This window comes from Dermacentor variabilis, chromosome 4 (assembly GCF_050947875.1).
Source record: "Dermacentor variabilis isolate Ectoservices chromosome 4, ASM5094787v1, whole genome shotgun sequence".
Taxonomy (NCBI): Eukaryota; Metazoa; Arthropoda; class Arachnida; order Ixodida; family Ixodidae; genus Dermacentor; species Dermacentor variabilis.
The window spans coordinates 136,605,387-136,893,744 of NC_134571.1; the positions used below are offsets into that span (position 1 = coordinate 136,605,387).

The window sequence follows — 288,358 nt, forward strand, 5'->3', positions numbered from 1 at the left end:
GAGAAGTCACTCTGCCTATTCGGAACATCATGGCGTCGGTTTGCCAAACAATTTGGGCAGCATCATCGTTCACCCGTTTCATCAAGCACGCATTTCACTTACTCGATGGTGAAAAGAGCACCTTAAGTACTTAAATACTTAAGAACGCCAATTCTAGGAGGCATAACTAAGTAGAATATCCGAGAATCGGTCACTGTATGTAGCAAATAGCCGGAGTTCGGTGACCAAGCAAAGTTTAAGCGAAAACCGGTTTGTTCTCCGCAACCTTGGATGCTTATTTTGCTGGTACTCTGAATTTCGCAGAGCGCCTGATCATCTACGAGCGGGAAAATGGCATTACAGCGACTCTTCGGCCATGCTGGTCGGAAAATGGCATGACAAGTCGGAAACGCACAAAATAACCGTGCTAATAATGAGGTGGCGTTTACGGGCTTCGATACGAGTGGACAGGCTGGTGTGCGCACACTAAACCTCAGTGCTCCCGCATTCGCTGTCTTATCCCCGGAAACGCTGCTGTGCAGGTCGTGCGCTTCTAGAAATTGCCGCGCTCCTGGTCAGTGACTAAGGACGTACCTGACAGGCAGGTATCCACACCTCGGACCTCGACCCTAACCGGCGTGATGGGGGCGCATGCGCACAGCCACTCCTGGCACGTGAGGCCCCTCGTCGCTATGCAGTCGCCGTCGCGGGCGCACGGAAGGCCCAGACCCCGAGGTGCCGCACTGGAGTCTGTGGCGTTTGCGTAATATTTATTGACGATATGTAGACGGAGGGACCGAATGAACTGAATCGCTGATTAACTAACTGACTACGGTTGACTGACTCCCTTCTTGAAAATCTTTGAAAGTTAGAATCCTTGAGCTTTTTTTCTTCGTTTTTTTTTATTCAAGAGTGAAGCTATTCTCCTTAAGAAATCTCTCGTGTGTTTTTTTTATACATGTAATTTTGCGGAGGAATGAAGTTGAGTGGAGGAAGCTCCCCACCTTGTCCGTCGGCGGTCGTCGTGGCCGTCACGTTCTCCCTCGTGACAGGTTCAGCCGAGATGTCGACGCCGGGAGCTTCGTATCTAAATGGAGAACTGCGGCACGAGAAGACGAGTGGATGGATGCTGCGCATCATAAGTAACTAGTAATTCGAAACCTACAATAAGCGTTGTAACTTATCAGATGGACGTAGTACTTTAGCGTAGTGCTGTCGTTATACCGCTACAACGTCCACCCAACTGCGCATGCTCGATCAGCGGCAGGTGGCTGACTCTGATCAAAAATGGTTATTCAACTTCAAGAACGCGGCAGTGGAGGTGTTAGACAGCTCAGTTTGCAACGATCAGGTCTGCGTGCGTTTAAGCGTGAGGTCCTCCCTCGTTGGAAGGCGCGCTACAGGGAGAAATGTTCGCGCTACTAGGTGTCCCACATATAGTAAGAAGCCAACAAACAATGACACCAAAGACAACATAGGGCATATCACTTGTACTTACTGATTGAATTAAAGAAATGATAAATTAATGGAAATGAAAGTGGATGAGAAAACAACTTGCCGCAGGTGGGGAACGATCCCACGTCTTCACATTACGCTTGCGATGCTCTGCCAGATGAGGTACCATGGCTCCGTTTTCCCATCCACTTTCTTAGGAATTTATGTTTTGCTGCTAGAAATAACCCTGGGCGTGTAACCCTGGCTAACACTCCCAGGGTTAGTTTTAGCAGTAAAACATAAATGCCCAGGAAAGTGGTAGGCAAAACGGCGCCGTGGTAGCACAACTGGTAGAGCATCGCACGCGTAATGCGAAGGCATGGGATCCTTCTCCACCAGTGGCAAGTTTTTTTCATCCACATTCATTTCCATTAATTTATCATTCCTTTAATTGAATCAGTAAGTAAAAGTGATTTCCCCTATCTTTTGCTTGGTGTCTTTGTTTGTTGACTTCTTATGATTTGATTAATAAAAATCGGGCCCCACGGTTAACCCCGTTTCTTCTAAATGTACGACAGGTAGGCGCACGTGTGAACACCACTAGTCTGTTAAATTTTAAGCAAGCAATGTCATAAGATAGCGTAAGCTACGTCTTATTCATGGGGATGTTTCACGTTCTTGGGACTAAGGGACGTCTTAAAGTTATGGCCGAGCGCTAAATTTATCGGTATTGGCGTGACTTGCTTTAATATACAAGTCTGAACTATTCAAGAAATGACACTTTCGCTAATAAATTGTCGTTCGGACAGACCTAAAAAAGTTACGTGCTAGTAAAAGTAAGCATAGTTAGCAGCATTAAGAGAAGCTAACGATCGGGAATCAGTTTAAAAGTAGCGTTCTGTTATGTTTCAGTAATTCCAAAGCAGTAACCTATTGCACATTTATCATAAAATATCACGCAAGCAAGGCCTAACAGAATCTTAATTAATAAAAGTTTATCGACGAAATAAGAGACGCTTATCTCGACAGTAAGGTACAATAAGGCTAACTAGTACAGCGCTTTCGAAACGATAGCACTAAAAAAAAAAACAATTATGGGGTTCCACGTGGCAGAACCACGATCTGATTATCAGGCTGAAGCGTTCACATGTAGCGGTTACAAAAGCATCTACGCGTGGCCAGGTATGTGCTTAGGGAATGGCATTGCCTGCTTGAAAATACCTCTAACGTTTCCTCTTAAACGAATACATGCGCTTCGTTTTTCTGTCCCGTCACCGGAAAATGATGACAATTTGTATGTTGGGTTTGGGGTACCCAGCTCCACGGATAAGGAATGAAGTAGCGAATCTGTTACCCCGATCATGACGTGGTTACCCTGATCACGTAAAATCCCAGAATACCCTTTCGCACTTACATTTCACTTGAGGAACAACTTACATCACATCGTCGAAGCCTCCTTTCGTGAGGGCAGGCTGCAGGAGGGGCACAGCTGTGGCCAAGAGCGCGCTCAGGAGAACCTGTATCGTGGGATACAATAGAAAGCTATGAAAATGGACAACTACACTAGCATCTTTGGAACGTAACATTTCGTTGGCGATTCGCGCGTTCCATCGGAGTTTACTTACGAACAGCCTAGAGCAGCAACGCATGTCCGTCATTTCGTCCTCGTTCACCAAGGAGTGGCACGTTCTTTCGGGCGCAATGACGATGATGATCATGACTAAACATTGCACGTACCCGCAATGTCGGAGAGCACTTTGTTGCGGCCTGAAACATGGCTCATATCCACGACGGGCACTGGCCCCAGTGAAGGTGATGAAATGTACACGCAAGGGCAGTATAACGAAGGAAATATTTTCTTTCATAACAAGAACGGAGAACAGAAATGTAACTAAGCGTTCTTCAAAAGAAAGAAAGAAAGAAAGAAAGAAAGACAGAAAGAAAGAAAGAAAGAAAGAAAGAAAGAAAGAAAGAAAGAAAGAAAGAAAGAAAGAAAGAAAGAAAGAAAGAAAGAACATACATCACGGTCGGCACGACTAGCAGTGTTATACATCCGAACGCTTTAACGAACATCTGCAGAGCTGCTATAATGGACGTGTGGATGCTACCCGAACGAGTCAGCTGGATCGATATCCTCTTTTGTGAGACCACACGACGTGAATTTGAAGGGATGACGATGATCTCAAAACTGCTGAAAGATATTGATTTGCTACAGCAAGAAGGAAAAAAAAAATCGGTGATTGTGAGGTTGTACACGTTTGTATAAGAATGTAACAAATAATAAAAGTACGCCACCCTGGTAAAATTGTTACTGCTCCGGTCGGTTTTAAAAACAAGGCTGTCAGCAACAGCCATACTTGCATAATGTTCACATCCCTCCCCATCCCCCTTCTTCGGTATTCTGAATCTCGCAGGTGCTAAACATTTACTCTAATCTGAAGCCCAGCAATATATAGGAAAAAGTGTGAACGTGCTTATAAGTTAGCTCATGTCGAGGATGCGACGTCGGGCTCAGTCTCAATTACTTTGTTACATAAACAGTGCCCCTATCTGCTTTTAAAGAAAAAGAAATGATAACGCGGGACAGATGCTGGTGACGCTTGCGAGTTGTAAACGTAGGGACCACGTTGACGTTTATCGTCGGCACTAAAGATATCTAACTTTGCGCCGCCTTTCACTGCGTTGTGGCGATCTTTTTCATCTGGGTTGTGTATAATGTCAAACAACGCCACTCATGAGGAACTAGCGCTGAAACTTTGCGATCCAACGGCAAAGCCGTAACACACAGAATAGCAATCGGGGAGAAAAGTTCGCATTAGCAAATTCTCAGTTCATCTTGAGGCACCTGTGCCTACTTTCTGACATGACGGCGTCCGGCGTGCTAGAACATATATAGTACTGCATATGCTCCTCCCGCATGGCATGACGCGCCATTTATAGGGCTCGGCTGGACGCATCTGGCGAAAGCAAAAGTTGATACAGATTCGCTAGCTGTTATCGCCCAAATGTCGTGCCATTTTCGTGTCTTCCCTACCAGGCGAGGTCACACTATTTCTGTTCCACTGTCAAACGGGGGCGGCCGAAGCGCTTCCTGTACAGTGGTGACTCCCCATACAAGGACGCTCAGCACTCAAGCGTGCGCCACAGGGAAATCAGGGACATTGTAAGCGAGTGTTCATAAGCATTACAGAAATACCAACCTTTCGTAGTGAACAAGAACAAGAATGTGTCCAGTAATACTATCACGACATTTCTACTGCTTGTGCAGAAAAATGCCTTATCGGGCAGCATATAGTGGACCATGCCCGCTTACATATCGCCGGTTCTCAATCGCGCATCTTGACTGCTCGTCGCAAGAGTTTTTGCTGACGGCTGTCGCACACTTTCGCCGCACTGTTGCTACATTGTCGTGATCTGTACGGATTCATGCTTGAAGTGAGGGCATTGCTTTAAATAGAAAACACTAAGGTAAACCTAGGATAAAAAAACGATCATGTGAGCATTTAATTCACCTTACCGCGCTTAAGTCAGTTTTGGAGCCGTCAAATTGACATTATCAGAACATGTTGATCAATGCGGGATTAAAGTGAAGCCTTTCTTGCACCACGTGTAGTACAAGTACGTATCTGGGCGACTGGGTAGCATATATAGCCAATAATTTTGAACTGCTATAGGTAATGCATTGAGCGCGCACTTCTCTTTTGTGTAATAAAACAATATATCCCGACAAAAGAAAAGCAGCGCACACAATGTCAGCTCATAATTTTGCATAAAGCACGCAGCCATCCTAATTGGATCAGCGCACTGCATTCAAAGTATTCTTTACTTTCTTCGGTCTGCGTTACCTATGTGTTGGTCCACTTCTTGTGTAAGTACATAAAGAAGCGTATTCGTGTGAGACTCGACATGCGCGGTCCTGAGGGAAGGTCGTGGCAGATGGCTGCCGGCAGAGAAGCGAAACCACGGGGCGGACGAGTGGGATGGGGAGAAGGAAATGAGCCAGAAACGTGCGCGCTGGTCTCTCCTATAGCTTGTTTGCGGTTCGTGCTCCATGTGTACCAGGTTGAATTTGCAGTGCGACGGCTTCCTGGGGATGTACTGGCATTCGTTTCTTAGCGCGCCACTCCGCGGAGGCAATGGCCCGTGGCTTGTTTCACCTGCTGAAATCTCTCGTCACGCCCGTTAATTTTTTACTTTATCACCAGCGTGACGGCTCTAAGACTGCTATGACGGCGGCCGACACGACGACATACCCTGCGAAGTGACTCAGTAGATACAGAGTTCTGTGTTGCTAACAGAAACTCGCGGTTTCAAATTCCGGAATTATAGTGAACGATTGTGTGTGCGGCAGAATAGGTGCACCTCAAGGAAGCGCGGGTGATGAAGATTAATTCGGGACCGTACTGTCCGGCGTCGCTAACATGCTTTGTATACTTCATTGTGTGACGTTAAGCAATGAATTCAGTTGACGATACCGAAAATACACCACTGTAAAGCACCCGTAGTAAAAGCTAATTCAGGATGTCTCAACGACCGAGTGGATAGACCGAAGCATTTGTAGTCAAAGAGTGTGCACATCCTAATGTCTGCACTAAAACGTCCTAATAAGTATTCTGACCACTGAATAACCACCTTCGATACGCCAGGTAGATATTTTTGCGTATGCGCAGGAGACTTGACAATCTGAGAACTTGACAATTGAGAACATACACTTTCACTTCAAAAGTTTGACCGCTGATTCGCATACTCCAGTCACCCGTAGCTCGCAATCATCAGTTGCGTACCATTGTCTTAGCGAAAAATTCGACAGAAGCAGTGAGAGGTGAATTCGCCTTCATGGAGCGGAGTCCTAAATCGCAATCATACCACTGTAGATGCACAATTCGAACTGGCTGAGACCGAATCAGCCCTTTTGTACATGAGGAAAAAAAAGAAAAAAGAAGAAGAAGCTCACCTGGTTTAGATAGAGCCACGTGGGACGTACCTTGTAGTCTTGGAACCATCGGAGGGGAAGTACTGAATACAATCGAAGCTGAGAGTGCGGGCCGGTCCCACGCTCCCAGAGACTTGGTAAAACTGCCAGAGTAGTACCGATACACAAGCCAGGTAAACCAGCAAAGTTGTCGTCATATGAACCACTTAATCTGATGACCTGATTGGAGGGGTAATATAGCAATGGTGTAGGAGACGCTGCCATGATGGATTGAAGCCAGCGGGGGATTCTCAGAATAAATATCATAAGGACCTGCACCCTATACGAGTATGTTTTTTCAGTTGTTAGCGTCTGAAATTTCCGCCTCGTATTATGTGTGGATCCAAAACACAATTTCAGCCCAAATTTTAATCATGAAAGCGTGAAGCAAGACCGACCGGACGGTTGGAGCGGGAATGGGCAGCCACACTGTGCGAGGGGATTGTGGGCGTTTGGGCGAGCACACCGGAGGATAGGGAGTACACATAGATACTTAGTATAAGGCAATAAGAAAGAGCAAATCGAGCGGACGTCCTGCAGCGGACATCCCAGAGTATCTTGTGTATCCTGTTTTTAAGAAGCGCGGCATATTGAACGCGTCGGACAGCACAGAATTCAGCTGTCTCTGAGAAGAGTTCTGGGACAAGGAACTCTCCGAAGACATACATTTTGGTGGAGTAAGCAAACAATAAAAATAAATTACCAAAAAAAAGGGTAAATCCCCCTTCTTGTGTCACTAAATATAACGGCCTTAGCCAATGAAATGGGGTTAGGCGGAAAAATAATTTTGGAAATAAAGAAAAGCCGCTGTTTCGTCGGAAGGGCGAAGGATTGATTGCGATAGAAAATTAGTAGACAGCTACTCAAGGTAAGGATAGTAGCTTTATTGGCGGTTTAAACTCGTAAACAATTGCTTACTAACTAAATTAACAAGCATGGCCTCACGCGCCCACATCATCATCATCATCCTGGTTACGCCCACTGCAGGGCAAAGGCCTCTCCCATACTTCTCCAACTACTCCGGTCATGTACTAATTGTGGCCATGTTGTCCCTGCAAACATCTTAATCTCATCCGCCCACCTAACTTTCTGCTGCCCCCTGCTACGCTTCCCTTCCCTTGGAATCCAGTCCTTAACCCTTAATGACCATCGGTTATCTTCCCTCCTCATTACATGTCGTGCCCATGCCCATTTCTTTTTCTTGATTTAAACTAAGGTGTCATTAACTCGCGTTTGTTCCCTCACCCAATCTGCTCTTTTATTATCCCTTAATGTTACACCCATCATTCTTCTTTCCATAGCTCGTTGCGTCGTCCTCAATTTAAGTAGAATCCTTTTCGTAAGCCTCCAGGTTTCTGCCCCGTACGTGAGTACTGGTAAGACACAGCTGTGATACACTTTTCTCATGAGGCGTAATGGCAACCTGCTGTTCATGATCTGGGAATGCCTGCAAAACGCACCCCAGCCCATTCTTATTCTCCTGATTATTTCAGTCTCATGATCCGGATCCGCAGTCACTACCTGTCCTAAGTAGATATATTCCCTTACCACTTCCAGTGCCTCGCTACCTATCGTAAACTGCTGTTCTCTTCCGAGACTGTTAAACATTACTTTAGTTTTCTGTAGATTAATTTTCAGACCCACCTTTCTGCTTTGCCTCTCCAGGTCAGTGAGCATGCATTGCAGTTGGTCCCCTGAGTTACTAAGCAAGGAAATATCATCATTGAATCGCAAGTTACTAAGGTATTCTCCATTAACTCTTAACCCAATGCTTCCCAATCCAGGTCTTTGAATACCTCCTGTAAACACGCTGTGAATAGCATTGGAGAGATCATATCTCCCTGCCTGACGCCTTTCTTTATTGGGATTTTGTTGCTTTCTTTATGGTGGACGCGCGCGCACAGGCAAACTTAAGGACATGTCACCCGCTTAGCGCGGACACTAGCTGTCAAAACATTGGTGTGAGGAAGAAGGGCAGCAGTAGCGAGCGAACTTCCCTACGCGCTGTCTCTCCCTTCAACGCGAGCTAAGCGGCGAGAACACAGTACACACGAAGCTATGAGCCCCCGGCGCACCTAGACTCTGTACTCATCGCGTATGGCTTTCAAGATGGGCACCACGTGGCCGTGCACGGCCGCGCGGTGCCTATCTTCAAAGCGAGGAAGCGACTGCTGCATTTGGCGCGGCCGTGGCGCCGCCGTGCGCGGCCGCGCCAAACGCAGCAGTCGCAGGAGTAATCGCCCCCCCCCTCCTTCCCCTCCCCATGGTGAACTGCACACAGCGCCCGTCGGCGATGTCATCGCCCTTGTAATTTATACGGAACATAACGGCGACGGCAGAAATGCGCTTGCAATGTCAATATACTACTATCGCAATAAAAAAAAGGAGGAAGACTATCACCATCAGTGGAACCGCAGTCAGGCAGCAGGCCAGCGGGGTAGAAGCGTTAGGCCAACGGGGTAAAAACTCTCCGAAACTTCTTTTATTGTCGAACTTCTCACGATATCGTGTTATTCACTAAGAAAAATCAGATAAACAAGTACAAACAATCTCCCGTTTTGTAGTTTCCAAGTCTTTAACTGATGTCCTTAACTGATGGCAAGCGGTGATCTTCTCTTAGAGCTACCCGCCGTGGTTGCTTAGTGGCTATGGTGTTGGACTGCTGAGCACGAGGGCGCGGGATCGAATCCCGGCCACGAACCGCATTTCGATGGGGGCGAAATGCGAAAACATCCGTGTACTTAGATTTAGGTGCACGTTAAAGAACCCCAGGTGGTCGAAATTTCCGGAGCCCTCCACTAAGGCGTTCCTCATAATCAGAAAGTGGTTTTGGTACGTAAAACCCCATAATTAATTAATTAATTCTCTTAGAGCTGCATGATCAGAAAGAATACGAAAAGTTGCCCAGTCTAGTGTCATTTGGGGATGTTCAAGTGACAGTAACTCCACACTCTGAACACCACCCGCGGCGTTGTCTCTGATGATGATTTGCTCCAGCTGACAGAGGCTGACCTCTTAGAGCGCTTCAGTGAGCAGAATGTCGTCAATGTCAAGAGAATTAAGACGAGGCGGCATGACAAAAAATTGAAACCAAGCACCTGATACTCACCTTTGGTTCAAGTGGTCCTGTCCGAGTCCATTGAGACCGCGTACATTAAGCTCCGTGTTAGGCCATACGTGCCAAATCCCCTCAGATGTTTCAAATGCCAGCATTTCGACCACAGTTCGCAGAGCGGATAGGGCCGCCAAACTTGTGCGAAATGTAGTGCCCGTGACTACACCTCTGAAGCTTGCGAGAACTCTCTCCACTATGTAAACTGTGATGGGGAGCACGCCGCATACACGCGGCCGTGCCCATCCTGGAAAAAAGAAAACGAAACAGTAACAAATAAAGTAAAGGAAACTATAAGTTTCAAGGAGGCACGCAGGCGGGCAGGAACACTCTTGCCGATGTGACACGTCAGGGGGCAGCGACACAACGGCTTCCGGCGGCTGTCCGGCCCACAAGCAGTGAGTCGGCTGTTACGCATTCTGCCCACGCGGCAGTTGCAGCTAGCACTGCTCCGCCACCCTAGTAGAAGGGGCCATCCACCTCCGGGCAAGTGGCCTCAAAGGCCTCGTCCAACGTTCTGGAACGATCACGTCCAACAATGTGCTCGGAAGAGCGCGTGTCCAGCGCCTCGCAAGAGGTGATGGACACAACCACCAGCAAGACGGCGCCACCAGCGCCTAAGGAGCGGCGAGGCTCTCTCGATCGCTCCAAAAAAGACAACTCGCGTCAAGGCGCCTCCAAAGGGCCCGTGAACTAATCTCAATCTCCTAAACACACAGCACCCAACACATTTGCCATAATGGAGACACAAATACTACAATGGAATGTTGTAGGTCTTCGTCATAACCTTGACGACATTAGAGAATTCCTACAGAAACATAATCCAACGTTGCTGTTTGTTCAAGAGATACATCTGAAACCCACATGCACAAACTTTCTTCGTCGGTACATAATCTATCGTAAAGACTGCAACGAGCGTATTGAAGGATATATCCGCGATGCATTTGTACATAAACAGTTTTTCTTATCAATATTCCTCGATATGGAGAAGACGTATGAAACAACTTGGCGTTACAGCGTCTTGCGAGACTTGTCCGGAATCGGAATCTGTGGAAATATGCTGAAAATAATCAGAAGCTATTTGTTGAAACATATCTTCCTAGTGAAAATCGGCAGCGTGTGATCGCGACGTTTTATACAAGAAACTGGTGTACCCTAGGCAGGCGTACTCAGTTGCACTCTCTCTATCGTTAAGATGAACACACTTTGTGCTTCACTGCCACTAGGCATTCTTTATTTCGTCTACGTAGACGATATACAAATAGGTTTCAAATCCTGCAACCTTACAGTGTGTGAAAGACAGGTACAACAGGGCTTAAACAAGGTGTCCAAGGGGGAGGACCAAAATGGATTTAAAATGAACCCCACAAACGTTCTTGTGTTCTGTTCACAAGGTAGGCCTGGTCCCAGATCCTTGTGTTCAACTGTGTGGGCATCAAATACCTATCAACAAAGAACATAAATTTCTAGGTATTATACTTGACTACAAGCGTACTTTCATTCCACACATTAAATAGCTTAAATAAAAAAAATGCTTACGGACAATGAACTTAAAATTCTATTCCACACAACATGGGGTAGCGACAGAAAGTCTGATGAATGTTTTATAAGAGCCTAATTAGATCTCGATTGGACTATGGTGCCGTCGTATATAACTCCGCCGCTCCGAGTGCACTAAAGATGTTAGACCCCGTTCATCATCTGGGTATCCGTCTGGTCACTGGCGCGTTTAGAACAAGCCCTGTCGAAAGTCTATATGTAGTGAGATGAGCGGTCACTCCATTTTCAGAGAACATACATCAGCTTGTCCTATTTTCTCAAAGTGCGCTCTAACAAGAAACATCCATGTTTCACAACCGTTAACGACTTGACGTGTGAAACACTTTTTCGTAATAGACCCTCTATTAGACTTACTTTGTCAATGCGTGCAAGAGAACTTAGTGAGGCAATGGATGTCCCAGTTCTCGAACATCGCCTAATGCCTCCAGCTAAGCTATTACCGCCATGGGAGTGGCAGGTGATAGACTGTGACGTGTCGTTTGTAGAGGTCACAAAGCACGCACCTGACCTCGAAATCCCTATGCAATTCCGTGAACACAAATCGCCGTACTCCTGCTCCGAATTCTATACAGACGCGTCAAAATCACATGCTGGTGTATCTTATGCTGCTGTTGGCCTCTCTTTTTCTAAAGCTGACGTACTGACCCCGCAAACAAGTCTCTTCACTGCAAAAGCGTATGCAGTGCTGTCTGCAGTAAAACATATAAAGAATATAAAACTCGACAGAGCCATAGTATTCAGACTCGTTCGTTGCCTTGTAAAAGCGTTAATTTCTTAACAAAAGCATACAAATCCTGTTTTCATTGAACTTTACCCACTCTTATGCTATATCTATCACGTAAACATGTAATAACATGCTGGGTACCTGGCCATAGAGGCATTGAGGGGTGTGCACTAGCTGATAAAATGGCCACATCACTCGCATCACTATGTATTATTCCTACGGCTGATGTCCCTGTGGCAGATGTGAAGCCTTTCTTACGAAAGAAACAGCGAAAACACTAACAACGCATGTGGAACGCGGAAATAATAAACTGCACGCTATAAAGCCACAGTTAGGTTTTTGGCCCTCCCCAACAAAATCACGGCGAACAGATGTCCTATTCTGTAGTCTCAGAATAGGGCACACATTTTGTACCCACAATTTTCTGCTTACTGTAAATGGACCTCCAACTTGTGCTCGGTGTGGTGAGAGGCCGACCATCCCCAGCTTCGCCTACGGGGTGCTTCTTAGACAATACAGTTTTTTTTTATGAAATATGCTATAAGCATGGCAAACGTGGCGTTTTCCAGACAAGTTCCTAGGTCAGGCGGACATAATTTACCGATGAGGTCGCGGGATCGAATCCCGGCCACGGCGGCCGCATTTAGATGGGGGCGAAATGCGAAAACACCCGTGTGCTTAGATTTAGGTGCACGTTAAAGAACCCCAGGTGGTCAAAATTTCCGGAGTCCTCCACTACGGCGTGCCTCATAATCAGAAAGTGGTTTTGGCACGTAAAACCCCAAATATTATTATTCTATTAATTTACCGTTAAGAGCGTGAGCCTCAGGTGAATGAACGAACATTTCTAGTTTTTTTTGCATTAGCGGCAGCGTTAAATGCCGAATTTGAAGGCAGTAACATTTTAATGCATCCTCACTGTTTAAAGATCTAGAGAATCGCACCTAATTACACATATTCATCGCGGAATTTCAATGGTAAATTTGGGCAACGTCGAAACCAAGCGCCGCGGGAGCGTAGAAAAGCCGGCCTCGCTATCGCATCAGATCGAAACACGCCGTGCCGACAAGAGCGAGGAAGCTTGAAAACGCCTGCGTCAGTCGCGGAAGCTGCTGATACGTTACGCTTTGCCCGGCGAGCATGCGCTGCAGTGCGTCGTGGGAGGATTTTCTGCAGCATGCCATCATTCAAACTTCGCTCCGCACTTCTTTACGGGGCGTTGTCTAACGCGCAGCGGGACGCGTTCAGTCTCAATATTGCCTGGAGTTGGACTTCAATTTCGCTGATGAACATCTGAAATTATGTGCTGCTTTCAGGACTTCTAAAAATGAGTTTGCCATAAATTGCGACCCCCTGCAAGTTTTTTCATATACGCGAGGCTTTAAGTTAGTAGGAAAGTTTAACAAATTTTGGTTAACTAATTTTACCAGTGTAAATTAAGCAGCGGCAACGTATTTACGCCTTGCCGTAGAGCTCGTATGCGAAGACGACAGGTGTCTTAAGGTCATAGCCTTTTCATAAAAAAATATATATTGTCTAAAAGAATACTGTGTAGATCTTCGCCTTCATGTTGCACTGCAGGAAATTGTACGATGGGAAAGAAAGGCTCCGCAAGAAGGTGAGCAGAAAGTAACATTGTTCTTAATAGTATAAGTCAGCGGCATTTAGCTCATTAATTTGTACTAAACCTCGTACATGGCGAAATCCCGTGCTAACATTTAAAAAAAATTATTGATAGGAAATAAAAATGTCGCAGACGTGGGAAGCCTACTTTACGACACTTTTCGTCTTAGAAGATGCTAAGAGTGCAGCGTCATCGTGAGTTGGCCCTTTGATATACGTTCGCTACATTTGGCTGCTTGTCCGCGCTGTCTTGCTTTCTTCTCAGCTAAAGCATGTCATCTTTTTTTTCGTTGGCGAGGCCACAAATGAACGTTTTCAGAATGAGCGACTGCAACAGCAACTGAAGTGCTGAGCATTGCGGGAGCAAGCCCGCAAGCGCAACAGAAACAAGAATTTCACAAGTGGAACAATCTACAAATGTTTTCAGTATAGAGCGAAGCGCTGGAGTATCATTTCTTGCGACGTATGCATTAACAAGACGTGCGCTATCCAGAACATGAATATCAGACGCCCGCTGCTTCTCCACTCTGGAGCGGAGGCGGGGCCGGAATAATCAGCAATTTTCACCTAGGAGGCTTACACTTATGAAAGAAACCTTAGACGTTTTGGTGTTTAGCGATGATTATGATGATACGACTTTGAAACGGGATGGTGAAATGTGTCACCAAGTGCCAGTATACCACATTCAAGTTCTTTAACGCAATTCAAGTTTTTATGTTCCGATTATTACGGATTGTCCGTACGGCTTTTTTTTATCGCAAGCAGAATTTGTTCAATTGGCCCATGGCGTGTGTCGCATTTCTACTTCTCATTCTGTATTGCCCACCCAGGCTGAACTTTGTAGCGGCAGCACGGTAGATCAAATTGGGTATTTATTTAATCTACAAATTTCGCTAATCACCTTTAAACTAATTACTATATGGCGAATATCGCAATTTGTGAATGTTAGCCGGTCATTTCCAAAGTCATATCCACTTCGAACAAATAATAAGGATATTATAAATTTTGAGACATGGAATCACGAAATTTGTGTCTAAATTTATTCGTGCCGCAGTAATCTTTAAGCTTCCATAAACATCAGTGCATTTTACTGCAACCTTGACAGTGCGCATGAAAACTTCTGCTAGTATAAAAGTCCGTTCTCAAAGTTAGTGTCGTGTGAAATCACTAGCTTCAGCTCGTATGTTGCAATATATACGCTACACTAAGCACTTAAGAAGCTGATATGCGAAATTTTATAATTTGAGAATTAGATATTTTGTTTTCCAATGTAAATAATGTATGCCTTTTGAGTAATCCAGCTGAATGAGTGGGTTAGGCTACATGCCTCAGGTGATATGAAAAAAAAAGTTAAAAAAGAAAAACACATGAGCACGCTTAAACACCTTAAGCCCATGCGCACGCTATCCAGGAGCAGTCTACCTGTTTTTATTTGACGTCACTCCGTTCTTCTCCAATTAGGCGCCACTAATCTTTCAACCGTACCTTCCTTGCTTTCACCACGATGATGTTCACGACGCTCATTACGTGAAGTCTGGGGTTTCGCGCCCACACCGCACGTAGACTTGCGGACGTGCTCAAGCTCGCGTCTACGCGCCTAGCGCCTGCCGGGACTCGCGAGGAATGGTGGTTTGCATCCACAAAGACGCGCGACAGCGCGCGCTCACTAGGCTCACTCATAGACGCCTTCGCAGACGGCGCTTCTTACTTTGTTATAAAAGGTGTTTCAAAATGCTTCGATATCTATAAACGTAATTGTTATGTTTTTATAGCTGTTAGATCAGCACAAAACGGAAAGAAGCACTTCCTTGCATGATAGGAATCTGCTTCGCCGAGAGTTGAATGTACCGCGCCGTAGCTGCGTAGCCAGGCGCACCGACGCGAAGCAGCCGAAGCCCGATAACACAGAGGAGCTGTTCCCCGAGATCACTCTGCGTTTCGACGCGTCCGAGTCCGGCCACACCGTCTGCGCTTGTGTGGGCGCGGGGAAACGAGCTTGCGCGCCTCCGCAAGCGTAAGCGTGGTCTCGGCTTTACATGCCAGAACATGATCCGATTATGAGGCGCGCCGTAACCGGGGACTACACATCAGTTTTGCCGGCCTGCCTGGGGTTATATAAAGCACAGCCTAAATTTAAGCCCACGAGCGCTTTTTTCTTTTTGCCTACACTCTAAAAGCAGTTTTTATTTATCTCAAGTACCTGCGGTGCCCGAAGGCGTTATTGCAGGAGGAAACACACAGTGTACATAAGCTCGACAAAATACAGAACTGGTCAACCAAAAAATAACACAATAGAAAAGTTCACGCCACTATAAGTTCAACAGAAATGCTCTGAACGATGCTTCAGTGCGACAATCAGAAATTTCCTGTGGTAGCTGATTCCACTGGGATATTGTGTGTAGAAAAAATGAATGCTTGAAGACGTTTGTTCTACAAATAAGTTCCCTTATTTTTAAAGAGTGGTCACTTCTGTGAGATAAGAAATGAGGAGGTAAAAGGTAAGTTTCTCTATCTACTGTAAGCATACCGAAATAAATTTAAAAAAAGCATTTCTAATCTCATGTTTTGTTTGCGTGTGCTTAATAATTCCCAACCGAAGTTATCCTTAAGTGCTGTAATACTAGAAGTAAAGTCAGTTATTACATACAAAACGGGCTGCGCGGTTTTGTACATGCTCGAGCATATTAGACAGTTTCGGTTTGCGGGTTCTAGGCCATACAGGCATACTCTAATATGGGTCTTACGTTCGAAAAATAAAGAAGTTCTTTAATTTTGGGAGGAGCTAACCGGAAGTTGCGTTTAACAAAATTTAGCATTTTACAGGCTTTCGCTGTAACATATTCAACGTGCTTAGTCCAAGTTAAATTGGATGAGAAATAAACACCGAGATACTTATACTGAGTTAGTCGCGATAGCTGGACATTGTCTAATGTATAATGAAATATATATGAATTTTGTGTACGTGTAAGGGGCACGTACTGACACCTACTGGGGTTCAAAGACATTTGCCACCTAACACACCAGCGTGTTATACAGTCCAAATTGCTTTGCAAGCACTCGTGGTCAGTGGCAGACCTAATGCAGCGATAAATCACACAATCATCCGCATACAGACGCATTGTGGATAACACAACCTGAGCAATGTCATTGATGTAGACCAAAAACAACAATGGCCCCAAAACAGATTCCTGGGGAACTCCCAATGTAACAGCAACATAATCAGATTGTGAGCCATTAATTACAACACGTTGCATGCGTTCTTGCAGATAACACTTAATCCAATCAAGCAATGAAGGCGAGATACCGAGGGATGATAGCTTATACAACAGTAAAACACGGGGAACAGAATCAAATGCCTTTCTATAATCCAGAAATATGCAGTCAGTCTGTACACCGAGATCAATAGGAATGAAAAAGATCGTGGCTGAATTCTAGGAGCTGTGTCGAACAAGAACGACCAAACCTAAAACCAGGCTGATATTCGCTAAGAAATTATTGTTTTCTAGATGTTTTATTATCGCACTGTATACAATGTGCTCCAATGTTTTACTACACACACTCGTTAGAGAAATTGGCCTGTAGTTGGAGAAAATATTTTTTGGGCCACTTTTATGGATTGGTACCACGTTTGCAACTTGCCACTCCTTAGGTAAACAAGAAGTACTTAATGATTTCTCAAAGATAACCAGATAGTGGGCGATTGTGCCAGAACAAGCCTTTAACAGATAAGAAGGTATGCCATCAGGACCACTTGCAGATGAAACATTTATATTGCCAAGTAACTTAAGTACACCACCATGTGTCACGACCAGCTCCGGCATAGGTTCCAACACATTGTCGGGTATACGCGGTAATTTATTATGAGAGGGAGTTGTGAAAGAAGATTGCAAATAAAGATTGAAGCAAGAAGCTTTATCCAAATTATCAGTAAGAAGTACACTACCGTCTTTTATGCTCGGGATGCCAACTGATTCTTTGCTAATTGTTTTTAAACGCTTCCACATTTCTTTCGGGTTATTTCGTAACTTTAGGCCCAATGCTAAGTATTTTTCCTTAGCAACCTTGTTTTTTACTTTAATATCTTTTCCAAGGGTTTTTAGCATTATAAATACAGAAGGGTTACGCTACTTTCTATAAGCATTCAGAAGACGATGTCTCTTATTAATCAATTGCTTGACTTCCCGAGTTATCCAAGGCTTATCACTACGTTTTTTTGCAGACAAATGTTTGCATGGAACATGTGTGTCAACCAGGTGCTTTAGTGTGGAGGAAAATGTATCCCATAGGGTATTGCAATCTGCGGACTGAGCTAAATGTCTGAATTCCTGCAGGAATATGGCAAGATCATTAGATAATGAAACATAATTGCCTTCCTAAATAAATATACCTTCCTTGGGTGATCATGTGCACATGAGAAGGGGACAATCTGCACATGCGCCACAATGCAGTCATGGTCACTAATACCGGGAATTACGGCGTTATCAGACACAAGTGATGACTGGTTTGAAAAAAGCACATCTAAGACAAGAGCTATTTAGACCACACCTAGTAGGTTCAGTAACAAACTGATAAATATCATTGGTAACGATTGCCTCGTGGAATGCTATAGAGAGAGCGAAAGAATTAGCAAGGGACAGGCTTATAGTGAACCCACCTCACGTCAGGCATATTGAAATCACCGCCAATAATATAGTCATTATTTACTGTAGAAAGAAACTCGGATACGGTTGTGAAGGTCTGAGGCGATGTGGAAGCGGGGGAACGGGAAAATGAGCCACCTGTCAACAACTGCCCAGTTTTAAATCGGATATTACACCAAACTGACTCGGGACAATCAGTTGGGATTAACACGGGAGATGATTGCAAGCACGAGTCAACAAGTATAAAGACACCACCGCCATGCGTATTACGATCGGAACGGTAGACGTGAAAACCAGGCGGGAAAACTTCAGAACTACCAGCAGATTCGTCGAGCGAAGACTCCGTACCTATAATCACGTGGGGTTTTACTGAAGAGGTCAGAGTAGCGAATTCATCAGTTTTGTTTTTTACACTTCTGCAGTTCACGACTGAAATGGTAAGCTCTGAAATCGGCTGACCGGAACGTCCCGTGCGCACACATTGCTTTGAGGACTGATTGTTCGGGCACCGCCCCTTCCGCTACATTTTTCAATTCAACAAGAATATCCTGAGTACCATCATAAATGTAGCACTTCTCATCAATGAGTAGCTTATCGTATCGAAGTTTGAAATAGCGATTCAATGTTCTTGCATAACTTACAAGTTTGGATCGCGCAAGCCTGACGTCAGGGCTGAGACCCTCACGGATCGCAAAGTTAGTACCCTTAAGCCTGATACCACGAGATAGGATACGTTCCTTATCCTTGAAGTTAACAAACCTAATGATGATAGGCCTGTTTTTGCTTCCGTGAGATTTATCAAGCCGGTGAGCACGCTCTATACTTTCTGGAGTAATCTGTGCATCCAGTTGCATTTCGAAGAAATACTTTTTCCTCCGATGCAGACAATGTCTCATCGGCTGAATCATCCAGGCCAAAAATAATGAGGTTGTTTCTTCTGGTTCTGTTGCTCCCGCTATGAAGTGACCCCTAAGCTTCATCCTATCATGACTAAGGGCGTCAGAAGCTCACGGAGCTGAGGCTGCATTGAGCGTGTCAGTCTGTTTGAGATAACGCATATCAGCTTCCAGAAGATTCACCCTGCTAACAAGGGCTTGCAGTGACGTGTTCAGTACATTTTGCTGTTCTTTAGCAACTTGTACTTCCCGAAGAAACATCGCCCGATTCATTTCCAAGCCTTTAACAACTTCAAATATCTCAGTGATTTTGGCACTGTCAGAACCTGTAGGTGCAACATTGGTTCTGGGGCCAGGGTTACTCTCGATATCTCCCGAGAGCATTAACAGAACACTCGATACAGCAACAACAGCAGAAACCAACCCTACAAGGCACTTTCACAAAACATAGCAAGATGGTGGGGCACGACACCGCTACTGTACAACGATTAGAACTACGATAACGTTTGGCAGGTTGTAAGTAACTAACCTGTGCGTAGAACGGGTGTGAAAACATAGCCAGAGTGATGTCGTGCTATCGTGATGTCGTGGAAACGCTGCGCACGTTACTTTCCTGTTGAGAATGCTTTGTCACACTGATAGCGCGCATGCCGTTCGTAACTTCGAAGAACCGGGCTCGCAGCGTTAAAGAAAGGAAATGCGGGCAAGAGAGATGACGATCATTTTTGTGCGGCAAATATACACCCCAAAGGGTGCAACTGATTTTAGAGTGTGCATCGAAATGCGGCCGCCGCGGCCTGTATTGAACCCGCGACATGAAGCTTGGTAGCGCATTGCCATAGTATCTGGCCTACAGCCGAGGGTACGCTCTATTTACTGTTATTATTTAATTATTATTTATTATTTCTATTATTTTAATCTCTAAGGCCATAAGGAGACTGACTCCCTTTTTGTCTACTTTCGAACGACTTTCGAACGAATGCGACTTTCGAACGAAGCATGTGCAACTGCCTCTACAGTATCGAGGCCATGCCAACACCACAAAACAAGACCTACAGTGGGCGTGGCGGCGCAGTGTCATCGACACCAACGATTTATGCTGGTTTGCGGGCTACTGCGCGCCGCCAGATCTCGGACACCATGCGTCCACTGCCTTAAAAAACTATGCGCCCTGTCGTGCACGCACCGACTGTTGCGTTCGAAATCGATGAGTACGCCATCTTGACACGGCGCGTAACTCAAGAGTGGAAAACGATTATAATGAGCGAAAAATAAGGCAAAATAAAGCACCCTTCTTCCTGAAATATTCCCGTTCGCGGGCACCATTCGCACGTTTATATTGTTCCGTAATTTATATTTTGCTGTATAATGAAATAAATAACGTGTATTGAAGTACCTCACTGTCTTCAAGTGCGTTTGTGTTCCATTCACACCATCGGCAAAGAGGTACGCGTCAACCATTCTTTCACATTTATAAGCTAATGGCTAAACCCGTTGCCCTGGGTGAAGATAAATGGATGCTCCTCGGAGAAAGCTACGGCGCCGGCATACATCAAACCGGGTCGCGATTGTTCTGTACGTACCGTCGCAGGTGCATCTCAGGTGCTCTTCGCAATAGAAAACCCCGATTCTGTGCACGGATTTCACCTGAAGCACTTGTGAGCCAACCAGGCCCTGGCCAGTACGACAGATAGTGAATTCGCAAAGTCACATTTGTAACGGTTCTCACGATGGCGTTTCACCTGACACCGCTTGAAGATTTCACGGTCAATCAACTTCGAGCTATCGCTGAACAAAGGAACAGGAACGGTTTTCACGCTTACTACACTGTATGTATGGACAATCCTAGTGCCTCGGAACAACAACTTTTCGAATTCGTTAACTGATTCCGTTCAGTTCGAACTTGGTTTTTATATATATCTACAAAAAATCATCCTTATTGAATTTTTAATATTAAATTATTATTGCTGTAACAGTAAACAGAACACATTAACTTCAAGTGCCTCCTGAATGCTTCAATGAAGTCAATCTGCTAAGTCTGTTACACTCGCCTGATTCTTTCTATGTTTCCATAGTGGAATGTGTATGTATATGTATAGTAGAATGTATATGTTATATATGTATAGTAGTATATGTTTCCATATATAGATTAGGAAAAGAAAGAGAACGCGACAAATAACACACGAAGCGTGTAGAAAGAACGGAACGTTCCTGGTGTTTCGTCAGCCGCCGGTGCGGCCTTTGTCGCAGTACTGCCCTTCAGAAGGCCGTTCCCACGATCGAAACATTGGTTAAGTCCTGTTTTTTTGTACATGCTTCTCGTCATTTTGCCCTCGTTTACTGCCTGATTGTGTGATATGACCCTTTACCGACTACCCGAGCACACGAGGGTTGGAGCCTGCCGCGGGTAACCGTGCGCGGCTTAGCCATGCCCGCGCAAAGGGGGTTCCTGGGGGTTGAGCCGATGCCGGGTGTTCGGACCTTTAAGGCCCCCTGGCGGAGGCAACGCGCCTCTTTGGCCTCTGCTTCACATAGACGGCACCCCCTGGCCCACCCGGGGGAAATCAGCAGTCACCTTTTTCCTGTCTCTCTCTACCCTCATCTTCGTCTTTCTCTTCCACTTTTAACCTTTCCTTTCCTTTCATCTTTCCAGTTCGCTTGGACTTTTCCTTGCGGCAAGGGTTAACCTGGTGTGGCTGTCCTACCTTGGGTATACCATATTGGGTTATAGTAACGGCATACTGTTGGCGCTGTGCAGACTTGTTTACATGTTCTTCCACGCCCCCTTGTTGCGGTCCGTGGTGGGTGGCAGACGCCGTTGCCGAACAAATAACTGTTTTACATGGGATCCTCGAACCCTTTTTCAACCGATCGTGCCTGGAAAAGCGTACACACCGACGCAACCTCGCTATTCTGGCCCAAGAACAAAGAAACTTTCCCGAAATTCCACGTCCCTGACTGTGAGCCATCATCTACAAAACTAGAGCAATTTCACCATTTCTTGTGGCCAAGTGGCTAAAGGAGATCATTGGAACTCGTTATGAGGTAACAGAGATGGTAAGTAGGGATTTGCTCCTCGAACTAAAATACAAGGACCAATACAACAGACTCGCACACCTCGTAGCCTTTGGTAACATCCCTGTTTCTGTGAGCGCACATCGAACTATAAGCAGAGTCAAAAGCGTGATATCACGTGAAGACTTGATGACATTGAATGAACAAGAACTTCTGGATGGATGGAAGGACCAAGGTGTAATCCATGTGCAGCGCATCAAAATCAGACGGAATGACAACGAAATCCCAACAAAGCATTTAATACTCACTTTCAGCTCAACTACTTTACCCGAGACTTCAAATCGGTTGTGTAAAACTTCATGTTCGACCTTACATTCCGAATCCGCGACGTTGCTTCAAATGTCGGAGATTTGGTCACGCATGCCAGAGGTGCCGAGGGCAGCTTATGTGCGCAAAGTGCGGCACAACCGGTCACTCTGCTGACGACTGCAGTAATTATGAGGTACATTTTGCGAACTGCGATGACAGTCACTCAGCTTACTCCAGAGGTTGTCCAGCCTGGAAGAAAGAAAAGGAAATAGTTACCGTAAAAGTTAAGGAGAATATAACATTCCGTGAAACACGACAACGAATCTCCTCGTTATTCTTACTGAAAACATCTTTCGTTGAAGGGGAAGAACGGGGAGCAGCACCGCAACGACCTCTGGCGGCAGCCCGGACCACGCCTAGCGTGCCGAGGCTAACGCCACCCGCCCCTAAGGTTGGAGCAGCCAACGCTACCCTGCCATCTCTCAGAGTGTCCACACCAGTGGCCTCTTCAACCTCCGGCAGCAGCCAGGGTACCGCAGAGGCCACAGCGATCCTGTCAACTTCCGGCCCGGGGGGGGGGGGGGGCGAAGACTTCGTCGCTTGAGATGAAGTCTGCGCGACGCACACATCGCTGTATGGAGCGGGTGTCCAGTGCCTTGCAAGAGGCTATGAACCAGTCCAAGCCTAACAGTGCAGGTAGCGTAGAAAGAGCGGCGACGACGTTCTCTTGACCGCTCCAAAAAAGACAAAACACCAATTATGAGGACCTAACATGGCTCTGTAAAGTAGGTCACTCTCCTCTCTTTTGAGACACACACCACAATTTTTTTCTTTTCAGCATGGACGACATCATGCAGTGGAATGTTAGAGGACTATTAAGAAACCTAGATGACGTCCAAGAAGTTCTCTAAGTTTAATCCTAAAGTGCAGTGTGCGCAAGAAACACATCTAACTTCCAAGCACACCAACTTCTTCCGACAATACATGACTTTCCGGAAAGAGCATGAGGATGTTGTCGCATGGTCTGGTGGTGTAGCTATCATTGCTGATAGTAGTGTAGCGTGTCAGCATTTGAAGCTCCAAACGGCCCTTTAGGCCATGGCTGTTCGAGCCGTACTTATATATAAACTCATCACCATCTGCTCTTTGTATATACGACCACATTATCAGCTTCACAGACGCGACTTAGAATCATTAATAGATGAGCTCCCAGAGCCCTATCTGATTCTTGGTGATTTTAATACACACAGTAGTTTGTGGGGCGATTCACGCTGTGATGCGCGAGGTCGCATTATTGAACAGCTGCTTTTTTCCTCTGGAGCATATCTCTTGAATACGAAGGAGCCCACGTATTTTAACCTGGCTAACAATTAAGTCCTACTCTGCCACAGATCTTAGCATTTTATCGCTGACGCTTTTACCCTATTTTAACTAGAATGTGCTTATTAAACAGTATGGGAGTAAGCACTTCCGAATAATCCTAATTACTCTGAAACAAGGTCAACTTCCCCCGCAGGTGCCTCGGTGGAAGGTTGACTAAGCCGATTGGGAACGGTACCGAAGTCTTACTCACATGGCGTGGACTGAGATGCCCGGTATAATCATAGATGGTGCTGTTACATATTTTACAGCTTTTATACTTGATGCCGCCTGTAAATGAATTACTCAAGCGAGCGGCATGGATTCCAAGCGGCGTGTTCCCTGGTGGAACTATGCATATAGGCAAGCACGGAGGAACCAGAACAAAGCGTGGGCGCTGCTTCGCGATTCTCCAACAGCAGAAAACCTGGAAAACCTTAAGAATGTCAAATTCCAGGGAAGGAGAACGCGCCGACAAGCAAGACGAGATAATTGGGCAAAGTTTATATCAAGCATCAAATCGTACACAAATGAGAGAAAAGTCTGGAATAGAATGAAGAAAGTTAACGGGCCACAAACATATTCCCTGCCTTTAGTAAATAGCCAAGGAGAAAGCCTGGAAGATCAAGCAAACTTTCTTGGCGCGCATTTAGAACACCATATCGAGCTCCTCACACTACTCCGAAATCTTCCTAAAGTACAAAACGCGAATAGAAGAGCAAAAGTTAGAAAGAAAGTGTGCTAAAAGTGCGGCGTACAACGAACCATTCTGCATAGCAGAACTGCAGGCAGCACTGAACTGTTGTAATACATCCGCCCCAGGTTCAGACCGCGTAATATATGAGGTGTTGAAACAACTACCTTCCGAAACACAAAAAGCCCTCCTTTCCATTTACAACGTTATATCGTGTTACGGCGAGATCCCCTCTGTGTGGAAACAGGCTATTCTAATTCCAATTCTGAAGCATGGAAAAGATCCTCCCTCTGAATCAAGGTACCGACCTATTGCATTAACAAGTTGCCTCTGCAACGTATTCGAAAAAATGATTAACTTTCACTTGCATTTCCTCGAATCAAATTGCTCGACCCATAACAGTGCAAGTTTCGGGAGGGTCGATCCACCAGTGACCATCTCATACGCATCGATGCACGTATCCGTGGAGCTTTTGTTCATAAACAGTTTTTCTTATGCGTATTCCTTGGTGAGCCACTTACCGTGCTTTACGTCCAGATGCAATGTACTGCATTAGACGCTAATAGGAAAAAGCATTTTGCGTTACTACACCGGTAGCAAATTCCATTCCATCGTCTAATGATCAAAGGTATAGAACCTCTCTTTAAATATCAATCCTTGTTTGAATTTTTAAAAGATGTACATAGTTTTAATGTTATAGCCCCAGGAAACCCGTAGCACGGCTGATACGGTAGCTGTATTCAAGTAAAGCACCTGCCTCCCAGCCTTTGGGCTCAAAAGCCTTAAGGAAGCATACGTGTTATTTCCATATTCTTGAATTTTAGCGCCATAATCACTTCCTCGTACTATACCCATAGACCACTCCAGGTATCACTGTCATAATTTTATACTATACATCGTTTTACGCTTCTACGGTAGCGATTGATTTTAGGCCACTTTACAGCCATGTTACATCTGATAATCGAAACTCACCAATCAGCGCGTAACACAACATTATCAGTCATGGCACTCTTTGGCCACACCTAGCCCTCGCGCCACAAAACACACATATCATCATCATGACTTGCGCCAGGTTTAGTGACAATGAACATTTCACTGAAACGGGCTTGAACACGCCCCACTGTCAACTGTGATGACGAGCATGTCGCATACTTGCGGTCCGGCCCGTCCCGGCAACAAAAAAAAAAGATATCGTCACAATCAAAGTAAAGGAGAATATAACGTTCAGTGAGGCTCGCAGGCGGGTGTCACACATGCCAACGAACAACTTTGGCGAAGCGGTGCGTCAGGGGGTGGCGTAACACGGCTTCCGGCTGCTGTCTGAACTGCATAAAGTGAGCGGCGGTGATGACCTGCCCCCTCGACAGCTGCAGCTAGCACTGCTCCGTCATCTATGCAGAAGGGTCCATAGACCTCCGGCCTGGTGTCCTCCAAGGAGGTTAAAGAAGAACTGGAGGAGTAGAAGCTCCCGTAGCTTCTTACCAGGAAAGATGAAGCCAATGCTTGCTCCTCTTTCACCTGAAATAGAGCCTTGCCGGGTGACGTCCGCTTACAGATTATGTGACTTGGCTCTGTTGTTGTTATGCTATGGTTATTAAAAATTAAAAGCTGGTTGTTCCCAACGAAAATAGGAACTTCCGAGTGTTGATGACGTTCTCCCTAATACAGTATGCGAGGATATTTAAATTCTCACTAAAACCAGTAATACAGAGATACTCGTAGACAAGTATTTGTCTGACAAAATGCGCAGCTATGGTGGCATTGTACATATATCTGTCGTTCCGAGCGCGCTAAAGATGCTAGATCCTATCCATCAAGGTATCAGCGCAGCCACTGGCGCTTTTAGGAGAAGCCCTATTGAAAGCTTATAGGCGGAATCAAATGAATGTTCACTCCATCTGCAGAGAACTTACATCAGCCTCACATATTTCCTGAAAATACATTCCAATCATGAACATACATGTTTTAGTACCGTTAGCGATATGACGTGTGCTACAATTTTCCGTAATCGTCCCTCTGTAAGACAGCATTTCTCGCTGCGTGTGAGGTAGCTTAGTGATTAAATGCATGTCCCACTACTCGAGCATCGCTTAATGCATCCAACCAAACTGTTTCTTCCTTGGGAGTGGCAGGTGGTAGAATGTGACATATCCTTTCTAGAACTTACAAAGCACGCTCCAGAGGTCGAAATCCGAATGCATTTCCTAGAACATCAGTACAAGCACTAGTACACAGAGTTCTTCACAGACGCTTCCAAGTCACATGCGGAAATGTCCTATGCAGCCGTCGGTCCATTCTTCTCGGAATCCGATGTACTGCATCCGGAAACAAGCATCTTTACGGCCAAGCCCTACGCACTATTGTCGGCTGTGATGCATATAAGGAAATCAAAACTCCAAAAAGCACATATATATGCAGACTCCCTAAGCATCGTGAAGGCCTTGATGTCACTTGGACAAGTGGCTGTGACCGTGATGTCACGTACCGCGCAAGAGTGACGGACTGTAACTGATGATGCGTGTGCTGTGTTATGTGCTCTCTCTCTCTCCTCCCCATCTTTCATCCCCCAACCTGCTCCCATGTCGTCGTCGTCATCATCATCATCATCATCACACCATCATCATCATCACCACCATCATCACCACCACCATCATCATCATCATCAGCCTGGTTACGCCCACTGCAGGGCAAAGGCCTCTCCCATACTTCTCCAACAACCCCGGTCATGTACTAATTGTGGCCATGCCGTGCCTGCAAACTTAATCTCATCCGCCCACCTAACTATCTGCCGCCCCCTGCTACTCTTCCCTTCCCTTGGGATCCAGTCCGTAACCCTTAATGACCATCGGTTATCGTCCCTCCTCATTGCATGTCCTGCCCATGCCCCCCCCCCCCATTTCTTTTTCTTGATTTCAACTAAGATGTCATTAACTCGCGTTTGTTCCCTCACCTAATCTGCTCTTTTCTTATCCCTTAACGTTACACCTATCATTCTTCTTTCCATAGCTCGTTGCGTCGTCCTCAATTTGAGTAGAACCCTTTTTGTAAGCCTCCAGGTTTCTGCCCCGGATGTGAGTACTGGTAAGACACAGCTATTATGTACTTTTCTCTTGAGGGATAATGGCAACCTTCTGTTCATGATCTGAGAATGCCTGCCAAACGCACCCCAGCCCATTCTTATTCTTCTGATTATTTCCGTCTCATGATCCGGATCCGCCGTCACTACCTACCCTAAGTAGATGTATTCCCTTACCACTTCCAGTGCCTCGCTGCTTATTGTAAATTGCTGTTCTTATCCGAGGCTGTTAAGCATTACTTTAGTTTTCTGCAGATTAATTTTTAGACCCACTCTTCTGCTTTACCTCTCCAGGTCAGTCAGCATGCATTGCAATTGGTCCCCTAAGTTACTAAGCAAGGCAATATCATCAGCGAATCGCAAGTTACTAAGGTATTCTCCATTAACTTTTATCCCCAATTCTTCCCAATCCAGGTCTCTGAATACCTCCTGTAAACACGCTGTGAATAACATTGGAGATATCGTATCTCCCTGCCTGACGCCTTTCTTTATTGGGATTTTGTTGCTTGCTTTATGGAGGACTACGGTGGCTGTGGAGCCGCTATAGATATCTTTCAGTATTTTTACATACGGCTCGTGTACACCCTGATGCCATAATGCCTCCATGACTGCTGAGGTTGTGTAGGTTAGCAAACCGGTTAAGCTAAACTGGTTAACCTCCCTGCCTTTCCTTTTCCACTTTTTCTTTCCTTCCTTCCTTCCTTGATGTCACTCTGTAAGCACAAAAATCCAGTACTAACTGACCTCTATTCCTACCTGTGTAAGGCGTATGCATCGAATTGGCATATCATTATATGCTGAGTACCTGGCCATAGGGGAATCGAGGGTAGTTAACGCTCTGGGTGACCAGATGGCCACGTCCCTTGCATCACATGCTGTTAATCCTGCCGCTGCGGCCCCTGCCACAGATCTGAAGCCTTTCTTACGAAATAAACTGTTAAACCACTGGCAACGTATGTGGGACGCAGAAATGAATAATAAACTGCACGTGATAAAGCCACAGTTAGTTTTCTGGCCCTCCGCAACAAAATCACGGGGAACAGATGCCCTATTCTGTCGTCTCAGAATAGGACACACATCTTGAACCCCTAATTTTCTACTTACTGGAAATGAACCTCGAACTTCTGGTAGATATGGTCAGATGCTGACCGTAATCTACGTCTTCCTGAAATGTTGGGGAGCCGAAGCTGAGAGAAAGAAATATTTTTCCTCTTGCATACCGTTATTACATCTCTCTTCACCCGGCTATGTTTCTTCGTGACGAACCGCTTTTTAATACCAAAGCAGTCCTCGGTTTATTGAATGATATCCTGCGTGTTATAAGCACATAAAATTTATAGCGCATCCTATTTCCAGAGGATGCTGCTGTGATAATGTTTTGTATAGCACATGCCTCCAGGCCCGTATGTCACAAGGGCCCTAATGACGCAGTAGTGCTCTAGCGAATTTTCGCATCCGACATATTTGTCCATCGTATCATTATTTCGCAATGCATCTTAATGCTCATAGTTCCCACCACTTTTTAACGCCATAATCTTAGTACACATATATTTTACGCACTTTAGAGAGAGAGAGAGAGAGAGAACAACTTTATTGAAAATGCCTGCAGAGTCGGTTAGGCTCCCTCCACGCAGAGAGGACAAGCTTTTACCGCGACGCGGCCACTACATCAGTCTCGTGCATTGTGCTCCTCGAGGTGCACAACGCACGAGACTGACGTAGTGGCCGCGTCGCGGTAAAAGCGCGACGCACTTTAGAGCGACTATTTTAAAGGCCTCTTTACAGCCACTTACCATCAACTTCTTAGAAATCATACCTCAAAGGCAAACCCATTAACACTGGCATGGCACTCTTTGGCCACACCTGGCCCTTGAGCCAGTAAACATCACACATTGATTCGCTGATTTTATGTCGAACAGACTATTCCAAATCCGTCTAGGCACTGTGCTATCGCGCATATTTATCCAGGAAAACGGCATGCCACAAGCTTGCATAATTAGCACAGCACTCTTTATAATAAAAATGAACTCTATTAACAAAGTCATTCACCCCTATGTTATGCAGTCCATATACGTCGACTATCTGCAAATAGCTTACCGCGCCTCAAACTTAACAACATGTGAAAGGCAGCTCCCGATAACAATAAATAAACTAATAGAGTACTGAGAAAAATAGCTTCTGTTTCTCTACTCAACAAACTGGTACAGTGCTATTCTCGCGAGAACGAGGATTGTATTTAGACCCTGTTTTAAAATTGTATCATATCGCGCTGCCGGTAAAACAAGAATATGAATGCTTGGGAGTAACCTTTGACAAAAAACTAAACTTCCTAGCCCACATTAAAACGCTAAACATTAAAGCGCTAAAGATTAAGCCAAATAGAGCATTGAATATCCTTAAAGTTGTATCTCAGAAGCACTGGGGTTCCGAATGAACGTGTTTTACGTATTTACCGGTCTCTAGTGGGTATAATTCTAGACTACGGCTCCGTGGTTTATGGCTCAGCCAGACAGTCCTACATCCGACGATTTGATCCAGTGCATAACCTGGGACTTCGACTGGCAGGTGGTGCCTACAGAACATCACCCATTCCAAGTTTATACGTTGAGCATAATGAACCCTTGCTACAGCAGCGCAGAGCGTTGCTCACATTTTCCTACGTACTAAGTATTCAGTCATCATCGGAATATATATGCTACAACATCCTCACACAATGCAACTCACGCTTACACTATACAAATAAACCGAACATGATTAGGCCGCTTGTCCTGCGATATGAGGAATATTGCCGGGATTATGACATTTCTCATGAAGTCCTCCAGATTGCCAAAAACCACAACGGTTGCCCCCATGGTACGATTTCACAGTGAGGGGACTGGACGTCAACACATCTAAAAAAAGAGAACGAACACATTGTACAAGAATTTCATGCCCTTCAGGACAAACATCAAAATACCATAAAATTTTCCACTGATGGCTCTAAAACTAGGGAACATGTGGGCGTAGGGGCGTAATGGAAAATTGGGAAACACGTGTTCGATTGGCCAAAACATGACTCTGTTTTCACGGCTGAGGTTTACGCTACATGGGTTGTAGTTAAGAAGATCATCACTGACAAACACATAAATGTAGTCATATACACTGAATCTTTAATACACTAAAGGCTCTACATCTGAAATATGAATGTGAACTCCTGATAGGGGACATGTTAAACATGGTGGCGCTTAACAAATACGGGAGGTCAATTCATTTCTGCTGGGTCCCAAGCCATATTGGGATACCGGGTAACGAAGCAGCTGGTAGGTGTACATCGATGGCAGTGTGCAAAGACATAGCAAACACAACACTTGCATATAAATATAGTATCCATGCGATTAGGGAAGCCTTAGCGTCAAAATGGCAACACGAACGTGGCCGTAATGTTGACAACAAGCTACATCTCATTAAACCCATACTTGGTGAATGCAATTCATGTTATCATATGGAGCGGTTCTTCGAAGTAGTTTTATGCATACTACACATTGGGCCCACGCACCTCGCAAACAATTATTTACTTATGCAAAAAGAAACACCAACATGTGAGAAATGCCAAGAACCACTAACAGTTATGCATATATTGCTGACATGTACACATAATAAAATACACAGACGAAACCTTTTGCACAACTTATATAAACTACACATACCTTTACACCCTGCTTTATTTTAGATGATCCGCCAGTCCCATTATCTGAAGTGCGTCAATTGCTAGACGATACTGTATTGTTACATAAAATATAGATTATTAACTCAGGATTTTTTTCCTAAATTGGATTTTAAAACACCTCGTTCTTGGCTGCGCACAACGCTAGCCGCTTTTGCGGCTTTAAACCACACTTAACTAACTAACCGTTTCTAACGCCCATGCAGTCCTAGGTTTACTGAAAGATGTTTTATTATATGTTATTAGTCCAATAATTCATAGCGCATCCTCTCTCGAAAGGATACCGATGTGAATGTAGTTCTGTATAGCACATGCTAAAAAGCATAGCACATGTTTTGTATAGCACGAGGGCTCTGTTAAGGCAGTAGTGCTTCTTGCAAACTGTGACATATCTTAGTTTATCATCGTTGTTTTACAATTTATATTATGTGTGCACAATACACATCATTAGGCATTGCCCTAATTTTATTACATGTAGGTTTTACGCACTTCACACCGACCGTTCTTAGGCCCCGTTGCAGCCACGTCACATTTAACTCTCGTAATTCATCGCTCTAGTGCAGCCTCATTAACACTGTCGTGGCGCTCTTTGATCATACTTGGCCCTTGCGCCCAAAAAACACGACATTGATCACCATCAGGCAAGTAAGGCAAGAAAAATCACTTCGCTAACCACGAGGCATTGCGATAAATGCACGCGTGAAGTAGTTGAGTGTTCTCACACGTAAAACGATTGGGGGTGCGCATCAGCCACCACTGTGCAGGTGTAAAAGTAAGGCGAAAAAAAAGCAGGGAACAGATATTTACGACCGGATCTCTTCAGTGATTGCTTGCAGTGCAAGGTATATTTTGAAGGGAAATAATAAGATTAAGGAGATGTATACAAAACTGCTCGGTAAAAGAGATATACAGCGTACCTGATTAAATCAAGCAGGCTAGATGACCATTTGTCACCGCCACATTTCAAAGGAGATGCCATTAAATGATAACCATAATAATTGATAATAGTGTCTGTGTAGCTGTAATATTTGGTTTGAAAGCATATACACACTTAACAGACAGAAGAAGAGAGCGGGATGCAGACTGGCAAGTACCACAGAAAAAGGCACAAGTACACCTGCACATTCAGCAGTAAGAGGGGTACGGAAATTTGGAAATGAAAAATAGAAAAGAAGGAAAGAGGGCTTTTATTGATCATTCATTACTCTTGCTCGTTTAACATTAGAGGCTTTTCTTTCCTATTGTATATATTAGGACATTTTTCTGAATAAACATTCCGTTGACATAATTCGCCTTGTGGTTTCTTCCTTGTCGTCTTCGTCTGTTTTCTAGCTGCTTGCAATGGAGCTTAACAAAAATTGGCGGAACTCACCTCACCATGACTTTCGACGGCAATGTGTTAGTATTGAACCAATATAGTGGCACAGCGTATTGCCATTGTCGAAACGATTATAAATGGATGATGTATACTGCAGCGGGGCTCCTCTTTCGCGCTCCTCTTAAGAACACTCAGCGTCATCTAGCGCCGCGTCCGCGAAGCCTGGGGTGGCATCCCAAATGCATAGCGCACTGGTGCGTGCGAACACTGAGAAAGCCGTCATGCAGCAACAGGGCTCCCCTTTCGCATTTCGTTCTGAACTCGCGGCGCCGTATATTGACATTGCCGAGAAGTGCGCGTGCTGCCTCCGAGACGAGGAGCGCGGTGCGCCGGGGCCTGCGAACGCTGACAATGGTTCCCTTGCTTGCCACTCACTCAGTGGCAGGTACTCGGGGACCCAAGTTGGCTAAAGCTTCATTGAAGAGTGGCACATACCCTATGTATTATGTGTTGCTTTTGCCCAATTTGTGGCGCAGCACGCTAAAGCGATGGCATGAAGGGCGTTCATTGAAAGCGTCCCCTGTCCAGGGCATTTGGGGCGCAGCCTGATAATCCATCGGGTTGTTGTCCTTGAGGAACCCTTGTGACGTAGACTCGATTCCGCTCAGCGTGGGATAACTTTAAGATATCTTTGTCGTCAATGTAGAGCGGTACATTCTCAGTGGCACACACCCAGTTACTCAAGTTGGCTTCAATGATGTTAACTGAAGAGCGGCACATACCTACTGGCAGATAGTCAGCCATATAATTTGGCATGAAAGAAGTTTATTAGGCTATTACATACCGATTGGCACATACCCCATGCTCCAACTCGGTGTCAAGGAGTTTCTTCGATCTATGGTGCCGACGCAGTTCCGCATATAGAGTGACCCACGTCCAGTGGCGTAGCAACAAGGGGGGGCCGGGGGGCCGTGGGCCCCGGGTGCAAGGGGCCAGTGAAGGGGGGGTGTCATATACGTCTGAAGACACCTCTCTTTCCGCCGGCTACACCCGGGGAGTGGGGTGACAGAAGACCTATGGGCCCCGGGTGCCAGACGACCTAGCTACGCCACTGCCCACGTCCCTATGGCGAACAACTGATGCGCTACCCAGTAGACCCCGGAGTACCCAGTGACAGAGGCAGTCGGGAAAACGGTTAGACACAAACATACATAGATACATACTTGCAAGCAAAGCCCCAGCAAAGTGTATGAAGTATCCCAAGAATGATAACGTATTTACCTTGTACGCGAGCGACATAGCGCACTCAAATGACCCAGCGCACTCAAGTGACTAGCACACGCAAGTGACAGCGTACGCAAAAGGCCGAATTCCCCATGTGTTCTTTAGTAATCTCTCTGCATTTGTTTGTGCGAATGGCCCATGGCATCTTCTAGCTCTGGGTCCTCTGTTTCTCCAAATACATGTTGTAAGTTAGACTATTGCGGAACAGTGTGTTCCCAAAGTGCACTAGGTTGCATAAACTTTCTCTACAATAAATCTTCACGACTGCCTTTGTAGACCATTGAAATATCTTTATCAGGCTCCTCATACACTGGTGTAGGCCTGCTTTAAACAGCTAACGTTGCCATCTGAGCACTCACCTGCTACCATAGATGTAAATGAGGCGACGACAGAGTGCGCATGAGACATGAGTCAAAACTCGTAGCAGCTCATGTGAAAGGAAGCATGCCGCGGACGTTGTTGACCAGTTTCTGAATGCCCACTGACACCACCAATGACAGGCAGTGCTCGAAATGTTCCCAGGGTGGCTTCGACGCCAGCAAGAAGTTCTTCCAGGTCACCTGCCCCAGCTACATGAGGAGCGGGTGCGTCTTCACGACAGTCTTCGGGTATCCAGCTCCGAGTGGCCGGCAGGGTGGACCCGAGTGAGTGACGGTTTCCATAATTTCTGCTCCTACTACGACGCACGAGAGCGCCCCGCTCATGTCCCTGCGTCGAAAAATTATCAGTGTAATTTTGTGGTCCCAGCGACAGTGGGTGATCGCAGAGGCTCAGTTAAACAAAGCGCAATAGGAAACGATGGAAATTTCGCTAACGACGGCCTTCACTATAAGCCATCTAAGGAAGATTGCGCACCCAATCACGTTCCTATTAAAAAAACTTCGAAAAATGTCACTCACTGCAAGTTATCAGTAAGCTAAATGAGATTTACATAACCTTGAAATCCCCTGTTTGACATCCGAGCCCTAATTCACAAATATTTTCTTTTGTGAGTGCCCATTGTCATTGGTTGGCAGCCTTCATTACTAATACTATGTCCAGTATCAGGATTGCCTGGAATTTGATCTTACGAGCAATTGTAGCGTAACCGTTTTTGTGAATGCATGCTCTGCACTTAATATTTTCGCGTCGTTTTGTGTCATCACAGCAGAGAATCCAGCCCTATATCTCAATGCACCACTGTTTCCACAAACCACAGATCCCCGCGCAAGAGCACTTACGTCGCTACACTTTTGTAAACACAGCTCTTTCCAACAATATTTATCGGGTGGAGCCAATCTCCACGTGTAAACCTAAGGTCCACGATGTGAACACGACTGGTAGTGTCAGAATTCTTCGACTCCTGCGTCTTCGCCGGACGGACATCGTATGCTTTCAACGTGCCTTGGGACAAAGACTACCGGTGAAAAAGCACTCAGTCCTGTCATGTTACGAGGTCGCCTATCCGACAACTCTATGCCATGGCTCATCGACGACAAAACGAAAGTCTGTCGTACAGTAGCTACATAAAACGGCAGTAAAGGTGCCAACTTTTGCTCGAGGAGGCGGACATGTCCGATTTGTTATATCGTCACCGTGCCTCTAAAAGACTCGAGGGGAGGTTCTTTGAAGTGTATAAATAGGATCTGCAGACGTTTAAGCCAGAACATGAGTTTAGAAGTATGAAATACAATTAATATGAAGCAACAGTACCTAATTCATTGACGAATGTTATTTTTCGTAAAGAACAGTACATAACTAACCCTGCCCCGCAGAGGCGTCTGCGTCAACAGGAGTTTGGTGTGTTGCGACACCGCGAATCCGAGCACACTAGGGCTGGACCCCCCGTTCGTAGCCATGCGCGGCTTAGCCATGTCTGGGGGAAAGGGGAATCTTGTGGGGTTAATCCGATGCTGGGTTTTCGGACCTTTAAGGCCCCCCGGCGGAGGCAACACACCTCTTTGGCCTCTGCTTCATGTAGACGGCACCCCCGGACTGACCCACCCGGGGGAAATCGGTAGTCGCCTCTTCCTGTCTCTTTCTCCCCGAATTTTCGTCTTTCTTTCTCACTTTCTGGGCTTTCCTATCTTTTCTCTTCTGTTTACTTCCTTTATCCATGGCGGCAAGGGTTAACCTTGTGTGGCTATCCTACCTTGGGTACACCATATTTGGTTATAGTGACGGCGTACGACTGGCGTCATGCAGATTTGTGCACAAGCTCTGCGGCGTCCCCTCATTGGGCTCCGTGGTGGGCGTCGGCGCTGTTGCCGAACATGCACATTTTTCTCATGGCAGCACAAGGTTCTATTCTCTATGTTCGGCGTCTGAAAAGATGGCGCACCGAAGCAACGTTCCAGTTCTCTTTTCGGAGCAACGCTCCATCATTTCCCAAGTTCTATGTACTGCACGGCGAAAATAATCTACCAGTGAGAAAGCTTTCTCCATTCCTAGTGGTCAAGTGTCTAAAAGAAAAAATCGGACCTACATACAAAGCCTCGAAAATGTCTAGCGGGGACCTCCTCCTAGAACTAAATGACAAAGATCAAGCGCGAAAGCTCACAGAACTTACCAGTATTGGTAACGCAACAGTGACAATTTCACCACACAGAACACTAAATACAAGCAGGGGTGTGATATGAGAGGAAGATTTTATTGGCTTAAGAGACGGAGAACTGCTGAAAGGTTTCCAGGAACAAAATGTTACCGAAGTCCAAAGAATTGTCATCCGCAGAAACAACCAAGAAATCCCCACAAAACATGTTATGCTCTCCTTCGGAAAAAGTGTAATGCCTATCTCGCTGGATGCAGGTTATGTAAAGGTAAATGTTAGACCATATATCCCGAGCCCTAGACGATGTTTCAAATGCCAAAGGTTTGGACATGCTTCGCATGCATGTCGAGGACGAACTACTTGTGCTAAATGCAGCTCCAACGATCATCAAACTGACAATGGCACCTCTTCCCCACTTTGTGTTAACTGCAAGGGAGATCATCCAGCTTACTCGCGGTCCTGCCCTTGTTGGTAAAAAGAAAAAGAAGTCATTACACTAGCTGTTAAAGAAAAAATCTCGTTCTTCGAAGCCAGCAAGCGACTGTCGTACCTTTTGCGACGCAGTTATGCCGATGTGACGAAGGTGGGGGCATCGTCACACAGGCCTGAAGAGTCCTGCGAGCCCACGCACAGTGGTCCCGTATTGACGCCTCCCGCCCCCGAGGTGGAAGCAGTCAGTGCTGCTCCATCATCTTGGCAGGTCCTGCAGACCCCAGTACCACAGGGCCCTCAGATCAAACGAACCGCAAGGCCCGAGACACGTGTCTCGGCGCCAAACTCTCGGTCCTCCAGCGCCTCAGAGAGAGTGATGGAGGTCGAAACAAAAACCCCGGTGTCATCGACACCGAAGGAGAAGCGCTCTCTCGAGCGCGGCAAGAGGGACAAAATCCCAATAGCCACCCAAAATAAGAAGGCTATAACCTAAGGGTTATAGCTCCGTTGTATCTGCCTTCTTCAGATCCATGTCACCTAACATATTTCTTATCTCCCATTCACTCGTTAATATAATTTCTTAACCTTCAATTTTATAGTGGCTTTTATGATCCATTGGAATCGTAGAGGTCTCTTACATAACTTAGGTGACATAAAAGACATGTTATTTAACTTCTCTCCCGTAGCATTATGCTTACAGGAAACAAACCTAGGTGAAAAGCACAAAAAAACATTTTAAAAGGCTGCACTATTGTACGGCGTGACCGTACTCAGGCCAACCGGCTTTCGGGTGGTGTAGGTATTGTTTTACAGAGAGGCATTGCAGCTATAGAAGTTGTTATTAATACTCACTTAGAAGCCGTTGCTGTAACGGTTCTATCATACAAAACCATTACCATTTGTTCAATGTACATTCCACGACATGCACATTTTACTGTAAGGGATCTGGAGTTAATTTTAAACCAGCTACCTAAACCTTTTTTAATAGCGGGTGATTTTAACGCTCAGAACGTATTATGGGGTAGTAAAACAAGCGACACCAGGGGACAAACACTTGAAGATTTTATCCTGACAAACGAAATATGCCTTTTAAACACTGGTGCGGCAACTTACTGCTCCCCAAGCACAGGAGCTGTGAGCTGTCCAGATCTGGCGCTGTGCACTCCAACTCTCTTGATCGATCTTAAATGGAGTTTTATTAACAATCCTTATGGCAGTCATCACATGCCCGGAATTATTAAAAGAACATTTCCTTTCCCTACAGTACCATTAAGATTACCCCGTCGGAAACTCCATCTGGCAGACTGGCCTCGCTTCAGCGAGAAGGCCAGTATGGATGATATATCAGATGATCAAACGATAGACGAAACGGATGGGAAGATTATTGCCTCCATACTTGCTGCGGCAGAACAGACAATCCCGCAATCCTCCGGCTTCCTAAGGAAAAAACTAAAACCCTGGTGGTCGAGGGAATGTACACAAACTAAAAAAGCACAAAAGAAAGCGCGGGGTATCTTTCGGCGATACCCCTCCCCCCCCCCCCCCCCGAACACAAGATAACCTCCTATATTTCAAAAAAGCAAAGGCGAAAGCCAGGTACACGCGTAGGCAAGCCGAAAGACAGTCTTGGCAAACGTATGTATCCTCCATCAATAGCTCAATAACATCCAAAAGAATGTGGGATCAGCTTCGTAAGTTTAGAAACGAGTACGCTCCTTATACGATCCCCATACTCTCCCCTCCAGGTACACAGACGAACTTAAAAGAACAAACAGACATATTAGGGCAGCATTTACCATAACATATCAAACTCACTAAACTACTCCATTGAATTTCAAAAGTATAAACAATCAGCATAAAAACAAAAAGCTTCGGACATCACGAAGTTCCGAGAGACCATATAATGCCCACTTAACACTTCCGGAAATCAACAGAGTACTCATTACTGGCAAAAAAACAGCGCCAGGTCCGGACAGAGTACATTACACAATGCTCGCGCACCTATCTCCAAAAGCAGTTTAGACATTGCTCCGCTTTTTCAACGTAATCGGGGAAACAGGAAAAATGCCGATAGAGGGGAAAAAATCCATTATAATCCCCTTCTTGAAAGCTGGAAAGTATCCTACAACAGCTGCCAGCTACCGACCTATAGCACTCACAAGCTGTCTTGCCAAGTCCTATGAATCCATTATAAACATCAGATTGGCATACGTCCTTAAAACTGAGAACCTGCTCGATAATCATCAGTGTGAGTACAAGAAAGGCTGCTCTACAACAGATCATCTAGTTCGGCTAGAACACGACATACGAGCGGCCTTTCTACACAAACAATATTGTCTCACTGTTTTCTTTGATTTAGAAAAGGCGCACGACACAACATGGAGGTATGGCATTTTAAGGGATTTAGCGGATTTAGGGATCTGCGGCAGAATGCTTAAATGTCTTGCTGATTTCATGTCCGATCGAACATTCCAGGTGCGTTTAGGAACGGTGCTGTCCCGCGTATTTATTCAAGAAAATGGTGTACCTCAGGGATGCGTATTAAGCACAACATTGTTTGTCGTGAAAATGAACTCGCTCAATAATGTAATTCCATCTTCTATAATGCATTCACTATATGTGGATGATCTTCAAATTGCGTGTCGTGCATCGAAGATGGCAACCTGCGAACGACAAATTCAAATTACATTAAACAAACCAATGCAGTGGGCATCTGAAAACGGCTTTCGCTTCTCAAGTGAAAAAACTATTAGTGTTGTCTTTACACAAAAAAGAGGCCTACAACCAGATCCCATCCTTAAACTACAGGAAGCCACACTACCGGTAAAACAAGAACACAAGTTTCTGGGCGTTCTGTTTGATAAAAAGTTGAACTTTCTCGCACACATCAGCAGTATTAAAATCAAAGCGAACAATGCACTTAACATTGTAAAAATACTCTCCCGGAAACGGTGGGGCTCTGACCGTAAATGCCTGCTACACATCTACCGCACTTTGGTGCGTAGCGTATTAGACTACGGTACCATCATATATAGTTCAGCCAGAACATCTTACGTCCGACGACTTGATCCAGTTCATAACCTAGGACTACGACTGGCATGCGGTGCTTACAGAACATCGTCCTTCCAGTGCTTACATGTTGAATGTAATGAGCCTCCTTTACAGCATCACAGAGAGCTACTAACTTTTTGCTACATACTCGGAATCCGATCCTCACCACAACACATATGCTACAACACCGTCACACAGTGCAGCTCACGCTTACATTACACAAATAAACCAAACATGATTAGGCCGCTTATCCTGCGATACGAGGAATACTGTCGGGATTATGACATCCCTCGTGAAGTCCTCCAGGTTGCGAGAAAGCCAGAACGTTTGCACCCGTGGTGTGATTTCACGCCGTTAGCTGACTAGACACTAACACACTTAAAGAAAAGAGACACACCACACGAACACATCATACAAGAATTCCGCGCTCTTCAAAACAAGTATAAAGATTACATGGAATTTTATAATGATGGCTCTAAAACGAAAAAGAAACACATGGGCGTGGGGGCCGTAACAGAAAATTGGGAAACAAGTATTCGATTACCTCAGCATGCTTCTGTCTACACAGCCGAAGTGTACGCAATATGGATGGTAGTTCAAAAGATCATTGCTGACAAACTTGAAAACACTATCATATACAGAGATTCATTAGCGTACTGAAGGCTCTACACATGAAATCCCAATGTGAACCCTTGTTAGGCGATATTTTGAACGCATTATCGTCAAACAAATAAGGCAGATCAGTTAGGTTTTGCTGGGTACCTGGCCATGTTGGGATACTGGGTAACGAAGCAGCTGGTCAATGCGCATCAATGGCAGCTTACAAAAACATTCAAAATACAACACTTCCATATAATGCGATTCGGAAGGCCTTGACGTCAAAATGGCAACGCGATTGGGACAATTGTTTAAGTAACAAGCTACATCTTATTAATCCTGTAATTGGCGAGTGGAAACCATGCAGTCACCAGCAACGGTTCTACGAGGTGATCTTGTGTCGTCTTCGAATTTGACACACACATCTGACGCACAATTTCCTTCTCTGAAAAGAAAACCCACCAACTTGTGAAAAATGCAGTGAAGTTCTTACAGTCATGCACATCCTAATAACATGTCCACACATCGACACACTGAGATGGAGGTTTTACACAGCCTGTATAATTTGCACACTCCATTACACCCTGCCCAGAACTGGCAGATGACCCCATAGTCCCATTTGCTAACCTGTTCGACTTTTTAGAAAACACTGGTTATTTGCAGCAACTATAATGTAATGCAGGTTTACCTGATCTAACGTTGCGTTTCATTTTGTCTTGTGTCTGACGCAGCATGGCCTTAGTTGCCGTTGTGCCATTAAACCCAAACTAACCAACCAACCAACCAGCAACACACCTCTTTGGCCCCTGCTTCACACAGACGGCGCCCCCGGACTGACTCACCCGGAGGAAATCGGCAGTCGCTTTTTCCTGTCCCCCTCTTCAATATTTATCTTTCGCTATTTGACCTTTGCTGTCTCCTATTTACTTCATTTCATTCCAAGTTTCCGGGCGGCTAGGATTAAGCATATGGGCGTCGCGTTACCTGGTTATGGTCATATGATTATAGCAGTTATGCATGGCTAGCGGTATTTAAAACACTCTCGCATTGGGCTCCATGGTGGGCGGCCAGCTTAGCTGCCGAACGTATATGTATTTTCATGGATAGAACCCCCTCTGCAGTAAAATCTGATTGGAGGTCGAAAAGGCGCCGGACCGAGGTAATAAACTTGAATAAACCTAGAGGTAGCTTGACAAAGTTTTTGTCATCACGTCTAAAACTGAACAAATAATTCAGGACATATCCCCCTTGCTCATCGCCGAAGCACTTAACGAGTGTATTGGTCAGACCTACAAATCGAAGAAAATAAATTCTGGAGACTTCTCGCTCGATGTTGTGACGGCTGAGCATAGCAGGCAGATTAAGAAACTTGAGAAGATCGGCAACAACAGTGTGTCTGTGTCGCCACATCCTTAGCTGAACTACCCTAAGGGTGTGATATCAGATACACAACTGCTAAAATGCAGACGAGGAAATCGAAGAAGCCTTGAGAGATCGGGGTGTTCTAGCTGCAAGACGAACATTTATAAATAATGACAGTGGAATTCCGACCAAACACATTGTACTGACATTCAACTCTATAACGCTTCCACCCTGCAGGGGCGTATGCGTCAGCAGGAGTTTGGTGTGTTGCGACACCACGTACCCGAGCACACGAGGGTTGGACCCTCCCGCGTGTAGCTGTGTGCGGCTTAGCCGTGTCTGGGGAAAGGGGGTTACTGGAGGTTGAGCCGATGATGGGTGTTTGGTCCATTAAGGCCTCCCGGCGGAGGCAACACACCTCTTTGGCCTCTGCTTCACGTAGACGGCACCTCCGGACTGACCCACCCGGGGAAATCGCTAGTTGCCTTTTCCTGTCTCTCTCTCCCTACAACCTTCGTCTTTGCCTTATTTCCACCTTTCCTGTCTTCTTCTGGCTTCCTTTTATTCCAATTTTTCCAGGCTGCAAGGGTTAACTTTGTGTGAATAGCCAACCTAGGTTATTTCATATTTGGTTATAGTGGTAATGTACAGCTGGCGTTTGCAGGCCGTGTTTCACAGGTCCTGCAGCGTCCCCTTGTAGGACTACATGGTGGGTGACTGGCGTTACTGCCGAAATATCGCATATCTTTATGGATAGCTTCCTTCCTCAACTCCCTGATCGCCCTCAGAAAAGAGGGCGCACCGATGAAGTTTTTCAGTTTTTCGGACGCCAAGTCCACAACTTCCCACGTTTCCATGTAGTTCACTCAGAAAAACCACGCAAAGCAGTGCGCACCAATTCACCTTTCCTTGTATCGAAGACTTTGACTACTGTTTTTGGAGCCTGTTATAAGGCGACCAGGATGGCAAGCGGTGATCTCCTGGAGCTCCGCGATAAGAAGCAATACGAGAAACTGCCTAAGCTAGTGTCATTTGGCGATAACCAACTAACAGTAACTCCGCACCGTACTATGAACACCACCCGCGGCGCTGTGTCGGAAGATTACTTGCTGGAGCTCACTGAGCCCCACAGGGGCGTCTGCGTCAGCAGGCGTTTGGTGTGTTGCCACGCCACGTACCCGAGCACATGGGGGCTGGACCCTCCCGCGTGTAGCCGTGCGTGGCTTAGCCGTGTCCGGGGAAAAGGGGATCCTAGGGGTTGAGCCGACGCCGGGTGTTAGGACCTTTACGGACCCTCGGCGGAGGCAACACACCTCTTTGACCTCGGCTTCACGTAGACGGCACCCCCGGACTGACCCACCCGGGGGACATCGGCAGTCGCCTTTTCCTGTTTCTCTCTTCGCACACCTTCCTCTTTCCCTCTCACTTTGAGTCTTTGCTGTCTTCTTTTTTCTTCTGATAACTTCCAACATTCCTGGCGGCGAAGGTTAACCTGGTATGCTATGACCTACCTCGGCTATACCATATGTGGTTATTACGACGGTGTACAGTTGGCATGGCAGGGCTTGCTTCACCGCATACCCTGCCGTGTCCCCTTGTTGGGCTCGGTGGTGGGTGACTGGCATCGTCACTGAATACTCAACGCATTTCATGGGAATTTCCAACCGCTTCTGTACCGATCGTCCCTCTAAAGGGGGCGCACCGATGCTAGGTTTCAGTGTTTTCTAAAAGGCACTCAGACTTTCCCGAAATTTCACGTTGTCCACAGTGATAAACCTGACAAGAAAGCAAGAACAATTTCACCTTTCGTTGTGGCGAAGCACCTCGCAGTTACCATTGGAGGTGGTTATAAAATCACCAAGCGGGTCAGTGGGGGCCTATTTCCAGAACTAAAAGACAAAACACAACACGACAAGCAACAAACCTTGTACAACTTGGAGACATCCCTGTCAGTGGGACAGCACACCGAACCATGAATACGGCGAAAGGCGTAATCTCTGACACTGACTTGATAGACTTGACCGAAGAACTCCTGGAAGGATGGAAGGATGAAAAGGTAGTAAGTGTACAAAGAATAAAGATCGGACGCGACAAGGAACTGCCAACTAAACACCTGATTATTACCTTTGGCTCTAGCACGTTACCAGAGACGCTAGAGACTGGATATACAAAAATCAGAGTACGGCCGTAATCCCAAACCCTCGACGTTGTTTTAAATGCCAGAGGTGTGGTCATGCTTCCCAGAGCTGCCAAGGGCGGCTAACATGTGCGAAATGTGGCGTCAATGATCACTCTGCAGATGACTGTAAGGCTTAGCCTCGTTGTAGCAATTGTAATGGTGGTGATCCACCGTATTCTCGATCATGCACACTCTGGAAAATATAAACAGAAATAATTGCGATAAAGGTAAAAGAAAACATAACTTTCAGAGAAGCAAGACAACGAATCTCACCAACATTTGCACAGAACGCATCTTTCGCCGAAGTGGTACGTCGGGGGACGGTACCACAACGGCACTTGGCGGACGCCAGCACCACGCGTAGCGAGCGTGCGGCAACGCCACCCACCCCCATGGTGGCAGCAGCGAAGGCTGCCCTACCTCTCCCGAATTTGTCCACAGTGGAGGCCTCTGCTAGTGCTGGCACCAGTCAGCCCAGCTCCGAGGTTAAGGCCTTGTCTTCAGAGACCTTCGCGGGAAACACACCGCTCGCAAGAGCGCGTGTCCAGTGCCTCTCAAGTGGCCATGGACACAACAGCCAGTCAGAAGGCGCAGTTGACGCCTAAGGAGCGGCGCGATTTTGTCGACCGCTCCAGAAAAGACAAAACTCCTATTACAGGGCCCCAAGAGGGCACTGTAAGCTAAATCAAGTTCGTTTTCTTTGCCACATAGCACAACATTTATTTTAATATGGATACACTGATTATTCAGTGGCATATCCGAGGACTGCATTGCAATCTCGATGATGTACAGGAAATCCTTAATGAACTAACTCCAATAGTGATTTTGTCCAAGAGACTCATTTGAAATCTAAACATAAACACTCCCTTCGTCACTATGTTATTTTTCGGAAGGATGGCGATGATGCCCTCGCATCATCAGGCGGTGTAGCCATCATAGCTGACAAATCTATAGCCTGTCAACACTTACAGCTGCAAACACCCCTTGAGGCAGTGACCATTCGAGCTGTACTTTTAAATAAACTGATAACCATCTGCTCCCTATATATACTGCCACATTTTCAGCTTCACAAACAAGCATTCCAAACATTAATAGATCAGTTACCTGAACCATATCTTGTGCTTGCAGATTTAAATGCGCCCAGGAACCTATGGAGCGACTCGCGCTGCGACGCGAGAGGTCGCTTGATTGAACAGTTCCTTTTTTCTTCAGGTGCAATTCTTTTGAATGAGAAGGAGCCCACGTATTATAACGTAGCAAACAAAACATACTCCTCAATAGATCTTAGCATTGCATCTCCTACTCTTCTACCTTACTTTAAATGAAAAATTTATTAAAAACCCTTACGGGAGCGACCATTTCGCTGTAGTTCTAGCACACCAATGGCTAATGAATGCCTTCCACAATTACCTCGCTGGAGAACTGACTCAGCTGACTGAGAAAAGTTCAAAAATCTTGCTTCTTTATCCTGGGACGACACGTGTGCTTTAAGCATAGACGCTGCGGTTAAGTATTTTACGGTTTTAGTCCTTGACACCTCCTCCAAATGTATCCCTGTAACAAGTGGATTGTCCACAAAACGCCGTCTTCCGTGGTGGAACGATGACTGTCGAATAGCGCGCAAGAAGCAGAACAAGGCATGAGGTTTACTTCGGGATTCTCCGACGGCAGAAAATCTAGTCGATTTCAAACAGGTCCGATCCCAGGGTCGGAGAACGCGGCGACAAGCTAGAAGAGAGAGTTGGAGAAAGTATATATCGGGCATCAACTCTTACACTGATGAAACAAAGGTTTGGAATAGAGTGAAGAGAATAAACGCTCGACAGGCTTACTCGCTGCCTTTGGTAAATACTCAAGGCGACAGCATGGAAGATCAGGCGAACTTTCTTGGCGCACATTTCGAACAGATATCCAGCTCGTCGCACTACTCTGAAACATTCGAAAGGTACAAAATGCAAATAGAAAGACAACCATTAGAACGGAAAAGCACAAAATGCGAGGCATACAATAGACCATTCTCCATGGCGGAGCTTCAGGCAGCACTAAATAGCTGCAACAAATCTGCTTCAGGTTCTGACCGCATCCTATATGAGGCAAAACACCTGTCGTCTGAATCACAAAAAAAAAAAACCTTCTTTGTCTCTACAATTTTACATGGTCTTCCGGCCACATTCCCTCTGCTTGGAAAGAGGCAATCGTAATTCCCATTTTGAAACAGGGTAAGGACCCTTCTTTGGCAAATAGTTGTAGGCCTATAGCATTGACGAGCCGCTTATGCAAAGTTTTTGAAAAGATGGTAAACAGTCGCTTGGTTCACTATCTAGAAATAAACAAGAAATTAGACCCATATCAATGTGGTTTAAGCGAGGGCAGATCGACGACAGATCAGCTTGTGCACATGGAAATGTACATCAGGGATGCCTTTGTCCACAAACAGTTTGTATTATCAGTATTTCTTGACATGGAGAAGGCGTATGATACTACGTGGCGCTTCGGGATCTTTCTGCAATGGGCATTCGCGCCAACTTGCTGAGAATAATTGAAAGCTATCTCTCTGACAGGACATTTCGTGTTAGAGTTGGCAACGTGCAATCTCGTACGTACAGTCGTACAATCGTACAGGAGGCAGGTGTACCGCAGGGTGGAGTACTGAGCTGTACGCTATTTATTGTTAAAGTGAACTCCCTACACACCATATTACCTCGCACGCTCTTCTACTCCGTCTATGTGGACGATGTACAGATAGGGTTCAGGTCGTGTAACCCTAGCATTTGTGAGAGGCAGCTACAGCTTGGGTGGAATAGATTCTCAAAGTTGGCGGATGAGAATGGTTTTAGATTGAACCCCCAAAAAAGCACATGCGTCCTGTTCTCAAACAAGAGAGGTGTACTACCAGAACCAGATATTAACCTTAAGGGAGAAAGACTGACAACCTTGAACACAAATTCTTAGGTGGTATCCTGGACACAAAACTCAACTTCATTCCCCACTTAAAATATCTTAAAGAAAAGTGCCTGAAGACCATGAGCCTCCTCAAGCTGCTTTCTCGAACAACCTGGGGCAGTGACAGGAAGTGTCTGCTTAGCTTATATAATAGTCTCATACAATCACGCCTCGACTACGGAGACGTGGTGTACCACTCCGCAACTGAGAGTGCGCTAAAGATTCGAGACCCAGTTCACAACCTCGGTATACGACTGGCAACAGGCGCCTTTAGAACGAGCCCTGTTGAAAGTCTGTACGTCGAGTCCAATGAATGGTCTTTACATCTACGCAATATATTCTTAAGTTTTTCATACTGCACTAAGGCAAAATGAGACACCGAACATCCATGCCATTCCATCGTTAGCGACCTGTCCGCTGCCACACTTTACCGTACCCGCCCACTAATTAGAACTCCTTTGAGCCTGCGCTTGGAAGCAATGGCAGAAGAAACAGATATTCATATCCCAGAAAATATTCTAATGCCTCCCACTCGCCTTCCACCGCCTTGGGAATGGCAGACCATGGAGTGCGACATCTCTTTTGTCCAAATAACAAAACATGCACCTGAGGGACACAAACGATCACACTTCTTCGAACTCCAAGCGAAGTACTGCTGTGCCGAGTTTTATAAAGATGCTTCCAAACCATCTGCTGGTGTTGCGTATGCAGCTCTTGGACCATTTTTTACACCTCCGGTACTCTAAATCCCAACAAAAGTATTTTCATGGCTGAAGCGTACGCGATACTCTCAGCTGTAAAACACATCAGACAAAGAAATCTCAATAAGACCATCATCTTCACAGATTCATTAAGCGTAATAAGGGCCCTAACGAGTTTTCAGAAACATACGAACCCTGCATACACACAACTATGCTTAGCCTTAATATACAACCAAAATATCGTCCTATGTTGGGTACCTGGCCATAGGGGCATAAAAGGTAACGTAGCTGCTGACGAGAGTGCAACGTTAGTCGCCTTTAATGAAACGGATGTGAATAAACCCCTACCAGCAACAGAACTTAAGCCCTTCTTACGCCATAAACGGAGAAAGTACTGGCAGGATCAATGGGATAAGGCATTGATTTTCAACGTCTGGCTAATATCTGTGGACAGGAAGGCAACAATTTAGGTTTGAAACTTTGTTAGAAAATCGGGTGTTACGGTATTCAATGAAAACAGTGAAGAGACAGTGGCGATACAGGGCCAAAATACCTCGGAAAACAGAATATAAATACCTTCGTATATGGATAAACGAAGGCAATAGTGTAGCGAAGAAGACTGGCGCGCCCTATAGACGCACTATCATCATCGGCCCGCCGACAAAGTGGGGCTCTCGCTCTCGGTGTCTGACGCTCAACTGAAACGGTCGCGTATCTGAGTGCTCAATAAACCGCGTTACCTAGTTGGTGGAGCTGTGCTGGGCAGTACTTCCCCAACCACCCTGGCACTACGTAATCGGACACTGCCCGCCATCATGCTTGACGACGCCAGCCAACCAACACCTCCGGTATCGCCAACATTGATTTGTCCTGGATCAGTGCGTCAGCGCGATCCTCTCATTCTCAGCGGTTCCGACGAATACGACGTAGAAGATTGGCTCTCTATATATGAGCGGGTGAGTGCCCACAATAAATGGGGCGATGCTGCGAAGCTCCGTTACGTGAACTTCTATCTCCAGGGTGTGGCTAGCGTGTGGTAGCACAAGCACGAATTGGACCTCAGTACCTGGCCAGATTTCAAGGCGCGCATTATGCAAGTCTTCGGTCGCCCTGAGGTGCGCAAGCTCCGTGCCGAAGAGCGCTTGCGCAGCCGTTCTCAGCAATCCGGGTGAAAACTTCCAAGTACATAGAAGACGTTGTGGACCTTTGCAAGTGCATCGATCCATCGATGACTGAGTCTGACAAGATCCGTCACGTAATGAGGGGCATCGAAGGTGACCCATTCCAAATGCTCCTCTCAAAAATCCCGGGGACCGTGGTCGAAGTCGCTGAACTTTGCCAAACCTACGACGAACTCAGGAGGCAACGTCTACTCACTTGTCGTTCTTCGTAGATGACGCTGTCGCATATTTTACCGCTTTTATTATTGATGCTGCTGAAAAGTTTATCCCACAAACGAATGGCGGTTACCATAAAAGGCGTGTTCCCTGGTGGAATGAAGACTGTAGTCATGCACGAAGGCAGAATAAGGCAAGGGGCATATCGCGTAGATCGCCGAATACAAAAAATTTCATTGAATTTAAACACATAAAATCGCACGGAAGGTGGATACGACGTTAGGCGGAGAGGCAAAGCTGGGCAAGGCTCGTTTCAGGTCGAAATTCATACACACAGGAGACGAAAGTTTGGAATGGGCTAAGAAGGCTAAAAGGGCTGCAAATGAATACGTTGTCGCTGGTGGACGACCGAGGGAACACCATAGAAGTGCAAGCAGACTCACTAGGGGAGCACTTTGAGCGTATGTCAAGCTCAATCCACTACTCACAGTCCCTCGTGAAGTACAGACCAACAGGAGAGTGTAAGGCATTTGAGCGTAAATTCCCACAAAACACACCATACAACTGTGCCTTCAGTATTGCCGAGCTGAGAGCTGCCTTGATCGCATGCAAGAGCCCTGCACCGGTACCTGATAGGATAAGTACGACATGAGTAAGAACGTACACACTGATACACAACTGACACAACTTGAACTTTTCGGTACTTTTTGGGCTGCCGGATATCTTCCACCGGCATGGAAAGAAGCGATTGTGGTCCCCGTTTTGAAGCAAGGTAAGGATCCTTCGTCGGCGGCAAGCTACCGCTCGATAGCTCGCACGAGTTGCCTTTGTAAGCTATTTGAGAAAATGATTAATCGGCGACTTATACAGTTCCTTGAAATGAACAACATACTTGATCCATATCAGTGTGGCTTCAGAGAGCGTCGGTTCACAAATGATCATTTTGTACGCATTGAGGAAAATATCGGAAATGCGTTTGTTGATAAACAGTTTTTCTTATCAGTATTCTTCGATATTGAGGAGTACGACCCAACGAGGCGTTACGGGATCTGGCGAAATTTTTCGGCAATGGGCATCCGTGGAATAATGCTAAACATAATAGAAAGGTAATTGTCCAATCGTACATCCAGAGTAAAAATTGGCAACGTATTGTCGCGTCAATCTATATAAAGAAACTGGTGTTCCTCAGGAACGTGTGCTCAGCTGCATACCCTTTATCGTTAAGATCAACACACTCCGCGCCTCATTACCACGAGCTATATTTTATTCCGTCTATGTAGACGACGTACCGATAGGGTTCTAATACTGTAACCTTTTAGTGTGCAAGAGACAAGTACAGCAGAGCTTAAACAAGATATCTAAGTGGGCAATCGAAAATGGGTTTAAAGTTAACCACAGCAAAAGTTCATACGTTCTTTTCACAAGCAAGAGAGACATGGTTCCAGATTTAAGTTTAGAACTGTATCGAGAAGAATTATTTGTGCACCAAGAACACAAGTTTTTAGGCGCAATACTCAATGCGAAACTGACTTTCATACCACACGTAAAATATCTCAAGGGAAAATGCTTGCAAACAATGGACCTACTAAATATTTTATCACATAGAACATGGGGCAATCACCGAAAGTGTTTAATGAGCCTCTACAGGAGCCTCATGCGATCACGACTGGATTACGGTGCCGTGGCATGTCACTCTGCCAAGCCAAGTGCGTTAATTATGCTAAATCCAGTGCACCTTCTAGGTACCCGCCTCGCCGCAGGCGTCTTGAAAACAAGTCCTATCGAAAGCCTATACGTAGAATCAAATGAGTGGTCACTTAATCTGCAAATACTAGCTTCACATATTTTCTAAATGTTTACAGGAACCACGAACACCCTTGTTTTACTTCAGTTAATGATAGCTCGTATGCTACACTTTTTCGCAATAGACCCTCTGTGAGACAGCCTTTCTCACTGGATGTGAGGGATCTGAGCAAAAAAATAGCCGTCCCACTTTTCGAACATCGTCTAACGCCTCCAGCCAAGCAGCTACAACATTGGGAGTGGCATATCACCGAATGTGACATATCTTTTGTAAGAGTTACAAAATATGCACAAGAGCTCGAAATTCCAATGCATTCCATGAACTCCAATCGAAGCACTCTTCTTCTGAATTATACACCGATGCATCAAGGTCGTATGCTGGCGTCTTCCGCGGCTGTTGATCCCTTTTTCTCTGCATCAGTTCTATTGAACCCCCATTCAAGTATATTTACTGCAGAAGCCTATGTAGTACTGTCGGCTGTTAAACACTTCAAGAATGTAAAACTCGAGGACGCAATAATATTCACAGACTCGTAAGTGTTGTAAAATCATTATTGTTCTTGAGGAAACACAAAAATCCTGTTTTCATTGAGCTCTACTCTCATTTGTGCAATGTTTATTCATCTCGTAGACATGTAACAATATGATGGGTCCCTAGCCATAGATACATCGAGGGTAATGTGATGACAGACTAAATTGCTACATCAATTACATCGCAAACAATTATCCTATGGCTGCTATTCCTACGACAGATCTCAAGCATTTTTTGCTAACGAAAGTGCGAGGCCACTGGCAAGGCTTGTGGTACAATGAAACAAATAATCTATACTTGATTGAGCCAAAGTTACGTTTCTGGCCCTCCGTTACAAAATCACGAATTGATGTCCTATTGTGTTGACTCAGACTAGAACACCCATATGGTACTCACAATTTTCTATTGACTGGCAATGAGCCCACAACCTGTGGTAGATGTGGTGAGAGACTCGCCATCCTCCACGTCTCTCTGGTCATACGTGGCCCTTGTGCCACAACACACACACACACACACACACACACACACACACACACACACACACACACACACACACACACACACACACACACACACACACACACACACACACACACACACACACACACACACACACACACACACACACACACACATCATTATCATCATCATCATCATCATCATCGTCGTGGAGTGTCGGGAAGCTGAAAGTGAAAGAAGGAAACATTTTCCTCAAGCATACCGCTATTGTCTCCCTGCCTATCCCGCTATGTTTTTTGGTAAAGAACCACTTTTTTCCACCGAGGCTGTCTGTCCTAGGCTTCTTCAACGATGTGATCTTGAATGTTAATAGACCAATAGTTTCGTAGCGCATCGTTCCCCAGAGGATGCGGCTGTGATAGTTGTCGTTGCAAAGTACACGCCTTCAGCTCATTGCGCTTAAAGGGCTCTGTTGCGGCTGCAGTGCATTTTTTGGAGTTCTTAGCCTGTGACCAATTAAAGTACATTTTAGTTCATTCACACTGTATGTTTCATGTCCTTATCACGCTTCATGTTATTGCCATAGCTTTATTTCATGTAGCTCTTACGCACTTGGCAGTGACCGTATTTTAGGCCCCCTTTAGAGCCCTGTCATATCCATTGCTCGTAATTTGTCGGTTCACCTTGAAATCCCCCGCAGGGGCGTCTGCGTCAGCAGGCGTTTGGTGTGTTGCGACACCACGTACCCGAGTACACGAGGGTTGGCCCTTCCCGCTTGTAGCCGTGCGCGGCTTAGCCGTGTCTGGGGAAAGGGGGATCCTGGGGGTTGAGCCGATGCTGGGTGTTCGAACCGTTAAGGCCCCCCCCCCCCCCGGCGGAGGCAACACACCTCTTTGGCCTCTGCTTCACGTAGACGGGACCCCCGGACTGACCCACCCGGGGGCAATCGGCTGTTGCCTTCTCCTGTCCACCTCTTAAACCGTTTTCTTTCTTATGTTCTTTCTTTTACTGTCCTTTCATGTCTTCTCTTCCGTCACTTCCTAATTTTCCTAGGCGGCTAGGGTTAACCTTGCGTATGTGCCCTCCCTTTGGTATAATATATTAGGTTATAGTGGCAATGCAAGGTTGGCACCTGCAGCCTTACGCGTTAAGTCCTGCAGCGTCCCCAGGTTGGGCTCCGTGGTGGGTGGCCGCCACTGCTGCCGAAAAGAAACTGAAATACTATGGGAACACGCGCATTTCCCCGCCTACTTGATCGTCACCCTCAGAAGGGGGGGCGCACCGAAGACCTGAGCACATGTTTCACCCGCACTAAAGAGACCTAACCAAAATACCACGTAGTACACAGTGAGAACCCTGAAAAACAAGCCAGATTCATTTCACCATTCACAGTAGCAAAATCATTGACCGAAGCCTTAGGGTCAGGTTATAAAGTGACTAAAATGGCTATTGGAGACCTTCTTCTTGAGATCCCTCAGAAAAATCAGTATGAGAAACTGGGCAGGTTTGTGACATTTGGCAATATAGCAGACTCTGTTACACCACACAGATCAATGAATAGCTCAGGCGGAGTCGTATCAGAAGCAGACCTCCAAGATTTGACAGAAGCTGGACTCCTGGAAGGTTGGAAAGAACAAAATGTCACCAAAGTAAAACGAATAATACTTTGACGAGACAACAAGGAAATACCCACCAAGCATCTTGTCCTAACATTTGCATCCAGCGTTCTGCCAGAAACCATCGAAACAGGATATATCAGATTAACTGTCCGACCATATATCCCAAACCCTAGACGGCGTTTTCAATGTCAGAGGTTCGGCCATGGCTCGCAGAGCTGCCGTGGTCAAACAACTTGAGCAAAGTGTGGAGCCCAGGGCAACCCACCCGACAACTGCAGTGGCACACCTCACGGTGTGAACTGCAGTGGTGACTATCCAGCCTACTGACGCTCCTGTCCGAACCGAAAGAAAGAAAAAGAAATAATCACCCTCAAAGTCAAAGAAAACATTTTGTTTAAGGAAGCCCGTAAGAGGTGCTCACCTCTCAAAAACTTCTCGCTCGCAAGAGCGCGTGTCCGGCGCCTCAGGCAATGGACACTGCACCTATCCTCACGGCGCGCCAAGCGCCTAAGGAGCAACGAGGCTCCCTTGAACGCTTCAAAAAGGGCAAAACTCCGGTCACAGGGCCTGGAAAGAGCTCTGTAATCTAAGGAAAACACTTCCGTTTCCGTACACACAGCACCTATTCACTTTTAACCTGGATACACAAATTATTAGATGCAATGTCAGAGGAATCTTAGGAACCGTGATGATGTGCAAGAGATTATCCACAAACACAATCCAAAAGTGCTGTGTCTACAGGAAACACACCTAAAATCACAGCACACAAACTTTCTCCGATAGCATGTTACTTTTCGCAAAGATCGCGATGATGGAACCGAACCATCGGGTGGTGTTGCAATTGTAATTGAAGAAAGCATAGCGTGTCAACGTTTACAGCTACGAACGGCCCTGGAAGCAGTGGCAGTTCGTGTTGTTTTGCTAAACAAACTGATCACTATTTGCTCGCTTTTACCCCCACACTAGAAACTAAGCAAACATGAATTTCAGTCCTTCATAGATGAATTGCCAGAACCTTACGTTGTCCTGGGGTGATTTCAATGCGCACAACTACCTGTGGGGCGAATCTCGTATAGACGCGCGAGGTCGTCTTGTTCAAGAGTTCCTTTTTTCTTCAGGTGCGTGCTTGCTGAATAAGAAGGAACCCACATATTACTCTCTTGCAAACAGAACCTTTTCTTCAATTGATCTCAGCATAGTTTCTCCTTCTAGTCTGCCTGAACTCGAATGAGAAATTACAAAAAACCCTTACGGAATTGACCACTCCCCCATACTGCTACGAACACCGAAAGAAAACGAATATCCACCGCAGGAACCTAGGCGGAAGATTCATACAGCTAATTGGGACAAATTCAGAACTCTCACTAGTATCTCATGGCATGACATCTCCTCGTTAGAAATTGATGCTGCCGTGGAGTATTTTACAGCCTTCATAATAGATGCCGCATCTAAATGCATATCACAAGTAAATGGCTTGGCATGTAAACGGCGTGTCCCGTGGTGGAACGACGATTGTAGGATCGCTCGTAAGAAACAAAACAAAGCGTGGGGGTTGCTACGCGCCTCCCCCACTGCGGAGAAACTTATCAACGTTAAAAACGTAAAATCCCAAGGCAGGCGAACCCGCCCACAGGCCAGAAGAGAGAGTTGGCAAAAGTTTTTATCGGCTATCAACTCGTATACCGATGAGGCCAAAGTCTGGAACAGGGTTAATGGGATAAGAGGGGGACAAACATACTCCCTCCCTTTGGTAAACACACAAAGCGATACCCTGCAAGACCAGGCAGATTCACTTGGGGAGCACTTTGAGCGTGTGTCGAGCTCAATCAATTATTCCCAATCCTTTCTCAAATATAAGCAAATAGGAGAATGTAAGCCAATCATACGAAAATACATAAAGAATGAACTCAATAATCGGCCTTTCAGTATTGCCGAGTGGAGCGCTGCCTTGAACACATGCAAAAGCACTACACCGGGACCTGACAGTCATGAATGACATGATCAGAGACTTACATACTGACACACCAGTTATACTCAAACTTTTCAACACTATTTGGACTGCGGGATACCTCCTATCTACATGGAAAGAAGCGACTGTGGTACCTGTTCTGAAGCAGGGAAAAGACCCTTCCTTAGCAGCAAGTTATCGTCCGTTAGCTCTTACAAGTTGTCTGTGTAAGGTTATTGAAAAAAAAATGATTAACCACAGACTCGTACATTTCCTTGAACTCAACAATATGCTCGATCCTTATCAGTGTGGCTTCAGACAAGGGCGGTCGACAACCGATCATCTTGTGCGCATTGAAGGATATATCCGCGATGCCTTTGTACACAAACAGTATTTCCCCTCGATATTCCTCGATGTGGAGAAGGCATATGATACAACATGGCGTTACGGGAGCTTCCGTGTACTTCCGTGTACTTCCGGCAGCTTCAATGTAAAGGTCGGCAATGTACTGTCACGTCGTTTTACGCAGGCAACTGGTGTACCCCAGGGAGGCGCGCTCAGCTACACTCTCTTTACGTTAAGATGAACACGCTACGTGCTTCACTACCACCGGCCATATTTTATTCCGTATATGTAGACGACATACAAATAGGCTTCCAATCCTGCAACCAGGTACAGCAGGGTACAGGTACAGGTACAGGTACAGCAGGGCGTAAACAAGGTGTCCAAATGGGCAGACCATAATGGATTTAAAATCAACCCCCAGAAAAGTTCTTGTGCTCTCTTCACAAGAGAGGCCTGGTACCTGATCCCTGTGTAGAACTGGGTGGACAACAAATTCCTGTTAACAAAGAGCACAAATTTCTTGGTGTTATACTTGACTCCAGGCTTACTTTCAATCCTCACATAAAATATCTTAAAGAAGAATGTCTTAGAACAATGAAGTTACTTAAAATCCTATCCCACACAACGTGGGGTAGCGAGAGACAGTGTTTATTGAATATTTACTGGGGCCTTGTTCGATCACGGTTAGATTATGACTCTGCCGCACCGAGCACGCTTAAAATGTTAGACCCCGTTAACCATCTCGGTATCCGCCTGGCCAATGGCGCATTTAGAACAAGCCCTGTCGAAAGCCTATACGTCGAGTCAGATGAGTGGTCGCTCCATTTTCAGAGAAGATGCATCAGTTTAACGTATTTTCTCAACGTTTGCTCTAATAAGGAACATCCGTGTTTCACAACCGTTAACGACTTGACGTGTGAAACGTTTTTTCGGAATAGACCCTCTAGGAGACTTCCTTTCTCACTGCGTGTAAGAGAACTTAAAAAGGAAATGGATGTCCCAATTCTCGAATATCGCCTAATGCTTCCAGCTAAGCTATTACTACCCTGGGAGTGGCAGGTGATAGACTGTGACATATCCTTTGTAGAGTCCACAAAGCACGCAGCTGACCTCGAAACCGCTATGCATTTCCAGGAATTTCAATAGAAGTACTCCTGCAGGGAACTCTACACAGAATACATTGTTGCGCCAAAAAAGGAAAATAAAGACTTGGGAAGCAAGAGTACGAAAAGACAGATTGAGCGCGTCTTTTCGTACTCTTCCTTCCCAAGTCTTTATTTTCCTTTTTTGGCGCAACAATGTATTCTTTAGATCCCAGCCAACTCGCCCAGCAACAGGTTCTACTCGAACTCTAAACAGACGCGTCAAAATCACATTCTGGCGTATCTTTTGCTGCAGTTGGTCCCTCATTCTCTGAATCTGACGTATTGAATCCTTTAACAAGTATCTTCACTGCAGAAGCTTATGCAGTACGGTCTGCAGCAAAACACATAAATAAATTAAAACTCTACAGAGCAATAGTATTTACAGACTTAAATTCCTGTATAACCGTTCATTTCCTTACGAAAGCATACAAATCCTGTTTTCATTGAGCTTTACTCACTCTTATGCAACATTTATGTATCACATAGACGCGTAGTAATATGCTGGGTGCCTGGCCATAGAGGCATCGAGGGTAATGTGCTAGCTGACAAAATTGCCACATCAGTCACATCACTAACCACTTTTCCTACGGCTGCTGTCCCTGTCACAGATCTGAGGACTTTGTTAAGAAGGAAACTGCGTCAATACTGGCAGCGCACATGGAACGCAGAAACAAATAATAAACTGCACGTTATAAAGCCGCAGTTAGGTTTCTGGCCCTCCCCAACAAAATCTCGGCGAACGGATGTCCTATTCTGTCGTCTCAGAATAGGGCACACATTTGGTACCCACAATTTTCTGCTTACTGGAAATTAACCGCCAACCTGTGTGAGTCGTTGATCGTCCTCCACGTCCTCATGGAGTGCCGGAAAGCGGAATCTGAAAGAAACATTTTACACTTGCATACCGTTATTACATCCCTCTACACCCGGCTATGTTTCTTGGTAAGGAACCGCTTTTTAACACCAAGGCAGTCCTCAACTTCTTAATTGATGTCGTTCTGCACGTTATAAGCCCATTAAATTCGTAAAGCATCCTCGCTCCAGAGGATGCCGCTGCGATAATTGTTTTGCATAGCACATGCCTCCGGGCCCTTGTGTTTCAAACGCTCTAAGGAGGCAGTAGTGCTCTAGCATATATTATAACAAGATATATTCTTACCTGTCGTATCATTGGTTTTAAATGCATCTTAATGTTCATAGTACACGTCATACCTCATCGCCATAATCTTATTATACAGATGTTACGCACTTCAGAGCGACCATTTACAGCCCCTTTACAGCCACGTCACACCATCTTCATAGAACTCATCATTACACTGCTAACTCATTACCACGGACATGGCGCTCTTTGGCCGTACTTGGCCCTTGCGCCATAAAACATCAAACATCAATCAATCTATGGTGGGTGGCTGGCGTTACTGTCGAAATTACAATATCCTATGGTTACTTCCTTTCCCCCGCTACCTGATCGCTCCCTGAAGAGGGGGCGCAGCGAGGATGTCTTAGAATTTTTTGCCCGTCAAAAAGAAACTTTCCCTCGCTTCCATGTAGTCCACTCCGAAACACCAAACAAACCCGTGCGAACAATGTCACCATTCCTCGTGTCCAAGCCTCTCACCCAAGTTTTTGGTACAGGTTACAAAACATCCAGAATGGCAAGCGGTGATCTCCTCTTGGAGCTCCGCAACCAGAAGCAATATGAAAAGCTACCCAATCTAGTATCATTTGGCGACGCCAAAGTAACAGTAACTCCGCATCGTACTATGAATGCCCCCCGTGGCGTAGTCTCCGATGATGATCTCTTGGAGCTGACTGAGGCTGAGCTTCTGCCTGTGAGCAGAACGTCATCAACGTTAAGCGAATTAAGATGAGGCGTGATAATAAGGAAATACAGACCAAACAGGTGATGCTTAATTTGGCACAAGTGTTCTGCCCGAGTCCATCGAGGCCGGGTATATCAAGCTCCGTGTTCGCCCATATGTTCCTAATCCCCTGCGTTGTTTCAAATGCCAGCGTTTCGGTCACAGTTCACAGAGCTGCCGAGGCCGTCAAACGTGCGCGAAATGCAGTGCTCATGAGCACACCTCTGAATCTTGTGAAAACTCTCTCCATTGTGTAAACTGTGAAGGGGAGCACGCTGCATACTCGCGGTCGTGCCCAACCTGGAAAAAAGAAAAAGAAATTGTGACGATGAAAGTAAAGGAAAATATAAGTTTCAAGGAGGCACGCTAGGCGGGTATCCTACCTGCCCAAGAACACATTTGCCGAAGTGGCGCGGCAGGGGGCAGCGCAACAACGGTCTCTGGCGGCTGTCCGACCCACAACCACTTAGCCGGCAGTGACGCCATCCGCGCACCCCCCCACCCCCCCCACCGGATGCACCTAGTGCTGCTACGCCAACCCAGCAGACGGGGCCATCTACCTCCGGGCAGGTGACCTCAAAGGCCTCGTCCAACGTGCCGAGGTCTTCACGCCAAACAAAGCGCTCGCAAGAGCGTGTGTCCAGCGCCTCGCAAGAGGCGATGGACACAATCACCAGCAAGATGGCGCCAGCAGCGCCTAAGGAGCGGCGAGGCACTTTCGATGGCTCCAAAAGAGAGAAAACTCCCGTCACTGCGCCAGAAAAAGGCGCGTGAGCTAACCTCAGTCTCCCTATCACACAGCACCCAACACATATAGCATAATGGATGCACAAATACTACAGTGGAATGTTAGAGGACTTCTCCACAACCTTGACGACATTAAAGAACTAGTACACAAACACAGTCCCAAGTTGCTGTGTGTTCAAGAGACACATCTAAAACGCACACAAAGAAACTTTCTTCGCCAATACACCATCTTCCGCAAGGACCGTGATGAGGCTAACACCTCGTCCGGCGGAGTAGCAATCCTTGCAGACAAGTCCGTAGCTTGTCGCCAGGTAGCATTACAGACACCCCTCGAGGCAGTGTCAATTAGAGGGATTATTTTCAAGAAGTTGGTAACTGTCTGGTCCATTTATATACCACCAAGCTATCATCTCCAAAAAAAACAAAAACGATTTCTATAACCTGATAAATCAGCTGCCGGAACCCTACATACTTGTAGGTGATTTTAACGCCCACAACACGTTGTGGGGAGACGCGCGATGCGACGCAATATGCCAACTTATTGAAAATTTTATTCTGACCTTTAATGCCTGCCTATTTAATAAGAAGGAACCAACATATTACAGCCTTCAACACAATTCATATTCATCCATAGACCTAGCAATAAGCTCTGCTTCCCTTCTGCCTCATCTTGAATGGAATGTGATCAAGAATCCTTTTGGAAGTGACCACTTCCATAAATCTTTCAAATCAATAACGCAACATGACAACCCTCCCCGGTTTCCCATTTGGAAATCAGCATCGGCCGGCTGGGAGCATTTTAAACAATCTACTCATTTACCCCTCGATTTTATAAACAATTTTAGTATAGATGAAGCTGTCGCATATTTTACTGCTTTGATTATTGATGCTGCTGAAAAGTTTATCCCACAAACAAATGGTGGTTCACTTAAAAGACGTGTTCCCTGGTGGAATGATGACTGTAGAAATGCGCGAAAGAGGCAGAATAAGGCATGGGGAGTATTGCGTAGGTCGCCGAATGCAGATAATCTTATTCAATTTAAACATAAAGTCACTGGGAAGGCGCATACGGCGTCAGGCGAAGAGAGAAAGCTGGGTGAGGTTCATTTCAGGCATCAGTTCTTGTACACAGGAGGCGAAAGTTTAAAATGGCGTAAGAAAGCTGAATGGGCAGCAAATAAATCCGTTGCCTTTGGTGAACGATCAACTAAATACTTTAGAAGAGCAGGCTGACACCCTAGGGGAGCACTTTGAGCGTGTGTGGAGCTCAATCCACTATTCCCAATCCTTCCTTAAACATAGAGAAATAGAGGAACGAAAGCCAATCACACGGAAATGCAGACAGAATAAACCGTATAACCGGCCTTTTAGTATTGCCGAGCTCAGAGCCGCCTTGAACACATGCATAAGCTATGCACCGGCACCTGACAGGGTCATGTAAGACATGATCAGAAACTTACATACTGACACACAAGTCACACTACTCGCCCTTTTTAACAGAATTTGGGCTGAGGGATACCTCCAATCCACATGGAGGGAAGCGATTGTAGTTCCTGTTCTGAAGCTGGGAAAAGACCCTTCCTTGGCGGCAAGTTATCGTCCGATAGCTCTGAGAAATTGTCTGTGTAAGCTTTCTGAAAAAATGATAAATCGCAGACATACATTTCCTTGAGCTCAACAATATGCTCGATCCTTATCAGTGTGGCTTCAGAGAAGGGCGGTCGACAACCGATCATCTTGTGCGCATTGAAGGAATTATCCGCGATGCATTTATACATAGTTTTTCCTATCGATATTCCTCGACATGGAGAAAGCGTATGACACGGCATGGCGTTACGGGATCTTGCGAGACCTGTCGGAAATGGGCATACGTGGAAATATACTGAACATAATTGAAAGCTATTTCTCAAATCGCATCTTCCGCGTGAAAATCGGCAACGTATTATCGTGACCTTTTATGCAAGAAACAGGAGTACCCCAGCGAGGAGTACTCAGTTGCACTCTCTTTATCGTTAAGATGAACACACTTCGTTCTTCACTGCCACCAGTCTTTTTTTATTCCGTCTACGTAGACGATATACAGATAGGTTTCAAATCCTGCAATCTTACAGTGTGTGAAAGACAGGTACAGCAGGGCTTAAACAAGGTGTCCAAGTGGGCAGACCAAACTGGATTTAAAATCAACCCCCAGAAAAGTTCTTGTGTTCTCTTTACAAGAAAGAGAGGTCTCGTCCCAGATCCTTGCGTAGAACTCGGCGGAGAACAAATACCTGTGAGCAATGAACACAGATTCCTAGGTGTAATACTTGACTCGAGGCTTACTTTCACCTCACATATAAAATGTCTTAAAGCAAGATGTCTAAAAACTATGAATTTAATTAAAATCCTTTCCCACACAACATGGGGTAGCGAAAGGAAGTGTTTACTGAATCTTTACAGGAGCCTAGTTCGATCACGATTAGATTATGGTGCCGTTGTATATCGCTCTGCCTCCCCGAGCGCACTAAAGATGTTAGACCCCGTTCACCAACTCGGTATCCGCCTGGCCACTGGCGCATTTAGAACTAGCCCTGTCGAAAGTCTATACGTCGAGTCAGATGAGTGGTCCCTCCATTTTCAGAGAACATACATCAGCTTAACGTATTTTCTCAAGGTTTGCTCGAATGCGGAACATCCGTGTTTCACAACCGTTAACGACTTGACGTGTGAAACATTTTTTCGGAATAGACCCTCTATCAGACATCCTTTCTCATTGCGTGCAAGAGAACTTAGCACGGAATTAGATGGTCCCAGGTCTCGAACATCGCCTAATGCCTCCAGCTAAGCTATTACCAGCCTGGGAGTGGCAGGTGATAGAGTGTGACACATCCTTTGTAGAGGTCACAAAGCGTGCTCCTGATCTCGAAATCACTATGCACTTCCGTGAACTCCAATTAAAGTACTCCCGCAGCGAATTCTACACAGACGTGTCAAAATCAAATGGTGGCGTATCTTACGCTGCTCTTGGTCCCTCTTTTTCTTAATGTGACGTGTTAAACCCCCAAACAAGTATCTTCACTGCAGAAGCCTATGCGGTACTGTCTGCAGTAAAACATATAAAGACACTGAAACTTGACAGAGCAATAATATTCACAGACTCGTTAAGTCTTGTAAAAGCACTCATTTCGTTACAAAAGCATACAAATCGTGTCTTCAATGAACTCTACACGCACTTATGTAACATCTACTTATCACATAGACATGTAGTATTATGCTTGGTTCCTGGCCATAGAGGAATCGAGGGAAAAGCGCTTGCTGACGCGATGGCCAAATCAATGGCATGGCAGGGCATTCGTTCTGCTGCCGGCCCTGCCACAGACATGAAGCCTAGTCTCACTGGCAAGTCTCACCTAGTCTAGTCTAGTCTAGTGGAAGCCTAGTCTCACTGGCATAAAGCCACTGGCAACGCTTGTGGGACGCAGAAACGAGTTGGAAGCTTCACGTAATTAAGCCTAAGTTAGGTTTCTGGCACCCAACAACGAAAATACGGAGAACAGACGTCCTGTTCACTAGACTAAAAATAGGACACGGATTCGGCACTTCTAACTTTCTCCTGACCAGTAATGAGCCACGAACTTGTGGTAGATGCAGCGACAGGCTTTCCGTCCTCCACGTCTTCCTGGAGTGCTGGGAAGGCGAAAATGAATGAGAAAACATTTACCTTTTGCATACAGCCATCACGTCCCTATGCATCCGGTGTAGAACCGCTTTTCAAGACCAAAGCAGTCCTCGCTTTCTTAAAAGATGTGCTACACGTTACAAGCCCATTCATTTTGTAGCGCATCCTCTTTCCAGAGGATATCGCTAGGACAGATTCTCTGTATAGCACATGCCTCTCGGCCCTTGGGTTTCACGGGCCCCGGTGAGGCAGTAGTGCTCTAGACAATCACATATTTTATATATTGCATCAATCTTTTCAATGCGTTTTAATGTTCATAGTACACGCCAATAGTCATTCCCATAATTTTATTACTCGTACATATTCTGGAATTTGCGTCAACTCTTTTAGGCCCCTTTACAGCCACGGCACATTAAGATCACAGAACCCATCAGTCCACTGCGAACTCATTAACATTAGCACGGCGCTCTTTGGCCACACCTTGCCCTTGCGCCATTAAACATCAAATATTCATTCATTCATTTCCACCTTTCCTGTTTTCTTCTCTCTTCCATTTACTTCCTTCTCCTTGGTGGCAAGGGTTAACCCTGTCTGGCTATCCAACCTTGGGTACACCATATTTGGTTATAGTGACGGCGTACGACTGGCGTCGTGAAGACTTCTATGCAAGGTCTGCCGCGTCCCCTTGTTGGGCTCCGTGGTGGGCGGTCGGCGCTGTTGCTGAATGCTTATTATTTTCATGGAAACTTCTTTCCCTGCCCTTCGTGATCGCCCTCAGAAACGAGGGTGGACCGAAGATTTATTCCAGTTTTTCCGACGCCAAATCCAGAACTTCCCCGGCTTTCACGTTATTCACGCTGAAAAGTCAAACCAGTACGGACCATTTCACCGTTCCTTGTTTCAAAGTCCTTGACTGCTGTTTTTGGTCCAGGTTACAAGGCGTCAAGGTTGGCAAGCGGTGCCCTATTCTTGGAGCTCCGCGATCAGAAGCAATATGACAAACTAAAGAAACTAGTTTCATTTAGGGAGACCCACATAACAGTAACCCCGAACCGTACAATGAACACCACCCGCGGTGTTGTGTCGCATGATGATGTGCTTGAGCTGACAGAAGCAGAACTCCTGGAGGGATTCAGTAAGCAAAACGTGCTCAATGTCAGAAGAATAAAGATGAGGCGAGATGGTAAAGAGATTCAGACGAAGCACCTAATAATCAGCTTTGGTTCACGTGTCCTGCCCTAGTCAATAGAGGCCGGGTACATCAAGCTTCGTGTTAGGCCGTACGTGCCAAATCCCATTCCGATGTTTGAGATGCCAGCGTTTCGGTCACAGTTCGCAGAGCTGCCGGGGCCGCCAAACATGTGCGAACTGCACTGCCCATGAACACACCACTAAAGCTTGTGAGAACGCTCTCCACTGTGTAAACTCTGATGGGGAGCATGCCGGTACTCGCGGTCGTGCCCATCCTGGAAAAAAAGGAAATTGTAAAGATCAAAGTAAAAGGGAATATATCATTCAAGGAGACATGCAGGCGGGTTTGATACCTGCCCAAGAAAACCTTTGCCGATGTGACGCATCAGGGGGCAGCGACACAAAGGCTTCCGGCGGCTGGCCGACCCACTAGCAGTGAGTCGGCAGTTACGCATCTGCCGCCGCGGCGGTTGCAGCTAGCGTTGCTCCGTCAACCCAGAAGAAGGGACCATCGACCTCGAAGGTGGGCGCAGCCAAGGCTGCCTCAACCTCCGAGGCCCCTTCCAGCGCTGGTAACAGCCTGCGTAGCCCAATCCCACAGGCAGCCCCATCGACATCAGGGCTGGTGGGCGCAGGGGCCTTGCCCTCCGAGGCGAGGCTCTCTCAGGAAGCTTCTCGCTCGCAAGTGCGCGTGTCCGGCGCATCACGAGAGGCAATGGACACTACACCTATCCTCACGGCGCACCAAGCGCCTAAGGGGCGGCGAGGCTCCCTCGAATGCTCTAAAAAGGGCAAAATCCACGTTACAGGGCCTGGAATGCTCTGTAATATAAGGCATCACTTCTGTTTCCGTATACACAGCACCAATTTACTTTAAATACCGATACACAAATCTTTCAATGGAACGTCAGAGGTCTTCTTAGAAACCTTGATGTGCAAGAACTCATCCACAAACACAGTCCAATTTGTGCTGTGTTTGCAGGAAACACACTTAAAATCTAAACAAACAAGCTTTCTCCGAAAGTATGTTACGTTTCGCAAAGATCGCGATGATGCCGCGCAACATCGGGTGGTGTTACCATTGTCCCTCATAAAAGTATAGAGTGTCAACCTTTACAGTTACACACGCCCCTTGAAGCAGAGGCGGTTCGAGTTGTCCTCCTAAACAAACCCATCACCATTTGCTCCCTTTACATACCCCCACATTACCAATTAACGAAACACAAATATCAGTCCTTTATCGATGAATTGCCAGAACCTTATGTTGTCCTTGGCGATTTCAATGCGTACAGCTGCCTGTGGGGCGACTCTCACATAAATGCGCGAGGTTGTCTCGTTGAACAGTTCCTTTTTTCTTCTCGTGCGTGCCTGTTGAATAAGACGGAAACCACATATTACGGTCTCGGAAACAGAACCTTTTCTTCAATTGATATTAGCATAGTTCCCCATCTATACTGCCTGAACTTGATTGGGAAGTTGCCAACAAACCTTACAGGAGCGACCACTTCCCCATACTGCTGATATCGCCTAAAGAAAACGAATATCCACCACAGGCTCATAAGTTGAAGTTTGAGACAGCTAATTGGGAGAAATTCCGGATGCTTTCCACTATCTCATGGGCTGACATGTCTTCGTTAGGAATTGATGCTGCGGTGGAGTATTTTACAGAGTTCACGATAGATGCTGCATCTAAATGCATATTTGAAGTAAGTGGCTTGTCATGCAAACGACGTATCCCGTGGTGGTACGAGAAATGTAGAATCGCTCGTAAGAAACAGAACAAAGCGTACGGGTTGCTACGCGCTTCTCCCACTGCAGAGAATCTTGTCAACGTTAAGAAAGTAAAGTCCCAAGGCAGGAGAACCCGCCGACAGGCCAGAAGAAAGAGTTGGCAGAAGTTTCTATCGAGTATCAACTCGTACACTGATGAGACCAAAGTCTGGAACAGGGTTATTAGGATAAGAGGGCGACAAACATATTCACTCCCTTTGGTAAACACACAAGGCGATACCCTGCAAGATCAGGCAGGCTCACTTTGGGAGCAGCACTTTGAGAGCGTGTCGAGCTCAACCCATTATTCTCAATCCTTTGTCAAATATATACAAATAGAAGAATGTAAGCCACTTACAAGAAAGTGTCGACAGAAGGAACCGTACAACCGTCCTTTTAGTATGGCGGAGTTGAGAGCTACCTTGAGCGCATGCAAGAGCTCTGCACCGTGATCTTACAGAACCATGTATGAAATGATAAAAAACTTACACAATGACACCCAAGTTACACTACTCGCACTTTTAAACACTATTTGGGCTGTAGGATACCTTCCAACCGCATGGAAAGAAGCCATTGTCGTCCCTGTATTGAAACAAGGCAAAGACCTTTCTTTAGTGGCAAGTTGCCGCCCAACAGCGCTCACAAATCGCCTTTGTAAGGTATTTGAAGAAATGATTAATCGGCGACTGATCCATTTCCTTGAACTGAGCAAAATTCTTGATCCCTTCAGAGAAGGGCGGTCCACATCCGATCACCTTGTACGTATAGAAGGATATATCCGTGGTGCATTTGTACACAAACAGTTTTTCTTATCCATATTCCTCGACATGGAGAAGGCGTACGACACAACGTGACGCTATGGCATCTTGAGAGACTTATCAGTAATGGGCATTCAGGGCAATATGCTAAACCTAATAGACAGCGATTTGTCGAATCGTACCTTTCGGGTAAAAGTCGGTAATGTACTGTCACGTCTTTTGATACAGGAAATTGGTGTACCCCAGCTAGGCGTGCTCAGCTGCACACTCTTTATTCTTAAGATGGCAACACTTCGTGCTTCACTGCCACCAGCTATTTTTATTCCGTCTACGTAGACGATATACAGATAGGTTTGAAATCCTGCAACCTCACAGTCTGTGAGAGACAGGTACAGCAGGCCCTAAACAAGGTGTCCATGTGGGCAGACAAAAATGCCTTTAAAATCAACCCCCACAAAAGTTCTTGTGTTCTCTTCACAAGAAAGAGAGGCGTCGTCCCAGATCTTTGTGTAGAACTGGGCAGACAACAAATTCCTGTCAACAAAGAGCAGAAATTTCTAGGTGTTATACTTGACTATAGGCTCACTTTCATTCCAAACATTAAATAATTCTTAAAGGAAAATGTTTAAAAATGTCCTATCCCACACTACTTGGGGTAGCGACAGGAAGTGCCTGTTGAATATTTACAGGAGCCTAGTTCGATCACGACTTGCCTATGGTGCCGTGGTTTATCACTCTGCCGCCCCGAGTGCCCTAAAGATGTTAGACTCCGTTCACCATCTCGCTATCTGCCTGGCCACTGGTGCATTTAGAACAAGCCCTGTTGAAAGTCTATACGTCGAGTCAGATGAGTGGTCACACCATTTTCAGAGAACGTACATCAGCTGTAACTATTGTCTTAAAGTTAGCTCAAATAAGGAACATCCGTGTTTCACAACCGCTAATGACTTTACGCGTGAAACAATTTTACGTAATAGGCCCTCTGTCAGAGTACCTTTGTCACTGGGTGTAAGAGAGCTAAGCGAAGAAATGGATGTCCCAATTCTCGAACATCGCCAAATGCCTCCAGCTAAGCTACTACCGCCCTGGGAGTGGCAGGTGATAGACTGTGATGTATCCTTTGTAGAGGTCCCAAAGCATGCTCATGACCGCGAAATCACTATGCATGTTCATGAACTTCAATCGAAGTACAGCTGCCCCGAATTCTACACACACGCGTCAAAATCACATGTTGGTGTATCTTATGCTGCTGTTGGTCCCTCTTTTTCTAAATCTGACGTATTGAACCCCTTAAGAAGTATCTTCACTGCAGAAGCCTATGCTGTATTGTCTGCAGTTAGACATATAAAGAAAATAAAACTTGACAAAACAATAATATTCACAGACTTGTTAAGTCTTGTAAAAGCGCTGATTTCGTTACAGAAGTTTACAACTCCTCTTTTAATTGAACTTTACTCACTCTTATGCGGTATTTATTTATCATATAGACAGGTTGTAATTTGCTGGGTACCTGGCCATAGAGGCATCGATGGTAATGTACTAGCTGACAAAATGGCCACGTCACTCACACCACTAGCTATTACTCCTACGGCTACTGTCCCTGTCATAGATGTGAAGCCTTTCTTACGTAAGAAACTGCGAAACTACTGGAAACGCATGTGGGACGCAGAAACTAATAATAAACTGCGCTGTATAAAGCCACAGCTAGGTTTTTGGCCCACCATAAAAAATTATGGCGAACAGATGTCCTATTTTGTCGTTTGAGAATAGGACACACATTTGGCACCCATAATTTTCTGCTTACTGCAAATTAACGTCCAACCTGTGGTAGGCGTGGTCAGAGGCTGACTGTGCTTCATGTCCTCGTGGAGTGTTGGGAGGCCGAAGCCAAGAGAAAGAAATATTTTCCTCTGGCATACCGTTATTACATCCCTTTTCTCCCGGCAATGTTTCTTGGCCAAGAACCGCTATTGAACACCAAAGCCGTCTTCGGTTCCTTAAATGATGTTATTTTACATATTACAAGTCCATTGAAATCGTAGAGCATCCTCGTTCCAGACGATGCCACTGCGATAACTGTTTTGTGCATAGCACATGCGTCACGGCCCTTGTGTTTGAAGGGCTCTAAGGAGGCAGTAGTGCTCGAGTAAATTTTTAAGATCAGATATATTTTATACATCGTATCATTCTTTTCAAATGCATCCTAATATTCAGAGTACACGTCACCTGTCACGGCCATAATCTTATACAGATTTTACGCAATTTAGAGTGACTGTTTTTAAGGCCCCTTTCCAGCCACGTCACACGAACTTCACAGAACTCATAACTACACATCGAACTCATTACCAACGGCATGGTGCTCTTTGGCCACACATGACCCTTGCGCCATTAAGCACGAAACGTTCATTCATTCATTCACTTTGAAACCATTGCCTTTGGCCTGGCGCTCTTTGGTCATACTTGGCCCTTGCGCCACAAAACAGTTTATTCATCTTCATCATCATTATCGTCGTCGTCATCTTATTCATCATCACATCAAATTCATAGAACCCATAACTCCACTTCGAAGTTACTAATAATGACATGGTGCTCTTTGGCCATACCTGGCCCTTGCTCCACTAAAAACCACACCTTCATTCATTAATTCCTAGAAGCGAGCGTGACATTGAGATGTAGTTCTGACCTTGGATGACGTAACACTGCCGGTCAAAGAAGACTACAAATTCTTAGGCATAAATTCTGACCCAAAACTGAACTTTCTGGCCTACATTAGTGCAACTAAGTTTAAAGCACCAAATATCCTCAAGGTATTACGCACAAGCAGTGGTGATCTGACCGAACATGTCTACTACGTATATACCTGTTCCTTGTACGTAGCATCCTCGACAACGTTATTGTAGTTTACTGTGCAGCTAGGCAGCCCTACATTAAGCGACTTGATTCACTTCATAATCTTGGCCTTAGGTAGGCGAGTGGTGCCTATAGAACATCGCCTGTCCAATGTTTATATGTCGACTGCAATCAGCCTTGCTTACAGCACTACTTACACTTTCCTATGTAAAGAGAATTCGATCATCACCACAACATATATGCTACAACATCGTAACACAGTGCAAATCACGGGTACACTACACAAAGAAACTTAACGTGATTCGGCCACTTATCTTACGACACGAGGAATACTGTCACACCGATTGTATTCCTCATGAGCTCGTGGAGGTTGCTGAAAGGCCACCATGGTTGCCCCTGTGGTGTAATATCACACAGCTGTGGGAATGGACACTAATACACCTAAAGAAAGAAGCATTCCACAAGAACACATAATACCAGAGTTCCGAGCGATTCAACAAAAATATAAAAATTACGCACAATTTTACACTGGCGACTCTAAAACGCAAGAATACGTAGGTGTTGGAATCATAAGGACAAATTGGAAAAATAGCATTCAGATAAATAATTTTTCTTCTGACTTTACCGCCGAAGCTTATGCGATATGGACATCCGTGAAAAAATTACCACCGACAAGGAGAAGAATGTTATCATTTATACTTTCTCGTTAAGTGCACTCAGAGCTCTAAACTTAAATTCCGCGTGTGAACCTCGGCTCGGCGATACCCTAAATATGACGGGCTATAATATATACTGAAGAACCATACGATTCTGTTGGGTCCGAAGCAATGTTCAGATACCAGGGAATGAAGCAGCAGATAGATGCTCGTTTAGATGCTCGTACACTACTCGCACTTTTTAGCACTATTTGGGCTATGGGATACCTTCCAACCGCATGGAAACAAGCCATTGTGGTCCCTGTTTTGAAACAAGGCAAAGACCCTTCCTCAGTGGAAAGGTACCACCCGATCGCCCTCACAAGTTGCCTTTGTAAGGTATTTGAAAAAATGATTATTCGGCGACTCATCCATTTCCTTGAAATGAGCAAAATGCTTCATCCTTATCAGTGCGGCTTCCAAGAAGGGCGCTCCACAACCGATCATCTCGTACCTGTTTAAGGAAATATCCGGGACACATTTATACATAAACAGTTATTGTTATCGATATTTCTCGATATGGAAAAGGCGTATGACACCACGTGGCGTTACGGAATTTTAATAGATTTGTTAGAAATGGGCATTCATGGTAATATACTAAACCTAATAGAAACCTATCTGTCCAATCGTACCTCTTCCGTGTAAAAGCCGGCCATGTACTTTCACGTCCTTTTACACAAGAAACGGGTGTTCCCCAAGGAGGCATGCTCAGCTCCACGCTCTTTATCGTGACGATGAACACGCTTCGTGCTTCATTACCACCGGACATCGTTTACTCTGTCTACGTGGACGACATTCAAATAACTGTCAAATCTGGTAACCTCGCAGTGTGCGAGAAGCAGGTACAGCATGGCCTGAACAAAGTGTCAATGTGGGCAGACAAAAATGGATTTAAGATCAATCCTAACAAAAGCTCTTGTGTTCTTTTTATAAGAAAGACAGGCCTGATCCCAGATCCTTGCTTAGAACTGTGTGGACAACAGATACCTGTAAACAAAGAACACAAATTTCTAGGTGTTATACTTGACTATAGACTCACTTTTGTCCCCCACATTAAACATATTAAAGAACGATGTCTAAAAATAATGAACATAATGAAACTTCTATCCCAGACTTCATGGGGTAGTGACAGAAAGTGTTTAATGAATCTCTACAAGAGCCTCATTCAATCGCGATTGGACTGTGGTGCCGTGGTTTATCACTCTGCCGCCCCGAGCGCGCTAAAGATGCTAGACTGAGTCCACCATCTTGGAATCGGACTGGCCACTGGCGCTTTCAGAACAAGTCCCATACAAAGTTTATCTGTAGAATCAAATGAGTGGTCACTTCATCTGCAGAGATCATACATCAGCCAAACTTTTTTTCTGAAAGTCCACTCTAATCCTCAACATCCGTGTTTTAATACCGTTAACGATATGACATATGGTACATTCTTTCGTGATCGTCTCTCCGTAAGACAACCTTTCTCGCTGCGTGTGAGGGAGCTTAGCACTGAAATGGATGTCCCAATCCTCAAACATCGCCTAATGCCTCCAGCTAAGCTGCTACCTCCTTGGGAGTGTCAGATAATACAATGCGATTTAACTTTCATGCAAGTTACAAAACACGCTTCAGAGATTGAAATCCAAATGCATTTCCGGGAACTGCAGTACAAACACTCTAGCACTGAGTTCTACACAGACGCATCGAAGTCACACGACGGGGTGTCCTATGCATCCGTCGGTCCATCGTTCTCGGAAACCGATGTACTGCATCCGGAAACTAGTATCTTTACGGCTGAGGCCTACGCACTGTTGTCGGCTGTAAAGCATATAAAGAAATCAAAACTCCAGAAATCAGTTTATACGGACCCCCATAGTGTTGTGAAGGCCTTGATGTCTTTCGTAAACCACAAAAATCCGGTAATTAATGAACTCTATTCCGTCCTGTGTAAAGCATATGTATCTAATCAACATGTGATTATATGCTGGGTGCCTGTACATAGGCGCATCGAGGGTAACGTTCTAGCGGACCACATGGCCACATCAATTTCATTGCATGCAGTTAATCCTACTGCTTCGGTCCCTGTCACAGACCTGAAGCCTTTCTTAAGAAGGAAACTGCGAAACTACTGGCAACGCTTGTGGGACCTGGAAACAAATAGTAAGTTGCATGTAATAAAGCCACAATTAGGTTTCTGGCCTCCTGTAACAAAATCACGCCGGACAGATGCCCTATTCTGTCGTCTAAGAATAGGACACACATTTGGCACACATAACTTTTTACTCACCGGAAACGAGCCTCCAACCTGTGGTAGATGCGGGGAGAGGCTGAGCGTCCTCCACGTTCTTCCCGAGTGTCGGGAAGCCGAATCTGAAAGGAAAAAACATTTTCCCTTAGCATACCGGCAGCACATTCGCCTTCATCCTGTTATGTTACTCGGTGCAGAACCGCTCTTTGATACCGACGCTGTCCTAAGTTTCTAGAAAGAAGTTGTGCTACATGTTATTAGCACCATTAGTTCGTAGCGCCTCCTCCCTTTAGAGGATGCCGCTGTGATAATTATTTTGAATAGCACACACCTCTAGGCTCTTGTGTTTCAAGGGCTCTGGCGAGGCAGCAGTGCTCTAAGCAATTTAGCATCTCGCATATTTTATATAATACATAATTCTTTCGTTATACATTTTAGTGATCATAGTACACGTCATCAATCATTGCCATAATTTTATTACGTGTACATTTTCTGCAATTTACATCAACTGTTTTAGGCCTCTTTACAGCCACGCCACATTAAATTCACAGAACCCATCAGACCACTACATATTCATTACCACTAGTATGGCGCTCTTTGGCCATACCTGGCCCTTGCGCCATTAAACCTCACACATCATCATGGCCGCGGACAAAGGCATTGCGCGCACAACACTTCCATACAAAGGCAGTATCCGAGTGATTCGAAAGGCCCTGGTATCAAAGTGGCAACTAGAATGGGACTCTCGCATATATAACAAGTTACACGCAACACAGCCCCTGCTTGGCGAGTGGAAGTCGTGCAGTCACCAGCAACGCTTCTATGAGGTGATCTTATGTCGACTTCGAATTGGGCATACACACCGAACACTCAATTTTCTACTTCGAAAGGAAGACCCGCCAACTTGCTAGAAGTGCCATGAACCACTTACATTAACGCACATTATTCTGACAAGTCCACATACTGAACGACAGAGATGGAAGCTTTTACAGAATCTCTATAACTTACACATACCTTTACACTCCGCGTCAATACTGGGAGAGGATCCGCTAGTTCCTTTCACTGACTTGTTGACCTTTTTAGGATAAACCGATTTTTTTCCAGACTATAAACTAATGCAGCGTTCGCTGCTTTAACATTTGATTTTTTGATATCTAGTGGCTGGAGCAGCATGGCCTTAGCCGGCTTTGCGCCATTAAACCAGAATTAACTAACTTTACACCCGATTAATTTATAGAAATATGCTTGCCGATTTTTTGCCTTTTCTTCTACCCTGACAAATTGGAATGGTCTTTCTTGTCGTCATCTTGTCTTGTCGTCGTCTGGTATTTTCTTATGTTCGGATTTTTTTTCCCTACTGAACTTCTTAGTTCAATAAAATTGCTGCTTGAATGTTTTTCTGTTCCTGTCTCTCTATATTACTCACCGATGGAATTGTGATTCATTGTACTTTTATTGCAATACTATTGTTCTTGTATTTCAAATACTATTTTATTGCAATTTGTGTTATTTCTAATTACATTTTTCCACATTATATGCCCACCTGCTATGATCCCCTTGCGACTGGCATTATATTCAAAGAAAAATAAATAAATAATGTGTAACGTACGTAGTACTGAACCTCATCGATGGATAAATAATCATGGTTGCAGCCCAAATTGCGGAAGAATGCATGAGCTTGCGTCTTAAAGGCAAACATTGAGAATGAAAGTTGGAACTAGCAGCTGGTGCTCCGTGCCACAACTTACTTAAGGACTAATTCTTATTTTAGGCAAAAAGCAGTGGGCTTGTCCTTTTGGAATTCGTAATAATCATTGAAATCGCACGACACATTCCGCTTTTTCTACTGTTGTTCTTTCTTCCTTGTAACCTTTCGACTGCCGCCTCACCATGCGTTATGATCCCACGTTCTCTGTTCATGGAAGGTTCTAGGTAATACGCGTTGGATTTTAATGGATGGAATTTATTGGATTGTAAGTAAACAACGCTGAAACAGGACAAAAGAAGATTACGCTACACAGCTTGCTGCTACTGCCAAATGAAACGTTTATTTCGTAAAAGGTGCCTTATATACCTCCCAAAAGTAGTCAAATTGTTACGAATGGGATGAGAGTATTTACACGATGATAGATGGCTAGCATAGAGCAAGGGGCAAGACGGTCATGCAAGGCCAATAAGCAGCAGCCAGCCCCTCGCGCGCACTTCTACTTTTTTCATCCCTTGGCTGTGCCGTGCAGCGTGACAGCTTCTCCGGGGGCAGACGAAGCTCTCTGAGAGAGTTATGTAGCCCCATGGTGGTACAGTTTGAGTCGGTAGACAAGCACGACTTGCGTTTTTCGTAACCGCCGGTTGTGCGAAGTCATCTTGCGGTGAGGTATGTCACGTCACTCAATCGTTAGAGTATGACGTATGAGCCTGCGCATAATGGCAAAAATTGTGTGCACAGCCCCTTTTTCCATACAAGTGTCCAAAGCCAAACAAAGTCCCCTGGAGCAAATATGACGAGCATATGTCAAGCGTCATAACAAGCCTAGGCACGATATTGATAGGAGGCTGTATGTCCGGAGGTGGGCCAGTCGACGGGCTTCTTCGGCGCGACATAAAGTCTAGCCTATGGAAGAGCCATCATGTTGAGACCCGGAAAGGATAGTGTCGATAAAGCTTTGGGGGTTACGAGCATACAGAAGGAAGGCGCATAACCTGCGATTTCATGCTTGGCAGTATTGTAAGCGCACGTAACAAATGGTAAAATAGAATGCCAGTTTTTGTGCTTTGTGGAGACATACATGGCAAGCATATTCGTGAGGTTACGATTCGTGCGGTGAGTGAGGCACTTAGTTTGCGGGTGATAAGGGGTCGAGTGCCGGTAATCACATCTCGAAAGACGTAGTAGTTCTTCAACAACGTCCGCAGTAAACTGCCGTCCACGATCGCTAATCACAACACGTGTTACACCATGACGGCGAATCACGGAGAACAGCAGGAAAGATGAAACGTCAGCTGCTGTAGCCGAAGCAAGTGCCGCCGTCTCAGTGTGCCAGGTCAAATAGTCCGCATACACAATTATCCTGTGGCGTCCCGTAGCAGACTTGGGGAAGTGACCCAGCAAGTCGACACCAGCTTTTTCAAATAGCAAGGTTGGCGGCTTAACTCGCTGCAGGGTACCCGCAGTAGGCATCGTTGACTGCTTATGGCATGGTCAAATTGCACAGCTGGAAAGTTATTGCTTCGCCGTCTTCCAGAGCTTGGACCATTAGAAACGCTCAAGCAGTCGGTGGAGCGTCCGAGCAAAGACGTGGCCTGACGTGATGTCATCATGCATGACCTGAAGGATCATAAGTCTCACTGTTTAGGGAACCACGAGGAGAAGTGGAGCGCCGTCAGTAGAATTTGTCTTATACAATAAATCATCCACGATAATGAAAGGTGAGCTCCGTGCTGGTGAGCGAGCGGCGTCAAGAATAGGTCTAATGGAAGGGTCATGCTGTTGTTCACGCTTGAAGGCGGTCGCATCAGGAAACTTTAGATATGATAAGGAGATATTCATCTAAATCATCGTCCGTATGTCGCATGCTTGCTGACTGAAGGCTGGATAAGCAGTCAGCATCGGTGTGCAGCGACCACTGTTGTATGGGACAGAACAGTCATATTCTTGAAGCCGTAATGACCACCGAGCTAATCGGCTAGATGGATTGCGTAGTCCAACAAACCAGCAGAGAATGGTCGTCTGTCACTATCGTGCAGTGGCGGCCGTGCCAGTATGGTCGAAACTTGTGGGTGGCGAAAACTACCGCGAGGCATTCCAATTCAGTTACGATATAATTTCGTGCAGCCTTGGTAAGAGTACGGCTTGCGTAGGCGATGACTTGTTGGCGTCCGGCATGTATCTGTACTAGTAGTGCTCCTACGCCCAGACCACTAGCATCAGTGTGAAGCTCAGCTAGTGCCTCAGGATCAAAGTGGCGCAAAATTGGAGCTGAAGTGAGCAGAAATATTAGTTCACAGAATGTAGACTCACACTCAGTAGTCCGTGTATGTAAGCGGTGTGTCTTCCCGAAGGAGTGCCGTGAGCGGCTGAGCTAGGCGTGCAAAGTCCTTAATGAAACGGCGAAAGTGCGAACATAGTCCTGGAATCTGTGGAGGTCTTCGGCTGGTGAGTCACGAACGGTGGCAACCTTCGGCGGGTCTGGGCACATGCCTTGTTCGTCGTCAAGGATGGCCAAAACGAGTGTTTGACGCTGGCCAAAGTGGCACTTTTGGAGTTTAATATCAGTCCAGCTTGCTGTATGCAGTTAAGGACAACTTCCAGTCGTTGGTTGGGCTCATGAAGTGTCTTACCGTAATGACAACGTCGTCCAGGCCACACATGCGTATTTCCCATCGAATTCCGCGTAGCCTCGGGTCCAGAAATCGTTCGAATGTTGCTGGAGCACTACACTAACCGAAATGCATTACGTTAAACTTCAAGATTTCATCCGGCGTTATGAGGGCAGTCCTCTCCTTGCCGGGGGTACATAGGTATTTGGCAGTAGCCTGAGCGCAGATCAACAGAATAGAAGTAAGATACAGAATTTAAACAGTCAATGACGTCATCTATACGTGGGTTCTTCTTTGTCACTGCGTTGAGGCGCCTGTAGTCGACGCAGAATCGCCATGAGTCTTCTTTCTTCTTGACCAATATCACTGGAGTCTCCCACGGTCTATTGGATTCCTGCATGACGCCGTTCTGTAGCATGCCTGTAACTGGTTCGGCGATCACTTTGCGTTCGGCTGATGAAACGCGGTGCGGCTTCTGTCGTATTCGTGACGCTGTTCCAGTATTGATGCGGTGGTATACGCGGGACTGCGGCGATAAATGTACACGCCCTTGTGCAAAGTTAAACACTAAAGCATATCGGGCAAGGAGCTTTTGGATCGTTTGTTGGTGAGAAGAGGGAAGCGATTTAATAATCATGCTTTCTAATTTCGAAGAGTGGTCGCTGAGCGATGAGCTTGCTCCCATGGAAGTAGGAAGCGCATGAATGCTTACAACACCATCTTTCTCGAAGCGTACTACTTTCAGTCCGGCAGGCAATATAACAGACTCAGAGGACACAGTCACCATCCACACGTCAGCACAACCTTCTACAAATTCGGTAAGTGAGCGGGGGACAAATACAGTTTTCGTTAGAGGGTTGACGTATTCGTGTTCAATTATTCCACAGCAAAAACCAACGCGGGAGCGCGACGAGGTCACTGGGATGAACATTGCAGTCTGCGCAGGCGCGCGTACATCAGGGGACACGGAAAACACTACTTGACAATCGGATGGCACGTCGTGGAGCGTTGGTGGTCTGACATCGCTGCTGAGCGAAATTTCACCAGCCCTGAAGTTTAATGTTGCTCCACACTCCCGTAAAAAGTCAATACGAAGAATTATGTTATGCTTGTAAGGTGCGAGTACAGTAAATTTCCTTCGAAATGACTTTCCACCAACGGTTATGACAACTGAACATACTTTCACAGGACGTAAAAGTTCACCGCCAACTCAGCGAAAAGTGTGGTATTTCCGTCCTAAGCCAGCATCACTTTCGGTACAAGGATGTTCTTGAAAGAAAGGCACATCACAGACACGGAAGCACCATTATCTACGAAGGCCACAGTATTTACACCATCGACACAAACAGACACTGTGTTCTTTAACATTACGATAGGCGGAGGCATTTGAAAAACTGGCCGTCGTGCGACCTCAACTCCATCGGTCCCACAGGCTAGTTTCCCAGCTGGGGCGGCGTAGGCGTGTGGCGAAGCGAAGATGGCGATTGACGTGTCCGGGTCGGCGGTGCAGTCAGGCAGCGGTCAGGTACTGGGGAGCCATTCCTTGACGTGTATTCTCGAGGAAGCTGAAGAAAAGGGACAAATGGTTGCCAGGTGGCAGTTTTTTGCATGCGGGATAAATATGCGCGATCTCGCGGAGCACGCTGTGGGCGACGGCTGCAATACCTCGCGATGTGTCCCTGAGCCCCGCAGCTGAAGCAAACAGGCGGCCTGCGATTTTCAATGAAGTTGGGCACAGATCTCCAAGGCGTCTTGTGGATGGGAGACGTACGTCGCGGCTGTCTGTCATGTTGACGTTAAAAACTCTTGGGCGGAGGATGGATCATGGGGCTCCGGGCATGGGTGTTGTCGCAAACGGGACGGTCGCTGTAGCCAGGTTGTGGCCAAGCTGCCGGTGCCTCGCAGTAGCGCTCTTCAACGGAGCATTCGTGGCATGCGCGGTTGGCATCTGGGCCTTGAAAATGAGCCAGCTCAACTCTTATAACTCGTTGTACTAAGGCCGCGAGGTCGTTAGCGGCAGACACGTCCCCAGTTGCTCCTTTGGTCACATTGTCTAGGCGACCAAACTTGGGAAGAATGGGGCACGTTTTAAGAGCCTCGAACGTACGACAGTGACGCCTAAAGTCGGAAGGGGTAATGAGGTCGCGCTTAGAGATGAAAAAATTGTATACATATTCGGCAACGCCCGTGAGTAGGTGTGCAACCTTTTCATCGTTCAACATACTTGCTTGCAGAATTCCGCAAACTTACAGATTTCCTCAATGTAGGTAGTACACATCTCTCCCAGTAATTGAGCCCGTCGTGAAAGTGTTTGCTAAGCCCCTTTCTTTTTTGAAAGCGAATAACCAAAGCATTTTGTTATCTCCATGACGAAGTTGTCCCAAGTTGTAAGCGAGCCTTCGTTATTGTTGAACCACATAAGGGAAGTTCCGGCAAGGAAAGAGACAACATTAGAAAGCTGCGCGTACGCGTTCCATTAATTCTGGTGGCTCACCCTCCAGTAGTGCTTCAACCAGTCTTCGACGCACTCATTCGCTTTGCCTGAGAATGTGCGTGGTTCTCGGTGAGGTGTCCAGTAGCCAGCTTGCCTTGGGCGAATGCTTACTTCCGCGGTTTCCTCGCGAACGTCGCCTCCGTCCGAATCACTCATGTCAGCGTCTCTCGGTGGTAGCCCGGCCATCCGCTTGCTGCGTCGAAGGGGTAGTGTACGTCAGTCGTCTAATTTTTGCGGATGGAACGGGTTTAGTTACAAGATGATAGATGGTTAGCGTAGAGCAAGGGACAAGACGGCTATGCAAGGACAACAGGCAGCGGCCAGCCCCTAGTGCCGACCTCTACTTTCTTTTCATTCGGCTGTGTCGTGCGGCATCACAATATTCTTGTCTTCTCCCATCTGTTTGCTGTTTGCGTCGGAAATATAGAGCAGCTTGGTCACCTAATCGTGTTATAGTAGCCTAATGGATGCCTCGCGCAACTTTGAGTCAGTGTGCCGCTCTAGTAGTTTATGGGCGCCGCTTCTGGAAGTCAACGCTGTGCGAAGTGTAGCGCAATACCACGCTGACTCCGGCAATCTCGGCGATGTCTTGCAATTTCCGCATTTTCACCGAGATATTAGGTGGTGCCATCGGGTGTATGATGCCCACGTTGTGCGACTCTGGGGCGCCTGCTGAAAACCAACTGAACAGCGGTTGAGACATAACGTGGGTGTAAAGAGAGCCGAGCCTAGGTGCGAAAGAGCCGGCCTGGAGAGCGATTAACATTTACGAGATTTGGTGCTTTTCGCGGCAAAAGCAAAGCGTGATTTGGAGCTCTGTGAGCAAGAGCGACCTAAGGCGTTCATGCAACTATTGAAATTTTTTTCATCGTACCGCGTTGCAGCATATGCGAAATAATGATGACGATACAACTGTTACTACTAGTATAATTAAAACCGACCTTCGGAGGGACATATGGGGACTGGAACTACCCTTTCACAAACATCCTTCTTTGTTCCAGTTCAGCTCACTCGCGAGAACAGTGTTAAATTTACAGCTATTTCGAAATTACCCATCCCTGGCCATGGAGGCATTAAGATGTTTCGAATTAATGAATGAAGATGCGCTTGGTTTGAAATAATTCCGAGGTGCATAAACCTACATTGATATGGACAGTAACCCAGCAGATTGAAAAGGGTTATCGAATGTGGTCGGATGTTACGCGTTGTTGGCGGTCGTCCAACGCCACCTGGCAGAAACAGTTGCACGCGGTGGTTTGGTGTTTGGTGCTCGCGTGGTGCCTACCTTCTTGCACTATAGAATGAAATAAAGCACGACTCATTTCGCGCGTTGTTGTTTTCTTTCCAGCGAGGAATACCCGATTTCCCTTGGCAAGTTTAACGAGCACGAACGTACCTTTGTGAAACTGTTCTGTCGCGGAACACAGCAACTGAAAGTGGAGCAACGACACAATGGAAATACAATGAATCTTTCGAGTTGGACCGACAGGACTATAGAAGGCTTGCATGTTCTCCAGTTCAAGAAAGAAGAAGTCAATATGCAGGTATGTGGTGCAATGCTTCCGTTATCTGGTTTCTTAGAAACGAATGGGATGTAGGTCTACACTAAGGCAACTAGTTGTGTGTGTGTGTGCGTGTGTGTGTATGCGGGTGGGGAGGAGGAGTTCGGGCTAGCAGGCGCACGGTGGTCCTGAACCAAGCTCAAACAAGTCACCTTCTTTGTCCAGAAACAGTTGAAATTGAAAATACTCAAAATCAATAATTGCATGGCTTGCAGTCTTGTCGATACAAGGTTCTGCTTCCCGCAGGGGCGCCTACGTGAGCAGGTGTTTGGTGCGTTGCCAAGTGTTTGTCAAGGTGTGTTGCCAAGTGCCAAGTGATGTGTTGTTTGTTGTGTTGCTTAGCCGTGCGCGGCTTAGCCTTGTCTGGGGAGAGGGGGTTCCTTGGGGTTAAGCCGATGCCGGGTGGAGGCAACACACCTATCGAGCCTCTGCTCCACGTAGATGGAACTTCCAGACTGACCGACCTAGAAGAAATTGGCAGTAGTCTTTTCGTGTCTTCCTCTCCGGTCCTCGTCTTTCTCTCTCGCCTTTTCAACTTCTCGCCTTCTCTTCTTTTCACTTCTCAATTCTGAATTTCTGGGTGGCAAGGATTACCCATCTGTAGTTGTCCAACTTACACATTTTTATTAGGCTATAGCGGCGATGCTTGGCTGGCATGTGCAGGTATTCTTCGAACCTTGTAGCGTCCCCTTGTTGGGCTCGGTAGTGGACGGCTACCATCACCGAATGTTTCGACGTTAAATGGCAAACGTTGTTGCACCATTACCTGATAGCTCCCTGAAGACGGGGCGCACTGCTGAAACATTCAGGTTTTTATGCAACCAAAACAGTCGTCTTCCAAGTTTTGCGTTGTACACTGTCAGCACGATACCCAAACAGTAAGATTGATCTCATCATGCGTTCTTGCGAAATGTTTCACGGAAGTAACTGGTCAAGCCTATAAATTAACGAAGATGGAAAGCGGTTATCTTCTTCCAGAACTTTGCGACAAACTACAATATAACAAACTGTCGAAACTTGTGGCATTTGGGAAAAATCCCGTCTCAGTGGGCACACAAAGCTCGACGAACACCGGGCGCGGAGTCGTCTCGGAAGATGAACATCTCGAACTCAGAGTGAAAGCGAACTACTTGATGGCCCCGCAGGGGCGTCTGCGTAAGCAGGCGTTGGGTGAATTGCGCCATCACGTGCCCGAGCACATGCGGGTCGGACCCTACCGCTTCAAACTGTGCGTGGCTTAGCCTTGCCCGGGGAGAAGGTCATCCTGGGGTTTGAGCCGGTGTCGAGTGTTTGGTCCTTTAAGGCCCTTCGGCTGGGGCACACACTTCTTTGGCCTTGGCTTCACGTAGACGGCCTGGCCCGGACCAACCCACCTGGGCGAAATGGCCAATTGCCTTTTCCTCTCCCCCTGCCGAATCTTCGTCTTTCTCTCACACTTTCACACTTGCGTGTGCTCTACTCAATTCATTTCACTTCTAGTTTTACAGGCACTAAGCATTAACCATGTGTACCTCCCCAGCCTTGGGTACATATTGTTATGGAAGGATGAAAGGAGTGAGAGGAAGAAAAGGTCGGAGACGCTGACTGCTGCGTGTTGTTGGTGGTGAGCCATTTTAACTACTCTGACTCATCCTGCATATATATTTTAAATATAGTTTTTCTATACTCCCAACATCCCCGTAACATATTGGTGGAGGTGCGCGCTATCCTGGCTTGAAACTGAGCTCGGCAGTGGACGTCGCATCACCGTCCGCACCATGAATGACGGTGAGCACGCGGGATCAATGTCGTTGCCGCCTCCAACGTCACCGTCGCCAGCTACATCGCTGTCACCTTCGGTTGTGGTTGCGCAACCTAAGGATTCTGGAACTTTCTGCGGCCCCGATGGCGCCGACGTCGAAGAGTGGGTGGCTATGAGTGGAATCAACAGATGGGACTCAACGCTAATACTAGCTAGCCTGTTCTACCTATGAAGCACGGCAAAGGTGTGGTACGAAAAACACGAAGTGGAGCTAACCAGTTGGGACCAATGCAAAAAGAAGTTGACAGAGTTGTTTGGGAAACCAGCCTGGCGTAACACGGCCGCAAAGGAGAAACGGGCCTCCCGTGCCCAATCCCCCACGGAGTCCTATGTGTCGTACATCCAGGACGTGCTGGCACTTTGTCGTAAAGCGTATCACGACATGACAGAAGCTGAGAAGGTCGGGCACGTGCTTAAGTGCATTGCTGACGGCGCCATTAATCTGCTCATGTGCAAAAGCTGCTCTAAAGTTGATGCTATCATTAAATAGTGCCGACAATTAGAGCAGGCCAAAAGCCGACACCTCTTGCATCCATTCACCAGACTTGCCAGTACCAATACTGCCGCAACGTCGACGTGTGAAGATCAACCCGCACAACAGCATGCACCGCCCTCAGATGACATGGAGCGAATCGTTCCACGTGAATTGGATGCGATGGCGCCCGCAGCTTTCTGTTTGCATAGCCCTGATGCTACCACTGCTTCCGTTCCGCTCGCACAAGCCATTGTTCGGCAATAACTTGAAAAGATTTGTTTACATTTTGTATGTGCTGTCGCCAATCCCAGAGCTAACGAACGCCCTTCGAGTATTTTTGCTCCACCCCGACGCTTCTCTCCGCATTATTGCAACCCGACTGAGTGGAGAACTATGGACGACCAGCCAATCTGTTTCACCTGTCGCCGCATTGGTCATGTCGCCCGATACGCTCCTGACTTGTGGGCCTCAACGCCTCGCACACCTACCAACCTGAGCCGTTTTGATGCAAATGCCCACAATGTTTCATCCACCGCCGAGTGTAACAGCGCCGACAACTCTACTAGGAACACATGGTACAGTCGATCCCCATCACCTCACGGATACCAGTCTCGTGCACCACAAACACGTCCAACTTCCCGTTCGCCGTAGCCACGTCGCCTTTCGTCCCCTGTGGCGCTTGGCCGCACCCTTTCGGAAAACTAAGAAATGCAGCCCTCTAAAGTGGTGCTGTATTGCCTACTACCGCAGCAAATCCTCTGTCTGTGTCCGCAAGGAGAAGCGTAATAGCCGTTAAAATAGACGGCGTACATATGCAAGCACTCGTCGGCACTGGAGCCCACATATCTGATCAGTGCTAGCCTACGCAGACTTTCAAAGAAGGTCCTCACCCCAGCCACTGCTCGAGTGCTTCATGTCGCCGACGATGGCGTGCTGGAAACAGCATCGCTGCATAAAGTAACAACATACAGTAGCAGTAGCGACTACATCACCAGCATCATATTAGACGCTGTGATGTGTGGCGTGCGACATGGTGCGGTGATCGGGACGGTCAGGAGCAGACGACAAGGAGTGCGCGCCGAGGCAAATTCTGTGCTGGAAGGTGAAAAACGACAACGCCGAAGAGCGTGCGGCACGTGAACGCGCGGCGCAAGAAAAAAACTAAAAGAAGAAAAGCAAACCAATTAGGAAAGACCATGGGGCGTCAGGCAGCCAATCGGAGAATGCCTAATCGGTCAGAGAGAGAGAGAGAGAGAGAGAGAGAGAGAGAGAAGGAGATTCTTGAATATGGGAAGGAAAGGTTGGGGTAAAGTGCAGCGCAGTAACTGTCTCTCAGCACAGGACACCTCAACCGCGCTGCACAGGGGGTAGGGAATGAAAGTAGGGGGAGAGAAAGAGCACCAGAAACAGCAGCACGCCGCGGAAATGTGATGGAGCTAAAGGCTCCATCACATTTCCGCGCCGTGCTGCTGTTTCTGGTGCTCTTTCTCTCCCAGAGAGAAGAAAAAGCTTGGTGCGCTGGCAGAAGAGGGGAGACGCTGGGGAGACGCTGGGAGAGTTCCAGGAAGCGACGCCAGGAGGAGGTCAACCACCTGCAGTTGAAGACGGGCCGTCGGGTTCCGGACCCGAGCCACCAGGATTTCACCCGACAGGGGCCTCCTGCCAGCCCGTTCCTGTGCGTCGCCCGGCTACCCGAGCGTGCCGTCACCTCCTCAAGGCCGGTGGGCTTCTGCGCCCGTGGACAGGACGAGAACAGTCGGGCTACGGGCCTGAGTTCTACGCCAGCTGCCCGGCCAGAACCCCGCCCCCGTCTGTCGTGCCGCCTGCTGCCCGAGGCCGGCGTTCGAGCTTCTGTGCCCGTGGGCAGGACAAGAGCAGTCGGGCTACGGGCCCGAGCTCTACACCCAGCTGCCCGGCCAGAACGCCGCCACCGTCTGCTCGTGCCACCAAGCCGCCTGCTTTACCTCTCCAAGCCAGAGCTGGCGCGCTTCGGTCGCCCGGTCAGTCAACTTACACCACGACCTTTGGTGAGACCGGCGCAACTCCTTTCGCCAACTTGTCGCCGCGTCTCCGCATCGAGACTGTTATGCGTCCCTGCCGTTGTGGCAAGCCCAGGCTCGCGCACTAGTTAGCTTCACACTAGCCCCAAATGTGTCTTACCGCCGTGATGTCTATTTGAGTGTTTATTTTATTCTTTCGATTTCTTTCTATCATTTATTTAAGCCTTTTTTAGTTCAGTTAAAAGTATTTCTGTGTGTGTTCGAAACCAATGGCTTTGTCCTCAATTGGGTTCTCGGAGGCTCCGTCTAAGAGAACCGTTAAAACCTTTGAGTACACGAACCTTTTTGCCCCCATATTAGGGTCATCACATATGTCATGTATGGTGCGCGACATGGTGCGGTGATCGGGACGGTCAGGAGCAGACAAGGAGTGCGCGCGCCGAGGCAAATTCTGTGGTGGAAGGTGAAAAACGACAACGCCGAAGAGCGTCCGGCACGTGAACGCGCGGCGCGAGAAAAGCAACTAAAGAAGAAAAGCAAACCAATTAGGACAGACCACGGGGCGTCAGGCAACCAATGGGAGAAGAAAAAGCGTGGTGCGCTGGCAGAAAGAGGGACGCAAGGTAGGCGCCGGGGAGACGCCGGGAGAGTTCCAGGAAGCGACGCCAGGAGGAGGTCAACCACCTGGAGTTGACGGGCCGTCGGGTTCCGGGTCGTGCCCATAATAAAATATAGAAAAAGAAATTGTGACAATAAAAGTAAAAGAAGACATCTAATTCAAGGAAGCACGCAGGCGGGTGTTTTAACTCCATGAAGTGAGTTTTGCCCAAGTTACGCGGCAAGGGGCAGCGTCACTGCGGCCTCCGGAGGCTGTTCGGCTCGCACAGAGTGAACCGGCGGTGACGCCATCCGTCCCCTTCGCGGCTGTAGCTAGCGCTGCTCCGCCGCCCCACCAGAAGGGGCGATCCACCTCTCGGCCGGTGGCTAAAGGTCTCGTCTACTGAGACGTGACCCTCACATCAAACCAGCGCTCGCAACAGCGCGCGTCCAGCGACTCGCAAAGGCGATAGGCACAACAACCGGCCAGATTGAGCCGCTAGCGTCTAAGGAGCGGTGGGACTGCCGCAATCGCTATAAAAGAGACAAAACTTGCGTCACGGTGCCTGGAAAGGAGCCCTGAGCTTATCTTTGTCTCCTAAACATACAGCACAAAACTCATTTATCATAATAGAGACACATATAGAACAATGAAATGTTAGAGGACTTCTTTATAAACGTGACGAGGCTAACGCCTTCGTCGGTGTAGGAATAGTAGCCGGCGAGTCTGTAGCTTGCTGATACGTCGCCCTTCCAATTCCCTTTGAGGCATTGTAAGTTGGGGCCATTCTGTTTAATAAGTTGGTAACTGAATATTCCATTAAATACCCTCGAACCATCATCTTAAAAAAAAGACTTTTATGTAACCGAGCACACGAGGGTTCGACCCTCCCGCATCTACCTTGCATGGCTTACCCGTGAATGAATGAATGAATGACTTTGTTGTTTTATGACGCAAGGGCTAATTATGACCAAAGAGCGCCAGGTCAATGTGGATGGGTTTGCAGTGGGTAGAAGAATTCCATGAGTTCTTGTGACGTAGCTGTAAAGGGGCTTAAAAGTGATCTCTGTAAAGTGCATAAAAGCTATATGTAATAAAATTATGGCAATGACTAATGAATATTACTAAGAACACAAAAGATACGTTGTGATAGAATGATTATATTTTAAGATCATGAAGGCAAACGTTTGCAAGACAAACTACTGCCTAAGAGAGCCCTTGAAACGGAAGGGCCTGAAGGCATGTGCTGTACAAAAATATCGCAGCGGCATCCTCTGGAGAGAGGATGTGCTACAAATTCGTAGGGCTAACAACATGTAAGAGAACATCGTTTAAGAAACTTACGACTGCTCTGGTGTCAAACAACGGCTCTGTACAAGAAATATTACAGGATGAAGGGGGATATGCTGCCGGTACGCTAGCAGAAAGTGTTTCTTTCTCTCTGTTTCGGCTTCCCGACACTCCAGGAGGGCGTGGAGGACGGTGAGCCTTTCCCCGCATCTACCGCAGGATGGTGGTTCAGTTCCAGTTAGCAGAAAACTGTGTGTGGCATATGTGTGTCCTATTCAGAGACGAAAGAATAGGACATCTGTTCGCCGTGGTTTTGTTGCGGAGGACCAATTACCCAGTTTTGGCTTAATCAAGTGGAGCTTATTATTTGTTTCAGCATCCCATAAGCGCTGCCAGTGGATTCTGAGTTTCTTTCGGAGGAAAGGCTTTAGATCTAAGGCATGTAGTGCAGTGGTAAGATGGATGTCTTGCGATGCAATTGATTTGGCAATTTGGTCAGCCAGCACATTAACTTCAATGCCCCTATGGCCAGGTACCCAGAATATTATTACTTGCTGCTGAGACACGTACGATGTGCAAATAACGGAACAAAGCTTGGTAAGTACAGGGTTTCGATGATTGCGGAGGAACATTAGGGCTTTTTCGACGCTTAGAGTGTCCGTGTGCAGTGCAACTTTACTTTCTTGATTTCTTTAACAGCAGATAGAATCGCATCAGCTTCCGCGATGAATATGCTTGTTTCTGGATGCAGTCCTTCGGACTCGGAGAAGGATGGTCCGATTGCAGCATAAAACACGCCGGCATGTGACTTAGAAGCCTCATTGTAAAACTCTATGCACAAGTACTTCGATTGAAGTTCCAAGAAATTCATTCGGATATGTGCATCTGGGGCGTGTTTCGTTACCTCTACGAATGATGTATCGCATTCGATGGACTTCCACTGCCATGGCGGCAATGGTTTAGCTGGGACAATCGGGTTTGCTGAAGAATTGGAACTTGCATTTCGTCAGCGAGTTTTCTAATGCACAGAGAGAATGGCTCTCTAGCTGCAGGTCGATAATTATAGAGCATTGTAGATGCCACGTCGTTTATGCTTACATAAGAGGGATGGTCGCGGTTTGCGTTCACTTTCATAAAGTACATGAAACTGGAGTATGACCTCTGAAGATGAAGCGACCATTCTTCAGCTTCAACGTAGAGACTCTCTCCAGGACTTGTCCTGAAGGTACCGGTCGCCCAGCGGATACCTACGTGGTGAACAGGGTCAAGCATCTTCAAGGCGCTTGTACTGGCAGATTGATATACCATGGCCCCATAGTCTAAGCGGCGTATAAGACTTTTGTACACGTTCATCAGACACTTCCTTTCGCTGCCCCATTTTGTATGTGATAAAAGTTTAAGAAGGTTCATTGTTTTTAGACATTTTTCTTTTAGGTGCTTTAAGTGTGGAATGAAGGTCAGTCTTGAATGTAATATGATTCTTTCAAATTTGTGTTGTGTGACTAGTGTGTGCTGTCCATGTAGTTCTAAACTGGGCTCTGCAAATAAGCCTCTTTTTCGCGTGAAAAGGGCACATGAGCTTTTGACAGGGTTCAGTTTAAAGCCATTTTCCTCTGCCCATTTACACACTTTGTTCAAGCCAAGCTGGACATGTCGCTCACAAATAGCAAGGGTACACGACTTGAAACCTAATTGTACGTCAGCTATGTATACCGAATAAAACTTGCGCTGCGGCATAGATAAGCGCAAGGAATTCATTTTGATTATAAAAAGGGTACAGCTTAATACCCCTCCTTGCGGCACTCCAGTTTCTTGTGTAAATGGCCTGGATAGAGCATTGCCACCCTAACGCGATATGTACGGTTTGATAGGTAACTTTAAATTACATTAGGCATATTCTCTCGAATACCCATTTTTGAGAGGTCTCGCAAAATCCCATATCTCCAAGTCATGTCATATGCCCTTTCCATGTCTAAGAAAACAGAAAGAAAGAACTGCTTATGGATGAAGGCGTCGCGAATGTGTGCCTCAATGCGCACGAGCTGGTCAGTAGTCGACCTACGCTCTCTAAAGCCGCACTGATTAGGGTCGATCATTTTATTCGATTCAAGGAAATGTGAATGACGACGATTTATCATTTTCTTGAAGAGTTTGCATAAGCAACTTGTGAGTGCTATTGAACGGTAACTTGAAATGTCGGATGGGTCCTTGCCTTGTTTCAAGACCGGTACTACGATAGCTTCTTTCCATGGCGATGGGAGGTATCCAGCAGCCCAAAGAGTTGAAAAGTGCCGGAAGTGTCATCTCTGTATCAGTGTGTAGGCTTTTAATCATGTCATGCATAATTTTGTCAACTCCAGGTGCAGAGCTCATACACGAGCTCAACACAGCTCTAAGCTCGGCAATACTAAAAGGGCAGTTGTACGGTAGATTTGGTCTGCATTTACGGTTTATTGACTTAAGTTCTGCTATTTGTTTATATTTAAGGAATGTTTCTGAATAGATCTTTCATCAGGTGCGTGCTTTCTGATTAAGAAGGAACCCACATATTACTCTCTAGCAAACAGAACCTCTTCTTCAATAGATATTAGTATAGTTTCCCCGTCAATACTGCCCAAACTCGAATGGGAAGTTTCGAACAATCCTTACGGGAGCGACCACTTCCCCATACTGATAAATACACCTAAGAAAACGAATATCCCCAAGAAGCTCCTAGGTGAAAGATAGACACAGCCGACTAGGAGAAATTTCGAACTCTCACTAGCATCTCATGGGCTGACATATCTTCTTTAGAAATTGATGCTGCTGTGGAGTATCTTACAGCATTCATAACAGATGCCGCATCAAAATGCATACCCGAAGTAGGTGGTTTGGCATGCAAACGACATGTACCGTGGTGGACTAGCGAATGTAGGATCGCCCCTAAGAATCAGAACAAGGCGTGGGGGTTGCTACGCGCTTCTCCCACTGCAGAGAATCTTATCAACTTTTAAAAAGTAAAGGCCCAAGGCAGGCGAACCCGCCGACAGGCCAGAAGAGAAAGTTGGCACAACTTTTTATCGAGTATTAACTCCTTCAGAGATGAGGCTAAAGCCTGGAACAGGGTTAATAGGATAAGAGGGCGGCAAACATATTCACTCCCGCTGGTAGACACACAGGGTGGTACACTGCAAGACCAGGCAGACTCACTTGGGGAGTATCTTGAGAGCGTGTCAAGTTCCACAAATTATTCACCATCCTTTCTCAAATACAAACAAATAGAAGAATGTAAGCCTTTCATCAGAAAATGTCCTCAGAATGAACCATACAACCGTTCTTTTATATTGCAGAGTTTACAGCTGCCTTGAGCGTATGCAAGAGCTCTGCACCTGGATGTGACAAAATAATGTATGAAATGATCAAAAAACTACACAATGACACGCAAGTTACACTACTTGCACTTTTCAACACTATTTGTGCTGTGGGATACCTTCCAACCGCATCGAAACGAGCCATTGTGTTCCCTGTTTTGAAACAAGGCAAAGACCCTTCCTCAGTGGCAAGTTACCGCCCGATAGCCCTCACAAGTTGCCTTTGTATGGTATTTGAAAAAAATAATTAATCGCAGACTCATACATTTCCTTGAACTGAACAACATGCTTGATCCCTATCAGTGTAGTTTCAGAGAAGGGCGCTCCACAACTGACCATCTTGCACGCATCGAAGGAAACATCCGTGACGCATTTGTACACAAACAGTTTTTCCTATCCATATTCCTCGATATGGAGAAGGCATACGACACAACGTGGCGCTACGGAATCTTGAGAGACTTGTAAGCAATGAGCATTCATGGTAATATGCTAAACCTAATAGAAAGCCATATGTCCAATCGTACATTCCGTGTAAAAGTCGGCAATTCACTGTCACGTCCTTTTACACAAGAAACTGGTGTACCCCAGGAAGGCGTGCTTAGCTGCACGCTCTTTATAGTGAAGATGAACAGGCTTCGTGCTTCATTACCACCGGCCATTTTTTACTCTATCCATGTGGACGACATTCAAATAGCTTTTAAATCCTGTAACCTCGCAGTGTGCGAGAGACAGGTACAGCATGGCTTGAACGAAGTATCAAAATGGGCAGAGAAAAACGGATTTAAAATCAATCCTAACAAAAGCTATTGTGTTCTTTTTTGCACGAAAGAGAGGCCTGGTCCCAGATCCTTGCTTAGAACTGTGTGGACAACAAATTCCTATCAACAAAGAGCACAAATTCCTAGGTATTATACTTGACGATAGACTCAGTTTCATTCCACACATCAAATATCTGAAAGAAATGTCTAAAAACAATGAACGTAATGAAACTTCTAAGACTACGTGGGGTAGTGACGGAAAGTGTCTAATGAATCTCTACAAGAGCCTAATATGGTCACGATTGGATTATGGGGCCGTAGCGCATAACTCTGCCGCCCCGAGCGCGCTAAGGATGCTGGATCCTGTCCATCATCTAGGTATCCGCCTAGCTACTGGCGCTTTCAGAAGAAGCCCGATCGAAAGCTTATATGCCGAATCGAATGAGTGGCCGCTCCACTTGCAGAGATCATACAGCAGGTTTACATATTTTCTTAAGGTGCACTCCAATCCTGAACACCCATGTTTGAATACCGTTACCGATATGACGTGTGCCACACTTTTCTGCAATCTTCCGTCTATAAGACAGCCTTCCTCGCTGCGTGTGAAGGAGCTTCGCGATGAAATGCATGTCCCACTTCTCGAGCTTCCCTTAATGCACCTAACCAAGCTCTTACCCCCTTGGGAGTGGAAGGTGATAGGATGTGACGTATCCTTTCTAAAAGTCACAAAACACGCTCCAGAGGTCGAAATAAGAATGCATTTCCTACAACTTCAGTACAAGCACGCGTGCACAGAGTTCTACACAGACGCTTCTAAGTCACATGCCGGAGTGTCTTATGCAGTCGTCGGTCCATCCTTCTCGGAATCTGATGTACAACTTCCAGAAACAAGTATCTTTACGGCAGAGGCCAACGCATAATGGTCGGCTGTAAATCATATACGGAAATCAAAACTCCAAAAAGCCGTAATATATACAGACTCCCTAAGTGTGGTGAAGGCCTTAATGTCACTCTACAAAAAGAAAAATCCTGTACTTACTGAGGTCTATTCCGACCTGTACAAAGCTTATCTATCTAGCCAGCATATCATCATACGCTGGGTACCTGGCTGTAGTGTCTGGATCAGACCAGACGCATGACACTGGGGCACGCAAGCGCAGTATGCAACCCTTTTATTCGTCACAGTAAAGCCACTTATATTGGAAATCATATTGAATGACGATGACGATATGTACACTGAAAGAAACGAAACAGAAACAATGAAGGATACAACATCGCCTCCCGCTTGAAAATACAACATAGTAATTTGCAACAACCAAAATAACACGAACTAAACACTTATTGTTCAGGTAAAGAAAACCCAAATCTTTCGACAGGTCGGCGTACCCTACTGCTGCGACGCAAAGGTTGCTCCACTGAATCCTCTAAAGGAGCGACTACTTCTTCATTAACTTCCGCCCTTGTTCCGCCCCCGGCGATCGCAACAGTTCACCCTGTTCAGCGTCTGCGCGGCTTTCAGCCCCAGCGGTACCCGAGTAGTCATGAGGCAATTCCCATGCCCATTGTTTTGTTGTCTGCGATTGATTGCAGGGGACCCGAACTAGTTTAGACGCGTTACAGCAACGACCGTTGCTCATCAAAAAGCTATTTTTGCCTTTTCTGCCGACAATCTTGAAAGGTCCCATGTAGTTTACCGACGCTTTCCCACCGCCTGCTGGCTTGCGTACACGAACGAAGTCCCCTACACTAAAGGCTGGTCTTTTCGCACCTCGCCTCCTGTAGAACTTCGTACGTCCCTAGAGGCAGTTGCTATCCGAGGGGTGTTGTTTGATAAGCTGGTCACTATCAGCTCTTTATACATCCCTCCAAATTATCAACATAATAAAAGCGAATTTCAAAACTACATAGATGAACTTCCCGCGCCGTACATAGTTGTCGGATATTTAAACGCACACAACACTTTGTGGGGAGACTCTCGTTGCGATGCGAGAGGTCGCCTAATTGAAAACTTTGTTTTTTCCTCAGGAGCATGTATACTTAATAAAAAAAAAGGAGCCGACGTACCAAAGCGTGGCAAATAATACATACTTCTCGATAGATTTAAGCATAGTGTCGAGTACACTAATGCCGTACCTCGAGTGGGCCATCTTGAAGAACCCCTTTGGAAGCGACCACTTCCCAGTTAAATTAAACTTGACCAAACAAGATGAATCCTTGCCACATGCTCCCAGGTGGAAGATCGAGTCGGCTAACTGGGAACTTTTCCGCGAACTAACATATACAATCCGAGATGAAATCGATTCTTTCAATATAGACGATGCTGTGGCGTATATTACATGCCTTATAAGTGAGGCTGCGAGAAAATGCATTCGTGAAACTAATGGAATGTCGAATAAGCGTCGTATTATATGGTGGAACGAAGAATGTAAAAAAGCAAGGAAAAACCAAAACAAAGCTTGGAGACGACTTCGGGACTTTCCAACCGCCGGAAACATCATTAATTTTAAACAAATAAAGACTCAGGGTAGGAGAACACGTCGACGTGCTAAAAGGGAGAGCTGGGAGAAATAGATCTCTGGCATAAATTTTTACACGGACGAGACGAAAGTCTGGACTAGAGTGAATAAATTAATAGACCGGCAGACGCATCCTCTACCCTTGGTAAGCACCCACGGTGATAGCCTGGAGGCTCAGACGGTTTGTCTAGGTGAACACTTTGAATATGTTTCAAGTGCATCGCACTATACAGAATCTTTCCTGAGGTTAAAAGAACGTGCAGGGAGACAGCCTCTTAATCAAAAAGACTCCTCGAATAAAGCTTACAATCGTCCATTTAACTTAGCTGAACTTAGCCAGCAGCTACAGGCCAATAGCGCTAACAAGCTGTCTGTGCAAGATGTATGAAAAAATTATTAACCGGCGCTCAATCTCTCTCCTAGAAAATAGCAATACACTAGACCCCTTCCAGTGTGGGTTCCGAGAAGGTAGATCGACAATAGCCCACCTCGTCCGCATCGAGGCGATCAGAGATGCGTTTATACATAAGCAGTTTTTACTCTCGGTATTCTTAGATTTCGAGAAAGCATACGATACGACATGGCACTTCGGGATTTTTCGAGATCTTTCTGCGATGGGGGTCCGAGGAAATATGTTAAACACAGTGAAAAGCTACTTATCCAACCGCACGTTTCATGTGAGAGTGGGCAACGCTTTATCTAGAACATTCCCTCAGGGGACTCGGGTGCCGCAAGGGGGTGTGCTTAGTTGTACACGGTTTATTGTAAAGATGAACTCCCTGTATACAGTCATACCACGCACAATGTTTTATTCTGTGTATGTCGATGACATACAGATAGGTTTTAAATCATGTAACATTGTGATCTGCGACCGACAGATACAGCTCACATTAAACAAATTATCTAAATGAACGGATCCAAATGGCTTTAAAATAAATTGCCGCAAAAGTACGTGTATACTCTTTTCAAGCAGAAGAGGTATAACACTAGTGCCGAAACTCACCATCAATCGAGAGCAACTATCTGTGAGCAGCGAACACAACTTCCTGGGAATAATACTAGATTCAAAGCTTACTTTCATCCCCATCTGAAATATTTGAAGGCAAAATGTTTGAAAACGATGAGTATTTTAAAAATCCTGTCTCCCACAACATGGGGAAGTGATCGAAAATGTCTCCTGAACTTGTACAGGAGCCTTGTCCATTCTCGTCTTGACTATAGTGCTATAATCTATCATTCTGCAACACCGAGCGCCCTAAAAATCCTAGACCCTGCTATTCACCACCTAGGTATCCGCCTAGCGACCGGTGCTTTCAGGACAAGCCCTCTAGCAAGTCTCTATGTAGAATCAAACGAGTCGTCACTCCGTCTACAGAGGTCATATTCCAGTTTTACATATTATCTGAAAGTAAACTCGAATCCTGAACACCCTTGTTACACAACTGTAAAATATATTTCCTGCACCACACTTTTTAATAATCGGCCTACAGTCAGGCAGCCCTTCTCGCTCCGTATAAGGAATCTTAGTGAAGAAATCTCTGTCCGACTTGTAGAACATCATCTAATGCTTCCAGCGAACTTGTCAGCGCCGTGGCAGTGGCAGCTCCCGGAATGTGACATGTTGTTTATTGAAGTCAGTAAGCATGCTTGTGAGATGCACATTCGTATGCACTTCCTTGAACTTTGGTCGAAGTATTGCTGCCCGGAGTATTACAGCGATGCATCTAAGTCACAAGCCGGCGTCTCTTATGCAGCCGGTGGTCCGTCCTTCTCCGACTCTGGCATCTTGCATGCGCCGACAAGTATCTTTACGGCTCTGGCCGATGCATTATTATCAGCTGTGAAACACGTAAAACAATTAAAACTAGGACAGTCAATTATATATACCGATTGACTCTCTGAGCGCTGTTAAGGCGTTAGTATCGCATAAAAAGCACCAAAACCCTGTAATTAATGATCTTTATACGCTCTTGTGCGCTGTCTATGAATGTAATCAACGTGTCATTATATGCTGGGTGCCAGGGCACAGAGGCATTGAGGGTAATGTGCTCGCTGACGAAATCGCCACCTCCACAGTAAGAAAACATTTGAACTGTTCCTTAGGTGTCCCCGCCATAGATTTAAGACCTTTTATTCGGAAAAAATTAAGAGATTATTGGCAACACTTGTGGGACTCGCAAACATCGAATAAACTTCACTTAATCAGGCCACATTTAGGCACCTCTTCATCTATAGCAAAATTACGAGAGACAGATGTCGCGTTCTGTCGACTAAGAATAGGGCACACATACAGTACACACAACTTCTTGGTGACTGGTGAGGAACCTCCTAGATGTGGTAGATATGGTAAAAGACTGACGGTCATCCACGTCTTTGTGGAATTTAGGGAAACAGAATGCGAGAGAAAAAGGCACTTTCCCTTGGCGTATCAACAACATGTCCCATTACATCCAGCACAATTTCTCGGCTCGAACCCGTTATTTAACACCACATCAGTTTTAAATTATTTAAATGACATTCAAACATTGCGCATTATCCGACCAAGTGTTACGTAGTACGGCTTCTTAGCAGAGGCTGCTGCTGCGTTTGTTACATTAGCGTAGCACGTGTCTCCAGGTCTTTGCATTCAAGGGTCCTGGGGAGACATCAGTGCGGCGTTCACTACATGTTTTGTTTCATCATCCGCGTGTAACATGACAGTTCCATATTTCACATCTCTGGTCATTGTCATTGTTTTAATACTTATTTATTTTACGCAATCCAGAGCCACTGATTTTAGGCCTATTTACAGCCATGCCACATCCACCATTCGAAGTACATTTCTTCACTTCACGAACAATTCATTGAAAACCGATCACCATGTGTATGGCGCTCTTTGGTCATATCTGGCCCTTGCGCCATAAAACCCCATACATCATCAATCGAATGGCGACAAAGTAGAATGAAATTTATAAAGGGAAGGGGGAGAAAGAATTCACTCGTGTAGACCGTTCACCATTACATCGGTAATATACAGGCTAGCAATGCAGGCAATCAAATTAAAGCTTCAAGCATGGGCAGGAATAATGGCCTTTTGGGAGAACTTCAGAATGGCTTCAGAATAGGTAGGCGTTTAGATGACAACTTACTTGTTCTTACTCAGTGTATTGAAATATCAAGAGTAGAAAGCAGACCGTTGTATGTGGCCTTTTTCGACATTACAGGAGCGTATGACAACGTAGACCGCAACATTTTGTGAGATATATTGGAAGGGGAAAGCCTAGGTGACGATTGTCTGCAGCTTTTGAGGGAGCTTTACCTATAAGATATTGTTTGCGTTGAATGGGAAGGGAGGAGGAGCGAGGAGAAAGTTCATATCTACAAGTGACTGAGGAACGGATGCCCTTTATCCCCACTGCTGTTTATGATGTACATGGTGAGGATGGAGAGGGCGTTAGACGGAAGTAATATCGGTTTTAGAGAGAGAGAGATAGCAAAGAGAGGAAAGGCAGGGAGGTCAACCAGACGAGCGTCCGGTTTGCTCCCCTACACTGGGGGAAGGGAAAGGGGAACAGAAAGGAAAGCGGGATAGAGGGAACACTGTCTGCACGCAGCAAAGTGCTTGGAAATCAGTCAAGTCAGAGCAAGTGCTCCGTCGATACGGTTTTAATCTCTCATACAAACAGGCGGGTACAGTAGTAGAGCAGCAGCTTCCAGGTTTATTTCATGCAGACGGTATTGTGTTGCTAGCTAACAAGCAAAGTGATTTGCAACGTCTGGCTAATATCTGTGGACAGGAAGACAACAATTTAGGTTTGAAATTTAGTGTTAGAAAACCAGGTGTTATGGTATTCAATGAAAACAGTGAATAGACAGTGGTGATACAGGGCCAGGAAATACCTCGGGTAACAGAATATAAATACCTTGGTATATGGATAAGCGAAGGCAATAGATATACGGAAACACAGGAAAAAACAATAACAGTGTACGGGAAGAGAAATGCAGCCATAATGAAGCACAGGGCGCTATGGGGATACAATAGGTTCGAGGCGCTCCTAGGTATGTGGAAAGGTGTAATGGTTCCAGGACTTACTTTTGGAAACGCGGTTGTTTGCTCTAAATCAAGGGTACAATCAAAACTCGATGTGAACCAAAGGTCAGTGGGTCACCTCGCATTGGGCGCTCACGGGAAGACTACAAATGAAGCTGTGCAAGGTGATATGGGCTGGGCTAGTTTTGAAGTGAGGGGAGCTCGCAGTAAAATTGAGTATGAAGAACGACTGCGGAATATGGAAAAAAGTAAATGAGCTAGGAGAGTGTTATGTACAGTACATCCTCTACATCTGTACAGGAAACACATTGATTCACAGTGGAGGAAAAGAACTAGAAAGCTTTCCAGCAAGTATGCTGCCTGTAGGGTGGGCAACACAGCGTCAAAGAGCGTCAAGCGGAAAATCAGAAAGGCCGAAAGAATCTTATGTGTGGCGGCAATGGAAAATAAACCTGCCATGAGTAACTACTTAATAGGAAAAAACGAGATCAGGAAAGAAACAATTTCTGATAACTCAAAGGGAAACTGATTATTTTTCGAAGCGAGATCAGGATGCCTTCGAACACGCACCTATAAAGCGAGATATATGAAGGGAGAACAGGTATGCGCTTGGTGCGGTAAAGCTAGGAAAACTATGGAGCATGTTTCATTAGAATGTGAATACATCTTCCCAGCGGTCGATTTAGGCACCACTGGCCTCCTTGAAGCCCTTGGGTTCAACGAGAGCAGTGGAAAAGTAAGCATATCCGCAGTAGGGATTAGTAAGAGGCGATTGGAGGATTGGTGGAATAAAAATAGGGAAACGACAAAAAACAGACGTACAAAAGCACAGTGCGCAATAGGGGATCAGAAAATTTGGTTGTGGGAGTTCATAGTGTTTTTTTATTGTTTAACCTAGGCGGGAAATTAAGCAGTGTAATATCAAGAGCTTGGTGACAAAATCCACCGCCCCGTTCCAAAGGAGACGCTCATAGCATCCATGCATCCATCTATGTATGGCACATGCCCCCAGACCCTTGTGTTTCAAAGGCTCTGAGGATGCAATGGTGCTCCAGCCAATTTTAGCATCTGACATTTTCTATAGCGTATCAATCTTTGGCAATGCATTTAATGCTCATGGTACGCCATTTGTCATCGGCATAACCGGCATAATCGATTTTCCGCACTTTAGAGCGACTATTTTAAGCACCTTATACAACCGCGCTTTATCAACTTCACAGAACTCATGACTACACTGTGAACTCATTACCACGGACATGGCGCTCTTTGGCCATGGCTGGCCCTTACGCCAATGTACACCACGCATTCATTCCTTCCTTAACTGCACGTCAGAGTTCTGCACCTGGACCTAACACGATCATGTACGACAAGATTAAATACCTCCTCAGTGATACTCAAATAACGCTACTCGCACTTTTCACCGCTATATGGGCTGCGAGGTACCTCCCCACTGGATGGAAAGAAACCGTTGTCGTTCGATTCTGAAGTATCGCAAGGACCTCAATTTAGTAACAAGATACCGCCCAATCGCCCTCACAAGTTGTATTTGTAAACTATTGAAAAAACGATAAACCGTCGCCTTTCACACTTCTTTGAGTCAAACAAATTTCTTGATCCATATCTGTGTGGTTTTAGAGGACCATCCACGACCGACCATCTCTTACGCATCGAAGCACACATTCGCGAAGCCTTCGTACATAAATAATCTTTCTTATCCGTGTTTCTAATATGGAAAAGGCGCACGATACAACGTGGCGTCACAGAATCCTGCATGGCCTGACAGCGCTGGACATTTACGGCAATGATGCTACGGAACAGCCGCCACAGTGTGGCTGCACTGAGGAAAAAGAAGACGACGTGGCCCCGCTTGATATAGACTCGCCATCTTTGCCACCGTTGGTCTACGTGTAAATATATTGTAAATAGACTTATACATCAGCTACACATCACAATAATTTGGTGGAGGTGGACGTTCCCCGTACCCGTCATGGAGCTTCTCACCGGTCGCAACGGCGTCAGTACAACTTCGGCTCCTGCTGGCGGCACTTCATCTACGCAACCGCCTCTGCCTGCAGCCCCGACCTACGTCGCCGTTTCCCCCCTCTCGGGATCCTGGTGTTTCCAACGGAGTCGAATGTTGACGATTTGCTCCGCTTATACGAACGTGTCAGCACTAGTCACAGGTGGGATCCGACTATTATGCTTGCGAACGTTCTTTTCTACCTCAACGGAGCTCCACTTGCATGGTTCCAGACTCACGAACAGGAGATCCCGAGCTGGGATCTCTTCAAAGAGAAGCTCCGCGGCCTTTTTGTCAATCCCTTCGGTCACCAAGTCAATGCCAAGAAAGCCCTTGCCACACGTGTACAGACGTCGACCCAGTCCTACGTGTCGTACATTCTCGACGTCTTGGCCTTTTGTGCCAAGGCTGACCCGACCATGTCTGAAGACGATAAGGTTAATCACGTCCTCAAAGGCATTGCTGACGACGCCTTCAATTTACTGGTGTTTACGAACGTCACCAGCATCGACACAATCCTCAAGGAGTGATGCCGTCTTGAGCATCCTAAAAGCCGCCGGGTATCCCAGCACATCACGCGACTTCCCAACACAGCTGCTACGTCATTCTGTGACGACCTCTTCCACCCCCCGCAGGGGCGTCTGCGTGAGCAGGCGTTTGGTGTGTTGCGACACCACGTATCCGAGCACATGAGGGTTGGACCCTCCTCCGTGTAGCCGTGCGCGGCTTAGCCGTGTCCGGGGAACGGGGGATCCTGGGGGTTGAGCTGATGCCGGGTGTTCGGACCTTTAAGGCGCCCCGGCGGAGGCAACACACCTCTTTGGCCTCTTCTTCACGTAGACGGCAGCCCCGGACTGACCCACCCAGGGGAAATCGGCACTTGCCTCTTCCTGTCTCTCTCTCTCTCCTCAAACCTTCGTCTTTATCTCTCACTTTTTGTTCTTTCCTGTCTTCTTCTCTCTTCCCGTTACTTCCTTTCTCCACGGCGGCAAGGGTTAACCTTGTGTGGCTATCCTACCTTGGGTACACCATATTTGGTTATAGCGACGGCGTACGACTGGCGTCGTGCAGACTTGCACACAAGCTCTGCCGCGTCCCCGCGTTGGTTTCCGTGGTGGGCGGTCGGCGCTGTTGCCGAACATACACATTTTTCTCGTGGCAGCGCAAGCCTCTATTCTCTATGATCGGCGTCTGAAAACATGCCGCACCGAAGCAACGTTCCAGTTCTCTTTTCGGAGCAACGCTCCATCATTTCCCAAGTTCTATGTACTGCACAGCGAAAACAACGTACCAGTGAGAAAGCTCTCTATTCCTTGTGGCCAAGTGCCTAAAAGAAAAAATCGGACCTTCATACAAAGCCTCAAAAATGTCTAGCGAGGACCTCCTCCTAGAACTAAATGACAAAGAAGAAGCGCAAAAGCTCAAAGAACTTACCAGTATTGGTAACGCAACAGTGACAATTTCACCGCACAGAACACTTTATGCAAGCAGGGGTGTGATATCAGAGGAAGACTTTATTGGCTTGAGCGACGAAGAACTACTGGAAGGTTTCCAGGAACAAAATGTTACTAAAGTCCAAAGAATTGTCATCCGTAGGAACGACCAAGAAATCCCCACCAAACATGTTATACTCACCTTCGGAACAAGTGTAATGCCTACCTCGCTGGATGCAGGTTAAGTAAAGATAAATGTTAGACCATATATCCCGAACCCCAGACGATATTTCAAATGCCAAAGGTTTGGACATGTTTCGCACGCATGTCGAGGACGAACAACTTGTGCTAAATGCAGTTCGACCGATCACCAAACTGACAATTGCACCTCTTCGCCACTTTGTGTCAACTGCAAGGGAGATCATCCCGCTTATTCGCGGTCCTGCTCTTGCTGGAAAAAGGAAAAAGAAGTAATTGCCCTAACAGTCAAAGAAAAAATCTCGTCCTATGAAGCCAGAAAGCGGCTATCGTACCTTCCGCGAAGAAGTTACGCTGACGTGACGCAGATGGGGGCAGCGTCACAGAGGCTTCAGGAGTCCTCTGAGCCCACGCGCAGTGGTCCCGCAATGACCACTCCCGCCCCCGTGATGGAAGCAGCCGACGCTGCTCCATCTTCTTTAAACGCCCTGCAGACACCAGTCCTGCAGGGCCCTAAGATCAAGCGAACCCCAAGGCCCGAGACACGTGTCTCGGCGCCTAACTCTCGATCCTCCAGCGCCTCAGAGAGAGCGATGGAGGTCGACGCAAAAACCCCGGTGTCATTGACACCAAAGGACAAGCGCTCTCTTGAGCGTGGTAAGAGGGACAAAATCGCAATAACCACTCAGATTAAGAAAGCGAAAACCTAAAGGTTATCGCTCATTTGTATAAGCATTTTAAAATCCATGTCACCTAACATTTCACCTCTTATTCTTTCCGTAGTGCCAATTCTTAGCTTTCAATTTCAAAATGGCTTTTATTATCCATTGGAATTGTAGAGGTCTCATACACAATCTAGGTGACATTAATAACATCATCAACGTCTTTTCACCAGTTGCTGTATGTCTTCCGGAAACAAATCTCGGTGCAAAAAATAGTCAAATTCTCAAAGGTTTCACCGTTGTCCGAAGGGACCGCGAATGTTCAACCCGTTTGTCAGGCGGAGTGGCTATAGTCGTGCAGGGCGGCACTCCTACCCGAAATGTCCAATTGAATACATCCTTAGAAGCCGTAGCTGTCACCATTCTATCTTACAAAACAATCACCATTTGCTCACTGTATATTCCACCCCACACCCACTTCACTACTAAACAATTAGAAAATTTAACAGGTCAATTACCGGAACCATTTGTTTTAGTAGGGGAAATAAATAAATAAATTTTAATGCTCATTGTACTCATTGGGGCAGCATCAAAACTGACCAAAGAGGACAGCTGGTTGAAGATTTTATCTTATCCAATGGTATCTGCCATTTAAATTCAGGTGCCCCGTCGTACTTTTCACCAACTGCCCGCAGTTTTAGCTGTTTAGATTGAGCTTTAGTCCACCATCACTTTTTAATAGTCTTAAGTGGGAGGCCCTCGACACGTCCTGTGGTAGTGATCACGTTCCAGCAGTCATTCAACTCCTATCAACACCACCAACCTTAACCACTACCCGCCGTGGTGGCTCAGTGGCTACGGTGTTGGGCTGCTGAGCACGAGGTCGCGGGATCGAATCCCGGCCACGGCGGCCGCATTTCGATGGGGGCGAAATGCGAAAACACCCGTGTGCTTAGATTTAGGTGCACGTTAAAGAACCCCAGGTGGTCAAAATTTCCGGAGTCCTCCACTACGGCGTGCCTCATAATCAGAAAGTGGTTTTGGCACGTAAAACCCCAAATATTATTATTAACCACTAGGCCACGCCGATAGAAACTAAAGCTCGCTAACTGGCCGTTCTTTACGGAAAATTCGAAACTGGAAGATGTCTTTTCGCCAGACCGAAGCGTTCATGAACTTAACAGAAAATTCACTCAGGTAATAATCTCAGCGGCAGAAAAGGCTATACCCCAGTGCTCGGGTATTGTGAGCAAAAAGCTAAACCCCTGGTGGACGAAGGAGTGTACCAACGCTAAAAAAGAACAAAATAAGGCCTGGGAAATCCTACGGAGGTACCCCACCTATTGCAACCTCTTAAACTTCAAACAAGCCAAAGCCAAAGCACGATTCATTAGAAGACAGGCTGAAAAATCATCATGGCACAAATACATATCTTCAATCAACAGTACAGTAACATCAAAACGAATGTGCGACCAGGTCAGAAAATTTAGAGGAGAGTACTCGTCGTACACAATTCCACTACTTACATGTACAGGCAGACAAAGAACAATACAAGAACAGGCAGATATACTTGGCGAACATTTCCGTGATGCATCCAGTTCACGGAATTATACAAATGAATTTTTACAATACAAACAGTCTGCTGAAAAAGAGAAGCTGCCCACTACTGGTGCGTCAAATGTACCTTACAATTCCTCCCTGACACAACAAAAAATAAACAGAGTCCTTTATGCAGGGAAAACAACAGCGCCAGGTCGCCACCGTATTCACTACGCCATGCTGGCTCCTTTATCTCAGGCATCTGTAGACGCTCTCCGTAAAATTTTCAACATAACCTGGGAATATGTTATAATACCCGAAGAGTGGAAAAAATCAATAGTAGTTCCATTTCTAAAAGCCGGTAAATCCCCAACATCCGCAAGCACCTACAGACCCATTGCCCTCACAAGCTGTTGGGCAAAATCATATGAAAGCTTTATCAATATAAGACTCTCATTTATTTTAGAAACAAGAAACCTCATAGACCCCCACCAGTGTGGATATAAAAAGGGTTGTTCAATTACTGATCTTGTCCGTCTTGAACATGAAATTCGACATGCATTTTTACACAAACAACACTGTCTTGCAGTTTTCTTTGATTTAGTGAAAGCCTATGATACCGCATGGAGATATGAATTTTTAAGAGACCTGGCTGACCTCGGCATCCGTGGTAAAATGCTGAATTGCCTAGCTGATTTTATGTCTAACAGAACATTTCAGCTACGTCTGGGTTCAGTATATTCTCATACATTTACGCAGGAAAATGGCGTTCCACAAGGCTGTGTTCTCAGCACGACACTGTTAATAGTAAAAATGAACTCAGTTAATAAAATTATACCGTCGTCTCTTATGCACTCTGTTTACGTAGAGGATCTCCAAGTGGCTTACCGCGCCTCAAATTCGCTAACCTGTGAAAGGCAGCTTCAAATGACAATAAATAAACTTACACAATGGGCTAACAAAAATGGTTTCCGTTTCTCCAAACAGAAAACAGTTACTGTTTTGTTCTCTCAGAAACGAGGGCTACACAGCGATCCAGTCCTAAAATTGAACGACACCATATTGCCGGTGAAACAAGATCATAAGTTTTTAGGAGTAATTTTTGACACCGAACTTGATTTCCTAACTCACATAAAAGCACTAAAGATTAAAGCAAATAAAGCTCTCAATATCCTTAAAGTTTTGTCTCATAAGTACTGGGGTTCCGACCGAACGTGCCTTTTACGTGTTTACCGGTCTCTTGTGCGTAGCCTTTTAGACTACGGCTCCGTGGTTTACGGCTCAGCCAGACAGTCCTACATCCGATGACTTGATCCAGTACATAACCATGGGCTGCGACTGGCAAGTGGTTCCTACAGAACGTCACCTGTCCAAAGTTTATATGTTGAGTGTAATGAACCGTCATTACATCAGCGCAGAGCTTTACTCACTTTTTCCTACGTACTAAGAATTCAGTCATCACCGCTATACATATGCTACAATATCCTCACACAATGCAACTCACGCCTACACTATACAAATAAACCGAACATGATTAAACCGCTTGTCCTGCGATATGAGGATTATGTTCGTGATTATGGCATCCTTGCAAAGTCCTCCAGGTTGCCAGAAAGCCACAGCGTTTGCCCCCGTGGTACAATTTTCAACCGCTATGTGACTGGACATTGACACATTTAAAGAAGAAAGACACCCCACGCGAACACATTACACAAGAATTTCGTACACTTCAGGACAAATATCAAAATAACATGCAATATTACACTGATGGCTCTAAAACGAAAGAGCACGTGGGTGTGGGGGTCGTAAAGGAAAATTGGGCAAAAAGTATTCGATTGGCACAACACGCCTCTGTTTTCACGGCCGAAGTTTTCGCTATATGAGTTGTAAAAAAGGTTATCGCTGATAAACACAAAAATGCAGTTATATACACAGATTCTTTAAGGACACTAAAGGCTCTAAATCTTAAATCTGAGCGTGAACCCGTGATTAGAGACATTTTAAACACGGTGGCTTTCAACGAATACGGGAGGTCAATTCGTTTCTGCTGGGTCCCAAACCATGTTGGGATACCGGGTAACGAAGCAGCTGATAGATATGCATTCATGGCAGCGCAAAAACACATTACAAACACAACACTCCCATATAAAGATAGCATCGGTGCAATTAGAAAAGCCTTATCGGTAAAATGGCAACGAGAATGGGACCGTTGTGCCGACAACAAGCTACATCTCACGAAACCCATAGTTGGCGAGTGGAAGTCATGCTATCATCAGGAGCGGTTCATCGAAGTAATGTTATGCCGACTACGCATTGGGCACACACTCCTCACACACAATTACTTACTTACGAAAGAAGACACACCAACATGCGAGAAATGTCAACAGCCACTAATAGTTATGCACAAATTACTCACATGTATGGAGACTGAAACACACAGACGAACACTTTAGCACAAATTATATCAACTACACATACCTTTACACCCTGCTCTAATTTTAGGTGATCATCCACTAGTACCATTATGTGACGTCCGTAAATTTTTAGATGACACTGGCTTTTTACATAAAATATAGATTAACAAAGCCTTCTTTCATAAACTGTATTTTAAAACACCTCGTGTTTGGCGCAGCATAGCCTCAGCCGCCTTTGCGCCATTAAATCCCTTTTAACTAACTAACCAACTAACTTCTTCCACCAGCCGCCGCGATGTGACAACTTGACCCGCATCATTCGTAGTGAGGTCGAAGCGGCACAACCGGCAGCCCCTTCATTCCCGTCACCTGATCATTCTCCGGTGACAATCTCCTTGATCCAGGCCGTCTTTCGTCAAGAGTTGTCCAATGTCGGCCTGCAATCCATTCGTTCCTTAGGCTCGCAACCTCTTTCTCCACGCACGTCCCCACCGCGCCCTTCTTACTCCTCTTATGGACAGCGCAACCCCTCCGAATGGCGAACCGTGGACGACAAGCCGATCTGTTTTGAATGCCGACGCATAGGACATGTCGCTCGCCACTGCCGCAGCCGCTGGACTTCTCCAGTGCGCTATTCTCCTGATTACCACCCTTGCCCCTCTAGCGGGCCCTTTTCCTTTCGCCCCTTCTATGCCCGCTCCATCAGCTGACCCTGCGACACCTTTGACACGACCGTGCTACTCCCGCTCACCTTCTCCCTCCCGTCGTCAATCTCGTTCGCCCCCATCACGCCGTTGTCCTTCTCCGACCTTATAGAAACCTTATAGAAACCTTAACCTTATAGAAAGCTATATAAGGTTAAAACTTATAGAAAGCTACCTACAGAAGTATACATTTCATGTAGAAAAAGGTATTGTGCTGTCGCGTACGTTCATGCAAGACACTGTGATACCCCAAGGAGGCGTACTCAGTGGCACGCGCTTTGTCATTAAGATGAAGACGGTTATTATATTATTAAAACCAAATATTTTTTATTCAGTCAACATGGACAACATACACATAGGTTTCAAATCCTGCAACCTAACAGTCTTTGAGGGTCAAGTACAACAGTGCTAGAAAAAAAGATTCTTGGTGGGCAGACAAAAATTGGTTCAAAGTATACCCCAATAACAGTTATTGCATTCTTTTCACCAGGAAGAAAGGGCTTGCTGCAAAATCCCACTGTCGGAATATATGCGGAACGAAAGCTATGAACAAAGAGCACAAATCGCTATGCATTATACTTGACTCCAGACTTCCTTTCATTCCACACATAAAATATCTTAAAGCGAAATGTCTAAAAACAATGAACTTACTTAAAATCCCATCCCACACAACATGGGGTAGTGACAGAAAGTGTTTATTCAATCTTTACAACAGCCGTATTCGATCACGATTGGACAATGAGGCCGTGGTAGGATAGGATAGGAATAACTTTAATAAAGTGCCGGCAAACGACGGTTTAACGCGTCGTGACGCTGGCCAAGCGTCGGCCAGAGGTTATACACTACTCTGCACTACCCCAGTTGAACCCGTTTGTAGTGGGTCATGAGGTTTGTGCTTTTCGAGCGCACCCTGGGCCTGCTGGACGGCCCATAGTTGCGTGCCCTTGTCTGCAGACTGCAGTGCACCTTGAAGATCAGGCGGGTAAGTCCTTGAGGTAGCTGCCGTCGGGAACCTGGCACAGTCCCACATGATGTGCCATTGGTCCGCCGGACCCGCTGCACAAACACCGCACAGCCCACTCAGATAGAGCTCTGGGTGAAGCGCGCGCATCGTTGCGGGGGCGAGAAGTGACGCGGTCTGTATCTGCCTTAGGATTACGGCCTCCTCCCGACTGAGTGCCGGGTGCGGAGGCGGCATTGTCCGTCGAGCTAAGCGTTAACACTTGGTTACTTCGGCATGACTGGTGAATTTGTCCTTGGTTTTGAACCACCACACCGAACGGCCACTCTCGGGGGCGCGGAAGGTAAGCGCTCGCGCCGCCGAATGAGCCGTCTCGTTGTGGTTCGGTGAGGATGCACACCCACCGGCGTGTGCCGGGAACCACTTCACACGGATGATGTTGCCGTGGTCTTGAAGTTAGAGCCTGCCTATGATGGCGGCCGCCGGCGCGCATATTCGCCCCTTGGCAAAGTTGCGCACGGCGTTCCTCGAGTCGCTGAGCACGGTGCGACACTCGGCCTCGGTGATCGCCAGAGCGATGGCAACCTCCTCAGCGTCTGTGGCGTTCGTGCACCGCACGCTCGCTGCCGTTGTCTTGGTGCCGGTATCCACCGCAACGGCCACTGCCGCGAAACCTTCCCACTTGTATTCCGCTGCGTCCACGTACCAGGCGTGCGGGTCTTGGGCGTGTCGTTCGGTGAGGGCCTTGGCCCGCGCCTGCCGCTGTTCTTTGTTGTAGCCTTGGTGCATGTTCTTCGGGATGGGGTTCACGTAAATCTGGGCCCGCGCCTCATCTGTGATCGCGCACGGTTGCCGGCTAGGAGCTTGGGGGTTGTAACCCAGGGACGTCAGCATACTGCGGCCCGTCTTGGTGGTAGAGAGGCGTCTCGATTTGCGCGGTGAGCTGCGCCTCGGATACTTCTTCTAGGGTGTTATGGACGCCGTGCTGCAGGAGACGAGCTGTTCTCGTGGCCTCCATTAAGCCCAGCGCCGTCTTGTAAGCCCGTCTGACCAGCGTGTTGATCTTGGTCCTGTCAGTGACGTGCCAGTTGAGGTTGGCCGCAACGTAGGCGATGTGACTGATCACGAATGACTGGACAAGCCGCACGAGAATGTCATCACGCATGCCCGCCCATCGTGTAGAGACTCGGTGTATGACCCGGATGTCGTCCATTGCCTTGGTGGTAAGCTTGTTGATGGTCTCATCGTTGCGGCCGCTCTTGTTGAGCAGCAGGCCCAGGACCCTGATCTTGGGAACTTCGGGGATGCGTTGCCCCGATGCAGTCACAATCTTGATGAGGTCACACTCCCGAAGGGGCGCGCGCTTCCGTCCCGGTCGAAGCGGTGTGAGGACGAACAGCTCGGATTTGGCGGGCGAGCATATTAGTCCTGTGCCGTCAAGGTGCTTCTCGATGGCAGTAACCGCCGCTTGCAGCTGTTGCTCGATGCTGGCGTCGGTGCCGCCGGCCGCCCACAGGGTAATGTCGTCGGCGTAGATCGTATGCCGGACGCCGGTCCCCGCTACTGCACTCGCTACCCTGATCATGACGAGGTTAAAGAGCAACTACCAGATGACCGAACCCTGTGGAGTGCCAGTACTGCCAAGCTTGAGTTCGGGGAGCTTGAAGTCTCCGGCGTGCAGTTCTACCGTGCGGCTGGTTAAGAAGTCTTGAATATAATTGTAGCTCGTTACCCCCATGTTGAGTCTTGATACTTCTGCTAATATGGCTGAGTGTTTGACTTTGTCGAATGCACTTTGTAAATCGAGCCCCAGAATAATTTTGCTCTCTTGGGTCTTGTTGTCGATGATTTCTTGTTTGAGTTGTAACATGGCATCTTGTGTGCTGAGTCTGCGCCGGAAGCCGATCATCGTGTCAAGATAGAGGCCTGCCTTCTCTAAGTATTCCTGCCACCGGTTGGCGACCACGTGCTCCAGTACCTTGCCCACGCAGGAAGTCAGCGAGATGGGACGAAGGTTGCCGACGTCGAATGGTTTGCCCGGTTTCGGAACCAGGATCGTTCTTGCCGTTTTCCACTGTCAGGGGAGCTTGCCCGAATGCCAGCATTCATTGAAGTACTGGGTTAGGGCCTCTATCGAAGCATCGTCCAGGTAGCGTAGCATCTTGTTGGTAACGACATCGGCGCCGGCTGCTGAGCGGATGTTGAGCTCGTGCAGCGCTACCCGTATCTCTGATATGGTAATGTCTCGGTCGAGCCACGCGTTGGGCAGCCCTCCTTACCGCGGGTGGGTTTCCATTGGGGTGTCTGGCAGATACTTGGCTTCCAGGCTCCTGATTACAGCGTCTTTTCCTTGTTGTGTGATGGTGTGCATAAGGCGGGCCAGGTGGTCGCGCTGGTATGACTTGGTCTTTGTTTCGTCTAGGAGGTGCCGAAATAGATTCCATGTACAACTGCGATGAAGTTCCCTGTCAGCTCGGTTGCAGATTTCGTTCCACTGCTGATAGCACAGGAGCATGCAATGGTGTTCAATGGCCCTGTTTAAGTCATCCACCTTCTTCCTCAATTTGCGATTCAACCGGTGCTGCTTCCAACGCGCCTGTATCGAACGTTTGGCCTCGATCAGATGGGCCAGGCGGCTGTCCATGGTGATGACCACCTCGTCTGTTTGTATGGTCTTTGTGGCTGAGCGCACTGCATCGCGGAGCTCCGCCGGCCGGACATCTGTGTGATGTCTTGTGCTGTGGTGAGGCGTCCCTTACGGAAACCATCCCAGTCCGTCCACTTGTGTATAATGGTATTGCTCCGTAATTGGTTGGGTATCGTAATTTCGAGGATGTAGTGGTCACTGCCGAGGTCGACGCCCGTGTTGTGCTATGTTGCTTTGCCCGTGTGGTCATTTGTGATGAATGTAAGGTCTGGTGTGGTGTCTCGTGCTACGGAGTTGCCGATGCGGGTAGGATGCGCGGGGTCCATGATTAGGACACAGTCGTGGCCCACGGTATCCTGTAATAATTCCCGTTCCTTGGCCGTGTCCTTCACGTAACCCCACGCTCGATGAGCGGCGTTGAAGTCCCCTCCGATTAGCAACGTGTTGCCTCTGGCTTGGGTGCTGGCTGTGTGTAGTAGGGTCTTGAATTTCTGTGTTTGTTGCTTGGGTTTACTGTAGATGTTGGCGATGAACAGGCTGCCTTTCCGTTGTTTGCTAGGGATGATTTCGGTAAAGGCGTATTCCAGCCTGCTGCGGCCGTGTTCGAGTTGGTGCTCGATGAACGTGAGCCCTTTGCGGACGAACGTGCAGACGACCCGTCCCTCCGTTTGGCTAACGTGAGCGCGATACCCAGGGAGGGTGGGAGTCACCGTCGCCGTTTCTAGCAGAAGGATAATGTCGCGTTTCTTGTTTACTGTGGTAATATGTTGTTGCTGCACTGCTTTCTTGTTGTTGTAACTGTGCCAGTTCCACTGTCAGACCGTAAGGCCCGGTAGCGATTCTATTGTGGATTGGAGTTGGGACATAGTTGTGGCAAAGGTGGGGCTTGCGTCTGTTCTTGGAGGTATGGGTGGTTGGCGAATTCCGCTGAAAAGCTGGGGCTGGGCACTATGGCCTTGAGGGCGTGTTCAATTAATTCGAAACGCTCTTGTATGGTGCGGAAGGACGTGGTGATCAGTTCCTCCAGCCGCGCCAGTCGTTGGTCGGTGACGGCAGCCGTGCTGGCATAGGTGTAGGCGAGCGCTTCAATTTTGGCTTCGAGCTGAGTTTCCAATTGGGTGAGGTCCTTGTAATGCCGTGATGAAGTGCGTGTTCGTTTCTTGGTGGTTGGGTCAGCGGTCTTCTCCTCGTGGGGCGCGTCTTGGGTTTTGTCCTTTGATTCTATGCCTTGGTGCGATAGCGTGTCGGCGTTCTGCTCGGGGTCAGCGGTGGGCGTAGGTTCGGTGCGTGCTCGATTCTTGAGGGTTGGATCAGTGGTCTTCCCCTTCTGGGGCTCGTCTTGGGTTGTGTCCATTGATTGTACGCCTTGGTGTCATGGCGTGTCGGTGGCGGGTGTAGGTGTCTCGGGTGACTGAGCTGGGTCTGTCCTTGGATGGGCTTGCTGTGCTTGAAGTTCTTTCTTGACTTCGGCTAGCTCTTCGGCAAGCCAACGCGTGTTTTCTACCAGCGTCGCATTGGTTGCGCAGAGTTGTTCGAGTTCCACGCCGTGGTATATCACACTGCTGCTCTGAGCACCTTAAAGATGGTAGGTCCCGTCTACCATCTGAGTATCCGTCTTGCCCTGTCGAAAGCCTGTCGAAAGCCCTGTCCAAAGCCTATAGGTAAAGTCAGATGAGCCGTCACTCCATGTTCAGAGAACATACATCAGCATCACCTGTTTTCTCAAAGTGCACTTTAAGCAGGAACACCTGTGCTAAACCACCATTAACGACTTGACGTGTGGAATACTTTTTCGTATTAGACGCTCTATGAGACTAACGACCTTTCTAACATACAGAAGAAATGGATGTCGAAATTCTTGAGCATCGCCAAATGCCCCTAGCTAAGCTATTACCGCCCTAGGAGTGGTAGATGATAGATTGTGCTGTGTGTTTTGTAGATGTCACAAAGCACGCTACTGAGCTCGAAATCACTAGGCATTTCGTGAACTTCAATCAAAGTATTCCTGCTCCAAATTCAACACAGACGCGTAAAAATCACATGCTCGCGTGTCTTACGCTGCTGTTGGTCCTTGTTTTTCTAAATCTGACGTATTGAGCCCCTTAACAAGTATCTTCGTTGCAGAAGCCTATGTAGTATTGTCTGCGGTAAAAGATACAAAGAAATTAAGACATGAAAGAGACATTATATTCACAGACTCGTTGTATCTTTTAGTAGCGTTGATGTCTTTACAAAAGCATACATATCCTGTTTTTATTGAACGTTACTCCATGTTGTGCAGCATTTATTTATCTCGTAGACATGTAGTCATACGCTGGGTTCCTGACAATTGAGGAATCGAAGGAAATGTGCTTGCCGACGGTATTGCCAAATCGACAGCATCGCAAGGTATTTGTCCTGCTGCTGCCCCTGGCACACACATGAAGCCTTTCCAACGAAACAAACGGCGTAGCCACTTGCAACGCTTTTGGGATGCTGAAAAGAGCAATAAGCTTCACGTGATTAAACCGAACTTAGGTTTCTGGCCCCCAACTACGGAAACGCTAAATACAGGGGACGTATTCTGAAACGTTCGCCGCCGCGAAAGTTTCGGCCTGGCCACGCCTCCGCCGTTGCGGCGCGCGCTGAATGGCTGCTTTGACAAAACCGGAAATTCACTTGCGCCACCTGAATTTCCGGTTTTGTCAAAGCAGCCATTCAGAGCGCGCCGCAACGGCGGAGGCGTGGCCAGGGCGAAACTTTCGCGGCGGCGAACGTTTCAGAATACGTCCCCAGATGTCCTATTGACTAGACGCAGAATAGGACACACATTTGGCACTCATAACTTTCTCAACTGGTAACAAGGCTCCAACCTGCGGTACATGTGGTGACAGGTTGCGCGTCCTCCACGTCTTCCTAGAGTGTCGGGAAGCCGGAAGAGACAGGAAGAAACATTTTCCTCTTGCATACCGCTATTGTGTTCATCTTCATCCAGCTATGTTTTTTGGTGAAGTGCCGTTCTTTAAGAGCAAAGGAGTCCTCGCGTTCTTGAATGACGCTGTGCTACATGTTATAAACCCATTACGTTCGTCGCAAATCCTCTTTCCAGAGGATGCTGCTATGATTGTTGTTATGTGAAGCCCATGCCTCTAGGCCCTTGTGTTAAGAGGGCTCTGGTGAGGCAGTAGTGCTATAGCCAATTTTAGCATCTCACATATTTTGTATATTGCATCATTATTTCGCAATGCATTTTAATACTCATAGTACACATCATTAGACGTTGCCATAATCTTATTACAAGTAGATATTACTCAATTTAAAGCCACTATTTTAGGCCCCTTTATAGCCACGTCACATTAACTTCCTGGAATTCATCACTCCACTGGGAACTCAATAAAGCTGGCATAGCACTCCTTGGTCATACCTGGCTCATGGGCCACTAAACATCATGAATTAATGAATGAATGAATTAATTAATTAATTAATTCAGCTACTTGAAGAATGACAACACCAGAACGTAGTCGAAGTGCAAAATGTAAGATTAGGGCGACATGACGAGCAAATACCTACCAAATACATAGTGATTAGTGTAGGAACCAGCAACCTTCCTTAATCAATCGAAACCGGCTACTGCAAGCTTTGTGTGATACTATACCTGACAAATCCGCGTCGATGCTTCAAGCGTCAGCGTTTTGGGCATGAGTCGCAAAGCTGCAGAGCGCGTGATTCTTGTGCTAAGTGTGGTTCAACAAAACGTGCTTCAGACATCTTGCCAAACAGATATCTTCAGACATCTTAAGCCAAATGTGAAAGCGATCAACCCGCGTACTCGCAATCGTGCCCCTCGTTGAAAAAAGAGAAATAACTCATGGAAATGAAAGTCGTACTAAACCTACCATTCCCAGAGTTTTGCCAGATGTGGCGCGCCAGGGGGCAACGTCCCATCTTTTTGCGGCCCCCAATTGACACGGAGTGTGACCGCGGTCACACCATTACCCCCCCCCCCCCTCTCGCCCCCGACAGGAGCAGCAAGCTCTGATCCGCCCGCAGCAGAGAATGACCAGCAGACCTCCGGGTCTACCTGTCCCGCGGCCACTGCCCGTGCAGACAGGCCCAGAAAACCCCCTAGCGCGGCCGCCGAGCGAGCGTCAATCAGCGCCTCTGACGAGGCGATGGGTGCAAGTAGCACTAGACCGGCGTTGCAGACGCCGATGGAACGGCGTAGCTCTGTGGAGCGCACCAGGAAAAAAATGAAAACACACAGCACAAAACACTTCAAATATGGCTACACAGGCTATATATTGGAATGCGAAAGGTATACTCCACAATCTGGATGATATTGCCACATCCTATATGGTTGCCGCGGGTATCTGCCAGGCGATGAGAACGACGCTGAAGTGGCGCGCGAGTGGAAAAACAGAGACAACAACGACGTCGCGTTGACTGCTCCCATAAAAGTGCTTTTACACGTCCTCTACGCCGGCTATCCGTCTCCTAATAGGCTGCGACACTGGTGGAGGTGCGGGGTAGGATTGTCTCATGCTCGACACCCTTCGCGGAGCCATACCTCGAAAGCGGAATCACCTTCGTTCATCGAAACTCCTGTTCACCGGTACAGTCGCCGCCTGCTAGGCCTGACGCCCGAGTTCAGCCCTTTGCAGGACCCTGCTGGAACGCGTCAACCTACTTCCGCCATGGCTACTGCAACTCCATCGCAGGTGACGCTGCAGAATCCTAAGATACCAGAAAGTTTCCACGGCGACGCTTTTGAGGATGTCCAAGATTGGCTTGACGAATTTGAGCGTGTCGCCAGTTATAATGACTGGGGCTCCCAGCAAATGCTGTCTAATGTCTATTTTGCGCTTCAAGACAGTGCGCGGACGTGGTTTGTGAACCGGGAGAGAAATTTGACTACGTGGGTTGCCTTCCGCACCCAGCTGCTAGACACGTTCACTAGTAGCGACAGAAGAGACAACGCGCAGCGCCTACTTGAATCCCGTATTCAAAAACCAAACGAGAGCGTTGCCATGTTTGCAGAAGATATGGCCCGCCTTTTCCGCAGAGCAGACCCTGAGATGGCCGAAGAAAAGAAGTTGCGCTATCTCTTGCGCGGAGTGAAGGAGGAACTCTTTGCCGGGCTCGTGAGGAACCCACCAACGACAGTGGCCGAATTTACCAAGGAGGCTACCGCTATAGAACGGGCACTACAGCAACGGTACCGCCAATATGATCGCAAGAGCTCGCCGGTGAACGCTTCCATTCTACCTGAGAGCTGCAGCACGTCTCTACGTGAAGTCATCAGAGAGATTGTGCGAGAGGAGATCCGGCAGCTCGGGATCTCTCCCATGGCACCAGCGGTGGCTTCTGTCGCTGATATCGTTCGGGAGGAAGTTCGAGAGGCCTTTTCGTCGCCCGACTGGCAGGCGGTGCCGCGACGCTTGACCTACGCGGAAGCTGTCTGCCGTCCACCTCCTGCCACTTCGATGCTGCTGACACCGTCGACCACTACGACGCAGCCATCACCGCCACCCCCGACGCCCTATTTTCGACAGTCGCAGCCGCCGCCAACTATGCCGTATCGCCGCCAGTCGATCGCTGCGCCTCGTTTCTACAGTGAATCCTCTGCCGGCTGCCCGCTTCGAAAGACCGATTTGTGGCGCACCGCTGACCGCCGGCCGCTATGCTTTCATTGCGGCGAAGCAGGACATGTTTACCGCGCGTGCCACTACCGCGCGGCTGGGTATCCAATATTTTCCAGCTGCAGTTACCCTGTGTCTGATGCTGCACGTAGCCGCGACGGAAATTCTACAAACTTTGGGCCAGAAGGTTCAACGACGCCTCGATCGCGTTCCCCCTCTCCGGCTCGTTACACCCCACCGACCCGTCGCGAATTTTCTGACGCCTCTAGGGGCAGGTCCCCTAGCCCGCGCCGGGGAAACTAGACGCAGCGACCACCGGGGGTGAGGTTGCAAACCGGCTAGCTACCCAAGAGCCCCCATCTCCGACGATCGACGACTCTACAACTCCGACGACTCCAACCACACCTCCTGTAACTGACGCCGTCAGCGCCGATCTTGTCGTTTGCACTGACGGCCACCAAGTGGCCGCTCTCGTCGATACTGTTTCGCATTTTTCGATAATCAGTCAAAAGCTGGCCGACAGGCTGCGAAAAGTGAAGACGCCGTGGACCGGGCCCAACATCCGAACTGCCGGTGGCCAGTTGATGACGCCGATCGGAAAATGCACAACCAGAATAGTAATCGCCGGCGCAACCTTCGTCGCCACCCTCGTCATTCTCTTTGAGTGTTGTAAAGAACTTATACTGGGGATGGAATTTTTGAGAGAGTATGGTGCAGTGATTAATGTCCGTGACCTCGTCGTCACATTTTCTACGAGTTCAGACGACGTCGACCCCGCGGAGCACCAGCGACCCCGCTTACGTATCGCCGACGACGACGTCACGCTTCCGCCGCGAAGCTGTTCCCTCGTGCCTGTAATCTGCGACAACTTCAACACTGGCGCTGGCGTCGCTGAACACATCGACACTGGTACTGAATCAAGGCGTTTCCATCGCCAGGGCCGTAATTAACGTACACGACGGACGTGCTGAACTCCTGCTGACGAATTTTACCGGGGAACGTCGACACATTGTTAAAGGCACAGCTGTTGCTTACTTCGACGAATTTACATCAATACAGGACTGCCTCTCAGTGGAGCACGCGACGTTCACTGGGGCTATGCCTGCCCCTGTGGCCGATATCAGTCCCACCTTATCGCCCGTCGAACGCAGCAGCCTTCTTAAACTCATCAATGAGTTTAAGAGCTGCTTCTCATCCACGTCACGAGTTAGCCAGACGCCGCTCACTAAGCACCGTATTGTCACCGAAGCCGACGCCAGACCAATTCGGCAGAATCCTTATCGTGTAGCACCGAAAGAGCGCGAGGCAATCCAGACACAAGTGAAGACGATGCTTGACGACGGCGTTATTCGGCCATCTAAGAGTCCTTGGGCATCGCCTGTCGTATTGGTGAAAAAGAAGGATGGTAGCCTGCGCTTCTGCGTCGACTACCGAAAACTCAACCTGATCACAAAGAAAGACGTTTATCCGCTACCCCGTATCGATGATTCACTGGACAGGCTACGAAACGCACGTTACTTTTCGTCGATGGATTTGAAAAGCGGCTACTGGTAAATAGAAGTTGATGAGAGAGACCGTGAGAAGACCGCTTTTGTTACGCCCGACGGACTTTATGAATTTCAGGTGCTCCCCTTCGGTTTGTGTTCTGCGCCGGCAACGTTTCAACGACTAATGGACACTGTACTCTTAGGCCTCAAATGGCAAACCTGTCTGGTCTACCTCGACGACGTGATTGTTTTCTCCGTAACGTTCGAGGAACACTTACGGAGACTAAAGATGGTCTTCGAAGCAATACGCTCAGCTGGTCTAACTTTAAAACCTGAAAAGTGCCATTTTGGCTTTGAAGAACTTCAATTTCTCGGTCACGTTGTTAGTCGTGAAGGTGTCCGACCTGACCCTGATAAAATATCTGCCGTTGCTAATTTCCCAACGCCATCAGATAAAAAGGCCGTGCGACGTTTTCTGGGCCTTTGCGCCTACTGCCGACGGTTTATTGCGGAATTTTCGCGCATCGCATGGCCATTGACCCGTCTTACCAGAGAAGATGTCCCCTTTGTGTGGGGTGAAGACCAGCAACGGGCTTTTGATGACCTACGGCAACGGCTGCAGGCGCCTCCCGTCCTCGCACACTTTGATGAAGACGCTCCTACGATTCTTCATACCGACGCTAGTAATGTCGGCCTCGGCGCAGTGCTTGTACAGCGGCAGGGCGGCACCGAAAGAGTGATTGCTTACGCTAGCAGGACGTTATCCAGGACGGAGGCTAACTACTCCACTACAGAAAAAGAATGTCTCGCTCTGGTGTGGGCCGTCCTGAAATTTCGGCCATATTTGTATGGTCGGAGTTTCACCGTTGTCAGTGATCATCATGCACTTTGCTGGCTGACTAATTTAAAAGATCCAGCTGGTCGGCTTGCGCGCTGGAGTCTTCGGCTCCAAGAGTTCGACTTCACGGTTGTGTACAAATCGGGGAAACGACACACCGACGCCGACTGCCTCTCTCGGTCTCCTGTTGAGACTGCAGTCCACGACGATGATGACGCGGGTTTTCTAGGCGTGCTAGATACTGTCGAAGTTTCACGCCACCAACGCGAGGACGCAGAACTGGTTCCTCTTTTCAATTACTTAGAGGGAAAAACAAGCAGCGTGCCGAGGTTATTCGCGAGAGGGCTGCCTTCGTTTTGCTTACGCCACGACGTTCTCTATAAAAAGAACTTTTCACCTAATGGCAGCAGCTACCTACTCGTCATTCCCGCATCTCTTCGCGACGAAGTCCTACATGCCTGTCACAACGAGCCGACCGCTGGTCACTTGGGATACACCCGCACATTGGCAAGAATTAGGCTAAAGTACTATTGGCCAAGACTTGCGTCGATCGTGAAACGTTACACACAGACATGCCTAGATTGCCAGCGCCGCAAAGCCCTACCCGGCAAGCCAGCTGGACTGCTGCATCCTGTTCAGATACCGCAAGCGCCGTTCGAACAAATTGGCATGGACCTTTTAGGTCCATTTACACTGTCTACTGCCGGAAATAGATGGATAATCGTCGTCACTGATTATCTTGCTCGATACGCCGAAACAGGTGCTATCCAACGTGGAACAGCAGCCGAAGCAGCGCGATTTTTCGTCGAAGCCGTCGTCCTAAGGCATAGCGCTCCCGCAGTGGTCATAACAGACAGAGGATCTGCGTTCACGGCTGCGCTTCTGGATACCGTGTTGCGACTAAGTGGTACCACTCACCGAAAGACCACGGCTTATCATCCCCGAACCAATGGGCTGACAGAACGTATGAATAAGACACTGGCAGACATGATGAGTATGTACATCGACGTCGACCACAACAACTGGGACGAGATTTTACCATAGGTTACATTTGCGTATAACACGGCTCGCCAAGAGACAACACGTATGACGCCTTTCAACCTCGTTTACGGACGCGAAGTGACAACAATGTTGGACGCAATGCTGCCACACGAGTGCGGTGAAGACGAGACTGGTGCCGAGGAGTTTACGCAACGCGCCAAGGAAGCCAGGCAGCTTGCGCGTTTGCGAATCCAAGAACGACAGGAATACGATGCCCGACACTACAACCTTCGGCACAGACCCGTCACATACAACGTCGGTGACCAGGTGTGGATCTGGACTCCGATTCGTCGGCGGGGGCTGTCTGAGAAGCTCCTGCGAAGATACTTCGGCCCGTACACAGTTCTGCACCGCATCAGCGATGTGAATTATGAAGTTGTCCCCGACAGCCATAACTGCTCCAAACGCCGGCGGCATCTGCCCGAGGTTGTGCACGTGCTTCGTATGAAGCCCTACATTTCCTCGTGACCTCAACTTAGCACCGTCTGTGCACAGCCTTCGGCGCTTGGTGCATCGGGACGATGCCTTTTTTTTTTCAAAGGGGAGGCAAATGCCACATCCTATATGGTCGCCGCGGGTATGTGCCAGGCGATGAGAACGACGCTGAAGTGGCGCGCGAGTGGAAAAACAGAGACGACAACGACGTCGCGTTGACTGCTCCCATAAAAGTGCTTTTACACGTCCTCTACGCCGGCTATCCGTCTCCTAATAGGCTGCGACAATATAAACTCCTACACAAGTTTAACCCAAGGGGGCCTTGTGTGCAGGAAACACACCTTAATTCTACACACACAAGCTTTCTTCTGCAATATGCCATTTACCGAGCGCAATGGTGCTGTCGCCTCGTCGGGTGGTGTGGCCATAATAGTAGACAAGGGTGACGCCTGCCAGCATTGATTAATTAAAACTGCCCTTTAAGCAGTTGCAATCCGAGCCGTGCTATTTAATAAACTAGACAGAGTTAGCTCTCTAAACATCGCTTCCTGCCATGAACTCTCCACAACAAAATTCCGAAGGTTTATCGCAGAAATTCGCGAACTTTATATTTCAGTAGGAGATTTAAATGCGTATAACCATCTTTGAAGGGATTTTCATTGTGATGCGAGAAGGCACTTTGTAGAAAACTTACCGTTCTCTACAGGTTCATTCTTAATAAATAAGAAAGTGCCTACGTGCTACAGCGTGGAAAAGAAATCATTCTGATCTATCGATTTAAGCACTGCATGTAGTGCACTCGTGCCTTATCTAGAGTGGGATGTGATTAGGAATCCATATGGGAGCAACCATTCTCCGTTTGTAATAAAATTAAAAAAGGCGCTGCGTGCTCTCCACGCTTTTCCTATTGGAAAGTCGAGTTAGCCGACTGGAAGGGGTATAAAGAACTAATGGGCTTGACCTGGGAGGACAGCGCTACACTCCCTATCGATGACTGCTTGGCATATTTGACCGCGCTTATTGTTTATACTGCGTCAGTGTGTATTTTCGAAACAAATGGATCACCCTCAAGTGACCTGCTCCCTGGTGGAACACCTCGTGTAAGGAAGCGCGTAGAAACAAAAATAAGGCTTGGAGCCACCTTGGAGACCCTCCAACTATGGAGAACCTGATCATATTCAAGAAAATAAAGTCTGAGGGTAGCAGAACGCGCCGCCGTGCCAAGAGGGAAAACTAGTAAAAATACATATCCAGCATTAATTCTCAAATTGACGGACGAAAAGACTGGAACAAGGAGAACAAGATTAATGGTCGGCAAACTCATCTTCTACCATTAATAAACACCCAGGGAAATACGATTGAGGCTCTAGTGGCCTCAAAATGTGTTCTAGGGGCCCATTTTGAGTACATTTCTAGTTTATATCATTGCTCAGATACATTCTTGAGCTACCAGCCACAAGCGGAGCGACTCCCTCTGGATTGGAAAGCAAATGGAAAGGAGCCTTACAACTATCAATGAACGTGGCCGAGTTTCAGGCTGCACTAAATAGTTGTATTAAATGAGCCCCTGGAAACGATCGAATACTTTACGAGGTTATAGAACACTTGCAAACCAACACACAGAAAACACTCTTATCACTTTTTAACGCCTTATTTTGTGCTAGATATATTCCGACATCCTGGAGGGAAACAGTCCAAATTCCTATTCTCAAAGAGGGAAGCGACCCTACTTTGGCCATCGGGTATTGACCTACACCTCTAGGAAGTTGCCTCTGCAAACTTTTTAATAAATGACTAAATCGTGCCTGAGAAATTTGATTGAAAGCAACAAAGCACTAGATCCCTTACAGTGCTGTTCCAGGGAACGCAGGTCCACAACATATCACCTTGTACGCACCGATACAAATATCCATGCTGCCTTTGTGCACAAACCGTTTTTTGTATTTTTAAAGATGGAGAAGCATAGGACACTACTTGGAGTTTCGGAGACCTTCCTTATCTGGCTGGAATGAGCGTCCAAGGCAACTTGCTCAACGTGATTCGAAGTTATCTCTCCAACCACACATTTCGTGTTCGGTTTGCTAAAATCCTGTCTCGTCCATTTACTCAAGAGACACCTTGTGGTGTGCCACAAGGTGCAGTGCTCAGCTCTGCTCTCTTGTAAAAATGAACTCGCTTTATGCCGTCATACCACGCACATGGTTTTATTTTGTGTATGTGGGCGACTTTCAAATAGGTTTTAAATCATGTAATATTTCTTTCAGCGACTTGCACAACTTGGATTAAACAAATGATCTGAGTGGGCTGACGAAAATTGATTTAAACTGAACACTCAAAAAATCACGTGCGTTCTCTTCTCGAATAAGAGAGGTATACTGCCTGATCCCGCTATCTATCTTAATGGAGAGCGGCTATCTGTAAAGCGCGAACTCCAATTTTTAAGAATTGTTTTAGACTACAAGCTAACTTTTGTTCCTCACCTCCGATATCTGAGATCGGGGTGTCTGAAGACGATGAATATGGTGAAGCTCTTGGTCCCGCAAGTATTGGGGAAGGGAGATGAAATGACTTTCCAGCCTCTAAAAAAGTCTTATAAGGTCACGCCTCGATAACGGAGCAGTAGTATATAACTCTGCTGCACCTAGTGCTTTGAAGATGCTAGATCCAGTTCACCACTTGGGTGTACGCCCTGCTACAGGTGCTTGTCGCAGGTGCTTGTACGAGCGGATGATATGCGGCTCGGGGATTCTCGGTAAGCGTTGAAAATATTTTACTTTTACTCTTTTACACAAGTTTGAAGTGCTGTTCAAATTCACCGAAAATATATCGTGTGCGTAGGCGCATTCAGGGAAGCAAACGTGCGTGAGATTCGGGAAACACGATGTTAGCACCACCGAGAATTTCATCTTTCGTGTACATTTCTAGTTATTCTTTCAAGCGTATTTTGTTTGTATTTCGGGAATTGTATTGCGAGCGCGGCGGTAGCAGGGCTGTCTATTGCTTCCACGCGCGAAATGTACAAACCATGTCTGACTGACCGAGAACGGCACTATTGTAGCTTGAGCCAGGCATAGCATTCCATACTTCCTAGCGTGTGGGCCCGCAGCGTATGAAAAATACTGGGCCAGTGTTCCCCCTCCCATTTCTCCCTTCTCACTAGCTCTAGTGTAAGCGCCGTCCAAAGCTGCAGAAAGCCCAAAGTCTCCCAGGAACTGTCGAGGTCGTCTGTTAGGCGGGAGGCTCATAGCCGTATTGTTTGCGCGGTTCATCTAGCCACTCTTAATTTTTACCAGGGAACGCAAGTTTCGGACGGCAGGAGGCAGGCAGACAAGACAGACGATACGCAGCTTGGGGCTTCTCGGTGACCGCAGAGAACTTTTTCCTCTCTTACTCTCTTCGCACAAGTTTTATGTGCTCTTCAATTTCACCGAAAATATATGGTGTAGCTAGGAGCGCTCAAGGCCGCTAGCGCGCGTGAGATTCGCGAAACGCGGTTCTAGGACTACTGAGAATTGGCACTAAATCGTGCAACCTATATACTATATCGTGCAACCCGCAGAGGTCCGATAAATTAACGGATCTGTTAGTCATGTAGTCATGCCCTCTGGGCTGAACTTTTGAACGACAAGGTAGCCTTGCCGCATGTGGGATTATCTGACTGAGCTATGTCCAATGCTCGGTTACGATAGTAGAAAGTTCGTACCCTCCTCTTTTTTAACGATGGTGCGTCTGACTTTGACCACCTCAGGTTCACTACATCTGCAGGCTTAGAGTGACACCTGACACTGCCAAAAATTCCGAGAGCGAGTGGGGCTATGCTGATCTAGGTACAACCAAACAAGGAAGGCCTACTAAGCTTCAGCAAAGACACTCCCTCACCAGAACAGGAATTGGCCTCCTTGGTGCAGTATTAGGCCACCGCTCCCTGATGATTCCCAGAATTAACCCATGGCCCTCAGTCCCCAGCAGCTGCGGAGCACCTAACCAAGGCGGTGGTCAGACCTATAATGCAGCAGAGGGTGCTAAGAATTTCTGCACCCGGACAGGCCGCCAATGGAAACTGACCCTGGCAACCTTTACCAGCGGAACCCTGTCGAGTGAGGCTAGCTTAGCAGGACTCTTTGAGGAACTACGAAGTAGTGGTTAGGATATCACTGGGCTTAGCGAGATTAGAACTGGTGAGGCTTATACAGTGCAGTCTAACGGCCATGTGCTCTGCTATAGAGGTCTCCCTGATAAGAAGCAATACGGTGTAGGATACCTAACCCATAAGGAAATAGCGGCCAACATTGACGAATTCTAAAGCAGTAATGAGAGGGCAGCAGCAGTCATAATCAAACTTAAGAGCTACAGATTTGAAGCTAGTACAAGCCTACGTTCCAACATCGAGTCACGATGATGATAAAGTAGATCAGTTTTATGAAGATATTGAATTAGCGATGAGAAAATTGCAAACTCGGTATGCAGTAGTCATGGGCGACTTCAACGCAAAAGTGGGGAAAAAGCAGGCAAGTGAACAAGCAATTGGCAACTACGGCATCGATTATAGGAATGCTAGAGCAGACGTGTTGGCAGAATTCGCAGGCAGGAATAAGCCGAGAATAATGAACACCTTTTTTAATGAACACCAGAAGCGTAGCAACAGAAAGCGAACCCGGACAAGCCCTAATTGTGAAACAAGAAGCGAAATTGATTTCCTACTCTCTGCCAACCCCAGCATAGTGCAGGATGTAGAAGTGATAGGTAGGCTAAATTGCAGTGATCATAGGTTAGTGTGGGTTAGGATTTACCTCCATTTGAAGAGAGAAAGAGTAAAATTGGTCAAGAACAAACACGTCAACCTCGAGGCAGCAAGGGGAAAGCCGATAAATTCAGGCTGGTGCTTGCAAACAAATATGCAGTCTTAGAACATAGAGATGAAGATGACATAGAGGTAATGAACGAAACCCTAACTAGGCGGACTTCAGAGGTAGCAATTGAAGTGGGAGGCAAGACACGAAGGCAATTGCTAGGCAAGCTCTTCCAAGTAACAAAGGACCTAATAAAGAAACGACAAAGAATGAAAGTGTCGAATTCAAGAGGTAGGATAGAATTCGCGGAACTCTCAAAGCTAATCAACAAGCAGAAAATAAGCGATATTCGAAATTATAACAGGATAAAGACTGAGGAAGCAGTAAAAAATGGACGCAGCCTGCAAACACTCAGGTGGAAACTTCGCATAGGACCAACCAAGATGTATGCACTGAAAGATAAGCAGGGTAATATCGTCAGCGATCTTGAAGGTATAGTAAAAGCAGCAGAGGAATTCTATACTGACCTGTACATTACCCAAAGGACTCAGAATAACTGCATTCGTAAGAGTAATGAACAGGATACAGAAATTCCTCCCATAACTAGCGATGAGGTCACAAGGGCCTTGCAAGACAGGAAACCGGGAAGAGCGGCAGAAGATGGAATAACAGCCCATTCAATCAAAGAAGGAGGCATAATGCCTGGAAAACTGGCGGTTCTCTGTCCAAAGTATCTAACGTCTGTAAGAGTCCCAGAAAACTGGAAGAATGCAAGCATTATACTAATCCGCAAGAAGGGTGACGTTAAAGAATTGAAAAAATTATAGACACATTAGCTTACGTCCCAGTATTATATAAAATATTCACCAAGATAATCTCCAATAGAATAAGGGCAACACTGGACTTTAGTCAACCAAGGCAACAGTCGGGCTTCAGGAAGGGATACTCTACAGGGGATCGCATCCATGTCGTCAATCAGGTAATCGAGAAATCCGCATAGTACAATCAGCCTCTATATATTGCTTTCATAGATTAAGAAAAGGCATTTGATTTAGTAGAGGTAGCAGCAGTAATAGAGGCATTACGTAATCAAGGAGTAGAGCCAACTTACGTAAATATCCTGGAAAATATATACAGAGATTCCGCAGCTACCTTAATTCTCCACAAGAAAACTAGGAAGGTACCTATAAAAAGAACTCAGACAAGGAGACACAATCTCTCCAATGCTATTTAATGCGTGCTTGTAAGAAATAATCAAGCTATTAAACTGGGAAGGCTTAGGAGTATGGATCGACGGTGAATACATCAGCAACTTTCGGTTTGCTGATGACATTGGACTATTCAGCAACACTGCAGGCGCCCCGCAGGGGCGTCTGCGTCAGCAGGCGTTTCGTGTGTTGCGACACCACGTACCCGAGCACACGAGGGTTGGACCCCCCGCGTGTAGCCGTGCGCGGCTTAGCCGTGTCTGGGGAAAAGGGGATCCTGGGGGCTGAGCCGATGCCGATGCCGAGTGGGGGCTGAGCCGATGCCGATACCCCCGGACTAACTCACCCGGGGGAAATCGGCAGTCACCTTTTCCTGTCTCTCTCTTCGCACACCTTCGTCTTTCCGTCTCACCTTTAGTCTTTCCTGTCTTCTTTTTTCTTCTGATAACTTCCAACATTCCTGGCGGCGAGGGTTAACCTGGTGTGCTATGACCTACCTTGGTTATAACATATGTGGTTATAGCGACGACGTACAGTTGGCATTGTAGGATTTATTTCACCACATACCCTGCCTTGTCCCCTTGTTGGGCTCGGTGGTGGGTGACTGGCATCTTCGCTGAATAGTCAACATATTTCATGGGAACTTCCAACCCCTTCTCAACTGATCGTCCCTCTAATAGGGGGCGCACCGATGCTATATTTCAGTTTTCTCTCAAAGCTACTCCGACTTTTCCGAAATTTCACGTTGTTTACAGTGATAAACCTGACAAGAAGGCAAGAACGACTTCACCATTTGTTGTGGCGAAGTGTCTCACAGAGACCATTCGAGGCGGCTATAAAATCACCAAGCTGGCCAGTGGCGACTTATTACTCGACCTGAAAGACAGAGCACAACACGACAAGCTAACGAACCTTGTAAAACTTGGAGACATCCCCGTCAATGTAAGAGCACACAGCACCATGAATACGGCCAAAGGCGTAATTTCTGACATTGTCTTGATGGACTTGACCGAAGAAGAACTCCTGGAAGGATGGAATGATGAAAACGTAATAAGTGTACAAAGAATAAAGATCAGACTGGACAACAAGGAGCTGCCAACTAAGCACCTGATAGTTACATTTGGTTCTAGCGCGTTACCAGAGACATTAGCAACTGGATATATCAATATCAGAGTACGACCGTACATCCCAAACCCGCGACGCTGTTTTAAACGCCAGAGGTTTGGCCACGCTTCCCAGAGCTGCCCAGGGCGGCTAACCTGTGCTAAATGTGGCATCAGTGGTCACTCTGCAGATGATTGTAAGGCTGAGCCCCGTTTTAGCAATTGTAATGGCGGCCACCCTGCATATTCTCGACCATGTGCAGTCTGAAAGAAATAAAAAGAAATAATTGCAATAAAGGTAACGCTAAACATAACTTTCAGAGAAGCAAGGAACGCATCTCACCAACGTTCGCACAGAGTGCATCTTTCGCCGAAGTGGTGCGTCGGGGGCAGTACCACAACGGCACTTGGCGGACGCCAGCGCCACGCGTAGCGAGCGCGCGGCAACGCCACCCGCCCCCATGGTAGGAGCGGCGAAGGCTACCCTACCTCCCCCGAAGTGGACCACAGCGGAGGCCTCTGCTAGCGCTGGCACCAGTCAGCGCCGCTGAGAGGTCAAGATAAGCCCATCAAACGACCAGGACGGTGGGCCCCAAGGCGCTTGTCACTGAGACACGGCCTTCTCGGAAAACAAGCCGCTTCCAAGAGCGAGTGTCCAGTGCCTCGCAGGAGGCTATGGACACTACACCCAGTCGGATGGCGCAGTTGGCGCCTAAGGAGCGGCGCGATTTTGTCGACGGCTCCAAAAAAGACAAAACTCCAGCTACAGGACCCCAAAAGGGCTCTGTAAGCTAAACCAAGCTTATTCTCTTTGACACATAGCTCAACATTTATTTTCATATGGGTACACTGATTATTCACTGGAATATAAGAGGCCTGCTTTGCAATCTCGATGATGTCCAAGAAATCCTTATTGAACTAACTCTAAAAGCGCTGTGCGTCCAAGAGACTCATTTGAAATGTAAGCATAAACACTGCCTTCGTCACTACGTTATTTTTCGGAAGGATCGCGATGATGCTTTCGCATCATCCGGAGGCGTAGCCATCATAGCTGACAAATTTATATCTTGTCAACACTTACAGCTACAAATACCCCTTGAGGCAGTGGCCGTTCGAGCTGTACTGATAACCATGTGCTCGCTGTATATACCGCCGCATTTTCAGCTTCACAAACAAGAATTCCAAACATTAATAGATCAGCTACCTGAACCATATCTTGTGTTTGAAGACTTAAATGCCCACAACAACCTATGGGGTGACTCGCGCTGCGACGCGAGAGGTCGCGTGATTGAACAGTTCCTTTTTTCTTCAGGTGCATATCTTTTGAATGGGAAGAAGCCCAGGTATTATAATCTGGCAAACAAAACATACTCCTCAATAGACCTTAGCATTGCATTCCCTGCTCTTCTACCTTACTTTAAATGGAAAGTTATGAAGAACCCTTACGGGAGTGATGATTTCCCTGTAGCTCAATGCACAGTAATGTCTAATGTATGTCCCCCATAATTACCTCGCTGGAAAACTGACTTAGCTGACTGGGAAAAGCTCAAAAGTCTTGCTTCTGTATCCTGGGACGACATCAGTACTTTAAGCATTGGTGCTGCGGTTAACTATTGTTGCAGGAAGAAAGCAGGCCAACGAGTGTAAAATGATGTATATTTACAACTGAGGTTAATGGCGTTCAGGCAACTGCCACACTTCGTCTTCTTCTCGTCCAATCCAACTTCTTCCTTCCCTTCACCGTAACATCACCCTCCCGGCGGAGTAGCTCCATCCCGGTGCAAGTTATAGAGCCCCACTTAATAGGGGGACATAGGCGACGTGAACAACATCGCTGGTGACGTTGGGAGGCACTGAAGGCTGACCGACTGGGGCGATCTCGTATGTCACATCGGACAGTTGGCGTAAGATCTGGTACGGACCAGAATAACGGGAAAGTAGTTTTTCTGACAAGCCGACGCGACGTGAAGGCGCCCAAAGAAGGACAAGGGAACCAGGTGAAACATGGAAGTTTCGGTGCCGAAGGTCGTAGCGTCACTTTTGAGAAGCTTGCGAGACTGTCAGGCGATGACGGGCGACTTCTCGGGCCTGGGCGGCTAAGTGAATAGCATCACGAGCGTAACAAGTGCAGGGTGATTGTACTGCGGAAGGTAGCAACGTGTCAAAGGGCAAGGTGGGGTCGCGGCCATACAACAGGTAAAATGGCGAAAATCCGGCAGTGTCGTGACGGGAGGAGTTGTATGCGAAAGTGATGTATGGTAAAGCGACGTCCCAGTCGCGGTGATCGTCGGAAACGTACATGGCCAACATTTCAGTTAGCGTGCGGTTGAGTCGCTCGGTGAGGCCGTTCGTTTGAGGGTGGTACGCGGTAGCAATCTGGTGTTCTGTAGAACAGGAGCGGAGCAGATTGTCGGCGATCTTCGATAGAAAGTAGTGGCCGCGATCCGTCAGCAACTGGTGAGGGGCGCCGTGGTGCAGGATGACGTCGTATAGTTAGAAGTCGGCGACATCTGTAGCGCAGCTGCTTGGTAGCGCTCGTGCGATGGCATATCTCGTGGCATAATCGGTTGCTACAGCAATCCATTTGTTTCCTTTGATGGAAATTGGAAAGGGGCCAAGGAGGTCTAGGCCCACACGGAAGAAGGGCTGTGTAGGGATATCAATTGGTTGCAGCAAGCCAGCGGGAGGCATAGCAGGCGTCTTCTGGCACTGACACAGGCCGCAAGAAGCGACATAACGGCGCACAGAGCGATAAATGCCGGGCCAAAAGAAGCGTCGCCGCAGGCGGTCGTATGTACGAGTGATGTCCAGATGTCCAGCAGTAGGACCGTCGTGAAGTTGCTGGAGTACGGCTAGTCGAAGGTGCTTGAGAACGACAAGGAGGAGCTCCGGGCCGTCAGGGCGAGCGCTACGACGGTATAAAGTTCCATCGTGCAAGGTGAACATCCGAAGGAACGGGTCATTGGGCGAGAAGCTTAGGGGTTCCATAAGTGCTCGAAGAACAGGATCTCTGCGCTGGTGGTCGCCAATATGGAGGAAGCCGGAGAGGGATAGAACACTGATGTCCGAGTCTGCATCGGTATCGTCCGGTTGATCCACGGGATTGCGGGACAGGCAGTCAGTGTCTTTATGCAGACGCCCTGACTTATACATACTAGAAAATGTATATTCTAGTAGACGCAAGGCCCAACTCGCAAGTCGTCCAGTTGGGTCTTTCAAAGAGGAGAGTCAGCAGAGGGCGTGATGATCGGTTACGACGCAGAAGCTCCGGCCGAAAAGGTACGGCCGAAACTTTGCGACCGCCCATACGAGCGCGAGACATTCTCACTCAGTGATGGAGTAATTTAGCTCGCGCGTGGAAAGAAGGCGGCTAGCGTAAGGGAAGACACGGTCTTGGCCCTGTTGACGCTGAGCGAGGGCAGCGCCGATGCCATGACCACTCGCGTCAGTTGTACTTCAGCGGGCGCAGAAGGGTCAAAGTGTGACAGAATTTGGGAAGTTATAAGCCGCTCAATCAGGGTAGAGAACGCTTTCTCCTGCAGTGGTCCCCAAGAGAAAGAGACGTCTTTCTTAAGAAGGTCAGTGAGAGGGTGAGCTATGTCGGCAAAATTTTTCACAAATTGCCGGAAATAAGAGCATAAGCCCAGAAAACTACGGGCATCGTTTGTTGGACAAGGTACAGGAAAATTTCGCACGGCGTGAACTTTCTGTGGATCAGGTTGGATTCCGGCGGCGTTTACGAGATGGCCAAGCATGTTAATTTCCCGGCGACCGAAATGGCACTTGGAGGAGTTTAGCTGAAGGCCAGCCCTGCGAAACACAGAGAGTATAGTTGTGAGGCGCCGCAGATGGCTCTCAAAGTTCGACGAAAACACAATCACATCGTCGAGGTAACAGAGGCATGTAGACCACTTCAAGCCACGCAAGAGATAGTCCATCATGCGCTCGAATGTAGCTGGCGCATTGCATAATCCAAAGGGCATGATTTAAATTGGTACAGACCGTCCGGTGTGACGAAGGCGGTTTTCTCGTGGTCCATCTCATCGACGCTAGTCTGCCAATAGCAGGAGCGGAGGTCAATTGAGGAAAAGTATTGGGATCCGTGAAGGCAGTCAAGACCGTCATCAATGCGAGGCAGGTGATAAACATCCTTCTTTGCTATCCTGTTGGGGGGATGGTAGTCAATGCAGAAGCACCACGAGTTGTCTTTCTTCTTTACTAAGACAACTGGTGATGCCCACGGGCTACTTGAAGGTTCAATGATGACCTTGTCCATCATCCTGTCGACGTCTTTTTGAATGATGGCCCTTTCTGTTGCGGAGACACGATATGGGCCGCCTATGAATGGGGCTGGCGTCACCGGTGTTGATGCGATGCGTGACAACAGATATCTGGCCAAGTGGACGGTCGTCCAAATCAAAGATGTCCCGATAAGATGACAGGAGGTGACGAAGAGCTGCTGTTTGCTCGCAAGGAAGGTCAGGGGCGATCATCTTAGAAACATCGTCCGCAGGCGTCTAGTACGGAGGAGTGGGTGACAATGGTCCGTTAGTACTGAGGATGGATTCAGAGGTAAAAGAAGAAACCTCAAATTCTTTCAGAGGAGTGATATGCGCTATGGCCATACCGTGTGGCAGCACATGCGACGAAAACCCTAAATTGAGGATGGGCATACGGCTGCAGTTTTCGCGGATCCGGTCTAAAGAGCTCGGCAGGGCAATATTGCCTGACAAAACCACGTCAGTAAACGGCGACACGACGTATTCGCCATTAGGTACGGGAGTACAGGGCGTCAGGAGGACATTTGTAGCCGCTTGTGGAGACAGCATTGCAAACTCAGCAGAAAATAAGCGGTGTGAAGCACAAGTTGTTGCGTCGGCAGGAAGCGGCAGATCCAACTGTACAACACCTGCGGAGCAGTCAATGTGGGCAGAGTCTTTCGAAAGGAAGTCGAGGCCGAGAATTAGGTCGTGCGGACAGTGTTCTACGACGATAAATAGAACAACGGTATAATGGCCCCCAATCGTATCACGTACTGTGCACATTCCAAGGACAGGTGAAGTACTCCCATCGGCGACTCGCACAGTGCCCTGTACGGCGGGTGTCACAACCGTCTTGAGCCTTCGGCGGAGAGCAACGCTCATAACTGAAAGCTGCGCTGCTGTATCAACGAGAGATCTAACAGGAACACCATCAACTTCAATGTCCAGTAGGTTTTCACATGTAGGCAGGGTCAACAGAGGATTTGTGGGTCGGGTCGTAGTTGCAGCTTCACCTCCGGGAGCTGCACCGCCTAGTTTCCCGAAGCGAAGCGACCGGTTGCAGAAGGGGACGGAGGGCGGTGAACGAGAGGCGAACGGGACCTACGAACTTGTGGAGACGGGAGCGGCTAAATCTTGGTGGAGCACTGTCGGCGTTGATGTTCCTAGTCGGCGTATAGGGCGAGAAAGTACGATTGTCTGGTACTTGGTGGTAGTGACTCGGAGACGACCACCGAGGAGGCGACGACCAGTTGTTGCGGCAATGACGGGCGATGTGTCCAATACCGGAACAATTAAAGCAGATGGGTTTATCATCCGCTGTGCTCCAGTCAGCTCGGTTGCGACGGGGTGGCGAAAAGCTTTGCGTCTGGGAGCGAGCGGCCGAAGAAATCTGGTAGGTGTTTGTATGGCGGACCGAGCAGAGAGACGGAATGCCCAAACTTGCTATTTCCTCCCGAACGACCGCTTTCATAAGGGAGATAGCGGGCACGCTTTCTCCACAGTCGGGACGAACTGGAGCCGGAGCCATGGCCTCAAGCTCACGGCCAACGATGCGCGTGATATCTTCCGGTCCTGCGGGCTGAACGAGCCACGGCGGGTTTTCGCAAGATGTCGCGGCGGTATTGGGCAATCCGTCGAAAGTTCGAGCGACGCGGCGGCCCTTCGCTTGTTCGAAGCTCCGGCACTCCTTTACAATTGCATCCACAGTGGCACAATCCTTACACATCAGGAGATCGAAGGCATCGTCTGCAATACCTTTCAGTATGTGACCAATCTTGTCTGTCTCGGTCATGTTGTCATCAGCCTTGCGACAGAGGGCCAACACATCCTGTATGTACATGACATAGGTTTCTGTGGGCGTCTGAGCGCGGCACGCAAGTCCTTTTTTTGCGGCCAACTGACGACCGACAGGTCTGCCAAACAGGTCTCGCATTTTTTCTTTGCAGACATACCAGCCCGTTAGGTCAGCTTCGTGTGTGTCGTACCATTGCTTCGCAGTTCCTCTTAGATAAAATATCACGTTTGCTAGCATCATTGTGGATGCCACCTGTTGTCGCACACTCGCTCGTACATCGTAAGCCAGTCCTCGACGTCGGCGTTGTCCGAGCCACAAAATGTCCCTGGGTCCCGCGGATGAGTGAGGATGACCGTTGGCACGGGCTGCTGATGCGTTGTCGCTTGTGTCGGTTGATCTGGCAATGTGGCGGCAGGTAGATGGCGTCCGCTGCGAAGTTCCGTGATTGTATCCAGCACCTCCACCAAAATGTAGCAAGAAGAAAGCAGGCCCACGAGTGTAATAAAATAATGTATCTTTACAACTAAGGTTAATGGCGTTCAGGCAACTGCCAGACTTCGTCTTCCTCTCGTACAATCCAACTTCTTCCTTCCCTTCACCGTAACAATATTTTACGGTTTTTCTCCTTGACACCTCCTCCAAATGTATCCCTGTAACAAGTGGATTGTCCACAAAACGCCGTCTTCCGTGGCGGAATGATTAGTATCGAATAGCGCGTAGGAAGCAGAACAAGGCATGGCGTTTACTTCGGGATTCTCCGACAGCAGAAAATCCAGTTAATTTCAAGCAGGTCAAATCCCAGGGTCGGAGAACGCGGCTATACAGATATCCAGCTCGTCGCACTACTCAGAAACATTCCAGAGGTACAAAAGGCAAATAGAAGCACAACCACTAGAACGGAAAAGGACAAAATGCGAGCCATACGATAGACCTTTTTGCATGGCAGAGCATCAGGCAGTACCAAACAGCTGCAACAAATCTGCCACAGCTTCTGACCGCATCCTATATGAAATGCTAAAACACCTGCCGTCTGAATCACAAAAAAACTCTTCTTTGTTTCTGCAATTCTATATCGTCTTCCGGCCACATTCCCTCTGCTTGGAAAGAGGCAATCGTAATTCCCATTTTGAAACAGGGTAAGGACCCTTCTTTGGCAAATAGTTATACTAGGCCTACAGCATTGACGAGCTGCTTATGCAAAGTTATTGAAAAGATGGTAAACAGTCGCCTGGTCCACTATCTAGAAATAAACAAGAAATTATACCCGTATCAATGTGGTTTCAGAGAAGGCAGATTGACGACAGATCAGTTTGTACGCATGGAAATGTACATCAGGGATGCCTTCGTCCACTAACAGCTTGTATTATCAATGTTTCTTGAAATGGAGAATGCATATGATACTACGTGGCGCTTCAGGATCCTTCGGGATCTTTCTGCAATGCGCATTCGCGGCAACCTGCTGAGAATAATTGAAAGTTATCTCACTGACAGGACGTTTCGCGTTAGAGTTGGCAACGTGCAGTACCGACCATTCGTACAGGAGACAGGTGTACCGCAGGGTGGAGTACTGAGCTGCACGTTATTTATTGTTAAAATGAACTCCCTCCACACCATGTTACCTCGCACACTCTTCTACTCCGTATATGTGGACGATGTACAGATAGGGTTCAGGTCATGCAATCTTAGCATTTGCGAGAGGCAGCTACAGCTTAGCTTGAATAGAGTTTGAAAGTTGGCGGACGAGAATGGTTTTAAATTGAACCCCCCCAAAAGCATATGTGCCCTGTTTTCAAACGAGAGAGGTGTACTACCACAACCAGATGTTAACCTTAATGAAGAAAGACTCACTGTCAGCCTTGAACACAAATTCTTAGGTGTTATCCTGGACACAAAACTTAACTTCATTCCCCACTTAACTTCATTCCCCCAAAAGTGCGTGAAGACCATGAATCTCCTCAAGCTGCTCTCTCGAACAACCTGGGGCAGTGACAAGAAGTATAACGCTTAGCATGTATAACATGTTAACTGCCTAGCATGTATAAATGTCTCGTACAATCACGCCTCGACTACGGGGACGTGGTGTACCACTCCGCAACTGAGAGTGCCCTAAAGGTTCTCGACCCAGTCCACAATCTCGGTATACGACTGGCAAAAGACCCCTTTAGAACGAGCCCTGTTGAAAGTCTGTACGTCCAGCCCAACGAATGGTCCTAATACCTACGCAGAACATTCTTCAGTTTTTCATACTACACTAAGGTAAACTCAGACACCGAGCATCGACGTCACTCCATCGTTAGCGACCTGTCCGCTGCCAGACCTCACCGTAACCGCTCACTTATTAGAACTCCTTTGAGCCTGCGCTTGGAAGCAATTGCAGAGGAAACAGACATCCATCTACCAGAAAATACTCTAATGCCTCCCACTCGCCTTCCACCACCTTGGGAATGGTAGACCATAGAGTGCGATATCTCTTTTGTCGAAATAACGAAACATGCACCTGAGGCACACATACGATCACACTTCCTCGAACTCCAAGCGAAGTACTGCTGTGCCGAGTTTTATACAGATGCTTCCAAATCATCTGCTGGTGTCGCGTATGCAGCTCTTGGGCCATATTTTTCCACGTCCGGAGCTCTACATCCCAACACAAGTATTTTCACGGCTGAAGCATACGCGATACTCTCAGCTGTAAAGGACATCAGACAAAGAAATCTCAATAAGGCCATCATATTCAAAGATTCATCAAGCGTAGTAAGGGCCGTAATGAGTTTTCGATAACATAAGAATCCTGTCTTTAATGAACTATACACACAACTATACTTTGCCTTAATGCACACCCAAAACATTTTCCTATGTTGAGTACCTGGCCATAGGTGCATAAATGTAATGTCGCGGCTGATGAAAATGCAACGTCAGTCACCTTTAATGAAACGGATCTGAATATACCCATACCAGCAACAGAACTTAAGCCCTTCTTACACCACAAACTGAGGAAGTACTGGCAGGACCAATGGAATAATGCAGTAGTGAATAAGCTGCACGGTATCAAACCACAATTAGGGAACTGGATATCTGAAAGAACACAAAACAGAAACAAGTCCTTCTTTGTAGATTAAGAATAGGACATACTTACGCCATTCACTCCTACCTTTTGACGGGAAGCGAACCTCCGACATGTACCAAATGTGGCAACAGGCTTACAGTTATTCATGTTCTTATCCAATGCGCTGAAATAGAGGCAGAAATAAAGAAAGTACTTTCCCACCACTTATCTTCAACACATAACCCCGCAGGGGCGTCTGCGTCAGCAGACGTTTGGTGTGTTGCGACACCGCGCACCCGAGCACACGAGGGTTGGACCCTCCCGCGTGTAGCCGTGCGCGGCTTAGCCATGTCTGGGGAAAGGGGATCCTGGGGGTTGAGCCGATGCCGGGTGTTCGGACTGTTAAGGCCCCCGGCGGAGACAACACACCTGTTCGGCCTCGGCTTCACATCGACGGCACCTCCAGACTGACCCACCTGGAGGAAATCGGCAGTCGCTTTTTCCTGTTCTCCTCTTCAATCTTCATCTTTCTCTCTAGCCTTTTTATCTTTCCTGTCTTCTCTTCACTTCTCCTCACTTCCGTATTCTGGGCGGCAAGAGTTAACCTGGTGTAATTATCCAACCTTGGGCATGTTATATTAGGTTATAGTGCCAATGCAGGGCTGGCGTCTGCAGGCTTCCAATCTTGTAGTGTCCCCTTGTTGGGCTCGGCGCTCCCTGAAGAGCGGGCGCACCGATGAACAATTCAACTTTTTCATGCAACCGAAAGTGTCCTTTCCTCGATACCACGTTGTCCACAGTCAGCACGAAACGAAGACAGTCCGAATGATATCACCATTTCTTGTAGCTAAATCTATCACTGAAGCAACAGGCCCAGGTTATAAAGTGACGAAGATGGGAAGTGGCGATCTTCTACTAGAAGTTCACGACAAGCTAAAATATAACAAACTCTCAAAACTTGTAGCGTTTCGGGACGTTCCCGTTTCTGTAGGACCACACTGGTCGATGAACACAGTGCGCGGTGTCATCTCGGAAGATGACCTTATCAAACTTACCGAAAGTGGATTACTAGCAGGATGGCAAGAACAGAACGTCCTCAAGGCACAAAGGATAAAAATAAGGTGAGATGACAGAGAAATGCCAACCAGGCAGATTATCACCACTTTTGGAACTAGCAACTTACCAGACTCAATAGAAACAGGATACTGCAAACTGCGGGTAAGGCCATACATTCCTAACCCACGCCGATGCTTCAAGTGTCAGCGGTTCGGGCACGGTTCGCAAAGCTGCCGAGGGCTCACAGCTTGTGCAAAATGTGCATCAAACGAGCACTCGTCCGACACTTGCACTTCCGCCACACGTTGCGCTAACTGTGAAGGGGATCACCCCGCATACTCTCGTTCTTGCCCATCCTGAAAAAAAGAAAAACAAATAATCGAAATCAAAGTAGAAATGAACCTATCCTTCCAAGAGGCACGCAAACGCTTCTCTATCAATCAATCTAGTCTATCCTACGCCGATGTGGCGCGCCGCGGGCAGCGCTACATCCTTCGGCGGCCGCCCAAGTCACACGGAGTGTGACGGCGGTCACACCATCAGCGCCCCCGGCTGGAACACCCAGCGCTGTACCGGCTCCCGCAAAGGAGGACCAGCAGACACTCGGGCCTGTTGGACCCACGGCCACTGCCCAAGCAGATCGGCCCAACATTCCCGCGAAAGTGCCCGCCGTGCGGGCAGTATCCACCGCCTCAGACGAGGTGATGGATACGAGCACAAATCCGGCGTCTGAGACGCCCAAGGAACGGCGCAGCTCCCTCGAGCGCGTCGGGTAGATAGAGAGATTTCGTTTCACGAGGCCCGGAAAGGTCTCGTGAGATAATCTAATCTATATTTCTTAGACACACAGCACAAAACACATACATTATGGATACACAGATAATACAATGGAACGTCAGGGGTTTACTCCACAACCTAGACGACATTAAGGAACTCTTACATAAGTACAGTCCAAAGGTGCTGTGTCTCCAAGAAACACATCTTAAGCCTTCACGCACGAACTTTCTCCGGCAGTATACCATTTATCGAAAAGCATACCGTTATCGTATATCGTCGGGCGGTGCGGCAATAATAGTAGATAAAGGTGTTGCTTGCCGGCAACTACAGCTTAAAACACCCCTAGAGGCAGTTGCAGTCCGTGCGGTACTTTTTAATAAGTTGATCACAATTACCTCTGTATACACCCGCCCGAACTAACAACTTTCAAAAACAGAATTTCAAACCTTTTTCTATGAACTCCCGAACCCTACATTGTCGTTGGAGATTTCAATGCATACAACACCCTTTGGGGAAGCCATCGTTGTGATGCCAGAGGACGCTAAGTTGAAAACTTCCTCCTCACTACAGATGCTTGCTTGCTTAATGGGAAAGACCCTACATTTTACAGTGTCGCAAACAAAACATTTTCAACTGTCGATGTAAGCACCGCATCGAGTTTACTCTTGCCGCACCTGGAGAGGAACGTGATTAAGAATCCCTACGGGAGCGATCATTTCCCCATTGTCATAAAACTGACAAAAGGTGATGAGTGCTCTCCACATGTCTCCCGGTGGAAAGTCGATTGTGCCGACTGGACACGATACAGGGAGCTGACACATTTGACTTGGAATGGTATCTGTAATCTTTCTATCGAAGTTGCAGCGGCATATTTCACGGCATTCATAGTTGATGCGGCGTCAATATGCATCCCCATAACAAATGGATCGTCCTGTAAGCGACGTGTTCCATTGTGGAACGGTGGCTGCAAAAAAGCGCGTAGAAATCAAAATAAAGCTTGGAGCAACCTTCGAGACTCTCCAACTACGGACAATTTGATCATTTTCAAGAAAATAAAATCTGAGGGTAGAAGAGCGCCGCGCCGTTCCCAAAGGGAAAGCTGGCCAAGATATATTTCTAGCATTAACACTTATACTGACGAACGAAAAGCCTGGAACAGAGTGAATAAAATCAAAGTTCGGCAAACTCATCCTTTACCATTAGTAAACATGCAAGGAAACACTCTTCAAGACCAAGCTGACTCACTAGGGGCACATTTCGAAAACATTTCTAGCTCATTGCATTACTCCGATGCACTCCTTAGATACCAGCAACAAGCTGGGAGACTGCCTCTAGACCAAAAAGGAAAGAGCAATGAACCCTACAACCGTCCTTTTAATATGGGGAAATTTCAGGCTGCCCTACATAGTTGTAATAAATCAGCTCCTGCAACCGATCGAATAATTTACGAGATGATTCAACACCTACGTCCCGAAGCACACAAAACACTCCTCTCTCTTTTGAACGCCATATTCTCTGCCAGCTACATCCCGTCAGCCTGGAGGCAAGCAGTCATAATCCCTATTATGAAAAGGGCAAGGACCCGTCTTTGGCCAGCACCTATAGTCCTATAGCCCTAACAAGCTGCCTATGCAAGTTTTTTGAGAAAATTACTAACCGTCGCCTGGTGCATTTTCTTGAAAGTAATAAAATACTAGATCCCTTGCAGTGCGGCTTCAGGGAACATAGATACACAACAGATCAACTTGTCCGTATCGTCACAAATATCCGGGACGCCTTTGTGCACAGTTTGTCTTATCGGTATTTTTAGACACGGAGAAAGCATATGATACTACTGGGAGTTTCGGAATCCTACGTGATCTAGCTGGAATGGGCGTCCGAGGCAACTTGCCAAAGGTGATTCAAAGTTATCTGTGCAACCGTACGTTTCATGTTCGGATTGGTAACGTCCTGTCTCGTCTATTTACTCAGGAAGCAAGTGTGCCACAAGGTGTAGTGCTGAGCTGTACTTTATTCCTTGTAAAAATGAATTCGCTCCATACTATCATACTACGTACAATGTTTTATTCCGTATACGTGGATGATATCCAAATAGGTTACAAGTCATGTAATCTTAGTATCTGCGAGCGACAAGTGCAGCTTGGCCTGAATAAGCTGTCTAAGTGAGCGGAAGAGAACGGCTTTAAACTAAACCCTGAAAAAAGTACATGCATTCTTTTCTCCAATAAGAGAGGCGTAATGACGGAGCCCGTTATTGACCTTAATGGAGAACGGCTATCTGTGAATCATGAACATAAATTTCTAGGCCTTATTTTAGACTCCAAACTAACTTTTATCCAACACTTAAAATATTTGAAACTGAACTGTTTGAGGACAATGAATCTACTGAAGCTCTTGTCCCGCACATCTTGGGGAAGTGACAGAAGATGACTCTTGAGCTTGTACAAAAGTCTTATACGGTCACGCCTTGACTACGGAGCCATTGTGTATAACTCTGCGACTCCTAGTGCTTTGAAGATGCTCGATTCCGTCCACCACTTTGGTATCCGTCTCGCCACTGGTGCGTTCAGGACTAGCCCCGTAGAAAGCTTGTATGCTGAATCGAACGAATGGTCCCTACATCTCCAAAGAACATATTTAAGTCTTTCTTACGCTCTCAAAGTGAAATCAGATTTCCATCATCCATGTAATTCAGTTATTCACGACCTGTCTATGGCTAGGTTCTTCCGTAGCCGCCCAGGCACTAGACCTCCTCTGTCCCTTCGGTTGGAAGCACTGTCCGAAGAAACGGGCGCGTCGATTTTAGAGAATGTCATAATGGCAACTACGCGCCTTCCACCGCCTTGGTAGTGGAAGACTATCGAATGTGACGTGTCGTTTGCAGAAATATCAAAACGAGCACCTGAGGCACACATACGCTCACATTTTCTTGAGCTTCAGGAGAAGTATTGTTGTGCTGAATTTTACATGGATGCCTCTAAGTCCCCTTCTGGTGTTGCTTACGCAGCACTAGGACAAGCATTTTTAATATCCGGTACATTGAACCCACATACATATATTTTTACAGCGGAAGCGTATGCAGTACTCTCTGCAGTAAAGCACATCATGCAAACGAATCTGACTAGGGTTATTGTGTTCACAGACTCACTGATTGTAGTCCGAGCCCTAATGAATGTACGTATACATAAAAACACTGTCTTTAATGAACTGTATACATTGCTATGCTCAGCTTATAGTGCTAAACAAATGATCATCCTATGTTTGGTACCTGGCCACTGTGTTATAAAAGGCAATGAAGCTGCTTACGAGAAAGCTACTTCATTGGCTTTTAGTGACACGGACATAAACGTACCAATTCCAGCCGCGGATCTTAAAGCATACTTGCGTCACAAGCTGAAAATACACTGGCAGCAACAGTAGAATGCTCAGATATCAAATAAACTGCACTTGATAAAACCCAAATTAGGATATTCGGTATCGGAGAGAACATCACTCTATCACGAAGTGCTCCTTTGCCGATTAAGAATAGGACACACTTACGGCACTCACTCTTACCTCTTGACTGGGGGGTATCCTCCGACTTGTAGTAAGTGTGGCCAAAATCTCACAGTCCTGCATGTTCTTATTCAATGCCCTGCAATAGAAGCACGTATTTCATTTCTGCATATCACTTAAATATTCCTCTTCACCCGAATTTTTTTCTTAGCAATGAACCGCTTTTTAATCCGAAACTAGTCAGAGTTTTTAGCTGAAACAGACACTCTGGAAATCATTTGGCCAGGGAATTTTGAGCGCACGTATAACTGCCCCTGTTCTCGAAGGCTTTCTCGAAGCTAAAGTGTCAATGTTATGTTTTATTGCGTCATGCTTTTAAGGAAACCCCATTACCATAGCCCACAGCACTACTTAGTCAGTGTCGTTATTTCAGCACCTATATATTTTACGCCATCCAAAGCAACCGATTTTAGGCCTTTTTACAGCCACGTCACATATACCATGAGAAGTTCATTATCTAATTCATTGTTTACACCATTTACAATACACCGTTAACAACCTTTGTCATGGCGCTCTTTGGCCATACCTGGCCCTTGCGCCATAAAACACCACACATCATCTTCAATACATACCGTTACACCCAGCATTCTTTCTGAGCAATGAAGCCCTTTTTACTTTTCAGTCAGTATTAAACTTCTTAACTGAAACTGACACCTTAAATGTGATTTGGCCAGGCTACTTGTAGCACGGCCTCCACCTGGAGGTCGTAGCTGCAATGAAACTATTTCCTAGAGCACGTGCCTCCCAGCCCTTGCTTTCAAGGCCTTGCTAAGGCAATAGTGCTATATAGAGACACAACATATTTTACTGATCATCCCTCATCTCGTGAAACATCTATTGTCATCGCAGAAACGATCAATCACCATCATTTTTAATATGTAGAGACTGGTATTTTACGCACTTTAGAGCGAATAAATTTTATGTTATTTTACAACCGCATTGCACCACGTGTATATTTTGCACTTTTTAGCGATTATTTTAGGCCACTACACAGCCGGGTTTCATTACTCCCCGCAATTAACACCAATTTATCATTGAGAAGCACGGATCACCGACTTGGCGCTCTTTGGCCACATCTGGCCCTTGTGCCAATAAACTCTACTAATCAATCAATCAACACTGCAGGCGAGTTACAACAAATGATTGAGAACCTTAACAGGGAGAGTGTAAAAGTGGGGTGGAAGATTAATACGCCGAAGACAAAGATAATGATGAATAACCGGGCAAGGGAACAAGAGTTCAGGATTGCCAGTCAGCCTGTAGAGTCTGTAGGGCCTAGGTCAACTAATCACAGGAATCCTGACCATTAGAAGGAAATTCACAGAAAAATAAAAATGAGTAAGATCGCATACGGCAGTGAACGTGAGCTACTGACTTTAGGCTTACCGTTATAATTGAAAAGGAAGGTATACAATCAGCGCATTTTACCGTTGCTGGCATATGGGACACAGACTTGGAGTCTGAGAAAGAAGCTTGGAGGACAAGTTAAGGACCGCGCAAAATGCGATGGAGCGAAGAATGCTAGGCATAACTTTAAGAGACAGAAATATAGCGGTTTGTATCGGAGAGCAAACGGTCATCGCTGATGTTCTCATTGACATTAGGAGAAAAAAAATGGCGCTGGGTAGGTCATGTATTGCGCAGGTTTGATAACAATCGGACCATTATGGTTACAGAATGGGTACGAAGAGTAGGCCTGTGCAGTTGAGGATGGCAGAAGGCTAGGTGGTGCGATGAAATTAGGAAATTCGCGGGTGCTAGTTGGAATCGGTTGGCGCAGGGCACGGGTAATTGGACATCGCAGGGAGAAGCGTTCGCCCTGAAGTGGACCTAAAATAGGCTGATGATGATGATGATGACATGTGCTTTCAGGACTACGCCCGTAGAAAGCCTGTATGTAGACCTAATGAATGGGCTCTACAGCTACAAAGACATATTTAACTTTTTCTTACGCCCTGAAGGTTAAATCCGATATTCAGCATCCATGTCATTTTACTCTTCTTGACATGTCCGCTGCCAGGCTGTTCCTTAATCGCCCAGTCGTCAAGGCTCCACTGAGCCTTCGTTTGGAGGCACTGGTACAGAACACAGGCGTCACACTTCTAGAAAATCTCCTGATGGCTCCCACTCGCTTGCCCCCAACTTGGGAATGGAAGACCATTACATGCGATATCTGTTTTACACAAATATCGAAGCGTGCGCCGGAAGCGCAAATGCAGTCCCATTTTCTTGAACTCCAGAAGTACTTCTGTGCGGAATATTATACGAATGCTTCGAAAACTTCTGATGGTATTTCTTACGCCGCTCTCGAAGACTCATTTTCAACATCTGGGGCACTAAATCCGAATTCTCTACAGCGGAGGGATACCCTATACCCTTGGGTATTAAATATATAGGGCTTACAGATCTTGCTCGTTCGTGATGTGTTCACAGCTTTATTAGGTGTAAGAGCCATAATCAGTCCATGAGAACATAAGAACTCCGTTTTCAGTGTACTGTAAGGCTTCTTGTGCTCCGCATATACTCACGAACAGGTGATTGCCCTATGCTGGGTATCTGGCCGCCAAGGTAACAAAGGCAATGAAGTTTTTAGCGACAGAGACGCAAATATCCCTGTACCTGCCATAGACCTAAAATATCTTCTATGCCATAAGCTGGGGAGGCATTGGCAAGGAGAGTGGAATACGCAAGTAATAAATAAGTGACCGTTCATAAAACCAAAACTAGAGAACTGGATAACTGAGAAAACGACACGATATCGGAAAGTTCTTGTTCGTCGATTAAGAATAGGACATACATACGGCACTCACTCGTAACTCTTGACTGGGACGGACCCTCCGGCTTTTTGTAAGTGTGGCAATAGTCTCACGATTCTTCATGTTCTTTTTCAATGCCCTGCAATAGATGCAATGCGGAAGAAGTGTTTCCCTTTTGCATATCGCGAAGGAATGCCAATTCAGCCGATATTTTTCCTTAGAAATGAACCGCTTTTAAATTTGAAAATTGTCTTAGAGATGTTAGCCGAAACCGACACCCTGAAAATAATTTGTTTAGGTAATTTTAACACGTGATTAACAGTCCTTGTATTAGAGGGCCCTGTTGAAGCTCTAGTGTCATTGTTGTTTTCTTAGCATATATATTTAACGAAAGCAAATTGCCATAGCCCAGAACTCTAACCAATCAGTGACATTAATTTAGTACCTATATGTTTTACGCCATTTACAGCAACAGTTTTTAGGCCCTTTTACAGCAACGTCACATCGACCACGAGGAATTCATTGTCCATGCCATTCACAGTACATCATTAACAGTACCATTTCTCATGGTGCTCTTTAGCCATACCTGGCCTTTCACCACAAAACACCACACATCATCATAAGGCTTCGGTTCGGAGCCGACTACGATCTCCCAGTTCAAGTACACGTAATCCGTAAAAATGGCTTCTGTATACAACCACTCTACCGAGCTGAATAAGACTTAATGAATTTATTAGAGAAAACAGCAACTACCCGCAGCAGAATTGTGATTTCTAACTTTATACTGTAGTAAAATCGCCCAAAATAGACACGCTAAGAAAAAATAAACGGAATCACAAAGTATTGGAGTTTTCTGAAGTGTACATGTGAGAGCAGAAAAGTAATATGTTAATTTACGACTTACGCAATATAGTTACAATGTTTTTGGAGAATTTTGTAAATGCCTATTCACTGAAATATTGGTATACTTGAAGGTGATTTATAACATATCAATAACATGCACTTCGACTGTCCGAATAGCCCCGCAGGGTCGTCTGCGTCAGCAGGCGTTTGGTGTGTTGCGACACCACGTACCCGAGCACACGAGGGTTGGACCCTCCTGCGTTTAGCCGTGCGCGGCTTAGCTGTGTCTGGGGAAAGGGGGATCCTGGGGGTTGAGCTGATGCTGGGTGTTTGGACCTTTAAGACTTCCCGGCGGAGCCAACAGGCCCCTCTGGCCTCTGCTTCAGATAGACGGCACCCCCGGACGGACCCACCCGGGGGAAATCGGTAGTTGCCTTTTCCTGTCTCTCTCTCCCTCCAGCCTTCGTCTTTCTCTCACTTTCCACCTTTCCTGTCTTCTCCTGGCTTCCCTTTACTTCCAATTTTTCCAGGCAGCAAGGGTTAACTTTGTGTGAATAGCCAACCTAGGTTATTTGGTTATAGTGATGACGTACAGCTGGCGTTTACAGGGCCTGTTCTTACAGTCCCTGTAGCGTCCCCTTGTAGGACTCCACGGTGGGTGGCTGGCGTTATTGCCGAAAATTCAATACCTTTATGGCAACCTGGTTCCCTCCGATTCCTGATCGCCCTCAGAAAAGAGGGCGCACCGATGAAGTATTCCAGTTTTTTGGTCAACAAAAAGAATCTTTCCCTCGTTTCACCTGATCCACTCTGAAAAACCAGCTAAAGCAGAGCGAACTATCTCACCATTCCTTGTTTCTAAGACATTGACTGAAGTCTTTGGTCCAGGTTATAAGGCGTCGAGGAGGGCAAGCGGTGATCTCCTCTTGGAGCTCCGCGATCAAAAACAATATGAGAAATTGACAAAACTAGTGTCATTTGGGGAAACCCAAGTAATTGCAACCCCGCAGCGTACGATGAACACTAGCCGCGGTGTTGTCTCGGACGATGACTTACTGGAGCTCACTGAGGATGAACTCTTGGAGGGCTTCAGTGACCAAAATGTTATCAATGTTAAAAGAATTAGGATCAGGCGTGACAGCAAAGAAATCAAGACCAAACACCTTATACTCGCATTCGGCTCAAGTATTCTGCCCGAGTCTGTAGAGGCCGGGTACATCAAGCTCCGTGTTAGGCCATATGTGCCGAATCCCCTCAGATGTTTCAAATGCCAACGGTTCGGCCACAGTTCGCAGAGCTGCCGAGGCCGTCAAACTGTGCGAAGTGCAGTGCCCACGAACATACTTCTGAAGCTTGCGAGAACAGTCTCCATTGTGTAAACTGTCAAGGGAAGCACGCCGCATACTCGCGGTCTAGCCAATCCTGGAAGAAGGAGAAAGAAATTGTCACGATCAAGGTAAAGGAAAACATAACTTTCAAGGAGGCACGCAGGCCGGTATCTTACCTGCCCGAAAACATACTTGCCGATGTGGCGCGTCAAGGGGCAGCGCCACAACGGTCTTCGGCGGCTGTCCGACCCACATCCAGTGCTGCGGCAGTGACGCCATCCGCCCCCCCTCCCCCCGGCGGATGCAGCTAGCGCTGCTACGCCAACCCAGCAGACGGGGCCATCTACCTCCGGGCAGGTGACCTGGAAGGCCCCGTCCAACGTACCGAAGCCTTCACGCCAAACAAAGCGCTCAGAAGAGCGCGTGTCAAGCGCCTTGCAAGAGGCGATGGACACAACCACCAGCCAGACGGCGCAACCAGCGCCTAAGGAGCAGCGAGGCCCTCTCGATCGCTCCAAAAGAGATAAAACTACCGTCACGGCACCTTCAAAGCGCCCGTGAACTAATACGTTTCTTAAGCACACAGCACCAAACACATTAATCAATATGGAAACACAAATACTACAGTGGAATGTACAAGCACTTCTACATAACCTCGACGACATTAGAGAAATAGTATACAAACATAATCCGAAGCTGCTGTGTGTTCAAGAGACACACCTCAAACCTACCAATACAAATTTTCTTCGAAACTACACCATCTTCCGCATAGACCGTGAGGAGGCTAATGCCTCCGGCGGTGTAGCAATAATAGCCGACAGGGCGGTAGCTTGCCGACCCGTCGCCCTTAACACGCCCCTTGAGGCAGTGTCTGTTCAGGCCATTCTTTTTAATAAAATCGTAACTGTGTGTTCCATTTATATACCGCCGAACCAGCGTCTCGAAAAAAAACTTTCATAAACTCATTGACCAGTTTCCCGAGCCTTATATAATCGTGGGGGATTTTAACGCTCATAACACAATGTGGGGAGACTTGCGATGCGACGCGAGAGGTCGATTCATTGAAAATTTTCTTTTAACCACCAGTGCGGGTCTCTTTAATAACGAAGAACCAACGTATTATAATCCACATCATAACTCGTACTCATCAATAGACCTGGCGATCGGATCCGCTTCCATCTTTCCTGATTTAGAATAGCATGTAATTAAAAACCCACTCGGAAGTGATCACTTCCCAGTAACGCTGAACTTCGTAAACAAACATGACTTGCATCCACACTTCCCTTGCTGGAAACTGGCCTCAGCTGACTGGGAACGTTTTAGGGAATCCACCCACATACCACGGGATTTTATAGATAATATTACTATAGATCATGCTGTTTCATACTTCACCACTTTTATCATTGACGCCGCTGAAAAGTTCATTCCTCAAACAAGAGGCACTTCATCCAAAAGACGGGTCCCCTGGTGGAATGACGGTTGTAGAGAGGTGCGGAAGAGACAAAACAAAGCTTGGAGCAAACTACGTGAATGTCCTACAGCGGAAAATCTTATAGAATTTAAACAGGGTAAATCACAGGGAAGAAGGACACGACGACTGCCAAAGAGGGCAAGCTGGCAGAGGTTTCTCTCCGGTATAAATTCCTATACTCAAGAATATAACGTATGGGATGGGCTGAAAAGGCTTAACGGGCAAGAAATTCATTCGTTGCCCCTAGTAAACGGCGAAGCAAACCGTTTGGAAGACCAAGCTGACGCCCCTGGCGAACACTTCCAGTATGTCTCCTGTTCTAAACATTACTCCAAGGCGTTTCTAAAACACAAACAAGTAGCAGAACTCAAGGCTATAGACCGCAAATGCAGACAGAACGAGCCCTTCAACGCGCCTTTTAACATCGCCGAGTTAAGAGCGTCCCTGACTGCATGTCAGAGCTCCGCACCTGCACGGGACAGGATCATGTGCGACATGATTAAACACCTTCCCGCTGATACTCAAATTACTCTGCTAGCACTTTCTAACGCAATATGGGCTGCGGGATACTTCCCTACCGCATGGAAAGAAGCGTTGGTCGTTCCAATTCTTAAACAGGGCCAAAACCCGACATTAGTAACAAGTTATCGCCAAATTGCCCTCACAAGTTGTATATGCAAACTTTTTGAAAAAATGATAAACCGTCGACTTTTACACTTCCTTGAAATAAATAAATTTCTTGATCCGTATCAGTGTGGTTTTAGAGTAGGACGATCTACAACGAACCATCTAGTTCGCATGGAAGCAAACATTCGCGACGCCTTCGTGCATAAACGGTCCTTCTTATCCGTATTTCTCGACATGGAAAAGGCGTACAATACAACTTATAGACATTATAAACATTATAGAAAGCTACCTGCACAACCGTACATTCCGAGTGAAAATAGGCAATGCGCTGTCGCGTGTATTCATACAGGAAACTGGGGTACCCCAGGGAGGCGTACTGAGCTGCACGCTCTTTGTAGTTAAAATGAACCCGCTTCGTAAAACATTACCCCCATCTATTTTTTATTCCATCTACGTAGACGACATACAAGTAGGTTTCAAATCTTGGAACCTAACAGTCTGTGAGAGGCAGGTACAACAGTGCTTGAACAAAGTCTCCAAGTGGGCAGACGAAAACGGGTTCAAAGTGAACCCAAACAAAAGTTGTTGTGTTCTTTTCACCAGGAAAAAAGGGCTTGCTGCAGATCCGACTGTTGAAATATATGGGCAACGAATACCCGTAAACAAGGAACACAAATTCCTAGGTGTTATACTTGACGCCAGGCTTACATTCATCCCACACATGAAATATAAAAAAGCGAAATGTCCTAAAACAATGAACTTACTTAAAATCCTATCCCACGCAATATGGGGTAGCGACAGAAAGTGTTTATTGAATCTTTATAGGAGCCTAGTTCCATCACGACCGGACTATGGTGCCGTGGTTTATCACTCCGCCGCACCGAGCGCGCTAAAAATGTTAGACCCCGTCCATCACCTGGGTATCCGCCTGGCCACTGGCGCCTTCAGAACAAGCCCTGTCGAGAGCCTATACGTAGAGTCAGATGAGTGGTCACTCCATTTTCAGAGAACATACATCAGCTTCACCTACTTTCTTAAAGTGCGCTCTAATAAGGAACATCCGTGTTTCAGGACAGTAAACGACTTAACGTGTGAAACACTTTTCCCGAACAGACCCTCTATGAGACTTCCTTTGTCGCTGCGTGTAAGAGAACTTAGTGAAGAAATGGATGTCCCAATACTCGAGCATCGCCTAATGGCTCCTGCTAATCTATTACCGCCCTGGGAGTGGCAGGTGATAGAATGTGACACACCCTTTGTAGAAGTCTCGAAGCACGCTCCTGAGCTTGAAATTTCTATGCATTTTCGAGAGCTTCAATGGAAGTAGTCCTGCTACGAATTTTACACAGACGTGTCCAAATCCCATGCTGGCGCATCCTACCCTGCTGTTGGTCCCTCTCTTTCTGAATCTGACGCGTTGAACCCCCTAACAAGTATCTTCACTGCAGAAGCCTATGCGGTACTGTCTGCAGTAAAACATATAAAGACACTGAAACTTGACAGAGCAATAATATTCACAGACTCGTTAAGTCTTGTAAAAACACTCATTTCGTTACAAAAGCATACAAATCCTGTCTTCAATGAACTCTACACAAACTTATGTGACATATACTCATCCCATTGACATCTAGTAATATGCTGGGTTCCTGGCCATAGAGGAATCGAGGGTAATGTGCTTGCCGACGAGATGGCCAAATCAATGGCATCGCAGGCTATTCGTTCTGCTGCAGTCTCTGCCACAGACATGAAGCCTTTTCCTCAGAAACAAACTGCGAAGCCACAGGCAACGCTTGTGGGACGCATAAACGAGTAATAAGCTTCACGTAATTAAGCCTAAGTTAGGTTTCTGGCACCCAACAACGAAAACACGAAGAAGAGACGTCCTGTTCACTAGACTGAGAATAGGACACACGTTCGGCACTCATAACTTTCTCCTCACCGGTAACGAGCCTCCAACCTGTGGTAGATGCGGTGACAGGCTTTCCGTCCTGCACGTCTTCCTGGAGTGCCGGGAAGCCGAAAGAGACAGGAGGAAACATTTTCCTTTTGCATACAGCCATCACGTCCCTCTGCATCCGGCCATGTTTCTTGGTGTAGAACTGATATTTAAGACCAAAGCAGTCCTCGCTTACTTGAAAGATTTTGTGCTACACGTAACAAGCCCAGTTATCCCGTAGTGCATCCTCTTTCCAGAGGATACATCTACGATAGTGTTCTTTGTATTGCACATGCCTCTAGGTCCTTGGCTTTCAAGGGCTCTGGTGAGGCAGAAGTGCTCGAGACATTTTAGCATCTCACGTATTTTATATATTGCATCATTTTTTCTTAATGCCTTCTAATGTTCATAGTGCACATCAATAGTCATTGCCATAATTTTATTACTCGTACATTTTATAGAATTTGCATCAAGTCTTTTAGGCCCCTTTACAGCGATGACACATTAAGATCACACAACCCATGTGTCCACTGCGAACTCATTAACATTAGCATGGCGCTCTTTGGCCAAACCTGGCCCTTGCGCTATTGAACATCAAACATCATCATCATCAACTGTCCGAATAGATGCAGTTTACAGAAATATGACATCATTATTCATTGTTGAACAACACACACAAATAAAACTTGGTACTTGTTTCTCTTTCGTTATGTTTCTAACACTTTTTCAAAATCTAACGAATTGCCGATTAAAAGAAAACCTTATAACATTCATTACTTTCTTTATATATTTGTTAAATTCAACGAACCTCATCAAATTTGGTGGAGCGGGTGACGAACAAAAGTATTTATCTCTTCATGTGTATTTAGATTACAACTATCCCTGGTCAAAGATTCCTCTTAAACAAAGAAAGAACGGCGGCCAAAATGTGGTCAAACAGCTTGGAAAATATTTCTGTCTTCATTCGTAATTACTGAGCTAAAAAGGTCGAAACATCGCCTTTGTCAAATAAATGAAACGCTCTAGAACAGTATATTTCGAGCCTTTTATCTTAGTGAACAAGCCGAAACGTCTTCTAGCTGCTTTGATGACAACATTCCTTTCGGCGTAGTGTAATTCTTTTGTCGAGTTCCTCTGCCTAAACATTTCGCCTTTTTTAATATAAAGAAGCCCGTTCTTTGTTTTTATATATGGAGGCATTTTCAGTGGTGGATTTGATGTGTATAAGAATGTGGGTGAAAACGGACAGAATTATCGAAAAATTTTGGAATTCGGAATTTGATACTAAAATAAGAGACGCTATTGGCTGTGTGTACAAATGAGCGCGAAGTGTGAAAAAAATCCACGCGGAACTCCAGTTATGCGCTTGCGCAGTGCCGCTGACTCTATATAGGTGCGCTAAGCAGCTTCGGTGTGCGATTCGATGGTTCCCTTTGAATTCGTTTGGTGCAGCGCCAATTAATGATTGACGTAACGTTTTAATTGCAAGGAATTGGTACAATAGGTTATTTGCATATAGCCACAGAACGGCGCTACCATCACTAAAGCTTTGCTTGTAGAGAGCTTCGGCAACGAATTTAAAGCTATATCGTAAACTGACAGCGCTGGCTTCGTCCTCCATCTTCGAGTCGTAGTTCACGAAGCGCGGAGGCGACGACAGGGACTAATGAAAAACGACACCACGGCAGTGATCCTGATCCCTGTCGTTGCTTGTGCGCTGTTCATTTTAGTAATGTTGCACCAACAAGCCGAGATCACAAGTATTGCGACGCACTTGTATACTGTACGGCCTAGTGCGTCTCGGCGATTCTAGGCGTCCGACCATTCTGGACTCTGAAATGGAACAGTGCACTTCATCGCTCAGCGCCCGTAATCATACATTATAAAAAATTTTTAAAAATGTATGTTCCTCGCAGACATCATTTTCTGACAATTTCCTTCACGCTGATTACAATCTCGTAGATGTATCTTGATGGTGACTTAGTACTTCCTGCTCGCGCTATCTTGGCCGGATCCGAAATCGAGTCTCATGTGGTGCTGAGCAGCGACCGAAACCTAAAGCTAGCCCCATTCGTTTTCTACGAGTCGCACTACACCTTGGATAATGTGGCACCGGCGATCGAGGTAAGTCCTTGCTTTTGTGCAAGTTTTCCATCTGTTGCTTCGCAGGTTGTACTCGGCGCTTGTACAACGATAACCACACGTAACACACAGTCTTTCCCGCTCTCAGCCATGATACATCGTAGTGGACCAGCACGGAATAGCGAGGAGGGTGACTAGAACAGACGTCGAAGTTCTCAGTACGTACACTCCTTGTGCTGTATCACTACGTGGTCCCAACTCAAAGAGCACAGTGACATGGGAAAATATTCCCTAGAGCAGAGTCATGAAAGCTTCTCATAACGTTTCGACTAACTGAAACACTGCTGACAGTGGCTATGGGCCTCTAACGTTTACGTACTGTTACACATTCACGCGTGACCTCCAAACCATTCCTTTCCTGTCCCTTCGCTCGCCACCATAACCTGGTATACTCTAGGAAAAAAAACTAGAAGACTGCGAAGTAAAGGCCTCAACTGCAATGAACTGGTCTCCGTAGCTCGTCGTTTACATTGTGCCGTCGTCCAAGCTCCGGCTACTGTTTCGAGCAAGTTCTGTGCCGGTATTCGGCGTCTTCTCCCGAGTGATCTTGCTGAGCCTAGACCAGCGACAAAAATTTCAAAAGAGTAAACCAATTCTCCCACCCGCAGGGGCGTCAGCTTGAGCAGGCGTTTTATGTGTTGTGACACCACGTACCCGATCACATGAGGGTATGACCCTCCCGCGTTTAACCGTGCGTCGCTTAGCCGTGTCCGGGGATAAGGTGATGCTGGGGATTGAGCCAATGCCGGGTGTTTGAACCTTTATCGCCCCAAAGTGGCGGCAACACATCTGTTTGGCCTCCGCTTCACGTAGGTGCTACCTCTGGACTGACCCACCCGGCGGAAATCGGTAGTTGCCTCTTGCTGTCCCCTCTCCAATCTTCGTCTTTCTCTCTCACTTTCAATATTTCCTGTCTTCTATTCACTTCAGTTTACTTCTCATTTTCCAGGCAGCAAGGGTTAACCGTGTGTATCTACCCTGTCGTGGGCACATATATTAGGTTATAGCGGCGTTGTTCAGCTGACGTCTACAGGTATTTTCCTAACCTCGCAGCGTCCCATTGTTGCGCTCGGTGGTAGGTGGCTACCCTCGCCACTGAATAATCCAAGAAAGTCATGGCAAATGAATCACCCACCCCCCTCCTTCATATCGCCCTTACAATATAGGGCGCCCGGAAGCAATTTTTGGTTGAACTTTAACAAGCAACTTAGCAACATTCCCACGCTAGCATGTGATGCCCAGTGAAGCCTCCACACCAATGAGAACACTATCTACATTCCTAGTGGCAGAATGTCTCATTGAAAAAATTGGAAAGCAATACAAGGACTCAAAGATGTCATCTGGGAACCTCCTTCTCTAACTCAAAACCACAGACCAAGTAGAAAAGTTGGCTGATCTGACCAGTGTCGGTGACATCAAAGTCACAATCTCAGCACAAACAAACAAGCAAGGGCGTGATATAAGAAGATTTCTTGAACCTGAGCGATGAAGAACTCCTGGAAGATTTCCAAGAGCACAATGTACTCAAAGTTCAAAGAATGACTCTCGGAAGAAATGACGAACAAATCCCAAACACGTCATTTTTACTATTGGTACCAGTATACTGCCTAGTACACTTGATGTAGGGTATGTGAAGATCAACGCGGGAGCGTATAACCCACACCCGAGGCGATGTTTCAAGTCCCCGAGGTTCGGACATGCATTGCAATCATGCAGAGCTAAATCGACATGTAGAATGTGTAGTGCCAATGATCAACCATGGGCAACAGCAATGCTCCTCCACACTGTACAAGCTGCAAAGGAGATTATCCAGCTTATCGCGATATTACCCTTGCTGGAAGAAAGAAAAAGAGATAATTGCTCTTACGGTGAGAGAAGATCGCGTTTTATGAAGCAAAAAAGGAGCTATCACACTTACCTCAGACACCCCCGCAGGGGCGTCTGCGTCAGCAGGCGTTTAGTGCGTTGCTACACCACGTACCCGAGCACACGAGGGTTGGACCCTCCCGCGTGTAGCCGTGCGCGGCTCAGCCGTGTCCTGGGGGTGGAGCCGATGCCGGGTATTTGGACCTTTAAGGCCCCCGGCGGAGGCAACACACCTCTTTGGCCTCTGCTTCACGTAGACGGCACCCCCGGACTGACCCACCCAGGGGAAATCTGCAGTCGCCTCTTCCTGTCTCTTTTTCCTCGAATCTTCGTCTTTCTCTCTCACTTTCTGGCCTTTCCTATCTTCTTCTCTCTTCTGTTTACTTCCTTTCTCCTTGGCGACAAGGGTTAACCTTGAGTGGCTATCCTACCTTGGGTACACCATATTTGGTTATAGTGATGGCGTACGACTGGCGTCGTGCAGACTTGTACGCAAGCTCTGCCACGTCCCCTTCGTTGGGCTCCATAGTGGGCGGTCGGCGCTCTTGCTGAACAAACACATTTTCCTATGGCAGCGCAAACCTCTGTAGTCTATGATCGGCGTCTGAAAAGATGCCGCACCGAAGTAGCATTCAAATTCTCCTTTCGTAGCAACGCTCCATCTTTTCCCAAATACTATGTAGTCCACAGTAAAGCAACGCGCTTGTTAGAAAGCTCTCTCCATTCCTGGTAGTCAAATGCCTGAAAGGTAAAATCGGACATACGTACAAAGCCTCCAAAATGTCAAGCGGGGACCTCCTCCTAGAACTCAATATAAAGATCAAGCAGAAGCTGTCTGAACTTACCAGTATTGGTGAGGCGACAGTGACTGTTTCAGCTGACAGAACACTTAATACAAGCAGGGGAGTAATATCTGAAGAAGACTTTAACGGTTTAAGCGACGACGAACTGCTGGAAGGTTTCCAGGAACAGAATGTTACCAAAGTACAAAGAATAGCAAACCGCAGAAACGATCAAGATATCCCCACCAAACATGTTATACTCACCTTCGGAACAAGCGTAATGCCTACCTCGCTTGATGCAGGTTATCTTAAAGTCAATGCGAGACCATATATTCCAAACCCCAGACGACGTTTCAAGTGCCAAAGGTTTATACATGCTTCACATGCATGCCGATGGCAAATAACTTGTGCTAAATGCAGCTCCAACGAACACCAATCTGAGAATTGCACCTCTTCCCCACATTGTGTTAACTGCAAGGGAGATCATCCAGCTTATTCGCGGTTCTGCCCTTGCTGGAAAAAAGAAAAAGAAGTCATTGCTCTAACTGTCAAAGAAAAAATCTCGTTCTATGAAGCCAAAAAGCGGCTATCGTACCTTCCTAGAAGAAGTTATGCCGATGTGACGCAGATGGGGTAGCGTCACAGAGGTCTCAGGAGTCCTCCGAGACCACGCATAATTGTCCCGCCGTGACCCCTCCCGCCCCCGTGATGGAAGCAGCCGACGCTGCTCCATCTTCTTTAAACACCCTGCAGACACCAGTCCTGCAGGGCCCTAAGATCAAGCGAACCCCAAGGCCCGAGGCACGTGTCTCGGCGCCAAACTCTCGGTCCTCTAGCGCATCAGAGAGAGCAATTGAGGTCGACACAAAAACCCCGGTGTCATTGACAGCGAAGGACAAGCGCTCTCTCGAGCGCATTAAGAGGGACGAAATCCCAAAAAGCATTCAAAATAAGAAAGCGATAACGTAAAGGTTATCGCTCATTTGTATTAGCCTTTTTAAATCCATGTCACCTAACATCTCACCTATTATTCTTTCCGTAGTGCCATTTCCTACCTTTCAATTTCAAAATGGCTTTTATCATTCATTGGAATTGTAGAGGTCTCATGCACAATCTAGGTGACATCAAAGAGATCATCAAGAGCTTTTCACCAGTTGCAGTATGTCTCCAGGAAACAAATCTCGGTCCAAAAAATAGTCAAATTCTCAAAGGTTTCACCGATGTCAGAAGGGACCGCAAATGTTCCACCCGTTTGTCAGGCGGAGTGGCTATAGTCGTGCAGGGCGGCACTCCTACCCGAAATGTCCAATTAAATACATCATTAGAGGCCGTAACTGTCGCCATTCTATCCTACAAAACCATCACCATTTGCTCACTATATATTCCACCCCACACACTTTTTACTATAAAATACTTAGAAAATCTAACAGATCAGTTACGGGAGCCATTTGTCTTAGTAGGAAATTTTAATGCTCATTGTACTCTTTGGGGCAGTGTCAAAACTGACCAAAGAGGGCAACTCGTTGAAGATTTTATTCAATCAAATGACATCTGTCTTTTAAACTCAGGTGCGCCAACTTATTTCTCACCGACTTCCCGCACTTTTACTCGTTTATATTTAGCTTTTTGTTCGCCCTCCCTTTTTACTGATCTTAAATGGTAACCTCTCGACACGTCATTTGGTAGCGATCACTTACCCACACTCATCAAACTCCTATCATCACCACAAACCCTAGTAACTAGACCACGCCGATGGAAATTACAGCTCACTGACTGGCAGGTTTTTATGGAGAACGCGAAACTGGAAAATGTCTATTCGCCAGAGCTTAGTATTGATGAACTTAATAAAAAATCAGTGAAGTTATTATCTGAGCGGGAGAACAGACAATGCCACAAACATCGAGCCTTCTGCGCAAGAAAATCTACCCCTGGCGGAGTCCTGAGTGCACAGAAGCAAAACAGCTGCAAAATAAGGTCTGGGGCATTTTGCGAAGACACCCCACCTATACCAACCTCTTACGCTTTAAGCAGGCCAAAGCCAAAGCACGATTTATCAGAAGGCAGGCAGAAAAATCATCGTGGAAAAATACGTCTCTTTAATAAACAGTTCAGTCGCATCTACACGAACGTGGGAACAGGTTCGAAAGTTTCGGGGAGATTACACATCTTACACAATACCGTTACTTACAAGTGCAGACACACAAATAACAATACAAGAACAGGCAGGTATACTTGGATAACATTTCCGCGATGTATCCAGTTCAGGGAATTATACGAAGGAATTTTTACAGTACAAACAGTCTGCTGAAAAACAGAAGCTGCCCACTACTGGCGCATCAAATGAACCGTACAATTCCCCCCTCACACAACAGGAAATAAACAGAGTTCTTTCTGCAGGGAAAAACACAGCGCCAGGTCACGACCGTATTCGCTACGCCATGCTGGTTCATCTATGCCAAGCATGTGTAGACGTTCTCCTTAAATATTTAAACTTAATCTGGGAATCTGGCCTAATGCCGGAAGAGTGGTAAAAGGCAATAGTAGTTCCATTTCTAAAAGCCGGTAAATCCCCAACATCCGCAAGCAGCTACAGACCTATTGCCCTCAAAAGCTGTTTGGCAAAATCATATGAAAGCATAATCAATATAAGACTCTCATTTATTTTAGAATCAGGAAGCCTCATAGATCCCCCAGTGTGGATATAAAAAGGGTTGTTCAACCATTGACCATCTTGTCCGTCTAGAACATGAAATTCGATATGCATTTTTACACAAACAACGCTGTCTTGCAGTTTTCTTCGATTTAGAAAAAGCCATATGGAGATATGCAATATTAACAGACCTGGCTGACCTCGTCATCCGAGGTAAAACGCTGAACTGCCTAGCAGATTTTATGTCTAATAGAACAATTCAGGTACGTCTGGGCTCAGTAGTATGTCATGCATTTAAACAGGAAAATGGTGTTCCACAAGGCTGTGTTCTCAGCACGACACTCTTTATACAAAAAATGAACTCAGTTAATAAGATCATACGGTCGTCCCTTGTGCACTCTTTGTACGTACAGGATCTCCAAGTGGCTTGCGGCGCCTCAAATTTGCTAACCTGTGAAAGGCAGCTTAAACTCACAATAAATATTCTTACGCAGCGGGCAAGCAAAAATGGTTTCCGTGTCTCCACACAGAAAACAGTTACTGTTTTGTTCTCTCAGAAACGAGGGCTACACAGCGATCCAGTCCTAAAATTGAACGACACCATACTGCCGGTAAAACGAAACCATACGTTTTAGGGGTAACCTTGGACACCAAACTTAACTTCCTAACTCGCATACAGGCACTAAAGATTAAAGCAAATAAAGCTCTAAATATCCTTAAAATTTGTCTCATAAGCGCTGGGGTTCCGACCGAACGTGCCTTTTACGTATTTACCGGTCTCTTGTGCGTAGCCTTTGAGACTACGGCTCTGTGGTTTACGGCTCAGCCAGTCAGCCCTACATGCAAAGACTTGATACAGTACATAACCTTGCACTGCGTCTGGCAAGTGGTGCCTACAGAACTTCTCCTATTCCAAGTTTATACGTCGAGTGTAATGAACCCTCCTCACAGCAGTGCAGAGCATTACTCACTTTTTCCTACGTACTCAGAATTCAGTCATCACCACAACACATATGCTACAACATCCTCACACAATGCAACTCACGCTTACACTACACAAATAAACCGAACATGCTTAGGCCACTTGTCCTGCGGTATGAGCAATACTGTCGGGATTATGACGTTCCCCACCAAGTCTTCCAGGTTGCCAAAAAACCACAACGGTTGGCCCCGTGGTACGATTTCGCACAGTTATGCGACTGGACATTAACACATTTAAGGAAAAGAGACACTCCACGCGAACACATTATACAAGAATTCCATGCTCTTGAGCACAAATATCAAAATAAGATGCAATATTACACTGATGGCTCTAAAACAAAAGATCGCGTGGGTGTGGGGGCCGTAACGGAAAATTGGGAAACAAGTATTCGATTGCCACAACACGCTTCTGTTTTCACCGCCGAAGTTTACGCTATCTGGGTTGTTAAAAAGATTATCACTGATAAACACAAACATGCACTCATATACATTGACTCTTTAAGCACACTGAAGACTAAAACTGAAATCTGAGTGTGAACCCCTGATAGGAGACATTTTAAACATGTTGGCGCTTAACAAATACGGGAGGTCAATTCGTTTCTGTTGGGTTCCAAGCCATGTTGGGATACCGTTTAACGAAGCAGCTGAGAGATGTGCATCGATGGCAGCGTACAAAGAGATAACAAACACAACACTTCCATACAAAGATAGCATCCGTGCCATTAAAAAAGACTTAACGGCAATATGGCAACGCGAATGGGACCGTTGTGCCGACAACAAGCTACATCTCACTAAACCCATAGTTGGCGGGTGGAAGTCATGTTATCATCAGGAGCGGTTCATCGAAGTAGTTTTATGCCGACTACGCTTTGGGCACACATACCTCACACACAATTATTTACTTACAAAAGAAAACACACCAACATGCGAGAAATGTAAAGAACCACTAACAGTTATGCACATATTACTGACATGTATGCATATTGAAACACACAGACGAGCACTTTTGCACAAATTATATCAACTACACATACCGTTCCACCCTGCTCTAATTTTAGGTAATGATCCACTAGTACCATTATGTGACATCTGTAAATTTCTAGATGACACTGGCTTTTTACATAAAATATAGATTAACAAATCCTTCTTTCATAAACTGGCTTTTAAAACACCTCGTGCTTATCGCAGCATAGCCTCAGCCGCTTTTGCGCCATTAAACCCCATTTAACTAACTTACCTCAGACAACCTATGCGAGTGCGGTGCCGCAGGGGGCTGCGCCAATAGTACACCTTTAACACATGTCATCTACAATTGTTGAGTACATAAACATAAATTAACATTCGCAGTTCCGCCTCTATGGCTTTTACCATACACTGGAATTGTTGAGGACTGATTCACAATTTAGGTGACATTGAAGAGATAATAAATAAGTTCTCGCCAGTCTTGCATACAGGAAACAAATTTAGGCCTTAAACCCAGTAAATTCCTCAAAGGTTTCACCGTAGTCCGAACCGACCGCGAACACTCCAGTAGTTTGTCAGGAGGAGCCGCTATAGTCGTGCTAGGCGGCACTCCTACCCGAAACATTCAATTACGTATTTCAAGGCTGTAGCTGTCGCTGTTATATCATATAAAACTGTTACCATCTGTTCAGTGTATATTCCACCTCACATCACTGTTACGATTAGAAAACAAGAAAACTTAATAGAACAGCTGCCTAAGCCTTTTCTTTTAGTAGGAGTCTTTAATGTTCATTCTACTCTTTGTGGCAGCGATAAAACTGACCAAATAGGGCAGCTCATTGACTCAGGTGCGCTAACCTATTTCTCGGCTACTTCACGGAGTTTTAGTTGCCTAGATTTAGCCTTCTTCTCAGCATGCATATTTAGTGATTTTAAATAGGAAGTCCTGAACACATCATATGGCAGCGATGACCTATGTGCACTCATCAAACTCGCATCATCATCACACTTTTACAAATTTTAAACCGGGCACTGCAAAGTATATCTTGCTGACTGGCCGCTTTTCATGAAACATGCAAAACTCAAAGAAGTATTTTCGAGTGAACCAAGTAGAAACAAATTTATGAAAAGTTCACTGCGGTTTTAATTTCAGCGGCAGAAAAGGCAATAACTCAAACATCTAGCCTTGTGCGCAAGAAAATCTACCCCTGGTCGACTCCTGAGTGTACGGAAGCAAAAAAGCTTGAAAATAGGGCCTGGGGAACCTTACGAAGATGCTCCACCTGTACCAACCTCTGATGCTTTAAACAGGCCAAAGCCAAAGCACGATTTATTTGAAGGCAAGAAGAAAAATCATCGTTGAAGAAATACAGTTCTTCAATAAACAGTTCAGTCACATCTAAACAAATGTGCGAACAGGTTGGTAAGTTTCGGAGAGATTACTCATGCTACACAATACCGGTGCTTACTAGTCCAGGCACACAAAAAACCCTACAGGAAAAGGCCGTTATACTTGGCGAACATTTTTGTGGCGCCTTCAGTTCAGTGAATTACGCAAAGGAACTTTTAAAGCACAAACAGTCTGCTGAAATACAGAAGAAATACAAATACAGTTATAAATGTCAAGAGAATTAAGATGAGGCAAAATGGTAAAGAAATTACGACAAACACCTAATACTCACCTTGAATTCAAGTGTCCTACCCGAGTCAATTGAGACCGGGTGCATGAAGCTCCGTGTTAGACCGTATATGCCAAATCCCTTCAGATGTGATGGAGAGCACGCCGCGTACTCGCGGTCGTGCCCGTCTTGGAAAAAAGAAAAAGAAATTGTCACGATCAAAGTGAAAGAAAATATATCGTTCAAGGAGGCACGTAGGTGGGTGGCATACCTGCCTAAGAGCAGCTTTGCCGAAGTGGCGCGTCAGGGGGCAGCGCCACAGCTGTCTCCTGCGGCTGACCGTCCCACACACAGTGAGGCGGCAGCAACGCCATCCGCGCCCCCGGCGGCTGCAGCTAGCGCTGCTACTTCAACTCAGCAGATGGGGCCATCTACCTCCGGGATGTTGACCTCGAAGGCCTCGTCCAACGTGCCGAGGCCTTCACGCCAAACAAAGAACTCGGAATAGCGCGTGTCCAGCGCCTCGCAAGAGGCGATGGACACAACCACCAGCAAGACGGCGCCACGAGCGCCTAAGGGGCGGCGAGGCATGCTCGATCGCTCCAAAAGAGACAAAACTCCCGTCACGGCGCCTGAGAAAGGCCCGTGAGCTAATCCTTGTCTCTTCAACACACAGCGCCCAACAAATATAGCATAATGAATACACAAATACTACAATGGAATGTGAGAGGACTTCTCCATAACCTCGACGACATCAGAGAACTCCTACACAAACACAATCCCAAGTTGCTGTGTGTTCACGAGACACCTAAAATTAACGTACACCAACTTTCTAAGGTAATATGTCATTTTCCGCGAAGACCGTGATGATGCACTCACCTCGTCAGGGGGTGTAGCCATAATAGTCGATAAGGGCGTAGCATGTCAGCAAGTAAATCTCCGGACCCCCCGCGAAGCAGTTGCAGTACGAGCTATGCTATTTGGTAAGCTAATCACGGTTAGTTCGATGTACGTCTCCCCTTCTTGTCAACTTAATAAAACAGAGTTCGAAAGCTTCATCGATTAACTTGCTCCGCCATATATAGTCGTTGATGATCTAAATGCACATAGTCCCCTGTGGGGTGACACGCGTACCGACGCGCGTGGGCGCCTGATAGAAAATTTTCTGTTTTGTTCTGGTGCATGTTTATTGAACAAAAAGGAACCAACGTACTACAGTGTTACACATAAAACACACTCGTCCATAGACTTGAGCATAGCTTCGAGCTCATTATTTCCGTACCTGGAGTGGTCTGTTCTCAAGAACCCCCCCGCTGGGGCGTCTACGCAAGCAGGCGTTTGGTGTGTTGCGACACCACGCACCCGAGCACATGAGGGTTGGACCCTCGCGCGTGTAGCCGTGCGCGGTTGAGCCGTGTCTGGGAAAAAGGGGATCCTGGGGGTTGAGCCGATGCTGGGTGTTTAGGAAATCGGCAGTCGCCTTTTCCTGTCTCTCTCTTCCTACAACCTTCGTCTTTCCCTACCACTTTTAGTCCTTTCCTGTCTCCTTCTCTCTTCTATTTACTTCCTTTCTCCTTGGCGCAAGGGTTAACCCTCTGTGGCTATCCAACCTTGGGTACACCATATTCGGTTATAGTGACGGCGTACGACTGGCGTCGTGCTGACTTGTATGCAAGCTCTGCCGCGTCCCCGCGTTGGGCTCCGTGGTGGGCGGTCGGCGCTGTTGCCGAGTGTATACATATTCTCATGGAAACTTCTTTCCCCGCCCATGTTGATCACCCACAGAAACGAGGGCGCACCGAAGATGTCTTCAAGGTTTTCGGACACCGAATCCAGAATTCTCCCGCTTCCACGTTATTCATTCTGAAAAGCTAAACAGAGCAGTGCGAACCGTTTCACCATTCCTTGTCTCAAAGTCCTTGACTGATGTTTTTCGTCCAGGTTACAAGGTGTCGAGGATGGCAAGCGGTGAGCTCCTCTTGGAGCTCCGCGATCTTAAACAATATGAGAATCTACAGAAGCTAGTAAAGACCCGCATAACAGTAACGCCGCACCGTACAATGAACACCACCCGTGGTGTTGTGTCGGATGATGATTTGCTTGAGCTGACTGAAGCGAAACTCCTGGAGAGCTTCAATGAGCAAAATGTTATCAATGTTAGAAGAATAAAGATGAGGGGAGATGGTAAAGAGATCCAAACCAAGCACCTAATAATCACCTTTCGTTCAAGTGTCCTGCCCGAGTCAATCGAGGCCGGGTACATGAAGCTCCGTGTCAGACCGTACGTGCCCAATCCACTCCGATGTTTCAAATGTCAGCGCTTCGGCGACAGTTCGCAAAGCTGCCGAGGCCGCCAAACATGTGCGAAATGCCGTGCCCACGAACACACATCTGAAGCTTGTGAGAAAGCTCTGCACTGTGTAAACTGTGATGGGGAGCACGCCGCGTACTCGCGGTCGTGCCCATCCTGGAAAAAAGAAAAGGAAATTGTAACAGTTAAAGTAAAGGAAAATATAAGTTTCAAGGAGGCACGCAGGCGGGTATCGTACCTGCCCAAGAAAACTTTGCCGATGCAGGGCGTCAGGGGGCTGTGTTACAACGGCCTCCGGCGGCTGTCCGACCCACAAGCAGTGAGTCGGCAGCTACGCCATCTGCTCCCGCGGCGGTTGCAGCTAGCGCTGCTCCGCCAACCCAGCAGACGGGGCCATCGACCCCGAAGGTGGGCGCAGCCGAGGCTGCCCCAACCTCCGAGGCCCCTTCCAGCGCTGGCAACGGCCAGCGCAGCCAAATCTCTCAGGGAGCCCCATCGGTCTCGGGGCTGGTGGGCGCAGGGGTCTTGCCTTCCGGACAGGACTCTCTCGGAAAACCTGTCGCTCGCAAGAGCGCTTGTCCGGCGTCTCACAGGAGGCAATTGACACTACACCTGTCCTCAAGGCGCAACAAACGCCTAAGGGGCGCCGAGACTCGCTCGAACGCTTCAGATAGGACAAAACCCCTATTACAGGGCCTCGAAAGGGCTCTGTAATCTAAGGCATACCTTCCGTTTCCGTAAACACAGCACCGATTTACTTCAAATATGGATTCGTAAATAATGCAATGGAATGTCAGAGGTCTTCTTAGGAACCTTGATGATGTGTGCAAGAGCTTATCCAAAAACACAATCCAAAAGTGCTGTGTCTACAGGAAACACACCTAAAATCACAACACACAAACTTTCTCCGACAGCATGTTACTTTTCGCAAAGATTGCGATGATGCAATCGCATCATCGGGTGGTGTTGCATTTGTAATTCAAAAAAGCATAGCGTGTCAGCTACGAACGGCCCTCGAAGCAGTGGTGGTTCGTGTTGTTGTGCTAAACAAACTTATCACTATTTGCTCGCTTTATATACCCCCACACTACAAACTAAGCAAACATGAATTGCCAGAACCTTATGTTGTTCTTGGGGATTTCAATGCGCACAACTGCCTGTGGGGCGACTCTCGAATAGATGTGCGAGGTCGTCTTGTTGAACAGTTCCTTTTCTCTTCTGGTGCTTGTCTTCTGAATAAGAAGGAACCCACATAACCCACAGAACATTTTCTTCAATTGACCTCAGCATAGTTTCCCCGTCTGTACTGCCTGAACTTGAATGGGAAGTTACGAGCAATCCTTATGGGAGCAACCACTTCCCCATACTGCTAAGAACATCAAAAGAAAACAAATACCCACCACAGGCTCCTAGGTGGAAGGTTGATACAACCGACTGGGAGAAATTTCGAAATCTCACTAGTATCTCATGGGATAAAATGTCTTCTTTAGGAATTGATGCTGCTGTGCAGTATTTTACGGCCTTCATTATAGATGCGACATCTAAATGCATATCTGAATAGGTGGCTTGGCATGCAGACGATGAGTCCCGTGGTGGAACGGCGAATGTAGGATCGCCCGTAAGAAACAGAACAAAGCGTGGGGGTTGCTACGCGCTTCTCCCACTGCAGAGAATCTTATCAACTTTAAGAAAGTAGTCCGAAGGCAAGCGAACCCGCCGACAGGCCAGAAGAGAAAGCTGGCAGAAGTTTTTATCGGGCATCAACTCGTACACAGATGAGGCAAAAGTCTGGAACAGGGTCATTAGGATAAGAGTGCGACAACCACATTCACTCCCTTTGGTAAACACACAAGGCGACACCCTGCAAGATCAGGCAGACTTACTTGGGGAGCACTTTGAAGCGTGTCGAGCTCAACCTATTATTCTTAGTCGTTTCTCAAACATAAACAAACAGAAGAATGTAAGCCACTAATTAGAAAATCCAGACAGAATGAACGCTGTAACTGGCCTTTCAGTATTGCCGAGTTGAGAGCTTCCTTGAAGACATGCAAAAGCACTGCACCGGGACCTGACAGAGTCATGTGTGACATGATCAGAAACTTACATACTGACACACAAGCTACACCACTTACAGTTTTCAACACTCTGTCGGCTGCGGGATACCTTCCATCTACATGGAAAGAGGTGATTGTGGTTCCTGTCCTGAAGCAGGGAAAAGACCCCTCCTTGGCAGCAAGTTATCGTCGGATAGCTCTTACAAATTGTCTGTGTAAGCTCTTTGAAAAAATGATTAATCACAGACTCATACACTTCCTTGAACTCAACAATATACCCGATCTATATCAGTGTGGCTTCAGACAAGGGTGGTCAACAACCGATCATCTTGTGCGCATTGAAGGATACATTCGCGATGCCTTTGTACACAAACAGTATTTCCTCTCGATATTCCTCGATATGCAGAAGGCATATGATACAACATGGCGTTACGAGATCTTGCGAGACTTGTCGGGAATGGGCATCTGTGGAAATATGTTGAAAACAATTGAAATATATTTGTCCAATCGTACCTTCCGTGCAAAAGTCGGCAATGCACTATCACGTCCTTCCATGAAGGAAACTTGTGTACCCCAGGGAGGCGTGCTCAGCTGCACTCTCTTTATCGTTAAGATGAACACACTACGTGCTTCACAGCCACCTACCATTTTTTATTCCGTATACGTAGACGATATACAAGTAGGCTTCAAATCCTGCAACCTCACAGTATGCGAAAGACTGGTTCAGCAGGGGTTAAACAAGGTGTCCAAATGCGCAGACCAAAATGGATTTAAAGTCAACACCCACAAAAGTTCTTGTGTTCTCTTCACAAGAAAGAGTGGCCTGTGGTCGCAGATACTTGCGTAGAACTGGGCGGACAACAAATTCCTGTGAACAAAGATCACAAATTTCTTGGTGTTATACTTGACTCCAGGCTTACTTTCATTCCTCACATAAAACATCTTAAAGAAAAATGTGTCTTAGAGCAATCAACTTACTTAAAATCCTATCCCACACAACGTAGGGTAGCGACAGACAGTGTTTATTGAATATTTACAGGAGCCTAGTTCGATCACGGTTAGATTATGGTGCCGTAATATACCACTCTGCCGCACCGAGCGCGCTTAACATGTTAGACCCCGCTCACCATCTGGGTATCCATCTGGCCACTGGCGCATTTAGGACAAGCCCTGTTGAAAGTCTATATGTAGAGTCGGATGAGGGGCCACTCCATCTTCAGAGAACAAACATCAGCTTAACGTATTTTCTCAAGGTTCGCGCTAATAAGGAGCATCCGTGTTTCACAACCGTTAACGACTTGACGTCAGTCAGTCAGTCAAGAACTTCAGTGAGGTCCTGAGGAGTTTTAAGCCGTTAGAGATCCCATGCGGGGAGCTCCTCGGGCCGAAACCGTAGGCGACGCCCAAGTCGGGACGGGAACGTTGTGACGCTCCGCCAGTTCTTGGGCCCTCTGGACGGCCTTGAGCTGCAGTTGGAGGTCCGGGCTTTTGAGGGCTTCTTCCCATTCGGGATCACTAGAGAGAGGACCCTTTGGTAACGCGGTACATTGCCATAGCATGTGCGAGAGTGAGCAATAGAGTTCTTGGCAGTCTGGGCAATTTGCCGGGATGTCTGAGTTATAGTGACTCAGTAGGCCTCGTGACGGATACGAGTCCGTTTGTAGCATTCGAAACGCGGCCGCCTGCGCGCGTTCGAGTTTGGAGTGTGGGAGCGGAAATTTCATTCTGCCTTTTCGATAGTATGAGGTGATTTCGTGATAAGTGAGTAGCGGGTCATTAAATTGAATATCCAGCCCCTCGGAGGCCGTAGGACCGTCGCGGCGGGCAAGTTCTCGCGCACGGTCGTGGGCCGTTTCATTGAGGTTAGCTTTTTGCGGGTGAATGTCTTTCCCCATATGAGCGGGGAACCAGGAGAGGCGTCGTTTGCTCTCCTTTGAGCTCGCTAGTAGGATGTGCGCCACTTCTTTACATACGTTGCCGCTTTCGTAGGCCCGAATTGCGGCACGCGAGTCCGTGAGGACATGAGTAAATGTGGTGTCTGCCATGGCGATGGCTACGGCTATCTGTTCTGCTTTAGCGCTGGTGGTCGTTTTAACCGATGCGGATGATCGTAAGATTCCGTTACCGTCCACGACTGCTATCGCGAAAGTGGATGTGTTGCCGTACTGGGCCGCATCCACAAATGCGGTGGTTTCACGATCCGCGTCGGTGCGATCGAGAATCGCGCGGGCGCGGGCCCGGCGCCTGCCCACGTTGTGTTGTGGGTGGACGTTTCTAGGAAATGGTGAGACCTTGTAGTTGTCTCTAATTTCGCTCGGTAGGGTAATCACATGCTCGAAATAGGGAGATGGGGAGATATTAGCTTCGTTTAGGATTAGTCTACCGGCTTTGGACGAGGATAGGCGTAGTATTTGCGCCATAGTCTGAGCCTCGATTACTTCGTCGATGTTGTGCATTCCTAGCTGGTCAACCTTTGATGTACTTGCTCTTTGTGGAATGCCCAAGATCTGTTTGATGCTCTTGCGAATGAGTGTGTTTAGTTTCGTCTTTTCTATTTTCGTCCAGTTGTGGGCAGAGGCGACGTAATTAATGTGGCTCATAAGGAATGCGTGGTATACGCGCAAAAGGTTATCTTCGCAGAGACCCTTTCTGCGCCCCGAGACTCTGTGGATGAGTCTGATCATGTTTTCGGTTTTGGCGGTTAAATGTTTGATAGTGTGTCCGTGGCATCCGGTGGCTTCGATTAGGAGCCCAAGAATGCGTATGTGATCGACTCGCGGAATCTGTTGTCCGTCTCTTGTGTGTAGTGCTATCGGAAGTTCGTCTAGAGGTGTTAGGTAGCGGACTCCTTGGCAAGACTTGCGAAATAGTAAGAGTTCCGATTTCTTGGAGGATAGTTTCATGCCTGTGTCTAGTAGGTAGTCTTCCGTGGCATCTAGGGCAGACTGTAATGCCTGCTCCATGTCTGCCAAGGAGCCTCCCGGGCTCCAAATGGTGATGTCATCTGCGTATAAAGCGCAGTTTACGTTCGGGATGTCTCGTAGTTTGTCTGCGAGTCCCTTCATCACTATATTAAATAGTAATGGAGATATGACTGAGCCTTGAGGTGTTCCTACGGAGCCCAGCGTGTAAGGGTCCGACTTAAGTTCTAAGACTCGCAGTCGGGCTTCTCTGTCTTTCAGGAAGGAGCGTACGTACTCCTGAAATCTCTGGCCGAGGCCGAGGCCTGCAACAGACTCCAGTACGAAGCGATGCGAGACGGTATCGAATGCTCTCGTGAGATCGAGGGCGAGGATGCCTCGAACGTCTCTTGTCTTAACGTCGAAGATCTGTCTCTTTAGGAGTAACATAACATCCTGAGTGGATAGGTGTGGTCGAAACCCTATCATGTTGTATGGGAGGAGTTCGTGTTCCTCAATGTAGCGTGACACTCGGTTGTGAATGACGTGCTCCGCTACTTTGCCCACGCATGAAGTAAGAGAGATGGGTCGTAAGTTGTCCAGGTTAAGGGGTTTGCCGGGTTTGGGAATGAGGATCACCGTGGCAGTGCGCCATTGCGTTGGTACCTCTCCTGTTTCCCACACGTGGTTGATGTCTTTCGTGAGCAATGTAATGGATTGGTCGTCTAAGTTACGTAACATTCGGTTGGTTACCCCGTCGGGTCCTGAGGCCGACCTGCTGTTTAGGTTGTGTAGCGCCTCTCGGACTTCTGCTTCCGTGAAGGCAGCGTCTAGCTCGGGAGTGGATTAGCACTTTATGCTCGGGTAATCGTTGGGGTGAGCGTCGCCTAATGGAAGGTATCGTTTGGCAATTTCTTCCACGAAAGACTCCTCCGTTCCCCCTTTCTCTTTATATGAATGTAGAAGTCGGTCTAGCGCGTGGCTTTGATTATCCTTCGTTTGGCAGTCGTCTAACATGCGTTTCAGGAGGTTCCACTTACCTCCGGTCCGCATGCGGCCGTCGACCGCCGAACAGAGTTCGTGCCATTGGAGTCGTGTGAGTTCCGTACAGTATTGGTCGATGTCTTGGTTGAGGTTCGCGATGCGTTTGCGCAGTCGTCTGTTTAGACGTTGCTTTTTCCATCGCGTAAGTATCGAGGCCTTGGCCTCGAGTAAGTGTGCGAGGTGAGGGTCAACCCTTGGGACATCCAGTTCCGTTTGTATGGTTTTCGTGGCTCTAGTTACGTCGCCCTTTATCGCAGAGAGGAGTTCCGCGAAGGAGTCGTACGTGTTCGTGTCTTCCTTCCTTGACGTGTGAAACACTTTTTCATAATAGACCCTCTAAGAGACTTCCTTTCTCACGGCGTGCAAGAGAACTTAGCATGGAAATGGATGTTCCAGTTCTCGAACATCACTTAATGCCTCCAGCTATGCTAGTACCGCCCTGGGAGTGGCAGGTGAAGACTGTGATGTATCCTTTGTGGAGGTCACAAAGCGTGCTCCTGGCCTCGAAATCGCTATGCATTTCCGTGAACGTCAATCGAAATACTGCTGTTCCGAATTCTACACAGATGCATCAAAATTACATTCTGGTGTGTGTTATGCGGCTGTTGGTCCCTCTTTTTCTAAATATGATGCATTGAATCCCTTAACGAGTATCGTCACTGCAGAAACCTATGCCGTACTGTCTGCACTAAAACATATAAATAAATTAAAACTCGACAGAGCAATTTACAGACTCGTTAAGCCTTGTAAAAGCGCTGAACTCTTTACAAAAGCATACAAATCCTGTTTTCGTTGAACTTTACTGGCTCTTATGCAATATTTATCTATCACATAGACACGTAGTAATATGCTGGGTGCCTGGCCATAGGGGCATCGAGGGCAATGTCTTAGCTGACAAAATGGCCACATCACTCACATCACTAACCACTTTTCCTACGGCTGCTGTCTGTCACAGATCTGAGGCCATTGTTAAGAAGGAAACTGCGACAACACTGGCAGCGCATGTGGAACGCAGAAACAAATAATAAACTGCACGTTATAAAGCCACAGTTAGGTTTATGGCCCTCTTCAACAAAATCTCGGTGAACAGATGTCTTATTCTGTCGCCTCAGAAAAGGGCCCACATTTGGTACCCACAGTTTTCTGATTACTGGAAATGAACCCCCAAACTGTGGTCGATGTGGTGAGAGGCTGACCATCCTCCACGTCCTCTTGGAGTGTCAGAAAGCCGAATTGAAAGAAAGAAACATTTTCCACTTGTATGCCGTTATTACATACCTCTACGCCCGGCTATGTTTCTCGGTAACGAACCGCTTTTTAACACTAAGGCATCCTCAACTTCTTAAATGATGTCGTTCTACACGTTATAAGCCCATTAAATTCGTTGAGCCTCCTTGCTCCAGAGGATTCCGCTGCGGTAATTGTTTTGCATAGTACATGCCTCCAGGCGCTTGTGATTCCATAGCTCTAAGGAGGCAGTAGTGCTTTAGCATATCTCATAACCTGATATATTTTACCCATCGTGTCATTCTTCTTAAATGCATCTTAATGTTCATAGTGCACGTCATGTGTCATCGTCATAATCTTATTATACAGATTCTGCGCACCTTAGAGCGACCATTTTAAGGCCCCTTTACAGCCACGTCACACCAACTTGATAGAACTCATAATTACACTGCAAACTCATTACCGCAGACATAGCGCTCTCTGGCTATACTTGACCCTTGCGCCATAAAACATCATTCATTCATTCATTCATTCATTCATTCATTCATTCATTCATTCATTCATTCATTCATTCATTCATTCATTCATTCATATTTTCAAGGACCCGGCCTTGTCTAGTGGTTACAGGCCTATCGCTTTGACAAGCTGTCTTTGCAAGCTTTTTGAAAAGATGATAAACCGGCGCTTAGTAAATCTCCTCGAGAGCAACTGACAATTAGATCCTTACCAGTGTGCTTTTAGAGAAGGCAACTTGACCGCGCACCACCTGGTCCGTATTGAGGCAAATATAAGGGATGCCTTCATACACAAACAGTTTTTCTTCTCCGTATTTTTTGATTTGGAGAAAGCATATGACACCACATGGCGCTTTGGTATTATCCGAGACCTTTCCACTGTGGGGTATCCGCGGCAGTATGCTGTGTATCATCGCAAGTTACCTTTGTAACCGCACATTTCGTGTAAGGGTGGGCCATGCCTTGTTGAGGTCTTTCACCCAGGAAACTGGTGTTCCACAAGGTGGTGTGCTAAGCTGCACACTGTTTATTGTGAAAATGAGTTCGTTGGGCATGGCTATCCCACGAAGGATGTCATACTCTGTATATGTAAATGATGTACAGCTTCGTTTTAAATCATGCAACTTAACTATCTGCGAACGGCATGTTGAGCATGCCTTAAATAAAATGGTGAAATGGGCTGACGAAAAAGGTTTCAGGTCGAACCCACAGAAAAGTCCCTGCATTCTTTTCACGAATAAGAGAGGAATAGTACCACATCCTACTATTGTGCTCTCTGGTAGCAGATTACCTGTAAGCGCCGAGCACAAGTTTCTCGGCATCATACTGGATTCGAAACTGGCAGTCATCCCGCATATTAAATGCTTAAAGGCTAAGTGCCTCAAAACAATGAACTTATTGAAACTTCTATCAAGTACAACATGGGGCAGTGACAGGAAATCTCTTTTGAACTTGTATAGGTGTCTTGTTGGCTCACGTGTTGACTATGGCGCAATAGTATATCAGTCCGCTACACCAACTGCTTTAAAGATGTTGGATCCTTTCCTTCATTTAGGAATCCGACTCGCGACCGGAGCCTTCAGAACAAGCCCATTACAAAGCCTTTACGCAGAAGCGAATGTATGCTCACCCCATTTTCACAGCTCATATAGTAGTTTGACATATTTCCTCGAAGTAAATTCTAACCGCGAACACCCCTCTTATTCATGCATAAACGATATGACCGTTGCCATACACTTCAATAACCGACCTGCGACGAGAAGACCGTTTTCTTTGCATGGAAGGAACCTCAGTGAGGAAATGGGTGTTCCGGTGCTTGAACATTGTCATATGGCTGCAGCGAAACTGTTAGCGCCATGGCAGTGGCAGCTGATAGAGTGTGACACATCCTTTTTAGAGGTCACTGAACATGCGCCAGAGACACATATCAAAATGCATTTCTTGGAGCTCCAGTACAAGTACTCGTGCGCAGCATTTTACACAGACACTTCTAAGTCGCATGCCGGGGTGTCATACGCAGTCATTGATCCATCCTTCTCGGAATCCGGTGTACTGCACCCTGAAACAAGTATATTTACGGCTGAGGCCCATGCACTATTGTCGGCTGTGAAACATATCAGAAAATCAAATCTTCAAAAAAACCATTATATTTACAGACTCCTTAAGCGTTGTAAAAGCCTTGAAGTCACTCTGTAAACACAGAAACCCCGTACATACTGAGCTCTATTCCATTCTTTCTAGAGCGTATATGTCTAATCAGCATGTCATTATCTGCTGGGTACCTGGCCATAGAGGCATCGAGGGGAATATACTAGCTGACAAAATGGCTACATCAATCACCTAGCAAGCTATTATTCCTACGGCTGCTGTCCCTGTCACCGATCTGAAGCCTCTCTTACAGAAGAATCTTGCGAAGCCACTAGCAACGCTTGTGGGACATGGAAACTACGAATAAGCTTCACTTGATTAAGCCAAAGTTAGGTTTCTGGCCCCCGAAAACGAAAACACGACGAACTGATGTCCTGTTCTGTCGACTCAGGATAGGACACACCTATGACACCCACAATTTTTTACTGACCAGAAATGTCTTGGCTCTCTTTGGCCATACCTGGCCCTTGCACCAGTAAAAACCACGCATTCATTCATTCATTCACTGACCAGAAATGAGCCTCCAACGTGTGGTAGGTGTGGTGAGAGGCTGACCGTTCTCCTCGTCCTCCTGGGGTGTCGGGAAGCCGAAGCTGAGAGAAAGAGACATTTTCCCCTTGTATGTCGCCAGCACACCCCTCTCCCTCCAGCAATGTTTCTTTGTGAAGAACCGTTCTTTGACACCAATGCAATTCTGGGTTTCTTGAACGCTGGCGACTTGCAAGTTTTTAGCCCCAGAAATTCATAGCATATCCTCTTTCTGGAGGATGGGTCTGTGATAGTAGTCTTGCATAGCAAATGCCTACAGGCCCTTGCATCTCAAGGACACTGTTAAGGCAGTAGTGCTTATTGCAAAAATTATATCTGGGAGATATTTCACTAAATCTTCATTATTTCAAATGTGTATTTCGTGTCCATTGTACAGCCCATTAACCATCGGCATGGTTGTATCTTGTATAGGTTGTATGCACTTTAGAGCGACTGTTTTGGGCCGCTTTACAGCCACCGTAACATCTGCCCTTCGTTATTCATAGCTCCATTGCGAACGCATTACAACCGGCCTGGCGCTCTTTAGCCACATTTGGCCCTTGCCCCACAAAACACCACATTCGTCATATATATATATATCTTGTCTGCTTCCATATATATATATGGGAGCAGACAAGCGCAATAATCGCGCGGCATAGAAAAGATAAAGAAGAAAGGCCTTTAATAGGCAGATATAAATGCACATCTAATGTAATAAGATATACCATTTGGGTGGTCCGATCGCAAATACCATCGCGCGAAGTAGTAGATTAACTAAATTATGGCATGCGAAAGGCACTTTCTGATTATGAGGCACGCCGTAGTGGAGGGCTCCGGAGATTTTGACCACCTGGGGTGCTTTAACGCGCACCTAAATCTAAGTACACAGGGGTTTTTGCATTTTGCCTCCATCGATATGTGGCCGCCGTGGCTGGGATTCGATCCCGCGACCTCGTGCTTAGCAGCCCAACACTATAGCCACAGAGCAACCACTGCGGGTGGGAAGCACGAACGAGCCGGCCGAGCAGTGTCGCCAGAAGTTTGCAACGGCTCGAGGCTCGACTTGATGCGACCCAATCCACTTTGAATTTAGCGCTGTCACAGTATTTCTCGTCGTCGGATACCTCACCGAAAAGCATGCCTAGCCCCGGCCACTCGTCCCGCTCAGTCCTATTCTAGTACTCCACTTCAGCGTCGTCTTGCGTGAAGCATTTGGCAATGCTGCTGCTGCTAGAATTGGTGTTTGCCTTGTTCATCGCAATGACCTTAGTGTGAAAAAGCAGCTATCATGGTGATGAAAGCATTCGTGACAACTAGCGGCTCATGGCAATGATTGAAGCAATCTACACGGGCCACCTCACATCCACGACTGATGACAGTAAGGGGTGTCGTAGGATTGATGAGAGTATTCACTGAAGCATAGGCGGAAAGTTTTCATTTTTCCGGAGGGGGCTGGGGCCCGATCAGCTTTCCGAACTCATACAAATTGCACACACACACACACACGCATATATATATATATATATATATATATATATATATATATATATATATATATATATATATATATATATACCTTGCACTTGAAGACATTTGTGTGACCTCGTAGAATTTTTCACCAAAGAAACGGCTTTATATGCAAATTTACAGGACCTCATAGTAGGAGACAGTTCAATTTCGCAACCTGAGTCCTCTCGAAGCACCAAGAATCTGGCGTCTCTCGGTTGTCGCATCTCTCTTGTGTAATCGTCGTATACTTCATTATCAATAATACTGCTTGACCTTTCCCACGAAACTGCATACTCTATCTCTCTCTTTTATTTTTTTTGTGAGTCGGAGTAGAAGCGCTGCTCCGCATGACTACTATTGATCCTGATTTCGAGTGAAACAGGCTTGGCTTCATTGCAGCTACTGGGTGAAGTATACAGGGTGCCCGAAGTATCATGCACCACGTTGTTGGCTTCTTGTGATAAAGCAGCCCCCTCAAATAAGCTGATTATAAGCAACTGCATTGCCTGTCGCAAACCAGAAGAGACAGCGCATCACCTTGATAGTGGCACGGAAGGAGCACCAACAGCAGGTTTCGCGGCTTCGCAGCTATTTCTTCCTCTCATTTCTACGTCACGCTTATCATCCGTTTCTCAAGGGCGACTGATCACATCGATAACGAAAGCTTCTTGACAACGCGACCGAAGTGCCGCTCTGACCACTCATCAGGCGCAAAAAGCAACTAAATAGGCGAAAAGTGTTTCGAAATCCCGGCGTAATTTGCTCGCGCCGCATCAAAAAAGTGCGCGCGCAGCTAGATTTCAAGCCAGAAACTTGTTTCGGACCAAATGCAAGTTAAAGTGACGGTTTTATTTTGCATGAGAGTGTATACGTGCTGCAAAACAGGTTCGTGGCAAAAAAATAAAGGCGGATTAAGCAGAGCTGGAAGCGACCCACGCGTAAAGAAAAGACAAGACCAATGCGTTCAAGAAAGTAAATATGGCACTTCTAAATGAGTCGGATTAGGAATCTGGATGTCTGCACAAAAAACAAAACGAAATTATTGCAGGGTGCCTTTATTATCCATAAATTTGTAAGCGCCGTTGAACACCAGCTGCTGCCTAGAAAACGTGTCCGTATAGGTCTCCTTCCGCAGCTTTTCACTACTGAGTCCGCTTTACCACTTCTTCAGGGGCTTTGAAATTGAATTAAATTATGGCGTTTTCCGTGCCAAAATCACTTTCTAATTATGAGGGACTTTCTGATTATGAGTAAAGGACTCCGGAAATTTCCACCACCTGGGGTTCTTTAACGTGCACATACATCTAAGTATACGGGTGTTTTCGCATTTCACCCCTATCGAAATGCGGCCGCCGTGGCCGGGATTCAATCCCGCGACCTCGTGCTCAGCAGCCCAACACCATAGCCACTCAGCAATCACGGCGGGTGTCAGTGACTTACTCGATGACCTACGCAGGAATATTACGACAGACATCTGTTATCATTACCTTGACCTAGAGAGAGACTATTAGAACAACAGAGAATTTTGCTGACACGTATACAACCGCTGGCATGCTACTCTGTCTAGGGATGACGAATGAGATTAAACGATTGCTGAGGAGAGTGGGCGAAAAAGAGAATAAAAATAAATATGAAATGCGCAAGTGGACCTGATACTAATATTTACAGGTGACATGGCGGGTAAATTTAGGCTTTTGTATATGAAATGTTCAATCCTTAATGTTCACCGTTAGATAAATTTGTGACAGTTATTTGAACAATAAATCTGAAAAGCGCCGCTGTTTTGAATGGCCGCGAATTGGACCTAGGATTCTGAGTAATGTTAACAGACCATGGTAAATTATGTCCATTTATTTCTAAAAAAATGTCTGTCATCGCGGTACGTGGGGCATTCTAGTAATATGTGCTCCATGTCTCTAAGTTGCCACAGCTATCACAGTAGGGGTTAGTCGCAAGCCCTATGCGGTACAGATAACTGTTTGTGTATGCCACGTCCAATCGATGACGATGGCACAATGTCTCTAAGTGTCGAAGAAGTGGTCGTGGAATTTCCGTCTCGTTTCTGGGTCAACATAACGCAGGAAGTTATCTTGGCGAAGCGGCAAATTCCAGATGCGGTCTTTTTCTTGATAGGCATACTTTTTTGCCATGCTTGAAGCGTCGGCTTATGTAAAAAAATGTTGTTTTGAAATTGCGGTATTGGAGTCCCTTTTGGGCAACTTCTTCCGATTTTCATTTCTCGAAATACCGGCATGTCAGGTATCCAATGGAACTTGAACCAATTCCCAGCAATTTTGCCTTGTGGTGAAGTTAAGAAATGTCCAATGCTGCAGGTTGGTTATTACAACACTTGTGCCTGTTCCACATACTTTGTAAAGGTGCTATTGAATTAGTGAAGGTCACACATGTCTTCGGCGCCTGCTGTCGAAGTACACACACAAGGGCTTCCTTAATGCCATATAGCTCTGCTGAAGTAGATCATGTCGCTCGCTCAAGACGAAACGAGAATCGTTGCCCTGTAGAGGGAACAAAAGTCCGCACGATCAGCGATGTGGAGTTTTAGAGCCATCTGTGAAAATGTGCGTTGCTGCTGGGTATTCTTTGTGCATATATTCCAAAGCTATCTGATAAGTCGCTGCTTGAGGCATTTTCTTTTTCGCACCGACTCCAGCGATAAATGGCACCATTTCCAGTGGGGACAGTGTAAATGGAGCAACGTTTCGGGCCATAATTTGTGATGGCGGAGCAGGAATCGAAATAGATATGACTCCGATGGCCTGTCCAAAGCTCTATGTAGCACGGGTTCTAGAGATATCCTTTAAAAAGTGAGTCTTCGCATGAATGACGTGCCGGAGGAGAATCCTAAGTCTCCCAATCTGACGTCCGTCTGAATCGTGTAAGCACGATCTTTCACATAACCCCCAAAAAAGAACACGACTGGAGAGAGGTCAGGTGACCTAACCGATTAATTTACAGGCCCGTGCCTTCCCATCTTTTGCGCATGAAAAGTTATATCCAGCCAGTTTTGTGCTCGGCTGTGGCTGTGTGCGGGTGCATCATCTTGCTGATACCACAGAAGTCGAAGACGGGACAGCAGGACTTCGCTGAGAAACTCACCCACCTTTCCTACAAGAATTTCATCCACGTAATGTTGTCCAGCCAGTGTGTGATCGGAGAAGATGGGACCGATTACAGCACTGGTGTAAATTTCGCGCCACACATTGAACAACCACTGGTACTGGTACCGATTCCGCTTTAATCAGTGTGAACTGGAGTCACTCCAATAGTGTGCATTATGCAAATTTACCTGGGCGTTTCTGCGAAAAATTGCTTCATCTGTGAATGTGATGTTATTCAAAAAGTCCGGCGCCTAATCGGCGTTTGTGTATTGAATTCGACAATTCTACACGATTTTACATGGCCCCTATCTTCCAAGCATTGGTGCTGGTTGAGATGGTGCAGGTGAAAGGTCGTCATTTAGAATCCTCCAAACTGATGACTTGGAAATTGGTACATGGGCGGCCACGTTCCGCAGGCTAGCATGAGGGCTTGAGACCAAAAATGCTAGAACATCCCTGCGTAGGCTAGCACTCAAAGATGGAGCCCTACGCCGCTGTTTCTTGAAGCCGCCGGGTTGTCTCCGATGTTCATCATTTAATCTGATGATAGTGGGACGCGTTTGGTCTACCGCCACACTTCCACGACTGATATATATTTGCGGCCTTCCTCGCGTTGTCATTTGCAGCTCCCAAGGCAAGGATCTTTTTAACGTTCTGCTCATTAAAGAAGGACATGGCGACTGGGACGAAACAAAACGCATATTTAAACATTGGCACTGAGGTTTTCAATTCACTTTTGTGGTCATAGGTATTGTGGCAAAAAAAAAAAAACATCCCTGCACTTTATCTACTTATTTCCATTTAAGACCAAACGCGACATGCTACTTCGGCAGGGGCGCGGCAGATAAGGCACCACGATCACGAAATTTTTTTTTTGTTTCCTTTATTTCGTTCTGGCTAACTCGGACGGAGCCTGTTCGAGGGCACTGCTTTATGATGCGGGTAGGAGCGCAGTCACGTGGTATTCTCCATACTTCGCGGCGTTTATTTATCTGTCAAAAAAATTGAACGCAATTAGTACGTCACTGAAAATACCGCAGTTAGATGTCTTTGGCTGTGTCTTCAAATGCCTGATTCAAACTTTGATAATTAGGATAGTACGTCTCGAGTTAAATAATTATTTACCCTTACCTAATTAAATGTCAGTAAGGAAATATATTACTGGCAGTTACTTCACTGTACTGGATACAATGCGCCCTAGGTTTTGTTGGAGTAATATTGCTGTTTTTTTATATCTTGGTATAGTGAATGGGGACACCCTGCGTGTATATATATATATATATATATATATATATATATATATATATATATATATATATATATATATATATATATACATATATATAGTCAAATCATAAGAAGCCAACAAACACTGACACCAAGGACAACATAGGGGAAATTACTTGTGGTTAATAAATGAAATAAAGAAACGATACATTTATGGAAATTAAAGTGGATGAAAAAACGACTAGTCGCAGGTGGGGACCGAACCCACAACCTTCGCATTTCGCGTGCGATGCTCTACCAATTGAGCTACCGCGGCGCCGTTTTACCATCCACTTTCTTGATTATTTATGTGTCCTAGTAGAACCCTGGGAGTGTTAGCCAGCGCCACCACTCGCAGACCTTGGCGACGGACGTGGAACGTCCTTTTTGCTGCAGGCGTCACGAGAACGTGATCTTTTTGGGCGAAGGCAACTGGTCAATAAACCCACATATGTTACCTGAGGGCATCAATGTAGCCGGATTCGAGACCCTCGTTATGTAATAAAAGAGAAGAAAGGGAGTTAGCAGAGGGGCCCGATTTTTATTAGTCATATCATAAGAAACTAACAAACACTGACACCAAGGAAACATAGGGGAAATTAATTGTGCTTCGGCATCACTGGTGAGAGGAGCTCTGCCCCCTCCCAGGGAACTCCAGTGGCAACTTGGGCCCCGGAGCCCCCCCCCCCCTCCCTCCTCCCGTAGTCGCCGCCTATGCACCGAAGTGCGCTCGATGCTATAATGCCCGTCGAACCGAGGAAGAAATTTGCGAGACGGGCCAGCAGCGTGGCTAGGTAATAAGAGCTCATGTAGGTTGTCGGTATAGAAAACAGGTTGTGCAGCGTGGGCGACATGCAGCCTTTTCAGGGGCTGTTGGTCAGGGGTAGTGAAATTGTGAGTTAACTTTTGGAACTCTTCGACATAGCATGCGGCCGTAGAAATGGGCACACACACCAAAAGCTCGACACGGTGGGACTGTGTGGTGGCCATGGTATGCGGCGGGCGACGGCTGCAAAGCAAATGGAAGGGGATAAGTCCGTGGTTGCCTGACTGGCAATGTTGTAAAGGAGTGTGCTGAACTGGGATGGTTGGTAAATCATAAGGAACAGGAACAAACAGGACGAATTCAGGACTTTGTCTGCCGTCCTCACTTCATTCCTTGGAAGCGCTGTTTGTTCCCGTCCTAATGAAAGTGCTCTCGGGTGACAAATGGCAGAATGACAGTCAAAATGACAGGTCCCAGTCAGTGTCATCAGGTGCGATGTACGTGGCGAACATGTCGCCCTGGGTTCAGTTATAATATCTTCTAACATGCATCTGTTCGCAGATGATTGTGTTATCTTCGGTACAATTAACGCCACTGATAACCTGGATAATGTAGTTGACTTTGTCGAGAATTACCAATTTTGTTGATAACAAAAGACCAAACCCCGCATTTCACTGGCACTAGATTTTCACACCATAATAACTACCTCTTACCGAAACCAAGGACTAACTACGGCAAATTTACTGCGAACTTTTTGGCTACGTCAATATGAAATTCACTACCACCCTCCATTAAATCATCTCCTTCCATTCATTTATTTAAGAGGAAAATTTGTCACCACTTGTTAGGAAAGTGATTGTGTTGTATATCTTTTTACGCTTCTGTATGTCGAATACTACTCCTAAGATCCGCTTTTTGCGCTTATACTTTATTGTTATTACTGTGACTCGGCTTCGTTTCTGAATACTTTCGGTCCCTAGGATTGCTACTGCTGTTGTTAACCGTATTAAGTGTACTCTTTATATTTATTTATTCTTGGAGGTCACTGCCCAGTCTTCGACTATGGCACCTCTTAGAGTTACTTTTTCTGTAAAATATTTCAAGCGCATCAATAAACTGAAACTGAAACTGAACTGAAACTGGTGCAGGAAGTGGCTAATGTAAATAAATAATAACAAATGTAAAATAATACGTGTATCTAGATCTAATTCTACTTTAACCTACCATCATACCTATCCCCTATATTTCCTCACGGCATATAATTATATTGGTGTTACACATTACAAATACTTTAAATCGTACCATTTATTTGGAGTACGTCATCAACAATGCAAACTGCATGCTCGGGTAGATAGGGCGCAACTTTTCCAAAGCACCGCCTTCTTTAAAACTACAGTTTATGAGACCCTAATAGGCTCGAAACTTGAATATGCACTGCAACATGGGATCGCAGTCATGGTAGTCTCATTACTTCCCTTGAACTATTACCAAATAAGCCCATCCGTTTCATTCTTTCTAATTATAACGGTACAGCGAGTGTAACCTCAATGAAAACTACCCTAGCACTTATTCCACTAGCTAAGCGCCCCAAAGTCGCCTGTCTTTCGCTAGTTCATAAGGTTCCAATAACACCACCTTTATCGAGAATGCTTCATACTGGGGGCCTCAGTACATTTCAAACCGCGTCGATCATCGCAGAAAGGTAGGAATTGATTCATGCCACACGAAGTCTTTCTTTCAGTCTTTCTACGCCCGGCACATCTAAGGAATGGAACCTCCTGCTCTCAAATATTGTAGCCATCACCGATAACAGGCTTTTTTTTCGAAACATTAGCTACATTCTATAATTAGGAGAATCTTCGAATTACCAGAAGTTAATGCACTTGTTCGTTTGTTTGATTCGCTCTGCTACTTTGTAACCACTCCCTTCTTTAGCACCATATGATCCTGAGGGCGTCTTTCAATAAATAAATAAATAAATAAATAAATAAATAAATAAATAAATAAATAAATAAATAAATGCTCGGTGAAGCCACATGTCTGCGGGTGGTTAATGGCAGTAGTTCGATGCATAGCATCATACTGAGCAAATAGAGCTTCTACAACCTCAGAAAAAAATATGCGCCATCTGTCGCTGACGAGTTCACCAGGCAGGCCATGACGGGCGGTGTAACAGTGAAGGAGAAAACAGGAAATTTCGGGCACCGTGGCAGCAGCGAGCGCAGCGGTTTCAGCGCATGACTTATGGCGCAAGATGGTTGATGGCGAAGATGACCCAATGAATAGTGCTTGCGTGAGCTCGTTCGTTGGTTGTACACTGCAGAATTGGTTTCCAGCAGAACGTTCTGACACGGAAATCTGCTGGAAACCAATTCTGCTACGTACAACCCGGCGTGTTTCGTCGTCTCTTCCTGTCCGTGTCTGAACGTTCTGCTGGAAACCAATTCTGCTATGGCCCAATGATTACAGGTGGACATCACTGCAAGCATTCCGGAGACGCCCATGCACGTGCGGCCAAAGGGCCGCGTTGGGCAAGGAAGCAGCTGCACTGTCCCAGCTGAAACACGAGACGCATATTCCTAGCGAAACGAACAGACAGAAAGGGGTTAACCGAGGGGGCCGATTTTTATTTTTCATGTCGCAAGAAGCCAGCAAACACTGACGCCAAGGACAACATAGGGGACATTGCTTGTGCTTACTGAATGAAATAAAGGTACGACAAATTAATGGAAATTAAAGTAGATGAAAAAACAACTTGCCGCAGGGGGGGGGGGAACGATCCCACAACCTTCGCAATTCGCGTGCGATGCTCTACCAATTGAGCTACCGCGGCGCCGTTTTCCCATCCGCTTTCTTGCGTATTCATGTTTTCTTGCAGAACCCTGAGAATGTTAGCCAGCCCCACCATCCACAGACATTGGCGGCGGATGTAGAACATCCTTTCTGCCGCAGGCGTCACGAGAACGTGATCTTTTTTGGGGTGAAGGCAAGCGGTCAATAATCCCACACATGCTACCTGAAGGCATCAAGGTTACCGGATTCGAGACCCTTGTTATGTAATAAACGAGAAGAAAGGGGGTTAACCGAGGGGCCCAATATTTATTATTCATATCACAAGAAGCCATATAGCTATCACATTGGGGAAATTAATTATGCTTGATAAATGAAATAAGGAAACGATAAATTAATGAAAATTGAAGTGGATGAAGAAACAAGTTGCCGCAGGTGGGGAAAGATCGCACAACCTTCGCATTTCGCTCTCCGAGGGCTCTGCTAGGAAACAGGGATACCAAAGAAAATGGTCGGGGAAATGGCGCCTTGGTAACTCAATTGGTAGAGCATCACAACCGAAATGCGAAGGTTGTGCGATCGTTCCCTACCTGAGGCAAGTTGGTTTTTCATCCACTTTAATTTCCATTAATTTATCGTTTCTTTATTTCATTTATTAAGTACAAGTAATTTCCCCCATATTGCCCTTGGTTTCAGTTTTTGTTGGCTTTTTGTGATATGAATATTCCCAGCCAGTAGTATCATCCTCAATGACGATCATATGTTTTGAAGATTCCCACGGGGGTGCACTACGGGTCAACGTGAAATTTGGAGCAACAACAGTTCTTAAACGGACAAACGAAGCTCCTCCTCTAATCTGGTTAGCAAGCCAGAAACATCACGGTTACTTGACCGATTTCAGCGCCTTAGTCGGCGAAAGCACAGGGATACATGCAATAAAATCTGACTTATCCGACAAATATCAATATACTTCGTTTTATGTTATATAAGAGACCAAGTGATTGATTAACAACTTAACAATGCTCTCGAGCCAAACTACGAGAATGTCATGTAACACGTCTTCCTAAATACTGGAAATCAAGCCGTATCAGTCTGCAAGGGTGTATTGCAATAGAAAGGTCATCAGGGTTAATAAAGTCGTGGAAGGTGGAAAAGGCAAAATGCATCTTTTAAACGGGGCATACACATTTGTGGCTTGAAATTCCTTCGTTTAGTGTAATGCAATACCAGGTGTAGTGAAGAGTTTGACCGAATTGTATAATGATATCTTTAGTTGCGCCACGACAAAGACGAAAATTATTCAATTTGTTGTGAGTTAAATCAGGGTGATTAATAGGGGACAATGGTGGTCATTTTAAAGAACGAAACGACAGCGCATCCGTAGGATATGGCTCGGTGCTACTTTCTCTTCTATTCTCAACGCATAGCCACTCGCGAGCAACGGACGAGATGGTCCTTGATGACAGTGGTGCCACGTGGTGTCCTTAAATTTTCTCTTTTTGCAAATATACGGCTGCGTCGGGGCTCCTCAAATCGGCTTGCAACAAACTAAGGCGTTGAGTCGCAAGCTTGATCCTGAGGTCTGTCGCGTTTGTTTTCTCCATTGAATCATGGCTCTGGACGAACTTGCTTAACTTTTTCTTGCCTACCACGTACTCCAGCTGGCGTCGGTTGAATCGGCGCAACGCTTACACGTCCTTGTCGTCGTTGTTGTACGACTCCGCAACAACCTAACGAGCTGCATGCTGCTGGCGTCCCACCAGGCCGGAACAGAAGCCCTTGAATCTCCCGACGCCGCCCTAGGGACGGGAGGACCCGTCCAAGGGGACTCCTTCGTTTTCTTCATGATCGTTTTCGTTCTGGACGTAAGAGCTCCCAAGGCGTGCATTTCTGTTGCTCAAGGAGTGTTTGGGTACGGGCTCGTTGATATTCTATTGTAAACATCACTTACAGCGTGTACACAAACAGAGGGACCAAAAGAACGACGAAGACAAGCGCTGCCTTCCAGCTGATTTTTAGTTTGAGTAACAAGCATATATACCAGGACACCAAGGCAAGAAGCGCCTCCTATATAAGACCTCGTCTGCCGGTCTTATATAGAAAAGTAGACAGGTAGATGTCTAAGTTTTCGATTGCAAGAACACAGCAATAAAGTGCGCAAAAGGAGGGAAGGGTGTGTGGGTGTCCATTGTGCACAGTGAGGTTGTATTTCGTGCTTTGGGAAGACTATTATCTTGGCTAAGCATCCTAATCAGCACACTAGACTTATTCTTTAGAGACTTATGCGCGCACAAAGATGGGACGTTGAACGAAGAAGGGACACACAACATGCGCGAACTTCAACTGGCTTTTATTGTGACAGCGACACACACACACATGTATATATATATATATATATATATATATATATATATATATATATATATATATATATATATATATATATATATATATATATATATATATATATATATATATATACGCTTCTACAATCAGGAAAGACCGGAAGACAACATGACAACAACGAAAAAGCAACCAAAAACAACAGCAAACTTGTGATACTGCATAACCACATGTGCCGGAGAAACCGAAACTTGTTACTGTCATACCGTTTCTTTCGACGTCCTGTCTTTGTGCGCGAATAAGTCTCTAAAGAATTATGTACAACCAGCTCGCCCGAAACGCAACCCTTCTTCGCTAGACTTATCATTGAAGCAGCAGCGATCGCTGAAGGTGACTCGGCTAATAAGCCGTCAATTTCATTAGCAGATAAAGCCCTTTCGTTTCTGAGGTCGCACATGCGCGCTCGTTCATCTTAAGGAGGTCCGGTCGTGGTTCCTCTACATTTTGAATGCGTACTCGTGCTGGCTTTGCGCTTTGGAGGGGGCGCTTTTGGTTTGGTCTCTTTGCATATAGTATTGTTACTCAACATAAAAATCATTTGGAAGTCAGCGTTTCTCTTCGTCGTTCTTTCGGTCCTTCTGTCTATGTACGCGCTATAAGTGATGTTTACGTTAGTGGTACGTTGGCGCGGCGGTCCACTGAAGGTTGTAACAGTGTCATTGCACACTTTCACTCGACCATGCAAGAAGTCGTCGACGTTAGAGTCGTAGAGATGATGTCTTGCCCACCAACACGACTCGAAGCTCTGGCTGTGATGCTCTTGCCGGTGCTGTCGGCGGCAATTTCTGCTGGTCAATAAGGTAACCTTGGCCGAAGATGTCCATGCAGTACCTTACGACCCATCCAGAGTCGTGACATACTCGATGGAACAGCGCTGGTGCCGGAACGACCTGAACCAGGGTGGCTGCACGCAGCAGTATTTCTCAATGCCAAAGAAGGCGTTCTTCTGGTGGTTGTTGTGGTAGACTATAGCTTCTTTGTTGTTGAAGAGGGTCTAAGAAGACCTTAACGCTGTTAGATATGCTGGTTTTGAGGCTACCACTTCGTCAGTGGTGTTCCTTTTCCTCGCTGCGGCGAAGGTGGGGACAGTAGAAAGTCTGGCAGCAATTTCGATGGCTGTATTTCCTATGTTCACTGGATAGGCTCTGGAGATAGCGCACCGTGAGCACAATGGTGGGTACAGATGGTCGTCCTAGTCGGTTCGTATTATATGCCGCTGGTCGTTGACATCTGTTCCACCTACGCCGCAGGACGATTGGTTTGGCCTTACGGATTGCTGTAAATGGAAATGGGTCGCATAGAAACTCCCAGCTCGAACTTGTCCTTTTTTGTAGTCGTGGTCTGGGGGTCCGCGTCGACGATCAATTTGTCGTTGTTTAGGGTCAGTTGACACTCTGCCTTCGCTTCGGCCTGATGCTTCGGTAGTTGTTACTTGCTCTGCGGCCGTGTTCTGGCGTTCGCGCGGATGTTCGGAAGCTTACCGAGTACACCACCTGGATGTACTGCTTTCCTGTCAAAGGGCTGGTGGCCATCGGTAGAGATCAAAAACGGCGTGGGAATTAAGGTAAAGTTGAACCTGGTTGATGGCGTGACGGATCTTCTTGTACTATTCAAGCAGCTGGGTAAATTTGGCTTCGTTTGCGTCATCGTCAATTACGAGCTCTTCAATTTTGGCGTTAGTTTCGGCAAGGCAACGTTGTTTGTCATGAAGGTCGGCTAATAGTACCTGCAAGTCGGTAGGCATCGGTTTGATTTCTTGCAAGGCTTCGGTTACGGCGTCGACGACTCGGGAAGCGGCACTTCAGTTGGGGAAGCGGCACGGGAAATTCGGGAAGCTCGAGAAGCGGCACGATCGGTTGCGCGTACAGCAGTCTCCTTGCCGTGATTCCCGGCGCCCTTCTGTAAAGAACGAAGAGAGTGCGCGTTCGTCGGTTACAGTTCCTCCGTGCTACTTTCTCTTCGTCGGCCAACGAATATCAGGACACTAAATTCACCCATAAGGAGAAAGCCACAACTACCAACCCTGAGACCTGGCATAATGTCTCAAAATAGTGTAAGCAACTCGGGAGAGCTGTTTGGGAGACGATTGGAAAATGAAAACAGTAAAATGCCGTTTACGTAAAAAATATAGCCTATATCATACCGATTAGGCCGTGATAACAGAGTGATTAGGCAAGTGATAATAGAGAGCTTTAGCACTGCGCCATGACGATGAGTACGCAGCACGCAAATACATTGCGGAACGCGGCGTCGCGTTCCACGACAAGGCGCTGAGTACATGAGAGTGCCCACGTGCCTAAACGTGCGTAAGCCTGCTGCGCCATCTGGAAGATAAAAACAAAAGTGTTTGAGGTCCACAGTCAAGTCATGTCAATATAAACGTGCTAGCCGGATTTATAGCCGGATTACTGCTCAGCATCCGCCATTTTGTGAAAACGAAGAGTATCTTGCGGTCCTGGACAAACTAGAACTACGAGAACAGCACGCGAGTTCCCCCCACGTACGCGCGCAAGAATGGGCTGCGCTCGTACGCGGCGGCAACGTACGCATCACGTACGTTGTCATGTCGTGCTGTGCCCATGCGCGCTATTCAGAACGTAGTGCTCTGATGTACGCAATGTGCGCCGTACTAAAGCTCTATAATAGTACAACGAACTTAACAAGGCCAGAGCGAAATGGAAGGGCCGCACGTCCACCTATACTGTTGGTACGGTCCTTCCGGATGCAGACGTAACGAGGTGAGAGGAATTCGAAATCTGACATTTGTTCATGTACCCACGTTTCTGCACTTCCAATAATGAGGCTAGTAAGAAGACACGAGTGATCAAACCTGTGCAGATTTGTTGGTTATGCTCTGTTACTTAGTGTTTAAAGTAAGAAGTTCAGGCAGCGGCAGAGAATATTATCAAGGCAGGGATGTAGTAGTAGAGAGAGAGTGGAAAAGAGAATAAATTTGATACAGAACAGCACTCGAGCGATGGGATGATTGTCGCTGTTGTTTTTCACGGAACATTTGGTTCATACCCTCAACTGGGAATTAGTCATGCAACAGGCAGGTTTCCGGCGGCTTTTTCTAACGAATGTCAGCCTTCATCGCAGTTGTAACCAGCATTTTCGGTAAAAATGTAATCGTACCTCAACTTCACAGAATAGCCGTGTTTGCCGAAATTGCCGAATAGCGCGCTCCGCATAGAGAAACGATAAGTTTACTTATAAGCAATTTTAGGAGTCCAATTGTATATATAGTCTAACAACTTCTTGACGGCTGAATCAGGACGCCCACTCCGAACTATACCAAGTCGGCGGTATCACTGCATGTCTGGGCATATTAATTTCCTTTTCTGTAAAGATTGAGCTTCGCTCGTTGTGAAATGCCCTGCGCTGTTGTGCTCGGCCAACAAAGTGCCAGAAATAAATGTGAATATTTTTTAGCGCTATTAAGTGGAACTCGCTGCTTTTTACAGATTCCCGCATTCTACAACCCAAACGCAGACTTCTTTTTTCCTCACGTGAACGTTCGGGTCGACATGGGAGGCTATGCACTTTGGTATGGAGCGTGGCTTCCGGGGATCGAGTGAGTATTCATTTTCAATATCCGAAGAGCAGGCCCAGTGCGATCCAACGCGGAGCCCCGAAAAATTATTGCCGGTGGTGTGAGCAAACAAACGTATAGGTTCCCGTCAAGAGAGTAGACAGAAAAAAATAATAAAGTATCGTTTCCTTGAAATTGGCATGATACAAAAGTCGTAGCTGATTGACCGTTGGAGCTTAAAATTCTCGAATGCGACGATATGTCCGATATAAATTTTTGACAGTGTCATCACCGTCATAAGCAGTATTTTTGTTAGAGGCGAATAAAAAAAAGCACGCAAAAGAAGGTTCACCGACGATTACGATATTCCCTGATGCGAAAGTTGAGCGCCGCTCTATACGTGTTTTCATTTCGGGGTATACTGAGGCATCGAAGTTGAGCGTGACATGTAGCACAGTCGGCAATCGTCAAAAATCTGACCAAGCACGTCGGCTCTTATACATGACTCGTCGAAGGTTCTAGTGGAATCGCTGGTGCCGCTTGGCTTCCACAAAGCCCTACGCCGTTCGCGTCGCGTATACAACTAGATTTTAAAGAAACAATCGCAAACCACGACAATCGAAACAAGCGCGAACGAGACCAAACCAAGCAAACCAAACAAACGCGAGCGAGAGCTGACGCGTGCAGACCATAGTACGAAAATAGTGGCTCGGCAGCACCAGATACGTGTACGTATCGAGTGGTCGGACGGGTCCGCATGAAACCAATTTCCTGCGTGCACGTCACTGAAGGGGCCGCTCTCATAGGTCTCCGCCATACGCGGCTCGCGTCTTTCGCCTCCCGCTCCGCGTTCGCTCTTTCATCTTTCGCTGTGCTCGTTCGCTCGGTTACACCGCCGCCGCCGCCGCCGCCGACGTTCGCCGCTGGAACGGACCCCCCAGTAAAAGCTGCGCTCTAAAAAAAAAAAAAGAACACCCAGATCCTGCGAAAGAATCGTGCCGCAATATACCAACGACAGCGCCGGAATGCGCTTTTGCTTGAGAAATCGGGCAGGCATCGCGGAATACTAGTTGATTAACATCTGAGGCCACGGCATACTGTTTAGTGGAGATACTATCGGTAAAGAAAGCAGACTGATGTAATGGCATACGGTTATCGTTTTTAAATGCCTACGGCAGCAAGGCAGCGCTTGGTGCAATCCAAGTCGCCACCTGCGCAGCCGCTAGAGCTGCCAAGGAGAAGGGGGCAAATGCCGACTGTGTGGAAAACGACACATAGCGAGCATCCGCGGCATTTGGCATAAATAGCTGCAGTCCTTGAGTAACTGAATAGACCAATTTTTAATGACGAGTGCCTCTATATTGTTCCGCAGATGCCGGTAGTAGTAGTCCCTAGCGGGTTGAAGGGCCACTGTGACGTAAAGCCAGTACACACACACAAACACAAGCAAACAGAGCATGAACGCTGAATGCTGAGGGGTTATCCGCAAGAACGTCTAATTGGCTACTCTACACATGGAAGGGTGTAGAGAAAAGAAATATGAGAGGGACAAGGAAAGTGTCGTTCAGTCAATAGCGATCAGAGTAGGCGATCTGAATAAACTCAATAGCACCCTCTGTTACTTGTGCGCCCATTAACGGACCTCGCCTGTGGACACAGGCTGGTCGTGCTGTCGCGTCCAGTTGTCATTGCGTGTAGGTGAGCGATATCTGCGCCTGACAGGAAAGTCAAAAGTGTTGCCATTTTAGAGACCTTGTCCCTAGATTTAGCGACTGTCTGGTCTCTTTAGCGACACATGTTTCTTTCTAGCCTACCGTTGAGAAACAACCAGCTTGGTTTCTCCAATAAAGTTCATTCACTCATTGCCTAGCAAGCGGCCCCTTTCGTTAACGATGGCACAGACCAATTGGTGACAGTGTGGTGAGTTCCAAGACAAGAAAGTTGCTTCGAAATTGGTTGTATAAAATGAGCTTTATTATGCATAACCTGCATGCAAGCGGCCGAAATCGGCTGCGTGACACGTCGACTTGGTGACCATTAGGAGGCGGCGGTTTCCTTCCCATCGGTGGTCTGCACACTGCTGTTTAACAGCATGGAGGTTAATCCCTCTGGTTATCACCGGATTAAATGTGTCTTTAAAGAAATGCTTGTGTTTTTTCTTTATACATTACGGAATTAAGTTAAATCGGCGTTAACGCTCTATGTTCTACACTTTCGCTAAATACGTCCGATCGGTGGGCATTTGCAAGAGTTGAGGTTTACTGAACTTATTGCAATCAATTTAATGGTGAGATTTAGAACGCACCAAGTGAATAACAAGACAGGTTGACTGAAAAGTGGCGTAGCTACTGGAGTGACTGGGACTAGTTCACGCGAGTCTGAGCACACGGCTTGCTCATCTCAGTTTTTTGGCAAATCAATACGGCGAGGAACTTCCAGGTGGATCAAGGGGCAATATATTTGATATCCATGAAGGTCACGTAATGTTAATCGCCGTTTTTACATTTCACCAATTGAGTGTCACGCGATTCCGCTTTCCTTTCAGGAGCGCAGAGAAATAGGAACTTCGCAGAAATAATATGATGGACCAAGTGTCCTGGCGTGCTAGGAAAATCAGATTACTCGGTTTTGTATCGTGCTGCCTTTTTAACCTAAATATCTGATGATAAACGCCGATTCCCTGCTTTCATCTTCGTATATAGTGAAAGTATAGTGGTAAAGAGAGAGCCTAATACATATTGTTCGTAAATTCAACGTTTATTCCTTAACCCACATGAATATTGCGGCAAGCCTGAGGCGTTTCGAAAGAGGTTTTGCGCCTCGTTACCTTATACTGTTCCACAATGCCTCCGTTGCCTAATATTTACGGGAAAGTTTCAGTGAAAAATTTAGCCACTTTGGGGCACAATTTAGCAGTAATTCAGCGAATTTTTACACCACTTGAGCCGCACACTTAAATATTATGGTAACATTGATAGAAGCAATACAGCAAGTGAAGTTAGATATTCCACAATAGCAGCGGGATTGTGGAGAGGCACATCGCCACATCCTTCCCGTGGTTCTTTCAAAAGATGCCACAGAGGCATTCTCTTTAGAAGTGCTTTGTAGTTTGCAGCAGGATAGCGGCGGGAACTACTAGTGTCGTGGTGCCGGCAAAGCCGGTGCACATGCGTTCCGAACGCAGTGCCATCAGTCTCACAAGAAAGAGCTCTTTACATGTGGCGCTGGATCGTGTCGATATCTTCCTCAATATACACATTCCTTCAATAAATGGACGTAATGTCTTCCCTCTATAAATTGAAACATTTTACACTGACACGTGTGCTTATCATTCATCGGGTGACCGCGTTTCTCCGTCTAACAAATGTTATCGCTGAGCGCAGGACGCACCTGCATGTATCGAAACTTTCGGGAGTGTTATTGATAGTTCTGTCCCCGGCCTGTTGTCGCCGACCCGTGTGTAGTCTGATTTGCATGTATGCGCGACGCGAATTGTGTAGTACTTTCGGGAAGACACGCGTGCAACAGCGATTTCTCTGGAACCTTCGATGACTCATGTATAAAAGTCGACACGCTTGACCGGAAGATCAGATTTTCGACGATTGCCGACTGTGTTCGCCGCTTTCGGTTTGGTTTCAATGTCAGCTGCTGTTGCGGGCAAAAGTTCGTCCAATAAAAGTTAATTCAGTCATTCGAAGTTTTCATGCTGTGTTCTCGACGGTCACTACAACGTGACGCTATCTTCCTCCAATAACTTGAAGCGCCTGTTCAACATAGAATTGTACATTTTACCCTTTAAAGCTAGTGTATTTTACTTTGTTTTTTATTGTATTGCATTTTATTGTATTTTTTGTTCCGCATATTCCAGTTCCATGTGGAATTTGTGTGCTTTTCTTAGTTGATAACAATTTTGTGAACGTAGCCCCTCTATATTGTCGTTCCCACCTATGTCATGCTCGCAAGGCCGTTGGAGTATATCAAATAAATAAACTGGATAAATAGACATAAGCTAGCAAATTAAATCTCGACATATGACATCAAGTCGCAATTCACCAGTTTCCTTAGTGAAGCGTCTGCAGTTAGCATGAAGCATGAATAGGCAATAAGCAATATTTTTCATAACACTGGTTGCGATTCCAAAAATAGCCAATAACATCTAAGACCAGGTTGCTCTTGCCGTTCTTTAACGAAAAGATAGCCGCGTACCTATCAAACTGGAAATGTGGTTCATTGTAAAAGTCACCATGTTGAAATTTTAGCTGCTACGTCATCAAGCAGTGTTCGCGGGTGTGAAAGTTACCTGGACGCTCTAAACGTGTTGGGCAAAATGTCAAGAGAACAAAATTGCGTAAGCCAGGTGGAGTAGTACTACAGCTCACCCAAGATGAGTATAGAATCGAGATGAGTGGTTGGTGTAAAATAGAGAGAAGAAGTGGCTGAAAGGAAACCGCACCCTTGATTGTGTGAGGCCTTGTTTGGCGATAGCCATATTTAATTCTACCTATTGCCACTACGGACCGCGTTCGTTGAATTCACCAATAGAGGACAGGGACTACACAATATGATCATGAAACATGCTGGAAACGAACTTCGTTATCACCAGCGACTATGGCGCCTCATTTATTACAGCTCGATCTGCGTTGCAAGGCGGGACCTTTGAAAGAGCAGCTGCCAAAAGAAGTGTTCTACATTACAGGATGTATGGCGGTGCCTGGCGCCCGGTGTCTCTTTGTATGTGTAAAGCTTGTTGTATGCCATTTCGTCTGCTAACACATCCGCTTTACAGGACAAAATTTACAGCACTTCGAAATTTGTAGATGTTGTTGAAATCCAGAAGTCCAGAGAAGCAGAAACAGGGATACAGTCCTACGAAGCGCACTGCTCAACATTGCGTCGACCCTCGCACCTCGCGTCTCAGCTCGAACACAGCCTATGAGCTGCATCAACATCCTCTGGTCTCGCGCCCCCCAGCCATGCACGCCTGACACTAGACAGTTTTTAATCGAGCCTGTTTGACGTAATGGCAGGGCAGCGGCAAAGTGGGATTGAAGGCCAGAACGCTAAACGATCTAAAGCGTTTAGCGCACGCACGCTACTTTTCAGACTCAACGTATTCTGTCTGCATTGTTTACGTTGTTTACGTAACATGGCGGTGGTGCCAACGGCCTGCTTCGAGCTGAATTTGGCGTTGTTTTTTGTAGAATTGGCTTCGTTCGTAGCAAATGACAGTGCAAACGGTTTTCGCTTAGTCTCAGGCAGGTTCGACGACATAGCATTATGGATAATCTTGATGAGTGTTCAAGATTGCTTTGCAATTGAAAAGCGTCGAGACCAAGTGAGATGAATTTCCGGGATGGAAGGGCTACCTCTCATCGAAGTCGAAAGCTCGACTCGAATGCATATGGGTTTGAGATCGGGCGATTTGTGAGGCCAATGATGGTAAGCTTGTACTGATTTCAACAGGCACTGGCATACAGGCCTCTGCATGGACAGTGCAAATACAACTCACTCCCACCTGTCATTGTGCTGCCTCTCCAACTATTCCGACGAGCACGCAAAGCTTGGCGAATAGATAAGAACACTTGTGTGCACTATGAATGCAAAATTTGGAGCCTTTGCAGCGTCCCATGCATAAACTACGCAATCACGCTATGCTAAAACTTGCTTTCTGCAAAGGCCTTTTGCGGAGCGGTAACGCTCTTTTCCTTAACCCTGCTATTACGCTAACGTTAACTGAAAGCTTAGGTAGATGGCGCTTTATTGGCCGACGAATGAATAATGTCACGTCGTTAGTGATAACTCATTTCCTTGAAATACATTCATTTCCAGGTTGTATTTAAGCTCTTGTCCGTGGCTGCACAGCGTATACACGGAGCGTGCCCGTGTGATATTATCCCTCACTCGCCCCCCCCCCCCCCCCCCTTCTCACCGACAACTGTTCGCACTGAAGACGCACGCGAAGACGCACTGCGAAGCAACAAAACATATTCTACGGGCGGCACAGTGACACGAGCCAATAAATGACGACAAACAGTGGCCGGTTTGCCATTGCGAAATCTCTATCGGCCGTTATGATCCCGTGTGGACGGACGCTTAGGCGGCGCTTACACAAGAGCAATGTAGTACCTAGGCAAACTCACAGTTGAAGCAGAAGGTCCCTGCAAAATCTTCCCAGATCTCGCGAAAGTATCAGAGAATGAGTCCCTGCGCGGATGCTTCCCTCGCCATTCACGCATGCACACAACGTCCGAGCAAATACGAGAACACTTTAGTAGGGCGGCTGACCCGGAAACATATTGGTCCGAGGCTCGAAACCAGGACAAGGACAAATCTTTGCACAACTGCAAAGCTTTCTTTCTGAGAAACATATATGGGTTTCGTTTCCACCTTTGTGCTACAGTCAGGCTGCTGACAATGGTAACTTCTTGACACTCCCTGTGTTTCTCCGAATTTGCCACTGATGTGCATTATGCCTTGAACTAAACAAATTTATTTCTGTGTTGAGTTCCCCTGTTTTAAGATGACGAGCTTTCTTCGGCGTCTTGTGCATTTTCGCAACTCGGGCTTTCTATAGTTATGGCACTTCCTCCGAACTGGGGTGCGCGTTTGGAGGAACGCCAAATATTTTGGAAGCAGGCATTGTCGCACTGTAAATTTAATACGTCTAAAGGGTTATAGGTTCGGTTGTATTGCTGCGTCACGTTTCTGTGGCTACTGATCTGACTGTTTCCGGCCGTGTTTATCACCTAAATACAATCTTATTCCGTCGGTGATGCACATTTTTGTACCATATAATTGCAGACTTATTTGTGACAGACTTTACCGTAAATATAGTCTTGTGCCGGCGCTATGTCTAGGTAACTAGGCTTTGTTTAGAAATGAAATAGTTCCTTTTTTTTCTTTCATTTAAATTAAACTTCCAGTAGGGCTTTCATCTATTTTAGCAATGGCTAGGTGCGATGCCACTGCTTGCCGTGTTTGTACAAACACCACTCTTTTTCATAAGTCAAGTTTCCAACCGAGTCGGTCATTGTTTGCGTGTTTTAACATACGAAATGCTGTGTTAACGAGGCAAACGAGCTGATTGTGGCCAGCCTGTAAAAGAAAAATAGGCGACTCTCGTAGTGAAGACCAGGTAAGAGACTGTACCACTCACATATTCAAGGAAAAGTGTACTGAAGTGAAAGCAAGACGCCCAAGGGTTATTGCAGTGAGGCCCAGTGCAGTGAACTGACGTGATCACTCTGAATTTTCGAATACAAATGCCACTTCGACGCTACGGTGAATCATTATGTTATTGAACTCCGATGAGAAAGATAGTCACGGAATGCACAGTTACTCTGCTGTTCAAAGTGAATATGTTTTGCGATAGCCTAAACTGCTGCGGCGGACGCGGTAAATCTCTGCAATAGAACGCTGCCGAGCATCTGTGTTTTAACTTTGAGCATAGCAAAAGAAGTAATTAAGTGTAACCTTTCGTTTTATTGTCGACATGTGGATATTGTCATTGTTTTCCAGATGGCCGTTTCTCATCGGCTAATAACTGTTGCAGTATTATTTCTCGGCGCCAAATAATGTGTTCGCCCAATGTAGGGTTCCTGACTCAGAGTTCTGGCACTGTCTGCACGGTTCTTCTGTGTCATTACAACGTGAGAATATACTAATTATATCCTTACGCTTTAGCCGACGGTGGTCCTATGTACGTCAATATCCACAAGCTTGTTGCGTAAAAATATAAACGAGCGACAGAAGTTGCAAGTACGGACTCTGTCCAAATGGAGAGTACACGAGCGGCATAAACACTGGTGATCACACACAACCGAAAACATCTAAATTAGGCCTGCAGTGCGTGCGCACGTAGGGCCTAAAAACAAATTATCAATTTTACACGCTGTTTATTTCGCCTACAACACATTCGGGTACGAATATACGTGGTTGCTATGAGTTTAATTGTGCAGCTTTCCCACGTGTGGTGATGTTTGCGTTATTCTTTCTGTCCGACTCTGTTTCATGCCATCCTCACATGAAAGCTTTTGGATGTAACTGAAAAGCGCACCTATTATTGGCTTCGTTAGATGAGTTCGCGGAAGGGAGCTAGTGCGGATAGCCGATGTTCTCTCTTCGGTTTGAACGCTTTTTGAGAGCGTGCTTATGACAGGAGTATTATCCTACCGTAAACGTGTGTGACACTCGCAGTGCCTAACATTAAGCTATGTCGTCTCATTCTGGTAATTTTGCAAGATCTCACCATCGACCTTGTATTTTTGTTTCAGTGTCGCCGCACTAGACCTTCATGGAAGACGCTTAGCTGGTGCAGTGCAGAGTCCCCAATTGGGCGAGTTCAGGTTGCTGCTCAAGTTCTACAAGGACGGCTGTACCTTGTCGAACGCCGACGCCAAAAGGGATGCACTGAAACTGTATCCTTCCTTCACAAGCATCAACTTGGATCAACTATTCGTCAAGCCTAATCCGGTGTCCTTCTACGAGTTTAAAGTCGTGAGAGTCTATGCATCTCTGTGTGATGGCTCTTGCAACTAGCCTATTCTGTCAGGCGGGCAGTCTGCGCTCACTGAGGCGATTTCTTGCGGACGTTTTTAACGCGGTCGATGCGAGTCGCTGCTGCTGTTTCAGGTTCAGTTGTCACTAAAATTGACTTCTTTTGTGCATGACGGGTATTTACTTCGTAAAGCGGAGCAAATAAGCAGTGCTGAAGCTACGTGGTTTGGGGAATTTAACAAAACAGTACAACAAATAGGCATCTAATCGCAAGTATAGCACAAATTTACAAAGGAAACTGATGAGGCCTTCTTGAAAAAAAAAGGAAAAGCTTCGTAGTTGGAGAGAAATTCGTCCTGGTCCGGTATTTGAATCTGGCACCAAGCTTTTTTCGAGATCGTTGTTCTACTACGTAAACTCACCATAAGGCTATCAGCCGGCAGCACGACGTTCAACTATTTGTGAATTTAAAGTGCACGTACATCGGGTAAAGAAATCAGTTATGCTTGAAACTAGCTCCATCAAGCGTCTTTCCTCAGAACTAATTTGCCTTACTTGCAGCTCCCATACGTCCCCATGACAGAGTTCTCTCCAGTAATTTTTTTAACAATTTATATGACGCCTGCCCAGCAACGGCACCGAGCGTACCTCTTAATACTCGGTGGCGATCCTGTCAAACACACATCGTAGAAGGATTGAGACCCTATCAACCACCAGGCGGTGGTTCCGGGCTCTGGTCCCGGACAAGGACGAATTTTTCTTCAACTGCGAGGCTTTTCTTTCGAGGAGCCCGTATGGGTTTTCTTTGTAGCAGTTGCTACGATTGAGCGGCTGTCTTATTTTCCCTTCATTAATTACTTCTCCGCAACTTGCGGGTTTCCGCAGAACCATTATGTGAAACTATTGCCTTTGCTTAGAGTTATTGATAAGTTTGACTTCGCCCTGTCATTCGCTAGCCGCCTATTTAGCTCAGATGGTAGAGCGGCTGCTCCGGAAAGGGGTGGTGCCAGGTTCGAGTCCCGGGCTAGGACGAATCTATTCTCCAACTGCGAGGCATTTCTTTCGAGGAATCTGTATCGGCTTCTTCTCTAGGAATTGGTGCGGTTGAGTGGACGTCTCAATTTACCTTTATTTTAGTCTATTGACTATGAAGAAGCGTCTTCAACATGGAATTCGTTCTGTGAGACGTACTGAAGTGATTTATGCCAGCATGATTGGTGTTGCTGCTGGCGCTGAGGCCGACGGAGCACCAACCGCAATGTGTGCGCGCTTGTTTGAGCCTATAATTAGCTTCAGAGATGAGTTGTGCATTTCTAAAGAATTGTTTCCCGAGCATCACCTTACTGCATCATTGTCACTGCATTTCTAGGCTGCCGTTTGGCAGCAATGAGTAGTTACAAAAGATATGACGATCGCAACATCATGGGAACCGTCCTGCTGTGGAAAGAGTCGCGCTCTTTACTTTGACAAGCGTTCAAAATTTCATCTGTATATACCTGGCGTGACTACCTTGCCCACGAATAAAATAGTTGTCGTTATTAATAGCAGCATACCGTACAGTGTGAATAACACTCTTGAAGGAGTCGAGCGACCGGATGCAGGCTGCGCAAGCATCCGAAACAGTGGTAGCAGCTGGGCTACAGACCTGCCTGTTCTATAGCGCTTCAGCCGAGCATGCAGTGTGGTCATGTGAGGTATTATTGCGGCGTTGTCCAGTATTGTTGCTTCCTATTTAAAAAAAAATTCGGGAGAGAAGAAGATGACAAGTGGTTATTTTTTGTTCGGTCATCTTCGTCCCGTCCTCTACAACATGCTCACCTGTTTTACGGGAATTGTAGCCTCACATGCCACTGGATTCATTTTGTGTGGTCTCTTTTGGATCTTACTGCGTTACAAAGCATAGATTGCAATCCCAAAGCACAAAGCTTATATTTATCAGGCTGGTTTGCCAAACGCAGTGATCGCTGCGTAGGGCAATGTCATCGGCCTCACCGTCGTCGTCGTCGTCGTCATCGTCGTCGTCGTCGTCATCGTCGTCGTCATCGTCGTCGTCGTCGTCGTCGTCGTCGTCGTCGTCGTCGTCGTCGTCGTCGTCGTCGTCGTCGTCAGCAGCAGCAGCAGCAGCAGCAGCAGCAGCAGCAGCAGCAGCAGCAGCAGCAGCAGCAGCAGCAGCAGCAGCAGCAGCAGCAGCAGCAGCAGCAGCAGCAGCAGCAGCAGCAGCAGCAGCAGCAGCAGCAGCAGCAGCAGCAGCAGCAGCAGCAGCAGCAGCAGCAGCAGCAGCAGCAGCAGCAGCAGCAGCAGCAGCAGCAGCAGCAGCAGCAGCAGCAGCAGCAGCAGCAGCAGCAGCAGCAGCAGCAGCAGCAGCAGCAGCAGCAGCAGCAGCAGCAGCAGCAGCAGCAGCAGCAGCAGCAGCAGCAGCAGCAGCAGCAGCAGCAGCAGCAGCAGCAGCAGCAGCAGCAGCAGCAGCAGCAGCAGCAGCAGCAGCAGCAGCAGCAGCAGCAGCAGCAGCAGCAGCAGCAGCAGCAGCAGCAGCAGCAGCAGCAGCAGCAGCAGCAGCAGCAGCAGCAGCAGCAGCAGCAGCAGCAGCAGCAGCAGCAGCAGCAGCAGCAGCAGCAGCAGCAGCAGCAGCAGCAGCAGCAGCAGCAGCAGCAGCAGCAGCAGCAGCAGCAGCAGCAGCAGCAGCAGCAGCAGCAGCAGCAGCAGCAGCAGCAGCAGCAGCAGCAGCAGCAGCAGCAGCAGCAGCAGCAGCAGCAGCAGCAGCAGCAGCAGCAGCAGCAGCAGCAGCAGCAGCAGCAGCAGCAGCAGCAGCAGCAGCAGCAGCAGCAGCAGCAGCAGCAGCAGCAGCAGCAGCAGCAGCAGCAGCAGCAGCAGCAGCAGCAGCAGCAGCAGCAGCAGCAGCAGCAGCAGCAGCAGCAGCAGCAGCAGCAGCAGCAGCAGCAGCAGCAGCAGCAGCAGCAGCAGCAGCAGCAGCAGCAGCAGCAGCAGCAGCAGCAGCAGCAGCAGCAGCAGCAGCAGCAGCAGCAGCAGCAGCAGCAGCAGCAGCAGCAGCAGCAGCAGCAGCAGCAGCAGCAGCAGCAGCAGCAGCAGCAGCAGCAGCAGCAGCAGCAGCAGCAGCAGCAGCAGCAGCAGCAGCAGCAGCAGCAGCAGCAGCAGCAGCAGCAGCAGCAGCAGCAGCAGCAGCAGCAGCAGCAGCAGCAGCAGCAGCAGCAGCAGCAGCAGCAGCAGCAGCAGCAGCAGCAGCAGCAGCAGCAGCAGCAGCAGCAGCAGCAGCAGCAGCAGCAGCAGCAGCAGCAGCAGCAGCAGCAGCAGCAGCAGCAGCAGCAGCAGCAGCAGCAGCAGCAGCAGCAGCAGCAGCAGCAGCAGCAGCAGCAGCAGCAGCAGCAGCAGCAGCAGCAGCAGCAGCAGCAGCAGCAGCAGCAGCAGCAGCAGCAGCAGCAGCAGCAGCAGCAGCAGCAGCAGCAGCAGCAGCAGCAGCAGCAGCAGCAGCAGCAGCAGCAGCAGCAGCAGCAGCAGCAGCAGCAGCAGCAGCAGCAGCAGCAGCAGCAGCAGCAGCAGCAGCAGCAGCAGCAGCAGCAGCAGCAGCAGCAGCAGCAGCAGCAGCAGCAGCAGCAGCAGCAGCAGCAGCAGCAGCAGCAGCAGCAGCAGCAGCAGCAGCAGCAGCAGCAGCAGCAGCAGCAGCAGCAGCAGCAGCAGCAGCAGCAGCAGCAGCAGCAGCAGCAGCAGCAGCAGCAGCAGCAGCAGCAGCAGCAGCAGCAGCAGCAGCAGCAGCAGCAGCAGCAGCAGCAGCAGCAGCAGCAGCAGCAGCAGCAGCAGCAGCAGCAGCAGCAGCAGCAGCAGCAGCAGCAGCAGCAGCAGCAGCAGCAGCAGCAGCAGCAGCAGCAGCAGCAGCAGCAGCAGCAGCAGCAGCAGCAGCAGCAGCAGCAGCAGCAGCAGCAGCAGCAGCAGCAGCAGCAGCAGCAGCAGCAGCAGCAGCAGCAGCAGCAGCAGCAGCAGCAGCAGCAGCAGCAGCAGCAGCAGCAGCAGCAGCAGCAGCAGCAGCAGCAGCAGCAGCAGCAGCAGCAGCAGCAGCAGCAGCAGCAGCAGCAGCAGCAGCAGCAGCAGCAGCAGCAGCAGCAGCAGCAGCAGCAGCAGCAGCAGCAGCAGCAGCAGCAGCAGCAGCAGCAGCAGCAGCAGCAGCAGCAGCAGCAGCAGCAGCAGCAGCAGCAGCAGCAGCAGCAGCAGCAGCAGCAGCAGCAGCAGCAGCAGCAGCAGCAGCAGCAGCAGCAGCAGCAGCAGCAGCAGCAGCAGCAGCAGCAGCAGCAGCAGCAGCAGCAGCAGCAGCAGCAGCAGCAGCAGCAGCAGCAGCAGCAGCAGCAGCAGCAGCAGCAGCAGCAGCAGCAGCAGCAGCAGCAGCAGCAGCAGCAGCAGCAGCAGCAGCAGCAGCAGCAGCAGCAGCAGCAGCAGCAGCAGCAGCAGCAGCAGCAGCAGCAGCAGCAGCAGCAGCAGCAGCAGCAGCAGCAGCAGCAGCAGCAGCAGCAGCAGCAGCAGCAGCAGCAGCAGCAGCAGCAGCAGCAGCAGCAGCAGCAGCAGCAGCAGCAGCAGCAGCAGCAGCAGCAGCAGCAGCAGCAGCAGCAGCAGCAGCAGCAGCAGCAGCAGCAGCAGCAGCAGCAGCAGCAGCAGCAGCAGCAGCAGCAGCAGCAGCAGCAGCAGCAGCAGCAGCAGCAGCAGCAGCAGCAGCAGCAGCAGCAGCAGCAGCAGCAGCAGCAGCAGCAGCAGCAGCAGCAGCAGCAGCAGCAGCAGCAGCAGCAGCAGCAGCAGCAGCAGCAGCAGCAGCAGCAGCAGCAGCAGCAGCAGCAGCAGCAGCAGCAGCAGCAGCAGCAGCAGCAGCAGCAGCAGCAGCAGCAGCAGCAGCAGCAGCAGCAGCAGCAGCAGCAGCAGCAGCAGCAGCAGCAGCAGCAGCAGCAGCAGCAGCAGCAGCAGCAGCAGCAGCAGCAGCAGCAGCAGCAGCAGCAGCAGCAGCAGCAGCAGCAGCAGCAGCAGCAGCAGCAGCAGCAGCAGCAGCAGCAGCAGCAGCAGCAGCAGCAGCAGCAGCAGCAGCAGCAGCAGCAGCAGCAGCAGCAGCAGCAGCAGCAGCAGCAGCAGCAGCAGCAGCAGCAGCAGCAGCAGCAGCAGCAGCAGCAGCAGCAGCAGCAGCAGCAGCAGCAGCAGCAGCAGCAGCAGCAGCAGCAGCAGCAGCAGCAGCAGCAGCAGCAGCAGCAGCAGCAGCAGCAGCAGCAGCAGCAGCAGCAGCAGCAGCAGCAGCAGCAGCAGCAGCAGCAGCAGCAGCAGCAGCAGCAGCAGCAGCAGCAGCAGCAGCAGCAGCAGCAGCAGCAGCAGCAGCAGCAGCAGCAGCAGCAGCAGCAGCAGCAGCAGCAGCAGCAGCAGCAGCAGCAGCAGCAGCAGCAGCAGCAGCAGCAGCAGCAGCAGCAGCAGCAGCAGCAGCAGCAGCAGCAGCAGCAGCAGCAGCAGCAGCAGCAGCAGCAGCAGCAGCAGCAGCAGCAGCAGCAGCAGCAGCAGCAGCAGCAGCAGCAGCAGCAGCAGCAGCAGCAGCAGCAGCAGCAGCAGCAGCAGCAGCAGCAGCAGCAGCAGCAGCAGCAGCAGCAGCAGCAGCAGCAGCAGCAGCAGCAGCAGCAGCAGCAGCAGCAGCAGCAGCAGCAGCAGCAGCAGCAGCAGCAGCAGCAGCAGCAGCAGCAGCAGCAGCAGCAGCAGCAGCAGCAGCAGCAGCAGCAGCAGCAGCAGCAGCAGCAGCAGCAGCAGCAGCAGCAGCAGCAGCAGCAGCAGCAGCAGCAGCAGCAGCAGCAGCAGCAGCAGCAGCAGCAGCAGCAGCAGCAGCAGCAGCAGCAGCAGCAGCAGCAGCAGCAGCAGCAGCAGCAGCAGCAGCAGCAGCAGCAGCAGCAGCAGCAGCAGCAGCAGCAGCAGCAGCAGCAGCAGCAGCAGCAGCAGCAGCAGCAGCAGCAGCAGCAGCAGCAGCAGCAGCAGCAGCAGCAGCAGCAGCAGCAGCAGCAGCAGCAGCAGCAGCAGCAGCAGCAGCAGCAGCAGCAGCAGCAGCAGCAGCAGCAGCAGCAGCAGCAGCAGCAGCAGCAGCAGCAGCAGCAGCAGCAGCAGCAGCAGCAGCAGCAGCAGCAGCAGCAGCAGCAGCAGCAGCAGCAGCAGCAGCAGCAGCAGCAGCAGCAGCAGCAGCAGCAGCAGCAGCAGCAGCAGCAGCAGCAGCAGCAGCAGCAGCAGCAGCAGCAGCAGCAGCAGCAGCAGCAGCAGCAGCAGCAGCAGCAGCAGCAGCAGCAGCAGCAGCAGCAGCAGCAGCAGCAGCAGCAGCAGCAGCAGCAGCAGCAGCAGCAGCAGCAGCAGCAGCAGCAGCAGCAGCAGCAGCAGCAGCAGCAGCAGCAGCAGCAGCAGCAGCAGCAGCAGCAGCAGCAGCAGCAGCAGCAGCAGCAGCAGCAGCAGCAGCAGCAGCAGCAGCAGCAGCAGCAGCAGCAGCAGCAGCAGCAGCAGCAGCAGCAGCAGCAGCAGCAGCAGCAGCAGCAGCAGCAGCAGCAGCAGCAGCAGCAGCAGCAGCAGCAGCAGCAGCAGCAGCAGCAGCAGCAGCAGCAGCAGCAGCAGCAGCAGCAGCAGCAGCAGCAGCAGCAGCAGCAGCAGCAGCAGCAGCAGCAGCAGCAGCAGCAGCAGCAGCAGCAGCAGCAGCAGCAGCAGCAGCAGCAGCAGCAGCAGCAGCAGCAGCAGCAGCAGCAGCAGCAGCAGCAGCAGCAGCAGCAGCAGCAGCAGCAGCAGCAGCAGCAGCAGCAGCAGCAGCAGCAGCAGCAGCAGCAGCAGCAGCAGCAGCAGCAGCAGCAGCAGCAGCAGCAGCAGCAGCAGCAGCAGCAGCAGCAGCAGCAGCAGCAGCAGCAGCAGCAGCAGCAGCAGCAGCAGCAGCAGCAGCAGCAGCAGCAGCAGCAGCAGCAGCAGCAGCAGCAGCAGCAGCTGCTTTAAGCCTGCTTTATGTCTACGGCCACGATGAGGCCGCTCCCGGCGATTTCCAATTTCCCCTTCCCTACGCCAACCGATTCAAACCAGCGTCTGAAAATTTCTTAATTTCATCACGCCACCTAGTCTTCTGCCATCCTCGCTAGCGCTTCCCTTCTCTTGGCACCCATTCTGTAACCCTAATGGTCCACCAGTTGCCTAACCTACGCATTACATGTCCTGCCCAGCTCCATTTCTTTCTCTTAATGTCAATTAGAATATCTGCTATCCCCGTTTGCTCTCTGATCCACACCGCTCTTCCTGTGTCTTAACGTTACTCTTAGTATTCTTCGTTCCAGAACTATCTGCGCGGTTCCTAACTTCTTCTCAAGCTTCTTTGTCAATTTGCAAGTTTCTGTCCCATATGCTAGAACTGGTAACATGAACTGAATGTACATCTTTCTTTTCAGTGATAATGGTAAGCTTCTAGTCAGGAACTGACAATGTCTGCCGTATGCGCTCCAACCCAATTTTATTCTGTTGATTTCCTACTCGTGATCAGGGTGCCCTCTGAGTAGCTGACCTATCTAAACGTACTCCTTCACAGACCCTAGAGGCTGACTGCCAATCCTGAACTCTTGTTCCCTTGCCCGGATATTGATCATTATCTTGGTCTTCTGCATATTAATATTCAACCACACTCCTATACTTTCTCTGATAAGGGCCTCAATCATTTCTTATATCTCGTCCCTAGTGTTGATAAACAGGAAAATGTCATCTGCAAAGCGAAGGTTACTGAGACATTCGCCGTTGATCCTCACTCCTAAGCCTTTGCAGTTTAAGAGCTTGAACACTTCTTCCAAGTATGCAGTGAACAGGATTGGAGAGATTGTGTCTCCTGGTCATACCCCTTTTTATGTTTATCTTCCTACTTTTTTGTGTAGGATGAAGGTAGCTGTCGAATCTCTTTAGATATCTTCAAAATATTTATGTAAGCCTCCTGTGCTCCTTGATTGTGAATGCCTCTATGACTGCTGGTATCTTTAGTGAATCAAACACGTCTTCGTAATCTGTGAAACCCATATAGAGAGGCTGATTTCTGCCGATTTCTCCATTAGCTGATTGATGGCATGGATGTAGTCCCTCGCAGATTATCCCTTCCGGAAGCAGCCTTGTTCCCTTGGGCATCGGCCTTATATAGGAGGCCAGTGTAGAAACCGTGTTGTGATTTCAGCTCTACTAGACTTCATATACATGACAATGATGCTGGTGGCTGACAAAAATGTTTTATAATGATTGGAGCTTACGTGTTGAAGGGTTGCATTAAGTTGGTCGCACACGAGCATTCATATGGTTTAGTTCTTATTCCAGGCAATACCTCGTAGGGGCCGACGCTGCTCACCCATCAGCGTTAGCAGGCGTTTGGCGCACTGCGACACCACGCGGCCGAGCACATGAGGTTTGGATCCTCCCTCGTGTAGCCGTACGTAGCTTAGCCGTGTGTGAAAAAAGGCGGATGCTGGAGGATGAGCCGATGCCGGATGCTTGGACCCTTAAGGCCCTCCGGCGGAAGCAACACAACTTTTTGGCCTGTGCTTCACATAGACGGCACCCCCGGACTGACCCACCTGGGGGAAATCAGTAGTTGCCTTTTCGTATCTTCCTATCCAATCTTCGTCTTTCTCTTACTTTCGATCTTTCCTGAATTCTCTTGACTTCCTTCTACTTTCCCTTTTTCAGACAGGAAGGAATAACTTTTTGTGGGATAGCCAACCTTGGTTATAAGAGATATGGTTATAGTAGTGTCGTATAACTGGCGCATGCAGGACCTGTCTTTTCATGGTCCTGCAGCGTCCCCTCGTTGGGTTCTATGGTGGCTGGCTGGCGGTGCTGGCGAAAAATGCTCATACGTCTATGTTAAGTTCTTTTCCCCCACTACCTGATCGCTCCCTGAAGAGGGCGGGTACCGAAGAAACGTTCAACTTGTTTGTGAAACCCGTAGAAATATATCCAAATATCATGTGCTACACAGCCAACATGGAACCAAGACTGTCAATACGATATCTCAATTTTTTTGTGGCAAAACGCATGAAAGACGCAATGGGCGCAGGTTGCAAAGTAACCAAGATCGGAAGTGGCGTCCTTTTTCTGGAAGTACTTGACAAGCTCCAGTACAACAAGCTGTCAAAACTCATGGCGTTTGGAGATATTCCTGTCTCGGTAGGCCCACATAGAAAATGAACACTGTGCGCAGTGTCATCTTTGATGACGACCTCCTTAATTAAGTGTAGTGATAGCCCTAATTAGTCTACGAAAACACAAGAACTTCGTTTCGAATTAAATGTGCAGCTTGCTGTGCTCCGCATGTATGTGCAACCAAGTGATTGTCTTTGCTCGGTACCTGCCCACAGAGTTACAAAAGGCTGCGTAGTTGCTCATGAAAACGCTACGTCAATGTGTTTTAGCAACACAGATGGAAATATCCTCACCCCTGCCATAGACCTAGTCTTTTCTACGCCATAAACAGAAGTATCAGTGGCAAGTAGAGTGGGATACGCAAACATCGAATAAGCTACACATAATAAAACCAAAACTAGGAAACTGGATGCCTGAGGAAACAGCACGGTACAAGGAAGCACATCATTGCCGATTAAGAATAGGACTCACCTACGGTCATCATCATCATCATCAGCCTAGTTACGCCCACTGCAGGGCAAAGGCCTCTCCCATACTTCTCCAACTACCCCGGTCATGTACTAATTGTGGCCATGTTGTCCCTGCAAACGTCTTAATGTCATCCGCCCACCTAACTTTCTGCCGCCCCCTGCTACGCATCCCTTCCCTTGGAATCCAGTCCGTAACCCTTAGTGACCATCGGTTATCTTCCCTCCTCATTACATGTCCGGCCCATGCCCATTTCTTTTTCTTGATTTCAACTAAGATGTCGTTTACCCGCGTTTGTTGCCTCACCCAATCTGCTCTTTTCTTATCCCTTAACGTCACACCCATCATTCTTCTTTCCATAGCTCGTTGCGTCGTCCTCAATTTCAGCAGAACCCTTTTCGTAAGTCTCCAGGTTTCTGCCCCATATGTGAGTACTGGTAACACACAGCTGTTATACACTTTCCTTTTGAGGGATAGTGGCAACCTGCTGTTCATGATTTGAGAATGCCTGCCAAACGCACCCCAGCCCATTCTTATTCTTCTGGTTATTTCAGTCTCATGATCCGGATCCGTGGTCACTACCTGCCCTAAGTAGATGTAGTCCCTTACCCCTTCCAGTGCTTCGCTACCTATCGTAAACTGCTGTTCTCTTCCGAGCCTGTTAAACATTACTTTAGTTTTCTGCAGATTAATTTTCAGACCCACCCTTCTGCTTTGCCTCTCCAGGTCAGTGAGCATGCATTGCAATTGGTCTCCTGAGTTACTAAGCAAGGCAATATCATCAGCGAATCGCAAGTTGCTAAGGTATTCTCCATCAACTTTTATCCCCAATTTTTCCCACTACAGGCCTCTGAATACCTCCTGTAAACATGCTGTGAATAGCATTGGAGATATCGTATCTCCCTGTCTGACGCCTTTCTTTATAGGGATTTTGTTGCTTTCTTTGTGGAGGACTACGGTGGCTGTGGAGCCGCTATAGATATCTTCCAGTATCTTTACATATGGCTCATCTACACCCTGATTCCGTAATGCCTCCATGACTGCTGAGGTTTCGACTGAATCAAACACTTTCTCGTAATCAATGAAAGCTATATATAACGGTTGGTTATATTCTGCACATTTCTCTATCACTTGATTGATAGTGTGAATATGGTCTATTGTTGAGTAGCCTTTACGGAATCCTGCCTGGTCCTTTGGTTGACAGAAGTCTAAGGTGTTCCTGATTCTATTTGCGATTACCTTAGTAAATACTTTGTAGGCAACGGACAGTAAGCTGATCGGTCTATAATTTTTCAAGTCTTTGGCGTCCCCTTTCTTATGGATTAGGATTATGTTAGCGTTCTTCCAAGATTCCGGTACGCTCGAGGTTATGAGGCATTGCGTATACAGGGTGGCCAGTTTCTCTAGAACAATCTGACCACCATCCTTCAACAAATCTGCTGTTACCTGATCCTCCCCGGCTGCCTTCCGCTTTTGCATAGCTCCTAAGGCTTTCTTTACTTCTTCTGGCGTTACCTGTGGGATTTCGAATTCCTCTAGGCTGTTCTCTCTTCCACTATCGTCGTGGGTGCCACTGGTACTGTATAAATCTCTATAGAACTCCTCAGCCACTTGAACTATCTCATCCGTATTAGTAACGATATTGCCGGCTTTGTCTCTTAACGCACACATCTGATTCTTGCCTATTCCTAGTTACTTCTTCACTGTTTTTAGGCTTCCTCCGTTCCTGAGAGCCTGTTCAATTCTATCCATATTATAGTTCCTGATGTCCGCTGTCTTACGCTTGTTGATTAACTTAGAAAGTTCTGCCAGTTCTATTCTAGCTGTAGGGTTAGAGGCTTTCATACATTGGCGTTTCTTGATCAGATCTTTCGTCTCCTGCGATAGCTTACTGGTTTCCTGTCTAACGGAGTTACCACCGACTTCTATTGCGCACTCCTTAATGGTTCCCATGAGATAGTCGTTCATTGCTTCAACACTAAGGTCCTCTTCCTGAGTTAAAGCCGAATAGCTGTTCTGTAGCTTGATCCGGAATTCCTCTAGTTTCCCTCTTACCGCTAATTCATTGATTGGCTTCTTGTGTACCAGTTTCTTCCGTTCCCTCCTCAAGTCTAGGCTAATTCGAGTTCTTACCATCCTATGGTCACTGCAGCGTACCTTGCCGAGTACGTCTACATCTTGTATGATGCCAGGGTTCGCGCAGAGTATGAAGTCGATTTCATTTCTAGTCTCACCATTCGGGCTCCTCCACGTCCACTTTCGACTAACCCGCTTGCGGAAAAAGGTGTTCATTATCCGCATATTATTCTGTTCTGCAAACTCTACTAATAATTCTCCTCTGCTATTCCTAGAGCCTATGCCATATTCCCCCACTGACTTGTCTCCAGCCTGCTTCTTGCCTACCCTGGCATTGAAGTCGCCCATCAGTATAGTGTATTTTGTTTTGACTTTACCCATCGCCGATTCCACGTCTTCATAAAAGCTTTCGACTTCCTGGTCATCATGACTGCATGTAGGGGCATAGACTTGTACCACCTTCAATTTGTACCTCTTATTAAGTTTCACAACAAGACCTGCCACCCTCTCGTTAATGCTATAGAATTCCTGTATGTTACCAGCTATTTCCTTATTAATCAGGAATCCGACTCCTAGTTCTCGTCTCTCCGCTAAGCCCCGGTAACACAGTACATGCCCGCTTTTTAGCACTGTATATGCTTCTTTTGTCCTCCTAACCTCACTGAGCCCTATTATATCCCATTTACTACCCTCTAATTCCTCCAATAATACTGCTAGACTCGCCTCACTAGATAGCGTTCTAACGTTAAACGTTGCCAGGTTCAGATTCCAATGGCGGCCTGTCCGGAGCCAGGTATTCTTAGCACCCTCTGCAGCGTTACAGATCTGACCGCCGCCGTGGTCAGTTGCTTCGCGGCTGCTGGGGACTGAGGGCCGGGGTTTGATTGTTGTATTCATATAGGAGGTTGTGGCCAAGTACTGCACCAGGGTGGCCAATCCTGCTCTGGTGAGAGAGTGCGTTACCGGTTCTGGTCACCGGGATCAGGCCGCACTCCAGGCCTGTTTGTGCAATTTCTCAACACACGGTTTTTTTCTTTCTTTTTTTTGTATTTCCCGGAGGAGAATTGCGCGGCACCGGGATTTGAATCACGGTCCTCTTGCACTGGAGACGGATACTCTACCGTCCCCGCAGGAGTTAAATTAAAAATTGAATTATGGTGTTTTGCGTGACAAAAACCACTTTCTGATTATGCACGCCGTAGTGGAGGACTCCGAAAATTTCGACCACCTGGGGTTCTTTAACGTGCACCTAATTCTAAGTACACGGGTGTTTTCGCATTTCGCCCCCATCGAAATGCGGCCGCCGTGGCCGGGGTCCGATCCCGCGACCTCGTGCTCAGCAGTCTAACACCATGACCACTGAGCAACCACGGCGGGTCCCGCAGGAGTTGTACGCCTCATTTAACCTACAGTGGCGCCCTATTTGATCAGTCAAGGTGGACCAATCTGAGCTCGGTTATACCGCATGGATGGCACTCGGCTAGAGAACCTGGTATTTATGACCTGCACATGTGTGGCCACACATAATTGAGGATTTATAATTTTTTTTTAGGAGGGTTTCCGTACAGTGATAAAAGGAAGGAAAATACCTTTAAAAAAAAAAGGAACATAACATGTGATTTGAACTCGTGATACTTCAATGTTGCCCGGAAAGGTAGCTCAGTCGGTTGGTTCGTCAAGCCAGCGGTTACTTTCAAGCGCTATAGCTCCTGCTCCGAGCCTCATACTTATGTGGAAAGGGGCTGGTGTTGTCCGCGACAGTCGAAGCCCCCCCTCTCCGCCGGCCAGGCGTGGAAAACGCGCTTTCCGATCGCTCAAGGTTGCGTAGGAATAGTATAGTTCTAGCGTCTAGGAAAAAAGTTTTAACAGGTGCGAGGACGGCACGCATAGCGTGGGAAGCTAGCCGCCGGAATAGCTATCTTCGAGAGCTATTCTATATTATATTATATTATACTTCGAGAGCTATGACTGATGCTTTTCTATATATATGTATTCATCTCATCTATGCGATCGCATGCGAGTGCTGTTTCTTTGTCTCTGCGTGTAGTAGTTAAGAGAGTCAGTTTAAGGGCGGAGAAGAGGGAAGGAAAGGAAAGCAAACTTGCAGCGCCGTGGTTTTAAAGCGCAACCGTGGTAGAGAAACGGAAAGGCGATATAAGCATGCATGGCCATGATACGCACACGACAAACTGCCTTACAATATTTAGAATTGAGGGGTAGTTTCGTTAACAAACTATAACACGGCAATCAGCACTCGAATATAATTATAACCCTAATAATAATTGTAAATATTCATCTCATCTATAGTATCTAAAGCGCGCGCTGTTTCTTGCCTCTGCGTGTAGTAGTTAAGAGAGCCAGTTTAAGGGCGGAGAAGAGGGAAGGAAAAGAAAGCAAACTTGCAGCGCCGTGGTTTTAAGGCGCAACCGTGGTAGAGAAACGGAAAGGCGATATAAGCATGCGTGGCCATGATACGCACACGACAAACTGCCTTACAATATTTAGACTTGAGGGGAAGCTTCGTTAGCAAACTATAACACGGCAATGAGCACTCGAATACGACGAGAGAAATAATTGAGACGTGGAAAATTCCCTTGAAATAAATCTGGTTTGCGAGACAAATGCTTGTATGTATGGAATCTCTTAAAAGATGAGGGGGGAAATATGCGCTCACCAAGGGGGCATCGTCCGCACGAGACCACCACCAGGCTCCTTACGGGGATGTGGAGAGCTTCGCGGCCGGAACGAAGCCCCCCCTCTCCGCCGGCCAGGCGTGGAAAACGCGCTTTCCGATCGCTCAAGGTTGCGTAGGAATAGTATAGTTCTAGCGTCTAGGAAAAGTTTTAACAGGTGCGAGGACGGCACGCATAGCGTGGGAAGCTAGCCGCCGGAATAGCTATCTTCGAGAGCTATTCTATATTATATTATATTATACTTCGAGAGCTATGACTGATGCTTTTCTATATATATGTATTCATCTCATCTATGCGATCGCATGCGCGTGCTGTTTCTTTGTCTCTGCGTCTCTACGGTACTCACTCTTATCTCTTGACTGGGGAGATACTCCGACTTGTAGTAAGCGCGCTAAAGATCTCACAGTCCTCCATGTTCTTATTCAGTGTCCTGCAATACAAGCAGAGAGGAAAAAGTAGTTCCCCTTTTGCATATCGCGAAAATACACCTCTGCACCCGACATTTTTTCTTAGAGTGAACCGCTTTTTAATCAACAAATGGTGTTAGAGTTTTTAGCTAAAACAGACACCCTGAAATTCATTTGGCCAGGTAAACTTTGCACTTGATTAACAGCCCTTATATGCAAGCAGGGTGTAAGACCGGACCAGCTGGAATTTTGCGCTTTTACTCGTCGCCCTCTTTAGTGTCCCGTGTCCACTCTTGCGCTAGTCACTTCAGCAGCTTATATGCAAGAGTTCTTTTGAAGCTCTTGTGTCAATGCTATGTTCTGTTACATCATGTTTTAACGAAACCCAGTTGCCCGTCATCACTAACTAATCAGCGTCATTAGTTTAATACCTATATGTCTTGTGCCATTTACAGCGAGTTTTTTACGTCCTTTTACAGCCATGCAATATCACCTATATGGAATTCATGGCCCATGCCACCTGCAATACATCGTTAGAATTACCACGTCACTCACCACGCCATGGTTCTGTCCACGGTTAGGTTAACCACAGCTAACACCACGCCATTCAGTTCATGTACGAAACAGAGAGAGGAAATGTCTTGCCTTTACTGGATGCGCTTGTACGCCAGGCCGGTAATAGCAGTGCGTAAACGACAGTGTACCGCAAGCAGTGTGACACCAAAAATTTTTTATCCAATGACTCGTATCACCCGACCTTACCCAAACACTCTGTTGTAAGAACTTTTTATGATGTTGTGATGCATTGTGGTCCTGCAAGCAGTTAAGTGTACAAGAAATAGAATATGTATTTGATGCATTGAAATGACGCCATTATCCCAGGGTGTTTATTAACGATATCCAGATGCGAATACAGAGGAGAAGGAGAAGTGAGACAGGGGTGAGGGCAGCGTCTCTTCTATCTATTCCTTATATTCAGGCTGTGTCAGATACTGTTCGGAGAGCTTTGCGTCCGCTGGGCATACAAACCGTTTCCAAACCCCATTATACCTTGGGTAATTTGTTCACGAAGCCGAAAGACCGCACTCCTGCGCACGATCAGAGCGGGGTCATCCATGCGGGCATTGTCACGCGGCTTACACTGGCGAAACGGGCAGAAACAGCTCAACAAGATTGAAAGAACAAATTTGAGACGTTTCCAAGGCCACCTATGCAACGCATTCTAAGATCGAACTTGTCGAACACAGCTGGTCGACAGGGCATAGATTCGACTTTGACAATGCGACGATGCTGGCCGGAGAGCAAAAGTGGGGCAAAAGAAAACTTCTGGAATCGTGGTTCATCCGTCGTGACGAATCGGCATGCATCACTAACAGTGGCCCTCTGCCGGACGTTCACAAGGATGTATGGCACGAGTAGACTGAACCTCCGGTCATTTGTGACAGTGTATACTGAAGATGCCACGTGCATAGGTGACGAAACGTCTATGCGCTTGTTTTAATGTGTTAAGTCGGAGTAAACCCATTTTCGATCATGAATTCACCCGACTTTTGGAACAATTCTTTCCTTGTTAAAGATAGTGAAGGCATGATAACAAAATCTTGGCCTAGCTTCTAAATAGTTGCAGTTTTAATTATCAGACTCGTTATTTCTTCTTTGTGCTTGCGCAGAACGAAACATTCTTGGAAAAGATGCTAGCATCACTATATCAGGGATAAAATACTATATCAAAGATGGCGCACCAACAAGGGCAGAAGTCGATTCTTGCTGTAGTTACCGCTGCACCGACAGGCTACACAGTAATTTTTGGACCATATAGTATCAACTGACATCGTGTAACTTTCACGGAGAACGAGCCCAAACATCTCCAAACCGCTACGCAGCACGCGACGGCAACACATTCATGCGGTACGGCACCAGCTCACACAAGTGAGAGAGGAGGAAAGGCCCGCGGCGGGTAGTTTCCCCGTCGCCGGATGAAAAGGCCTACAGCTGCGCGTATATGAATGAACTAGCTCACTGCGGAATTTTCCTTCATATGATTTCGATGCGAGCGGATCGAGAAGGATACGGTTGCTTCAATTTTTTTCTAGCCTGTCTAGCCAGCCAACAGATTTATCGAAGCCTGGTTAAAGTACATGGCCCGATGCTAGACCGGTTCAATACGCAGGCGTTTCCACGAAACCAACAAACGTATTTCTGCACCACAACGGCACCCGGGCGGCGCATTATGGACGTATCGTGTACATATTGTGTTGGACATTGATGCGCTAAATATTCTATTCTGTGTTGTTAGTTAGTTAGTTAAATGGAGTTTAATGGCGCAAAAGCGACTAAGGCTATGCTGCGCCAAACACGAGGCGTTTCAAAATTCAGTTCATGAAGGAAAAGGCTTTGTTAATAATCTATATTGTATGTGAAAAGCCAGTGTCATCTAGAAATTTACGTACGTCACATAATGGTACTAATGAATCATGATCTAAAACTAGAGCAGGGTGTAAAGGTATGCGTATTAAATACGCATGATGATGTAATTGATGATGAATTATGATGTAATTTGTGCAAAAGTGCTCGTCTGTGTGTTTCAATATGTGTACATGTTAGTAATATGTGCATAACTGTTAGTGCCTCTTGACATTACTCGCATGTTGGTGTGCCTTCTTTCGTAAGTGTTGTGTTCATGGCATTGTAGCTGTAGGGATCAATGTGGCGTCTCAGAATGTTTATTGCCTGAGGGAACATTGTGGGCGAGCACTCCTGGCGACTAGTATTCATGACAAAGGGAGCTTTTTCTTTAATATTTGCTTTGTATTATTAAATATTATCACTTAGGTTTAAACTGGTGGAGCTTGTCATCGTGTAATTCAAACCCAAGTAGCATTGTGCACTGTAGCAGAGATTCGTTCAGGGCAGACCATTTCTACCGCCAAATCGCTGCTGGTCGGGTACTCATTAATTTGCTGCGTGTTTGCATAGTTCATGCGAACATGTGGTTTTAGCAGATTTTGCATTCTCCCTCGTAGTTGTTCACGTCAGTTATCGTTCTATTCTATTTTAGGTGAGCATACATGTTTCTACAAAACTTCTGGGCACATGAAATAAAAAGAAAGATGGCAGTTATCGTGCCATATAGGCGAAGCGCTAGGTTAAGGAGAAAAGATATCCAAAGTGCGCATCTCAGCTTTTATTCGCGCGCTGAGACAGCAAAGAACTGAAGCCTGTTTGGTGAACGGCCACGGACAAACCTAAGCGCCACTCGAAACCAACATGTTCCCTTTTCAAATGGGGACCACTATGGCCCCGGGAGCGCAAATACAGTAAATTCCAGTTACTTTATTCCATGGCCATTCAAGCGGCGTTGCTTCCTCCGCGCGACGTGATGCATACACCATATGGGTATACGGTGGCCAATGCACCCGAAGCCCAAATTGTTGACGCCTCATGAGGTATCACAAATCTTAGTGATTCCAAAAAAATATCGCTTCTAGTGGTTGGCCTCGATATCGCAAAAATCGGGGGGAAAAAAGGCGCGGTAGAAGTATGTCTCGTTCTGCTCGGCGAGCGAATAACGCTGGCGGTCGAATTTCTTCATATATTTTTGTCACGTAGGCTTATGTATGAAGGAACAACCAACAACATAAGAAGAATAAACTTTATTAAAGAGTAGTCCGGCAGTTCTTGCTGTGGTGGCCTCAGGTTGCGGCTCGAAGTCGTTGGACTCGGGCGGCATCTTCGGCTTGCCGGACGGCCCAGAGCTGGTCTGCCAGCTCTGAACTTTTGATAGCCGCCTCCCAGTGGCGGCGACACCTACGCAGAAGGTCCCCGGCGGCTCTCGTATCCGGGGCGGCGTCGGGAAGAAGCGAGCTCGAGCCTTCCCGTACTCTGGCAACTGCCGCGATTATGGACGCGTCGCCAACGGAGATGATTTGATTACCGTTGCTGCCGGCACATTCCCAGAGCATGTGTCGCAGCGTTGCTCTCTGTCCGCAAGTTTTACACGCGTCTGTTGGATATAAACGCGGATAGCAGTGGTGTAAGATAGCGGGGCTAGGCTAGGTGTGTGCCTGGAGCAAGCGTAAGGTTACGGCCTCGTTCCTGTTCAATTTATCGTGCGGTGGTTGGAATGTGCGTATTTCGAGTCTGTAGTGTTGGGTGAGGTCTCTGAACGTTGTTAGGCGATCGCCCCACGCCCAGAGTGTTTCTTGTTGCTGCATTTCTGTTGTAGTGTCCCGATCCGGCAGTTACGATGCCCCGCTCTTGAGGGCGGAGGCGGCGGCCACATAATCAGCGGCGGCTCGGCGTGTGAGACCTCGTGCCGTGGCGTGGGCCGCCTCGTTGCCCGCGAGCGGAGCATCGGTGTGTGCCGGGGTCCAGACGAGGAAGACCGTAAAATTTTGTGGTTCCGAGGGCGATGGCGAGTTGCCGTCGTCAGAAATTTGGAGTATGCGGGCCGCATCCCGCGAGACACGATCGCGCGCGAAGCCGCGGATTGCCGCCTGCGGGTCGCTGATCACGATCGCAGCGTTCGGCACCGCGACGAGTTCTAGGGCTATCGCGGCTTCTTCGGCCCTCTCCGTGTATCCCGTGGTCACCGTGGCGCTCGTGAGGCATTTACCCTTGCGATCTACAACCGCTATCGTGTGTGCACTTCTCCCTCCTACATATCGCGCCGCGTCTACGTACACCGCCTCGTTGCTGTTGCCAAACTTCTTCTGAAGGTCCCTTGCTCATTTGTTGCGTCTCCCGGCGTGGTGCGTCGGGTGCATGTTCTTGGGAAGCGGCGGGTTGATCAGGCGGCCGCGAACAGAGGCGGAAACCGCCGTCTTTTCTCCATGCTCCATGCACGTGATGCCTAGTGACTCGAGGATGCATCGACCTGCCTTTGACCTCGATAATCGTTCGTATTGCGCAACGTCGTGCGCCTGGATTAACTCGTTAAGTGAGTTGTGAACTCCGAGCTCTAGAAACTTGTCGGTGCTCGCGTTGAGTGGAACGCCGACCGCCCTCTTGAAAGCCTTTCAGATCATGAATTCGAGTTTGTTTTTTTCGGACCCGATCCACTTCAGGTAGGGGGCAACATACGTTATGCGGCTTATCGCGTACGCCTGCACGAGACGGATCGCGCACTTTTCACGCATACCGTTGCGTCTATTCGTGATGCGACGCAAGAGTCGGATTGTGTCATCTACCGAACGACGAAGTATTTGCACCGTCTCTCCGTTATGGCCGTTTGCCTGCTGGTGTAACTCTAGGATTCTAATTCTCTCTACGTTCGGTACGGGAGTATCATCTGCCAATGTAATGCGCATTTTCTAGTATTCCCTTTCTACTTCGCGCAGGTTTGTACGACCGCTCCTTGTGGGCTTATAGAGTAAGAGTTCTGACTTGGTAGCCGAGCACACGAGGCCCGTTTCACGCAAGTAATTCTGAACCGTATCTACTCCTGCGTGTAGCGTTCGCTCGACGTGACCGTCACATCAACCCGGGGAACCCAGTGTGTAATGTCATCCGTGTAGAGACTTTGATGTAACCCTTCTATTTCTGTTAATTTCTCGGGTAGACCGAGTAGAACCAAGTTAAAAAAGTAATGGTGATGTGAGGGATCCTTGCGGCGTGCCGCATGGACCCGTCTAAAATTCCGGCGATTCCTCGTCGCCGACGACGACGCATGCGCGCCTGCCTGCGAGGAAATCTCTAACGAAATTACTCATCCTTTGTCCTAGTCCTAATCTTCTAATTGTTTTTAAAACGTTGTCAAACGCCTTTTTAATATCTAAGTCTAGAATTGCCTTAGTGGAGCTGGTAGTGTCGTCTACGATCTGGTGTTTAAGCTGAAGCAATACGTCCTGTGCGGAGAGGTTGCGGCGGAATCCTAGCATGGTGTGCGCGAACGCGTCATGACCTTCGAGAAAGTCGGTCACGCGGGTGAGAACTGCGTGTTCTATGACTTTGCCGACGCACGACGTAAGCGAAATCGGTCTTAGATTATCGAGCGTAACATGCTTGATCATGATAACGCGGGCCCGTTTCCACGCTTCGGGAAGGGAACCCCCTCGCCAGCACTCAATGACGTAGGCCACGAGTCGGGAGATTGACTCGTCGTCTAGGTTGCGGAGAGACTTGGTAGTCTGGTCCGGGCCCCGCGCCGACCAAGTGTTTAGTTCGAACAGGACTATCCGAATTTCCGATTCGCTAAATTCCGCGTCCAGTTTCTCCTTTGCGACGCCGTCATATTCGGCGTGCTGGATGCTTTCGGCCTTCTTAAAGTAACGGTCACGTATTGCGTCGAGGTAGTAATCATCTTTATAATCTCTTACTAGTCTACGAATCTTGTGGCCTTGAGCTGCCCGAGTCTCCTCCGGATCTAATAGGTGTCTAAAAAGGCGCCAAGCGCTCGCCCCGATCATCTGCCTCTCGAGGCCGTTGCACGTGTCTTCCCATTGTGCCCTGCATACCTGGAGTGCGTGTTCTTCGATGCCTCTGTCTAATTGTGCTATGAGTTTGCGCAACGCCTTATTATGTCTTTGGCATTTCCATCTCTTTAGGAGGGCTCGCTTTGCTTCCCACATGTGTAAGAGGCTGCTGTCAATTATTTCGAGGTTCGCCTCGAGCGGAACGTCACTCGTTGCTGCGCCTACGTCAGTTCTGAGCGTCTCCGTCCATTCGTCTATATCCGTAATCGGCTCGTGGCCTCGCCCCGCTTCTCGCTTCTTACGGAACGTTTCAAGATAACGTGAATAACATAATTATCTGTCAAGAAGAATCCTCCCTTTGCCGCACTCCTCGGTGTGCAGGGCCCAGGCAGTCACTCTCAGACTTCTGCAAACGAGCACTTACCCGAGCCCCGCGGCGCTGCACACAATGTACCCCGCACGGTTCCCAAGCCCGGACTGTCCTCTGTGTGGTGATTATGCGGACTTCGAACATCTCCTGTGAGGCTGCGCCTCTGCCGGTCCCCCTTTCACCCAAGAGGAAATGATGAAGCTAATTAGGGCCCAGGATCAGACCTCTCAAATCCTGGCAGTCCAGAGGGCTCGCGAGAGGGCCGTCAGGTTTCAACTGATGGTCCCCGAGTGGGCCTAGCCAGGTGACATTGAGTTTGCTTGCGTCTATAGTGGAGCAAATAAAATTGTTTGACCCACTCACTCACATAGCTTTAATAAAGCCAGCCTCAGACTGGAGGGAGTTTTGCTACGAGCGGGCTTGTCTTCGTTGTTGGTTTGACAAAGACAAGCCCCTTTTTTGAAACATCAACTGCATGCTGAGTCTACCTTCCTAGGCCACTGTTTGTCGACTTTCCATGTTTCTGTGAACGCTTTATCTTGTGCTGACTCAGCCGTTCTGGGAAGTTTACCTGTTCCAAATGTAAGAGAGGTCGCACTCGCCACATGGAGTGTGATGTACGACGCCTCGCGCTGTTTGCTTAAGCAGGCAGTGCCTTTTTTACTGCCATTAGCACTCTCTGCCTGTTTTCGCAACTTTGAACCTATCTATCTATCTATCTATCTATCTATCTATCTATCTATCTATCTATCTATCTATCTATCTATCTATCTATCTATCTATCTATCTATCTATCTATCTATCTATCTATCTATCTATCTATCTATCTGTCCGTCCGTCTGTCTGTCTGTCTGTCTGTCTGTCTGTCTGTCTGTCTGTCTGTCTGTCTGTCTGTCTGTGCTAACACAGGGGCCCAACTTGCCTACCTCCTTGAGCGGCTAGGTGCGTGCTCCTGGTGGCGAAGTCATCCTGGTCGTTCCGTTGTCCTTTCACCTTTGTGATCTGGCTCTCCTTACGATGTCGTCGTCACACCTTCAACGCTAAGTGGCCGAAGATGCCTAATACATTGGGTTAGTAGGTCTGGGCTCATGGTCGTGATGCCGTCGTTGTCGTTGTATTGTCGCCATTCAAGTTTCGTCATACGACTCACGTCATGCCGTTGTCCTGACGCCATCATCGCCATACAGGCTTCGGGATACGGTTATCGTTATGCCATTGTGGTCATACACTAGTAATGATCCCAGTGTCCTCATATAGTTGTCATATTGCCACGTGGTGGTGACGTTGAAGAACACAGTAGCAATACTGTGAACGACAAAACTAACTTTTATTGGGCGAACCTGTGCCCACAAAAGAGGCCACACTTATAGCACAACGATAGCGCGAACATGGTTGGCGATCGTCGAAAATCTCATCAGCAGGTCAAGCGCGTCGGCTTTTATACAGCAGTCGTCGAATGTTCCAGACTAATCGTTGGGACCCTCGTGCCTTCCACAAAGTTCTACACCATTCGCGTCACACGATGAAATCGGATAACACAAGGTTCCGCGACAACAGACAGAGGGTAGAAGCATCGGTAACTTCCCAGAAACTTCGGATACGTGCAGGCGCGTCCCGCGCTGTGCGATAACATTTGTTAGGCGGCGAAACGTGGTCCCCCGATAAAGATAAGTACACGTGTCAATATCATCGCCATCACTGTGTCGTAGTCGCACAGTAGTCGCCGTGCATTCGTTGTCATGTCGTCGTGATGCCGTCGTGATCCTCCCATCGTCGCGATTCCGGCTTCGTGATCTAATTGTCGTCATGTCGTCGTCGTTTGGCTTTCTACACCAGAGCACTGGCCGAAGTTCTTTAATAGCTTAAGCCACTAGGTATGTGCTCGAGGTCGCGACGCTCTGTTGTTCTTTGCATTGTCGCCATTTTAGCTTTGTCATCCGACTCTCATCATTTCATTGTCGGCATGCTATGGTCGGCATACAGTCTTCAAGCATTCGTGATCATAAGGACGGTGATCACGCCATTCGTGTGATGCCGTCGCGGTCGTTCTATTGTCGTAATTCGCACTTCATCATCCCACTCTTGTCATGCCTTCGTCGACCCGCCATCGTCGTTCCCTCTCGTCGTCATACCAGTTGTCAAGGTGTTGTCCTTATAGAATCGCCATGGTTTAGGAATCGTAATCCCATTGTCGTCATGCTGTCGCCGTCGTACCACCCTTCTTATTCCATCGACCTCACTGCGGCGGTTTCGTGCAGTCGTGTTTATTCCGCCATGCTAATGGGAATCAAATGGCGAGCGAGTGCCATAACAAAGCGGAGTGGCAGCGGAGTATATCGCATACAGCGGAAGCTACGGGACTCTAAGGATGACCACTACAGACGTAAAATAAACGTGACCTAAAAAATAAGGCGCTTCCACGCGTAGCTCAATTGCTAATCGCATTACCATCGCCAGTCATCCTGAGATGAATTCTTCCGTAATTAGTTCTTATGAATGGAGACTGTTTTATTGTGTGCCTAACTTACAGTTTCTCCACGACATGTCCTAGTGTTTTGATAGAGGCCGTAACATAGGGTAAGCTACTCCCGTTTGAACTTCTACGAGGATGTGGTAATAAATATGGAGCGACGCACATAAAAAATATCTAGGGAGCTGCAATAGACCGAGTATAATTGCCTATTTCTCTACAATCTGTGACACAACAACCAGCTGCCTATGTTTGCAGCTTATCTTTCTGTTTCAGGCTCAGCATTCTTGTGCCTGCAGAAAATTTCAGTCTGGAAGAGCATAGAACTATAATGAAGTTTCTGTTTCTGTAAGAAAAAGGGGTGAAGCAGATTCATGATTAAATGTCCCAAACGTTTGCCGAAATTGCTCCCCTCCCCCATATGTTACCGCTGAACGTTGGGTCCACAATTTTAAAACTGCGCATGTTAGTGTAGAAATGGACAAAGCTATTGGATGGCGTTCCTGTCGTAGTGCCGTCCGATATAACAGCCCTCCATTACATGATCACGGAAGGCGACTAAGTATTATCCAAAAGTATTGTTACATATCTGGGAACGTCACAGAAGAGAGTCGGTGCCATGACAACTTGGAAACGGGAAATGACCCTGCAAACAGGATTTGCACCTTTTCACAACTTAAGAAAATAGGAAGCATGTCGGCACATTGGTGGCTGTTTTCGAACATTTGAGAAAAATGAGTAATATTTTCTAAAAAATTGTAACTGGTGAATATACATGAATCAACTGTTATGATGCAGTGACAGAAAAACAATCTAAGCAACAGAGGCACATCTATTTTCCAGGCCAAATATGTTTTGTGTGCAGTGGTAGGAGCAACATTCAATGTAAAGAGTATTTTTCGAATACAAAGTAAGTTCTACTAGTGGCCTACTTCCAACATGGTGAAACCATCACTTCAGAATCTTAGTGCGCTTTACTCACGGTTTTGTGCCAAACATAAGAAAACATCGAGGAAAGCTCACCAAAAATGTCCTTTTGTTGCATGACAATGCCTCGTCACACAATCCAGGCGAAACAATGGCAAAACTGAACTTTTTAGGCTTTCGAATGATGGCCCGTCCACCGTGTTCGCCTAACCTGACTCCTTCTGAGTATAATCTTTTCCACACTCTCAAAAGGCCCCGAAAATAACAAAGATTTGAATATGTTTGATACTAACGAATGCTGCGTAACGATAAAGAACAAGAGTAGAGCAGTGTGGATGAGAACTCAAACAGGGAAATCCAATACTGTGGTCAATATTATGAGAAAAACTGGAGCTTGGTAGTTCATGTAATGCCTAGGGAAAATAACCGGAAGAACAGCAGAGTTAGAAAATGAGTGCGAAGGGTAGGGAAGCGCATTCATGGACGTTAGAAAATTATGAGGGCGGTGTTGAAATTAGGAAATTTGCAAGCGCATGTTGCACTCAGCTAACGCAAGCCAGGGGTAATTGTCGGTCACTGACAGAGTTCTTCGTTCTGCTGTGGTAATAAAAAATACGGTGATGATTATGATGGAATTCTGCAAGCGAGGTGTTATCTTAGCAAACAGCAGATTTTTATTTACGGGGACTCAAGAATCTAGAGGACAAATGTCGCGAGTTCACCGACTTCCTGCGGGATAATTTAAAATAGTGGCAGTTACATCTCCCTAGATATAATTTTTCGAGATTAGCTCCAATACTTATCAGCGCCCCTCGCAGGCCTGCGTGTGCGGCCCACATTGACTATCATAGTATGCGCCGGACGGGATCACATACGCAGCTAATGTGCGTCATATCGTCCGCAATAACTTCACAATATTGCAGGCATCACAAAAGTTTCATCGCCGTCAAAGTGATGTATACAGCTCTCTTGGTTCCGTTGTGGTCCCCTGGTCGGTGTCTAGTACCGTCGTATATATCAGCGAAACTATAGCGTTTAATGCCGCATCACCGACATGGCCTCTGAGATTGCCCGGTCACACCTACAGGGCGATCTATTCGAGGAATGCTGTCGCCTACGTTGTTCCGTTAGAACCGTGTAAGCAGGCTCCTGATGCGACCCTCAGATCTGCCGAGTGTGAATGTTCATGCCCGGGGTTAATGTCGCAATACTGAATACAGCAGCATTATGTAAATGCTGACGAATACGACGGGGAAGCAAGACCGACCTTTCTTGACTGCTGTTATCCTGTGTCACCTACCTTGTAACCATCTGCATATATTCGTGTTTGTGCGAAATATGGTCTAGTTAAGAGACGAAGGTGCCTTGTTAATCTTGTTGGGCTTGTTGGTTGAGTTCCTGGAACGGTAACGACTTTTTGGTAGACATTGAAAGTGGAGATGCATTTTAGTTCCAGGAATATGTGCCTTAGGTCTTGATTTAATAGCTGTATATTTAGATAGATAGATATATTTTTATTTCTCTCCAAACAAAGTACACAAATGAGAGAGGACGGAAGGGAAAAAGCTGCCGAATGCAGCTTGAGGACCCCCTACGCCCTGCAGAGGAGCAGTGTGGTGAAAACAAAGGCTATGCGACAGGTTGGAAAGTATACACAAAAACAGAATTCAAAATCACTATACTCATAATCTATTGAAAAATTGTAATTTTACACATCATCTGTTACAATGTCACGATTTTTCACAATTACCGCAATTAGACAATTTCTTCGCCAATTCCCATTACACAATTCTAACGCCAACGTAGACAAAATACAGATAAATACAGTTCATTCAAGTCCCCTACAATGCATTGTCACACAGTTACACAGGTGAGCTATTCGTTCGAAGGCTCGAAAAGATTTATCAATTGCATGAAAGTTTGTGCAGAAAGCATCCTAAGAGAAAAACGATTATGTTAGAGAACATTTGGGTGCCTAGGCAGATTGTACGATAAAGATTGTGTGCGGTATTTGGTGCGACTTAACGGTAGGGTCCATGATATAAAGGAACGTACATCATATGTAGGTTCATAACGTACCAGCTGAAACATTGTTAGCATAAGGTTATTATTCCTTGCTACAGCAGTTTTGTAAATGCAAAGCAGTTTGACCACAAACAAGGTAGTTATTCTTAAAATATTGAACTGCCTGAAATAGTCTCTGGTGTGAGCATTCCACGGTATATTAGCAATCAATCTTATCGCACGCTTTTGTGCGATAAGAAGGCGCTGTTTTTTGTGTTGTGTCGTTGTGCCCAAAACTCTGTGGCAATAAGTAATCATTGGAGCTATATACAAATTATAAGTAAGGAGGTTAACCTGTGTGGGAAGGTTTAACCTATGTTTACAAAACACGCCATTTGGCTGTTCATTTTAGCGCAAAAATTTTCAATTTGTAGGTCCCAAGTGAGTGTCTCAGAGAATATAACACCAAGAGATACAATACTGGATACAATATGAATCTTGTCATTACCTAACTATAGTTCGATATCACCACTTACTACTTTATTTTTTGTTCTATATATAACAGCCTTTGTTTTATTCGTATTAACTTTAAGACAATTTTTATTACACCAGTGACACAAATGTTCCAAAAATTGGTTTCCGTGGTTGGATAACTCAGCTAGTGTGTTTCCGGTGGCAAGCATTGTAATATCATCAGCGTAAGCAACGGGATGAACCGGAAAGGGATATGAAAAATGTCATTTATATGCACTAAAAACAACAAAGGCCCTAAAATGCTCCCCTGTGGTACACCAGATAAGATTGGCTCAACATCTGATGAGGTTTCATTTAAACACACCATTTGTTTACGGTACTTTAGGTAAGACTGTATTAAAGCAAGACTGGTGCCCCTAATGCCATAGTGACTGAGTTTCTGAATTATAGAAAGTGGTCAATTAGATCAAATGCTTTGGATAAGTCTGTGTATATTCCGAGAACAAGAAGCTGTTCTTCAAAGGCGGAAATTATAATTTCTTTTTGTTTTGTCAATGCCATCTCAGTCGATCTCTGTTTTCTAAATCTGAACTGGTAGTCAGAAAGAACAGAATGCTTACTTAGAAAGATAGTCAACCGGCAATGAATAATTTTTTCTAATGTTTCGGACAGTACGGGAAGAATCGATATTGGTCTGTAATTGGAAAAGTCAGAAACAGATCCACTTTTATGCATGGCAACAACCTTTGCGATCTGCATTTGTTTTGGGAAGACGCCGGTACCTAAACAAAGGTTATAAATATATACTAGTGTCGGCGCTAATATTTCTATTACAAATTTAAATGGTTGGATTTGAAAACCATCTTTATCCTTGCATTTACTCGACCGGAGGTTGGAAAACACGTATATTATTTCTGATTCGATAGTTGGAAACATAAATAAGGTTTCGTGAACGCTTTGGTGCCGCACAGGCATAACCGACAGGGACATCTGGTGCGACACAAAGTGATTTTGTAGTATTAATGAAAAACCTATTAAACTGGTTGGAAAGTTCCTTTGGGCACAGAACTTCGCCTTCTTTTTCAATGGAAGCAATACGACGGCGTAACCCGAAGTTAAGCAAGCGATGTAGTTGGTCCCATTGGTCTCGGGCACTGTTTCTCGAAGCAGGGTCGAAAAGATTGCTAAGGTATTCCAATTTCGCCCTCTTCAGTTTTGGGTTTAACTGATTATGGTACTTGTTATATGCGTCTAATTTTGCAGGGTTTCGAGATTTTATGAACTGCGTAAATAACTTGTCTTTTAATTTAATTTGACGAATTATTTCTGCCGTTATCCATAGTTTTCTATATTTGCCTTTTATTGTGTGCCTCAGAGGAAAAGAAGTGTCTTAAATAGCTTTCAGTGTGGATAGAAAAGCATCGTAAGCTGTGTCAGGGTCATTTATTGATAAGACGTATTCCCTGTCAGTGGCGGAAATCGCGTTCCGAAAGTTCTTCAAGGTGTTCAGATCAGTGCGGCGATACTTAAAATCATGCGGTCTACGAACGCTATCTGGTCTAGCGTTGTTTACGAAAGCAAAGATTGGGAGGTGATCACTGATGTCACAGGCGACTGTCCCTGCATCTATGTTAGACTTATCTGCATTTGTGATGATAACGTCGATACACGTTGCCCTGGAGCACGTTCTGCGCGTCGGGGCTTCGGTAACGTTACAAAACCCATAGGCATCAATTAAGGCCACAAGTTCCTTTTCAGGCTTCGGTACACATTTCATATCTATGTTCACATCACCCGGCAGATAAAGCAATCTTCCATTAGAAGATGCGTAATAGAAAAGAGATTCTAGTGTTTCAAAATAAGTGTCTAGTCTTGCATGATTCATCTAGTCTATTGCATCTAGATATTGCATCTAGTCTTACATCACACTGAAAATGCTACTATGGCTTTCTACAGCCAATAGCTCAAAATGTTCCGTTGCCAACGTAAATTGCTTGCTTTGATCAACAATTATTGCATTATGAATATGCATCGACACGCCCCCACCTTTGCGACAGTACCCGTTAAGGAAAACGTGCGTATAACCATCTAGAACAAAATATTTAGGTTGATCATTACACCACGTTTCACTGAACATTAGCACACCAAAGGATAAACCCAGAGAATCAAAAAGTAACTGTAAATCATCAAACTTATTGTTAATTGAGTGACAATTAAGATGAAAAATTCCTAGTGTATTCTCATTTGCAAACTTCTTGAGAACCGAAGGAGCTAATAGTTCATGACAATTCATCAGAACGATAAGTTATACTAGATCATTTTAACGAGGTCCGCGCTGCTGATCACTTTTAGCCGCCTGCTTTTTTTTCTTTGCGTGCGAATATTTGGCCACCGCGCATCCACACGAATTTCCAGTTGACCTCCCGTTTCTTACTGATTGTCTGCCCACGTAGACGCTTCCGTTCAGCGCACAAGTGCTCATTGATGTAGATAGGGGTAGACGCAGTGAAACCGAGGTCATTACATGTGATCCTTTTCTTTCTGGCTCTCTCAAGGACAGCATCGCGTTTCTGGCGGTGAGCGAACTGTACAATAGCGTTCATGTTCAATGAACCGCCAGGAACTGACACTCTGTGACACACTTCTACATCAGTGGGTAGGATAGGCTTTTCAATTTTATCGCCGATTTTGCCGATTAACCCAAGCAGGTTTTCTTCGCGGTTCATGGGAATTCCTTTTATTTCCAAGTTGTGGTTTCGCGAGTACTGTTCGCACTCCGTAATCCTTACGTCGGCTTTGTTAGGTTGAACATTCAAGAGATTACATTGTTGGTTTAAACTTTAGTTTTCTACCCGTAAACGTTTGTTTTCATCCAGCACCTTCTTGAGGTCCACGGTCATTTCATTAAACTGTTGGTCTGAAAAAGACAGGCTCGCCTTAATCTCCCTTAGTTCACTGAGAACATCACGTTGAAATGACTCTCGAAAAAGCTTCAGGTCATTTTTGATTTCATTTTTCAGGTCGTCAAGCGCAACACTCAACTCTTTGCTAACTTTTGACATGATAAAAAACAGCTAGCAGACAGATTTGACTCCCTAATGGCAGCAGTGGCGTGCAAGGGTCAATATGTATTGCAGAAGCCGCAAGTGCCAGGCACCCACCTGCAGTAGAAAGGAAGACGAAGCTGTGAGCCGCCCGCCCGTACTGTTCACGCCACCGCTGCCATATGAGGGAAGCCGGCCAGGGCTGCTGAATTTGTAGCTGTATGTCGATTACGTCACCAGGCTGTCCAGAGGAAGCGGCGAGGGGCTTTCACGCAGGTAATCGACGGTCCTTGTGCGGAAAGTCGGCCCGATAACGTTTATTCAGCGTGGTGCACTGTACCGGGTCGATGGCGAAGCACACGGACGAAATCCTGCAGTAGAAGGGAAGACGAAGCTGTGAGCCGCCCGCCCGTGCTGTTCACGCCACCGCTGCCATATGCAACAGTGCTGTTGCACTGTTGCGTCGGCATTTTGAGCGCATGCGGCCGCGGAAAATCCATTTGGTTATAAGGTGCCTTCAGCTTATTCGTATGGCAGTGCACTTTACGTTCGTGTGAAGGTACTGGGACTTGAACCTATTTTAATATTCCGCAGCGTGTTTACTAGATTACATATACATACTCATGGTTACGTGCGTTTGCTATGCAGAGAGATTAAATAACTTCCTTCAACCTGTGATGCTAAATCAATATGGTAGGTAACCGGACATCCTGGGGCGACCGAAATCCAGCGGTGTGTTTCTGTTGGCCATAAGAAGTGGGACTAATATTGCTTTATTAGGTAGCATCAAATTTCAAGGTTGGTTGCTTTTGCAGGCATGCCGTCTATTACGATGCTGGTGGTCTTATTTAGATTGCGCAGGCGCATGTCCGATAATTGAAGCGTAGCTGATTTAAGGTAAGTTTGGTTGCAAACAAAGAAAATCGAATAAGTTAATAATGGCGAACTACTAGGCAAACAGAATTGTGTAAAAATTGTGATATTTCATCAAAACTATGCATAGATGATGTGAACTTGGATTTACCATGATGCAGGAATGTTGCACTGCGTTCACCATAGAAGTTACCGAAGAAGTGGCACGCTATTTTTACAGAAGGAATGGTATTCTCCCACTCTGATACGTCTGTAGTTGACAATCCTTCTATCATTTTTGTGACTATCACGCGATGCCATGATGGCCACTGCATCGTCATTCGAACTTCGTAATCCGACTCTCGCTTCTGATTCCCACGTGCCATCTGCGCTCGAGACAGGTGGCAGGCGTAAGAAGCTCCCGCCATCCATACAGCTACCGGCTGGTGGTCGCGTCGGTTATAAGAGCGATTGAAGAGGAAGCTACAAGCGAGCGTTGATTTCCGAGCGCCAACGCGCCGCCTCCTAGTTCCTTCTGAATATCGTACCTAACTTTGACGGCCCTTTTCGTCGTTACCAGGCCACCTTTTCAAACCAGGCTTCCTGTTTCCTGGTGCACATAATCCGAGTATGACAATTCTCCATCGAATTTTAAAATGGCAGCGGCCGCACGGCTCGGACAAGGCGAGCAGCTGCAACACGACACTCGTGCGAATGGCTATAAAATAATACGGGTTGTAGGCTGTGCTACGGCATCGCCGCCAGGTCACCCGCTTGTGTTCTTCAAGTGATGCAACGCGCTGCCATCAATGAGCGTTTAGTTTATGTATTTCTTGCCCATCTCACGCCTCTATGCCATTCGTCGACATGCAACGTCATCGACGTTGCCTACGTCATCGTCTTGCTGCTATCTTGACATACACACGCAGTAGCGTCTATCCTAGTTAACTGTACTAGCATCAGACAAACAAACATTGGATTTTGGCAAATACATAGGTCAACCTGGTAATGATTTGTGGGACCCCAAACAATACTATATAGTCAGGTGCCTGGAAAGTGCTTCGTATAACGTCAATTCTCACAGTGCGTGGGATCTGTTTCCTTTCGTATTGTACCGTTCAGCGCCCTGAGGCCAGCATTGTAACACATTCGATGAGAGTACGCGGGGCTCCAGAGAGATGATGTTGTAGCAATCAGCGAACATACATTCAAATACTGTGATAAAAATGTCAGGGCTGCAGTGACGGTGCTCTGTTCCCAGTGTTCTGTGATGAGCAAGGAGTCCTGATGATTGATGTCTTTACTTGGCGTTTTCGAAAGGAAAGTGCAGTGCACACTGTACGCGCCTCGCTTTGTTAGTATTTTGAGCGAACTTGGAGCTGACAAGGTATGGACGGCTTTTATTTGAGGGGACCACGTAACAACTGCAAAAACAAAATTAATATGAATATTTTTGTGTTCGTTGTATGAGACAGTGCTGTCTACAGCGTCGCATAACAATTGACAGTTTTTGTGAAGCAATTATGTAGATTTCGAGCGCACCTAACTTGAGAATATATTTTACTTGCATAGTGCCTTGAGCGCGTGATTTCCTTTTGTTTGCCGTGTTCGGTTATATCCGAGCATTCCTATGAAGTTGCGTCGTTCGCACAGTATTGTTTTCGCTAAAGCAGGCAGCGAATATTTACCAGAATCGCGGGGCCCTTGTCGTTCTAAATTATGCTCAGGAATTTCGCGAGATTGGCTAATAGTCTTCAAAGTACACTACTGAAGTCTACTTGTCTCTCCTTGAATTAGGTCTAACGCATAGCTACTTCGAATTTGAGGAGAGTTACTACGTATAGATACATGGTACAAGCATGGGTACGCCTTTTGCACCAACCTACGCGAACGTATATATGGGGATTCTAGAAACAGATTTCCTATCGCGCTGCACTGACAAGCCCCACACATACCTACGATACATAGACGACTTGCTCATATGGAGACATGGTCAAGACTGTCTAGATGAATATGTAGGATTTCTAAACTCTTTTCACCCAACAATAAAATCCACATCAGAATCCTCAACTGAGCACACAAACTTTCTGGACACAACAATATACATTGACAATGGGGGGTTAAAGGCAACGCTGTATAGGAAACCTTTCAACAAACAACAGTACCTAGAATATACGAGCCACCATCCCAGACATTGCAAACAAGACATCTTTAAAGGCCAAGCCTCCCCACTACGTCGCGTTTGCGTTGAAAACCAAAGCTACACAGATAGACTCGATCACCTTAAAGAAACCCTATCAAACAGGACCCACCCAAACAGTGAGCTTCAAATAGCCTACACCGCTGCAACCAAACTTGATCAAGCCGAGGTTCTCAAGCCCCGCCCGAGGATCACAAGAACAACAACGCCTCTTCCTACTAGTAAATTCCCAAATGCACTCCCAAACGTGAATAACATCCTCAGTAAATACTACCAAATTCTCACCAGCAAAGAGAAACTTAATAGGATTTTTCCCGACACGCCCAGAGTAGCCTACACACGCAACACTAATTTTAAAGTTATTCTTGTGCATGCCAAACTAAAGACAAAGAAGAAGTTGGAAACCGGTCCCTGTGACCGCCCAGGTGCTCTTCATGCAAACATATTCAATATACTACTACAGTAAACAGTACAGCGTCGAATTACGCACACAAGGTAACTTCGGCTTTCACCTGCACATCAAGCAACGTAGTCTACTGTCTAGTATGTGCCGCTTGTAGCAAACAATACATAGGTGAGACTGGACAACAAATTCATACAAGACTGAACGGTCCCCGCAAGGACACAAAACACAATTTACGTAAAGCAGTATCCAGCCACTTTAATGAACATGGTCATGTATTTGACAAAACAAGGCTCTATATACTGCAAACAAATTTCTGTTCATCTCCCGAAAGGAAATATACAGAATCATACCTAATACACAAGTTTAATCACCTACCCCCCCCAAGGGAATTAATTTGGCACGTGGCAACTTAGAATCGTTAAAAGCAGCAACCTAAATCTGAAATTCTCATGTCATCAACCAAGACACAAAACACATTATGCCGCCAGCTAACCTTAATCTTTAACCTCACCTACTTACTCTTCCATTTCGAAATTTTTTTCCTGCCTACTACTCAATTTATTATACTCTTCCAGGTTTTTACGTTTATATAAACTGTACGAACCCCATTTTCCCATGTACACTTGCCCCCGCCCGCTTCTGCGCACGTCACCCTCACATTTGTTATTCCGGTTTCACTTCCCCCTCCCTCTTTTCCCCTTTTTATGTATATTTTGAAACACCCTCTCCCACAGATTCCGAAGTCCCAGACGTCAATATGCCTTTTTCGGCGCCTCAACCCAGAGTATCGCAATTTCTGGATGCCGCCGTAACTACACCTACGTTGAGCGACTGGGGCTAATGCCCCTTGAAAGACCATGCCGCTGCCTTTCAGTCACCCCATACATTGCACCGCAGACTCCTTGTCGCCATCTTTACTTCAAAATTACTCGACGCATTGCTGCTATGGTACTCAAGTCACTCTTTCAACTAATTTTTTCGGGGAGGGGGGGTCTTTTGTGTTACTCGTGCACTGACAGCCTGACCGGCTCTTCTAATGCCACAAAAACATGTCGCCAACGACACCCCTGAATGCTCCCTAACCTCTCGCTTCCCCGAACCCCTCCCATGCCCCCTTACTTCTTTATATTTTCTTTCGTCTTGGTGTCGCATGGTTTTTCTTTTCTTTCTTTTCTTTTCTCCCCGCCTTCCCACTCTCCCGCTCTTGTCCCGTCGTCTTGGGAACGAAGCTCACCGACGTCAGGCGACTCATTACCTCTGAAGTCTCTCCCTTTATAATCAACCGCCACCGACAACACCTGCCCCTGACGTCACTGCACTAACCTTTAAAACTAACATTCCGAGGATGACGAGGCCACGTTTGACGAAGATAGGTCCTCCTATCGAAACGTTGGCTAGCCTTTCTGAGGCACTTTTTCTCTATTTACAAACTGTATACCAAACCATGTGCCATGTTTTTTTAAATGCTTTACGATTTTGAGGAATGACGAATAATTTCACAAAACGCTTTTTTGCAGGTGACGGGGTATATAAATTACTAGCAGTTACAGCTCGGAAAACCGCAACAGTACCAGACAGCAGCGGCGGGCCGAATCAAGATATTCCGTTGTTTCAATGACGACATGTCCTTGCTCTCTGCTCTGTCTGAGCACTCAATCTTATAAACAATTTAATCGCTAGTTTGCACAAACAATTGCTGGCGTTTTCTCCTGCTTTTATTAGTGCACCAAACACTTCGGGAATACTACATTGTCTTTAATAAATATAATTATCAAGACACTTCTGTTTTATTGTGATGATTTTATATTCGCTACATGAAAGAGTGAAAATTTAATTGTGCTTTTGCAGGATGATGATGATGATGTATGGGGTTTTATGGCGCAAGGGCCAGGAATGGCCAAAGAGCGCCATGTCTGTGGTAGTGGGTGTGCAGTGTAACTATGATTACTATGAAATTGGTGTGACGTGGCTGTAAAGGGGCCTTAAAATATACGCTCTACAGTGCGTAAAATCTGTGTAATAAAATTATGGCGATGACGTATGACTTGTACTATGAAAATTTAGATGCATATAAAAAGAATGATACGATAGGTAAAATATATCAGATTATAATAAATGCTAGAGCACTATTGCCTCCTTAGAGCCCTTGAAACACAAGGGTCTGGAGGCATGTGCTATACCGTACAACTATCCCAGCGGCATCCTCTAAAGAGAGGAAGCGCTAGGAATGCATGGGGCTAATAACATGTAGGACCACATCTCTCAGAAAACCTAGGACTGTGTCTGTGTTAAAAAGCGGTTCTGGGCCGAGGAACATTACTGGATGAAGAGGGATGTGCTGTCTGTAAGCTAAGGAAAAATGTTTCATTCTTTCAGATTCGGCTTCCCGACACTCCAGGAGGACGTGGAGCACGGTCAGCCTCTCTCCGCATCTACGACAGGTTGGAGGCTCACTTCCGGTTAGTAGAAAATTATGGGTGCCAAACGTGTGTCCTATTCTGAGCCGACAGAATAGGACATCTGTTCGGCGCGATTTTGTAGTAGAGGGCCAGAATCCTAACTGTGGTTTTATCAGGTGGAGCTTATTATTCGTTTCCGCGTCCCACATGCGTTGCCAGTGGTCCCGCAATCTCCTTCGCAAGAAATGTCTCAGATCTGTGACAGGCACCGCAGCGGTAGGGTTAACAGTTTGCGATGCGATTGACGTGGCCATCTCGTCCGCCAGAACGTTACCCTCAATGCTCCTGTGGCCAGGCACCCAGCATATAATGATACGCTGGTTAGATATGTACGCTTTAGACAAGACGGTGTAGAGTTCACAAAGTACAGGATTTTTGTGTGTATAGACTGACATCAAGGCCTTCACGACGCTTAGGGAGTCTGTATAGATCGCTGCTTTTGGAAGTTTTGATTTTCTTATATACTTCACAGCAGAGAGTAATGCGTAGGCCTCAGCCGTAAATATGCTTGTTTCCGGATGCAGTACGTCGGATTCCGAGAAGGATGGGCCGACGGCTGCATAGGATACCCCGGCATTTGACTTCGAAGCGTCTGTGTAGAACTCTGCACAGGAGTGCTTGTGCTGGAGTTCTAGGAAATGCATTCGGATTTCGGCCTCAGGAGCGTGCTTTGTAACTTTCATAAAGGATATGTCACATTGTATCTCCTGCCACTCCCAAGGAGGTAAGAGCTTGGTTAGGTGCATTAAGCGATGCTCGATGAGTGGGACATGCATTTCATCGCTAAGCTCCTTCACACGCAGCGAGAAAGGCTGTCTTATGGAGGGACGATTGCTGAAAAGTGTAGCGCACGTCATATCAGTAACGGTATCAAAACATGGATGTTCAGGATTAGAGCGTACTTTAAGGAAATATGTATAGCTAATGTATGATCTCTGTAGGTGGAGAGACCATTCATATGATTCTACATATAGACTTTGTATGGGACTCGTTCTGAAAGCGCCAGTGGCCAATCGGATTCCTAGATGGTGGACAGGATCTAGGATCTTTAGTGCGCTCGGGGCGGCAGAGTTATATACTACAGCACCATAATCCAATCGAGACCGAATTAGGCTCTTGTATAGGTTCATTAAGCACTTCCTATCACTACCCCATGTAGTCTGGGATAGGAGTTTCATTAGGTTCATTGTTTTTAGACATTTTTCTTTCAGATATTTAATGTGTGGAATGAAAGTGAGTCTGTAGTCAAGTATGATACCTAAGAATTTGTGCTGTTTGCTGATAGGTATTCGTTGTCCACACAGTTCTAAGGAAGGATCCGGAACCAGGCCTCTCTTTCTTGTAAAAAGAACACAAGAGCTTTTGTTAGGATTGATCTTAAATCCATTCTTGTCTGCCCACATTGAGACTTTGTTCAGGCCGTGCTGTACCTGTCTCTCGCACACTGCGAGGTTACAGGATTTGAAAGCTATTTGTATGTCGTCCACGTAGACAGAATAAAAGATTGCCGGTGGTAATGAAGCGCGAAGCGTGTTCATCTTCACGATGAAGAGTGTGCAGCTGAGCACGCCTCCTTGCGGTACACCAGTTTCTTGCGTAAAAGGACGCGAAAGTACATTTCCTACTTTTACCCGGAAGGTACGACTGGACAGATAGCTTTCTATTAGGTTAAGCATATTTCCATGGATACCCATTTCTAACAAGTCTCTTAGGATTCCGTAACGCCACGTCGTATCGTACGCCTTCTCCATATCGAGGAATATGGATAAGAAGAATTGTTTGTGTACAAATGCGTCCCGGATATTTGCTTCTACACGTACAAGATGGTCAGTTGTGGAGCGCCCTTCTCGGAAGCCGCACTGATAGGGATCAAGGATTTTGCTCAGTTCAAGGAAATGGATGAGTCGCCGATTAATCATTTTTTCAAACACCTTACAGATGCAACTTGTGAGGGCTATCGGGCGGTAACTTGCCACTGAGGAAGGGTCCTTGCCTTGTTTCAAAACAGGGACCACAATGGCTTCCTTCCATGCGGTTGGAAGGTACCCTGCATCCCAAATGGTGTTGAAAAGTGTGAGTAGTGTAACCTGCGTGTCATTATGTAAGTTTTTGAGCATTTCATACATGATTCTATCAGATCCTGGTGCGGAGCTGTTGCATACGCTCAAGGCAGCTCTTAATTCAGCAATGCAAAAAGGACGGTTGTAAGGCTCATTCTCTCGACCTTTTCTTCTTAATGGCTTACGTTCTTCTGTTTCTTTGTATTTGAGGAAGGACTGTGTATAATTTGTTGGACTTGACACGCTCTCAAAATATTCCCCAAGTGAGTCTGCCTGGTCTTGCAGTGTATCGCCCTGTGTGTTCACCAGGGGGAGTGAATGTGTTTGCCGCGCTCTAATCCTATTAACTCTGTTCCAGGCTTTGGCCTCATCCCTAAACGAGTTAATACTCGATAAAAACCTGTGCCAGCTCTCTCTTCTGGCCTGTCGGCGGGTTCTCCTACCTTGGGATTTTATTTTTTTAAAGTTGACAAGATTCTCAGCGGTGGGAGAAGCTCGCAGCAACCCCCACGCCTTGTTCTGATTCTTACGGGCGGTCCGACATTCGCTGTTCCACCACGGTACACGTCGTTTGCATGCCAGACCACTCGCTTCGGATATGCATTTTGATGCGGCATCCATCATGAATGATGTAAGATACTCTACAGCAGCATCAATTTCTAGAGAAGACATGTCGGCCCATGAGATGTTAGTGAGAGTTCGAAATTTCTCCCAGTCGGCTGTGTCTATCTTCCACCTAGGAGCTTGTGGAGGACATTCGTTTTCTTTAGATGTTCTTATCAGTATCGGGAAGTGGTCGCTCCCGTAAGGAATGTTCATAACTTCCCATTCGAGTTCAGGCAGTATACACGTGGAAACTAGGCTGAGGTCAATTGATGAAAATGTTCTGTTGGCGAGAGAATAATATGTGGGTGCCTTCTTATTCAGCAGGCATGCACCAGAAGAGAAGAGGAACTGTTCAACAAGACGACCTCGCGCATCTATACGAGAGTCGCCCCACAGGGAGCTGTGCGCATTGAAGTCGCCAAGAACAACATAGGGTTCTGGCAGTTCATCTATAAAGGACTGAAATTCATGTTTAGTTAATTTGTAATGTGGGGGTATATAAAGCGAGCAAATAGTGATGAGTTTGTTTAGCAGAACAACTCGCACCGCCACTGCTTCAAGGGGCGTTCGAAGCTGTAAAGGTTGACATGCTATACTTTTATGTGTGAGAATCGCAACACCACCCGATGATGCGATAGCATCATCGCGATCTTTACGAAACGTAACATACGTACGGAGAAAGTTTGCGTGTCTGGGTTTTAAATGTGTTTCCTGTAAACACAGCACTTTTGGATTATGTTTGTGGATGAGTTCTTGCAAATCATCAAGGTTTGTAAGGAGACCTCTAATGTTCCATTGAATGATTTGTGTATCCATATTTAAAATAAATTGGTGCTGTGTTTCCGGAAACGGACGGGATGCCTTAGATTACAGAACCCTTTCGAGGCCCTGTAATAGGGGTTTTGTTCTTTCTGGAGCGTTCGAGGGAGCCTCGCCGCTCCTTAGGCGCTTGGTGCGCCTTGAGGATGGGTGTAGTGTCCATTGCCTCTTGTGAGGCGCCGGACACGTGCTCTTGCGAGCGGGAAGATTTCAGAGGGAGTCCCGCCTTGGAGGGCAAGACCCCTGCGCCCACCAGCCCGGAGGTCGATGGGGCTCCCAGAGGGACTTGGCTACGCCGGCCGTTGCCAGCGCATGAAGGAACCTCGGAAGTTGAGGCAGCCTCGGCTGCGCCCTCCTTCGGGGTCGATGGTTCCTTCTCCTCGTTTGACGGAGCAGCGCTAGCTGCAACCGTCGCGGGGGCAGATGGCGTGACTGCCGACTCACTGCTTGTGGGTCGGACAGCCGCCGGAGGCCGTTGTGACGCTGCCCCCTGACGCGCCACTTCGGCAAAGCTTTTCTTTGGCAGGTATGCAACCCGCCTGCGTGCCTCCTTAAATGTGATATTTTCTTTCACTTTGATCGTTACGATTTCTTTTTCTTTCTTCCAGGATGGGCACGACCGTGAGTACGCGGCGTGATCCCCATCACAGTTTACACAGTGTAGAGAGTTCTTACATTCTTCAGTTGCGTGTTCAAGGGCACTGCATTTGGCGCATGTTTGGCGGCCTCGGCAGCTCTGCGAGCTGTGGCCAAAACGTTGGCATTTGAAACATCTCAAGGGATTTGGCACATACGGGCGTACACGAAGCTTGATGTACCCGGCCTCGATTGACTCGGGCAGGACACTTGAATTGAAGGTGAGTATTAGGTGTTTGGTCGGAATTTCTTTACCGTCTCGCCTTATCTTGATCCTTTTGACATTTATGACATTCTGTTCGCTGAAGCCCTCCAAGAGCTCAGCCTCAGAGAGCTCCAGCAAATCATCGTCCGAGACAACGCCGCGGGAAGTATTCATCGTGCGGTGCGGGGTTACTACTACTTGGGTCTCCCCAAATGATACTAGCTGAGGCAGTTTTTCAAATTGCTTCTGATCGCGGAGCTCCAGGAGGAGGTCTCCGCTAGCCATCCTCGACACCTTATATCCTGGACCAAAAACTTCGGTAAGAGACTTAGATACAAGGAACGGGGAGATTGTTCGCACTTGTTTAGCTGGTTTTTCAGAGTGGATCACGTGAAAACGAGGGAAGGATTCTTTTTGTCGACCAAAAAACTGGAATAAATCATCGGTGCGCCCTCTTTTCTGAGGGCGATCAGGAAGTGGAGGGAAGGATGTTGCCATAAAGGAATTGAATTTTCGGCAATAACGCCAGCCACCCACCATGGAGTCCTACAAGGGGACGCTACAGAGACTGTAAGAACAGGTCCTGTAAACGCCAGCTGTACGTCATCACTATAACCAAATATGAAATAACCTAGGTTGGTTAATCACACAAGGTTAGCCCTTGCTGCCTGGAAACTATGGAAGTAAGCGGAAGGAAGGAGAAGACAGGAAAGATGAAAAGTGAGAGAAAGACGAAGGCTGGAGGGAGAGAGAGACAGGAAAAGGCAACTACCGATTTCCCCCGGGTGGGTCAGTCCGGGGGGGCCGTCTATGTGAAGCAGAGGCCAAAGGGGTGTGTTGCGTCCGCCGGGGGGCCTTAAAGGTCCAGACACCCAGCATCGGCTCAACCCCCAGGATCCCCCTTTCCCCAGACACGGCTAAGCCGCGCACGGCTACACGCGGGAGGGTCCAACCCTCGTGTGCTCGGGTACGTGGTGTCGCAACACACCAAACGCCTGCTGACGCAGACGCCCCTGCGGGGTGCTTTTGCAGGAGCTGAGGTGTGTACACAATGTACACATTGAAGGATTAGTGCGGGCATCTCTGGGTAACATTATTTCACTGCAATTAATGGCGCCTGTTGCCTTGATGACGAAGTGGCTTATCGCAAACGATTATTAAGTGAAACGTAGACAGAAAATGATCACGTTTCACGATTAAAGGAACACAGTGGAAATAAACACATGTTACGTCAATGACGATGTGGCAGGGAGAGCGGGAGGTCGTGCATGTTTATCTCAGAGTACGGTGGGCAACATGAGCTGTACGTTTCACGTGAAACGTTGTGGAGCTCTTTATGACATTGCAAGCTCACCTGTAACTGCGCTTGCATATCAGTCACAAATTCTGACGACCATACGGCGTCGCCATCTACACTTGGTCTTCTAAACTTCTAAATAAACTTATGGTAATTTAAATTCCAAGGCTCAATTTTAGAGTAAAAATTACTGCCAGTCAAGTGAAGGACTTCGAGCAAAAGAGAAGGAAGTTAGCTGGGCTGACTGACTACAAAGAAATAGTTTCACGTCAGTCAGAAGAGCCCTTCTCATGCTGGTTTATTTGATTCAAAAATGAGAGTTCTTATGCCATCCGGTTAAGGCATTTTTATAGCTCTGTTTAAGGCATTTCGTTCGCCTTGAATAAACAGTATTCAGACTAGTAAAAACAAAAGTGAATTCTTTGAAAGTCTCGGACAGCCACCTGGGACTCGCCGTATGGCTGAATGCTATGCGCGCTACTGCTGACAGTCATCGTGAGATGAGTTCTGCCGTAGTTATTTTTTTTTTGGCGGAGTCTGTTTTCCCTTGTGCTACCAGAATATCAAGCGGACTGTTTGATTTGAAGTATGATTTATTCTGTCACATCCAAAACGCATTGCAAGTTAGGAATATCTTCTGGAAAAAGAATCACAGGGTCTCTTAAGATCTCTCTAAGAGGTGAACGGTGAAAGCCTCTTCTTCCTCCTCTTATCATTCACCTCTTGCTCTTTGCCTCTTCTCTTTCTCTTCTTTCTTTTAGTCATTACTGCTCACTACTAAGCTATTCTAGTCATTTGTAATCAATTGTGGTCATTACAAGCAATCATTAGACATGGTCATATCATAGTCATTAATAGTCATTACAAGTCATTTCAGCCATTTTAGTCATTACTGGTCATTACTAAGCATTCTAATGGATTGGGGTCATTACAAGCCGTCGTTAGACATGTTGGTCATATTGACACATGTACTTGCCTATCTTTATCGGGCGACCACGTTTCACCGCCTAACAAATGTTATCGCACAGCGCAGGACGCGCCTGCACGTATCGGAAGTTTCTGGAATGTTATCGATGTTTCCATCCGATGTCTGTCACCGAACATTGTGTAATCCGATTGCATGTATGCGCGTCGCGAATAGGGTAGAACTTTTTGGAAGACATGCAGGTCCCAGTGATTACTCTGAAGCATTCGACGACTGATGTATAAAAGCCGACGCGCTTGACCCGCTGATCGGATTTACGACGATCGCCGAGTGTGTTCCCCACTATCGTTGTTCTTTGAGTGTATCCTGCTTTTGAGGGCACAATTTCGCCCAATAAAACGTTTCGTTAATCCTTCTTCACCTTCACTACTACGTGACATATTGTGGAGGTGCTGGGTACGGGGGTGTCCGGTACGTTCATGTACCGGACGCCCCCGACGAGCCGTAATCCAAGCCCGGACCGCAAAGACAACACCAAAGTCGTCCCTGAACATCGAGCTAGCCGCCGGCTACAGCTGCTGCACCCTGAACAGCGATTTCTACCAAAGACGACCAAGAAGATCGTCCAGAGACGACCGAGAAGACAGCCCCAATGGCAGCTGCAGAGGCCCCAATAGTTCTGCAGCAGCCCAGGGAGCCACCGATGTATGATTATCTGGCTGAGCCATAAACTGCACAATCGTAGTTCAGAAGGTTGCGCACAACAGACCGAAAACATTTGAGAGGCACGTTGAGTTGGAACCCCAGTGCTTATGAAACAAGGCTTTCAGCATGTTCAACGCTCTATTTGGCTTAATTTTTGTTGTATTCATGTGGGCGTGGGTGTCGGGATCGTAATGAAAATTGCGAAAATAGCATTGGGATGAATATTCTTGTTTCAGTCTTTACCGCCGAAGTTTATGCAATATGGACGGCACTTAAGAAAATTACCACCGACAAGCAGAAGAATGCTATCATTTATACCGATTCGTTAAGAGCACTCAGAGCTCTAAACATAAACTCCGCATCTGAACCCCTGCTTGGCGATATGTTAGACATGATCTTAATTAAGAAATACGGAAGAACCGTGCGATTCTACTGGGTCCCAAGCCGTGTTGCGATACCAGGGAATGAAGCAGCAGATAGAAGTGCATCCATAGCAGCGCACAAGAGCATAACTAACATAACACTTCCATACAAAGACAGTTTTCGAGTGATTTGTAAGGCGCTAGCATCAAAACGGCAACAAGAATGGAACTCGTGTATAAATAACAAGTAACATGTGACTAAACCCCTGCTTGGCCAGTAGAAATTGTGCAGTCACCAAGAATGTTTCTATGAGGGGATCTTATGTCGACTTCAAAATGCACACTCATCTAACACACAATTTTCTACTTCGACAAGAAAACCCACCAACTTGCGAGTCGCTTACAGTAAACAGTTACAGCTTACAGTTACAGTAACCGCGTACATTATTATGTCAAGTCCACACAGTGGAAAACAGAGGCGGGAACATTTCAACAGTTTGTATTACTTGCATATACTTTTACACCCTGCCTTATTATTCGGAGGTGATCCGCAAGTGCCATTCACAGATTTGTTTGAGTTTTTAGATGAAACTGGTTATTTAGATTGACTTTAAGGTAGCGCAGCTTTAGCGGCCTTTACATTGGAATTTGTACTCTCCTGTGACTGTCGGCGCATAGCCTTAGTCACTTTTAAACTCGAATTAACTAACTATTTCGGCGTGCGTAATTGTGCACAAAGCAGCTGAAAGGAATATCCTGTTTTCTTCGGCATTGTAATGACTTCATAATTTATTATTTCCCCAAAATGCTGCTACCGTAAACACCGTGAAAGACGTATTCAGGATTTGTTGGTCACCTCCAAGGACTCATCATGTCCGGCAGGAAGCTTTGCTGAAAATAAAAATTTCGGAATTAGCACTTTGGCGGCTAACAACTTCGAACTATTGGTCATTTGACGAAGCAAAATAACATAAAAGAAAACGTGGTTGTTCATAACCGGCTAATCACTATAGATATAGTGAAATCACGTTTCTTCTTTTCTATCAGGACGCCCTAGCAAACAAAAATTGCACAATGAACATCAATGAAATTTTCTGTCCCCTGTGTCGCATCGCTCAATGTATACGCTTGGTTACATTAAGAAAATTGAATAAGAGTCAGAAGGAGCTCTCGTGCCGACGCCGATGCACAACAGCAGCTACCTCTGCAGTACGTCTAAGATTTTCTGATAAAACCCCTTTCTCTGGCACTCACAGGGTTGCGAAACCACTTGCAAGTGGTGCCAAAACTCGTTATCGATGCTGGTACCTTGAGCGTACTAAGCTGACATTCAAGAAATGCCTCGGATAAATGATATCTGACGGAAAAGTAGCTACAAATACGACTAACTCTTACCAAAATAAATACTGTTAATAATTTACCGCCAACTAGAAACGTTTAGAGCGACTATCGAGATCGGCAATCTCTCTCGCTGTCTCACTTTCTCATTGGAATGGAAATTTCACCAATTCCTGAGCTAACACTCGGCGAAACCACAGGAGATGGCCTCTAGATACTGCCAACGTGAAAGTACCGAGAACGAATGCGAAGAATATATTGGTAGTGTACGCTCCTTGAATATTTTCAGAGTCAAGAACAATGCCGAGCACCAAATCGGTGGCCTTGTTGGACAGAATTAGCACAGGCGACCTCGCCAGCTACGTGAGTTCTGGATACTCCCGCCGCTCTGGAGCTTTGTTCGAATAGAGAAACGCCATACGGGAAAAAACAGCAGCAGAAGATCCTGCCTTTGATGGATGTTGGTTTAGGGAATTTGGCAGCGGCCCGAAGTTTGGCTGGATCGGGAAGGATTACATCCTGGGAGACGACGTAACCTAGTAAGGTCAGTTGCCGCACTGCAAATTGGCGCGTCGTAGTAGGCCGGCGTTTCTCAAGCACGTTCAAACACGTGGAGGCGCTGAACGTGCGTGGAGAAGTCCGGAGCGAAAACGGTGAGGTCGTCAAGGTAGCAAAAGCATGTATGCCACTTCAAGTCGTCAGAATGGTATCTATCATGCGCTGAAAGGTTGCGGGCGCATTTCGAAGTCCCAACGGCATGATGTTAAAATTGTACAAGTCCTGGAGCGTGACAACAGCTGTCTTTGGTCGATCATCGCCCGCCACGGGTACCTGCCAACACTCTGAGCACAGATCGAGAGAATAAAAAAATTCTGTTCCTTGTAGACTGTCAATGGCGCCGTCAGTTCGCCGTAGCGGTAAACGTCCTTGCGAGAAATCTTGCTGAGGCACCGAGAGTTCCACACAGAACCGTACAGAACCGTATTTTTTTCGCAACAAGGACGAGAGGTGATGCTCATGGCTTATTTGATGGTTGAATCGCTGCACGTCGAAGCATGTCGTCTACTTCCACTTTAATTGCACAACATTGTGCGGGACACACGCGATATGGGCGTTGCCGCAATGGAGGTTGGGAGCCAGTGTAAATGCGATGCGTAATAGTGGACGTCCGGCCCAGGGAAGGTTGCCCGACGTCGAAATAAGAATTAATTTTTTTCTAACAGGCACAGCAGCTGGGAAAGTTGGGCCGGCGCAAGGCTATCAGCCAAGGAGGAACCAAATACATCACAGGATGGTGGAGCAGACGTAAAAATAGCACTGAGAGTGCTGTAGGTGGCGGAGTGCATGTCATCGGTCACGTCTATAACATGCATGGCTTCAAAGGCTTCTACGCTGCCTAGATATGCTCCTAGAAGCAGCATCACAATGTATTGGGACGGGTTGCTAACAGAGATACCGCTGGATCCATCAGTGATTTCTACAGCGGTCGCAAAAGCTAGCAGCAGACGTTTTCGGGTGCAAAAGCGGTTCGACGGAGAAACTAGTGCAGCTGTCTAAGAGGGGCTGCTGCAATAGACAGACACAACCATTGATGAGTTCGGGGAGACTCTGGTGTCGTCTCTAAAGAGTAGCGTGTTCGAAGTAGGACTATTGGACAGCGTGAAATCTGACAACAGCGAGAGTTCTATTTAGGCGCGTCCACAATAAATCACGGAGTTGTGGCGGGAGAGAAAATATTAACCTAAGAAGAAGTCATGAGCGCAGGAGGAAATGATCAAACCGACGACCTATAGAATGTCCGGAATGACAACACCTGCGGTAAACGCCATTATGGGGTGAAAGCACTGGGGGCTGGCAGTACGGAAGGATATTCCATAAAGCGGTGTCGTCACTTTTCGAAACAAACGGCTAAGTTGCGCAGTCATAACGGATGTGGCGCCTCAAGTGTCCACAAGCGCAGATGCGTGAACACCGTCCACAAACACGTCTGTCACATTCGATGGGCTTCGTTGAGCGCTTTCAGATTTCGATGGTGTCGCAGGCCGTGCGTCGTGGACTGCGACTAGTTTTCGTCCTCGCAAACGAAGGGCCGAGGACGCATCGGCGATAGTGAGCCATGATTTGGAGTAGGCGAACGGCGAGTGACGTACCATACCTTGGGCGTACCATATCTTAGGCTGGCGACACGTGCGAGGTAGGACAGTGCAGTGTTCAGTCGGGCTGGTTTGTCCAACTTGTTAGGTGCACTGGCCCTCTGGTTTGCGTTAAGGCTGTCCTCCACAATGGCGTCAGCCACGCCAGTGGTATGGCAGGGTCGCGGTGACCAGAGAAGAGGACGCGCGGTCGCTGTAGGAGGTGTTTGCTGGGCGGCGTCCTAAGTCATGATAAGGTACGGGGTCGAAGTTCCAGGGTGGAAGGTCTGAGAGCACAGCACTCTTCGCCAAATGTTAAGGCGTTTATTTGATCGGATTAGGAGCAGGGCTGTGGTGACAGTGTAGGCAGAGCACGGATTCCGAGCGCTAGCGACATTCATTCACGAAAGCAGGGGTGGAGAGGACGACCCACTATACCATTCAAATCCTTCTCTACAATTTGTTTAATTATTTATTTATTTATGTAATTATTAATGTAATTATTTATTGTGTATTGTAGAGGTGGTCGTGGAGGGATGTAGCAACCGTATCGAAGCGGTAAACTTCTTGCTCCCAGCCAATCTAATAGCGATAGTTCTTTTAGTATGTTTAGCTACTACGCTAAAATGTGAGTTCTTCATGTGACGAGGGTTACCAGATATTTAGTGCCTAACTGCTTAGCACGTCAAAATGTGTTTTATTCACTACCCTCTATGTGCTGTCATGTGTGCATCACGCAAACGGGACGTCTAGCCTCGGGCAAGGCGTACTAGCTGCAATTAGGATGTAGCAATCCTCCATCCCAGCTTTGTTGCCGCTTCTCGGGAAGCGGGTTTCCCTCGTTTTGGAGGTCATTATCAGCTGCTGTTTCTTGTAATCGAGGCAGCTTCCCCGACTAGGTGCCTCCAGCGGCACTTGGCAAACCAGCTTTTACTTCTGAATAAAGCCACGTGACTCTCCGTTCTCTAGCTGTCAAAACGTGTATTCTTTGCCTCCGTTAAACAAAGCTCCTAACAAGGGTATGGCTTCTCAAACATCCGGATAACTCTGTTTGGGGGATACGTAAAATGACATCCGTATCCGGATTCCTCAAGAATTTCTGACTTACCATGATGCTTAATGAAACGATGGGAAAGAACGAATAAAAAAGTTAAAGGGTGATTCAAACTCTAGCTGTCCTTGATCTAAGCCAATGAATCCCTAAATGAGTTCGGTGTAAGAATGAGGTGGGTCGCTGCGCACGGCCCTTTGTCGCGTCATGCCTCGCATGTGAAATATTGTTACGCTCAAGAACTCACATATTAAGATGTATTTACGATTGAAGCGGTATGAGCCTTCGAATGGAAGATGAAGAAGCGGAGGAACCTGTGTTCAGGAGAAGAGAAGAAGGAAGTTAGAATAAAATGGTAGACAAGATGGACGCCAGTTCCATAGCAATACTTTGCGTCTATTGTGTCCTTTAACTAGGAACGCTACATTATTTTGGCGCAGCCGACAACGGACTCCAACATATGGGTGAGATTTTTTCTTGAGGAGACCTCCGCAGAGAAGATTATCTTTTCGAGATACCAAGCTGAAGATGAACCAGCGGTGGAACTACCTCGCGAACTCAACTCAGCAGAACTCGTGAACCTGGTTTTAGAGAAGGATTCCATGGACACTGCTGAACTACGTCGGAAGGGTGCTGTGAAAGTGAAGTTGCGTCTGGCGATCTTTGACGAATTAGTTCTTCAACCGATGCGTCGAAAGAACTCTGGATCACTGTCGTCGACCGAAGAGGTGAGCCTCGTTTTGAAAGCTCTTCGACTACAACAAGAACAGATTTCGCAACAAAACCAACTGGTGACATCGCTTATGAGCTCTTTAAACGCTGAGAAGCCGGTGACTAAATTTGTAGAACCCGATGCGTTTGACTGCATGTCTTCAAGTCCAGAAGGTTGGCTTGAATTCTATGAATATGCCGCTGTGAAAGTGAAGTTGCGTCTGGCGATCTTTGACGAATTAGTTCTTCAACCGATGCGTCGAAAGAACTCTGGATCACAGTCGTCGACCGAAGAGGTGAGCCTCGTTTTGAAAGCTCTTCGACTACAACAAGAACAGATTTCGCAACAAAACCAACTGGTGACATCGCTTATGAGCTCTTTAAACACTGAGAAGCCGGTGACTAAATTTGTAGAACCCGATGCGTTTGACTGCATGTGTTCAAGTCCAGAAGGTTGGCTTGAATTCTATGAATATGCCGCTGGGAAGAACAACTGGCACTCTAATGAGGACAAGATTACTAACATGAGTAGTTACTTAAGCGGTGCTGTACGGAAGTGGTACGATTTGCACATTATTGAAGAGGCTGGCAACTTTTGTAATCAGTGGGAAGAAAAATTCTTGACGACATTCCCAAGCAACCCAGCGCAAAAATAGGACGCCGCGCTTAATTTCAATTTGAAGCAGGGCTTCCTCGTCGGGTATTTCTTTGACAAACGCCACCTTTTAAAGCTGGCCGAGCCTATGCTTCCTCCTTCTGCCTTAGTAGCACTAATAATGCACGGACTGCACGCGCAAGTCCTGAAGCAAGTGCAAATACGATCACCTAAAACTATGGATGGGCTCCTGGAGTGCCTTCAAGACATACCATCTACTTCAGAAGAAAATATAAGCGCTAGCTGGAAGCAGTCACTTCACACGGTCCGGCGCGGATTGGTCAAGCCGTAGTCAGCGAGAACCGAGCCGTCTTGCAGGCGGCACAGAGAAGTTGCGTTGGCGCGCTCCCTGAGGTCGGGTGAAGAACGTCGACAGCGACCCTGCCCCCCTACTTTCGGACGCGGAAGAGTCTCCGACGACAAAAAACTGATAAACAAGGCTGATCAGTCCGACACAATGATCACTACTGAGACTGTTTATTTAACTTGCTCTAGCCTACTTCACATTCCTGTCAAAGTGGGAAACAGACATATGATGGCTTTGGTTGACAGCGGTGCTTCTGTGTCTATAATAAATGCCAAGCTGGTAGATGCAAGCCACCTGCATAGTGGAAGAGTACTACGTGCGGAAGGTTACGATAGAAAAGTGACAATGCATAATCAGTGGGCCTCAGTAAACATCGAGTTCCAAGGTCATGAAATAGAGAGTGAAGTGCTGGTGATAGAGAGGGTGACGTACGACTTTCTGCTATCCAGACCAGATATAAACAAACTAAAAATCAACGTATACTGGGACGATGTGGTTTTAGTGGAAGGACTATTAAGGCAAGAGACACAGCTGGATAGAAAAGATGACCTGCGAGTTGTCAAGTGCGCAGAGGATATTGCGACGACCTAGCCTGAACTGGTATGCATAGGATGCTATCCGCAAGCAATGACATCACACAAGGTGCCTTTCGAACTAACTGACAAGACCGTCATCCGAAAATCACCTTATAACATGTCAAGAGAGCGCAAGATATGGTCGAAGAAGGAATTGCAGGAGATGCTAGAAGCCAATATAATCCGGCCGTCGGTGTCACCCTTCGCCTCTCCCATAACTATGCGCCGAAAGAAGATTGAACTTTCAGACTGTGCACAGATTACAGGGGTCTCAATCGACAGACAGAACTTATACCATTTTCCATGCCAAAGATAGACACGATTATAGATGAGACAGGCGAAGACAGTTGGCGAAGTTTTTCATGTATTGACTTGTGCAAAGGTTTCTGGCAGATCCCGCTAACCGAAGAAACAAAAATGTACACTGCTTTTATCACGCCCTTCGACCTGTACGAGTATAACCGGCTTCCTTCCGGCTGGAAAAACTCGCCAGCATTGTTCCAGAAGATTATGAACGAAGTCCTGAAGCCTTTCCTAGTTGTCTTTTGTAACGTGTACATAGACGATATTATCGCCTTCTCCAAAACAGAGGCGGAGCATCAGGAACACCTGTCCCAGGTATTAAATGCCTTGAGCTTGGCACACCTTAAGGTTAACCTTAAGAAAAGTGCGGTCTTTCAAAGAAAAGTTGTGTTTCTTGGAAGAGTCTTTGATGGGACTACCAAAAGCACGAAACAAGAGTCCGTCGAGAGGATATCCCAACTGGTAAGACCATATGACGTCAACTCATAGCGTGTGTTTTTGGGATTAGCAGGACATTTCAGACCCTTCATACAAAGCTTTGCCATAAAAACAAGATGCCTCACGCGCCTAACGCAGAAAGAAGTTCCATTTGAGTGGGATGATGAATGTGAGAGAGTATACCGTGATCTGGTGCACCGAATCTCTGCTGACCCTATTCTGCGCATACCAGATTTCAATTTACCCTTTGAACTGAATACCGACGCCTCACACTATGGGACAGGTGCAGTCTTGTACCAGAAATGTCCATAAGCATGCGGCCGAGAAAAGCGACGCGTAGTAGGTTACTACAGCTACACCCTCAAGCCACCTGAAGTCAACTACACCACTACTGAAAAGGGAGCTCTTGCAGTCCTTAAAGCAATTCTGTACTTCCGTACGTACCTGGAAGGTGCGAAGTTTACTTTGTTCACCGATCACCAGGAATATGACCGAACCTAAGGGACGTATCGCCAGAAGGGTGAACTACTTGCAGCAGTTCGATTTCACCATCTCCCAAAGACCGGGACCCCTTTTGACTGATGCAGATGCATTGTCTAGACTGATGATACAGGCCAACAACGAACAATCGGAAGAAATCAATGAAATTAAATTGTGGGAAGGCACTGAACAATTGATTTTTATGGAAGGTCGCTATCTAGTCCCGCCTACACTGGTTTCCAGGGTGCTTTATTTGTACCACGATAGCCCAGAATCCGGAGGACACGACGGATTTTGTCGCATCTACAACAAGCTAGTCAAGAGATTTACGAGGCCTCACATGAAAGAAGACGTCAATCGATACTTTCGTTCACGCCACATTTGTCAAGCCAACAAAGTGAAATATAAGCAGCCTACGGACGCCATGATAATACCTTGTCACTCGAACGTGCCTTTTGAAGTTATACACCTGGATTTCGCCGAGCTAAATAGGAAACGAGAAGGAATCCGAAAAACGCAAGCTTTTCTTCTGGCCATAGATGACTGCACCAGGATGGTTGCGGCAGGGGCAGGAAAAGAAGATGCGAATAGTGTCATCGCCCTTCTCGAACGGGATATGTTTAGGACAACCAGGACGATTGTATGTGACAACGGTCCAGCGTTCAAGAGTGAAAAACTAGCAAGATTGGCTCGAGACCACAATATATCAATCAAATTCTGTGCGCCATACCATCCCGCGGCGAATGGGCTTGCAGAGCGTGCTATAAGAGATGTGAAACAATACATCAGGATGTATGATAGTTTCCCTGGTGGATGGAAATGCTCTTTAGAAGCAGCTGTAAGACATCACAATCGATCCTACACCAGTGGCTTGGGATGCAGCCCGCAGTTCGCTTCTTCAGGAGAAACCCCTATTCTTCAGGCGGACCGTGAACTGGGGCTGTTAGAAAATCTCAAGGTCGTCGAGGAGAGGAAACAGAAATCGCAGGAGGAGAGGTACCGTAAACGAATGAAAAAAAAAAATGGACAAGAGACATTGCTCAGATATCCCAGACATTAAAGTCACCAACCTCATTCTAGTTAGGAAAGGAGTAAGAGAATCCAGTGCCAAATTTTATGGTCCTTACTTTGTGACAAAGACTCAGAAAGCAATATTGAAGACTGTGTGGTACATTGGCGAACGTGGCTTAGTTGAATGTGCTTCGATTGGAAACGTTTTCAAGTATTACCCCAGGAGGGATTAGCAAAAGAAACCTGGAAGGGTAAAGCGGTATCAGCCTTCGAATAGAAGATGAAGAAGCGGAGGAAGCTGGGCTCAGGAGAAGAGAAGAAGGAAGTTAGAATAAAATTGTAGGCAAGATGGACGCCAGTTCCATAGCAATACTTTCTGTCTATTGTGTCCTTTAACTAGGAACATACAACGATATTTACAAGAGAGGCAACAATGCATAAACAAGATGACTGTCAAGACCGATTCCACCTCTACATGTCAAACCGTTTTCTTTTAATCGCGCGACTCTTGGTTGCCCCGTAACAATATCATAAGAAGCCAGTGACAGCATAGGGGAAATTGCCTGTACTGATGATCAGAATAAAAAGAAATGATAAATTAATGGAAATGAAAATGGACTAAACGAAGGCTGCCCCCACGCTGGATAGGAACCAAGTTCTTTGCATTGCGCGTGCAGTGCTCTTAGGATTCAGCTACCGCGGCACCATTTTCCAATCAACTTTCTGGGTACTTATGTCTATCTACCAGGACTAACTAAGGGAGTGCGACCGACCAGCACCACTCAAAAGCCTTGGCAGCGTATTTGAAACATCTTTTCTGCCGCAGGTGTTCCGTGTACATTAACTTTTTAGGCAAAGCTGTTCATTATGCAGTGAGGCTCTCGAATCCATCAAAATTGGTGCCTTCAGGTAGCACGTGTCGGGTTATTGACAAGTTGCCTTCACCGAAATAGTTGCTTTCACGCCGAAGCAGCGGGCAGGAGCGTCGGTTGTCAAAATTTCATGCCTGGGTAACAAGCGTCGGCATTTTATTCATTTTTCATGGCACATTTTAGTGTTATCACTGATGCTCTCGCACGTGCTATAATGTACAACTTGAGGAAACATTCGAGAAAGTTTTGATATTCAAATCGCGTGTTGCGCTGAGTGATAAATTAAAATCTAAAAATGTATAAACAATGTACACGTGTCAATATAATGCCCGTCTTGAAACGTAAATTGGATAGCGGTTGCAAGTTTTCTGACTGCTCTGGTGGAGTCTATACGGTGATCAACAAATACTGAAGTCAGATATGGGCAAGGTAAAAAGAAGCTATGCGTCGTGAATGAAATCGCAATAATTTGCTGTTACTAGTGGGAGCAGTGACGTCCGACTGTTTTTAGCACGTGGTGCCACATATTAAATTAGCCGTGTGACGTTGATTTAGCTTTTTCTCTGTTGAATATTCCACCTAGAGGTAACGTTCAGCGTTGCTTAAAGTAGTAGCTTAATGAATAGCTGATCATTCGCTACAGCGGATCGTTGTGTGCAGAATTCTATACCGCAGTTGTAGCCTACCGCACTTCAGTCGAACGACACGTTGCACTGAAAAACACAAATTAGCTTCGAGCTCATTATTTCCGTACCTGGAGGGGTCTGCTCTCAAGAGCCTCTATTGGAGTGACCACTTCCCAACTACATTAAATCCAACAAAACCGGATACATGCTCACCCCGTTTCCCTCGATGAAACCTCGAATCAGCAAACTGGGAACTGTTTCGAGAACTCACATATTTAGGCGAGGACGACATTTCTGATTTTAATATAGACGATGCTGCGGCATACCTAACTGGTTTTATTATTGACGCTGCAACAAAATGCATTAAACAATTTAACGGGCTGGCAAAGAACCGTCGCATCCCATGGTGGAATGAGGAATGTCAAAAAGCACGCAAAATTCAAAACAAAGCATGTGGATTGCTTCGCAATTCTCCAACAGCTGAAAATCTTATTAATTTTAAACAGGTAAAATTACAAGGCAGGAGAACACGTCGACGTGCTACGAGAGAGAGCTGGGAGCGTTACATATCTGGGATAAATTCTTACAAAGGTGAGGCAAAGGTGCGAAATAGGGTAAAGAAACTAAAAGGCCCGGAGATGAACCCCCTGCCCTTATTAAGTACCCAAGGACATGGCCTGGAAGACCAGGCAGACTGTCTGGGTGAACACTTTGCCTATATCTCCAGTGCATCTCATTAGACGCAATCATTCCTCAAGTTCAAAGAACGTGAAGAGCGACAGCCCCTTGATAGGAAATGTGGCCATTAAGAAGATTACAACCGCCCGTTCAGTTTAGCTCAGCTTAAAACTTCTCTTGCGTGTTGCAACAGCTCAGCGCCAGGTGGCGACCGTATCATATATCAAATGATCAAGTACTTCCACCCTGAAACACAGAAAACACTCCTGTCACTTTATAATGTCATGTGGGCGGCTGGATATATTCCATCTTCTTGGAAAGAAGCTATAATAATACCCATACTCAAACAAGGTAAGGACCCGTCCTTGCCTAGTAGTTACAGACTCATCGCTTTGACAAGCTGTCTTTGCAAATTTTTGAAAAGATGACAAACCCGCGCCTAGTATATCTCCTTGAGAGCAACGGGCTATTAGATCCTTAACAGCGTGGCTTTAGAAAGGCAGGTCGACCGCAGACCACGTGGTCCGTATTGAGGCAAATATGAGGGATGCCTTCATACACACACTTTTCCTCTCCGTATTTCTTGATTTGGAGAAAGCATATGACACAACATGGCGCTTTGGTATTATCCGAGACCTTTCCACTATGCGTATCCACGGCAGTATGCTGAGTATCATAGACAGTTACCTTTCTAACCGCACATTTCGTGTAAGGGTGGGCCATGCCTTGTCGAGATCTTTCACCCAGGAAACTAGTGTTCCACAAGGTGGTGTGCTAAGTTGCACACTCTTTATTGTGAAAATGAATTCTTTGAGCATGGCTATCCCACGAACGATGTCATACTCTGTATATGTAGATGATGTGTAGCTTGGTTTTAAATCATGCAACTTAACTATCTGCGAACGCCATGTCCAGCATGCCTTAAATAAAGTGGCGAAATGTGCTGAAGAAAACGGTTTCAGGTTGAGCCCACAGCGTTCATGCGTACATGCGTTCTTTTCACGAACAAGAGAGGAACAGTACCATGTCCTGCTATTGAGCACTCGGGTAGCAGATTACCCGTAAGTGCCGAGCCCAAGTCTCTCGGCATCATATTGGACTTGAAACTCACATTCATCCCGCATACTAAATACTTGAAGGCTAAGTGTCTTAAAACAGTGGACTTATTGAAACTTTTATCCAGCACAACATGGGCAGTAATAGAAAGGTCTTTTGCACTTGTATAGGTGTCTTGTCGGCTCACATCTTGACTACGGCGCTATGGTATATCAGTCCGCTACACCCAAGTGTTTTAAAGATGTTGGATCCTGTCCATCATTTAGGAATCCGCCTCGCAACCGGAGCCTTCAGGAAAAGCCCCGTACAAAGCCTTTATGAAGAAGCAAATGCATGATCACTCCATCTTCAGAGATCATATAGCAGTTTTTCATATTTCCTTAAAATAAATTCAAACCGTGAACATCCCTCTTATTCATGCATAAACCTCCAAATTATCACCCCATATAGAAACGTAGATGTTCGCCGACGGGTCTTGTCGTTCCATTCAGAACGCGTCATAAAGCATATCTCGTTTCCTCACGTCCAGTACCCATTGAGCCACGCGAATACCTTCCGCACAGACAGCCCAGCGTCACATATCTCTGAATCAGATTGCTGTTGAAGGTTTGGTTTTCGTTGATAGCATCCTCATAGCCCCATTTTTTATCTTCTTTGATTGATGTTCACTGCGAAGCTTACCATTTTCTGTTCCAAGTCAATTTTGCGCCATGGTATAGGTGCACGCACAGATTCCGGAAAATGCCTAGGCGCCTAGATATGCGGGATGGTTTGTTGCTACGAATGGTGTGAACCTACCATTGGGTGGAGATAGTATTCATGTGATTAGTTAGCGCGGATTGCAGTGTTACCAGCTCGCGCTGTGAACATTTACCAAGAGTTACGGTGGCAAGCTAGTTATTTCCACCTACCACCAGATGCTTACGTCGTCTACTCATGTGTTCTAAAAGTCCCCCCTACTCATAAGAACATTAGATCGTTATCAGGCCCGGATCATAGCTAAGATTGATTCTGTCGCGTTGCATGCCACTCACTTACAGCCAATGTACGGCGACGTATCGGCGGCTTCGTCCATGCATTAATTACGGAGCGCGAACAGTGAAAAGCGGCGAGTGGAGCTGTGGCTGCGATGTCCCGGTCAACCGATGACGACAGCCTGTTGTATTCATGGCTCGCGACTCGAGACAGGCGAGCTGCGCAGAGCTGTTGATGGCACATGCTCAGTAGGCGTGCTGAAACTGACGCTTCACCAATGTACTTAAAGCAAACTTTCATTGCAGTTTGCTTTTAATGGTAGAATGAGTAATGATAAGTGGCTTTGATGACTTAGTCTTAGAAAAATGCACGTGCAATACTGCCATGAGTGTGTATGTGTGTCATTGAAAAAGGGGAAACGCTTGGGGGACGCCAGAACACTGGTTGTCTTTTCTTTGGAGTTTCCACCGGTGAGTAAAACGACTAGAAACAATCAGCTGCACCGTAAATAGCATGCAATGGCCATACCACAAGCTCAGAGCTAAAAAAGTCAGTCACAGGCCTGCGCGGCATATGTAGCGCCGCCACCGCGTAAGCTGGAGCAGCGGCTACACAGGAGCTCTATTTTCGGCACCACGCACTACAGGTCTTTGCGGCGAAGTATCTTCACATCGTTTTCGCGAGAACGACCCGAGCTCTTCGCCCAGCGTCGACGCGGCGAGCAGTGGCTTCTACTGCTGTATGCACAGCGGCCTGCTGAGCCTGATGTGACCTGGTTGCTGCCGCGCCCGTAGCCTTACGAATGTCTTGTTCAGGTTCGTCCTTTACAAAGAGGCGCCACAACGTGTACGGGATGGGTGTCCAAACTACGTGCCGCACATGTCACATCCCTTGACCGGTGGTACGGTACGTTAATGTTGATGATAATGATGATAAGTATGCAACCCCTTCTAAACGGGATGGAGGCAAATTGTCCCTAACCTGCTACATCCAGGGCGCCCAGTGATTTCTAAACTCTTTTCACCCAACAATAAAATCCACATCAGAATCCTCAACTAAGCGCACAAACTTTCTGGACACAACAATATAGATTGACAATGGGGGGTTAAAGGCAACGCTGTATAGGAAACCTTTCGACAAACAACAGTACCTAGAATATACGAGCCACCATCCCAGACATTGCAAACAAGGCATCTTTAAAGGCCAAGCCTCACCACTACGTCGCGTTTGCGTTGAAAACCAAAGCTACACAGATAGACTCGATCACCTTAAAGAAACCCTATCAAACAGGACCCACCCAAACAGTGAGCTTCAAATAGCCTACACCGCTGCAACCAAACTTGATCAAGCCGAGGTTCTCAAGACCCGCCCGAGGATCACAAGAACAACAACGCCTCTTCCTACTACTAAATTCCCAAATGCACTCCCAAACGTGAATAACAAATAACATCCTCAGTAAATACTACCAAATTCTCACCAGCAAACAGAAACTTAATAGGATTTTTCCCGACACGTCCAGAGTAGCCTTCACACGCAACACTAATTTTAAAGTTATTCTTGTGCATGCCAAACTAAAGACAAAGAAGAAGTTGGCAACCGGTCCCTGTGACCGCCCAGGTGCTCTTCATGCAAACATATTCAATATACTACTGCAGTAAAAAGTACAGCGTCGAATTACGCACACAAGGTAACTTCGGCTTTCACCTGCACATCAAGCAACGTAGTCTACTGTCTAGTATGTGCCGCTTGTAGCAAACAATACATAGGTGAGACTGGACAACAAATTCATACAAGACTGAACGGTCCCCGCAAGGACACAAAACACAATTTACGTAAAGCAGTATCCAGCCACTTTAATGAACATGGTCATGTATTTGACAAAACAAGGCTCTATATACTGCAAACAAATTTCTGTTCATCTCCCGAAAGGAAATATACAGAATCATACCTAATACACAAGTTTAATCACCTACCCCCCCCAAGGGAATTAATTTGGCACGTGGCAACTTAGAATCGTTAAAAGCAGCAACCTAAATCTGAAATTCTCATGTCATCAACCAAGACACAAAACACATTATGCCGCCAGCTAACCTTAATCTTTAACCTCACCTACTTACTCTTCCATTTCGAAATTTTTTTCCTGCCTACTACTCAATTTATTATACTCTTCCAGGTTTTTACGTTTATATAAACTGTACGAACCCCATTTTCCCATGTACACTTTCCCCCGCCCGCTTCTGCGCACGTCACCCTCACATTTGTTATTCCGGTTTCGCTTCCCCCTTCCTCTTTTCCCCCTTTTTATGTATATTTTGAAACACCCTCTCCAACAGATTCCGAAGTCCCAGACGTCAATATGCCTTTTTCGGCGCCTCAACCCAGGGTATCGCAATTTCTGGATGCCGCCGTAACTACACCTACGTTGAGCGACTGGGGCTAATGCCCCTTGAAGGACCATGCCGCTGCCTTTCAGTCACCCCATACATTGCACCGCAGACTCCTTGTCGCCATCTTTACTTCAAAATTACTCGACGTATTGCTGCTATGGTACTCAAGTCACTCTTTCAACTAATTTTTTCGGGGAGGGGGGGTCTTTTGTGTTACTCGTGCACTGACAGCCTGACCGGCTCTTCTAATGCCACAAAAACATGCCGCCAACGACACCCCTGAATGCTCCCTAACCTCTCGCTTCCCCAAACCCCTCCCATGCCCCCTTACTTCTTTATATTTTTTTCGTCTTGGTGTCGCATGGTTTTTCTTTTCTTTCTTTTCTTTTCTCCCCGCCTTCCCACACTCCCGCTCTTGTCCCGTAGTCTTGGGAACGAAGCTCACCGACGTCAGGCAACTCATTACCAATGAAGTCTCTCCCTTTATAATCAACCGCCACCGGCACCTGCCCGTGACGTCACTGCACTAACCTTTAAAACTAACATTCCGAGGATGACGAGGCCGCGTTTGACGAAGATAGGTCCTCCTATCGAAACGTTGGCTAGCCTTTCTGAGGCACTTTTTCTCTATTTACAAACTGTATACCAAACCATGTGCCATGTTTCTTTAAATCGTTTACGATTTTGAGGAATCACGAATAATTTCACAAAACGCTTTTTTGCAGGTGACGGGGTATATAAATTACTAGCAGTTACAGCACGGAGAACCGCAACAGTACCAGACAGCAGCGGCGGGCCGAATCAAGATATTCCGTTGTTTCAATGACGACCTGTCCTTGCTCTCTGCTCTGTCTGAGCACTCAATCTTATAAACAATTTAATCGCTAGTTTGCACAAACAATTGCTTGTGTTTTCTCCTGCTTTTATTAGTGCACCAAACACTTCGGGAATACTACATTGTCTTTAATAAATATAATTATCATGACACTTCTGTTTTAATGTGATGATTTTATATTCGCTGCATGAAAGAGTGAAAATTGAATTGTGCTTTTGCAGGAGCTGAGGTGTGTATACAATGTACACATTGAAGGATTAGTGCGGGCATCTGTGGGTAACATTAATTCACTGCAATTAATGGCGCCTGTTGCCTTGATGACGAAGTGGCTTATCGCAAACGATTATTAAGGGAAACGTAGATAGAAAATGATCACGTTTCACGATTGAAGGAACACAGTGAAAATAAACACATGTTACGTCAATGACGATGTGGCAGGGAGAGCGGGAGGTCGTGCATGTTTATCTCAGAGTACGGTGGGCAACATGAGCTGTACGTTTCACGTGAAACGTTGTGGAGCTCTTTATGACATTGCAAGCTCACCTGTAACTGCGCTTGCATATCAGTCACAATTTCTGACGACCATACGGCGTCGCCATCTACACTTGGTCTTCTAAACTTCTAAATAAACTTAAGGTAGTTTAAATTCCAAGGCTCAATTTTAGAGTAAAAATTACTGCCAGTCAAGTGAACGACTTCGAGCAAAAGAGAAGGAAGTTAGCTGGGCTGACTGACGACAAAGAAATAGTTTCACGTCAGTCAGAAGAGCCCTTCTCATGCTGGTTTATTTGATTCAAAAATGAGAGTTCTTATGCCATCCGGTTAAGGCATTTTTATTGCTCTGTTTAAGGCATTTCGTTCGCCTTGAATAAACAGTATTCAGACTAGTAAAAACAAAAGTGAAGTCTTTGAAAGTCTCGGACAGCCACCTGGGACTCGCCGTATGGCTGAATGCTATGCGCGCTACCGCTGACAGTCATCGTGAGATGAGTTCTGCCGTAGTTTTTTTTTTTTTTTGCGGAGTCAGTTTTCACTTGTGCTGCCAGAATATCAAGCGGACTGTTTGATTTGAAGTATGATTTATTCTGCCACATCCAAAACACATTGCAAGTTAGGAATATCTTCTGGAAAAAGAATTACAGGGTCTCTAAGATCTCTCTAAGATTTGTAAGGCGCTAGCATCAAAACGGCAACACGAATGGAACTCGTGTATAAATAACAAGTAACATGTGACTAAACCACTGCTTGGCCAGTAGAAATTGTGCAGTCACCAAGAATGTTTCTATGAGGGGATCTGACGTCGACTTCAAAATGCACACTCATCTAACACACAATTTTCTACTTCGACAAGAAAACCCACCAACTTGCGAGAAATGCATTAAGTCGCTTACAGTAAGCAGTTACAGCTTACAGTTACAGTAACCGCTTACATTATTATGTCAATTCCACATAGTGAAAAACAGAGGCGGGAACATTTCAACAGTTTGTATTACTTGCATATACCTTTACACTCTGCCTTCTTATTCGGAGATGAGCCGCTAGTGCCATTCACAGATTTGTTCGAGTTTTTAGATGAAACTGGTTATTTAGATTGACTTTAAGGTAGCGCAGCTTTAGCGGCCTTTACATTGGAATTTGTACTGTCCTGTGACTGTAGGCGCATAGCCTTAGTCACTTTTAAACTCGAATTAACTATTTCGGCGTGCGTAATAGTGCACAAAACAGCTGAAAGGAATATCCTGTTTTCTTGGGCATTGTAATGACTTATATTTTATTATTTCCCCATAATGCTGCTACAGTAAACACCGTGAAAGAAGTATTCAGGATTTGTTGGTCACCTCGAAGGACTCATCATCTCAGGCAGGAAGCTTTGCTGAAAATAAAGATTTCGGAATGAGCATTTTGGGGCTGACAACTTCAAACTATTGGTCATGTGAAGAAGCAAAATAACATAAAATAAAACGTGGTTGTTCATAACCGGCTAGTGACTATAGATATAGTGAAATCACGTTTCTTCTTTTCTATCAGGACGCCCTAGCAAACAAAAATTGCAGAATGAACACCAATGAAATTTTCTGTTCCCTGTGTCGCATCGCTCAATGTATACGCTTGGTTACATTAAGAACATTGAATAAGAGTCAGAAGGAGCTCTCGTGCCGACGCCGATGCACAACAGCAGCTACCTATGCAGTAGGTCTAACATTTTCTTATAAAACCCCTTTCGCTGGCACTCACAGGGTTGTTAAACCACTTGCAAGTGGTGCCAAAACTCGGTATCGATGCTGGTACCTTGAGCCTACCAAGCTGACATTCAAGAAATGCCTCGGATAAATGATATCTCACGGAAAAGTAGCTACAAATACGACTAACTCTTACCAAAATAAATACTGTTAATAATTTAACGCCAACTAGAAACGTTTAGAGCGACTGCCGAGATCGGCAATCTCTCTCGCTGTCTCACTTTCTCATTGGAATGCAAATTTCAACAATTCCTGAGCTAACGCTCGGCGAAACCACAGGAGATGGCCTCTAGATACTGCCAACGTGAAAGTAACGAGAACGAATGGGAACAATATATTGGTAGTGTACGCTCCTTGAATATTTTCAGAGTCAAGAACAATGCCGAGCACCAAATCGGTGGCCTTGTTGGACAGAATTAGCACAGGAGACCTCGCCAGCTACGTGAGTTCTGGATACTCCCGCCACTCTGGAGCTTTGTTCGAATAGAGAAACGCCATACGGGAAAAAACAGCAGCAGAAGATCCTGCCTTTGATGCACTTTGGTTTAGGGGATTTGGTAGCGGCCCGAAGTTTGGCTGGATCGGGAAGAACTACATCCTGGGAGACGACGTAACCTAGTAAGGTCAGTTGCCGCACTGCAAATTGGCGCGTCGTTGTAGGCCGGCGTTTCTCAAGCACGTTCAAACACGTGGAGGCGCTGAACGTGCGTGGAGAAGTCCGGAGCGAAAACGGTGAGGTCGTCAAGGTAGCAAAAGCATGTATGCCACTTCAAGTCGTCAGAATGGTATCTATCATGCGCTGAAAGGTTGCGGGCGAATTTCGAAGTCCCAACGGCATGATGTTAAAATTGTACAAGTCCTGGAGCGTGACAACAGCTGTCTTTGGTCGATCATCGCCCGCCACGGGTACCTGCCAACACTCTGAGCACAGATAGAGAGAATAAAAAAATTCTGTTCCTTGTAGGCTGTCAATGGCGCCATCAGATCGCCGTAGCGGTAAACTTCCTTGCGAGAAATCTTGCTGAAGCACCGAGAGTTCCACACAGAACCGTACAGAACCGTATTTTTTCGCAACGAGGACGACAGGTTATGCTTATGGCTTATTTGATGGTTGAATCGCTTCACGTCGAAGCATGTCGTCTACTTGCACTTTAATTGCACAACATTGTGCGGCAGACACGCGAAATGGGCGTTGCCGCAATGCAGGTTGGGAGCCAGTGTAAATGCTATACGTAATAGTGGACGTCCGGCCCAAGGAAGGTTGCCCGACGTCGAAAGAAGAATGAAATTTTTCTAACGGGCACAGTAGCTGGGAAAGTTGGGCCGGCGTAAGGTTATCAGCAAAGGAGGAACCAAATACATCACAGGATGGTGGCGCAGACGTAAAAATAGCACTGAGCGTGCTGTTAGTGGTGCAGTGCGTGTCATCGGTCACGTCTATAACATGCACGGCTTCAAAGGCTTCTACGCTGCCAAGATATTCTCCTAGAAGCAGCATCACAATGTATTGGGACGGGTTGCTAACAGAGATACCGCTGGATCCATCAGTGATTTCTACAGCGGTCGCAAAAGCTAGCAGCAGACGTTTTCAATCAATCAATCAATCAATCAATCAATCAATCAATCAATCAATCAATCAATCAATCAATCAATCAATCAATCAAATCTTGATTTCCAACGACAGTTGGGGCTCCCTTAGGCGAAAAGCGGTAGTAGCACCACTTGAAAATACCTAAAGGGCCACGTACATGACAGCGGTATTACGATTCATACGTTCAAAAACAAATTTACAATAACCAAGTAAAATATGCAGTTCAAAAAAAAAATTAAGAGGTTGTGCAAATACAACAACGGAACAATAGAACAAATAATGTCAATATATAACTACACTCCAGAACAGTTGTACATTATAGTTCTAATATTCAATGTTCACGTGAACACACATCATAAAATGACGAAAATAAACGTGTTAGAAGGAATAATGAAACATACTTGATCATGTTCGGGCAGTACAAAACACATTAGACAAGAGTTAGAAAAAATTCACGCATTTCTTTTTTTGTAAACGTAGAAAAGTTGGCGTCTTTCTCTTCATATTTATTAAGTAGGGACGGCAGTGTGAATCGAAGAGACTGCAAAAAATAGGCCGTGCGGGAACGAGGAACAAGCCACTTGTCGGTGCTGCGGGTGCGTGAATCAGTGTAATGCATGCTTATATTAGATAAATCTTTAATAAAAACTTTGAATTGCTCGTTTGAAAAGAAATAAGCATACATTAAACGAAAATCGAACATGCGTTTCACACTGAATATTTTATAGCGGGTAAACAATGTAACTGTAGAACTATTGCGCGGGACGTTTGCAATATACCGAAGTGCTCTTTTCGGCAATAGGTGAATTGCATTTATGTTACTAAGGGTTGTGGTGCCCCAGACTAACAGGCAGTAATTTATATGGGAAGAAAACAGAGCATGATAAATCTGAAGTTTAGCATTTTCTGGAAGAAAGTGCCTACATCGTGACAGAACACCAGCAGCACGCGATAACGATTTAGTCAGTGATTCAATATGACACGTCCATGTCATATGAGCAGAAAAAGTCACGCCCAGAAGTTTATGTTTCTCCACTATTTCGACGGGTATTCCCTCAAGCGTTAATGATTGGTTGACGTTGACTTCAGTGCCTCGGGATCTGAAAAAGACAGCTTTTGTTTTTGTCGCATTTATTCGTAGGCCATTAGCTGTAGACCATTGCAGCACATCTGAAAGTACACTTTGAGTTCTCGCAACAATTTCAGTTGGATCTTGTCCAGAAACAAAAATACTAGTGTCATCCGCGTAGAGCAGGAATGAGGCGTCATTGTTTATCTTAACAATATCATTTATGTAGATATTGAACAGCATTGGTCCTAAAATGCTTCCTTGAGGTACGCCACAAGAAATGGTTTTAGAAGATGAAAAACAGTTAGCAATTGAGACGCATTGTTTTCTTTCAGACAGATACGAACTAAATAGTGAATTAGCTACGCAACGTACCCCATAAGCACCTAATTTCCCGAGTAAAATGTTATGGTTTAGGGTATCGAAGGCTTTGCTATAGTCAATGAAAACGCCCAGCGTAAGCTTTCTTTCCTCGATGTTATTAATTATCAGTTCTTTTTGAGCTAACAGTGCAGTCTGTGTAGATTTACCACGTTGAAAACCGTGCTGATACTCCGAAAGTATATTGTGTTTGTTGAAGAAGCTATTTACGCGGCAGAATATTATGTTTTCTAATCCCTTGGAGAATACAGGAATTATAGAAATTGGTCGGTAATTATTAGCATCATTAATATCTCCACCTTTAAATATAACAGAAACTTTTGAGATTTTCATGAGATTTGGGAAACAGCCAGACTGAAAGACTAGATTAAACACGTAGGTTAAACAAGGAGCAAGGAGGTCAATTACGTGCTTAATCGCCTCTACCTGAAATCCATCGACATCGACAGCTTTACTGTTTTTTAGAGAAAGAAATGTGCATACTATTTCTGCTTCATCTGTAGGTGCGAGAAAAATTGTGTCAGTATTATGGTAATTAATGTTAGTATGAGCAATGCTTCCCAGTGGTTGCACCGCATTAGCAAAGTGCTCACTGAAGTGCTCGGCTAGATGCACACCGGAAAGTTTGTTCCCGTTAATGGTTATTTCCGTCAATGTATTCTGACCCGCTTTGCGGTTCAGTGCCTGATTGATGGCTTTCCAAACTTGGTTTGGGCGCCGTCGGAGGACCCATCGGAGGAACCATCGGAGGAACCACCGTCGGAGGAACCGTCGGGTGCAAAAGCGGTTCGACGGAGAAACTAGTGCAGCTGTGTAAGAAGGGCTGCTGCAATAGACAGACACAACCATTGATGAGTTCGGGGAGGCTCCGGTGTCGTCTCTAAAGAGTAGCGCGTTCGAAGTCGGACTATTGGACAGCGTGAAGTCTGACAACAGCGAGAGTTCTATTTAGGCGCGTGCACAATAAATCACGGAGTTATGGCGGGAGAGAAAATATTAACCTAAAAAGAAGTCATGAGAGCAGGAGGAAATGATCAAACCGACGACCTATAGAATGTCAGGAATAACAACACCAGCGGTAAACGCCATTATGGGGTGAAAGCACTGGGGGCTGGCAGTACGGAAGAATATTCCAGAAAGCGGTGTTGTCACTTTTCGAAACAAACGGCTAAGTTGCGCAGTCATAACGGATGCGGCGCCTCAAGTGTCCACAAGCGCAGATGCGTGAACACCGTCCAAAAACACGTCTATCACATTCGATGGGCTTCGTTGAGCGCTTTCAGATTTCGATGGCGTCGCAGGCCGTGCGTCGTGGACTGCGACTAGTTTTCGTCCTCGCAAACGAAGGGCCGAGGACGCATCGGCGATAGTAAGCCACGATTTGGAGTAGGCGAACGGCGAGTGACGTACCATACCTTGGGCGTACCATATCTTAGGCTGGCGACACGTGCGAGGTAGGACAGTACAGTGTTCAGTGGGGCTGGTTTGTCCAACATTTTAGGTGCACTGGCCCTCTGGTTTGCGTTAAGGCAGTCCTGCACAACGGCGTCAGCCACGCCAGTGATATGGCAGGTTCGCGGTGACCAGAGAACAGGACGCGCGGTCGCTGTAGGAGGTGTTTGAGGGGAGGCGTCCTAAGTCATGATAGGGTACGGGATCGAAGTTCCAGGGTGGAAGGTTTGAGCGCACAGCACTCTTCGCCAAATGTTAAGGCGTTTATTTGATCGGACTAGGAGCAGGGCAGTGATTACAGTCTAGGCAGAGCACGGATTCCGAGCGCTAGCGACATTCACGAGCGAAAGCACTGAAGTAGACGACCCACGAGAAAGGGGTGGAGAGGACGACCCACTATACCATTCAAATCCTTCTCTACAATTTATTTATTTATTTATGTAATTATTTATTGTGTATTGTAGAGGTGGTTGTGGAGGGATGTAGCAACCGTATCGAAGCGGTTCATGTGACGAGGGTTACCAGATATTTAGTGCCTAACTGCTTAGCACGTCAAAATGTGTTTTATTCACTACCCTCTATGTGCTATCATGCGTGCATCAGGCAAACGGGACGTCTAGCGTCGGGCAAGGCGTACTAGCCGCAATTAGGATGTAGCAATCCTCCATCCCTGCTTTGTTCCCGCTTCTCGGGAAGCGGGTTTCCCTCGTTTTGGAGGTCATTATCAGCTGCTGTTTCTTGCAATCGAGGCAGCTTCCCCGACTAGGTGCTGTTGTGTCGGCAGCGGGAGGCAAGTGGGGGCCCCCGGCCAGCGAACGCGCGGCGAGCGCCGGCGCAGTGAAGGAGCCGCGGAGCTAACTGCTCCTGATGAAAACCGGAACGAAGACTCAGCCGGCTAGCGGCCGTTTATTACTAAATAGGACTTCACACGCCAGATGACACCTCCTGATTGGTTCCAGCTCGTCCCATGACAGAAGGGGGGGTGCGCCATCTAGCTAAACTACTACAAAACATAAATGTATGATAACACAGAGATCTGGCAGGGGGCGACACTATACTACATCATCCCCCCCTGGAAACAAGGAAGCATATAATGAAACGCGCACACAAGACGCGCACTTAAGTCCAAGGACAACTTCAGTTCGTTCCCACCCAAGTTCACATACACGCGCACCAGACTTGGGCACCAACACACAGGCAGTCAGTCAAAACAAAATCTGACAAGGAACACGGCACAAGACTCACTGCACCGCAACAAGGAACACATTTTATACCTGTGTTAATGAAACATGTGAATTGCCTGAGACGGCAATACGCTCTACGTTCAAGAAACAATCATCGAGCCACGGAGGCCGTTTTCTGTCACGATGAGGACGCGTGCGTACCTCAGAAGAACTTTGGGGGTTGCGACGCGTATCTGTCGACTTTAAAGACCCAGTCGTCCCACTACTATTTCCCTCCCCCTGGTTGGACAATTGAATGTGGGTGTAGCTCAAAGCTGGAGAGGGTTGCCCAGGAAGCTCCTCTCGACGTCCCAACAAGTCCTGGGAGGCTACCGATTCCCCCACGGAATCAGAGACGACTGCTGACTGTGCAGACTCGGAAGTGATACAGTCAGACGAACTACTTAGCTGATGCTTATAACTATGAGAAGATGCTGTCTCTACATACGAGTCATCGGAATGACTATCCAGGTTTGAATACGAGTACAAAAAATCTCGATCACTTGTACACAAAGTACTACCTGCTGGATCCTTCATCACTAGGGTTAACTTAGACACATGTCACGTCTTCCTATCACTGAGTAGAAAAGTAGATGGTCCTATCTGGGCTTTGACTTTACGAGGTTTACTGTACTTAAAAAATTCTTTCCTGTTAAATGTAATTCTGACGGTGTCTCCCACCTTGACACGAGTCGCCTGAGCACCTCTACGTTTGTCTACGTACTGTTCAGTCTGCCACTGTTTCTGCAAGACTCTTTCTTGAACTTGAGGCACAAGACTGTCCTGTTCCCGTAAATCTACACAGAGCCGCATGGTTCCATCCTTCTTGCGCACCACCACGAGTGGAGACACCCACTCAGAAGCCTCGACGTGCTCGATGACGTCGCAGTCCTCGAGACGTCGCAATTCATTTGTGCCCTGGTTACGGAGAGCCAGGGGTAGTCGGCGCAACTTTGAAGAGACTAGTTTCGCATCTTGCTGCCGATGAATTCGGTGGACAAAGTTGTTGACGAGACCCAACTCGTCACTGAAGAGGTGATCAAAACCCGGAGGCACACCTGTGGGGCTCTGTACTGGAGGAAGCGAAGCCAGGCAGCATGTCAGCGACGTACCGTCGATTTGTATCCCCAAGCGCTGGATGGCGTCAAGACCCAGCAGTGATGTTCCTGTAGACGTTACGTGGAACGTGACTGAGCACGACCTTTGAAGAAACTGGACAGTGGCTTGGAAAAGGCCTTGAATGTCGATGCGTTGCTTGGAGAAATTCCTCAAGTCCACTGCTGTTTTTGATAGTCTGTGCTGTCGACCAAAGTGGTTTCCAAAATTTTCGGCCGTCATCAATTAGACAGACGCTCCTGTGTCCACGAGAAGCCGCATGGCGACGTCGTTAACCACGGCTGGAACTTGTAAATCTCTTTTAGCTTCCAAAGTGCTCACCGTCAAGACAGACGCGGACGGCTGTCCTGCGGAAGTTGAAGACAGCGTCTCTGCGGAAGAGACGTGCTGAACAGTACGGGTTTTTCGGCATACTGATGCAAAATGGCCCAACGTGTGGCAGGCGTGCACTGCCGGTTCCTTGCTGGACAATTCCTGTACGTTGCCATATGCTTCGTGCTGCCACACCGATCGCATGAACTACGGTCGAAATTAGGGTCCTTCGCATCCTGTGCTTCATTGCGGGTCCCGGAGGAGCCTCGCGGAAAAAGTCGATCATCTGGGTGGCCTCCCGGAAGACGTCGGCCATCTTGGCGGCTCCTCGGAAGAAGTCGGCCATCTTCATGGCCTCCCAGACTACGTCGGCCATCTTGGCGGCTCGCCGGAAGAAGTCGGCCATCTTGGCTCGTCGACGGAGCGCCAAATTGAGCTGCCTCGATTATTTGAATTTTTTCGGAGTCGAACGCGCGGTTCGCTCGTTGCAGGGCTTCAAAAGAGCGTCCAATTTCTTCTGCCTTGTCCAGGGACAGGGTTTCGCCATAAGCTAACAACTATTCGCGAACGCTGGCGTTCGCTACCCCATGTATTATTTGGTCGCGGACGCGCTCATTGTACGTTGTGCCGAAGTTGCACTGTACCGCCTTCTCGTTCAATGCGGTCACGAATTCCAGGAATCCTTCTCCCTCGAACTGCCGTCGACTGGTGAATTCGTGCCTCTCCGTCAGAACATTTGTTGGCGTTGCGAACAGCCGGTCAAGCCGCTGCAAGAGTTTCTGGTACTCTGACGCTGGCGGAACCGCATCACTTGACGTTGACGCTGCGCCGGGCGACTGCCTTGCTGCTTCCTGCTCCTCGTCTGCAAAGTACTTTCGTTGTCCCGCACGCCCGAGAGCGCTGACGAGCGCGGACGCTCGTCGCGCATCCGTCCAGTCGCCACCATCGGCCGCTTCGAGGTGGGCCTGAAAATTTTTTTTCCATCGAAACCATGGAATTAACGGTGGCCCGGGCACTTCAAGAAAAACGGGAAGGTTCGCCGTAAAAGCCATGCCGGGTAGCGTGCAGGAGACAGTGCAGGAGGCAAGCCGGAGCTCGCAGCAGGGATGGGGCAAGGAAGAACAAAGGGGGCGAGAAGGCCTAGGCTCGGAAGCCTCGTGACGCCAAGTGCGTCGGCGGCGTTTGCCTGCCGTGCAGACACAGGAAGGGACGCTTTACTTACGAAGCTCGTTGGTTTCCCGGTGCTTCGGTCGGAACCACTGCGGGAATCCCATGTTCGTCGCCAAAAGATGTTGTGGCGGCAGCGGCAGGCAAGTGGGGGCCCCCGGCCAGCGAACACGCGGCGAGCGCCGGCGCAGTGAGGGAGCCGCGGAGCTAACTGCTCCTGATGAAAACCGGAACGAAGACTCAGCCGGCTAGCGGCCGTTTATTACTAAATAGGACTTCACACGCAAGATGACACCTCCTGATTGGTTCCAGCTCGTCCCATGACAGAAGGGGGGTGCGCCATCTAGCTAAACTACTACAAAACATAAATGTATGATAACACAGAGATCTGGCAGGGGGCGACACTATACTACAGGTGCCTCCAGTGGCACTTGGCAAACCAGCTTTTACTTCTGAATAAAGCCACTTGACTCTCCGTTCTCTAGCTGTCAAAACGTGTATTCTTTGCCTCCGTTAAACCAAGCTTCTAACACGGGCATGGCTTCTCAAACATCCGCATAACTCTGTTTCGGGGATACGTAAAAAGGCATCCGTATCACGATTCCTCAAGAATTTCTGGCTTACCATAATGCTTAACGGAACGATGGGAAAGAACGAATAAAAAAGTTAAAGGGTGATTCAAACTCTAGCTGTCCTTGATCTAAGCCAATGGGAATACCTAAATGAGTTCGGTGTAAGAATGAGATGGGTCGCTGCGCGCGGCCCTTTGTCGCGTCATGCCTTGTATGAGAAATATTGTTACGCTCAAGAAGTCACATATGAAGATGTATTTATGATTGAAGCGGTATGAGCCTTCGAATAGAAGATGAAGAAGCGGAGAAACCTGGGTTCAGGAGAAGAGAAGAAGGAAGTTAGAATAAAATGGTAGACAAGATGGACTCCAGTTAAATAGCAATACTTTCCGTCTATTGTGTCCTTTAACTAGGAACGCTACATTATTTTGGCGCAGCCGACAACGGACTCCAAGAAATGGGTGAGATTTTTCCTTGAGGAAACCTCCGCAGAGAAGATCATCTTTTCGAGATACCAAGCTGAAGATGAACCAGCGGTGGAACTACCACGCGAACTCAACTCAGCAAAACTCGTGAACCTGGTTTTAGAGAAAGCTTCCATGGACACTGCTGAACTACGTCGGAAGGATGCTGTGAAAGTGAAGTTGCGTCTGGCGATCTTCGACGAATTAGTTCTTCAACCAATGCGTCGAAAGGACTCTGGATCACAGTCGCCGACGGAATAGGTGAGCCTCGTTTTGAAAGCTCTTCGGCTACAAGAAGAACAGATTTCGCAACAAAACCAACTGGTGACATCGCTTATAAGCTCTTTAAGCGCTGAGAAGCCGATGACTAAATTTGTAGAAACTGATGCGTTCGACTGCATGTCTTCAAGTCCAGAAGATTGGCTTGAATTCTATGAATATGCCGCTGGGAAGAACAACTGGCAATCTAATGAGGACAAGATTACTAACATGCGTAGTTACTTAAGCGGTGCTGCACGGAAATGGTATGATTTGCACATTATTGAAGAGGCTGGCAACTTTTGTAATCAGTGGAAAGAAAAATTCTTGACGACATTCCCAAGCAACCCAGTGCAAAAATGGGACGCCGCGCTTAATTTCAATTTGAAGCAGGGCTTCCTCGTCGAGTATTTCTTTGACAAACACCGCCTTTTAAAGCTGGCCGAGCCTATGCTTCCTCCTTCTGCCGTAGTAGCACTAATAATGCATGGACTGCACGCGCAAGTCCTGAAGCAAGTGCAAATACGATCACCTAAATCTATGGATGGGCTCCTGGAGTGCCTTCACGACATACCATCTACTTCAGAAGAAAATATAAGCGCTAGCTGAAGCAGTTACTTCACAAGGTCCGGCGCGGATTGGTCAAGCCGTAATCAGCGAGAACAGAGCCGTCTTGCAGGCGGCACAGAGAAGTTGCGTTGGCGCGCTCCCTGAGGTCGGGTGAATAACGTCGACAGCGACCCTGCCCCCCTACTTTCGGACGCTGAAGAGTCTCCGACGACAAAAAACTGAAAAACGAGGGTGATCAGTCCGACCCGATGACCACTACGGAGACTGTCTATTTACCTTGCTCTAGCCTACTTCACATTCCTGTCAAAGTGGGAAACAGACATATGATGGCTTTGGTTGACAGCGGTGCTTCTGTGTCTATAATAAATGCCAAGCTGGTAGATGCAAGTCACCTGCATAGTGGAAGAGTACTACGTGTGCAAGGTTACGATGGAAAAGTGACAATGCATAATCAGTGGGCCTCAGTAAACATCGAGTTCCAAGGTTATGAAATAGAGAGTGAAGTGCTGGTGATAGAGAGGGTAACGTACGACTTTCTGCTATCCAGACCAGATATAAACAAACTAAAAATCAACGTATACTGGGACGATGTGGTTTTAGTGGAAGGACTATTAAGGCAAGAGACACAGCTGGATAGAAAAGATAACCTGCGAGTTAGTTGTCAAGTGCGCAGAGTATATTGCGACGACCTATCCTGAACAGGTATGCATAGGATGCTATCCGCAAGCAATGACGTCACACAAGGTGCCTTTCGAACTAACTGACAAGACCGTCATCCGAAAATCATCTTATAACATGTCAAGAGAGCGCAAGATATGGTCGAAGAAGGAATTGCAGGAGATGCTAGACGCCAATATAATCCGGCCGTCGGTGTCACCCTTCGCCTCTCCCATAACTATGCGCCGAAAGAAGATTGAACCTTCAGACTGTGCACAGATTACAGGGTTCTCAATCGACAGACAGAACTTATACCATTTTCCATGCTAAAGATAGACACGATTATAGATGAGACAGGCGAAGACAGTTGGCGAAGTTTTTCATGTATTGACTTGTGCAAAGGTTTCTGGCAGATCCCGCTAACCGAAGAAAACTGCTTTTATCACGCCCTTCGACCTGTACGAGTATAACCGGCTTCCTTCCGGCTGGAAAAACTCGCCAGCATGGTCCCAGAAGATTATGAACGAATTCCTGAAGCCTTTCCTAGGTGTCTTTTGTAACGTGTACATAAACGATATTATCGTCTTCTCCAAAACAGAGGCGGAGCATCAGGAACACCTGTCCCAGGTATTAAATGCCTTGAGCTTGGCACACCTTAAGGTTAACCTTAAGAAAAGTGCGTTCTTTCAAAGAAAAGTTGTGTTTCTTGGAAGAGTCTTTGATGGGACTACCAAAAGCACGAAACAAGAGTCCGTCGAGAGGATATCCCAACTGGTAAGACCATATGACGTCAACTCATGGCGTGTGTTTTTGGGATTAGCAGGACATTTCAGACCCTTCATACAAAGCTTTGCCATAAAAACAAGATGCCTCACGCGCCTAACGCAGAAAGAAGTTCCATTTGAGTGGGATGATGAATGTGAGAGAGTCTACCGGGATCTGGTGCACCGAATCTCTGCTGACCCTATTCTACGCATACCAGATTTCAATTTACCCTTTGAACTGAATACCGACGCCTCACACTATGGGACAGGTGCAGTCTTGTACCAGAAATGTCCATAAGCATGCGGCCGAGAAAAGCGACACGTAGTAGGTTACTACAGCTACATCCTCAAGCCACCTGAAGTCAACTACACCACTAATGAAAAGGGAGCTCTTGCAGTCCTTAAAGCAATTCTGTACTTCCGTACGTACCTGGAAGGTGCGAAGTTTACTTTGTTCACCGATCACCAGGAATATGACCGAACCTAAGGGACGTATCGCCAGATGGGTGAACTACTTGCAGCAGTTCGATTTCACCGTCTCCCAAAGACCGGGACCCCTTTTGACTGATGCAGATGCATTGATGCACTGATGATACAGGCCAACAACGAACAATCGGAAGAAATCAATGAAATTAAATTGTGGGAAGGCACTGAACAATTGATTTTTATGGAAGGTCGCTATCAAGTCCCGCCAACGCTGGTTTCCAGGGTGCTTTATTTGTACCACGATAACCCAGAATCCGGAGGACACGACGGATTTTGCCGCATCTACAACAAGCTAGTCAAGAGATTTACGAGGCCTCACATGAAAGAAGACGTCAATCGATACTTTCGTTCACGCCACATTTGTCAAGCCAACAAAGTGAAATATAAGCAGCCTACGGACGCCATGATAATACCTTGTCACTCGAACGTGCCTTTTGAAGTTATACACCTGGATTTCGCCGAGCTAAATAGGAAAGGAGAAGGAGTCCGAAAAACGCAAGCTTTTCTTCTGGCCATAGATGACTGCACCAGGATGGTTGCAGCAGGGGCGGGAAAAGAAGATGCGAATAGTGTCATCGACCTTCTCGAGCGGGATATGTTTAGGACAACCAGGACGATTGTATGTGACAGCGGTCCAGCGTTCAAGAGTGAAAAACTAACAAGATTGGCTCGAGAACACAATATATCAATCAAATTCTATGCGCCATAGCATCCCGCGGCGAATGGGCTTGCAGAGCGTGCTATAACAGATGTGAAACAATACATCAGGATGTATGATAGTTTCCCTGGTGGATGGAAATGCTCTTTAGAAGCAGCTGTAAGACATCACAATCGCTCCTACACCAGTGGCTTGGGATGCAGCCCGCAGTTCGCTTCTTCAGGAGAAACCTCTATTCTTCAGGCGGACCGTGAACTGGGGCTGTTAGAAAATCTCAAGGTCGTCGAGGAGAGGAAACAGAAATCGCAGGAGGAGAGGTACCGTAAACGAATGAAAAAAAAATGGACAAGAGACATTGCTCAGATATCCCAGACATTAAAGTCACCGACCTCATTCTAGTTAGGAAAGGAGTAAGAGAATCCAGTGCCAAATTTTATGGTCCTTACTTTGTGACAAAGACTCAGAAAGGAATATTGAAGACTGTGTGGTACATTGGCGAACGTGGCTTAGTTGAATGTGCTTCGATTGGAAACGTTTTCAAGTATTACCCCAGGAGGGATTAGTAAAAGAAACCTGGAAGGGTGAAGCGGTATCAGCCTTCGAATAGAAGATGAAGAAGCGGAGGAAGCTGGGTTCAGGAGAAGAAAAGAAGGAAGTTAGAATAAAATGGTAGACAAGATGGACGCCAGTTCCATAGCAATACTTTCCGTCTATTGTGTCCTTTAACTAGGAACATACAACGATATTTACAAGAGAGGCAACAATGCATAAACAATATGACTTTCAAGACCGATCCCACCTCTACATGTCAAACCGTTTTCTTTTAATCGCGCGACTCTTGGTTGCCCCGTAACAATATCATAAGAAGCCAGTGACAGCATAGGGGAAATTGCCTGTACTGATGATCAGAATAAAAAGAAATGATAAATTAATGAAAATGAAAATGGACGAAACGAAGGCTGCCCCCACGCTGGATAGGAACCAAGTTCTTTGCATTGCGCGTGCAGTGCTCTTAGCAATTGAGCTACCGCGGCACCATTTTCCAATCCACCTTCTGGGGTACTTATGTCGATCTACCAGGACTAACTAATGGAGTGTGACCCACCAGCACCATTCAAAAGCCTTGGCAGCGTATTTGAAACGTCTTTTCTGCCGCAAGTGTTACGTGTACATTAACTTTTTAGGCGAAGCTGTTCATTATGCAGTGAGGCTCTCGAATCCATCAAAATTGGTGCCTTCAGGTAGCACGTGTCGGGTTATTGACAAGTTGCCTTCACCGAAATAGTTGCTTTCACGCCGAAGCAGCGGGCAGGAGCTTCGGTCGTGAAAATTTCATGCCTGGGTAACAAGCGTCGGCAGTTTATTCATTTTTCATGGCACATTTTAGTGTTATCACTGATGCTCTCGCACCTGCTATAATGTACAACTTGAGGAAACATTCGAGAAAGTTTTGATATTCAAATCGCGTATTGCGCCGAGTGATAAATTAAAATCTAAATATGTATAAACAATGTACGCGTGTCAATATAATGCCCGTCTTGAAACGTAAATTGGATAGCGGTTGCAAGTTTTCTGACTGCTCTGGTGGGGTCTATACGGTGATCAACAAATACTGAAGTCAGATATGGGCAAGGTAAAAAGAAGCTATGCATCGTGAATGAAATCGCAATAATTTGCTGTTAGTAGTGGGAGCAGTGACATCCGACTGTTTTGAGCACGTGGTGCCACATATTAAATTAGCCGTGTGACGTTGATTTAGCTTTTTCTCTGTTGAATATTCCTACCTAAAGGTAACGTTCAGCGTTGCTTAAAGTAGTAGCTCTATGAATAGCTGATCATTCGCTAGAGCGGATCGTTGTGTGCGGAATTCTATACCGCAGTTGTAGCCTACCGCACTTCAGTCGAACGACACGTTGCACTGAAAAACACAAATTAGCTTCGAGCTCATTATTTCCGTACCTGGAGTGGTCTGCTCTCAAAAACCTCTATTGGAGTGACCACTTCCCAACTACATTAAATCCAACAAAACCGGATACATGCTCACCCCATTTCCCTCGATGAAACCTCGAATCAGCAAACTGGGAACTGTTTCGAGAACTCACATATTTAGGCGAGGATGACATTTCTGATTTTAATATAGACGATGCTGCGGCATACCTAACTGGTTTTATTATTGACGCTGCAACAAAATGCATTAAACAATTTAACGGACTGGCAAAGAACCGCCGCATCCCATGGTGGAATGAGGAATGTCAAAAAGCACGCAAAATTCAGAACAAAGCTTGGGGATTGCTTCGCAATTCTCCAACAGCTGAAAGTCTTATTAATCTTAAACAGGTAAAATTACAAGGCAGGAGAAGACGTCGACGTGCTACGAGAGAGAGCTGGGAGCGGTACATATCTGAGATAAATTCTTACAAAGACGAGGCAAAGGTGTGGAATAAGGTAAATAAACTAAAAGGCCGGGAGACGAACCCCCTTCCCTTATTAAGTACCCAAGGAGATGGCCTGGAAGACCAGGCAGACTGTCTGGGTGAACACTTTGCCTATATCTCCAGTGCATCTCATTAAGCGCAATCATTCCTCAAGTTCAAAGAACGTGCAGAGCGACAGCCCCTTGATAGGAAATGTGGCCATTAAGAGGATTACAACCGCCCGTTCAGTTTAGCTCAGCTTAAAACTTCTCTTGCATGTTGCAACAGCTCAGCACCAGGTGGTGACCGTATCATATATCAAATGATCAAGTACTTCCACCCTGAAACACAGAAAACACTCCTGTCACTTTATAATGTCATGTGGGCGGCTGGATATATTCCATCTTCTTGGAAAGAAGCCATAATAATACAGATACTCAAACAAGGTAAGGAGCCGTCCTTGCCTAGTAGTTACAGACTTGCCGCTTTGACAAGCTGTCCTTGAAAATTTTTGAAAAGATGACAAACCCGCGCCTAGTATATCTCCTTGAGAGCAACGGGCTATTAGATCCTTAACAGCGTGGCTTTAGAAAGGCAGGTCGACCGCAGACCACCTGGTCCGTATTGTGGCAAATATAAGGGATGCCTTCATACACACACTTTTCCTCTCCCTATTTCTTGATTTGGAGAAAGCATATGACACCACATGGCGCTTTGGTATTATCCGAGATCTTTCCACTATGCGTATCCACGCCAGTATGCTGAGTATCATAGACAGTTACCTTTCTAACCGCACATTTCGTGTAAGGGTGGGCCATGCCTTGTCGAGATCTTTCACCCAGGAAACTGGTGTTCCACAAGGTGGTGCGCTAAGCTGCACACTCTTTGTTGTGAAAATGAATTCTTTGAGCATGGCTATCCCACGAACGATGTCATACTCTGTATATGTAGATGATGTGTAGCTTGGTTTTAAATCATGCAACTTAACTATCTGCGAACGCCATGTCCAGCATGCCTTAAATAAAGTGGCGAAATGGGCTGAAGAAAACGGTTTCAGGTTGAGCCCACAGCGTTCATGCGTACATGCGTTCTTTTCACGAACAAGAGAGGAACAGTACCATGTCCTGCTATTGAGCACTCGGGTAGCAGATTACCCGTAAGTGCCGAGCCCAAGTCTCTCGGCATCATATTGGACTTGAAACTCACATTCATCCCGCATACTAAATACTTGAAGGCTAAGTGTCTTAAAACAATGAACTTATTGAAACTTCTATCAAGCACAACATGGGGCAGTAATAGAAAGGTCTTTCGCACTTGTATAGGTGTCTTGTCGGCTCACTTCTTGACTACGGCGCTATGGTATATCAGTCCGCTACACCCAAGTGTTTTAAAGATGTTGGATCCTGTCCATCATTTAGGAATCCGCCTCGCAGCCGGAGCCTTCAGGAAAAGCCCCGTACAAAGCCTTTATGCAGAAGCAAATGTATGATCACTCCATCTTCAGAGATCATATAGCAGTTTTTCATATTTCCTTAAAATAAATTCAAACCGTGAACATCCCTCTTATTCATGCATAAACCTCCAAATTATCACCCCATATAGAAACGTAGATGTTCGCCGACGGGTCTTGTCGTTCCATTCAGAACGCGTCATAAAGCAGATCTCGTTTGCTCACGTCCAGTACCCATTGAGCCACGCGAATACCTTCCGCACAGACAGCCCAGCGTCACATATCTCTGAATCAGATTGCTGTTGAAGGTTTGGTTTTCGTTGATAGCATCCTCATAGCCCCATTTTTTATCTTCTTCGATTGATGTTCACTGCGAAGTTTACCATTATTTTTCTGTTCCAAGTCAACTTTGCGCCATGGTATAGGTGCACGCACAGATTCCGGAAAATGCCTAGGCGCCTAGATATGCGGGATGGTTTGTTGCTACGAATGGTGTGAACCTACCATTGGGTGGAGATAGTATTCATGTGATTAGTTAGCGCGGATTGCAATGTTACCAGCTCGCGCTGTGAACATTTACCAAGAGTTACGGTGGCAAGCTAGTTATTTCCACCTACCACCAGATGCTTACGTTGTCTACTCATGTGTTCTAAAAGTCCCCCCTACTCATAAGAACATTAGATCGTTATCAGGCCCGGATCATAGCTAAGATTGATTCAGTCGCGTTGCATGCCACTCACTTACAGCCAATGTACGGCGACGTATCGGCGGTTTCGTCCATGCATTAATTACGGAGCGCGAACAGTGAAAAGCGGCGAGTGGAGCTGTGGCTGCGATGTCCCGGTCAACCGATGACGACAGCCTGTTGTATTCATGGCTCGCGACTCGAGACAGGCGAGCTGCGCAGAGCTGTTGATGGCACATGCTCAGTAGGCGTGCTGAAACTGACGCTTCACCAATGTACTTAAAGCAAACTTTCATTGCAGCTTGCTTTTAATGGTAGAATGAGTAATGATAAGTGGCTTTGATGACTTAGTCTTAGAAAAATGCACGTGCAATACTGCCATGAGTGTGTATGTGTGTCATTGAAAAAGGGGAAACGCTTGGGGGACGCCAGAACACTGGTTGTCTTTTCTTTGGAGTTTCCACCGGTGAGTAAAACGACTAGAAACAATCAGCTGCACCGTAAATAGCATGCAATGGCGATACCACAAGCTCAGAGCTAAAAAAGTCAGTCACAGGCCTGCGCGGCATATGTAGCGCCGCCACCGCGTAAGCTGGAGCAGCGGCTACACAGGAGCTCTATTTTCGGCACCACGCACTACAGGTCTTTGCGGCGAAGTATCTTCACATCGTTTTCGCGAGAACGACCCGAGCTCTTCGCCCAGCGTCGACGCGGCGAGCAGTGGCTTCTACTGCTGTATGCACAGCGGCCTGCTGAGCCTGATGTGACCTGGTTGCTGCCGCGCCCGTAGCCTTACGAATGTCTTGTTCAGGTTCGTCCTTTACAAAGAGGCGCCACAACGTGTACGGGATGGGTGTCCAAACTACGTGCCGCACATGTCACATCCCTTGACTGGTGGTACGGTACGTTAATGTTGATGATACTGATGATAAATATGCAACCCCTTCTAAACGGGATGGAGGCAAATTGTCCCTAACCTGCTACATCCAGGGCCAGTAACATTCAGCACGCAACTGATATATGCTGCATGAATGTATGGATGCTATGGGCGTCCCCTTTGGGTCGGGGCGGTGGCTTGCGCCTCCAAGCTCTTGTTACTATATGGCCTAATGTCCTACCTTTGCTAAAAGAAACAGAAAAACAGGGAAGGGAAAAAGAGACCACGAAGAATTCCCATCACCAAACTTTCTAAACCCCAACTGGGAACTTTGTACGCCTCCGTTGTTTGTACTTTCCTTACTTTTCCTCCCCCAATCTTCCATTCGTCTCTTACTGAGCTCTATTGCGGACATGTTTCCTTTCCCTGCTGCTTATGCAACTGCTACATGTCCGGACACCTTGTGAAATATAATGGAACTAAAATGCAAAGTTTGGAAATGGCGCAATACGATGGTAATGATGACGATGGTGACCTGTTGGCTTTCCTTTTGGAACGAGAGGACGAAAACAGTCACCTAGCCTAATTGGATTAATCAGGTATGTCACAGATGTTTTTCATTACATAAATATTGATATATTTCCTTAATCCTCTTTTCCTTCTTCAAGATTCTTCATCTACCTGCACCACTACCTATGCAGCTGTAGTGTTCCTGTATATGCTCCCGCAGGGAGCAGAGTTGCGCATAGGTCCGATATATGATCCAGCTCTGCAGTGGAGCCACTCCTCGAGCGCGCAGGAGGCAAATGGCGCGCGGTGTTCCATTTGCTATTTTGTCTGCTGGTCGCGAGCTACATGCGGTAATTGTTCGCAAGCGCTGAGCAAGATGACACTTTTTAATGCAGGCTAAGCTCGAACGATTGGAGTAGCAGGAGAGGTGCCAACTCCCCGAAATTCTTAGTTTGCGTGTACATATATGCATGCACATATATAAACACACGCACGAATGTACATATATAGAATAGGACCCCCCTCGATCCCTCGAAATAAAATCCTGACTACGCCCGTGGCTCAAACAGCTCAAAAGTTGGCGTGATAACGCGCATTACCTCGCAACAAAAAGCAGAGCAATGTTTTTCAGCATGCCTATGAAGTTTTATCGCGGAGGCGGAAGGCAAGAAATGTTTTAAATGGTGCTTAAAGAAAACTTCACACACGTGTGTTAGACAGTTATGTGAGCACATTTTGGCTGCCGAAACGACAAGAATAATAAATGTCGCCAACAGAACTATCGAGCCTCATTTATGTGAGTGACCATTGACCCTCATTCATCACTAAGCGACGTCCACAGCAGCGGCACGTTTTCGGTGTGTGTGGTGCAGACACGCAAATTTAAACGCATTTCAAATGTTCACATGCGCACATGTTATGCCAAGCTTATTTTTTAGGATTCATACCGCAATCTTAACGACTGCTTCGTAGCATCAAATCTGCAAGTGGAAAAAAATTCAAGACGCACGAGCTTCTAGATCAAATTTATTTTGTACAAGGGAATGGATGAGCAATAACTAGAGGCAGCAGTGGGTGAGTGCTGATACTTGGAGCCATGGGAGGCCGAGTTCAAAGCCACTGGAAAGGCAACAAGTTATTAAGAGTACCAACAGGTTATTTTTATTGGACTAACCACATAAGATGACAAACTGGCAAAGTAATTATTCACACATTGCAGACTGTAATATGACAGCACATATTTCTTTATCTCTTCATACTACTCAGGGTAATTTACTATAACAAAGCGCATATTGAACGTACAACAATAATCTCACATTCATCACGTCGACTAAGGCTCATCGAAGAAGCAACATATTGCGGGCGGTAAATGCTGCAGCTATCGCAGTTGTTTCATAAGCGGGAGCGCATGGTGTTTTCGCTTACTACAAAACAACACCAGCACATCAATCGACTTTACATAAAAAATCAGAACGCTGACAAAAAGTAAAAAAAAAACGATGCAGGGAAAAGCCAGGGTGCGGTGGGAAAATTGTACCTGCTAGTATTTATTCTGTTCTGAACACACTTTTCTGGAGCCGCGTAGTCAGAACAATCGTACAAGCAACAAAGCGAATTGAGCGAGTTGGTAAGTTAACATTCTTGGCGTACCTCTGCAGCCCGACACAGACGTGTCGTCCTTTCTTTGTACCGAGTCTGTGCCGCGCTGGGTATATGCACCAAAAATTGCACAAGTTAACAACCTCCCATGCCAGGCGCACGCATTTCAGCGTGTACAGGAGTGTTACTCGAGATAAATGGCGCTTTAGTGTAAACAAGCCGAACGGGCCTCGCATATCCTGGGATGCGATCGGAGATCGTTGTTCAGCGCGTTCGTTCGGTTAAAGGCGCGCGCGATTGGCCTACTCCGCGCCGACGTCGCCAGCCGCGGCGCGCGGCCACGTTTTTGGTGACGTAAAAATGACGACACGCTCCTGTCAATCATCTTGCCACCGACCACGTCGTCGGCTAGGCGCCGAACGCGACGGGAGTTGAGAAGTTTTGGAAGATTGGAGCGATCATCGCTCGTTACGAGACCGTCTTCGCATGGCGCGTCTGGTGCATTGGATTGGATCCAAATGGCGGCTTTGGCAGCTCAATAGCACGTTCGGATCCAATCCATGTTTTAACTCGAGAAAAATGGCCATTGCGTTGGGAACTTAGGTTACAGTTAACTAGAAGCAATTCTAGTACACTGTACTTAGGTTGCTGCACTGGCGTTGCTCGAGGAGAAAGGAGAGCAGGTGGCGGTGCGAAACACGTTTGAAGAAATGGCAGGAAGCGAATTCCGGCGTCGCTTTTGTTTCTCGAAACAAATAGTGCGTTGGTTGTACAGCAAAATCGGCCCCATCACCGGCGCCAGTGAGCCTGGAATGTTGTTGCTGCCTCTTGAAAAGTGCGCCACTGTTCCCGCCGTTTCTTTTCTTTTTCTTTTTTCTTCTCGCTGTGCGCGACACCACATAGGAACGACGCAGAGAAACTAATACTTAGAAATTGCAGTAGTCACACGTACTACTAATTGAAAACGTGTTTGAGCTGGAGAAGAAAAAAAATACATGTTTTAGATAAAAATTTCATTCATTGGAAGACAAGAAAAATTTCGATTTGTAGTATACTGTCTGCAAGCAGACAACAAACGAGGGAAGTAAACTTCCGGGGAGTTCACCGCTTGCCGATTGGCTGCTCTCTCCGCCCCGTTCTCAGAGATTTTGCATACTGCCACTTTGTGATGTTGCAGCAACCGAACAGAACGCGTATCGAACAAAGATCTCCGATCGCGCCCTTGCTCCCTTTCGGAGCCGGCCGGTCTCGTCCGTCCGCACGGCACCGCGTAAATAGCTTTGCCACCTTCCGTGCGGAATGCGCAGTTTGATGAGCTGTTACCCGTCATAGTGGAATACAAGTGTCAAAATGATCTGCTTCGTAGCACTTCACCAAAGTCATTAACTTATTATCCTCGAATATCGTACCTGCAACCCAGAGCCGATCATTGCTACGCACGCTCGATGGTCCGCTGATTGCAATTTCGATGGCACTGACAGAAACGAGTCGGCACAGTTTGCGTAAAGTTGGCTTCGGAGCGCGCAGTTGATCATTTGACGTCAGAGAGAGAGAGAGAGAATATTTAATGGTAGAAAGGTGGAGAGATTGCCCTGAGTGAAATGCCTCTAGCCTGCTACTCCACGCTGGGGAAGGGGTTTGGGGAATAACAGAGATAGGATGTGAAGACGAAGGAAGGTGGTGGTATGGTATTTGACGTCAGTTTGCACCACGTGATCACGCTCGGCGAATAGCGGTGCGAGCGGCACCGGATAGTTATGCGCAACTCTGCTCCCTGCGGGTGCATATACAGGAACACTATGCAGCTGCTACATGGCGTGCCAGCTGGTGTAATAATATACAACTAGGAATGCAACGGGCGCACGTTTAGACGCTATGAGGCGCGAATCTCAAATTGCAAGGAAGTGACACGATATCATTCTAAGGATGATGATTTATTGGGATCCCTTTTGAAACACTGTGGTGACAGAGTCACCTAGCCAGCTTGACTATCTCAGGTACTGAATGTGCATTTTTTAGCATTCGTGTACGCAACTCCTTAAACTTCTTTTTCATCCTCAAACCTTCTTTAACTGCCTTGTACCGCTATGCATACATCTGCTTCATGGTATTCTACCTGGCTCAATAACATACAAGTTGTCGGGTTCTCACACCGATGCTCTTGGGACAAAGGAACGACAACACAGTAGTGCAAACAATCACAAGGGCATTTATTGCAGTTTTCATGGATCAATGTCTGCTAGCCGAGTTGCTATCCCCAAAACATGCCGATGGGCGCGCGACAAATCTAGAAGTCCGACTCACCGCGACCGGATAGCGAGTGAATATGTTCGCCCCATGCTGGATCCCAACTCCTGGTCGTTCGCGCGTACGGTCACGCGAACGGTGGCGCGTTCGAAAGGCGGGCCACGCGAGGCAGTATCGCAGAAGCATGGATTGGCGCGCGCGCGGGACGTCCGCGGCACTCGCCGGCCCGCCGCCCAAGAGAGACCCTTATCTTTCCCGCACCCCCAAGTAACCCTGTCGTGAGGCGGCGCTAGCAGCGCAATGCTCGCGCCATCTCTCGCACTGCGCCTCAACCACTCCGACCGCGGCGGGCGCCAGGCCACGCGGCGACGCCGCACTGCAGAAGAGAGGAGCCATGCGGGAAAACAAGATATCAGGGGACGCGCGAGAGTCGCGCATCCCCACAAAGTGCAATGCAAAACTTGAACGTATTGACGCTATGCAGCCCGCCTGTCACATCGCATGTCTCCTCGCACGCTAGGACACATTTATAGCGCATTTGTCTCCTGCATTTTAGCAAGTGCGTTGAAATCAGTGTCCGCTGCGACATCTTGTAGGCCTCTTGGTGACATCCTTAAAAGCGGAGCTCGTTGGACGTCCGCAATAACCAGTATCCGTGGAAAGGTGACAACCTGGCAGGGACGTCACCTCTCCAATTCTGCGAGAGTTAAGGCGTGCGATATATTTCTTGCTTCCACGCTTCTTTATGTTCTGCGGGTCTTGCACCGCTCACGTAGCCATCTTCAGGCATTTCATAGCATATTTTTGTGTTTTATTTGGCGTTCATCATGGGAAGCCATGAGAAGGGACAGCCGTTTTCTTCCTCCTCAGAAGGGAGACGCGGGCCTTGTGCATTTCTTTGTGCGACAATTGGTCATGCGATAATATTACCTTAAAACTTCCGTCACCCATTCCTTCTCGCAATAAATCGAACTGGTCCTACCTCGCACCCTCCCTGTTATTTTTGTCACGACAAACTTTGCTCAAGAAGTGCCATTATGGGGCTTCCTAAAAGATCTTGTCGACACTATTTCATTTTTATAAGCCAGATTCACTCTAGCATATTTGTTGAGCGTTGATCGGACGTCGCTATATATAGCACTTATACATAACATTTTCCCTGAATCTATATTAGAAAGCCGTTACCGTCTCCGTTTGGTCAAGATGTTCTTCAGACGTCAAGATGCCGATCCACCACGCTTGACCAGATCTGTCTTTCGAGAAGAGGCTGATCAACTGCGTAGGGGTGGTTGCTGGTTTCGATCCCGTTCTTGTATGCATTTCGCATCTGGACGCTTGTAAATGTTTGTCCGAATTGTGAACTTTCATTGGACTGCGTAGCACATGTCTATTCGTTTCTCATGTGTGGCCCAAATGTAATTTTACAATTTTCGAATGACACTACTCAGAGTTCCATGCAATAAAACAGAAACAGGCGCTGGAGTGGCTCAGTGGTAGGGTTGCTGACTCCTACGCAGCGGGCCTGGATTCGAGCTCGGCGGCCACTGGTGCGTTTTTTTTTCTCATTCCCGGTGATAGCTACTACGACACCGGACGGAGGCGGCGGACACCATCGCCACCCAAAACGGCTGTTGGGATGGGCCCATAACAAGCTAACAGTGCAATATTAGAAAAGGTTAGGTGCAGCCTTCGCGAAAGTGATCTACTCATTGTCACGTTTCTACTGTGTAAACCAGATTTTTACCTTAAAAGGTCCTTCACGAGGCCCCGTAGCAAACTTTAGTGATACGTTCGAAGTTATTATGTGTCCTCTAGTGAGTGCTCTGTAGCAAAATATGTTTCAAATCGGCTCAATAATGGCAGAGATAGAAATATTTCAGTGCCGCGAACCCATGAATTCAGAAGGCGAGCTCCACTGCATACCGAGATTCTCCACTCGTCCCGTCTAGCCTCCGCAAGCGCAATTCTTTCAATGCGTTCTCCCATACGGTAGCTCGAGGATCACGTGACACATACGTCACGGGCCCCGCCTTCATTGATTTTTTATTCGATTTTTCTTCTTCTTTTTTTTTGTTGCGGTGCTACGCACTTTCGCTGACGGCGTCTCGCGCGAGCTGTGATGATTCGTTTCGCGCAGCGCAATATTTTGCGCGCTGTGCACAAGGAGACATGCATACCTGTATAATTCAGCGCTACACGAATACGGAAGCAGACACAAGCAGATCGCAGAGCATGACCACGCGCTGGAACACTGTAGAAAACGGCATAGTGTCGGTACCTGCGCACATGACTGCATGACCGTGCGAACAAGCAGACGAAGCGGAAGTACATCTTTCTTGCTTCGGTGCGAAGTAAAATAATATAAATACGTGGACATTCCTTTTGTGAGCTTTACGTATTCCCTAAACTGTCGATGCAAGCAACAGACGACACATATAACAGATGTTGCCTTGAAAAATTCTTGAAATGACGTGTCTCGATGATTGACGTCACACTGCGGACACGAGTACGTATTCCTCCGGCTTGGAGCATGGTCGCCGCGATGGAAAGGGAAAAAACGGCGTTCAGATTGAAATTTCCGACCTTTCCGAGGCGCGTAGTGATCTACTATTTTGCAAGCACGATCGTTAGCGCGCATTGTGTGCTCTGCGCTTGTCAGCTCAATATGGCCAGACCTGGTGAGGGGCACTTTAAAAAGAAAGCTGTACAATCTGCGCATTCTACCGGTGCTCCCTTATGGGGCAGAAATTTGTAGACTGACAAAGAAGCTCGAGAAGAAGTTAAGGACCGCACAAAGAGCGCTGCAATGAAGAAAGGCGTAAGGTTAAGAGACAGGAAGAGAGAAGAGTGGGTCAGAGAGCAAACCGGGATTGTCGATATTCTAATTGACATTAAGATAAAAAAATGGAGCTGTGCAGGTCATTTAATGCGTGGTTAGATGACCGATGTCCGGTAGGTCATTACAGTTACAGAATGAGTGCCGAGAGAAGGGAAGCGTGGTCGATAACGCCAAAAGGTTAGGTTGGGTGAAATTAAGAAATTCGCAAGCGCTAGTTGGAATTGGTTGGGGCAAGACAGGGGTAACTGGAGATTGCAGGGGACAGTCTTACAGTGGACATAAAATAGGCTGATGAAGTAAATGGGGTTTGGTGGCACAAAAGCGACCGATGCTATGCTGCGCCAAACACAAGGTGTTATAAAATCCAATATAAAAATCGCCTACCTTAGCTTTAGGAGATGATACACTAGTGCCATTACATTTACACAAGCTATAGAAGAAGCTGTCTTCTTCTATAGCTTGTGTAAATGGTGTCTTCTAGAAATTTCAGCAAGTCAGGTAATGGCACTACTGTTTCATCTCCTAAAACTAAGAAAGGGTTCAATGGTGTGTGTAGTTTATATCAATTGTGCAACAGTTTTCGTCTGTCTGTTTCAAGGTGTGCACATGTCAGAAATATGCTTATTACTGTGAGCGATTTTTGGAACCCCTCGCACGTTGGTAGATCTTTTTTGTAAGTAAAATATTGTGCGTAAGGTATGTGCGGCCAACCTATAGTCGGCATAAATTTACTTCAATAAGCCGTTCCTGGTGATTACATGACTTCCACTCGCCAAGCACGGGTTTAGTAAGATGTCGTTTGTTGCTTGTGCAAGAGTCCCATTCGTGTTGCCATTTTCACGTAAAGGCTTTCCGAATCACTCGGATACTATTTTTTCACAACATGTTGTGTTCGTTATGCTTTTGTGCGCTGCTATGGATTCTCATGTATCTGCTACTTCATTGCCTGGAATCGCAACATGGTTTAGGATCCAGCAGAATCGAATTGATCTGCCGTATTTGTTGCAAGTCACCATCGTTAATATATTCCCTACCCGGGGTTCACACTCGGATTTCAGATTAAGAGCCTTCAGGGTAGTTCACAAGTCGTAGGCCCTCTTCCCGAGCCCGAGGCCGGCAATAGACTGGAGAATGAATTCGTATGAGATATTGTCGAATGCCTTCTGCAGGTTTAATCGAAGGATGGCTCTGGTATGTCCCGTGCTCCGGTCGATGATCTGAGGCTTTATCAGCTTCATGGCGTACTGTTCGAGAGGCCGACTCTGAAACCAGTCATATTGTGGGCGTACATGTCATTGGCCTCGATGTGCACCTTGATCCGGTTGAACAGGGCATGCTCTGCCACCGTACCGACACAGGATGTCAGGGAAATTGGTCTTAGGTTCTCTATTCCTGGTGCTTTACCAGGTTTGGGGGTGAGTACCGTGCAGACCTCCTTCCACTGTGTGGGGGCCTGTCCACTGCGCCAGACTTCACTAACCTTTCAGTGAGGAAGTCGATCGACTCCGCATCCTGTTAGTGACGCCATCTGGGCCAAGGGCAGATTTGACGTTGAGTGAGAAGAGGACATCTCGGCCGCGGTAAAGTACTGGTCCAACTCCGGCACCGCACACCCCGCGTAGTCCGGGAACTGGGTAGGGGCAGAGCTATCCGCGACTGGCAGGTACTTGTCTATGAGCCTGTCGACAATCAACTCGTCCGGGGTAGAATCTGTAGCGAGGTGGATGGCTCGCGTGAGGGATCGTCTCTGGCTGGATCTGGTGCTGCCTTCATCGAGAAGGTGTTTGAGAAGACCCCAGCTCTTGCCTTATCTGAGCTGACCCTCAACTTATTCGCAGAACTCATCCCATTGTTGCTTACACAGGTTCTTGCAGTGCTGTTCGATCTCCCTGTGAACCTCCGAAACCTTCTTGCAGAGCCTCCTGTTATGCTTCTGCCCCTTCCATCTCGTGAGGAGGGCTTGCTTGGCCTCCAACAGGTTCGCCAACCTGCTATCCATTTTGTCAACGTCGAGGTCAGTGACGACCTCCTTCGTTGCCGCCGCGGCGTCATCCCTGATCCCTTTGCACTAACCTTCAAAATCTGTCTCGGCCGTCGGTGCACGCTCGGCTCTAATCTTGCGGAAAACGTCCCAGTCGACCAACTAATTTCCTCGTCTTATAGCGCGCAATCGCGAGGGAGATCTCGATGACGTAGTCGTCACTTCCGAGGTCTAGAACTGCGTTGACCCACTTGATCTCCCCTGCGTTCTTGACAAAAGAGAGGTCTGGGGTAGTGTCACGGCATGTGGAGTTGCTTCTCCTAGTGGGGAAATCCTTATCGGTGATAAGGGTCAAGTCCAGTTCCATTGCCGTCTGCCGCAGCTCGCGTCCCTTGGGCGTGTCATGGGTGTACCCCCACACCCTATGTGGGGCGTTGAAATCTCCGACGATGACGACAAGGGGGTGCCCACCGGCCAGGCTGACGGCCCTCTTGAGGAGAGAGTTCGCCCTCGCCTTACGGTAGCTGGGACTGCAGTATACGTTGAGGATAAAGAGGCTGTTTCTGCTGAGGCCCCTTCTGGGTGGGTTCATGAGGATCTCAGTCATGACGTACTCGATGCCATCACCAACTGCGCCGAGGTCGCGAGAGAGGCAATTGTACCTTTTGTTGACAAGGGTAGCAACTCCCCTACCTCCTCAATGTGAGGATACTACCAGATAACCTGCGATTTTGAAAGGGGTACTAGTTGCAACTTCCTGAATAGCGATGATTTGGGGCTTAACTGTGAGAGTTCTTAAATATTGCTGCAGAAGCGGCTTCTTGTTCGGAAGCCCTCCGCAGTTCCATTGCCAGATACTAAAGTTCTCGTCCGCACTATCCATGGCTAGGCTGAGAGAAGGCTTGAATGGCCTAGAGTTTCTGTATATGCTACCGCAGGTAGCAGAGTTGCGCGTCTGTTTTATCACGCCGCTAGCGCTTCTATTGGCAGAGCGTCATCACGTGGTAGTAAAGCAACCGTGTATTGCGGAG

General features: G+C 46.9%; 1 protein-coding gene across 1 annotated transcript; it reads left to right on the forward strand.

Moving 5' to 3' along the window:
- The first annotated feature begins 20,613 nt into the window (after positions 1-20,613).
- LOC142577973 (uncharacterized) lies at positions 20,614-232,974 on the forward strand. The gene is made up of 6 exons (XM_075687398.1): positions 20,614-20,769; positions 34,221-34,342; positions 80,602-80,797; positions 188,724-188,833; positions 197,065-197,287; positions 232,759-232,974. The coding sequence occupies exons 1-6, from the start codon at positions 20,671-20,673 to the stop codon at positions 232,780-232,782; spliced, it is 774 nt and encodes a 257-aa protein (XP_075543513.1). The 5' UTR covers positions 20,614-20,670; the 3' UTR covers positions 232,783-232,974.
- Positions 232,975-288,358: the final 55,384 nt, after the last annotated feature.

Bases quoted from the DNA above. Each gene is read 5' to 3' on its own strand.
- LOC142577973 (XM_075687398.1), top strand. From the start codon at position 20,671: ATGGCGTTTCACCTGACACCGCTTGAAGATTTCACGGTCAATCAACTT. The intron at 20,770-34,220 runs GTATGTATGGAC...AAATGTTCCCAG, and splicing joins GTTTTCACGCTTACTACACT to GGTGGCTTCGACGCCAGCAA. The intron at 197,288-232,758 runs GTGAGAGTCTAT...GCTTTTTTGCAG, and splicing joins CCTTCTACGAGTTTAAAGTC to GTGACGGGGTATATAAATTA.